At 38.6% G+C, this 288,358-nt stretch overlaps 6 protein-coding genes across 16 annotated transcripts; 4 read left to right on the top strand and 2 right to left on the bottom strand.

Annotated features, from left to right (window-relative positions):
* Nucleotides 1-2,894: 2,894 nt before the first annotated feature.
* On the top strand, nt 2,895-35,590 carry JADE3 (jade family PHD finger 3). Of its 3 annotated transcripts, none has more exons than XM_014059502.2 (11): nt 2,895-3,220; nt 16,792-16,851; nt 18,760-18,842; nt 19,774-19,931; nt 20,896-21,086; nt 21,762-21,973; nt 26,228-26,395; nt 28,404-28,520; nt 29,151-29,621; nt 30,737-30,854; nt 33,696-35,590. In XM_014059502.2, the coding sequence occupies exons 2-11, from the start codon at nt 16,803-16,805 to the stop codon at nt 34,586-34,588; spliced, it is 2,460 nt and encodes an 819-aa protein (XP_013914977.2). In that variant the 5' UTR covers nt 2,895-3,220; nt 16,792-16,802; the 3' UTR covers nt 34,589-35,590. The 3 variants fall into 3 exon arrangements, with proteins under 3 accessions (XP_013914977.2, XP_013914978.2, XP_087582795.1); XM_014059503.2 differs by lacking the exon at nt 2,895-3,220 and adding an exon at nt 3,713-3,825; XM_087726669.1 differs by lacking the exon at nt 2,895-3,220 and adding an exon at nt 13,958-14,131.
* Nucleotides 35,591-55,591: 20,001 nt separating this feature from the next.
* Nucleotides 55,592-64,579, top strand: RGN (regucalcin). 2 transcript variants are annotated; one of them, XM_087726246.1, is made up of 8 exons: nt 56,097-56,262; nt 57,415-57,416; nt 57,972-58,137; nt 58,403-58,585; nt 59,922-60,137; nt 61,628-61,759; nt 63,307-63,455; nt 64,278-64,579. In XM_087726246.1, exons 1-8 carry the CDS (start codon nt 56,172-56,174, stop codon nt 64,326-64,328), a joined length of 990 nt encoding a protein of 329 aa, XP_087582372.1. In that variant the 5' UTR covers nt 56,097-56,171; the 3' UTR covers nt 64,329-64,579. The 2 variants fall into 2 exon arrangements, with proteins under 2 accessions (XP_013910342.1, XP_087582372.1); XM_014054867.2 differs by lacking the exons at nt 56,097-56,262; nt 57,415-57,416 and adding an exon at nt 55,592-55,978.
* An 8,728-nt stretch (nt 64,580-73,307) lies between these two features.
* Nucleotides 73,308-98,843, top strand: PLCXD1 (phosphatidylinositol specific phospholipase C X domain containing 1). 2 transcript variants are annotated; one of them, XM_087726904.1, is made up of 8 exons: nt 89,041-90,433; nt 91,614-91,668; nt 92,742-92,890; nt 93,901-94,037; nt 94,365-94,493; nt 94,639-94,794; nt 95,286-95,469; nt 96,245-98,843. In XM_087726904.1, the coding sequence occupies exons 3-8, from the start codon at nt 92,767-92,769 to the stop codon at nt 96,481-96,483; spliced, it is 969 nt and encodes a 322-aa protein (XP_087583030.1). In that variant the 5' UTR covers nt 89,041-90,433; nt 91,614-91,668; nt 92,742-92,766; the 3' UTR covers nt 96,484-98,843. The 2 variants fall into 2 exon arrangements, with proteins under 2 accessions (XP_013910341.1, XP_087583030.1); XM_014054866.2 differs by lacking the exons at nt 89,041-90,433; nt 91,614-91,668 and adding an exon at nt 73,308-73,523.
* Nucleotides 98,844-99,227: 384 nt separating this feature from the next.
* On the bottom strand, nt 99,228-114,939 carry GTPBP6 (GTP binding protein 6). 2 transcript variants are annotated; one of them, XM_014054864.2, is made up of 10 exons: nt 114,437-114,939; nt 112,499-112,636; nt 111,016-111,086; nt 109,547-109,677; nt 105,756-105,826; nt 103,882-104,040; nt 103,315-103,523; nt 102,520-102,668; nt 101,545-101,697; nt 99,228-100,779 (listed from the first exon to the last, which is right to left on the bottom strand). In XM_014054864.2, the coding sequence occupies exons 1-10, from the start codon at nt 114,810-114,812 to the stop codon at nt 100,641-100,643; spliced, it is 1,596 nt and encodes a 531-aa protein (XP_013910339.2). In that variant the 5' UTR covers nt 114,813-114,939; the 3' UTR covers nt 99,228-100,640. The 2 variants fall into 2 exon arrangements, with proteins under 2 accessions (XP_013910339.2, XP_087583029.1); XM_087726903.1 differs by lacking the exon at nt 112,499-112,636.
* Nucleotides 114,940-114,979: 40 nt separating this feature from the next.
* Nucleotides 114,980-172,485, top strand: LOC106539932 (cohesin subunit SA-2). Of its 5 annotated transcripts, none has more exons than XM_087726899.1 (35): nt 114,980-115,087; nt 120,731-120,825; nt 120,911-121,030; nt 121,309-121,447; nt 123,855-123,939; nt 124,587-124,733; nt 124,879-124,975; nt 126,679-126,755; nt 127,481-127,552; nt 130,742-130,946; nt 133,642-133,793; nt 134,797-134,870; nt 135,312-135,435; nt 136,238-136,336; nt 137,494-137,573; nt 141,014-141,121; nt 145,493-145,601; nt 146,431-146,548; nt 147,222-147,322; nt 150,359-150,451; nt 150,537-150,626; nt 151,108-151,311; nt 155,196-155,272; nt 156,693-156,780; nt 157,081-157,161; nt 159,914-160,006; nt 160,924-161,089; nt 162,101-162,252; nt 163,745-163,846; nt 167,853-168,019; nt 168,121-168,249; nt 169,807-169,997; nt 170,193-170,367; nt 171,115-171,196; nt 171,935-172,485. In XM_087726899.1, exons 4-35 carry the CDS (start codon nt 121,398-121,400, stop codon nt 171,941-171,943), a joined length of 3,597 nt encoding a protein of 1,198 aa, XP_087583025.1. In that variant the 5' UTR covers nt 114,980-115,087; nt 120,731-120,825; nt 120,911-121,030; nt 121,309-121,397; the 3' UTR covers nt 171,944-172,485. The 5 variants fall into 5 exon arrangements, with proteins under 5 accessions (XP_087583025.1, XP_087583024.1, XP_087583028.1 ...); XM_087726898.1 differs by lacking the exon at nt 114,980-115,087 and adding an exon at nt 115,156-115,238; XM_087726902.1 differs by lacking the exon at nt 114,980-115,087 and adding an exon at nt 115,156-115,238 and having other exon boundaries at nt 133,642-133,688.
* Nucleotides 172,486-174,517: 2,032 nt separating this feature from the next.
* On the bottom strand, nt 174,518-215,324 carry PPP2R3B (protein phosphatase 2 regulatory subunit B''beta). 2 transcript variants are annotated; one of them, XM_014054857.2, is made up of 14 exons: nt 215,207-215,324; nt 212,211-212,626; nt 189,110-189,295; nt 187,552-187,655; nt 186,424-186,526; nt 185,586-185,660; nt 184,881-184,967; nt 182,324-182,480; nt 181,113-181,161; nt 180,311-180,400; nt 178,863-179,038; nt 178,275-178,393; nt 178,075-178,181; nt 174,518-175,644 (listed from the first exon to the last, which is right to left on the bottom strand). In XM_014054857.2, exons 2-14 carry the CDS (start codon nt 212,553-212,555, stop codon nt 175,500-175,502), a joined length of 1,743 nt encoding a protein of 580 aa, XP_013910332.2. In that variant the 5' UTR covers nt 212,556-212,626; nt 215,207-215,324; the 3' UTR covers nt 174,518-175,499. The 2 variants fall into 2 exon arrangements, with proteins under 2 accessions (XP_013910332.2, XP_013910333.2); XM_014054858.2 differs by lacking the exon at nt 215,207-215,324 and adding an exon at nt 199,887-200,199 and having other exon boundaries at nt 212,211-212,320.
* Between the last annotated feature and the right edge of the window lie 73,034 nt (nt 215,325-288,358).

Consider the following 288,358-nt stretch of genomic DNA (forward strand, 5'->3'; position numbering starts at 1 on the left):
AGACCATAGGAGCCAGCAAAAATATCTAGTCTTGTCTACTCATTTAATTTTCCCAAGATAAAAATGAAAAAGCAATGAATTTACTAGGTAGGTAACAAGGTTACATCAGAACATCACTGTTTATTTTAAATCTCTCTACTCAAACAGGTAAAAGCAACAGAATAGTACTATAGCTCTTAATTTTCCTAGCATTAGTTAATAAAATAACAATGAACATAGTACTCAGAATAATCCTGATGGCTTTCTCTCAGTATGGTACAAAATCAATGAGTTTTATGTAGGGGAGAGAATAAAAACTTACTTTGGATCTGGATGTGCTGAGTATTTTCAAACTTCAAACAAGACAGTCTGAGATAGTTATGTTTTGCATGTGCCAACTTATATATTTTAAATAGATTGGTTAGATTTATGGAAGGTAAGTTTACACTGGTGATATATCATCCTACAAGTAATTTACTACCAACAAATATGATTGGGAGATGACTGCCATGTTTATATCCTGTTTGAGGATATATTACTGGTTCCTAGATGAGTAGTGTAGCTAATGCTGTAGTAGGTAGTCTTTTGCTTTAATCCAGCAGTTTCCTTTTGGCATTTAAACTTCCATTCACATGTAGGTTAATAAAATGTTTTATAACAGAACGATTTTAATAGTAGCACTATGATATGATGAATAGAGCTATGTGTTTTATCAGAAACACTGGTTGTATGCTATCAAGCTACAAATACAATTTTATGAAAGTATAAAAATTACCATATGGGGAAGTAATTAAAACAGGTTCAGCTATTCTTTATCAATCATCATTCAGAATGGCTGAGAATAATGAGAATTTTGCAAGGTTGAAAATGGTTCTTCCAAATTAAGTTCTACAACTTTGGATATTGAGTACAAAAACAATACTGCAATAAGTATCCACATGGCTTTGAGAATGTGTCCAAGTCCTGGTAAAGTACGGTATTCTTAGTGTTTCTGGAAATGATTTGCCAATCTTGCTTTATGTATCTAGCCAAAGAAGCACATATTGGATCAAGTTTTTCTGCCTCAATAAGTCTTCCATCACTACCAGTTTCATTTCATTTTCAAAGTTCTATGGTGTTATTCCAGTTTAATTGCCCACACATCAAATGATTAATTTTACCTAGTTTCCAAATTAGGTTGATAAATTTGATGTATTTTTATAATTCAGCTACTGTATGAGTTCTTTATGCATGAAGTGACTTCATACATAATAGTCTCCTTTTCTACAAATAATTGAACGTGAATCAGCAGCTTTTCCATGTCGCAACAGTTGTTCAAAACAGGGATTATGAAATTGGCACCATGCTGCAAGCTGTTCTAGCATCTCAGATTATGTGACGAAATTGCATTGTATTGGAATATAATAGCACTTCCCTAAATGTGCTAAGATTTGTGTTAACATCAATGGTGGGTTTCAATTTTTTTTAGAACCTCTTCTGTAGGTGTGACTGCTTTGTGGGAGTGGCTTGCCGGCCACGTGACCGGGTGGGAGCAGCTTGTCATCTATGTGACCAAGTGGAGTGGCTTGGCAGTCATGTGATTGGGTGGGCATGGCCAACTTGCAAAATGTGATGAAACTCATTTAATGCTCTTGCTTAGCAATCAAAATGTTGGCTCAGAAACTCTGGCATTTGAAGCACGCAAGTCTTAAAGCTGTCAAGTTACAAGACCTTTGCACCCCTAACCCTTTAGAAAAAACCCCCAGGGGTGTTCAAACTTGACAGCTTTAAGACTTGTGGACTTCAACTCCCAGAATTCCTCCTCTCACTCTTCATCTTGATGTGCGGACGGGCGAGGGGAGGAAGCTGGAACCGGTTCTAAACGGCGCTGTAGATTTGTGGAACCTCTTCTGTAGAAGAGGTTAGAACTGGCAGGAACCCACCTCTGGTTAACATAAAAGTGCAAGTATTGACTATCAGGCTGTTCAATATATTATCAGTATTAGGATAATACATAGCAGATACAGTATTAAATGGTTTGTTTATTCAATCATACAGTTGACATATGTAAATTGTTGCTCTATCACAACTCATCCTGTTTCTTCCTAAAATTTCTCTTACTTGAAATGTGTCTTGTCTTCAGAGACTGCAGGAAGATTTATGGATTTTCTAATTTTTTCTACTTGTTTGTCAATTACATAAATATATCCTCAAGTGAAGATCAACTTCTGGTGACTCTATCCAAAGTTTTCTTAGCAATGTTACACAGGTGGTTCGCTATGTCTTTTTTGGATTTTTTTTCAACTTCTCATGCTAGATAACATTAAAACTGTCATGCCATCAAGACATCCAAATAATACCGTTAACTACTGTAGGACTAACTATGCTTACCTTCAAATACTAAGATTGGCTGGGTATATGGTGCATATTTTCTTTCCAGAATTGCCTGAATATCTTTGGGTGAATTCCACTGCTATTTATTAGCAAAACAAATGCAATTATTTAGCTGCTTCCATGTATACCAACACATTAAGTAGCTTGTTTTGCACTATATTAATTTTAACGTGTACATAAGCATGGTAACATTTCTTTGGTGGAAGTAATGTTATTCTCAACCTACGCGATGGGTAGAACGTGATAAAAAACCCGCTACGGAGACAAGAGTGTACTGACGACAGTGGGCATATATCGATTTCCCCAACAATTTAAGGTTTAGAAAAAGAAATGGGGAGTTTAAGAACAAAGATTATCCAAGCTTTGGAAGGCAAAAGCAGATAACGGACCTCTGGAAGTTTGCCCTGCTGGGGATGCTAAGAAACCCGGGGAGCGGCGGAGCGTTTCGCCATGCAGGTGCCAGGCAGCCCGATCGGACTCGACCGCGAGAGAAGAGCCGATCCGCCGCCGCTGCCGGCAGGGTGGGAGAGAAGGGAAGGGGAAGAGGCGGAGCCTGAGAGGCGGCGGTAGTGGTGGCGGCAGCAGTAGTGTCAATAATACAATAGGGCTCTTGTACCGCCGCCTGGCCTGCCAAGAGGGAGACTGCAAGGACAAGGGCCCGCTTCCCCCAGAGCGCCAGAGGGAAGAGGGGTCAAGCAGGCGGCATGTTGCTGGGCCCTAGTCAGGACGGGCAGGCCCCGGGGCAGCGCCGCGCCGACTGAAGGAGGACACCGATGAGCGACTCCAGATAGCAGCAGCCCCAGCAAGACCCGAGTTCCAGGCCTGGCGGAGCGTAAACCGTGGTCGCCGCCCGCCCCAGAGCCACAAGGTGAGATGCGGAAGCCTCTCCCCCCCCCCCCCCCGAGCCCCGGGCGGGCGGCGAGGTTGTTTGGCGCCACGAGCAGGGCAGGGGCTGGCGCGAGTGCGCTGGAACCACCTCCAGGCGGACGGAGAGACGGAACAAGCGGGGCATCTCCCGGCCGAGGCCGGCTCAGCCGCCGTGATGGAGGGACCGAACTTGGGGTGGCGCTTTACCCACATTGCCGATCCCGCCGCCGCACCGAGTCGCGCCGCGCGCGCGTGTGCGCGCCCCCCACCCACGTACGGGCGGCGCTTGGCGCCAAGGCCTGGCCGCTGGAGTCACATTGGCGGGGCGGGAAGGGGGCCGAGCCTCCATGAGGTGAGCGGCGAAGGGGAGGAGCCGCCGTGCTAAGCTCCGCCTCGGGGACCGCTGCCCGTGTTTGGGATGGGGACACGTGGTCGGGCGGGTGGCCGTTGGCTTGTGAGGGCGGGGGAAATAACTTTTCTCCTCTCGCTTCGTCGCCCACCTCCTCGGCTTGGGGGGGGGGGACGGGGGCGGACACGGCGGCTTTACAGCAGCGACTCAGGCCTTGCATTTATGTGGCCTTCTGAATCGCTATGCCCGGAAGCGAGGTAGAATACCCTCCCTTTAGTTACTTATTTCTTTGTTTTTATTATTATTGCAGTGTTTTATTTTCTGCCATTGGGTCTACCGTATAACCGCTGCGTTTGGGCGAGTTCACACATCTGCCGTGGTTTACTTAAGTTGATAACCGTTCATCATCTAGGTTGCTGAATGTGTGCAAGAAATGAGTTAAATCGATTCGCTAGGTCAGAGGTCTTCAAACTTGGCAAGTTTTAAGACTTGAGGACTCCCAGAATTCTCCAGCCAGCACAGCTCCACTGAAGTCCACAAGTCTTAAAGTTGCCAAGTTTGGGGATCCCTGTCTCAGGTTGTGGCTCTGCTGGGCAATCTCTTCCGTAGCCCGTATGCAATAACTATTTTACTGTTACAGACAAAAATTGCTCTATATTGATTACTTATTCCTTCACCAAAGTTCTTTAATGGAAATAATGTTTCAGTTTTGTTGATAACAAATCTGCTTAATATTCAGAGTAATGTTAATCTTCATATTTCGCAGAGCATCAAATTGATTTCTGTATCTCCTTTTTGAGACAAAATAATAATAAAATCTGGATTCCCATAAGTATATCAAACAAAAAGAACCATCAGATGTTTCACCAGATTTGGATACTCTTGAATTAAGCTGCTTGAAAAATAATTCAATGGAAGTTTATTAAATTTTTATTCTAATTGAGATTAAACTAAACAAAGAGTAGTTTCTAGTCTACATTTAGAAGAGAAAACCTTTTGGTGTGTCCCTTCATTTTCTGGACATTCCTTTTCCTTTTTAAAATTGATGAAGATCTTATTAAATATAGAAGAAGTAGAATATAAGTGATTTGATTAATTAAGAAATTAGAAATATTTGTGGAAGGAAGGAATTTTTATAATAAATATATTGTTAGAGCACATAAAAAGGAATTAAAAGGGCAGGATTGGAGATGGTTATACTTTTCAGATAGATGATAGATAGATAGATTGATTGATTGATTGATAGATAGATAGATAGATAGATAGATAGATAGATAGATAGATAGATAGATAGATAGATATGGAATAATGGTTATCGCATTTCTTTGGAAACTTTCAGAGAACAAAATGTCACTAAAGATAAAGCAATGTAGTTAGCTGATTTTTATTTAGTTTTCACAAAGCATCTCTATGGCAGAAAACAGATAAGACAATAATAAGAATAGTGAATGCATTTGAGGTATTTCTAAAACAGGAAGGTTTTCTTTTTATTTTCCTTTAAAAATTCTACTTTAAAGTTCATATTGTAAATAAATAATCTTAATTACATTTTCATAAAGCAAAAAATTTAGATGATTATTTTAAACACTCTATTTGAACTCTTTATATTTATCCCATAAATATAACCTACACTGCAAATTAAATGTTATATCGGAATATGAAGAAATAATGTCTGTCCATGGTGCTCATAAATTGCAATTTGTTGTCAATGGGATTTGTATAATGGATGCGATGCACTTTTTAAGTAAAAGGTGTCTGTTTTCAAAATCTATATCCGAAATTTTCCCCTTTTGTCGTAGGTCTAATATCCCTCTATATTTTAAAATTATTTTCTCAAGCCTTCGTTGCGGGGATTCTTTATTTGGCTGCATAATGTGCTCAGATATGTTTCTGAACTGAATACAATTTTCTCATAAATTCTTGAAACAAGTATGTCTGTAATTATAGAATACTTTATATAATTATTGATAGAAAGGCAATTAATGGAAACTGTCCCTGACCTTGCAGACTGCAGAAGAAACAGACAAGGATCAGGAATAATCATTTTGCTTCTGTTAACTATTCCCCACAGCTTTCCCACCAGCTACACACAGGGTACCTATTCATTGAAAGGATGTCTGCTCAAAGGCAGCATAGGAGTAAAAAAAGAACAGTGTTAACTTGCTTTGGTCCGGAAGGATATGAACACAGAAGTCCTTCTTTCTAGCATGTAACTGAATAGAAGGGGTAATGAAAAGAGAGTTCTTCCAAAAACAAATGTAAATATTGTTAAGTATTTAACAACAGAGTATAGAAACAATGTGTGGCTATCTAAACAAAATGTAAAGGTGAACTACTAATTTGATTTCTTTTAACTGCAACTGTGTTCTGAATGCAAATGATGTTGGAGATATTTTACAAATTTAAATTTATTTGGTAAATTCTTGTGTTGGTCACTTCAGGTATAAAATGTAGTAAGGTGTCAGAGCAAATGCAGGGTAATCTAGATTTGCACCAAACAACAGTAATAATAAAATCTGTTATCTCATCCAAATCACAGCTTATTAAGATAGAGTATTATCTCACATTTAATAATTTAATGAAACAGCTATTTAATAACTTTAATAAAAAAGGCTAAAATATAATACTGTATTTCAATTTTATTCTTTTTGTGGGTGTTTTGAAATTATTTATAAAAAGCAACTTGAATTGCTTTCTTCTTTAGCAAATTGGAAACTTCAATGGGATAGTTAAATTATGCAGTAGTTTAAGCTTTTTTCTGGAATATATTGCTGTACTGTTTTGTGATTCTCATACTGCCTTGTATTTTACCAAACAATGTATTTTAAAAGTAATGAATTTCTTTCATTTAAATGTTTTTGGCTATTAACCTGTTTCTGTTTCTTTTATTTACTTTCTAAATGTGAGAAATAAAATGGGCCCAATTCAATTGTGTAGAAATATCTGCAATTTATTTCTGCAAAAAGCAACATAGAATTTCTGTCAAATCTTAAAATAAACCAATGTTGTAACTATAATTTATTCATCACATTTCTATTTGGATAAACTGAAATTAGAATTTGTAAAAATATGCCACTTTATTTCTTTAACAAGCTAGATTTTGGAATTATATATTTATTTTATTTTATTTTTTTATATATAAATTTTTATTTTAAACACATCAACAAAAACAGATACATGACTTAAAACAGCATAGGAATAAGAAGTTCCATCGTATATCATACAGCAGTATATCATACAGCGGTTTCTTTGCAGTTAGTGTTTTCCGTTCTATACATTTCTATTTTGCATTTATGGTCTCCTTATTCATTATCCATTTTTATGTACAATTCTATATTTATTTATACTTAGTTATTTATAACCAAATATTGTTTACCTATATTGTGCTTTATATTCTTACTGTCATTTATTCTCTTACATACAATTATAGGTATACATTCACATAGTTATTCTTTTTCTTTGCCATTCTTATACTATTGTTATTCCATTTAAAAGGTTATAAGGTACAGTTTGGATTGCTTTGTTTACCACCCCTAGCGCCTGTTGTAACCACCACCTTATTTTCTCTTTCTTTTCTTCCTCCCTTCCTTCTCTACTTCCTTCCTTCCTCCTCTTCTTCCCCTTCTTTCTTCCCTTACCTCTCCCCTACTCGTACCCTCTCTCTTCCCCTTCCTACCCTCTCTCCTTCTCTTTCTCTCCTGGAATTATATATTTTAAATGTTTCATTGTCTTGTTTTTATTTATTTTTTAATGTGTATGCCTATAATTCTTTTTTTGGACATTTTGAGTGTTCTACACATACAGGTAGTCCAAAACATACAACTTCAATTGAGTCCAAAGTTTATGTTGTTAAGTGAAAAATTTGTTAAAGTGAGTTTTGCCCATTTTATGATTTTTGTTGCCACATTTGTTAAGTGAATCACTGAAGTTGTTAAGTTAGTAATATGGTTATTAAGTGAATCTGGCTTTCCCATTGTCTTTGCTTGTCACAAGGTTGTAAAAGGTGATCATATGACCCTTGGACACTGCAATAATTATAAATATGCATCAGTTGTCCAGCATCCAAATGTAAATCACGTGACCATGGGGATACTGCAATGATCATGAGTGTGAAAAATGGTCATGTCACTTTAAACAAACTGTTGTAAGTTAAGGACTGCCTGTAGAAGATAACTTGAAAAATGAAAGAGTTAATTTTTGTTTCATAAATCTATATGTCTTATAACTAAGGAAGCTGCTGGCCAAAATTATCTGGTGGCATAGGATTGGATATTTTCAATAGTATGCTGATGACACTCAGTTATTTATATCAAATTCTGTCCAAGTGATGCCATCAAGATTCTGTCTCAGTGTCTGTAGACTGTAGAAATAACTTAATCCTAGGAAGACTGAATGACTATTGATAGTTGGGCACTGGTGCTGGAAATCTTTCAGGTTAGTACTGGATGGGATTTTTCACAACATAACCGGTGTGCAATTTGGAAATCTTCTTAAATTCTCAAAGAGATAATAGTAGGATGGCTAGAATGGTTTCTCCAGTGCATTGCTTGGAGAGTCCAAGCGTGGGTTAACACAGCCTATCTGCCCTTGGACTGGGTAATGTTTTTCTTGACCATGCCTCCCTTTGCCTCTCTATGTTCAGTTTAAAAATTCAGTCCGCCCGTAAGGACTGTTCTGGGAGTTCTCCAGTTCAAGGACAGATAGACTGGGGTTCCCAACATAATTTGACCACTCATACCGTCTCAAACAGTTTCTGCAGAGATTTATTCCGAAAATTGAGATTACTGAGAGGTTTCCGGGCTGGTTCCTGTCTCCCACTGGTCGCAAGTGGTGCAGGTCGCATGAGTCGCTTGACCAGCCTTTGTTGGCGAGCGAGGGGGGAGGGATCAGGTGTCGCCCCTCTCCTACAATCCCCAACCGCCACAATCCTTGAGCCTTGCGAGCGCTAGCTCGCTGGCCGTGGTGGTGCTCAGTTTTGCCCGGCAACTGCGGCGGCTATTTTTGCCCCTTCACGCGCTTTTCCCTGAGTGACAGCGAATTTGGCGGGCGGAGGCTGCGCACACACTGGCCGCCATTTTGTGCACCCCAATGGTTGTCGCTGCTGTGTGCGGACGCTTCGGAGCTCAGGGAGAGCAAAGAGCGAAGAAAGAGCCAGGGAGAGAGTGAACACTTACCTCTCAGCCGCAGATTGCCGCCGGGGGTGCGGGGCCTAGTCCGGAGCGCCGGCTAGCCCTTCCCTCCTTCAGTTGAGTCTCGGGGATCCAAGGGCGGTCGGAGGAAGGAATCCGTCCAACAGGCGGCCCTCTCTCCCCTGGAGTATATGCGGGTGCGCTTGAGCTGGCTGGCCAGCATTGATGCCCTTCCACTGTGAGCTCGTTCTACACCAGGGCCTTCAATTCCGTGGCCTACAGCAGCATGGCTGATGACTGTAAGGAGGCGCAGGAGGAGCAGCCACGGCCTTCCAGCAAACGCAGTAGGATGGATCCCTTACCAAAAGGGGGAAAAGGGAACAGGGGCACCATCAGGAAGTCCTCCCCGGGTCCCTCAGCATCACCAGATAAGGCCAAAGAGAGTTCCCGGTCCCATAAGCCTGTGGAGGCCAAGGCCCCACACCACCACAGGGCCCGTTCTCCCTCAGACCAAGGGGCTGATTCTCCCAAGGGGCCCTCTATCAGGAGCGAGGGTGCTGACTCTATCAGGGTCAGTAGGTCTCCTGTAGAGGATTATGAGTCCAGGGAACCCTCCCCGGATGCTTCCTGGGGCTATCCGGAATCACCCAGTTCCTCTATTAGGGAAGAAATGGAACCCTTCCAGGGCATGCTACCTGCGGAAGAGGCTACCCGTTCAGGCAAGGCCAGGCGCCCTGTGCATGCCAACAAGCATCGCCTGAGAGAGGCTAAGGGCCCAGCATTGTCAGCTGAAATGAGGGAAGTGATTTCTCTAGCCATCTCCCAGGGTATTGCGGAGGGCATTAAACAGAGAGATTCCCACAAATCGGGTTCTTCCAAGGCCAGGCATCTTACTGCGGCCTCCACCTCCAAAGATCCGACCTCTCCTCCTACATCGTTAACTTCTGAGGCCTCTGATTCGGAGGAGGAGGTGGCTGAGGGCTTTGAGCTATTGGAGGACGAAGACCTGCCTCCTGACAAGCCGGTCTTCACTGGTCTCTTTAAGCCATCCTTGTTTAAGTCCATAATTCACAAGGCCAAGGCGGCGATCGAGCTAGGCTCAACCCCCAAACCCGATTCTGCACCGGCTTCTTCTTCCAAAGACCATAAGCAGGGGCTGTTCAAGGAAACAGTTCTTACCCAGGAGCTTATTCCTGTGCCTGATTTCTTTATGGATGTAGTCCAGCGTCATTGGGTCCAGCCCGGCACCCTGACCAATCCCAGCGGGGGGGATAAGTCCCTTTATTCTGTAGAGGGGAGGATGGAAGATATCCTAAAGTTACCGGAGGTGGATGCTCCAGTGGTTTCCCTAACATTCAATTCAAACTTACCTGCTGACCTTCTAGATGGCCGAAGACAAGAGGTCTGAGAAGGCATGCCATAAAACACACATGGCGGCCTCCTGGGGTCCACGTCTGCCTCTTTCTTCACCAGGGCATCCTTGTTCTGGCTGAGACAACTCAGATCCAAACCTCCCTCCCGGGGCTCTAAGTGGCGCCATGATCTTACCAAGATCATTACGACCATTGAATATTCGGCTGATGCTTTGCTGAATGCAGCGAAGTTTGCCTCCAGGGCCCTAGCTTCCAATATTACATTTTGCCGCCTCTTGTGGCTCCGGCACTGGAAGGCTGAGAAGAAGGCCAAATGGAAGTTGGCTTCCGCCCCCTTCAAGGGAGGGCAGTTGTTCGGGGAGGCCTTGGATAAATTTGTCATAGAAACTAAGGACAAGCGAAAAATTCTCCCGGCCACCTTGAAGAGAAACGAGCGCAAGAGCTCTGGTTCATTTCGTAAGCAAACCTTTAGAAACCAGGATGCCGCTCAGGCGTCCTCATCTTCCTCCTACTAGAGGTCTTTCCATCAGGGGGGTGACAAGAAGCAGGATAGGGCCTCCTTCGGGTCCCGTAACAGACAGCAGCAGTCTTCCTTTCGGAAGCCATTTCGCAGGGGCAACAACAGCAACTCCCACCAGTTCCACAGGGGGAAGTGACCATCACAGGGTTCCTCCCATAGGGGGTCGGCTCCAGTTATATGCCGACAGGTGGGAGGAGATCACCTCGGACACATGGGTCCTCAATACCATCAGGAGGGGCCTAGTCCTAGAATTTCTGACCTTTCCCCAGAAGAAGTTCATCCGCTGCCCTACCTCCAGGAACCTGGTAGAGAGGGAGCTCATGCAGGCGGAGATACTCCATCTTCTCCAGATAGAGGCCATAGAACCAGTTCCAAGGGACCAGGAAAGGCAGGGCTTCTATTCCATCCTGTTCCTGGTCCCGAAGAATTCAGGGGGGTGGAGGGCCATCTTGGATCTAAAAAGCCTGAATCAGCATCTGGCTTACAAAAGGTTCAAGATGCAATCCCTCCACTCCATCCTGGATTGCGTAAGGACAGGGGATCTATTGACCTCCATAGATCTAAAGGAAGCATACCTACATGTCCCCATCCATGCTGCCCACAGGAGGTTCCTGATGTTCTGTTCCCAGGGGAGGCACTACCAGTAAAAGGCTCTCCCCTTCGGTCTCTCGTCAGCGCCCAGAACATTTACCAAGATCCTGGCGGTGGTGGTGGCTCACCTCCGCCATCCCATCCGTCTAGAATGCTATCTAGACGACATAATCATACATTCTGTCACACCAGAGCAGGCTCGACGGGATGTCCTACTGACCGTTTGGACATTGCAACAACATGGCTTTTCAGTCAACTTGGAGAAGAGCCAGCTCCGACCGTCCAAGCGCATTCAGCACCTGGGCGCCATCATCGATTCGACCTCCTGCCAGGTATTCCTGTCTCCAGATCGACTGAACAACCTGAGGAGCGGGGTGAACCAATGGCGTCAGTCCAGGTTGGTACCGATCATTAAACTGTCCCAGCTTTTAGGGATCATGATTTCTTGCCTGAAGGTGGCTTCCTGGGCCCGTCTCCATGCCAGGGAACTGCAATGTTTTCTTCTTCCAATGCAGAGAGCGAAAACCAGCAACTCCCACAGGCGTGTGCGTCTCCCGCAGAGGGTGACCCAATCTCTGGCCTGGTGGAGGTCCAAGGCGATTGTGAAAGGCTGTCCGTTCAAAGAGCCAGAAAGGGTCGTAGTGACCACAGACGCCAGCCTTCTGGGGTGGGGCGCCCACTGCCAGGATCAACTTGCCCAGGGTCAGTGGTCTCTAGAGGGAGGCTGTCCACAGCATAAACTGGCTGGAACTGAGGGCAGCCCGATTCACTCTGCGATGCTTCGCTCACCTGATAAAGGGAAGATATGTACTGTTATTGACAGACAATGTGGCAACAAAAGCCCACAAAAACAGGCAGGGCGGTATCCATTCCAGGGGACTCATGGTCGAGACAGAGGCTCTGGGCAGGTGGGCGGAGCGACATCTGGCTTCTCTCAGAGCAGATCACATCTCCGGAACCAGCAACCAGGAGGCAGACTGGCTGAGCCGGCAACGCATCGATCACTTGGAGTGGCGCCTACACCCGGATCTGTTCCAGCAGATTGTGAGGAGATTCGGCAAATTGCAAGTAGACCTATTTCCCACACATTCCGACACAAAACTGCCACAATTCCTCACCCACTACCATTCACCGTTGGCGGAGGGGACGAACGCACTGAGGTGCGGGTGGCCCCGAGAACTCTTATACACATTCCCTCCTCTTCCACTCATCCCTCAGGTGGTGGCCAAACTCCTGACGGAACGGGCAGAGGTTCTCCTGATGGCATCATTCTGGCCCAGGAGGTCCTGGTACGCAGACCTTGTCAGTCTCTCCGTTCAGAGACCATGGCGAATTCCTCAGGATCAAATCTCCCTCAGCCAGGGGGCCATCAGTCACCTGGACCCCCAGTGGCTGCAATTAGCCATTTGGCACTTGAGGGGGACCTCCTGAGGAAACAGAACATCTCTGACAAGGTCATACAAACAATAAAAGTGTCCAGGAGACCCTCCACTACCAGAATATACGATGCGACCTGGGCCGCCTTTTCATCTTGGTGCAAAGATAGAGACATTGTTGACTTTTCTGCTTCAGTCCCTCAGACTCTGGACTTCCTACAGGAGGGTCTGGACAAGGGTCTGGCACCCAGTACACTCAGGCATCTGGTTGCAGCATTATCGACCATCCTGGCCAGGGGTTCTTCTCAATCTCTGAGCCAGCACCCTCAAATTAAAAGCTTTCTGAAGGGCACAACGAACATCAGCCCACCGTTGGCTATGCGCTTGTATCAAGCTGGCGTATGAACATTAGGGTAAGACGGCTCCGTGCAGGCTCACCGCACACTCTACTAGGAGCACGGCTGCCTCAGCAGCCTGGGTGACCCAGGCATCTATTCTGGACATCTGCAGGTGGCCACATGGGCTTCCCCCACCACCTTTATAAAGAACTACAAAATAGACACCTTTGCCTCAGCCTCAGCCTCCTTTGGAAGAAGAATTTTGCAAAGAGTTGCTGATACTCCGGAAACTCCGGTCATTACCCGCCTTGGGACACAATAGCTTGGGCATGTCCCACACTTGGACGCTCCAAGCAGCGCACTGGAGAAAGACTGTTGGCTTACCTGAATGGTCGTTCTCTGGGCACTGCGAGGAGAGTCCAAACCCGCCCAGGAGGTTTTTCTTCCAAAAATGTGACTGTGTTATTGACTGTGAACCTTTACCATACGATTGTCCTTTTGTTTTTAAGCTGAACATAGGGAGGCAAATGGAGGCGTGGTCAAGAAAAACATTACTCAGTCAAAGGACAGATAGGCTGTGTTAACCCACGCTTGGACTCTCCTTACAGTGCCCAGAGAACGACCGTTCAGGTAAGCCAACGGTCTTTTTACACAAATTTATCTTGTGTGTCAGTTGTGCTCATACCTAGATCAGGAAGCACTATTCATAGTTACTCATCGCTTGGTTGCTTCTCTATATTAGGAAGCACTATTCATAGTTAATAATCGCTTGGTTGCTTCTCATCTGGATTGCTGCAGTGTGCTTTACATGGGGCTGTTCTTGAAGATCAGAAGCTATAACTGATCCAGTGCACATTAGTGTGAGTAGTTGCAGGAACATCCATATAACCCTATTATGGCACAAGCCATAATAGTTACCAGTGAGCTTGGGGTGCATTTTAAAGTGCTGGTGATCACCCATAAAACCATATATGGCACAGGGCCAAGAAGAGGCTATCTCAAGTTATCTGCCTATCCAACAAGATTGGACATGCTCCAAGACTCATCTATCAAACTGCCATTTTATGTCACTCAATTAGCATGCCTTCTCAATTATTTTACTACAGTCTCTGCCCTATGGAGCATAATGGCCCACCCCCAAATAAGGATGGCACCAGTAGTGCTAGCCTTCAGAAAGGTTTGGACCTGGTTCTTTTTGGCACTGGATCAAGATGTTGCATCAACTGTTAATATGTGGTATGTGACTTAGTCCTGTTGCTATATGGGACTTCATTTGATTTTTATGTTATGGTTCTTTAATCCTTCTTAATGATTAGGGAAGCGGGCAGCATAATTTGAACATAGAAAAACTTGAGTTCTTGAATTGCATATTGCAGTATTTTTTCTCTTTTTGTAATTTTAAAGTTTAATTGCAGATGTAAACTCTGGTTTACCAGAAATTTTAAAAAATAGAGAATGAGTTGCAATGGAAAAGGGAAGGAATTAGTGTTCCAAACTTGTTCAAATAGCACCAGATCACATATTAGCATTGGATACAAATCTGCTATTGACTGAAATAATTCAATTGCATGATTAGAAATTTTTGACTTACCGTATTTTTCAGAGTATAAGATGCACCTTTTTCCCTCAAAAAAGAGGGTGAAAATCTGGGCGCGTCTTATACACTGAATACAACATTTTTTGGTCTCCCAAAACCCCGCCCCTTCACCAAAATGGCTGTGCATAGCCTTTAGGAGGCTACCAGAGTGCTCCTGGGGGCTGGGGAGGGCAGAAATGAGCAAAAAACAGACTTTTTTTGCTCCCCCCAGCCCCCAGGAGCACACTATAAGCCTCCTTTTGACAAAAAATGAGCCCATTTTTGCAAAAAATGAGCCCATTTTTGCAAAAAATGAGCCCATTTTTGCAAAAAATGGGTCATTTTTAGGAGGTCTGCAGAGTGCAAAAACTTTTTTTTTTCTAATTTGCCTCTTCAAAATCTTGGTGTGTCTTATACTCTGGTATGTTTTATGCTCTGAAAAATACAGTATCTTGTTTTAAAGCAACTTAAAAGGACATTCTAAAATAAAATTATTGATAGTAACTTTTAAATTGTCTTTCTATAAGAACTCTTTTCTGTAGAAAAGTATAATGGAAAATGATAAAAAAGGAAACTGTGGAACTTTCTTTATGGCAATCATTGGAAATGTTCACTTCATGTTTTTATTGTGTTCTTTTAGAAGTGAAAGCAGTTGCTGAATTTTGTTGCAAAAATGGCTCATTTTTTCTCCAATCACAGAACTACTGCTATTTTTACATTTAGTTTTCCTCTGATTCTGAAATACCTCAAACATGGTTATTGGGACACTAATATATAAGCTAATTCCAGTATAATATTTTGGTTCCATAAATGTAGGACGTAATCTAGGAGGTATTTATTTAAATGTTGCATCCATTATATTGTATGTGTTTTATGTATTGGTTGACACTCCTGATTTAGAATGATATTTAAATTGGTTTGTATGTAAATGTAATGTGATTGATATTTATTTATTTATTTATTTATTTATTTATTTATTTATTTATTTATTTGATTTTTATCCACACTTTATAAACAATTCAAGGTACCCAACATACATAATACTCCTTCCTTCTCCTATTTTCCCCATAAAAGCAATTATATAATTGCTGATAAAACTAGAATAGTTTTTTTCCTGGTGGAGGAGGTTGTAGTAGTATTAGGCTTTATTTTTTTTGCTTCAGTGTTAGTAGATAAAACATTGGAAAATCTGAGAAATTTTAAAGAAAACTATAAAACTATTAGTTGCTATAAAATTAATGGGCACATAGCAAAAAAAAAAATACCAATGTAGAAGAATTACCATAGCTTCTGCTAAATTTAATTGGGTAGTAAAAAAATAGCAATAGCAATAGTATTTAGACTTATATAACACTTCACAGTGCTTTTACAGTCCTCTCTAAGTGGTTTACAGAGTCAGCATTTTGCCCCCAACAATTTGGGTCCTCATTTTATCCACCTCAGAAAGATGGAAGGCTGAGTCAACCTTGCTAATTTCTTGGAAATATGAAGCACGCTCTTGAAGTGTGCTTGCATGGTTGGACTTTCAAAAGGCTTTTGGAAAGCACTCTGATTAAAAAAAATAGTATCATGAAATAAGAGGAGAGATCCTCTTATAGGCAGCTAGTTAAATAAGAGAAAGCAATAAATAACTATTGAACAATTATTAAAATGTGGATTGTGGTGAATATTTTCAAAGATTGAATCAAGAGGTGTGTAATTTATTCCTAGTTAATTATACAGTCTGATTTCATGTTTTTCTACCTAATTAATAATTGTTATTAACAAGGATCTGGAGGAATTTAGTTTATCTTAATGTGTATTTTGATTAATGCAGTTGGTTTAAATGGATGTTTTAATACATTTTGCCTGGACAGTGTCTGTAAACAGTGTTGTCTCTTGTGGCCTAGAATGTAAGCTTCTCTGTTGCACCTGGACTCTAGACAGCATTCTTCCTTCTCCCCCTCCCCCACCCTGAGATCTGCATTACCACTATCTTGGTTTCATTCAAATAGAATCTTAAAACATGCGTTATCCTGAAACATTGGGTAAGATTGGGGGCTGAGTCCCTTATGGGTATGCAGTATGGTTGAGAAAATATTTTTGTTATTTTTAAATGTTTACTATTTTCTGCCTTATTGTTCTTAATTTGATTTTAATACTGTACACCACAGTTATTTTGTAATTAAGTAGCTGTATACATGTGATAAATAAATAAGATATCCTTGTATTTCATTGCACAGCACCAACTAATTCTGGGCGCAGAATTAAGGCAACTATCTGGCTGCTTATTTCCCTTGCAGGAAGAATTTTGCTAACTGTTTGTTTTCACTCTTTATAGGATGCGTCAGGATGAAACGCCACAGGCATCTAAGCAGCAGTGACAGTTCAGACAATGAAAGTAAATAAAGTGATCTAATCTTCCTTTGATCTGTAACTCTTCCTGTGGTTTCTTTTTTTGGTTTGAGGGCAAACTGTTATACTTTTTCTTCAGCTATAAAGGGAGTTGCATTTTTTGTTCAATTTCATTTCCTCTTGTATGCTATGGTATTTAGTAATATCAGAGATCAAAACAAAATTAGAAACATTACAAAGTGAAGTTAAATGTAACTATTAAATACAGAGGCTTCTTGAGAGCCTTTGTAGAATGTAAAAAGCTGCATAATTCTAACGTATTTTCTAGTATTTTCAAGCTTCTCTTTTCCACAGGAGATTTGCTGCTTTACTCACTCCTATATGTGGAAATGTTTGGTTATAGCTTGTAGATCCCCCCCCACCTTGCAAATTTAAAATGACTATAAATAAAAGTTAGATTCTAGTTGACACTATATATCAATTCCAGTTCTTTTATATATGTAATCAATTGATCAGTTTCTCTTTTTAAGCAGAGAGTGTAGCTCTTCCTCTGCTCCTCTTTTTGTCACTTTGCTATTATGGCTGCAGTGGCACAGCTGTTGGAAAAAATGCTGGAAATTCCCAAACATCAGCTGCTAAAATTCATACAGTATGCTGGACTTGCAGTTTTAGAAATCCTCTGGCATTCTTGCATTCCTTCTTTTTAAATAATATTTTTAATTGAAGTTTAAAAATATAAAGATAAAAAACTAATGCAGGTTAAGAAAAATATTAATTGCCTTCATGTATATAGGGATCAAAATAGAATCAAAGTGGGTAACTACTTTTGAAGTAGACAGATTATTTCCTTTCACTAGCCATTTACCTCTTGAATCTATAACAAAATAAGGATTTAGGGCATCTTCTTCCTAATTGTTTATCTGCTTCCTAACAATGGAAATGGTTATGATTGCAGTAGACAACATTGTTAGAACATGGTGGGTATTTCCTATAATTTTAGGAAATTTAAGTATATGTTAGTCTAATTTATATTTGACAGTAACACAGGTTTTTTTGTAGTCTAATTTATTTGAAAATTTGAACTCACTTCGGACAATGAACTGTAGTGTAGTTCTGGCAAAGTACCTCTGTTTGAAATTGAGGTTTGATGCACCAATCAAGACTTCGTTTATTATAATTAGCTTTCTGAAGCTGGTCGATGACTCATTTCTAATTTGTGGGATGCTCAAGCCTCTTGGCAGTCAATTGAGACATAAGCCAAAAAATGTAAAAAGGCTGGCTCTTCTTCTTGAGGATGTTTTTTTCCTTGCTCTGCTCCTCTCTGAGTACAAGGAAGAGGCAGGCCCTTAATTTCCAAATCTGAAGGCATATATACATACCTTGCCAAAGCTGAACAGAATGTTCGGTTTACAGAATGAAAAGTATAAATGCTAAAAATAATTAATATGGAACCCTTGCCCCTTACACATAGTTGTAACAAAAAAAATTAATATGGGACCCTTGCCCCTCACATATATTTGCAAAAAATAAACAACATCATCCCTCACGAACATACTTTTAGCAAAAAAAAAAAAAAAATCACAAATCTCATGTAAGAATAAACCTTTAAAATGCAGACAAATGCAGATTCCGTTAAAATATCCAGAAACACAAATGTCACCTTTCCCCCATTTCATAAAAAGAAATTATGCACATATTGCTCTCATCTAAAATATATATTTCTGCAAAAATTACATTTGAGAAAATTTCCCATATAATCCAGGGCAACAAATGTATGTTGGCTTTTTCAGCAAACAAATTAATATTTTGATATGTTTAGTTTATTTAGAAATTCTTGCTTTTATACTTCTACAAAAACTAGATGAAAAATCAGAAATTGAGCAAATTTCTTTTTCTAGTCAAATTTCAATTTTCTTCCTTTTCATTCTCTTCCTTTTTCTTGATGTTCCTATAGGTCCTTCTACTTCTTTCTCCTTTTGTTCTAAATACAGAAGCAAATCAAAAACACCAACAAATGAACAAAAGAGGCCTGCTGAGGTAAGGTTTTATTTGATTTGTAGCATTTTACTAGTATACCTAAATGTTTGCTTCTTCATATCCCAATATTCTTGTTTATTATTGAATATATATTAATATGAATGAACAATCAATTTATTAGACTTATAATTTATAAAGTTTATTTCAGGATATTGACAGCTATGGCAAACTAAATTAAAGACATTGATTTATAGCTGCAAAAAAACATCATAAAATCGGGTCAGTCATGGGATCGATCCATTTTGCAATGGTTATGACTTATAACCTTAATGGACAGACTCCATTACAGTTGTAACTTGAAGACTATCTGCTAGTTGTAAAGTTTTGGGATCAATCCAAAATTCTGGTCATATGTAAATGGCAAAGCAGCAGGATAAATGCCATTGCCTTATCAAGATCAAATTTGCTAGTCTAGTAAGAATATTTTATGATGATGGCAAATCCTGTCCCATAGAAAAGCCACAAGGCTTTGGCAAGACAGCAGGACTTATCTGTAAGAGCTCGCATGTTATGGTACACTGTTCCTTTTGAGGCCTGTGCAACACCATTCCTTGTATAGCTTTTTTCCACTGTGCTTTGAATCTTGTTAGATCGATTGTTTTGGACACACATCTCCATGCATTGTGGTGGGATGGTTATTTATTTCTTGTTTAGTTTTGGTTTTTTATTCTTTTTCTGGTTGTATGCCCTTAGATTGGGTCAACTTATGAAAATGTAAATAAATATTTGTTGTATTTCTTGTACTAAAATTGTAATGCAGAGATAGTTAAAAAACACACATTAATTTTGATGCCATGCTTGCCACAAGCATAATCCTGTGGTCTTGAAGGCTTTTTTGTGTAGTACATTAGTAGATTTTTATCATTAAATTTAAAAAATAAAGTTTTAATGGATTATTTCTTTATTTCTTTATCTCTCACTATGCCTTCAGGTGTTTCGAAAAGACCTCATCAGTGCCATGAAACTGCCAGACTCTCATCATATTAACACAGATGAATATTACTTGTTTGCAGATTCATGGAAACAAGAATGGGAAAAGGGTGTGCAAGTCCCTGCAAGCCCAGAAATGATTCCCCAACCTTCTCTCAGGTATTTCTGTTAAACATGTGTGCCTTACTAAAGCACATAATTTTTGTGCTTCCATCCCAAAGTAATATTAACATTGTACTATCCTATGATGGTTATCAGCTGCAATAAATTCCATTTTGTAGAAATAAAACATGTATTGCTTCAATTTTTAATATGAAGAAAATAATAAAAAATAAATGAAGGCAGTTTTGAAATTTTAATTCAGAGGGAGTGCTGAGAAGTGCTGTCTGATAAACAGAACTGACTGCAGCAATTTATACAGTTTACTTAAGCAGGTCTTTTTTTCAATGGTTTTTAGGTCATAGAATTTCTGGTTCTTCCAAAAAAAAAAAATCTTTGGATTGTTGGCTCCCTTTCTTCCAAACACCTTGTTACTGCATGTGGCCTATGGATGTCTAAAAAATCATCTTTGTAACCAGTTTGCTCTGCAGTCATATCCAAAATATCTCTGAATGCTAGTCTTAATTTCATTTCATCTGGGCATGCCAGGGTAGTTCTATTTTGGCAGATGACATTTTAACAGACTAACAATTCTAGATGTTAGGACATACCAACACCAGATCATTATCCTTTATTTTATGTATTTTATTATTTCAGAGCTGAACTAATGTTTTTGTATATATTCAATGGACATAATTCAAGCCAGATTTTTAGGAAGTACTTTTTTCATGGTTATTCAGCTTTGATTTTGCTTACGTTACGTTTTTGTTTAAGCATACTATTGACATTCAACTAGCACCATTACTGCTGTTGGTTGAATGAACCAACAAATTGTTAGTGATCAAATAAATTAAACATAAGGTAATCCTTTGGTAAATAACAATATTATGAAAAATTTAAAAGTGTGAACATGCTGTCTTTTGACCTAAGGGTCCTAAAAATGTAATACCTTTCATTGTTACTTGATTTTCAAAAATTCTTCCACCAGAGGATTTGTAGCTCACTGTAATGTTTTGCTGCTTAGAATTGTAGCAGAAAAAGTAAAGCAAGTACTTTATACACGACCCAGAAAGTACATCCGTTGTTCAAGCCAAGAGTCTGCTGAACCTGGCTACATCAACATTTTAGAATTGGCAGAATCAATGTGTCGATATGACTTGGATGACATGGACATCATCTGGCTTCAGGAAGTAAATGAGGAACTTGCTGAAATGGGTGAGAAAGCAAAATAATAATTTGTTCAACATTTGATAATGTAACAAATGTTCTGAAATAAAATATACATACACTGATATTTGGTTCTATCATTCTTTCCCAGTATTATAGGTTTGTAAAGTTTTAAAGAATACTGGATAACTTCTGATCTGTTGAGTCATCCTTTCAGAGATATTTCCTTACCAGATTACTCAATGCCTTCAATAATAATAGAACTTCTGTTGTACTGCCTCATTGGAAAAGTTGGGATACGTTTGGAGATATATCTGTCTTGAAAATAGTCCACGTTGAATTGTTTAGCACATCCAAACAACACAAGAAATGTTTTATGACATTTTGTATCGTGTCATAAACTGTTGTATGATAATTTTTAGAACATAACATATTTTATAAAATTTGCCAGATTTCAGTTCCACAGGCTTTATGGGTCCCAGATTTTTGACACATTCTGTAAGTTAGCCCATATGAAGTACCTTGGTTGAAAACATTTTATCCATTTCACCCAGTTAATAGTTGCAGAAATGATAGTTTAGTAGTATATAGGTCTAGAATTTCTTTCATACATAAAGTTGTTAACATGAACTGTAAAATTAGGGTATCTTCTACTAATAATATATCATCTAGCTTGCAATACTCAGTGTACCATTTTTAATGGTAATTTTTACCATTTGGCAGGATATGGGCAACTTGATGAAAATACCATGGAGAAAATGGTAGAAGTCCTGGAACGTCACTGTCATGAGAATATGAACCATGCCATTGAAACAGAAGAAGGGCTTGGTATAGAATATGATGAAGATGTAATCTGTGATGTATGCCGATCTCCTGATAGTGAAGATGGAAATGATATGGTGTTTTGTGATAAATGTAACATCTGTGTGCATCAGGTTTGTTAGGTTTAATTCTTTGCCTATATAAATGCAACATTCAGCCTTTTTTTTAGAATAAGGATTTTAAAGTGGTTTTTGGAAATATGCTAAGGAAACATGAGATATTGTTATGTAGTCAGATGACCATTACGTATAATACAGTGGTACAGTATAAGCTCTGTTGAATCAGTAGCTTTGGGCAGTTAGTGGTAACACTAGCAGAATGTTGTATCAGTAATATGTAGAAAATCTTACTAACAAAAATGTACTCTGATGAAATATGCCATCAGGAAATATCTCTGATAGGGGACAAAAAAATTACTAGCAATAAAAAGAGAAAAATCTAGGAATCCAAAATTTATCATAGAAAATATAAACATTATTATGAAGCATAGAAAATATGAACAACAGCATGAAGAAAATGAAGGAAAATTTACTTGATGAAAATTGTCACAAAAGAAGGGATGTTATGACAAACAAAATTTTAGAACTAGGGGAAGAGTCACATTTTTTAAAAGCAAAAACAAAAAACAAGTGAAAATATTCAAAAATGTACCAGGAGAAGTCAGGAGAAAAATTTGAAGTACAAAGAAAAATTGATGTAGTGAAACAAAATATTGGAAGCTAAATATATGCATTAAAAATAAATGAAATTACGTATACACAAACTATGTGAATATATTACATACCTGGAAATACACCTTGAACAACTGTTTGTATTGTACCGTATTGGGTTGTCTTTGTTTGTTTGGCTGTTTTATATAGGTTACATTTGGGATATTTTACAATAAAGTGGATAAAAGACATAATACAAACATAGAAATACATAGCAGCTGCCATTAACATAACTAGAACCAGCTCCCTCACACACCTGGGATTCCACACTCAAGACGCAAAACCAACTTTTCAGTCTTACAAAAGGCAAGCAGGGTCAGGGCTAATTTGATCTTTGAGAGAAGATGTTCCAAAAGGCAGGAACTATAGCAGAAAAGGCTTATCTGGGCCCCACTAGCTGACATTTCTCAGCTGTTGGTACCCAGAGCCTGTCCCTTGCCAGATTGGATAAGTAACCCAATCCCAAGGCATCTTTAAACTTTAAACATAACTACCAGCACCTTGACCAATATCTGTGACCACACTGGAAGCCAGTGCACTTGCAGAGCACTGGTGACATATATGTTGAATAACTGGCACCATTAACTACCCTTGCCACTGCATTCTGCTCCAAATGCTCTTCAAGGGCAGCCCCATATAAAGGATGTTGCAGTTGTCCAGCCCAGTCCCCCACTGTTACTTTACATCATGAGATTATAATTATATGAACATGGATATAGGATGTTTGACACACACACACACACACAAATGCAAACAACTTAAAGAATAAAAAGTGTCTATACTATATATTTAAAAATATTAAATATTTATTAATTAAATGTATATGCCACCTAACTCACTATAGAACGGCTCAATAAGTAATAAAATTATGATAGATACTTTACAAAATTCAACATATTATACAATACAGGAATTATTCCAGATGGGTATATAATATCTAAGTTTACTTATTCTGTCTAAAACAAACATACAAATGTAACAAATCTCTATGATAGCCTTGGTAAGTCATATTTTTAAATGGTCTTCCGAAGATAAACGAGAGGATTTTTCAGAAATGTGAAATTGTTCTGAGCATAACATAAATTGGATTCAGGAATGTATTAGATAGCAGGAATGTTCTTTTTAGCATATGAAAACCAGTAAAATTGTAGAGATATGAATGTGGGTTTTTATGTGTGTTGAGAATTGTATGAAAATGCATTTAATTTAATAGAACAAAATATATTGAAAAATACAGGATTGGATGGTAGAGACACATGCATCATTATGAATTTATATTAGAAACAAAGAGCAGTTTTTAAAATTGAAGAAAAAAGAAAATTGTTTCAGATATTATGTGTGGTAAGAATATGCATTGCCATTGTTGATCTTTAAATACCGTACATTAAATACAGTACAAGTTATTTTCAAAGAAGATTCAGAAGCATGACAAGAAGATACAGTAATAATTTATTCAGATACTGTTTTGTTAGTAAATATTGAGCAATGTTTGCAAATGTTAATCAAAATTTGTGGACTAAATATAAATCAGAAGACAATTAAAGTAATTATTATAAATAAAATCTCTGAACTAAGTATTACTGTACAAGAAAGCATATGTTGAGTGTACAATGTGTAAAATATAAAAATGACCAAAATCCTAGCAAAAAAAAAATCTACATCCATGGTTTAGCAAAAGTATAGTTTTTGGACAAAAACATCAAATAACAAACTGTATTTATTATTGCTGACTGTTTCAGCAGGAGATGGCACTAAAGGAAATAAAAGTGTCAAAGCATTCAAATCCAGTTTTCAGTTACCTTACTAAAACTGCTGGTTTCAATCATTGGAAGTAATAATTTCATCCTACTCTGTGCACGTTATATCACTTTAGGTGCAGTCTACAGTTCAGGTCATCATACAGGGCGTGGGTGTCAAAATCGCCTCATCACGTTGCCATCACGTGACGTATCACAACATTTTTTCCCTTCGTGGAGCTGGGGTGGGCATGGCCTGCGTGTGAAGCATCCGGCCTGCAGGCCGCCAGTTTGACACCCCTGATATGTAGGGGGAGGTAAAGAAGTATTAAAATTGAGTCAAATGGCTTTTCCTCATATCATTTGAAATTTACTCCTTTACTCTTAAGGCCAATTATTTTTTCTTCTGTCCTTGAAAGGATAGAAAATATGCTAATACAGAAACATCTTACTTTAATATTCCCCACAATGTAACCTTTGCTGCACCTCTGACTGGATGGTCCACTGAGTTCAAGATTCCTTCTCTGGCATATAGTGTCCTCACACTCCGCATCCTCTGTCCACCAATCACATTCCAGAATGTGTGGCAGAATAATGTACAAACGTTCAGCTGTCATTTGTCCTATTTTAATATTAGTCACTCACTAAATTAGCAATGCAACTTGTAAACAGCATTACATAACTTCCAGGCCCAAGGAGAAGGGTCAAGTGGGAAGAGTCACAGAAGGAATTATCTGGAAATCAGCAGTAGAGTACTTCCATGTCTTGCTTTAGCTCTTGCCAGAAAATGAGATCTGAATAGTTGTTATTTTTTCTGGTGAATGAGGGGAGATGAGTAGAGTTCTCAACTGGATCAGATCTAAAAAGACAAGATTTTGTTCTTTTTTTAAGGGTTGGGGGGAAGTCTGAATGCATCTTCTAAGTATGTGCTTTGGGAAAGAACCCAGGATTTCTGAATAGATATGCCTGGATTTGCAATGTCTATATTGATGGGCATTCAAATCTTGAATGCAGCCAATGTAATGATCAATCTTATGCTTGTCATAGAGGAAAGAAGAATATTTCCGAATGAGTCTTAGCTGAACATATGAGATATCTGTGTTTAACTAGAGGCTGGGCAGCCATCTCTTGGAGAAGGTTTAAATTAATTCTTACATTGAATAAGGAATTAAATTTCCTGGTCTGATTCTATTAATATTTTTAAGAATTCATAAAGTTATTAAGGAAAATTATCTTCTAAAAATTATTTTCTGAAAATTATCTTCTTCTACCTCATGAACAATGAGAAAAGAACAGGATAGAAAGCAACAAGTTTTTAAACCATAGAATGATCCTTGTTAATAACACTCATGAAAAGGGATGTTCAGCTTTATTAAATTTATGCTTGGCCAAGAGTTCCCCCTACTGGATAAAAATAGTACATTCCTGATGCAACTATCTATAAACAGTCCTTTTGAGATCCTTTATTCCTAAAACCAATTAGAGTACTTTCCCAGATTATTTTAAAAATGGTGTAAACATGTAAAAAAGATCCGTAGGTGTCATAAAAAGCTCCTTTCCTAAATCAATAATACTTACAAAAATAATTGTTCTTTATATTCATAGTCTATTCCTTGTTTGTATATATTTAAATTGAAAAAAGGGCTGGTACTGAAGTTGCTACCCAAGTTTCCTTTTCTTTTGAGAAGCCACACCTGTGCCCTTGATGGATATTCTGTTTTTATCACTAAGAATAAAATAAAATGTAATTTATTAAGGAAAAGGTGATTTTTCTGAGCATTGTGTTTCTACTTTGAAAATAAGTTTGTGTAAAAATTTGCTGTGGTTAAATTGGTAAATAATGGTTAAAAGAGTAAGTAAAAAGGTAAATAATATATACTTCTTTCTTATATAAAACAGTGTTTTCTTTTTTAATCTCCAGGCTTGCTATGGCATCCTAAAGGTTCCTGAGGGGAGTTGGCTTTGCCGTACTTGTGTTTTAGGTATACATCCTCAGTGTCTCTTGTGTCCAAAGAGGGGTGGAGCTATGAAAGCCACAAGAACGGGTACTAAGTGGGCACATGTGAGTTGTGCTCTCTGGATTCCAGAGGTATGATTATATTAATTACATGTTGTCTTTTTATCTACACTGTTTATATGCAAGGGGAAGATTCTGTGATACAAGAACCCTAGTTTTTGTTTTGTTTTATTTTTCATTTTTAATATTCTATAGGGCAGGAAGAAATAATTTCAGCAATTTATCAAAAGTTATTAGTGTAACTTATATAAAACTGATATAATCTTTCCAGATACAGTTAAAATTCAGCTAAGAAGTCAATATTATTGGCAATGAATATTATTGGCAATTTTTTATAAGAGCAATTCGCCGTACTTTAGTGCAATAATTACTCACTGAAAGTTTATCTAGAAAATTCCAGTTTTGAGCCATTCTTTGATGCATTTTCATCAAAGCCTGCAATCTCCTGAATGCTCTATTTGTACCTATATTAATATTTAAACCTTCTCCTAGAACAAAATTCTCCCAGGTTAACTTTATTTAAGATTTTTTAAACCCCAATTGTTCAGCTTCCCTTTAATAAAAGTAAATCTTCCCTCTCTTTTTGAATATTTTCTGCTTTATTATGATGGCCACCTCTATAGTTCTTTCTGGAAGAAATTTCCTTCCAATATATTTATCATAATTCTTCTGATATATATTTCCTATAAGACAACTTCAATTAAATTTAAGGATTTTTAGTATTTATTAATTATATTTTTTTATTGTAGTTTATCCCCTATCATTTAATGAAACCATCCATTATACTTCTAGTATTCTTGTTTTCTTTATCATTCCCACAAAACAGATTACCAACAATGAAACCACAACTATCCTACTCTGACTAGCTATCCTTTTCGTCCTCTATTCTTTCACAGCTGCCCCCAATCTCCTCTTCCACTTACTCCCCCACCCTCACTATTCAGAAGAGAATAGAGTTCACAGTTGATGAATTAGATCCTTTAACTCAGGGATGTCAAACTTGCGTCGTCACAGCAGCATCACGTGATGTATGGGGACTTTTTTCCCCTTCGCTAAACTGGGAGTGGGCATGACACATCCGGCCCACGAACCATGAGTTTGACAGCCCTGTTTAACTAGTTAAGGTGAGTGCTATGTTGAGCTCTCAACTCTCACCCCTTTCTTCCCAACTCATCTTTATTTTAATTTCCAAATAATACTTTGCTATCCTCTCTATTTTATCTTAAATATTTGCCAAGTATTATAAACAATATCAAATATTTTTGTTGCTATCAGGAACCAATTTATGAGTGATATAAACTGAATTATAGATACCCTTACAAGTATAACTCTTGATTTTTGCATTTGATTGGACTTAGAGAGAATATGGGACATTTTCCTCTTTCTCCATCATTTTACTACTAGTTCAGGGTGCTGACTCAGCTGTCTTCAATTCATAGCTGTACTTCCTTTGCCATTTTGAGGATTACCCTTCTTCAACATCTTTTTTATTATTAATCTGCCCAATTAGTTGGATATTAGTTAAAAGTAATTGACAGATATCAGCAAAAAACCTGGGTCAGGATGAGTCCAGTTGGTTCACCTTGAAGTCTTCTCCAGCTTAGTCTTTTGTTGGACACATGTGATGCTCAAAACCTCAACTTCCTTTATAACCAATGGTACACCTAGTGAACCATAAATTTGAAAATTTGCAGTGCAGGTCATATCATGATACAAATTCCATCCTTGGATACTTTGAAGTTTGATGCTAGTATGGCAATTGCGCTATTTGTATCATGATTATTATTCCATAGGTTTCCTGTTGTGACTGCTTATATTAGATAGATAGATAGATAGATAGATAGATAGATAGATAGATAGATAGATAAATCGATAAATCGATAAATCACTTCTATTCAGAGCAAAATGTTATAGTATTTTATTATATTTTTACTGTATTAGCTATCATAGGAACATTATCAGAAATTTAATTAATTTCATTTTAACTTATTAGCGTTACTACTGTGGTTTAAATGTTTTCTTTGTTTTGCAAAATGCTAAAGTAGAAAAATAAAGTAGTTTTGGTTGTTTTGCATTGCAGGTAAGCATTGCTTGTCCAGAAAGGATGGAACCGATTACAAAAGTGTCTCACATCCCCCCAAGTAGATGGGCTTTAGTTTGCAGTTTATGCAAAGTGAAAACTGGTGCTTGTATCCAAGTATGTACTGATTTCTATGCTGTATTGTTTGAACTTAAAAAATTGAAATGGTTCACTAGCTAAGCATAGTTCATTCTGATTGGTATCAAATATCTTCCTCATAATATGAGGAAAGAATACAAGTTTAGCAGCCATTTTGTTCCCTGATAAGCAGCTTTTAGAAATCTTTGGTCTTCAGATAAAGAATGTAGACAATAAACAAGATAGTTAGGCATTTGTAGGATTGTGGAAGGTTTCCAATTTGATGTGGGATGGAGGAGAAATTTGGCATTTCCATGGGTGCATATGTTTCACTGTTGCTACATGCTTTTTTCTTGTATCTCTGTGTCATATACAGAAAAACATGTAACTTCTTTAAGGAGCTTAAAAGTTCTGTTCAAATCTTGAATTGTTGCTAACTGTGTGCCAGGAAGGGGTGAATTGTTTAGAGTGATCTAGTTTTGGGGAAGACGATTTAGGAGGAATTCCAGAAGTGGTCAAAGGTTTGCCCAAGGGGGTGGGGGAGAGATACAAGTGCATTGCTGGAAGCAGTGTTTCTTCAGTTTTTTTCTGAAATAGCCCCTATAATCATAAGAGCTTTATTAAGGGGAGTTTCAGTGTGTTGATGCTTGATTTGTTTTCATTCAACAGTGCTCTGTGAAGAGCTGTATCACTGCCTTTCATGTCACATGTGCCTTTGAGCATAGCTTAGAAATGAAAACAATCCTGGATGATGGTGATGAAGTCAAGTTCAAGTCATATTGTCTAAAGCATAGCAAAACCAAGCAAAATTTGATGTCTGATACAGAGAACCTCAAGAACACAGTAGACCAGAAACAATCCGAGAGGGAGAAAACCAGTTTGCGTGCCCAGAAACTTCAGGAATTGGAGGAAGAGTTCTACTCACTTGTGAGAATAGATGATGTTGCAGCAGAACTGGGGCTTCCTAAGCTCACTGTGGACTTAACTTTTAATTACTGGAAATTAAAAAGGAAGAGTAACTTTAATAAACCATTATTTCCTCCCAAGGAGGATGAAGAAAATGGCTTGGTTCAGCCAAAAGAAGATAGCATTCATACTCGAATGAGAATGTTTATGCATTTAAGACAGGATTTAGAGAGGGTAAGTAATTGATGCTGTTATAAATGAAGCTGTTGCAATAAGAAAAAAAATCTGTACTGGAGAATGAGGGATAGAGTAACAATTAAATGGAAGATACTATATCATTAATGAGATTGTTATAGACTTCCCTTTTAACTCTGGTTTTAGAAACTACCTCCAATAAACAGGAAAGGGACTAACCTGGTTCTCCGACATGATGGCCACTGCTAATCTTTTCATTGTGGACATTTAAAGTATCCAAAAGAGTAATACGTGAATGGAGAGTAAAATGGGATTATAGAATTATAAAGGGGAATATTTTGAAAAATTGGAGTATTTTAAAGAGATCATAAAGAAAGTGCTCTGGTGAACATAAAACTATACAACATTAGTTGTAAGATAAGATGTAAAGATTATAAAGGAAACTTATCTTCCTGAGATCCTTATAGTTCTCTGTAACCAGATGGGTGTCCACTGTCATGGCACGACAAAACCGCGCTTGACTAAGTCATGCCCGATTAAACCGCGTCGCTGACGTCATCAACAGGGCGACAACAGCGAGCGCGGAGAAAGAAGGGCGCTTTAAATAGCGCTTTGAAAGCAAGCCGATTCAACTTAAGATAAGGGTTAGCTTTAGGGTTAGGTTTAGGGTTAGGTTAAGGGTTAGGGTTAGGTTTAGGGTTAGGTTAAGGGTTAGGGTTAGGTTTAGGGTTAGGTTAAGGGTTAGGTTTAGGGTTAGGTTAAGGGTTAGGTTTAGGATTAGGTTTAGGGGGGTTAGGTTTAGGTTTAGGGGTTAATTTTAGGTTTAGTGTTTACAGCGTGCTTCTGTCTCCGCGCTGTTGTCGCCCTGTTGATGATGTCAGCTATGCAGTTTCGTCGAACGCGGTTTTGTGGTGGAACCGTCCACTGTCAGTTGAAGCAGTTTTTTACGCATGGTTAGTTACAACTGGAGTTCTAAAAAGAATTGTTTTAAGCCAAGATAATTCAATATAATTTGAATCTTTAGATTTCATTTTTATAAATAATTTTAAGTATACAGATAGAAATAAACTTTTGTCAAGGAATTTATTCTTAATGGTTTTTTAAAAAAACGTTTTGCAAGCTTTTTCAGGTGCTTGATTTTGTGTTTTCTGTAGGTAAGGAATCTTTGCTACATGGTAAGCAGAAGAGAAAAAATAAAACTTTCTCATAGCAAAGCACATGAACAGGTCTTCAATTTACAAGTCCAACTTATTAATCAGGAAATTGCTGCAGGTAATGAATGCATAACAGATTTATTTTCTATACCTTAGTATCTCTCAACCTTTAAAATCGTATTTTCACTGGATCGTAAAAATTCTTTTTCACAAGAATAAGTTATCTAATAATTATATGCTATAGTCAATTTATGCAATTGTAATATATTCACTGTACAAATAACTGGATAATTATAGCATATATTAGAATGTGGAAATAGACATCTGGTGAAGCTTGCATTGCTTTAGAAAGAATCTGTATAGGATTCCATGTCTGTATATGGAATCATCCCTTTTCTCTGAATCTTACCTTGCTCTTCTACTGTTTTTCCCAGGCTTAGCCCTAATTATTTCTTTAAATTAATATTTTTATTCAAAGCTTATCTAAATCTGTATTCTCCTTTTGCAAAATTACCCCCAGAATCATTGTATTAAATTGACTTTGACACTCACATTGGCATCAATCCTTTTAGCCTTTCAGCTTTTAAGCTAGAACTTAACAGAAAGAAAGCAGTTGACTGTTACCTTTGGATTTTTCTTTTGCTTGTAATGCAAGCCATAACTAAAGACAGTGGGAGAGTAAAGAAAAAAAGAATGTTGTGCTGGCAGTTGTAGTAGTTAACCATCAGAAAAAGGTTGGTAGTCTGTGAGCCCCCTAACAGCCCCTAGCAGCAGTGCACCATCAGGTTCAGACAGTATAATAATTTGCTTTTATTTGATTGTACCGTATAGTTTTTCCCATTTAAAAATATGCAGTCTAGATACCAACAGGCATCTACGCTCAATTGTACAAGCAGTACATAAGTATTTGAGTTTTTTTTAATAACATTTTTTGTTCTGGATTACATTTGTGTTCTCAAAACAAAGCAGTTTTAATACTTGCAAATAAACAGTATTTGGAGAGGAAAAAGACCATGATATCACTCCTTGATATCCCTGAGGCTCTCTTACACCACCCACTCTGACTGGACCCATTCAAGCAGTCTGCCCTTGGAGACAGATGGATCCAAAAAGGTGCTAGGAGGAACTGAGGGATATCCTTAAGAATTTGCTGTGCAGTGCTGCCGAAGCCTTAGTAATGGCTTGGAACCATAAGTCCACTGAGGCTCTGGACAAGATTGCACCTGTGACCACTCTTGACCCTTTGCATCCATCATTTCCTATAGTTCATGGAGGAACTGAGGATTCTGAAATGGGTTAAGAGATGCCTAGAGTGCCACTAGAGAAAAACGAATGATGACTCTAGCTAGACATTAGAGAATTAGTAAGACCTATCTCATAAAAATGACAAAACAATGCTAGTTCTCTACTCTTATTGCTTCTACAATGCCCCCACCTAGGCCAGGTGGGTTTCAATTATCATCTTCAGGGCTATGCAGAAGCCCTGTATAAAATTGCTTAGATTTGTTTCCATGCATAGTGCAGGTCCTTATGAGATGCCTAGGGAGATATCTTGCTCTGTAATTTGAGAACAGTTGGTCCTGTTGGATTTAAGGAAGTGTGGCTGTACTGTCAGTGCAACTACCTGACAGTTAGATCCTTGTCCCTCATGGCGGGTGAAAGCTCCAGAATGATGACCAGCAGGTGGGTTTATTCAGTGATAAATTCCTCACTGCAGGAAGGGACATTCCTGGGACCTTTTAAGGAAGCCTTGGTTTGTCCTCCTTAAAAAACCATCATTCAACCCCACTTATCTGGACAACTGTTTTCTAGTTTCCCATCTTCACTTTTTAGAGAAGATGGTAAAGGAAGAGGTTGCTTGGCAGTTTCAGAGAGTCCTGGATGAAAGAGATTTTCTGAACCCATTTCAGTCAAGGCTGTGAAACAGAGACAGATTTGGTTGCCCTTATGGACAATCTGTGCGATGAGCAAGATGGCGCTAGTGCAATTATTCTTGTTATCCTTGACCTCTCAGTGGCTTTCAATACCTTCTACCATGGTATCCTTTTGGGCCAGCTGTGCAAGTTGAGGCTAGACAAGGCCAGACCAATTGGTGTTGATAGGGAATGAGAGATCCACCCCCATCTTTCATCTGGATTACTCCAATGCATTCTGTATGGAACTACCCTTGAAATCCATTCTGAAGCTGAAGCTTGTTCAGTGGGGCAGGCTTTGGGGCCCTTAGAATGCCCATTTTACACCTCTGTTCATTGGCTATTGGTCTGGTTCTGGATGCAGTTCAAGGTGTCGGTTATGACCTTCAAAACGTCCTTAATGGCATAAGTCCAGGCTACCTGATGAACCATCTCATCCCACTAAGACAAGCCTGCCCCATTTGTGCTGGCAGAGGACCTACTGTAGATCCCGTCGGTCAATGAACTCCTGACTATCGGGATCCAATAGAGCAGCCTTCTCTGCCATAGTACCCACCATTTGGAACTCCATATCCTCCAAGGTGCTTCTACTCTCCTATCCTTCCATAAGAGCCTGAAGACCTGGCTCTGCTGATAGGCTTAGGAGTACAATTGGGAGGGGGGGTTACTGAGGTGGAGATGGCTACCAGATTGATTGCAAATCCCACCCCTTGCTTCTTGCTTCCTTGCCTGCCCATCTTTTATTTTCATACGATCTGTTCTCATTGTTTCCTTTTTCATTGTTTATTGTATTGTTCCATTACTTTGCTACTGTTATGTTTACACTTTTAATTTCTATGTTTTTATTGTTGTAGGCCACTCAGAGTAGCCCTACAGCAAGATAGGCAGCAAATAAATTTAACAAATAATTAAAAAAAACTGTAATTTACATTTTGAATATGTGTGGTTGCTACTGTATATGTAACAGTTTCATAAAGGATACATTATACAAGTTTTCATGATAAAAGTTGGGTCTTAAATCTCTCTCTTACCTTTATCTCTTTCAGGTCATTCCTTAACAAGTGCACTAGACAATACATTGTTCTACCCTCCTCCTCGAATCACTTTAAAATTAAAAATGCCAAAATCATTGGGCGATTGCAAAAGCAACTTAAAAACTGGTACCAAAACATTTTCTCCTGATAACAATGTCATGATTTATAATAAAAAAGGTATTTCACTATCCAAGGAAACGTTTATTTCAAATATGAAGTCCTACTCAAGATTTCAGCATGAAAACAGAAGCAATGGCTTACTGGAAGGCATTACAAAAGCTAGAATTGTAACAAAGGATTCTGGGTCTGAGAACTTATCTGAACTTTTCCATCCTGGGCAATCATCTGGCAAGCCACTGGCACTTCAAGCTACATTGCATGGACAGTCTTCTGTTGGGAATGGGAGAATTCAACACAATTCTAAATTAGAAAAATCTAATGGCTTAATGAGCAGAGTTAGAGATATCACTCAGCGAGACAGCTCCAGCCAAACAACATACGAACAACAGTCTTTACTCTCAGCCCACCAGGCTAGCCAGAGTACCTTCAGAAAATCCACCATGGAACACTTTAGCAGGTCGTTCAAAGAAGCAACCAACAGTTTGGTGAGGACTACCGAAGATCTCAGGTGTGAAAAACCATCAAGAAGGTTTTCAGTAAGAGAGCGTCCGTGGGGCAAGCAGACTTTTGAATATCAAATGGGGAGTGCCCCCTATCAAGAAAATGATGGGTATTGCCCTGATCTGGAACTCAGTGATTCTGAAGCAGAGAGTGAAGAGAATAAAGGGCAGATCAGACTGAGGAAAAGCAGCTCAGGCCGAGAAAGCCCAAATAAAGACTTCAGTAGAGATTGTCAAAATAGAAAAAAAAGAAACTTAATTTCTCATAGTTCAGTGCAAAGGTGATAGAAATCCCTGAAAATGAAAATAGCTCAACTTTGTGGGTATCTGAGTAATGATTATAAACCTTGAGAAATCTCCCAAGTTAGAGTGCAGGGTCCACAAGCAATTGACAATATTTCTCCAAACTACAATGGTTTGCTCTTTTGAGGAGATTGCTCCCTCCCCTCCCCCAACTATTTTTTTTTGGGGGGGACACTCAAAAAGCTCTTTCATCATCCTTTGACAATCTACAGTGACTAGATAATTCTTGTTGCAGCTGCAATAGATTCTCATTTCATGAAAACACTTCAAGCTCAGCTTTTCCAAGAATTGTCACATTTGAAATAATGTCTGCTGAAGTGTTTTTCTGAATTGAGTCATGTGACTACTAGAAAAAAAATCATGTTCTCAGTCAATATTAGAACAAATTATATGAGCCTCTCCCTAGAAGTAGGACCGATTTTAACTTAGTGGGGCTTACTTTCAAATAAACATTATATATCATCAGAATATATCATATATCCTCCTAATCTATTGAGGAAAGTTTATAAACTCCACAGTTAATGCTGCCAAACACACACTGACCTCTAGATTTTTCCCAATAGTAAATGTCTAAAATTTGTGTTCCTTTTCACTATTATAAATTGCTGTATTCTGTAAATACCTTTTAACTTCTAGTATTTTTAAATTGTTTTTAATCCCTTTGTACATAGTAACTTGTTGTGCATTGCACCTGTAAAATAGGTTATGCAGCCAGCCAATAAAAATGGCTGGTGTGTGGATAATGTTTAACACTAGAAGAACTTAATTTCTTTAACATATTCAGGCAATCACCGGTGATGCCAAATTTTCCCATATATTCTTAAAACTTGATTCCCTTCCCAACATGTTAGTATTTTTTGTAAGCTAACAAATATGTTCAGATTTCTGAGCCAAAATGTTTAAAATCAGTTTATGCAAACGTCTCTGTACATTGAATTCTAGGTTTAAATAATCAAAAATCATAAAGTATTTTTGATTCCCAAACATCTTCATAGCTAATTTTGTTTTAAACTAACATTGTAATATTATAAAATCCACACACATAACATCATTACATAATTTATTCTTTTGTTCATTGCTACATACATTGCTGCACTCTGATTTTTAATCAGAATAATTTTTTTTATTTTTGGAGCAATCACATATTTAGTTTGGTAATGTAATGCCATAATGTGAAACAACAATAATTGCTGTACATTTGGAATTCAATAACAACAAATGAGGACCTTGATGTCCTTGAAAGCCTTAATACTATTCAATTTACTTAGGAAGAATAAATTGACTCATGAAAGTTATATAATAAATTTTGGCAGGTCTGTACTTTTTTGTTTTAGACATATTTAAAATTGCTTTGTCAGCTTTTGTATCTATTTTTTGTCTTTAAAAAGTTGTATTTTTAAGGCATTTCCTTTGGTGTAAATATGCAATTGTATTTTGTTTTAAGTTTGAGAAAAGGTAGCCTTTGTGTTTTGAGCCATTCAGAATGGTGCTAGAAAATTCATTTCTCTTCGTACTGGTTCTGACTAAATTGGGATACATTTTTTTCAGCAGTCAGGGGGAGAAAACATTACAATTCATGACTCATGCTTGAGAAAAAGAAAGAAATGGTGCTTCTGCAAGCTACAACTGTTTTGCAAATTTTAGGTTGATGGTTTAAAATAAATCTCATCAGGCAATAGTGTTTTTCCTAATACTTTTATATGATTTTCATAGATACATGAAGGACCTTTTAACTTCATAATTTCAAGTATCTTCTCCAAAATCTAATTGCTAGTTTTCACAAAATGTTCAGTAGCTAACTTTGCAGTGTTACCTTTTAATTTGTTTTCTTGTTTTGACACATATGCATACCCAAATTCAGTTTTTTTAAAAAAAATGGACTATCTTTTTCAGACATCTCCTTTTTACAATACTTTTTTCATTAAATTATGAAACTGCTAACCTTACTTTTTCATTGTGATCATTTAGAGACTGTAATACTTAGGAAGACTGCATTTAGTTCTTTAGTTAATTCATGAAGGACTAGTAACATTCCTCCAAAAAAAAAGCACATGGGCAACCCCAGGTGTGTGTAAGTGGCCTTGAGGATCTTAAAGAACTTGCGCATAATCCAGTATAGTCTCCATATAAAGATTTAATAATGTATGACTCTTAATTTTTATAGGACTAAAAATCAGATTAAATAAATATAAGTAAGTTTGTATGAGTTTTAATGAATTCTGTGCATTTGATTAATTTGTTCCTTTATTAAATCAGTATGGGGATCAAACAAAAGTTCTGAATCAAACATTTTAGCAATATCTTATCCTAGAAAAGACATTTATTTATGGCATTTATTATATTGATAAATGACTAAAAGCGGTGAATATACTTAATATTCCTTCCTCATCCTGTTTGCTGCATAACAAGAACCCTGTGAGGTGGCTTGGATGAGAGAGAAAGACAGACCAAAACTCTCTCAGTTGACTTTCATACCTCAGATGAGACTAGAATTCACAGACTCCTAGTTTCTGGCCTGGTGCCTTAACTACTAGACCAAAGGCATCCCATGTTATATAAGACAAGGGGAGTAGGAATGCCTCTTATGACAGTCTTCGATAACTTTTTTTTCAGAAAAACATGCAACCTTTTGCCTAGTTTAGAAACAGTACTTTTTATTTGCTTGCTTTTGCACAATTAACATTGGAATGTTGCAGCACTACTTGCTACTATTTCTTGCAATTTGTTTTAAGATCATGGCATTATTGTTTCTTTTAGGAAATGTGTAACATACATTTTTGGCTTAACAAAGGGATCCCCAGATAGCTTCTAAATTTAGAGTAAGGTAAATATTTGATTAAAAAAAGAAGAATATATTAAATATAAAGTAGGTCAGTAATAATGGCCTAAGAAACGACTGATTAAAAAAACACATTAAAAGTATATATTAAATAAGAAGAATGGAGTGCCACAGGGGTTCATTTTCTCTCTCCTCTTCAACATATACTGTACATGAAATTGCTGAGCGAGATTGTCTGCTGATTTGGGATTTGGTGTCATCAGTACACTGATGATATCCAATTATATCTTTTAACTGGCCTCGCCAAATTGATTGTTGAGGTGTTGTGGAGATTGTTGGTTTGGATGGAAAGGAACTATCTGACTTGATCCAAGTAGCTGTGGGTGTATGGATCACCAAGATCTGGGATATTCCATCTTTGACTTTGAATGGTATATCATTTACCCATTCAAGAGTGGTGTGCAATTTGGATATCTTCCTAGATTCAGCTCCTGCTTGATGAGCAGGTGGCAGCTTTAGCCAGAAGGTTCTTTGCACACCTTGATCTAATGGGCCAGTTGTGCCCTTTCCTAGATTGGGGACCCTTTAGATATTCATGACCTGGTCACTTCACAGCTTTACTGCAAAGTACTCCACAAATGATGGCCTTGAATGCCACCTCAAAGCTTCAACTGGTCCAGAATGCAGTGGCACGGACAATGATGGCCATTTATTATTTATTTATTATTATTTATTATTTATTAGTTTTGTATGCCACCCACTCTCGGAAGACTCAGGGCGGCTTACAATAAAAAGGGAAGGGGGATATAAAAATAAAAACAACAGTTTAAAATTGCGACAACATTCATAACTTAGAATGGGGCTGGATAATTCAACAGCCCCAGGCCTGCCAGAACAGCCAGGTCTTAGTCGCTTTGTGGAAGGCCAGAAGGGTAGTAAGGGTCCGGATCTCAACGGGGAGATCGTTCCATGGCATACTGAGGCATGGCCGATCGATCGGCCATGCCTCAGTATGCCATGGAACATCTCTCCTTCATGAGCTGCACTGGTTTCCAATTCACTTCTGAATATGATTCAAGGTGCTGGTTGCTACCTATAAAGCTCTACATGGCTTCTGGACTGGTTTATTGAAGGACTACCTGTCTTCCATAGTACCTGCCTGGCTGATTCAATCTATCAGGGTTGGCACAGTTCAGTTTCTCTGATTAAAACAATGCAATCTATTGAGGTCACAGAAGCACATCTTCTCTGTAGCAGTACTCTGGAATTAGGTTGCTCCAGATTTGAATGACTCCCACACTGTTTGGTGTTTTCAAAGAGTCTTAAAAACTTGGATTTTTGTCCAGGCAAAGTATGATTTAAGCCCTCTTTCTTCTTTTCCTTTGGTCCCATCTGAATCTGTTATTTCTGCCATTTTTGTTCCTTTTTATTTTGTGTTGTTTTCTTGTTTTTAAATGTTTTTCATAATTTATAAACCACTCTGAGTCTTTGCAAATCAGGAAGTATATAAATAACAATAATAATGTACTGCTCTCCTAAATTTGACAGAAAGAGTAGGCGATATAATTCTAACAAAATATTACCACCTGTACCTTCCTGCAGACTTTTAAAGATGCATTACAGGGCACAGAGGCTTGGTGGTTAAATGCAGCACACAACAAATTCAGTACAGTAGGAAGTGGCCTTTCAAACCATTTGATTCCAACCCCTGCTTGGACTCAGAAGCATTATCCTAATTTAAATAAAGTATGTGAAATAGGTTCTGTTAACACTATGCAACCCAAGGATCTGAAATAGTTTTTAAGATTTATGCATAGTTATGCACATAACTGGGGCATCAAAAGCTACATACAGCAGGAGGGGCAGGGCTGACATCCGGATGAGATGACATGCAATCTTGTAGCTACAAGATTGCTGTTGATATCTCTGCTGCTGGACGGTTCTTTTGAACCTAAACTGTCCTGAAGATACAGTGATAGAGAGGGGCATATTCTGTTGATCTCAGGGATATCACAAAGTCCCTTTGTGAGTAGCCGTTTCTTGCCGGCAACAGCGAGGCAGCCATATAGCTGCTCAAATCAGGACAGCTCCTAAACAGAAGAGAAACAGAAGAGAAGCGTGTCATGTTGGTGAGATTTTTTCCCCGTATTAACATCTGAGAAAACACCCTAAAAGGCTAAGTTAAAGTTGAAGACAGAAAGTAATTAAGCAGCGAGATTTGACCAAAAAGTCAAATGGATTGTTTTTATTTTCTTCCTTTTTAAAGTGGGAATTTTTGTTGACTTACAATGCCCTTTTTCATTTTTTTCTTTTTGCAAACATCTGGAACCAATTGGATTAGGGCTCATAAGAGCCTGAAGTCCCCTACTTTTTCCTCCTATTTCTGTTTTTCTCTCCATTTTTTTTTTATTTTAGCATCATTGTGGATTACAAATACCCTCCACATAAATGGATTAAGGAATAGAAGAACCCAAAAATTTTGTACTTCCCAGCCAATAAAGCTCATTAACTTGGTGGAAATGAGTAAAAAGATAACGACCACCGGCTCTTCAATACCAACTTCCTCCTCTTCACCATCCGGAGGGCAAAGATCAATCCAGACAATGTTGCAGCAGGAAAAAGACAAAGAAGGGACACTACAAATGATTTTGCAAGGGATCCAAAAGATAGAATTAAGAACCGAAAATATTGAAAAGCGAACAGAAAAAACAGATGAGAAAGTTGAGAACATCTACCAAATGACGATGAAATTTGAAGATAGAATCCAGAAAATTGAAGAAAAAGATGAACAAAGAGACAAGAAAATTGGAGATATTGATATCGATTAAGTGTGGTCGAAAAAGAGAAAAGTGGAATATTAGGATGGGAGATTGACAGATCAGAATTCTACCTCAGATTCCAAAACATAGAACAAGAAAAGGAAGAGAACTTGGCAGAGATGATAGAAATTCTCGCAGGCGCCTTGGAGATAACCAAAGAGAAGATGATGGATGGCATAGACGAGGTGTATCAAGTCTTTACAAGATATGCAATGAAAAACAAGCTTCCAAGAGAAGTCCACATAAGTTTTACTAAGAAAACAATTAGGACACAAATACTACAGATGGCAAGAGACAAAACATTGAAATACAAAGACAAAGAGATTGTGATTCTGAAACAGGTACCAAGAATACTGAGAGAGATAAGAAGAGAGTTAAGGAGTTAATTATAAATTGCTGATCCCAGAAGGTTTGATGTTTCTATGGCAAGAACAAAGACATAGAATAGATTCAATTGATAAAGCAGAACTATTCTATGCAGAATACTTTAGAGGGAAAGAGGGAGAGACAGGAAAAGAAGAATCATTAATTGAACTACAAGATAATGGCCAGGCTGCAACTGGAAAAGAAGAAAGCACAGTAGGTGGCACTGGGGATACTAAAGAACAACGAGAACCGAGATCTACTAGAGCAGTAAACCCTACCTATAAAACATAAACATGGAGGAGAAAAAATGAATTTCAATAAATATAAATGGACTTAACTCAGCTATTAAAAGAAGGAAAACATTTCATAAATTAGATAAATTAAAAGTGGACATAATTTGCCTTCAAGAAGTACACATTAAAAAACAACAGGAACAATTAGTGATACAACCTAAACTAGGGAAAATATTTACTACATTGCCACAATGCAAGAAAAAAGGTGTGGTTCTGTATAATAAGGATACAATTTCAGCAGAGCAAATCCACACAGATGACGATGGAAGAATCTTAATGGTGGATATTATTATTATTATTATTATTATTATTATTATTATTATTATTATTTATTGGTTTTGTATGCCGCCCACTCTCGGAAGACTCCGGGCGGCTTACAATAAAAAGGGAAGGGGGATATAAAAATAAAAACAACAATTTAAAATTACAACAACATACATAACATAGAATGGGGCTGGATAATTCAACAGCCCCAGACCTGCCGGAACAGCCAGGTCTTGGTCGCTTTACGGAAAGCCGGAAGGGTAGTAAGGGTCTTGATCTCAACAGGGAGATCGTTCCAGAGGGCCGGAGCAGCAACAGAGAAGGCCCTCCCCCGGGGGGTCGCCAGCCGACATTGGCCGGCAGATAGAATCCGGAGGAGGCCTAGTCTGGGCGATCTAATAGGTCTCTGGGAGGTCATTGGCAGGAGGCGGTCTCTCAGGCAGCCAGGTCTGATGCTAGGTAGGGCTTTAAAAGTAACGACTAGCACCTTGAAGCGTGTCCGGAGACCAATAGGAAGCCAGTGCAGCTCACGGAGGATAGCTGTAACATGGGTGTACCTAGGTGCACCCACAATCGCTCGCGCGGCTGCATTCTGGAGTAACTGGTCTTCGAACACTCTTCAAGGGCAGCCCCATGTAGAGCGCGTTACGGTAATCCAGTCTTGAGGTGATGAGGGCTTGAGAGACTATCCGAAGGGCCTCCCAGTCCAGATAGGGTCTCAATTGGTGCACCAGGCGAACCTGGGCAAAGGCCCCCCTGGTCACAGCCGACAAGTGATGTTCTAATGTCAGCTGCAGATCCAGGAGGACTCCCAAATTGCAAGCCCTCTCTGATGGGTGTAAAATTTCACCCCCCAGGCTAAGAGATGGAATAGCTGGACCATCCTTGAGAGGGAGCATCAATAGCCACTCAGTCTTGTCGGGATTGAGTGCAAGCTTGTTCATTCCCATCCAGACCCTAACAGCCTCCAGGCACTGGCACATCACTTCTACCGCTTCACCGAGTTGGCACGGGGTGGACAGATACAATTGTGTATCGTCCGCATATTGATGGTATCTAGTCCCGTGCCGGCGTATGATCTCACCCAGCGGCTTCATGTAGATGTTAAATAGGAGGGGGGACAGGACCAAACCCTGCGGCACCCCATAATTGAGGGGCCTAGGGGTCAACCTCTGCCCTCTGACCAACACCGACTGCGACCTGTCCGAGAGGTAGGAGGAGAACCACTGAAGGATGGTGCCTCCCACTCCCACCTCCCGCAACTGTTGCAGAAGGATACCATGGTCGATGGTATCGAAGGCTAAGAGATGGAATAGCTGGACCATCTTTGGGAGGGAGCATCAATAGCCACTCAGTCTTGTCGGGATTGAGTGCAAGCTTGTTCGTTCCCATCCAGACCCTAACAGCCTCCAGGCACTGGCACATCACTTCTACCGCTTATGGACAATTATGGACAATAATAAGAAAATACTTTTAATAGCGATTTATGCTCCTAACGAAAGCCAAGAGGAATTTTATTAAAAATTTCATATGAAAATAATTGAATTGGACTATGTTAATATTTGTATGATGGGAGACTTTAATGGAATTGTAGATCAGAATATGGACTATAAAACACAAAAAAACAACAAAACTAAATAGAAAGATTCTTCCTAAATCCTTTTTTAAAATGACTGATGAAATACACTTAAAAGATATATGGAGAGAAAGAAACCGCACAAAGAGACAATATACCTTCTACTCAAATAGACATTTATCATGGTCCAGATTAGATATGATATGGATCTCAACAGAAATGATTTGTGATATACAGGAAATTGACATAGAAACAAGTACCTGGGCAGATCACAATCCAATGACAATTAAGTGGAAAGGACAAAGGAGAAGAACTAGATGGACTTTAAATAATACTTTATTAAAAGAAAAGGATTTTGTACAGAAAATGGAGAAAGAATTGGCGTTTTTTTTCCAAAGAAAATAAAAAAGAGGCCACGTCAATGCAGAATCTCTGGGACACAATGAAGGCCTATGCCAGAGGCTTGATAATAGACTATACAAGAAAAAGAAATATTAAGAAAAAACAAGCTTTTAAAATACTGGATGATGACTACAAGAGACTTGAAAAAGAGCTACAGAAGGCCCCACAAAAAAGGATATTAAAGTAAAAATGGACACAAGTGAACAGAAAAAGGGCCAATGGAAAATGAGGAATTAGCACAAAAAATTAGAAGTGCTAAACAGAATTATTTTGAAAATGCAAATAAACCAGGGAGATGGTTAGCGTATAAATTGAAAAAAGAGAGAGAATCAAGAAAAATAATGCAACTATTAGATGACCAAGGGCAAATTGATTATGGAAACAGAAGAAAAAATTATACAAGAATACTATGGGAAATTATATGAACAAGAGAAGATAGAGGAGGAAAGAATTAAACAATATGTGCAAAAAGCAAATTTACCCCAGATAACTAAAGAAACTGATGCTAGAAGGTAATATAACGATGATGGAATTAGTTGAAGTCTTTAAAAAACAAAATAATGGGAAAGCTCCAGGTCCAGATGGACTACCAGTGGAATTTTATAAGACTTTACAGGAATCGTTGTATCTCCCATTATTAGAAGTTATGAACGAAGCCATGTTAAAGATGAAGATACCCACATTTTGGTCAGAAGCTTATATAACACTGGTGCCAAAGGAGGACACTGATCTACATCAAATTAAGAATTATAGACCAATTTCCCTTCTAAATTCAGATTATAAAATATTTGCCTCAATACTGGCAGAAAGACTCAAAAGATACTTAAATAACTTTATTCATCCTAATCAAAATGGATTTCTGTCAAAGAGACAAATTAAAGATAATATGAGAATAATCCTGGACACTTTGGAATATTATGAGGCACATCCTGAAAATCAAATGGCATTGATATTCTTAGATGCTCAGAAGGCCTTTGATAATGTGAATTGGTGATTTATGTTGCTACAGTTGGAACAGATGGGCTTTGGCAAGAAATGTATTCAAACCATACAAACCATATACCACAAACAAACAGCAAAGATAATGATAAATGGAGAATTGACAGATTCCATTGATATTGGGAAAGGACAAGACAAGGTTGCCCACTAGTCTTAAATAGAAACATTAGAGAAGATAAAGACATAAAAGGAATGGAAATTAAAAAAGAAGAATATAAATTCCAAGCATTCGCAGATGACCTAGTCTTCATTTTAGAGGATCCATTGGAAACCGTACCTAAATTGAGGAATAGAGGAATATGGAAAAGTAGCAGGTTTGAAATAAATAAAGACAAAACGAAGATTTTGACAAAGAACATGCTAGCAAGACAAAAAGAAGCATTGGCGGAAGCTTTGAAGATGCAGGTCATGAACAAGGTTAAATATTTGGGGATATATTTGACAGCAAGATATAGTACACTTAAAGAGAACAATTGTTATAAACTTAAACAACAAATTACAACAGACCTGGCCAAATGGGAAAACTTACAACTATCACTAATAGGGAGAATATTAACAATCAAGATGAATATACTACCCAGGATTTTATATTTGTTCCAGACAATTCCAATTAGATTAGGGAAAGATTTTTTTGAAGACCTTAATAAAATAGTATTGAAGTACATTTGGCAGGGAAAGAAAGTGAGAATAAAACTTAAGCTGTTACAAGATGCTAGAATAAGAGAAGGATTTGGCCTATCTAACTGGGAGTTATATTACCAGGCAACAAGCTTGATGTGGGTTAAGGAATGTATAACATTAAGAAACTCTAGATTATTGACCTTAGAAAGTCATGATTTGTTGTTGAGTTAGCAAGTTTTCTTATGGTATAAGGGAACTAAAACACAGGGGTATTTCAGAAGGCATTACCGACCTTGTTATTAAACTGGGAGAAGATTAAAAGGCAACATTATTTAAAAATTCCAGTCTGGTTATCAACTATTGAAGCATTTTCATATTCAATAATATAAAAGAGGAACAAACAATTAGATATGGTGAAATATTGAATGCTAAGGGTGAACTTAAATCTATGCAAAAACTAGAAGAACGAGGTACAAGAATGAACTGGTTTTCATACATGCAAATGCATTCTAGATACAAAGATTTTAAAATAGAAGGTTTTTAGACTGACTTGGCTAAAATTCTGACAGGTACTGATGAAAAAGTGATTTAAAAATTATATGGATACTTATTAGAGGTTAAACTAGAAGAAGAACAAGTTAAAGAATCTATGATTGCTTGAGGGAAAAATTTTGGTCATGGAATTGATTTAGAAAAATGGCAAAAATTATGGTCACAAAATTATAAAATGACAATGTCAACAGCATATAAAGAAAACTTGTATAAGATGTTTTACAGGTAGCACTTACCCCCGGCAAAAATAGCAAGAATGTTCAAGGACAAATCACAAAAATGTTGGAAATGTCATTAGATACCGGGTCATATTACCATATGTGGTGGACATGCGTAGAAGTTAAAAGATACTGGACTAAAATCCACACGGTTGGAAAAAATGACTCAGAAACATATAGACTTTAAACCTGAGATTTTTTTATTGGGAATATTACCGGAAATTTACAACAGAGACTTGAAATATTTGATTGTAAACATGTTAATGGCAGCTAGAATTGCATTTGCAAAAAATTGGAAAAATGAGAAAATACCAACGCAAGAGAAAGTTATTCAGAAAATAATGGAAGGTGCTAAAATGAGTAAATTGACATTTGAAATTAGAGAACAAGAAGATGAACAATTTTATAAGGTATGGGATTTATTTTACCAATGGTTAGATAAAAAAACATGGAAATGAAAAACGTTGGAGAATTTTTATAATATAAGAATAATAGAATAATACATTTAGGATGATGTATTTAGTATTTAGTATTTAGTATTTAGTATTTATTAATACTTATAGGCCGCCCTTTTCCCTGAGGGGACTCAGGGCGGCTTACATAAAATGAGGGGGGGGGTGTACAGACAATAGACACAAACAATACATAGAAGTAAAATAGTAAACAACATTCATTCATCATTCGGGTGGGGACAAGTTATCATTGTCCCCAGGCCTGACGGGCTAGCCAGGTCTTAAGGGCTGTGCGGAAGGTCTGGACGGTGGTGAGGGTACGAATCTCCACGGGGAGATCGTTCCAAAGGGTCGGAGCTACTACTGAAAAGGCTCTCCTCCGTGTAGTTGCCAGTCGGCACTGACTGGCAGATGGAACTCGGAGGAGGCCTAATCTATGTGGTCTAATTGGTCGCAGGGAGGTAATTGGCAGGAGGCGGTCTCTCAAGTACGCAGATCCACTACCATGAAGGGCTTTATGAGTGACAAGTAGCACCTTGAAGCGCACCCGGAGATCAACAGATAGCCAGCGCAGCTCACGGAGGATAGGTGTTATGTGGGTGAACCGAGGTGCACCCACAATCACTCGCGCGGCCGCGTTCTGGACTAGCTGAAGTCGCCGGATGCTCTTCAAGGGCAGCCCCATGTAGAGCACATTGCAGTATTCCAGCCTAGAGGTCACAAGGGCCCGAGTGACTGTTGTGAGGGCCTCCCAATTCAGGTAGGGTCGCAACTGGCGCACCAGGCGAACCTGGGCAAATGCCCCCCTGGTCACAGCTGTCAAATGATGGTCAAAAGTCAGCTGTGGATCCAGGAGGACTCCCAAGTTGCGAACACTCTCTGAGGGGTATAAAATTTGACCCCCCAGCCTGAGCGATGGAACACTGGTCGAATTATTGGGAGGAAAACACAACAGCCACTCGGTCTTCTCCGGGTTGAGTACAAGCTTGTTAGCCCTCATCCAGTCCCTAACGGCCTCAAGACCCCGGTTCATCACGTCCACCGCTTCATTGAGTTGGCACGGGGCGGACAGATACAACTGGGTATCGTCCGCGTATTGATGGTATCTTATTCCGTGCCTCCGAATGATCTCACCCAGCGGTTTCATGTAGATGTTAAATAGTAGGGGGGATAAGACCGAACCCTGCGGCACCCCATATGTTAGGGGCCTAGGGGTCGATTTCTGCCCCCCCACTAACACCGACTGCGACCTGTCCGAGAGGTAGGAGGAGAACCACCGTAACACAGTGCCTCCCACCCCCACCTCCCGCAGTCGTCGCAGAAGGATACCATGGTCGATGGTATCGAAAGCCGCTGAGAGGTCAAGGAGAACCAGGATGGAGGCATGGCCTCCATCTCTGGCTCTCCAAAGATCATTGGTCAATGCGACCAAAGCGGTTTCTGTGCTGTAACCGGGTCTGAAGCCTGACTGGAAGGGGTCGAGATAGCTTGCTTCCTCCAAGGACCGTTGGAGCTGGAAGGCCACCACCTTCTCGACAACCTTCCCAACAAAAGGGAGGTTGGAGACTGGACGGTAGTTGTTAAGGGCAGCTGGATCCAAGGATGGCTTCTTCAGGAGGGGTCTTACCACCGCCGCTTTAAGTGCGGTGGGGAAGTGCCCCTCCCGAAGAGAGGCGGTAGCAACCGCCTGGATCCAGCCTCGTGTCACCTCACTGCTGTTAGCAACCAGCCATGAGGGACACGGGTCCAGTACACAGGTGGAGGCACTCACAGCTCTCATGGCCTTGTCCACATCCCCAGGGGCAACATCCTGAAACTCAACCCAGGGGTGGTCTACCAGTTCATCCTCTTGTGCCTCGGCTGGAACTGCAGGGATGGAGTCCAAATCCGACCGAAACCGAGCAATTTTGTCCGCTAAGAATTGGGCATAATCCTCAGCTCTACCCTGCAAGGGTTCCCCCGTATCCCTCCTATTTAGGAGGGAATGGGTTATCCTAAACAGGGCAGCTGGGCGGGACTCAGCGGACGCAACCAAGGTGGCAATGTGAGATCTTTTTGCTGCCCTAAGTGCCCTGATGTACTCCTTGGTGCTAGTTGTTAGGATTGCTCGGTTCGATTCGGATTTATCGGACCTCCATAGGTACTCTAGGCGTCTCCTTCGGCGCTTCATCTCCCGGAGCTCCTCGGTGAACCAAGGAGGCCTCCGGGATCCGCCGCCTCGGAGGGGCCGTAGTGGCGCAATCCGGTCAAGGGTCTCCGATGCTGCCGAGTGCCAGGCAGCAACCAGAGTCTCCACCGGACTGTGGGCGAGAGTATCAGGAATAACCCCAAGCTCCGTCTGGAACCTCAGAGGCTCCATAAGTTGCCTGGGGCGGAACCACCTGGTCGGTTCCTCCTCCCTACAGTGGGGGTTTGGTCTCCGAAAGTCGAGCCTCAGTAGGCAGTGGTCTGACCACGACAGGGGTATGATCTCATTACCCCTCAGACCAAGATCACAAGTCCACTGCTCCGAGAGAAATACAAGGTCGAACATGTGACCCGCTGAGTGAGTTGGGCCCCAAATTACCTGGGTCAAGCCCATGGCCGTCATGGAAGCCATGAACTCCTGCGCTCCATCAGAGTGTTCACCGAGCGAAGGCAAATTGAAGTCCCCCAAGACCATAATTCATGTAATGAATTGTTATAATATAAATGAATCTAATACCTAGAATATTTCATTCAAAATGAAGGAATAATAATTATAGTCAATAAGTAAAATCTTTATTACGGTCAAAGACCAGCAATACACATTAGTTTTTACACTATATTAAAAAATACTAACATTAAGATATAATTAAAAAGTATTGACATTAAAAGTAGATAATAACACAATGGTCCAGAGATTATTAGAGGGATGTCCAGATAATTGGTACAAGATGGTACTATACTCCTGCAGCCAATTATAGTCAAATAAATGATGTACAATGATAATAATGAATACATATATAATAGATTGATAATTTGTGATTTTATATAAAATTGAAAGTGAGGACTATGGAAATGATGCACAAAAACTGCAACCAAACGACATGCTGTATGTGTTATGTGTTATCTGTCTTTGTCTGTCCAAAAAAGAAAAATATTCTTTTTTTTTAAAAAAAAAGAGAGAAAAGGAAAAGGAACAAGAAATGATATTCAACGATTTTTGGGTTTTTGGAAATACCACCCCAAGAAAATATAAATTAGGAGCTGGAAGAGACACCTGCAACAATAGAAAAAGAAAAGAAAAGAGGAGGAGAGGAAATGAGAGGAAAAGGAGGGAAGGAAGAGAGAGCTGAGGAGAGGAAGATGGAAGGGAGAAAAAGAGAGTGTAGGAAGGGGTAGAGAGAAGTAGGGGAGAGGTAAGGGAAGAAGGAAGGAAAGGAGACGAGGAAAGAAGAAAGTAGAGAAGGGAGGGAGGGAGAGAAAGGAAGAGAGGAGAGGAAGAGAAGGGAAGGAAGATAGGAGAGGAAGATGGAAGGGAGAAGGAGAGAAAGAAGGAGAGAGGGTAGGAAGGGGAAGAGGAAGAGAGGAGGAGGGGAGAGGTAAGGGAAGAAGGAAGGGAAAGGGAGAAGTAAGTAAGTAGAGAAGGGGGGAGGGAGAAAAGAAATGGAGAAGAAGGTGGTGTCAAAGCAGACGAGGGATGGTAAACAAAGCAACCCAAATAGAATATTATAATTCTATAAATGGAATGACAGATGTATAAGAACCATGAATGTAAAAAAGAATAATAACTATGTGAATGTATACCTATAATCTTATATAGAGAACAAAAAAATTTAAAAAAAGTTTTTTAAAAAAAGCTACATACAGCAGTCTTTATTTTCAAGCAGAAGCAGTTGTGTTTTGTTTTGTTGCAACTAATCAAATGATTTGCCAAATATTAATTTCAGTTTTTGACTAGTCATAGTTACATTAAAAACTTTGTGTCAGCGTTCCAAGTATCATGCAGAATTAAATCAGAGTCAATTTCCTACCACCGTCTTCCCACTTTATCATAGCTTTCCACTTGTCAAGCCATGCAAGCCCCAAGATTATTTTCTCCGGCATCTCTGGAGCAACAATAAATCTGAGAAGCTCGCAGTGGCGGCCCACTTGTAACTTCACCAGTTCAGTTACTAGCGTGGGTTGGGCCCCTCCAATTAGCGTTCCATCTACCTGTTCACCCCGAATGGGACAGGCTAGAGGTCTTGTGCTTATGCCTAGTTGCTTGATAATCGACATGCTGATTAAGCATCGAGCGCAACTGGTGCTCACAACTGCTTCAACTTCCCCCTCCAACCCTGTCTTAGGCACTTGGAGGTTGACTTGGAAGGCGAAGGGGCGGATGGGTGCATTCACCATTGGGTCATCTTCAGCAATTTCCTCCTCTGAGGCCTCCCCCTTGGTAGGACTCTTTGTCACCTTAAGTTGGGGATCCTCTCCCAGAGGTTGTTGACCCTTTTCCTCCTCCGAGGCCTCCCCCTTGGTAGGACTCTTCGTCACCTTAAGTTGGGGATCCTCTTCTAGAGGCTGTTGGGCCAGATGACTCTTTTGTGGTGGCATCTGGGGCCTTCTCTTTTCCGCCGTGGCGGTTGGTGCGCACACATTTGTGGCAATGGGGCTGGAGCCAAGCACTCTGACACTTTGTGGCCAAGTTGACAGCAAAGGTGGCATTTTGTTGGGCCCCACGAGGAAAGGGACCTAGTTACATCTCTAAACTTAGGAACCGCCTCATCACATTTTTCCATCATCCATTCTGTAGCTAGCCCCTTGGTAATCCCTTCTTCCGTTGTTGAGAACCTTTCTCTGTAGGAAGGTTGGGCAAGAACCTTTTGGGGCATTGCAGAGGAGACTGGAACCGGTGGGGAGGTCAATCCCTTGGTTGGCCACTGCCCAGTTGTCTGCCATGGTGCCATCTGCTGAGGAAGGGCAGTTACCAATTGGAATCCCTTCCATCCATGACCTGGGATTAAGACCCATCCCGAGGGTGCCTGATTCACAGGTGGCAATTCACCCAATGATGGCTGGTTAGGGGGTTTTATTTGCCAAGGGCCTCTCTGCTGGCTTGGAGGATTTCAGGCCCAAGGGCCCCTCTGCTGGCTTGGGGGACTTTCCCATGTTGATGGCCCTGGAGGTGCCCACTGGCATCTTAACCATCCACACTCTGGGAAGAAAATCAAATTTAGTGGTGGCTGGTAAGTGGAAGATGCTTGCCAAATCTCTTCTTGCTGACTGAGTTGAAAATCCCATCTTGCTAGGGATTCTGTCTTCAACTCAATTACAGGGCATTGGCTCATTTCAAATATCCCCGTTTGGAAAGAGTCAAAATCTCAACTCCAGGGTTTTTTCCAAGCCTTGGCTGGGGAGAAGGAGGGGTAGAATGCACTCACATTTAGTTGTCCGGAATGGTCCGGGATCTCCATCGGAGCTGACTGCATGAGGGTGGCTGGAATCTCCATTCCTCAGATCTGCATTGAGAATAAGTACCTCCATTCCACTTCTTTGTATCCCCCACAGGCTGAGCTTCTTGCCAACGGCAATAAATTTTTAAAAGTGAAACTGCTTTTGTCTTTGCAGTCTCATCTCAGCTTCTTATCTCAAAAGGCTTTCTCCTAATTGTTCGCTGATGTTTTACGCTGACCGGTGTGGTTCAGCGTTGAAGAAACAGCAAACCTCATCAGCCCCCCATGAGGGAGGGGTGCTGGTGATTTATTTTGAAGTGAGTTTATTTATTTTGAAGTGGGATAATGTCAGCGTTCCAAGTATCATGCAGAATTAAATCAGAGTCCAAGGCAAAACGATCCTTTTTGTTCCAATTTAATAAGACAGACATCTTAGGCACATCTGTGTTAATCCCAATACTGGAAATGACTTCAGAATTCCACCCAGTTAAAAGTTCATGATCTTGTCCCCACACCCACAATCCATCACATGGTCCAATCTTCTTCTTCCATGCTGGCGTCCATGCCCAGCTTCTTCAGGTTAGGTGTGAAAGTGCGGAGACAAAGGATGACCTTGACTTCTAGCAAAGAATGAAAATAATACATTCCACAATTCTACTCCTTCTAATCCCCACTCCCATTGACTATACTTAAAGAAACAGCATAATGAAATAAGAGAAAGTGTGGCAGGCCAAAATTTTAAAAGGAATATAAATGCAGGCCTGACACATTGAGTGTCTGCACTGCACTAGGTGGATGTCATAGGTTTGATTTGCAAAACAATACTAATTGGATTGTACTTTCTTCCAAAGGATCCTTGGAAAATAGGATTACAATTATATGGTTCCTGTTTTTTTAAATACCTGCTTTTTTTTCCAGCCTTTATTTTCTATATACCTGGTTTTCCCCAAAATAAGATCTCCCGGATAATAAGGCCAATCAGGCTTTTGAGCGCATGCACTAAAATAAGCCCTCCCCTAAAATATTTAACCGCATGTACAGCCGGTCCCTGCCATTTCCTGGGGGGAGGGGATAACATGCCCCACGCATCCCACATACATCTGCCATCTACGCAGAATGTCCTTGCGGAGGCCACTTATGCAAATCCTAGCTACTGCACCCCTTCTCTTAGTGGCAGCTGCAAAAAGAGCCGCAGGTGCAGCGAAGCTATGGCTGCCAAGAGTGCACCAGAAACAGAGACAGAACTTCCGGCTCTCTCTGGATCAGCTGATCCATGGGCAGCGGGCTGAGGTTAAGGGGTCTCCTGCACCTCAAAAATAATAAGACCTCCCCGAAAATAAGGCCAAGCGCTTATTTTGGGGGTCAAAAGAAAATAATACCCTGTCTTGGAATTTTCCAAGAACTAACATTATGCAGCTACTGAGATCTTCCTCAGATGTTCTCTTCTTTGTAGTTCTTAGTATACCAGAATTGCAATAGACACAAGAGAAAGCAACAGTTTTAATGTAGTAGTACATAAATACACTATTGTAACCAACAAATAAGCTGGTTAAAAATAATTGAAGATACTAGTCTGGAAATCATTAATTTGGAAAAGATGATATAGACTGATAATAACTTTGATATATGGAAGATGGTAGAAGAAATGCTTGCTTTTTCTACTTAGTACCTTAACTGGTGTCTTTGTCAGTTGGGAAAAGATATGCAGTTTTCTTTTTTACAAGGCTGACTAGCAGCTGCATCCGGCAGTTTTACCCAGGCAGTAAACATTAACAGGGATGTGAGAAGAGCAGACAGTGAAATAGATTCCTCATCACTTTTTATTAAAAAAGATTCCTGTTAAATATTTCCTCTTGCAAAGTTAACTGGGGGAAAGGAGAAAAATGCACCAGAAGTGGGCATTTATACTACAATAATCTTTTGAGGCATTCCTGTAGAGATGCAGTTTTCTTTTTAAAAACTGTTACAGGCACTATGCATGAAATATGAATAGAATAGAATAGAATAGAATTTTATTATTTGTATGCTGCCCTTCTCCGGGAGGACTCAGGGCGGCGAACAATTCAAGGGGGAAAAAGGGGAACATAAAAAACAAAATACAAATAATAAAAGTAAACAACAGTCGCACAACCATACATGTCGAGAGGGGAGGGAACTCATCACCTCCAGACCTGCCGGCAAAGCCAGGTTTTGACGGCTTTTCGGAAGGCCTGGAGAGAGGTGAGGGTCCGAATCCCTGCGGGGAGTTCATTCCAGAGGGCCGGAGCTGCCACAGAGAAGGCCCTCCCCTGGGTAATAGCCAGGTGGCATTGGCTGGTAGATGGCACCCGGAGGAGTGAAATATTGATGCTGACATATTACCAATATGTTGATGATACTCTTCTATATATCTCTGTCCCAGGTGAAATAAACATTGGAATGTATGCATGTATAATCTTTATTGTCATTGTACTTAAATACAACGAAATTGGTTGAAATTAGTATGAAGGCTATAGGGGTCTGGGTGGGGAACAATAGACTTCAACAGAACCCCAATAACACAGAGTGGCTGTGGGTGGGTCCCTCTATACCCAAGAGTTAATTATCTTTGGTCTTGAATGTGGTTGCATTGCTCCAGCCAGACCAGGTGTGTAACTTAAGGGTCCTCTTGGATTCACAGCTCCTGCTCAAAGAACAAGTGGTGACTGTGGCCAAGCTGCCCTTTTCCCAATTCTGTGTTGTGTGCCAATTACACCCTTGCCTGGACTGGGAGTCTATATCTGGTCACTCATGCCCTGGTCATCTCCTGATTGGACTATTGCAACACTTTCTATGTGAGGCTACCCCTTAAAAGTATCCGGAAGCTTCAGTTGCTGCAGAATGTGGCTGCATCAGTCATACTGAGTGCCCAAATAAGGGCATATATAACACCCTTGCCCCGTGAACTGCATTGGGTAACAGTTTGCTTCCAAGTCTAACTCAACGTATTGGCCATCACCTATAAAGCTACAAAACTAGCTTTGCCAAATTTTATCAGCCCATCTGGCTGGTCAGCCATTAAAGGTATGCTACAAACCCCGTTAGTCAAAGAATTTCGACTGGTCTAGGAAGAGAGCCTTCTTTGCCGCTGCCACTGCTTTGCTCCCAGAAGTGAGCAAAGCCCCCAATGACAAAGGGTCAAAACATGGCATGGCCTTGCGTGGGGAGTACAGAGGACCGTACAACTATGGGGCTGGCTACTCTCTTGAGTCCCCCTTCCTGTAATAATCTTAACACCTTATGGCCATTTTAGTATTCCGCCCCCTTTTTTATGTTTGTCATTATTCTTTTTTTAATTTTTAACACTAATTTAACTTTTAATTTCTAATGTTAATTTTTACCCTACCCTGGTTTAGGGTGATGGGTCATTTAGAAATATAAAATATAAATAAATAATAGTCTGTTAATGGAAACAAAATTTGTTCTGTTTTTTTCTGGTGGTTTCCTGCATTAAATTGGAAGCTTTCTTCTAGCTCACTCAGTTACACATACACTACACATTGTGTATGTGTGTAACAGTTGTGTAATACATAATTGTGTAAATTACTCGAACGGGCCACTTGATAAATATATGTTCTTTTGGCTAGTTCAGACCATTCTCTTTCTATTTGGTTTCAGCTCAGTGCATTATTTGAACTTGGTCAATACATAAATGTAATTTAAGCAAGCAAATGTACTTAAATGTCTTTAAATATGTGAATGAGTCATACAATCACAATTTAATCTACTCAGCATTAATTATTGCAAACTGCTTTAAAAAATTCTAGGATGGTTACCAAATAAAAGATAAGTAAGCAGCTGACGGATGTTGTCTTGTTTACCAGCCTGAGTTTTACCAATCACATCCATCTCCAGGCTACTTATAACTGATAGCTAGCACATGATTAAAAATACCGGTTTGGCCAAAAATTATTTTCCTTCTTAATTATACTCCTTAATTAAGCCAAGAGTATTAGGGACATATTTATGCATACAAGTGGATGAGCTAAGATCTAAATGTCAAAAGTGTTTACGGCCCTTCAGTTTAAACTTGCTCCTCCTTTCTTGGCTTCTCGATCCTTCCCGCCCCAAATATAATATTACAATCATATTATATAACAATATAATTAAAAAGGGGAAACCAATAAAGTATAATTAAGGAGTATTACTTAAGAAGGGAAAAATAATTTTGTGGCCAAACCGGTATTTTTAATTATGTGCTAAGCCTATCAGTTATAAGTAGCCTGGAGACTGATGGGTGATAGGATCAGCGTCCCGTCCTCAATGTTGCTTCAAATTCGCTTTCTCCCCAAACTTGAGCAGAGACGATCTTCGTACGCCACGTTTATCTGTCTCTAGGGAAAAGAGGGACAGGTACAGAGATTGCAAATGATGGGATCCACCTTCATCAGAGTTTGATGCACATTAGCAGAATCACTTCTTCCTCGGAGTAAGAATTGATAACTTCCAAAGTTGAAATCGCGGCGTTAGAGAATCGATACTTTCTGCTCCCGGGCGCCGCTGCAACAAGAATAACTCAACGACGCCTACAGAGGAGAGCCGGTCAGGCCTTTCCCAGGCGCTGTCCTCGGAAATTACCCGGAGCTTCATCACCGCTGCAGCCCCGTCGCGGTGAGTCACGGGAGGCCCCGCCAGCACTGAACGAAGGCGGCGCCTCCCCCCCCCCCCCACTCTGCGCTTCCTCCCAGGCTAGGCCACCTGTTACATCGGCCGGGGGAAGAGCAGGCCTTCCTACTTTCCAAGATCCCGGGACGGAAGGGGCTTCAAGGCTTTCTTTTCACATATAGATTCAGCCTGGAGATTGATGGATGATAGGAACGGGGTCCCATCCTCAATGTTACTGCCAATCCGCTTTCTCCCCAAAGTTGAGCAGGGACGATCTTCGTACTCCGCATGTATTTGTCGCGAGTGAAAAGAGGGACAGGGATATGTGTGGCTTCCCACTCGCGGAGAATGAAAGCTTCAGTGTAAAGAAGGCAGCATTTTGCTTTCTCTCTCTCTCTGTCTCCGTCTCCCCCCCCCCCGCAGCCCTTCGGATAAGTGCCCTTTTTGCAGCGTGAAGACATTTTTATCGGTCACTCGCTGCCTGGGCAGTTGGCAAGCATCAACACGACCATCCACCGCAGTGCAGAGAAATACTTGAATTTAGAACATTTCCTAATTCCCCGCAGGGTAGACTTAGTCCAATGTACATATTTGTTTATAACGTTTGGGCTCCACGTTCTTGCTGCCTCCGGAGCGGATTGTCCGGCTACCATCGTTGGGCAAAATAGTACCTCTTTGCTACTATTGATTGTTCGGATTTCAGCGCCATATGGTATCCCGAACCGATGTATCTAAATTTCTAGTAGCCATGGAAAACAGTCCTGGTTTTATTAGAGCGCTCATATATTCTAAGTTTCCTGTCCGGCAGAATTCTCGAGCAGTATATACCAAATACATTAAAACAATACCAGTGTAGCCCTCTACATGTGTACTTTGTTGGGATTTCCTGTCTATATTCTTTTTTTTTTCTTCCTGATTCTTAGACTCTGCCAGGACTCCCGCAGTTTTACTTTTATGGGTGGTTTGCAGTTGGCTCTTTCCTAGGACTGAGAGAAAGTGATTGGCCCAAGGTCACCCAGCTGGCTTTGTGCCCAATACAGTACTAGAACTCAGGGTCTTTTAGCTTGATGCCTTCCTTAATCACTACGACAGAGTGACTCTCATATTTGCATTACATCATAGTCATATCTTATTGAGTCCTATGTTCTGTGATTGCATGACTGTTGGAACCATAACAAAATCCATAGATCAGGATTTTAGGACACATTGAACACTGTAATTTGCTAATAGGTCTCTACAGAGGGCCAGGACAAACTATATAATATATGAGAAACACGGGTTTAGGTGGTTTCTGTAAGACACTACATGTGAACTACAAATGTACTTGGAATAATATTTTGCCCTTTGAATCTTGATCTCTGCAAAATCCTTCTGGCTCGGTGTTTTTTTGCCAATATAACCTTTTCCACATATGTTTGTTTGACACAGTAAAGTAGTGTTAGATGTCAGCAGTACATGATGTGGCCATTTTTTCAAGTGCAATGTCTGCTGCCTCTTTAAAGTTATTTTTCACGCATTTGCACAGAACATTTCCACTGAACAAATATCATAGCAATATGCAATACTTTCTTTTTCTCTCTCCTCTTCTCCTTAACAGGCAAGCATTTTGAAAAGAATGCTGATCAAAGATCTTTTGAAGTTTGACCTACTTGTTAGTATTTGCAGGCAGGCAAACACATAAAAAAAACGCATTCAGCAGTACCATAATTTGGCAATGTTTAACTTTGAAGATAATAGCTGTCATTAAAGATTAGCAATACCAGCTGTTTTAAGTTTGGGGAGATTTTGGAAGCCAGGGAACAGCAGAGGCAACTGATTGGGTAAACTTTTGGAATTGCACTTTAAATCATCAGATTAATTATTGAAATTCTGCTGAGCCAAACAACCAAAGGTCTAGAAATTCTATATTTAGCTGCTATTGAAGTCTATAAGGCTATCCAGTTTTGGCCAATTTAAAGTAACATTTGCATTTATCCCTTGATTGCTTTTGGAAAATAAGACAATGTCGTCTGTCAAAGTTGAATGCATTGTGCCAGTGAACTGCAAGATTGGAGAATCGCCTGTATGGGAGGAAAAGGAAAATTCCCTTCTTTTTGTAGATATAACTGGCCAAAAAGTCTATCGATGGACTTCTCTCACCAAAGAACTGCAAAGTATTTCTGTGGGTAAGTAAAACAGTTTTATTTTAATAAGCCAAATGTTTACCTTTGTTCTAAAATTTAAGTGATAGAAAGAAGCATGTTGATAGTTGAATACCAGTAAAAACCAGCATGGTATTTACTGGATGGAGAGCAGGCTGGCTGTTATGAAGTACTACATGATAACTTTCAAAGGAAAATTATCAAAATTGTTAGATATACAGTTACTATTTTTGTTACTACCATTTCTTCTCTCCTTAATACCTCCTATTCCCCTTAATATGGTTTCCAGATGCCCCAGTGAGCACTGTATCACTTCGTAAATCTGGTGGCTACATTATTACACGGGGAACCCAGTTTGCAGCTCTTGACTGGAAAAAGAAGTCCATTACCACCATTATTGATGTGGAGAAGGATAAACCCAACAACCGATTCAATGATGGGAAAGTGGATCCTGCAGGAAGATTAGTTGCAGGTAACTAGGTCTTAATTCAATCTATTAAAAATTATTCTTTTTTTTTCTCAAGAAATTGTATCCTTTGTAAGATGGTAGTTTCTAGTTCCATGCAGTAGAATCTTTATCTCTGCTGCTCCTTCCATGGGGAGGGCTGACTTGCTGAGGACAAAACGAGATCCTACATTTACACTTCCATACTATTAATCATGCGGGTTATTTGAGGGACGGAATGGGCAAATGATGAAGTATGTATGCCAATGTCTAAGTCAAATGTTGTGGCTTATGTATTTGCATCAGACTATAAGACAGTCATATAATGGTAGCATTTTAGGATAATGTCTTTGTGGGACATCATTTTGGTGTCACTGGTTTGCTGCAAATTTCATTGACCATCACACTCATGTTCAGGAGTTGTATCAATCCTGCCCCTATTATAGTTACTTGCTGTTGTGTATGCATATGAACCTATCCAGTTCCAAATGCTGGATATGTGTACATTTTTCTTTTGTCCATAAAAATGTATTTTTAACTGGGATAGCTTGTATTTTGAAATCAGTTGTTTTAATTTTAAAATCTTCCCAGGACATTTTTTCTCAACAAGGGACTATATCCAATCCAGAAAATTTCAGCAAACAACATTTGTTAGGGCATTAAATTGTTAATTTGCAAAGTATTTGTAATTTGTCCCACAGGTAATCTATCTCTGCATAACAAACCCATCTTCCCTTCTCCCCACCATCATCCTGGTTTAAATCCTGTAGTTTATCCAATCCCTGCATATGAGTAAATGAGTTACCATCCATGGGAGCTTAGTTCTTTTAATAAAACATGTCACAGTTCGAAAAAGTATTACAAGACTCCTCTTGTATTTGTGGAATTTAAAATATGTCTCCCAATTTGATTAGGATTACAGTTTAATAGCACCATTCCTTGTCTAACAGCTGAATTTTATATATGAATTTTCTTGCTACAGTTATTAAGTGAATCACTGCAATTGTTAAGCTAGGAACATGGTTGTTCAGTGAATCTGGCTTCCCCATTCATTTTGTTTGTCAGAAGGTCATAAAAGATGGTCACATTGCACTGGGACACTGCAACCATCATAAATATGAGTCAGTAGCCAAGTATCTGAATTTTGATCATATGACCATGGGGATCTTGCAATGTTATGTGAAAAATAGTCATACATCACTTTTTTCCATGCCATTGTAACATCAAACGGTCGCTAAATGAACTGCTGTAAGTCGTGGACTACTTGTATTTGTATTATGGAGAGGCCACTGAGAAGAAAAGAAGCTAACTGGTCTCTGTGGTGCTTTGTTATCTTTCCCTGCTAACTCTCTGGTTCTCATAGGTACAATGTCTCAGGAGATTCGTCCTGCGGTGGTTGAGCGGCACCAGGGCTCACTCTACACTCTCTTTCCTGACCATTCTGTGGTGAAACATTTTGACAAGGTGGACATCTCCAATGGTTTGGATTGGTCTCTGGATCACAGAACCTTCTTCTACATCGACAGCCTTTCGTACCACGTTGATGCCTTCGATTATGACCTGCCAACTGGGAAGCTTTGTATGCCTACTTTCCATGTTTTGAAATGCTTATCAAAGTTGTTTTTTCAACACTATTTTAAAATTGTTCTCTCTCTCTCTCTCTCTCTCTCTCTCTCTCTCTCTCTCTCTCTCTCTCTCTCTCTCTCTCTCTCTCTCTCTCTCTCACACACACACACACACACACACACACACACACACACACACACATTCACTCACTCACTCACTCACTCTGGAAGACTATGAGTTCTAGCCTTAGGCCCATAGCCACCAGGTTACTTTGGCCCAGTCATTCTCCATTCTAGGAAGAAGGTGGGAGTGGCAAGGCACTTCTGAAATGTTGCCAATAAAATTGTAGGGGCTAATCCAGGCTGTTGACAGGAATCAACATTGACTTGAAGAGGTTTGCACACATAACACACGCATTCTACTGTAGTAGAATGCCTAGAGTAACAAGTCATTTTATGTAAAATTCCAATTGATTTTACATGTTTAAAGCACAGCTTTAATATTTATTGGGCATATTAGAAATGACTGTAGTTTCAGCAACATAGTTGTCTGTTTTCACAAGGAGAGGAGATGAGATATAATCTGTGTGTATTAAGAAACACCACAACACACAACACACAAAACACAACATTAACATAAAGCACAACATAACACACATCGGTTTGCAACTCCTTAACCCCAGAAGTATGAGGTGAGGTTTCCCCAGCTGTGGTCATCTGGTTGTTAATGCACACAATGGCTTCACTTCACTGGTATCTACAGTAGAGTGTTTTATTCTGTAGTATAAAAGTAAAAAATCTGTACTAGAAAAGTAAAAATGTAAAGTAAAAAAATCAAAACATGTACCAGTATAAACTATTCTGGAAAAAAAAAATCAAAACATGTAAAACATACGCCCCCTCCCCCAATCCTCTTTTAGGTGGATGGATTGGTACTCTACTGTATGAGCCAGGTATCATGTCTGTAAGCCACCCAGAGTCACTTTATAGGGGAGATGGGCAGCATCAGAATTAAATAAACAAACAAACAAACAAACAAACAAACAAACAAACAAGTAACATGGCTTATGAGGAGAAAACATTCATCTAGATTTCCCCATCTCTGGCCCTGCACAGCTCAATGGATCCACTTTCATAGATACAGCACATCCATGCTAAATTGAACTTGATATCCAAAAATATGTTTCTTATCCATATTTGCTTTCCCAACTATGTAGTTCAGTTAATCTTACCCATTTAAGATAAATATACATGCTGGAAGACAATGTCAGTAATTCGGAGAAGTTGACCTCTAGACATCCTTTTGCTACAATATTAAATTACAAATAAAAGCTAGGTTCCCTATGACTCCGATTTACAGTTTAGAATATTTTCCAGCATGAACCCAAGGGCTCCTTACAAGATAAATAAATTCATGATGTTTCCCTTTGAATTTCTTCTTGTAAAAATATTACTTGCGAAAAGTGTGGCTTAGCTTGTAATATGTTTCAATGGCTTTTTTCAGGCAACCGGAGGAGCATATACAAATTGGAAAAGGAAGAATCCATTCCTGATGGGATGTGTATTGATACAGAGGGGAAGCTTTGGGTGGCCTGTTATGGTGGAGGACGGGTACTCCGTATAGATCCTGAAACAGGTTAGCAATTGTGAGGAGTAGGCTGGGGAATCCACTTATAGTCCACATTTCTTTCCTGAGATCAAGCTGTTTGGTGTAAGGGATCTGGAGCAAACACAATATGTGTGTTTTATTAGTTCCAGAATTCCTTTGCTCGTGTAGAGATGCTTATACACAGGGGTGGGCTTCAAAAATCTCAGCAACAGGTTCTCTGCCCAGTTGCTGGGTGGGCGTGGCCATGGTGGGCGTGGCCGTTGGTCTCCTGCACCATGCCTGGGGGGGGGGGCATATTTGCCTTTTCCAGCTCCAGAGGCTTTCATCGAGCCTCTGGGAGGGTGGAAACTGCTTCCCCCATGCAACGGAGGCCCTCCGGAACTTCCGGGAGGTTCATTTTTCCCTGTCCTCGAGTCCCCACGTGGGCCTGCACTTACCTCGCATCCAAAATGGGCCGTGTGGAGACTCCTGGGAGGGGGTGGGTGGGATTTGGAGGTTCTCTGAACCAGCCATAACATTAACTCCAGGTTCTCCCAAACCCGAGTGAATCCATAGTAGCCCAACCCTGCTTATACATTATAATGTATAATGTATAATAATAAGGCCTTATCTCATCTGCATAGCAGCCCATGCTTTAGTTCACTTGTTAATGTAAATGGAAAACCTTCTGTGATTGGTGAAACCTCTGTGATAATGTCATCCCACAAATGCCAGGCCTTCCTGCGTGTGATCCAGAAGCTAGATTTAGGTGCAAAAAGCCCTGGGTTCAATCCCCGACATCGCCAGGTAAAAGGATCAAAGAATTTGAAAGTCATCTCTGTGCCCAATGAAATTCTGTAGACTTTGCCAGATAGGTAAAATACTTTGTCTGTAGGTCTGTGACAATTCGTTGTGGCTAATTCACCATGGCCAACTCACTGCAGACAACTAGCCCCCGCCAACACACTGTGAAACAACTCACTGTGGGACAAGAGTTACACTAATATCAAATAAATGGTGGAGTGGAATCATTAAAGGAAGGATGCAAAAGGAAGGACAGAATAAAATGTTAATGGCAAAAATTAGAATATTTTTTTATTTATTTTAAATAATTAAATCAAATTGTTACATTGTCCTGTGGCAAGTTGTCCATGATGATTTGTCCCATGATGAGTTGGTCACAACGAGTTGGCTGTGGCGAGTTATTCCATTCTGTCATCTGACATACAGCATACAATATTCCTAGCTTCCATAGTGAAAGAATAATCAGACAACTGGTTCAAAGGTCCTGTTTCTTACAAATGGATCACGTTCATGCACAATGCATCCAATCAGTATTTTGCCTTTGAAAAATTGCATCTAAGACTATGAAGCTCTTTTTTCCAACATTAGGTCCTACCTTTTGTTTCTTTAGGGTGGAGTGTGTAACCTGCAGATTTGCATGCAGACTCCAGCCCGTTATTTGCAGCCCTCACACTCTCATTTTTGGACGATGTGTGTTTACTTTTTTCCAAATTTAAGGAGGGAAATGTACTGGTTCCACTCTGCAGGTCTGTTGCCCTTTGTTAAGGAAACAACCTGATTTATTTTAACAGGAAAAAGAATTCAGACAGTGAAGCTGCCTGTAGACAATACAACTTCTTGTTCTTTTGGTGGATATGATTATTCAGAACTGTATGTCACTTCTGCTGGACTGGATGAGTCGTCTCTCATACGACAACCCCAAGCTGGTGGCGTTTTCAAGGTAATCAGAGAACTGCAGTGCATTTGAATCATGATATGAATGATACAGTGGTTGGGGGCAGCATTTGATTAATTTAACCTAGGGGATCTGGGGGTCAATAAAGTCAAGATGGCATCTATTCTAATAATTCCCCCTCCCCCAGCATTTTTGATTTAATATGAGGTCCTTGGTGCTCTGAGTTTGGTTGTTTTGTTGCAGACATTTCATTATGCAATGAGGTGTCATCAGTACATCAATGCAGAGGGCAGAAGGGAGAGCACTAATCATGTTACTAGTTGGGTACTGAAATGTTTGCAAGAAAACAACCAAGATCAGAGTTCCAAGGACCTCACAGTTCAACCCTGACTTCTAAATATTTTCTTCTATTGATCTCTGTTTTAACTGTCCGATTTAAGAGCTAAATTTTCACTAACATCTTTAAAAAAAATCAGCATTCATTTTAAAAAAACATACTTTAACAAAAGTAAGGTTCCGATATGATTTTTTTAAAAAATGCATGTAAAATAGAAACAGATAGCAGATTCAATGCTATGTCTTTAAATACCTAACTTGGCTTTCGGGGTTAGGATTAGAATGGCTGGTGGTTACTTTGTTGGAGTTTTAGGGTGTTTTGTGTGGTTCTTTTTTCTTTTCTTTTCTTTTTACTATTTTATTATATGGTGTTAAGCCATATAATGTCATCTGGGAGTCAGAAACTCCAAATCTAATTAAACGAATGAACATATGCAGGCAAATGTTTATTTTTCAAATAAATGCTTATTATTAGGAAAGATGAGACAATTTTGGAAGTATCATGTTCATATCCTCATTTTTTAAAAACAGATTACTGGCCTTGGGGTGAAAGGAATCCCACCATATTCATATGCAGGTTAATACATACTCTTGAAGACACAAATATCAAAACAAGGACGGAAGGAAGACAGCATTGCATCACTGCAGAGTTTATCTATCTTGTTTTTTAGAAGCTATAAAAGGATGGTAGACCAACAAGTACAGGAAGAATTTCCCAAGCCTTGAATTCAGATTTGAATTGTGTCCAATTTGCTTTTTTATTATAGCTGACTGAAAAAATGTTTTTACTTTCTCTTAAATCAATATTTTAAATAAAGTTTCAAATATATAAATATTGTTTATGTGTGAATTTATCAATCTGCTGATTGAAAATCAAATGAATATTTAGCTATAACATGAGACACATGCTGCCTGTTTTCCCAACTCTGCTCCGTTCTTTTCTATTTCAACCACAAGTCTTTCTCTGCACACTTACAAACTTTTATCTTTCCATCTTATCATCTGCCCCTTTCACTCTGGCACTCAAAAGTGTTTATGTGCAGAGAATGTGTGACCCCAAATAGGTCTCCTGCTGACCATTTACAGAAGAGAGGTAAGAACATGCTGGCGGTAGGGATTCCACAATTCACAAGTCTTCCCCTACATCGTTTTTTGCTTATGTTCTAGCACAGCGATGGCGAACCTTTTTTGGCTCACGTGCCATAAGTGGGGGGAGCACAGGGGGTTGTGTGCAGGCATGCTGCACCCATAATGCAATGTGCGACTCCCTCATGCGCACACTAAAAGCGCTCCCCTCATTTTCTGCATGCTTTTTTCACCCTCCCCAGGCTCCAGAGGCTTTATAGGAGCCTGGGGAGGGCGAAAACAGCCTCCCCCCCAGGAAGCCCTCCAGAGGCTTCAGGGACCTTCAGGAGGCTTCCTGAAGCCTCCGGAGCAGTCAAAACAACCCTCTGAGCAAACCGCAAGTCTGTTCCCAAACTTCCAGTTTGCCTGTGGGGCGGTTTTTTGCGCTCTGGAGGCTTCAAGGAAGCTTATGAAACCTTTGGAGGGCAGGCAGGGGGCTCTTTTCACCCTCACTAGGTTCCTATAAAGCCTTGAGCCTGGGAGGGCAAAAAATGGCTTTAAAAAAGGATGAACTCAGCTGGCGAGCACGCGCATGTGCACTGGCCAGCTGACAGTGCAGCGCCTCACGTGCCCTGACAAATGCCATAGGTTCGCCATCCCGGTTCTAGCAGCTACTATCTATGGTTAGACAGCATCTCCTACGCTGGGGAACCACAGGAATAAAAATTTGAGCTTTCCTGGCTCATTTCTAAAAGGGATGATTATTCACTGGGGACTCAGTGGGGGAGTTCCATGGTGGTGGTGGCTGTTAGATTGATGTCAGAGTCCACCTCTCCCCTTGTTCTCTGCTCTTCAACCATCCTTTTTGATTATCATATTTATATATTCTCATTTTCATTTTCATTGTTTATTTTATTGTTTATTATTTTACTTCTGCTTTATTTGCACTCTTTTCATTTCTTCCTTTTTATGGTTGTAAACTGCCTAAAGCAGCCCCATACATAGTGAGAAAGGGGGCAAATAAATTTAACAATACATAAATACATACCTATACATAAAGCATATGTACATAGTGTGTCCCACTTATTCTTAATTTACTTATCATTTTATTTTATATATAACAATCTTGATGCTATGTTTATCACATTTATATTTCTTACACAAAAAATACAGGAGTATTTTTTATCCATCTCTTGATATTCCCACTCATCTAGATCAGGGGTATCCAACCTTGGCAACTTTAAGATTTGTGGACTTTGACCCCAAGAATTCCCCTCATGTTGGCTGGGGAATTCTGGGAACTGAAGTCCACAGTCTTAAAATTGCCAAGGTTGGACACCTCTGAACTAGATAATAGAATTGAAATATTCCTATTCATAGTTGATAAGGACAGCAGCATTGAAGTGCAGAGGGCAAGGTGGGAGAAGGAAAGCAAAAGAGATGGTGTTTGTGGCAGCACAATCAAGTTCCATCCTTTATACATACATTGATGTTGCATGCACATAAAAACCCTATTTTATTACCACTCCTAGAAATGCCAAATTACCAGCTTAGATATTCTACATTAGATACTCCCATTTGCCTATGTCTGAATAAAAACACTTCCCCTATCCTATTATAAGTAAGTATAAATACAGATCACTTAACGGAGATATTATTTTAAGTTCTAACAATTATTAACCAATAATTTAAGGAGATTATTAATGTTGAAAAAATCAGTATATCTTATTTTCTTTCAGATTTATAATACCACTGCAGTAAACTTACGTTGAAAAGAGTCTGACCAAGAATTATAGTACTGTATTACCAAACCTTTTTTTTAATGTCTATTTGCACACCATACCACAAATTACTCAATCACATTTTAGCCTATGATTAGTTTATGGTTCAGTGTATTATTCAATGTATTAACCACATAATTATGAATCAATCATTATTTAAATCATTGAGTAAATCAGAATTATGTTAACCAAACCAACCACTGGCTTGAATTTAAATTACTCATGGCTACTTTATTATTATTTTCTGTTAGTTATCTTAGGTCTTATGTTTTGATATGTTGAATGTGTGACTTTTTGAATATTCTTAAATGTTACTTGTTTATTTATATTAATAAGCTGTTTGTTCTCACAATATCTAAGACTGAGATTATTTTTGGTACCTAAGAGAAATTGTAACATGTATCTCTCTTTTCCCTGGCAGTGCATACAACGCAATAATTACAGTATGGCATATTAAAAACTCATAATTTTCTACCATTTCATTTTTTTGAAGGAAAGAGTAAAAAGATTGAAGAAACAATGGGAAATCAATTTTAAATAGGGGATTCCCTTAAAATTCCATGAAATAAGTACTGCAGGACAATTACACATTAACAATTTTGCATGGAATCAACCTTTCTTTTTAGCTCTGTTCTTGAAGGGTTGTATGTATCTAGACTCAGTCTACGGTAGCAAGTTTCCATAGACTAAGTATGCCTAAATAATTTTGGGAAATTTTAATGTTGATTAACATGCATAACTTTACAATCATGGCCTTTCCTTTGAGAAGCGCAATATGTAATTACTATTAACAGCTAAAAACAATATATTGATCTAAACTAGTAAGGGTTTTGTCAGAACCTGACAAAAGTTTCTTCAATGTGCAGTTTTACTTTCAAATTCTTATTGGCAACATAACAATAATCTAAGAGAAACAAGTGATTACAATTTGGTTTTAAAATGGAATCGAATTTTGCTCAATTGAAAAGTCATTTAACAAAAAGTATAATTCTATTCTGATTGAAAAGAATTCTGAAGCACTCAAAAGCTTTTGCTTTAATATTTTGATTACATTATATATAATTCTGAGCTAACTGTGGATTTTGGAATGCTCACCTAGGGTCATTTTTAACTAACATGAACTATATGTAAAGTTTGTAAATAAATAAGGTTTAGGAAAACTCCCACGGGCCAGATCTAAGCACCCCGCAGACCGGATCCAACCCCCGGACCTTGAGTTTGATACTCCTGATTTAGCATGATCAACCTATAAAATCCTGCACAAATGCTCCAGGTCGAAGGTAAACTCGGGATATTCTCTTGAAGAATACGAACAGTAAGACTTTATCAGTAAAACACTTCTTCTCATTTAAGTATGACAGTCATCTTGCAATCTACTGAAGTGGGTGTGGCTCTTGTACAGTGCAACACATTCTAAATCGTCTCCCTCTTAAGGTAGGAACAGAGAGTAATAGACCATTTGGCACATTCCCATTGAATGTTATGCCATCAAGAGGATTTTCTTTCTCTGGATCTATATAATAGGTTTCCACATTGCACAAAGCCAGTATTTGTTTAACTATGCTCACTGGGTGAACTGAGTGGTTGAGCTTCATATCCTGCTGAGCCATAACCCAACAGATCGCATTACCATTTTGTGCAAAGACAATGTATTCCAAAAGTGATATTGGAGAAGTTATATAACAATCTAGCTAATTTAATTTGCTAAAACAATTTGCACACAAACAAAAATCAAGTGTGCACTTCCTCATTTTTTAACCTTTAAATAATTTTGCTCATCAGCATTTTCATAACTGCTTCCGTCTTGTTTTTGATGCTTGTGAAATTAATGTTTGCAACTTTTTCAAATCATTATTTTGCTACCGGAAACCTTAATTCAGAAAGCATTTTGCTTTCTCTTTTCATTTCTTTGGATATACACTTGAAATTGCTAGATAATATCACTTCCGCTAAAGCATTCATAATTATAGCTCAGTCTCAGTGACGTGCGGTGAGCTTCATGGCCGGTGAGGCAAGTGCGAAAGCCCCGCCGAAGCCCCGGTGCCGCGTCCGCCATAGAGCGGGACCCGCTCTATGGCGGACGTGGCACCGGGACTTTAAAGCCCTGCCGCCGGGGCCCTGCCGCCACTTTTAAGCACTGCCCCGGGGCCCTGCCGCCACTTTAAAGCCCTGCTGCCCGGGATGCGGTGGCAGGGCTTTAAAGTGGCGGCATGGCCCCGGCGGCAGGGCTTTAAAGTCCCGTCCCCATCCTGCTCTATGACGGACGCAGCGCCGGGACTTTAAAGCCCTGCCCCGGGGCCCTGCCGCCACTTTAAAGCCCTGCTGCCAGGGCCTGAGCGGTCATGATTCCCCCCTCCCCAGCCAGCCAGCCCACCGAGCCCATTCCTCCCCAGGTGCGGTGAGCTCCAGTGGGCTGGACGCGGGTGCGAGGGGCCTGGCAAAAGAAAGCAAGCGCCAGCCTGCCACCGCTGTGTCCAACAGGCCAGGCGTCTTGCATTTATGGCAGACATAAACGCGAGATGCCTGGCCTGTTGGACACAGCGACGAGAACGTCCCTGCCGCTGCCGCGCTCCACCACCTCGCCCCCCTCCTCCTCTGACCCCATTGCTGTGAAGAAAGAAACACACGCACGCACACACACACACACACACAAATTCCTCACAATAAAAAATTACAAATCAAATTACAATATTACCCCCTCCCTCTGTCTGATCCACATACTTTTTCCAGCTGTGGATTTCAACTCTTCTCTTGTCTGCCCGCCATGATGAAAATGTAAAAAATTAAATAAAAAAGCAACTTACTTAGGCAAGGCACGATTTGCTGCTCCCAGATCAGGAGGCGGGAGAATCACGTGCCTCCTTTGCATAAGGAATTTTTCGCCTTATAACCCTTGCTTAACTCTGAGCAACGGTTAAAAGGCGGAAAATTCCTTCTGCAAAGGAGGCCCATAGTTCTCTCGCCTCCCCCTACAGTTAGCACTAAGCAGACTCAGAGTCACTGTGACTCTGGAGTCTGGCAGCAACTACCTTAGCCTTTTTAATTATTTTAAAAATTCTTTTCTTTTCCTCATGACACTGGTGAGGCCCCGCCTCCCCTGCCTCCCCTGACTGCACGTTCCTGCTCAGTCTGATGGAATTAGGTCACCTTATATCTTATTATTTTATTTTATGGTAGAGCATGTTACTCCTGCTGCTACTATTAGCATTTATGTCCAAAATAGACATTCATACAATTCATTGAACCGTAATCTGCATAATCATGGTTTATCAAATCATAATCGGCTAAACCAGGAATTACAGACCATGAAATGTTAACAAGCAAGGTTTATAGTAAAACTGCAATTAATCTCTAAGGCACAAGATTTTTTTTTTCATTTTGCAAAAATGAATCAATGCAATCTTTCTCCTTAATATACCATTTACATTCAGATTTTCTAAATGCTTCTACCCCTCCCAGTCCTATTACTTTAGATACCTTTCTACTAATCTGCTTAATATCATACTTGGGGAAGACTGGCCTAGGGTTGAGAGTTGTAGCACACTCTACTAATGTATAGAGGAACATTTTCTTCCCTAAAATTCTACTTTGACCAGAGTCACCCAGTGAGTTAATGACTTTACAGTTAATTGTCTTGACTATTATGGGTCATTTGTTTCCTGTAATTCTAGCTCTTTAATGGCCTTCTACAGTTTTATAGCATAATATAGATGCTAGTCAGGAAGTTTTGTTGACCATGGCATGACAAGGAAGAGGTTTCTTAATAGCTCTGTGCTGACAACACTCACACCTTGAGAAACCAGTTATTGAGCTGCAGGCAGTTTTAGTATGATTATCATGGCTGTTCTGAATTCTTGTGGGTAAGGAGGCCAGGTTCTTTCCCCACAGCATCACATCATGAGTTTGTGATTAAAAATCATGAGCATTGAAATTTTTGTCTTCTTTTTCAGGGATAGTTGTGATTCAGCCCTTGTTCCATTCCAGCAGCTTAGAGCTAATGCTAATTTGAATCTTTGCCAGCTCTTCCCCAAAGTCACTTTACTGATTTGTGCCCTCCAGACAGGTGATCCTGGATGATGTAGTACATACTTGTTTTGTGACAGACTGCATTGCTCTCTACTTTTATGGCTTTCTAAAGAACACCAGCTTTACATCTACATTTTTCTCATAAGCGCTGCATGTAGCTATAGCTCAATAATTCAAACTAGAAATGATGTATGACCGTACAATTTGTTCAATACAATGGAAGTAGGTTCACCAACAGCAGTTTGGAATAGATGCCAATCTAATCTACTGTTTTGGGAAAAGATTGAGGTAGAGGAAATGGCACATTAAAAATGAAGAACCACATCATCGCCCAAGCTCTTCCCACTGTTTTTTTTCCTCAATTCCATCTATTTATAGATCCTTCCACTAGATCTGTCATATCAATTATGATCTCTAAGTTGACCTGCCATGAACTATGTATATAAAAGAGCCATGGTGGCGCAGTGGTTAGAATGCAGCATTGCAGGCTAATTCTGCTGACTGCTAGCAGTTCAGTTCTGACTGGCTCAAGGTTAACTCAGCCTTCCATCCTTCCAAGGTCAGTAAAATGAGGACCCAGATTGTTGGGGGCAATATGCTGACTTTCGAAACCATTCAGAGAATGCTGTAAAGCACCATGGAGCAGTATATACTGTAAGTCTAAGTGCTATTGCTACTGCTATTGCTTGTGTCATCAAGTAAAGCATGGGGTGCCTCCCAAGGTCTTCCCACCCCCAAAACACTGCAAGCTCCACTTACCACCCCTTGTGTCCCCACAGGTCTTTTCCCCTTCCTACCAGATCCCCTCTGTCCATTGCCTCCCCAACTGGATCTCTGCAGGTCTTTTTGCATTTCTGATATATCAAGTTTGGTTGGTTTTCCAGAGGAAGAGACAGACGATCTGTGTTCACTGCATAAATGCTACCAGGATAAGGCACAGATAATTTTTTAAACTGATTACATGCTATCAAGTTGTTGTTGACTCCTAGCAACCACCTAGATAATGACATGACAATCTCCATGACAATCTCTAACATGGTCTTTCAGGTCATTCAATAGTGGAGACATACTGGATGACGTCCAAATGACTTTCAAGCCAATGCTCTTGTCTTCTTGAAGTAGGATACACATTACATACGCAAGAACTCCCCGTCCAGAGGAAAACCTTAAATAATGTGCCAAACTTTAACACACTTTTATAAAGATTTATATACTCCTACTGGGAAAGATTTCAAACCAGACAGTATTTCTCAACCGTGTCAACTTTAACATGCTGGCTGTGGAATTCTGGGAACTGACAGTGCTGTCTGACTCAGATATTTCTAACCAATCTTTGATACGGAATGTAGATTCCATGTTCATGCAAACCATTCAGCCACACTATTACCTTAGAGCATTGCTCAACCAGTAATTTCTTTCGGATTCGGGTCTCAAGCGCAAGAGAGCCGAGGTGGCGCAGTGGTCAGAGTGCAGTACTGCAGGCCACTTCAGCTGACTGTTATCTGCAGTTCAAGGTTGACTCAGGCTCAAGGTTGACTCAGCCTTCCATCCTTCCGAGGTGGGTGAAATGAGGACCCAGACTGTGGGGGCGATATGCTGACTCTGTAAACCGCTTAGAGAGGGCTGAAAGCCCTATGAAGCGGTATATAAGTCTAACTGCTATTGCTATTGCTATCCCCCAAAATGAGGTCAATTGAAGTGTACCTTGCAAATACAAGCCCTGCCCATTCATATACTATACAAGCCTTGCCTGAAGCTTTGTCAGTAATGGCTCTATGAACTGTCTCTTTCTCCCTCTCTCTCTCTCTCCCCCCACCTCTCTCCCGGAGAGGTTTTCTGTACTTTTCATATACGATCCTTCAGATGATTTCAGCACATTGATTTAGGAGACAGTAACAGTTGCAATGTATGGTTGTGAAAGTTGGACCATAAGAAAGGCTGAGCGCCAAAGAATTGAGGCCTTTGAACTATGGCGCTGGAGAAAACTCCTGCAAGTCTCTTGGACTGCAAGGTGATCAAACTGGTCAGTCCTAGAGGAGATCAACCCTGGCTGCTCTTTATAAGGCCAGATCCTGAAGATGAAACTCAAATACTTTGGCCACCTAATGAGAAGGAAGGACTCACAGGAGAAGAGCCTAATACTGGGAAAGACTGAGGGCAAAAGAAGAAGGGCTGGATGGAGTCACTGAAGCAGTAGGTGAGCTTAAATGGATTCCAGGGGATGGTAGAGGACAGGAAGGCCTGGAGAAACGTTGTCCATGGGGTAGTGATGGGTCGGACATAACTTGGCAACTAACAACAACGACAGGTACCGAATCAGCCCCGAAAACACATCCCGAACCGGATCTTCGTGTGTCCCGTTATTCGGAAATCAGCGCGGGATGCTCCCTGCCTGCCTTTTTTTTTTTTTGCACTGCAGACGTGCATCCCGACTCATGCGCTCCGCATTTACCCTATTTAGACACACCGTAAACTCACCCCTCCCGATTCTCGCCCAGCATTTCAACCAGCGCTTCGGCCGGCATTTCCCGCCTGGTCCGAGACGAGGAGGAGGAGGAGGAGGAGCTGCGCTGTCGGAGCAGACCAATGGCGCGGCTGGTATGCAAAGAAGCTCAAGATTCGCGGCCGCGCTGCGGCAGGAGATCCGAGCCGACTCCTCTGGAGGGACTGCGGTTCCACTCGAGTCGGACGCTCGCTCGCTCTTTTTGCTCAGGGTCAGTGATAAACCTAAACAAATCCCAAAGCGCTGCGCTCATGTTGGGGGGGAAAACAAAGATTTGAGGACTCCGGATCCCCGAGGGCATCGTGAGATCTGTTTTGAAAGGAGCGGGTTTTGAAACTCTTCAGTCTGTTTCCTGGAACGGAGTGGCTTTGATTGATTGGTCCCCTCGCTTATTCGCTGTCAGTAAGTAACAGAATGGAGTTTCTTTTTTCCTCTTTTGTTTTAATGATGGTAAGATGAATGAGAAGAGTTGTGGGTCCTATTATCCCCGATGACTTGGAATTAAATTCTTATTGTGGTTTATGAAATGTGTGAATAGGTTTGCCGCTTTATTTTTACAAGGGGAAATCGGACTCTGTATTCTGGGATATTTCACTTTGGCATTGAAGCATTAATATGGCAAGATGATAATAATAGCAAGAATCGGAATACATTACTTAATATTTTCTTTGCAATTTGATGCTTTTATTGGGTTACTCCAAATGTGTAGTGATTCTGTTGAATAGTGTTCAACTTGCCCCTTCTTAGCAAACTTTCTTTGGGGGCGGGGAGAGCCTGAATGGGCAAAGATTCAGAGAGGAAGGCTGTATACGAGATGCTCTTTGTTAGGGCAACTGCACCATAAAAGACCCCTTGCCATGACCTTATTCAAATTAGCGATTAGAAGCCTCAGATTCTTTGGGTGCTTTCTGAGAAACTTAACTTGAGTTTGATCTGGTTCTCAAATTCTGCTGAGCCATAAGATGGTATATTTGATTTTAGCTTAAGCAATTTATTGAAGTGGGTTAAAAATTCATAGTGGTTTATTATGGTTCAATGTATGAACCTCATCCTAAAGCCTATAGCTTTGCCCTGCCATTTGACAGCACTCAGTTGACCCTGGACCTAGCTAACAGTTGAATTGGACTAACTAGTAATATGGGTAGCCCTTGACTTGTGACCACAGTAGTACCATAAAATGTATTGTTAAGTGATGCAGTCATTAAGTGTGGCATCAGGGGACTGTACACAATTTTATAACTTTTTTTTGCCATAGTTGTTAAGCAAGATTTCACATTACTGTGACTTGCAGCCTTCCCCACTGGTTTTCCCATTGACTTGGCTTGTTGGAAGCCAGAGGGGAGGGTCACAAATGGCGATTCCATGACCATGGGATATTGTAGCCGTCACAAATGTGTGACAGCTGCTAAGGATCTGAATGTTGATCATGTGATTGCTGGGACACTGCAACAGTTGTAAGTCATTTTCTTCAGTTCTATTGTAACTTTGAATGGTCAATAAATGAATAGTAGTAAGTTAAGGACTGCCTGTACTAAACATCTGTCAAAAATAATGGCTATGAAGAAACTACCAAGGAGAAAACATTACTCCCATTTACAGTGACAGGGCAAGCAAGTTTATATAAAGAAAGTGAACCCAAATATGTTCCAGTACCGAAGATGCTACCTATTCAAGCAATGAAACATCTGCATCAAAACAATTCAGCTCAGAGGACTCCACAGTTCAATTCTGAGTTGCATATATTCTCTTCCTTGACAGCTCCCCACTGACATTGGGGTTCCCCATATAGGCATCAAATGCTTCAGAAAGCATACAAATGAGAGAAATTTGAAAGCAGGCAAACCTCCACCCAGGAACAGTTTTTTCCCCCTGCATGAATGCCTACAATAGCATGCCCTGTCCACGAGTGTCAGATACAGACTCCAATAAATGGCACAACTGGATGGAAAATAGCAGAGTGGGCAAAAATAATTATTATAATGATCATGGATGTGCATCATATTAAAACATAATACCAGCACACCATAGATAACACCAAGGATTATGTCCCAGAACATACAATGTTGACAACTGCGATCAAGACTACAATTCTAAGAGCAGCTGGAATAAAGAAAATGAAGCTTCAAGGCAACTGTTCAAACTAAACCCCAGGAAGAAAAAGACACCTGAACTTGACTGAGTTGTCCACTTCTCCAGCTGCTCACTGTCATGACAGAATACCACATCCTACACAAAGGCTTCAACTATAATATACCGTAAATTATGTCAATTAGAATTTTTTGCAGCCTTGGAGGCAGCATTTAAAACCACAGGACTTAGCAAAGAAACCTAAGAGAATGTAAGACAGATGTTCACATCAGAGACCATAAGAGCACAGATATAGAGCCAATTCAAAGCAGAGGACAGAGCAGCTCGCAAAAACCCAAAGCTGGACCAAACCATCATCATCCTCCCAGCAGACAAAGACAGTACCAGTTATCATGGTCAGATCACAAAGGAAACTGCATCTGTATAAATACTAATCCTGTGCAGAAACTAGACAAACTGATCAAGAGAACCCCTAATGAGGTAAATACAAAAGGTCAAATCACAAAAGAATTTGTGGCGGATGAAAAGCAATGAATTCATTCTTCCACGCTTCCATGAACACCCAAAAATACAGTAGCCCAACATACCTCTTTTGAGGTATCCTTGGTGCTCTCTGAGCTTGGTAGTTTTCTTACAGAAGTTTCATTACTCATACTAGATAGCCTTGCACTGATGATGTTGCCTAGTTTGGGTAATAAAACATCTGCAAGAAAACTACCAAGTTCAGAGAGCACCAAGCACCTCTCATTTCAACCCTGAGCTACAAATCTCCTCCTTTATTGATGCCTCTTTATCCAAGTGTATTGTTATCAGGGTCGCCAAAGTACAACACTGGTAAATAATGGCTTGAACACTTCACAGAAGGGAGTGAATAGTCTATCAAATTCTCACTACAGACTTCCAGACCTCCAATGATGGAGGAAAATGAGATTATGGTTTCATTCAGTGTCATAATACTCTTTACATCTATAGACCCAGAACTAATGAAAGAATCTATGGCAGCAGTACTAAACAGCACACCTAGCCTTTAATTAAGGTTGAAATACCACAAACATGTACCTTATCAACATCTGCCTCGTTACCTACTTTCAGTGTGATGGGCAAATATGCCAACAAATCAGAGGAACACCCAGGGGCCATAGCAGAGACTATAATGCAGCATCTAGAAACTATAGTACTCCTACACAAACAATAAAAACAATGGGTCTGGAATGTAGATGACACCTTTATCATAATAAAAATGAGACAATTAGAGAAGAAACATGAAACCATCAACACCATCTTCAAAAGGATAAAATTTACAAGGGAAGAAGATGAGAAACACACACTCCTTTTTGACATCTCCATCAGCAAAGAGAATGGTGGCAAATTAGAAACACAAGCCTATCAAACAACCGGTTCCACCACAAAACCGCGGACGACAAAATCGCGGTCGACGAAAGTGCGCATTTGACGTCATCACAGCGCGACGAAAACATCGCGCTGTGATCGAAAAATGTAAAAATAAAGCGAAAACCTTACCCTAACCTCCCCCAAACCTAACCCTAAACCTAACCCTAAACCTAACCCTTAACCTAAGCCTAAATCTAACCCTAAACCTAACCCTTAACCCAGTGGTCCCCAACCCCCGGTCCGCGGACCGGTGCCGGGCCGTGGAGTACCTGGCACCGGGCCGCGCAGCGGCCGGGGGCCATGATCGCTCTTTTAAATCCGCTCCTCTTAAATGCATTTCTCTCCCCCACCCTCGGCTCTCTCTCCCTCCCTCCCTCGCCGTCTCCTCCCTTCTCTCTCCCCCCCCTCCCGCACCGATCCATCGCCAGGGAAAGAGAGAGTGAGAGAGTGAGAGAGGAGGGAGAGAGGGAGAGAGGGAGTGAGTCAAGAAAACTGTTCCGGCCGCCGCTGAAATGACTCAGTAACTTTTGCGCTTGGATCTGCTTTTTCAAACCTCCCCCAATCATCATCGCCTTCCTTCCCGCCCTGCCGCGCTTGGTCTGGCTCTTTTCTTTTTTTGCTCTCTCCTCGGCTTTTCCTGCTTTCTCCCTGCAATTTTGTCACCCAGATGCATGCTGTGGTTCGCGAGTGCGGCTCGGTTTTATGTGTCCGCTTCTCTCCCTTTCTCTCCACACCCCCCACCTCCATTTAATTATTTTTTTTAAAAGAAAGAAAACCGTAGTTCTGCCAATTGCAAAAAAAAAAAAGTGTGTGTGCGTGCATATCTGCCGGCGGGTGTGTGTTTGTGTGGTGTGTGTGTGTGTGTATGCGCGCGCGGAGAGAGACTGGTTGGAAAGGAAGGACAGGACTGGCGGTGTGTGTTTCTGCAGCCCCTCCAGTGGAGGCTGCACTAGCCGTCAGATCTGGTTTTTTTTTTTTCCCCTCTCCTTTTTCCGGCAGGTCGTTTTAATCCTTGCTAATTACTTTCTGTTCTTCGCTTGCCAGCTTCCTTCCCACCCTCCTTCCTTCTCCTCCCCCCCCCCGGCCGGGTGTGCCTCCCCACTTTTACTCCCAAACAGTTATATATTTATATATATATTTATTTTCTGTCTCTCCACGGGCATTCGCGCGCGCGCGCTCTGTTCTTTGCCCGCCGAATGTGGTGGGGAGGGGGAGGGCGGGCAGAAAGGTTGGTCCGGGTTGAGGGTTCAGGATGGTCTTTGAGGAACATAAGTCTGTCCGGGTGGGGGGGGCATATTAAAGCACTTTATATTTATGTAATTGTATTTTATTTTGTAAGGCATGTTTAAATACAATAAAATAAAAGTTGTTTAATCAAAACAATCTGATATATAAACAATCAATGTGTCATCGCGAACAACGCCCCCCCCACCCCTGCGCGCGCTCAGCGGGCCACGGTAAAATTATCAAAGGCTGACTGGTCCGCGGCGATAAAAAGGTTGGGGACCACTGCCTTAACCTAACGCTAAACCTAACGCTAACCTTTAACGTAACGCTAAACGTAACCCTAACGCTCTAAACCTAACCCTAACCCTAACGTAACCCTAACCCTTAACCTAACCCTAACCCTAACCCTAAACCTAACCCTTACCTTTATGTGAATCGGCTTGCTTTAATTTTATTGTTATTTCAATTTTTAATTTTTTTCGTCGCGCTGTGATGACGTCAAATGCGCGCTTTCATCGATCGCGCTTTTGTGGACCGCGGTTTTGAGGGGTCACGCAAACAACCACCTCCATTAAACAAGTACTCTACCACTAAAATAATAACCCAGCTTTGTAAGAACATTATTCAGAGGACCACAAGCACACTGCAGCAAGTCAGAACACCAGAAGGAGAAAACAGACTACCTACACAACATTTTCCAACAAAATATATACTCATGCAACTTTATCAAAAAGTCCCTGACTACCCAACCTACTACAGCACAACTAATATAGGCTGTGGAAAAGATAACACTGCCATATATCAGAAACATCTGGGAAACAATCCACAGATTAGAACCACAAATCTGTAGCTCACAAACCAACTAAAATCCTCTGAAACATCTTAAGTAATTCAAAAGACCCAATAGCTCAAGAAGAAGAAAAACAAGTTAGCTACAACATACAGTGTAAGGACTATAACAGCCTCTATGTAGGACAGACAAGCAGAAGACTAGCAGAATGCATCCATGAACACCCACTAGTAGTCAGAAAACATGATGACAACTCTTGAATTTCACAACACAACAGACTCAACCATAGTGTCAATTGGGAAACACTGAGTATTTTAGACTAAACAAAATCAAAAATGCTTGGGGATTCCTAAAGTCTTGGCCTCAGACAAATCAGCGATAAGCAAGTACACAGACTTAAAAAATATTTACATACCTGTCAGCTTCTGCTTTGCTGCTGCTTCAGCTGTCATGAAACGGGGAGGGAGGGTTTGGTATTTGGGAGGGGTTATTCGATGTGCTGGAGGAATGTTCTAGTATTTACTGGATGGTTGGACTACGCATGCGTGGGTGCTTCCCGCCTGGACCAACGGCCCCGACATTCCATCTTCGTGATGCCTTTTGAAGTTATCTCACACCTGACACTTGAAGGACTTATGATTGGCCTGAGGCTATGATCCCAAGGGGTGGGGAATGGACTATTCTATATATCAATTGCTTTCGCGCCTAATTAAACAGACTTCGCTTCGCAACTGCTTGCTAACCATTTGTAATTAGTAAAAGTACTTTTGATTTCCAACACATGGAATCTCTTGGTATTTCTTTCCTAATTATATAATGGAGGGATGCTGACAAGAAGCGAAGTCTCACAAAACCCTTTCCAGGAGACCTACGCCTACCGTGAAGGGAGTAAATGTCTTCGCCGGTCAGAGAAGACGAGGAGGCCGCTGCTTGTGATGTGGATCCCAGCGAGGCCAGCCCCCCCGAACTTTCGCTTCATGAGGCCGGACCTCCCGACCTCTCGCTTCATGAAGATTTGTTTCAACTGCAGATATCAAGCCAGCCTGACCCCCCCCCCCCACGATGGTCCACTTCGGTAGGACAAAGAGAGGAAGGGGCAAGCTGGGATGCAGGGGTTACCCGAAGGCAACCCCGACAATGACCGCTGGAGACGGGAGCCGTAAGAAAACCCCAGAGGAGAGATTTGCCTGATTATGGGGGACAAAGGTACTTTGGGGAAAGAGGTGGGGAAGATGAGGAAGATTGGAGGGGCTGGGAGCGAGAGTACCCATGCGCTGCTTCACCCCCCCTCGGGATGCTTCACCCCCTGCGGCTGGGGGTTTTGCCGGACCTGGGGCCCCACCTCCCCGAAGGCACAGAATGGCCAAAATCCCTCCCCTGCCTATGAGATACAATGGAGATTCTGCCAGCCTGGCCTCTTTTATTATGCAAGTCTTCAATTACATGGAGATCTATGGCCGTGATTTTGAGTCAGACACCATGAGGGTGAGGATGATTCTCCTATCTTTGGACGGCGAAGCGGCTGCCTGGTCCACTGCATTGCATATGTCTGCTTCCCCCCTCCTGAGGAATTTCAATCGGTTTATGGAGGCTTTCAAAAGACGCTTTGATGACCCCTTGACTGAAAAGCGAAGCAAATTGAAATTTATAACCCTCGAGCAGGACGATAGGCCTGTAGCCCAATATATCCAGGACTTTCAGCGCCTTTCCCAATACATGAGAGGGTGGGGCGAGGAAGCCCTTTTGGACAAATTTGCTTTGGGCTTAGATGAAGACATTTATCAGCAGTGTGTCAATCGCAATCTGCCCAGACGTTTGAACACTTGGTTTGAACACGCAGCTGACGTTGAACTCGACTTAAACAGGCTTCGCTGTGCCAAGGAGGAAAGGAAAAAAAGGAAGGAGAAGGCTGCAAAAAGCACCCCCCCGCAAGGCCACAAAGCCCAGTTCAGAGGGAGGGCCGAGGGGAGAGGGGCCCCCTCAGTGAATTCCAGACCTGTAACATGCTTCCGTTGCGGGAAATTGGGGCATCGCGCCCCCGACTGCCATGCTAAATTGCCCACCACCGCCCAACCCCCACCCAAGCGAGAGGAGAAGTCTGGCAGAGCCTCCGACAAGAGGAAGAAAGAAGCTGCCTTCGCTGTGGACTCCAGGCCCCCCCTTTTCGGCCAGGCCTTGGAGGGAGACGCAGATGCAGCAGCCCACTCCTCCTCTTCTGAGGACTCCGATGACGAAACATCGCCTCACTGGGTGAGTTCAAACAAAGGGCCCCTGCTAATCCCCATAGAGTTAAAAGTTCCCCCTGAGGGGCAACCAGCACCCTTTCACGCCTTGCTCGATTCAGGTTGCTCCCGGTCCATGATCAACCCAGCTATGGTGGAGAAATTGGGTCTCAAATTGTGTACTTTGAAAACCCCCATTGTGTTTTGCCAGATTGATGGATCCATTGCGGGGGGGGGCGCCCATTTTTTTACGGAGCCTTTGGAGATGAAGATGGATTCCCACACTGAACTAATTTCTTTTGTAGTAGCGCCTGGCATGGACAGGCCACTGATTTTAGGCCTCCCTTGGCTCCGGAAGTGGAACCCTCACATAAATTGGCGAACAGGCCGCTTGCGCATTCGCACAAAGGAGCCTCCGGAGGGGGAGGGCACTCCTGGGCAAACTTTGACTGACACTCCTGAAGTGGCCGCTAGAGGGCAGGAAAGGATTGATGGAGAGGAAAAAATTCCTAAAGAGTATTGGGACCTTAAGGAGGTTTTCAGCGAAAAGTCTTCCGACAAACTGCCACCCCACAGGCCTACTGACTGCTCCATCGACATCTTACCCGGGGTTAAGCTACCAAAACCCCAAATATATTCCATGTCACCCAGGGAGATGGAGGAAATGCGGACTTTCATTGATAAAAATTTAGAACGTGGATTCATTGAACCTGCTCGCCCCAAAGTGTCTGCCCCTGTGCTTTTCTGTGAAAAGAAAGATGGCTCTCTGAGATTATGTGTTAATTTTAAAAACTTGAACGCGATATCAGCTCAGAATGTCTACCCACTTCCGTTGATGAAGGACATGTTGGCCCAGTTGGGGAAGGGCCACATTTTTACTAAATTGGACCTCAGGGAAGCTTATTATAGGGTCCGCATAAAGGAGGGAGACGAATGGAAGACTGCTTTCAACTGCCCTCTTGGTTGCTTCCAGTTCCGGGTCATGCCTTTTGGCCTGCAGGGGGCCCCTGCAGTCTTCATGCAATTAATCAATGACATCTTGCATGACCATCTCTACAAAGGAGTTATCGTATATTTGGACGATATCCTTATCTATACTCGCACTTATGACCAACACGTCGCTCTTGTGCGCACTGTTTTGAAAAAACTCCGAGCCGCTAATCTTTATGCCAAATTGTCTAAGTGTGAATTTCACCAAACTAAAATTGACTACCTTGGATATCGCATCTCTCCTGCCGGCATTGAGATGGACCCTGAGAAGGTGAGGGCGGTCACTGAATGGGACGCGCCCAAAACTCGTAAACAGTTACAAAAATTTTTGGGCTTTGCTAATTTCTACCGTCAGTTCATTCCTTCTTTTGCTAAAATTGCGCTTCCTATAACTAATTTGCTCAAATCCAAGGGGGAGCCTAAGCCTAACAAGCCTCTGGACTGGACCATGGAATGCCAGGCAGCTTTCGAAAAGCTTAAACGCCTGTTTGCCGCTGAGCCGGTGCTAAAGCATCCTGACCTGGACAGGCCTTTCGTCGTCCAGGCTGACGCCAGCGACGTCGCCGTTGGGGCCGTCTTGTTGCAAGCCAACGACCAAGGTAGCCTACAACCTTGCGCGTACACCTCCCGGAAGCTCACAGACACAGAGAGACGTTGGGCAGTGTGGGAGAAAGAGGCTTTCGCGGTCCGTTGGGCCCTGACCACGTGGCGCCATTTCCTGGAGGGCGCTAAGCACCCGTTTGAGGTGTGGACTGACCACAAGAATTTGGAAGCTTTGAGAACGCCACGCCGTCTCTCCCCCAAACAAATGCGGTGGGCCCAATATTTCAACCATTTCAATTTCACACTTAAATATATCCCGGGTGGGAAGAATTTCATGGCAGATGCCTTGTCCAGACTACCTCAATATAATTGCTCTAAACTGAGCATCGTCCAACCGCTCCTAGCGGCTCCAGTGGTCACGCGCCAACAGGCCCGCGGGAAAAAGGAGGTGCCTCAAGATCTTCTTTCTGACCTCAAGCTGGCGCTTCCTCAAGACGACTGGTTCCTGAACCATCGGGACGAGTGCACTATGAGGGACGATCTGCCGTGGATCGGTGCCAAATTGTACATCCCCGCCTCCCTACACCTGGTGGTCCTTCGTTGCGCACATGATTCCAGATTGGCGGGTCATTTTGGATTCGTGAAAACTTTGCATCTAGTGAAGAGGCAATTCTGGTGGCCCTCTTTAAAGAAGGACATTGAACTTTATGTGGCCAGTTGCCCGGTTTGTGCGACCGCTAAACGGCCACCGGGGAAACCACAAGGCCTGCTCCAGTCTGTCGCTCGCCCGGTTGCCCCTTGGAAGGAGATTTCTATGGACTTTATTGTTGAGCTCCCCGAAAGCCAGGGACACACTGTCATCTGGGTTGTCACAGACTTGTTTTCCAAGCAAGTTCATTTCGTGCCTTGCCACAAAATTCCTTCCGCTAAGGCGCTGGCTAAACTCTTCATTTCCCACATTTACCGCTTGCATGGAGTGCCCGATCGCATCATCTCTGATCGGGGTGTCCAATTCACATCGGTTTTCTGGAAGGAATTTCTCAAACGTATTGGCTCCGCCCAGGGCCTTAGCTCCGCCTACCATCCTCAGACTAATGGCGGCTGTGAACGGACTAATTCTGTTCTTGAGCAATATTTACGCTGTTTCATCAATTATCAACAGGATGATTGGGTAGACTTGTTACCACACGCTGAGGTGGCCTACAACAACTCTGTCCATTCCAGCACGGGTTTCACCCCTTTCCGGGTCGTTTACGGTCAAGATTTTGTTCCTATTCCTGAATTGCCTCAGGACCAGCCGCAAGTTCCGTCAGTCGCGGACTGGAGTGAACGTCTCAGTCGTGTTTGGCCATTGACCCTCTCCACTTTGGATGCTGCGCATCGGGCTCATAAGAAACAGGCGGATAAGAAACGCTCTCAGCCCTATGAATACCGGACTGGTGATTTAGTTTATTTGTCGACGAAGTTCCTGCACACGACACAGAGGTCAAAGAAGTTGGGACCCAAATATGTGGGGCCCTTCCCCATAGTGAAGGTCATCAATCCTGTCTCTGTTCGTTTACAATTGCCCAAACACCTCAACCGGGTCCACCCGGTGTTCCACATTAACCTCATAAAACCTGTTCGTGTTTCCCACTTGCGTCCCCCTGATGACCCTCCGCCTGCTCCTTTGCTTGTCGATGGGGAACGTCACTTTGAAGTTCGTGAAATTCTTGACTCCCGCAAGCGCCGTAATCGCATCCAATACCTGGTGGCTTGGAAGCATTTTCCTCCCTCCCACACGGAATGGGTTGATAAATCCCATGTTCGTGCTCCCAGACTGCTTCGGAAGTTTTATGCTGCATACCCTGACAAGCCTTAACTTTCTCTCACCCCCTCCCTTCTTCTTTTTCTGTTTTGTTGTTTGTCTGTTCGTTTGTTTTTTTTCTCTAGGCCTGACAGCCTTTTTCCGGGGGACGGCCGGATGTCAGCTTCTGCTTTGCTGCTGCTTCAGCTGTCATGAAACGGGGAGGGAGGGTTTGGTATTTGGGAGGGGTTATTCGATGTGCTGGAGGAATGTTCTAGTATTTACTGGATGGTTGGACTACGCATGCGTGGGTGCTTCCCGCCTGGACCAACGGCCCCGACATTCCATCTTCGTGATGCCTTTTGAAGTTATCTCACACCTGACACTTGAAGGACTTATGATTGGCCTGAGGCTATGATCCCAAGGGGTGGGGAATGGACTATTCTATATATCAATTGCTTTCGCGCCTAATTAAACAGACTTCGCTTCGCAACTGCTCGCTAACCATTTGTAATTAGTAAAAGTACTTTTGATTTCCAACACATGGAATCTCTTGGTCTTTCTTTCCTAATTATATAATGGAGGGATGCTGACAAGACCATTCAAAATAGACAATAAAAAGCTAAAATGGAAAGAATACAAAATAAAAAATCACAACACCATCTGGTCAGTAATCAAGATCCAGACAAGCAGAGATTAACAACAGGATTAACACCACCCAATCAATCAAACAATAAATAACAGCCCAATCAAGGAAAAAAAATCAAGATTACCAAGGAAAAAAACATCACCCCCACCAACACTGCCAAGTGCAAGCTACTGTATATAACAGGGAGTAAACCCTAATCTCTTCCAGCACTGAAGATGTTATCTAATGGGACAATGAAATATCTGCATGAAAACAACCATGCTCAGAGACCACTTGAGACTCCACATGTGAAAATTGCTTATTTCAGAGAAGAGGATTCATCAGATTACTTGGACTGGGTCATCAGTAACCTGGAAACTGCTGGTTAAGAGGGTTTAGTATGGGGTGGAAGAGCATCTCCAATACTAGGCATGGTTTTTTTTAATTTAGAGACCCACAGTAATCCCTCTGTGTTTATGGAAATAGGAAAATAGCTGTTAAGGGTTTAAACAGAATTAGGGGTATGCAGAACTGTGTTGACAGGCCACTATAATGCTAATCTAGAATGATCACATTGATTTCACTGGCACACAGGAGAGAAAACCACTATCAATAATCAGAATAAAGTTTGAGAAGCTTTTTTTAAATGGTAAATCTTTTTCCTCTCTTGGGTTGGTATCTCAGACTGATTTGAAAATCTGAAGGCAAGATTAGAGATTGTATTAAATGGCCTTGTATCTGCATATCTATATGGAGAAATAACAGAAATATATTTCTGATCAGGAATATAACACCCAGTAAATACAAACTTTAAGGTTTCACTAATGCTGCAGGTTGCATCAATATAAACAATGTCTTGAATGTACAGATAAAAAATAAATATGTTTTTCCATATTTAACTATTTTAATCAGTCAAAGTTTCTGCCAATTTGGGAATAGGACTGTTAGCTCTTTGCTAGAAGGGCATTGACTCTTGATCGCTGGGGTGATGGAAGCTGTTGGTCATCACATCTGGGAGCCGCCAGTTTGCAAAAAACAGTTGTAGAAATTGCTTGGATTCAACTTCTTTGTTTTTTTAAAAACATCATTTTTACAGCTGACAGTTCCAATTGCTGGATCCTCCATACTGAGGATCTGAATACTGAATACTGACATATTGCATGTATGCAGGTGTTTTTGAATGCAGAGTATTTCTTTTTTTTTTTTTACATGTTTGGATCCATATTGAGGTGATGTATTTCCAAATAAAACAGTTTTTAGTAATGATTATTATTTCTAGATCAAATTAATTGCATGTGCTCTTATAGTTGTGAATCAAATTGATAACATTCTTACTGCTTTAACTTAGGTCTCAGTGGAAGAGATTGTCTATAGTGGAGTTATTTCTTTGGCTCAAAAATTTCATCTAGAACAACTTTTGGTGCCCACCAAATCTGGTAGATTTTTCTTTAATCTGCAAACAGATGATTCCGTGAGAGTGTATGATAACAGGAATGTGGCATGTTGAGATAATTTCAAGATCAAGGAGGCTGTGCCTCTGTGACGCACTCCTCTAACAATTGTATTTTTAACTGACAGTTTATGGGGGCAGGAAAATGACCCATTTAAGAAACAACAAGCAACACTCAAGAGGATTATATAAAAATAGGTCAATAGAGGAAGGACTTGCATTAAATAATCAGGCTGCATCTGTTTACATCTTGTAGAATCTGATGGCAAAGCCATAAAATATCTATGTGGCATAAGGTTAGATTCAAGTGAGCTTGTTGAACAAAGTGCATGACATAAATTAGACTGCACTGAACAACAGGATGCCTTCTAATCAATTTCCCCCAAATTACAAATATTTAATCATATTGGAGTTTTTAGTATTTAGATGTGAAAATATACAATATTATACAATGTTTTTATTTTGACCTTGGACAACATAAAGTAAAAACATCAACAATATGAAATTAACAATTGCAATATATAGTAATAGAATTTCTACTGAAGGTTGTGACAGATATGAACATCTGTTTAATTTAGGTTATTCTGTAATCCTTGGGGATGGTATGTTCAAATCACAGAACCAATTAGTTAAAAGAAAAATCCTAGTATCTTGATTAAGAAACCAAGTCTAGTAGTAGAAAATTGGCTGTGCTTAAGTGAACTACTTTGGTGGCGGGGGTGGGTGGAGTTGTCCTTAGTTTATCATAGAAACCCATCAGTTCACAGAAACCCACCATTTGGAAAACCAATTGAAAATGATTGTCGAAATCTTTTGTTAGAAATAACTCTGTTTTCACTGGATAGCTTATTAGTGTGAATTGGCTTTGGAGACAGCGATACAAATATTGATCCTGATTATGTGGGTTCAGCTTATCGTGATCTATTAGATTGTCACTGAAGGTTATGTCCCCATGTGTATCAGTTACATAAAGAAGTTGGGCCAATGATGTTATTGGGATGATTTGGGATGATGATATTACTTATTCCTTAGTACTCAATTGCTTTGAAAGTCATTGAATTTGGTATTCAACACATTTTGACTTGATGATGATATTACTTATTCCTTAGTACTCAGACCTGGCATGTATTACTGAAACATGGCTGGGCACGGAGGAAGGAGTCCCCCTCGTTGAGATGTGCCCAGCCAGATTTCAGGTGCTGCATCAGCCGAGAGCCCAGGGAAGGGGTGGGGGTGTGGCTATTGTAGTCCGGGAGTCTTTAGTACCTCGTAGGATCCCTGCTCCGGAGCTTGTCGGGTGTGAGTCCCTGCTGGTGAAGCTGGACCTCAAGGGTCAAGTGGGTCTGCTGCTTACGTACCTGCCTCCCAACTGCGTTGCAGCAGCCCTCCCCTCGGTCTTCGAGTCAGTAGCCGAGCTAGCAGTTGAGTTCCCCAGACTTATGGTTCTGGAGGACTTCAACTTGCCTTCGCTCGGTGAACACTCTGATGGAGCGCAGGAGTTCATGGCTTCCATGACAGCCATGGGCTTGACTCAGGTAATCCGAGGCCCAACTCACTCAGCGGGTCACACGCTTGACCTCGTATTCCTCTCGGAGCAGTGGAGTTACGATCTTGGTCTGAGGGGTAATGAGACCATACCCCTGTCGTGGTCAGACCACTACCTACTGAGGCTAGACTTCCGGAGGCCAAACCCCCACCGTAGGGAGGAGGAACCGACCAGCTGGTTCCGCCCCAAGCGACTGATGGATCCTGTTAGGTTCCAGACGGAGCTTGGGGTTATTCCTGATACCCTCGCCCACAGTTCGGTGGAGACCCTCGTCGCTGCCTGGCACTCGGCAGCTTCGGAGTCTCTAGACCGGATTGCGCCACTACGGCCCCTCCGGGTCAGCGGCCCCCGGAGGCCTCCTTGGTTCACTGAGGAGCTCCGGGAGATAAAGCGCCGGAGGAGACGCCTAGAGCACTCGTGGAGGTCCGATAGGTCCGAGTCGAAGCGGGCACTTTTAACAGCATGCACCAAGGAGTATATTCGGACTCTAAGAACAGCAAAAAGAACATATATTGCCTCCTTGGTAGCGTCCGCCGAGTCCCGCCCAGCCGCCCTGTTTAGGATAACCCGCTCCCTCCTAAATAGGAGGGAGACGGGGGACCCCTTACAGGGTAAGGCTGAGGAGTATGTCCAGTTCTTGGCGGACAAAGTTGCCCGGTTTCGAGCGGACCTGGACTCCACCCCAGTACATCCAGCCGGGATACAAGGGGAAGACTTGGCAAACCATCTCTGGGTTGAGTTTCAGGAAGTTGCCTCTGGGGATGTGGACAAGGCTATGCGAGCTGTGAGTGCCTCCACCTGCATACTGGACCCGTGTCCCTCCTGGCTGGTTGCCAACAGCAGTGAGGTGACACGAGGCTGGATCCAGGCGGTTGTTACCCCTTCCAGTCTGGCTTCAGACCCGGTTACAGCACAGAAACCGCTTTGGTCGCATTGACCGATGATCTCTGGAGAGCTAGGGATGGAGGCCATGCTTCCATCCTAGTTCTCCTGGACCTCTCAGCGGCTTTCGATACCATCGACCATGGTATCCTTCTGCGACGACTGCGGGAGATATGGGTGGGCGGCACTGTTTTGCAGTGGTTCTCCTCCTATCTCTCGGACAGGTCGCAGTCGGTGTTGGTAGGGGGGCAGAGATCGTCCCTGAGGCCCCTAACGTATGGGGTGCCACAGGGGTCGGTCCTATCCCCCCTACTATTTAACATTTACATGAAACCGCTGGGCGAGATCATTCGGAGGCATGGGATAAAATACCACCAATATGCGGACGATACACAGTTGTATCTGTCCGCCCCGTGCCAACTCAATGAAGCGGTGGACGTGATGAACCGGGGTCTTGAGGCCGTTAAAGACTGGATGAGAGCAAACAAGCTGATACTCAACCCAGACAAGACCGAGTGGCTGTTGTGTTTTCCTCCCAAAAATTTGACCAACATACCATCACTCAGGCTGGGGGGACAAAACTTACACCCCTCAGAAAGGGCCCGCAACTTGGGAGTCCTCCTGGACCCACAGCTGACTTTTGACCACCATCTCTCAGCTGTGACCAGGGGGGCATTTGCCCAGGTTCGCCTGGTGCGCCAGTTGCGGCCCTACCTGAATCGGGAGGCCCTCACAACAGTCACTCGAGCCCTTGTGATCTCCAGGCTGGAATACTGCAATGTGCTCTACATGGGGCTGCCCTTGAAGAGCATCCGGAGACTTCAGCTAGTCCAGAATGCGGCCGCGCGAGTGATCGTGGGCGCACCACGGTTCGCCCACATAACACCGATCCTCCGTGAGCTGCACTGGCTACCTGTTGATCTCCGGGTGCACTTCAAGGTCCTACTCACCACCTATAAAGCGCTCCATGGTAGTGGATCTGGCTATTTGAGAGACCGCCTTCTGCCAATTACCTCCCTGCGTCCCATCAGATCGCATAGAGTTGGCCTCCTCCGTATTCCATCCGCCAGTCAGTGCCGACTGGCGACTACTCGGAGGAGAGCCTTCTCTGTTGCGGCTCCGACACTATGGAACAATCTCCCCGTGGAGATTCGTACCCTCACCACCGTCCAGGCCTTCCGCACAGCCCTCAAGAACTGGCTAGCCCGTCAGGCCTGGGGATAAGTCTACTTTCGCCCCTCCCGAATGCCGAGTGAATGTTGAGTTTTATTGTTTAATTTACTTTTGTTCACATTTCTTTTTGTATTGTCCTACACTCCCTTCCCCTTTGATTCTAAGCTGCCCTGAGTCCCCTCAGGGAAAAGGGCGGCCTATAAATGTGCAATAAATACAAATACAAATACAAAAAATACAAAATTGCTTTGAAAGTCATTGAATTTGGTATTCAACACATTTTGACTTGAAAATTTTGTCCTGGCACTCATCATTTGTTTGGTACTCAACATACAAACTAGAAATTGTCAGTGTCACCTGCTTTGTGATTCATTACATTATTCCTTATGGAAAAATGTGTTTGGTACTGATTGTTTTTGGTACTTATCATGCCTCCTGGAACCAATTAATGATGAGTACCGAGGTACCACTGTATTACTTCTTTATCACAGCCCGCAGGGCAATCCTCTCTACATTTTGTGATACAACTCTCAGAAAATCTGAGGAACAGAGCATCCATGACCATCTGTGTATGTATGTAAAAATCTGCAAGATGGTAAGTGTGGCATCACAATCCACATTCTGCCCCCTTTGACCTGTATTACACATATAACAAAATAGAAAGGGCTTGAGGCTCATGAGGCTCCCTTACCTGTTTTCACCCCTCCCTTACACACACACAACATGGACATCATTGATGCTGAGCCAGAATTGTGTAAAGAGTGGGAAATCTATGGGTTATAGATCTAAAACTGGGAGCAAGGCACCAGAATGAGAGTTGTATAAATGAGCTCCCAAGGTTGCAATTATTGTCCAGTATTTCAGAATAGAACCGGTTCGGGGGCATGGCTGGCCTGGGTCACTGCCAGTTCCAGCGGCCACCAAGTTACTACCTATTTGGCCGAACTGGTCTGAACCGGTAGGACCCACCTCTGGTGTGTATGTGCAGTCATTGTAATTTTGAAAATAGGTTGTGAGTACTCTAGGCAGGTTTGTTATAACTTCAATCTCTCTCCTCCCCCCTCTTCCCTTCCCTCCTTCCCTCCCTCTCTCTCTGTATCTCTATCTCTGTCTTTCTCTGTCTCTCTCTTCCTCCCTCCCTCTATCTCCATTCACACACACACATACACACAAACTCCAAACTATTAGTAGCTTGCACATGAAAAACAAGAAACAAAGAACTGCGGAATGTTATATACACCCAGAAGAGAAAGACATGCATAGCAAAAAACCAACAACACATTATTCCCCTTCAAGACCCTTGGAGAGTAGCTAGGTTTTGTATAAGGTGACCAGATGTCCCGATTTTGGCGGGACAGTCACGATTTCTAACAATTTGTCCCATGTCACAGGGTGTTTTAAAAAAGTCCCGATTTTCTGGCTTCATGTTGAAAGCCCAGTGGATTTGCTTAAGAAATCCTAACCGGAGCAAGACAAAAGACACTCTGTCTAACCTCTCTCTCTGTCTCAGTACTTTCATTGAGGATATTAAAACATTAAAGCAAGAAAACGCCCCCCCCGCCTTTTTACCTCCTTTTATAAGAAAAAATGACTCAGTACCATAGAGCTCCAGGAAATACTTTGGCTAGAGAAGTAGCGACTGTTCCTTCCTGGATTTCCCGGATGGGAGGGGCACAGAGGTTGGAGGTCAGCTCGTGTGGGAAAAAATGGTGGCTCCTCATTTTTCTTTGAAAAATATTTCCCTGGGACTAATTTCACCATTTTAATTTGCTCAGTTCTTTATATTAACATCTACATCATTCTGAATTGACTTGGAATGCCTGCCTGCTGGTAAGTGAGCTGGTTTTTTTTAAATTTTTTAATGTATTTTAAAATAATACTTTATTTATTGTGCATAGGATTTTTTTAAATAGTTTTATTCTGTGTGGATTCTTTTTTTAAATTGTCTTAGACTATTTAAAAAAAGATTCTATCCAAAATAAATTGAAGTGAAACCATTTTGAAAAATTCTATGCACAATACTTTGAAATATATTGTGCATAGAATTTTTAGAAATAGTTTTACTTCAATTTATTCTGTGTGGAATAGTTTGAAATGTTTTACTTCAATTTATTCTGTCTGGATTCTTTTTTAAAATTGTTTTAGATTATTTAAAAAAAGATTCTATCCAAAATACAAAATACCAGCTGCAGTTATTCACTTAAGAACTGTGGCAATAAAGGTGGTATAGTGACCAAAGTTACAATGGCATTGAAAAAAGTGACTGATGACCATTTTTCACACTTAGCGACCATTTTCACACTTAGCGACCGTTGCAGCATCCTCATGGTCACACGATCAAAATTTTGATGTTTGGCAACAGATTCATATTTATGATGGTTTCAGTGTCCTGGGGTCATGTAATTGCCTTTTGTGACCTTTTGACAAAGTCAAATGGGGAAAACAGATTCACTTATGTTACTAACTTATCAGCTGCAGTGATTCACTTAAGGACTGTGGCAAGAAAGGTGGTATAGTGACCAAAGTTACAATGGCATTGAAAAATGTGACTGATGACCATTTTTCACAGTTAGCAACCATTGCAGCATCCTCATTGTCACGTGATCAAAATTTTGATGTTTGGCAACAGTTACAATTTATATTTGTAAATTGTAGTTATGTTGAAATAAAAAAAAATCACAATACTATTTTTGCGTTGTATGAAAATTTTTGTTGCTCCGTATAAAATTTTTAATCAAGTCCCCCCCTCCCCCCGGTCAAAGGTGTCCTTCTTTACCAATCTGAAAATCTGGTCACCTTAGTTTTGTAGAATATTGAGAATGTCATCAGGATCAGAGACGTGTGAGGATACTGGATGAATTAAATTTGCACCTGCAGACAGTTAAAACCTATTTTTTGTTTAGACCTTTTTCTAGAACATTATTTAAAATGGGGAAAAGGAAGAAAGAGTCAAAAAAGAAATCCATTAACTTGGGCAGTGAAGCTGATAAGTGGATGTCTGATTTACCAGAAAGTCTTTGGGCTGTACCTCTCTCTAATCTGTCATTACCAGGTAAGTAATGCATTTTGAAACAACATTTGGCTAATTGGAAAGAACACAACACAACATAATACAATACAACATAACACAACGCAGTACAACACAACATCATAAAAGCATAATTAGCATTACCTTTTTGAATTCTTAATATCTTTGCAATACATCTCTTCAAAAAATGTAGAAATAAAGGGTGGATTTGCTATATCTGCATGCACTTTAGAGCTTTAGAACATTGTATAGTGTTCTGTGCATCTTGTTAAAATGTATCTAAAATAAAAGGATGTTAGTGAAAACCAAGGTTTAAACTACCCATTGAAGAAGAAGAAATCACCAGGGCCACACAAGGGTTTTTTTCAGTTTAGTTTCCCAACCTCTGTAAACCCTGATTTAAATAAATGCATAAGATTTCCCAGGATAGCTTTAATTGAACCCTATGAACTAGAAGTTGCTCTAATGGCTATGCCAACCAAGTTCCATCAATGTCTAAATTAAGGTGTGATGAAAATCATCCCCATTTGGACGATGCTTCAAAAAATATATTAAAGAAGAACCCAGGAAGATCACACTGAAACAAATTCCTGCACCATACACCCCCCAAAGGATGACTGGTGCCAGAGGTACAGCATATCTAATCCATCCGGGGTGGGGTCTTAGGTAGCACTTACCATATTTGATACAGAGATGAAAGAAGGATTGTTTTAATGAAGAGAAGTGTGTTTTACCTTACTTTAAAAAAGAAGTCATCTTTTCTTGATGATTACCTGATCATGTCACCACTTTGCTCTCAGGTAAGATTTATTACTTGTATTTATTACTTATAATATTTGATGGTTTGCTGGGAATTATAAAAAAACTCAAAGAGCAGACTTTGAGGGACCACTAGGTCTGTTTCTGCAGTCAGTTTTCTCTGGTTTTATATTAGAGTAAGAAGAGTCTTAGAGTGAACTCTGGTGCAGTGGTAAGATTTGAAAAGGCTGACAAATGATTAAGATTAGGTTGACTTTGTCTTTAATCCTATATAGGTAGTCATGATGCAATGACATATTGTCTGGATAAGAAGTCAGAAGTCAGTGCAAATGGATCCAAATTGTTGCAGTTACTTGATAAACATATGCATTGGATAGTGCACCCTATTATTTTGAGATGGTCAATAACACAGGTAAATATTTTTGGACTTCCCACTTTGTATTTTTGGAGCTCTGTTTTTACAAAATTAAATTTGCTTATGCATTTTTTAAATTTCTGCAATACATAGACTAATACAATATCATAAGAAAGAGCAAAATCATTGGATGAAAGTGATCTATGTTCCATTTATTTTGTGTTAGAAACATTGTGGATTTTACCAAAGGCTTGTAGTCTGCAGTCCAAAACTGTTCTCTTCCTAAAACTGTTTAAAATTTAGGAAATGTATATCATTGATAATTAAACTATATCTTTCTTGCAAACATTTTAGAAACTTTTGATTTTTTTAAAAACGTTTCAGGATCTGACTGTGTTGGAACAATTGGATGCTGGAATTAGGTATTTCGATTTTAGAATAGCTCACAAACCTGATGACCCTTCCATGAAATTATACTTCGTTCATATGTTATATACAACAGTGGAAGTAGAGGTACATTTTCTTAACTGAATTCTATTGAAATCATGTGTTGTGAAGTCTGCCTTCTGTCCCTTCTGAGATATTTGCCAATTATAATTGATTCCTTTTCTTCCATGTCTCACACTGCATGTTATCAATCTTACATTGATTTTTATAGGTTGTTCTATGGGACATTTTACGATGGTTGAAAGACCATCCTTGGGAGGTGGTTGTTCTAGCTTTCAGAAATTTTGATGGCTTGGATGAGATTCATCACAATCATTTGGTCTCCTGCATAAAGAAGATCTTCAGTTCCAGATTGTGTCCTAGAAATGTGAGTTGCTTAGAAAACTTAGTTTTAAGATTTTGAGACTATGAGATTACTAATTCACATTGGTATGGTCAGATATTATACTGAGGGAATGTGGAGTGATCATATACAACTGAGTGATACTGTAATACTTGGCAAAATTTGAACAATTCCTGGGCAATACTAAATGACCCCTGCAGAACTTGTCCAATAGAATTCATTACAGCTGTATCCCAAGTCTGTTGGATATGAATAATAGAGAACCAGTTTACTCTAGTGGTTAAGGCATCAGGCTAGAAAGTAGTTCTAGTCCCACTTTAGCTATGAAAGCCAGTTGGGTGACTTTGGGCCAGTCATTCTTTCTCTTAGCCCAACTCTCCTCACAAGGTTGTTGTTTTGGGGAAAATAGGAGGAAGATGTGTTGTATATGTTTGCTGCCTTCAATTATTTGTAAAAATAATAAAGGTGGGATATAAATAAATGAAATACAAATGTTATCTTACTCTTCCTTTCAGATTATCCCAACCCTCCGCAATATGTGGTCAAATGGCTACCAAGTTATTGTGTCTTATGACGAAATAATGCAAGTGGTGCATCATAGTGAATTGTGGCCTGCAATTCCGTACTGGTGGGGAAATAAGGATACAGCACGAAAGCTTATTGAGGTTTTGGAAAAAAAGAAGCAAAGTGGTCGCCCAGGTATTTGTCCCTTCTGTGTATATGGTGTATATCCTGAATCAACTCCTGAGTTCCCCTCCATGAGCGTTCCAACATATATCCACCAAAACTCAGCAACCAGCTTTTGTGATGATAGACCAAAAAACCACAAAAGCCAAGCAATCTTCAGTCCCCGCCTTCCCCTGTTTGTTAGCCGCCCTGAGTCTCTCGCCCTGAGTCTCTCGGGAATAGGACAGCATACAAATTGAATAAACATTCAAACATTCAAACAGTTTATGAGGATTTGCATTAGGTCTAGTGATCAGATCAAGAAGAAGTCCACCAATTCGATGAGATTTCCTGCAGCCCATGTTTTTTTTTTTTTTTGGCTGGAAACAAGGTTCCAAAATTTTCACATAATTCAGAAATGTGTTCCCATCTTTGCAGTCAGATGGATATATGTAGAAATGATTTTATATTAAAAAAGCTTTAATATGAGCAGAGCAACATTTTTATACTGAATAACAAGGATGTTGAAAATACCTGTTTTAATTTGGGTTGATTTGCGGATACTCAGGCAGACATTTCTAGACTGAATTTGGGATTCATCCAAAATAAGATGTAAGAAAGGTATATTCTTTCTGTCCCTTAGTTGCAAGTCACCTTAGGGATGCTCATAATGCATATATTTTGCAAATAAAGTGAGTTATCATACCCTATTAAAATAAATGGATGAGACATTCCTTTCTTTGGAAAATTGTTGGTAATTGTTACAAGAATCAAATGGCAATTCTTATTCCTGTTTTTCCCCTTCCAGATGGATTATTTGTCGCAGGAATCAATCTTACTGCAGATTTAGGATATATTTTGGCAAATATAAACAGCTCTGTTAAAAAAATGACTCTGAAGGCTCTTCCATTACTAAATATGTGGGTAAAGAAACAGCATCCTGGATCAAAAAAGGACTGCATTAACATCGTTGCTGGAGACTTTATAGAAAAGAATAATTTTGTGGAGAATGTGATAAACCTTAATACCAAACTGATTTTACAATAACTCCATTTAGATCATGTTTTGAAAGGAGATGATGGGACTAACTGCAAGGATAAAGTAAGATGTAATACAGCAAATAATTCACCTTCATATTTTTAACCTGCAGTTAAGTACTTATTTAAAAACTGTATTTATGCATCACTGTAGAAAATGTCATGTTTTTAAAAAAAAGATCTTTCATGGAATAATTGGTTCTCCTGCAAAACGTGCAGCATCTACAGAATTTTGAAACATGGAGAACTTTGATCATCTAATTAGTTCTGTATATTTGACTACCTCTGTGCTGTCCCACTCACTTGCATGCACATGTAACGGTGCTTTAGTAGGTTTATTGATGCTCCCTGGCAATTCCCTTCACCAAAACTTCAGAACTGTCCCAATTATGTCCAGCCAAAAGAAGACCTATGTTAGTCCACAGAGCAATAACCAATGAGTCCACAAGGTACTTGAAAGTTTCCCAGGCAAGACAAATCCACCAGGTAAAATTAAATCCACAACACAAGGGGGTTCATGAGGCAAGAAAAATCCAGAGTTCACAAGGCATGATCCAAAGTCAAGGCACGGTGTGAGTCCAATGCAAGGCAGGAATCACAACGACCAGGAAACACGCAGCTAGGAAATAAACATGTTGTCTCCACCATCGTCTCCATCTGCCTGCTATGTCAAATAGTGCAGCCCATCAAGAGGGATGAAGCTACCTCCTCATGAGTAATCAGGCTGACCTTCACTGCTCCTGCCTTTTCTCTGTCCTATGTGATGCAGAAGGCAGTTCCTCCTAATCACCAACTGGCTGCAGTTGCATGCTTTCCCCACCTGAAGCCTCAGGGCTGCCATGCTGCAGCTACGCTTCAGCCAAATCCTTCTCAGCAGTTGCCTGAAGCCATTGACCAACTCCCCTCCTAATAGTGCCTGGTACTGGTACATCCTTCTCTGAACTCACATCTGTAAAGGTATCTGGTAACACATCCAGGGATGTCATCATACCTTCCAAGATCATACTTGAAAAGAAGTTGTGCATTTTAGTAAGTAATGCTTTCCTCGTATACACTTGTGTCATAGCCCCATTGAATCCTGGTTGAGAGAAGGAAGATAAGTTGGAACCAGGACCATCCGACAGGGATGGCATGTCTCCCTTCGGATGCTTGGAGAGGCCATGGGCTGAGAAAGCTGCTGTCCCAGGTATATCAGGCATTGGAGGAGGTGGTCGACTGGGTGGTGTGCTCCCTGACCTCACAAACATGGGGAAGGATCAGCTGCAGACTGGCAGTGGTGTTGCGAGGCAGTAGATCTCCTCTGATGAAGAACAGCTGCCTCCCCCACTCAATCCAGGGGCATGGAGAGTGGAGCAGAGGCAAACTCAAAGGAGGTCTGTGAGGTTGCTTGCAAGGTCACCCTGCCCCTCCTCACAAGGAACACCTGGCTTGGGTTGAATTAAGCAGAGCCCAGGAAGGAACAATTCTTTGCTTTGGCATGTACTTCCCTGGCCTTGGAAAAATTCTGCTTTGATTTGGATTTCTGCCTATGGATTTTGACTCTTGCCTCTGGACCTCTTATCCTGTGCACCTGGAATTTTGTGTACAACTTGACCTTGCCTTGTGGATTTGCGCCTTGTTTTTGGACTTCCTCTCTGCCTTTGTGATTTAGCTCTGGTGATTATTGGCTTTTATTTATGGGACTGTGAGTGCCTGCCTTCAGGGAAGTTTGGGGTGGAGCTTTGCTGAATGTTGTAGTCAAGTTGTTGTGGACTTAACAGATCAGTAAAGGACACTATTGAAACGTGCTTCTGCCCAAGTGACCTGGGTCATAACAGCTTGACAAATCTGAATTAGTACAAAGAATGTAGACAAAGCTGCAATGTAGTTTTGGTTCAGTCATTGTGATTTACAAACCATAGTTTGGCATACCATGACGTAACATATAGAGCCACTTCTGGTTAATTGACAGTAAGTGAACTCAACCACTTAGTTAAGTCAGAGTTTTTCAAACTTGGCAACTTTAAGACATATGGACTTCAATTCCCAAAATCTCCCAGCCAGTAGACTGGCCTGGAAATTCTAAGAGTTGAAGTTCATATGCCCTAAAATTGCCAAGCTTGAGTATTATTGATTTTTTTTATGCATTCTATCCCAAAACGAGTTGATGTTAAATAGTACCAGTTAGGATTTTAAGCGAGCTTTTATTTGTAGGTTCCAATAATTGAATATGGGATGTAATGCATGCAAAGTTTTAGTACAAATGAGCTACATTTCCTGAATTCTCATGAGTTCTTAGTAACAAAGAAGGGAAGGCTTAGTGTGTCCTTTTTACATGCAGAGGATAATTGTAGGCAGAATTGAAAACCTAGCCAAGTGACTTGAATGTAAATATAGTTAAATCTTTAGTGGCAATAACTGTATACTATAAAACTGTAAGTTTTTAAAGAGGCCAGAGACTTAGCAGTATGCAGGGTGCAGAAAGCAAAACACATTGATTTTTAATTCTATTTTTAAATTTTTTTCAGGTTTGGATAATTTTTTTCAAGTATAAAAAGGGTCGGATTCCAGGGTATTTGTTGCTGTATTGGCAGCTGTAAAATATAAAATTGTATTTAACTTTCTATAAATGCAGCTATAAAATGAGAAAGAGAAATTTCTGCGGCAACCAGTTCTAAATTTTAAGCATTTCTTTGGTCAGTACTTTTCAGTTCAAGATCACAATTGGTTTTTGGAGTGATATACTGTGAATAACACTCCCCAGAGTCGCTACCAGGATAAATGCCACATTTAAAACCAATTAATTTGTATTAATATTGCATTAGCTAAAGTTCATATTATTACTTCTTGTACATTTAATCATTTTCCTTTTGTAGAGCAGTGAAACATAACAATTCAGTAGTGATTTCTGGAGGAATGCTGAAGCTGCACCTGGAACTCTGGAAGTCATGCCATTATGTTATATGGGTTTCAGTGGTTTAAATTTTCAGTGGGTGAAGAGTGGGGGGCTGGATCAAGGTCAATAAAATTTCCATAGCTGAGGGAATAGCCTAGAATCTTGTTCTCTCCAAGTCTAGTTCAGCACTGCCCTGGGAATTTTGTTTGAAAGAACAAAGAATCAGGACTTAACTGTGCTGGAGAAAGGAAAATGTTTCATGATGGCTGAGGTTTATGAGGTTGCATACTATCTTATTTCACAGGTGATGAATTAGGAATGGGAAGTGGACTGTGAATAGCACCCTCCCTGCCACTTTCTTGATCTACCATCCCAAATAATTGTTTGCTGCAATGTTTGCTCTGAGAATCTTCCACAATACCTGTAGCAGGAGTGACAGCAACAAATTCTGTACCCCCCAAATAGAATTAAACTAAAGGGTAATATTATGCATTGAGACCTCCAACCTACGTGGATAAGCCTACAGCATAATGTCCTAGATATTTCCATTTGAGCTGTGCTTTTCTTGGTTGAGCTGCTTATTTTTTTCTCCTTTTCAGCTATTTTTTGTTTTTGTTTTAAGACTCTGCATCTCATGTAAAGCAATCACACATTATTCCAACAGTTGAAGAGACTCCAAATGACGTTATATTTATATATTATATTTTCCAGCATTAAGCAAACTAACTCTAACTCTCTTGGTCTTGTGAAAGGGCTGGAAACCTGGCTATGCCAATTAGTTGGGGCCCTGATGGAGATTCCCCCGCTATAGGTGATTAGGAGATTAAAAAGAGAATCTCATCTACACCCCAGATTGTTGGTTTACCCAGTTTTATGCTAATGCCCAATGTTTAAATGCTTTACATTGCTGTATAAAACATGTATTTAATGTTTTTATGATGTTGCAAGCTGCCCAGAATTGCCTGACAATGAGATGGGTGGCATGTAAATTTAATAAATGAAACACCTCAACCTCTATTCAAATATAATTGTCGCATATAAATAACTACTCCCTGTACAAATATTTAAAATTGACCTGGAACAGCTTTCTTCTCATTGTCATCACTAACTCAGTGTTGAAGAGCTGAGAAGCTTTATAGCAGGAGTAACATTTTTATTAACCATGTTTACATTAATTTTTAAGTCCACTGGAGTCAATGTTGTGTCTATAGTCTCATCACTGTGATTGGAGCTCTTGTCTCTTAAAAAATTGCTGGAGGATCTTTCTCCCAGAAGCAAACAGGTTGTGGCTATCAAGACAAATAACTAGACTGAGGAAATAGTCGTTTGCATTTCCACAGGGCAGAGTCGCTTATAATGACCCTTACTTTAGCTGTATTATCTTCAGGAGCAACATCAACTTCTTGTACTACTGCTTCTTTGTACAGCCAGCTGCAATGATACAATACAACTGTTGTTTTATTACTAGAGAAATAACATTATTAATCAAGAGTATCACAAATCCCATGGTTTCGAGGATGAGAAATATATTCCAAGCTTGCATGTTTTCTTTTTTTGTAAAATTGAATAATTTTAATCTGAAAGGATAGTTTGGAAGACTTTTTGAAATGGGTTTCCTGAGGTTTGAGTCTTATAAACGCAGGTACGTAGTCTTCAACGTATGACCATTCACTTAGCAACTATTTGAAGTTATCACCTACCTCAAAAAGGGGGCTTACAACCCAGATCCTAAGTTCAAATAGTTGCCCTCCCTGCAGTCATGTGATTGCTTTTTGGTGGCCCAGGAACATGATGGCATTTATGGCCATTTGCAGCATCCTGCAATCCTGTGACCATGTTTTAAGACAGTTTTGCAGGAAACCAGCATCTGGCATTTAATAAAACAGCACCACAGTGAACAGTGAACAGCTTAACAATGCGTGACCACAGCTTTACAGCTAATATCTATAGCTTGGTTTTTTGCTGTTGGCAGGGCAGCAGTTGTGTAAATGCACAGCCAATAAATTAACAGAGAAAAATTATTTTTAGATATTAAATATGCTTAGCAAATAAAAAATGGATGAGCTAGTAGTATTAAACTTGTCAAAAGAACCAATACAGCAAAAAGAACCAAAAGCAAACTGTTTCTAAAAAGTAGAATTTTGATACTAATTGGCATGATTTTCCAGCCATTGCTGGTGTGTAGTTGTAACTGACCTGAGCTGCGGTCCAGATAAATTGATTTTAATTGTCATAATTTTTTTCCCAGTTCCTTTCAAAACTCTTTCCTCAATTTCTTCTTTCAGTTCTTTTAAACCATGTCCAAGGAGAGCTGAAGTGACTATAGCATTTTGTTCTGTAGGTTGATACCTAGCAGCAGATAGACATCATAAAAATAGACCTTGGCACAGGAGACAATTATGTAATAACTGTAGAAATTTAGCCTGCTTACATAACACACACACACACACACACACCACACACATTTTATAGGACTATAGATTTCATATTTTAGTTTGTTGTAAATAAGTAAGAAATATTTATTTTCTGATGGGTATTTATCATATCATATTAAAATCACATAGCAGGAAAACAACCTACATTACATACTAAATGTGTAATAGTGTTACATACTAATACAATTTTGTTTGGAAAATAATTTAAAAGTACCAAAGAGAATCAGAAGGGAGAAAGAAGCCATGAATATGTTCATTTGGAGTCTCTCTCCAAAATCTGAACCATTACACCAATTGCTATGTAGGATTAAGTAAGACAGGTAACAGTCACCTCATAAACTTGTTACATTGGTTTCTTCCATCCCAGATCCACTCCAGATTGTTATTACTTTCTGCTCTTTAGGTAGAATCCTAGTATTTTATTTTTTTAAAATAAGTCTTAAATGTACCATGTAAACTGATCCCTTTTCTGTATAGAAGAATGCAGCTGACATAAATTTAAATAACGAAATAAGTAGTATCATGAGCTAAAGCTGGCAAAATAGCACACTTAGCAATCAGCACCAATTATGTTTCCACAGACTATGTCAATTTTAGAAGCATTTTTAGGCTAAAAATGTATCCTTCAGAAACCAATTTTGTCAAATTATAAGCGAATCATTGATCAGATTAATGAAATTCCTGCTGCGCGTTATAATGAAAATAATAGCATTTTGAAAGTTAGGTTATCTCTTACCTATCTACTAAATCCACTTTGTTGTGTACTTCAATAATGGATTCAAGTAGATGATTGGGAATATTAAGATTCTTGAGAACTGATAATACAGTTTTCTTCTGGAGGCTGGTTTCTGGATGGCTAACGTCTCTCACATGAAGAATCAAATCCTAGCAGCAAATAACACACAAAAATTACTCTGTGATTTGATGGGAAGGAAAAAAAGGTAGGTTAAAGATAGTATCATGAAGCATTCTACTATGCAAATGATGAATATGATGATTCAGCATGAATAAGTCAACTCCTGGATGAAGGCCTTTTCACTGAAAGTTATGGACCATAATCTACCAGATTGCTCCAATGTATGTTGTACATGTTGTATGTATGTTGTAGTTTTTCAACTTTCCAATCAAGAGTTGAGGTATAGTCATTTTTCCAACCTGAGTCTTCTCTCTCCAAATCCAGCTTCTTAACCATGGCATCATGCCAACCCTCAGGAAGTCAATTCCAAAAATGTGTAGTTATACAATACTAGCGTTTCCTATAGGTGTTTGAATAAAAGGTTGAATTCTTCACAGCAACCATACATTACAGAAGGACTGGTAATGCTGCATGAGTTGGAAACATAGTTTAAACTAAAGATACTGTCATTCAAAGCCGACATTCAGTTCTGCCAAATGATGTTTTGCTACTGTTTGCATTATGTACTTGTTTTCTTTTCTTTTACTCTTAAATTAGAAACAGACCTGTTATTCTTTTTTGAATCAATAAAACGAATGAATGAACAAAGAAATATGCAATTGCTGTGGTACTTACTGAGCAGGCTACATCTTCTAATGTAGCTGAAAATGATTCAACAAGATTGTGGGGCAACTGAGAGAGAAATCCAATGGTATCAACATACAGAACAGTCAATCGAGATGGCAGGTAGCCAGCATGTGCTGTAATGTCCAATGTGGCAAAAAGTTGATCTCGAGGCTGTAGCTTTGCATCTCCTGTGAGGGCCTTGATTAGAGTGGTTTTCCCTAACATAAAGGCAGAAGTGATATAAACTGAACAGTTTGCTTCATGTAATCTTTCGTTAAAAGAAATAAACAATGACAATCATAGAAAATCACTACTGAATGCATATATAAGTACATCACGCTCTAGCTTCAAGGCATATGTTATTTACTTGAAATTCGGAAATTCCCTCCTAACTGAAAACCTAATTTTTCCTGTAGTTTTCTAGGTGGAAAGGACAGCAAAAGCTACAATTACCATTTGGAATGTGCATGCCAATTTTCCATTCAGGAAATGTCTCATCATATTTTCCACAAATTTAAAAATTCTATACAAAGGCGTATACATGTTTACGTGAATATCCAGCATAATGGTCCTTACCACAATTAGTATAGCCCATTACTGAAATAATTGGAAATTCATACTTCTTCCGTTGTTTTCTGAGTAAACTTCTATTTTTTTTAAGCTTCCTTAGAGCCTTTTGAATTTTAACTTCTTTTTCTTTTAAGAGACGAAGCTGAATTTCCATGAAAGTTTCACCTGTCAAAAATATAGAAAGAGAATATTAAGATTGCTGCATTTTTATTTTTATACCTATATAAGAATAAAAAATGCGCTAATCATATTTTGCACCAATATTTTGGTGCCACCAGTAATCTAATATTTACATTAATCAGAGTAAATGAGCATATGAGGTACTGTGTTGATTTGCAGCAATTCTTCCGATAATGACAATAAACATTCTCAAAATCTCAAAAACTATATATTTCTAAAACTGTACACTTTCTAGATACCAATTCTATCTTATAAATATTGATAATTATTAAAATTGAATGCATACTATGGAAATCAGGAATTTTAGGAGTCAAGGACTCAAAAGCTGATAAAATACAATGGTTCCTTGATAATCAACAGTTTTGAAACTCATTAAATTTGGTACTCCAGGCATTTTGACACAAAATTTTTGTCCTGGTACTCATCATTTGTTTGTACTCAATGTATAAATTAGAACTCATCGGTGTCAGCTGCCTTGTGACTTACTACATTATTCCTTATGAGAAAAAAATATTTGGTGTTTGTTCTGGCCCCCCTCCGTCCGGTAATGAACGCAGACACAGGCTTAGCTGTTTGCCAATCTTTATTCACAGCAATTATAATCCTGTTGGCTGAAAGCCCGGACACGACTCACTGACAAGAGGTTGGCAGCAACCCAGACTCCAACAGACACGGGAACACAAGGCAGACCAGACAAGGAGTTCTCTAGATTATTACGAATGGTTGTGTCCTGCAAAAGGACTCCTCCCAAAGTCTCTTCTTATATACTCTCTTGGGAGGGGCCAAGCCACAACCACCCGGGCTTGATTATCTCTTATGAGTCTCTCTCCGTAACTGCTGCCTCTGTTTCTCCGCGCTCTGTTGCCTGGCATCAGGGACAAACTCCCTTTGATCTTCCCCACTGCTCCATGCCTCAGGCGCCTCCTGGTGTCCAACCAACCTCTCTGGTCCCTTCTCTGAGTCTGAACCCTGCCCAGGGTCCTCCACATCTTCCATAGCAGACTCACAGGGTTCCTCACTATCGGAGTCCATCAGCAGCTCCAACGGCTCCTGCTGGGCCACAACAGGTGTTCATAATTTTTGGTACTCATCACGCCTCCCGGAATCAATTAGCAATGAGTACCAAGGGACCACTGTACAATACCACAGAATATGTATATTCCTTAAATATACTCCCTATACCTTAAGGCTATTTATGCCCTCCTTAATGTATCATAGCTATAGCAATCTCTAAACATTAACAGAAGACATTTTTATAATCACCAATCTATGGAAAGAATAAAAAAATATTTTTTTATTCTTATTTAGAGTTTCTATGGAGAATCCACAGAATCAGATCCAAGCAAATATTTTAATATAAGTTTGCCTAACATTATAAGAAGAGTTCTATAAAAATACATAGTACATAGAAATGACTTACAGTAGTTCTGAATTGTTTTTTTTTAGGGCCATACATATAGATGGCCAAATACTATGGGACTGTCTCAACCTACAAGTCAGTTAGATTTTAACAAGAATGTTTGCTATTATATAGAGAAAAAAGGCATGTCAGTTAAGTACAAGGTCAAATATTTTTGTAAACAGACACATTTATTGTTTTGAAGAAAAGTGAAAGATTTATAGCCTCTTTTATGAGAAAATATTTTGGAATGTTTTGATTGGTTATTGAGATATTTTCTTTTCCAACTTATTCATACTACCTGATCCCATAATGTATCTTGAGCCCCCTCTCTGTTGATCTAATTGAGCAACCTCATTTCTCACATTGGTTCTAGGAAAAGACAGAAGGAATATTTTAAGCGATCTACTAGTCTACTGAAAGTTTATAATACAGTGATAATACAGGCAGTCCTTGAATTACGTTCACAAATTATATCCAGAAAATTTGTTGCAAAGTGGTATGGCCACTAGGTGAGGCATCTTATGAATACAACCAATTTTATAAATTTTTGACATGATCATTAAGCAAATCACCACCAATATTGAGACATCAAATGATATCAATTAGCGACATTCCCTGTCAGTTTACCTACTGACAGGGGTCCAACCCATGCAGCGGGTCACATGCTCGACCTCGTATTCCTCTCGGAGCAGTGGATGTGTGATCTTGGTCTGAGGGGTAATGAGATCATACCCCTGTCGTGGTCAGACCACTGCCTACTGAGGCTTGACTTCCGGAGGCCAAACCCCCACCGTAGGGAGGAGGAACCGACCAGGTGGTTCCGCCCCAGGCGACTTATGGACCCGTTGAGGTTCCAGACGGAGCTTGGGGTTATTCCTGATACTCTCGCCCACAGTTCGGCGGAGACTCTGGTTGCCGCCTGGTATTCGGCGGCGTCGGAGTCTCTTGATCGGATTGTGCCACTACGGCCCCTCCGGGTCAGGGGATCCCGGAGGCCTCCTTGGTTCACCGAGGAGCTCCGGGAGAAGAAACGCCGGAGGAGATGCCTAGAGTACCTGTGGAGGTCCGATAAGTCCGAGGCGAACCGAGCACTTCTGACCACCTGCACCAAGGACTACGTCCGGGCATTAAGAACTGCCAAAAGATCACACATCTCTGCCTTGGTTGCGTCCGCTGAGTCACGCCCAGCCGCCCTGTTTAGGATAACCCGCTCCCTCCTTAATAGGAGGGATGCGGGAGACCCCTTGCAGGGTAGGGCTGAGGACTATGCTCAGTTCTTGGCGGACAAAGTAGCTCGGTTTCGATCGGACTTGGACTCCACCGCAGTAGATCCAGCCGAGACACAGGAGGACTACTTGGCAAATCATCTCTGGGTTGAGTTCCAGGATGTTGCCTCTGGGGACGTGGACAAGGCCATTCGAGCTGTAAGTGCCTCCACCTGCATTCTGGACCCGTGTCCCTCCTGGCTGGTTGCCAACAGCAGGGAGGTGACACATGGCTGGATCCAGGCGGTCGTGACCGCCTCCCTTCGGGAGGGGCACTTCCCCGCCGTACTCAAAACGGCGGTGGTGAGACCCCTCCTGAAGAAACCATCTTTGGATCCAGCCATTTTAAACAACTTTCGTCCTGTCTCCAACCTCCCCTTTATCGGGAAGGTTGTGGAGAAGGTGGTGGCCTTCCAGCTTCAACGGGCCTTGGAGGAAGCTAGTTATCTTGACCCCTTCCAGTCTGGCTTCAGACCTGGTTACAGCACAGAAACCGCTTTGGTCGCATTGACCGATGATCTCTGGAGGGCCAGAGATGGAGGCTATGCATCCATCCTGGTTCTCCTTGACCTCTCAGCGGCTTTCGATACCATCGACCATGGTATGGTTCTGCGACGACTGCGGGAGGTGGGAGTGGGAGGCACTGTTTTGCAGTGGTTCTCCTCCTACCTCTCGGACAGGTCGCAGTCGGTGTTGGTCGGGGGGCAGAGATCGTCCCTGAGGCCCCTAACATGTGGGGTGCCGCAGGGTTCGGTCTTATCCCCCCTACTATTTAACATATACATGAAACCGCTGGGCGAGATTATTCGGAGGCACGGGATAAAATACCACCAATATGCGGACGATACGCAACTGTATCTGTCCGCCCCGTGCCAACTCAATGAAGCGGTGGACGTGATGAACCAGGGTCTTGAGGCCGTTAAGAACTGGATGAGCGCTAACAAACTGGTACTCAACCCGGACAAGACCGAGTGGCTGTTGTGTTTCCCTCCCAACAATTTGGCTAATGTACCAACACTTAGGCTGGGGGGTCAAATTCTATACCCCTCAGATAGGGTCCGCAACTTAGGAGTCCTCCTGGACCCACAGCTGACTTTTGACCACCAGTTGTCAGCTGTGACCAGGGGGGCATTTGCCCAGGTTCGCCTGGTCCGCCAGTTGCGGCCCTACCTAAACCGGGAGGCTCTCGCAACAGTCACTCGAGCCCTTGTGATCTCTAGGCTGGCATACTGCAATGGGCTCTACATGGGGTTGCCCTTGAAGTGCATCCGGCGACTGCAGTTAGTCCAGAATGCAGCCGCGCGAGTGATAGTGGGCGCACCGCGGTTCGCCCACGTTACACCCGTCCTCCGCGAGCTGCACTGGCTACCTGTCGGTCTCCGGGTGCGCTTCAGGGTACTGATGACCACCTTTAAAGCACTCCATGGTAGTGGATCTGGGTACTTGAGAGACCGCCTTCTGCCGATTACCTCCCTTCGACCAATTAGATCGCACAGACTGGGCCTCCTCCGAATCCCATCCGCCAGTCAATGTCGACTGGCGACTACACGGAGGAGAGCCTTTTCTGTTGCAGCTCCGACCCTGTGGAACGATCTCCCCGTCGAGATCCGTACCCTCACCACCATCCAGACCTTCCGCGCAGCCCTCAAGAACTGGCTCTCCCAGCAGGCCTGGGGATAGGTTCCCAATTTACCCGCCCGAGTGTTGATTGCTGAACGAAAGTTGTGTTTTATTATTTTTCCTTTGTTCACATTTTGTTTTGTTTTTTGATACTGCACCCCCCTCCCTTGTGATTGTAAGCCGCCCTGAGTCCCCTCAGGGAAAAGGGCGGCCTATAAATCTTAATAAAATGATAAAAAAAAATGATAAATGATACTGGTCAGTGAGAAGATAAATGCAACCTGGTTCCCAAGTGCTCAAATTATGATCATGTGACCACAGAGGTAGCATGATGGTCATAACTTTGAAGATGGGTTATAAGTCACTTTTTTCAACACCAACGTAATTCTAATCATTTAATCGTGTCAGGTTTACTGGAAACATGCACATCACATTCATTTTAAAAATTCCAAAAAGTTGAATTAAAATAATTGTCAAATTAATGGTTAAATTAATGGTTGTAATTTGAACACAATCTGAAGCCTTGACTCTGGTAATATATTTATTAAGCTCAACTGATTTAAATGAATATAAATTTTCAAATATTCCTAAAGATTTTGCTGCCCAAATTATGGTACATAAGGGCCTTGTTGCTATTAGAATTATGTTATTGATTTCCTATATTTTAATTTAAATCTTGTTAATCTAATCATTTAAGGCACAGTAACACATAAGCAAATACTATTTAATATAGAAAGTAATACATAAATAATATAATTATGGGTATGGAACTCCAGTTACTATTAACAATAAACACATCGCAGCCAGTTGACATTCATAATAATTTAAAATAAATTTGGAATTTGGAATAAAATCTAATTTTGGAGAACACTGACATTCAAATGATGCTTTCAATGTGAGAAATACAGTATATTGAGAACTAGTCCAGAAACTAATGTCATAAGTTATTTCAGGATTTCCAAAAGCTGTCTCTCTCACACACATACATCTTCAAACACAAAGCCATAGAATAAAACAAAATATTATTATGTGGAATTATAATAATCAGGTTTCCATGTTTGATCTCAATTTTCTTATGTGAAACATTGTACAAATGTATAGACATATAATCTAATGCAAGTAGGCAACGCATTATTTTAATTATTACCTGAAAATATATTTTCCATATCGTTGATACTAACATTACTTTCACTACTTTGTATACCTTAGAAGTGGCAGTTCAGCCAAAGCTATCTGGAGTTTTGCCTCCTTTGTTTGAGCATTACATCGGAAAATATGAAGGACAATGGTGTATCTGTCAAAAACCTTCACACCCCAGGCTTTTTCAAGTTCTTTCTATACAAATATAATGGAAATGGAAATTTTTAATATTTCTGCAAATTTACTTGCATTCAAGCCTCTCTCTAGCCTATGATGAATAAAAGCTAAAGTGCATCATGTGGGGATAATTCATCATCATACAGCGCACTCTAATAACAAAGGAACATTTGGGTTGCCTGGTGACCCCTTTTCATAAGTGCAGTATCTGAGGGTGAAAAATTACAAAGAACCCAGAAAGGTAAAGTATGCCAAACTAGATCAAATAATTACAGATGCAAAATTAAATATTTATTTACATACATGAATATACCTCCTCTTATTCTAGGCAGCTAACAATAAAACACGCTATTGAGCGTAATATTTAAAATATATTCAATAAATACAAATAAATCATGTAACCTTTGAGATAGACAAAATACCTACTCCCAATATTTTCTATTATAATACAAATTCTCTTTCCAACCACAAGGGCCACTGGAAAGCTATGGTCTTCCAAACTGGTAACAGGAAAGAGGCCACTATTCCAAAGAAAATATTGCTACTGAGCAGATCTGTTTACACACTATTCCAGAAGGTACATGACGGAATACTTTAATTAGCCTGGCATCTTATGGAAGACAAGCTGTGCCATGCAGAGCTTTTCTAGGAAATTCCTGACTTATCTTGCAGATGCCCCCTCTCCCCTATGGATGAAAGAAATGATGGTGGAGAAAGATGCAAGAGGATCAGTTGTCTTGGACCTGATAACAACAGAAAGCTGTAGGATTTTTCCCTTTGGTTGATTTAAATTGTTACTATTTTGGAGTTGGCAGAAAATAGCACCAGCATGAATTCTGCTTTCTCTATTGGTAATCTCAATCATGGGAGTATAATATAAATACCTGAACCAAAACCTCTAAACTTCAAAAAACCCTGAACTCAAGAAAGTTTCCTTAATAGCTTATTTAAGCAGTTGCAGATGCTGGTTTGCAAGTTGTCTGAAATCAGCACTTGTATTTTTAAGTGGTAATTAGGAAGTAACCACCCACAAAAACTAACTAGTGCTGACTTCTATGTTATCATATTGCTTATCTCTCTACAACCAGAAAATCTGAGCCATGTCATGGTTAGCATTTGCCATTATTACTGGTCAAGCATTTATTATAAAGATGATGCTATCCATTCAATCATGTTGATTTTTGACAATTCTATGGGCCAAGCCTCTCCACATTTTCCAATCTTATATGGCTTCTTTCAGTTGTTTAATGCTATGGCTGGTGTCAGGTTTACAGGAAACATGCACCCTATATTCATATAAAAATTCCAAAAAGTTGAATTAAAAGAATTGATATTTTCAAACTAAAATGTACTTACTTTAGCTACAGGAGAGAGCATTTCTACATTTACGAAGACAGATGATAAAAAGGGCAAACTTTTAATTTTTTCTGAAAGGAAAAATTAAGATAATTATATTTGGAAAGTAAGATCTAATTATTTTGTCTTTAGGAATGAAATGATATTGAAAACTACAATTATTCAGTCAAGCAATGGTTCAAATGTTTATCAATCAAATCTCTGATAGCTTAAGCAAGGTATAGCATCACTCATGTTAAAAAAAATATTAAGAAGTACAATATCCACTATTTCTAATTTATTTGAAAAAACATTAAAAACATGACAATACTGTATTTTCATTGCAAATGAGAATTTGAACCAGATTTCATACAAATAGAAATATTCATAGGAACTTAATTACAGGTAGTCCACAAGTTACAAATGGAGTGGAGCCTGCCCATCCCATGCGTAACCCGAGGATTCGTAGGAGTGAATCTTGTACCTTGAATGTGATCACTCCTTCCTTTTGCCCATGCATTTGCTAATCAAAAGCACAGCTCCTTAAGTGCGGGTGAGATATCTTGGGGTGGGGAAGGCCATGGTGGGGAGGTAGTGATGAAACAGGTCACCTGCTTCAGATCACCCAATGTCTCCCCTGACCCACAAGGATGTCATTCTCCTTCCCCTGGAGGTCCTTCTGAGCCTCCTTTCTCGCTGCTGCACTACTTGAGGACCACTTTGGTGATGAAAAAGGAGGCACGGAGGGCTGTGTGCGCCATTCCAGGGCTCCTTTCTCACGGACAAACTGGTTGAAGATGGCTTCAGCAATGAAAAAGGAAGCACGGAGGGCTGCATATGCCATTCTGGGCCTCCTTTCTCGCCCCAAAACTGGTTGAGGAAGGCTTTGGCAATGAAAAAGGCATGGAGGGCCACACACGCACCCCCAGGCCTCCTTTCTTGCCACTGAGGCACTTGTGGACTGCGTCCCTGTAGGCTTTGGCAGCTATTTGGAAAAAGCCTTTGCCAGTAGCAACAGAGCTTTGGAGGGAGGCATCTGTCCCTCCCAAGCTTCACTGCTGCCGACAAAGGCTTTTTGCAAGGGGCTGCCAAAGCCTACAGGGGCGCAATCTCCCTGTAAGTTTGGCAAGGAAATGGCAAACAGAGAGAAGGCCTGAAGGACCGAAGTCTTCCGTCCATTTGCAAATATCCAGGCCTCAATTCGCAGAGAATAGAGCCTTACAGTACGAGATCATGAAAGATTAGTAGCACGAGATCTCGCATTACAGATCTCGCATGATCTCACGGTACATTAGACCTCTGTTCTCTACAAATGCACCGAAACCTGGAAGCAATGAAGTAGGCAAAGAAACTGTGACAGAGAGATCTTTGCAAGGTGAGTCGCCACAAGTGGAGTGGCTTTTATCATGTAACTTCAAATGTTTGCTAAGGGAACGCTTGTAATCCGGGGATTACCTATATAAGTATTACATACATTAAGAAAAGTTTTGAGATACATTCTTACCAGTTAGAAGTTGAAAATTTCCTTTCTGAAAGATAAATTTCTTGTCAGGAATTTGTATAGGCAGAATGATTTTATCTATCACGGTCCAGTTTTGAAGGGTGTTTATTAGAGTAACAGCTTCAGCTAGCTGCAATTCAGCTATAATATTGGGGGGGGAAATTAATTGTAACAATAATCACACATCACATACTTCTAACATTTGCCTATATATAAGCAACTGCATTAAAATGGATGTAATGATACCTTATAATATTTATTTTTTTAAAATTAAGGGGAAGTACTACAGAAATATGGAATTTTATTAGCATGCTTTCCATATATCAATAGTACAGACGTCAGTAAAATGTCAATTATATTCATTCAAGTTTGAATGCATTAAATGATAAAACACAAATTGAACCCAGTGGTTTCTATCTTTTCCTTTATAAGCACTCTAACAGCAACAAAGATTTCTGAGAATCATCATATAAACCAGTTTGGCAACATGGCATATGATTCCTAAAGATGATGCCCATGGAACACCAACATTCAATAAAAATGGCTACATTTAAAACAATGAAATGGCTGAAATCACAAATTACCAACTTTCATGAGATTTTGATGTTCCTATCCTGTTTATAATAGTAGCAAAAAATAAAAATCCCAAATCTTTTAAAATATGACCTCTCAATATTTCTCCCCCTTTAAAAAACATGTATATTGGGGTATCAACACTAACTACCTGTAGTAATCTTTAAAAAATAAAAATTGTTTTAAAATGTTACTTTTTGGCCTGCCATTTGTAGAGTACCTGAGAATGGGTGAAGACTATGACCACATTTGGATTAGATTAATGTTAAAAAAAGTTTATGCTCTGTCCATTTTGAAGAATTTGGGACAAATGAAACTATGCCCTTTTCCCAAAGACCTTAAGTATGATTGAAGTGTTAATGTAAATAAAATAATAAAATAATAAAATGATAAAATAATTAAATCACAATAGATTAATGTTAACTAGCTTTTTCTTAAATATTAACGTTAAATGAAAGCTTCTTTGATATCTCTTTTCAATACTGAGAGATCACTGTAAATCTACTGCAAAAAATTGGGAATGATGACTAGAAAGTATACTGTCTTTTAGGCATCCTCTGGATTTCTACATCTCAGAGGTCATAGGCCCGTGATGGTGAACCTGTGGAATGCGTGCCACAGGTGATATGCAGAGCCTCTCTGCAGGTATGTGAGCTGTCGCCCCAGCTCAGCTCCACTGTGCATGTGCATGAGTCTCCCTCTGGCCAGCTGATTTTCGGGTCTCTGCTGCACATGCACAGGGGGACGGGGGGCATGCAGGAGACGTGCACACATGCACGGGGGGCTGGGGTGTGCACAGAGGGTATTGTGCGCAAGCACAGCGTGGGTAGGAAGCACGGGAGGGTCATGCATACATGTGTGGGGGCGTGGGACATACAGGGGTTGCACACACATGTGCAGGGAGGTGGGGCATGAGGGGGGAGGTCATGCGCACATTGCACTTTCAGCACGTGACAACAAAAAGGTTAGCCATCACTGTCATAGTCCTACCCTTGGTGTTCCTTGAAATTGCCTCATTTTCTAAACCAGAGGTACAAAAAACCTACAATATGCACAAAAACCACTGCATCATCATAGTAACACCATCTTTCTATTACTGGAAATATTATGGATATGCAACTTTGGGGAAAACCCTCATTATGAGAAAGGTTGCAACTTTTACTTTAAAAAAAAGAGTTCTACCCTATCACGATCCCGTGTTACATAACTGCAGTTTATTAAACCCCCTTAGTAGAGCTTTTGCTTCACAGAGGTTCTCAGCATTTGCACAGCATCCAAATGCACCGAGCGTGGCTCATGCATGCAGCCAGACTGAGTTGCACCTGGGTTGGCCCCTCTAAGCAGCCACGGCGACAATCTTGATCACACCTGTGGTCAGCTTCGGCTTGTCAGGTCCCCATTTCACAGCCGGGTGTACAATAAACACTCTTTGAGCCTCCAGCGAGACAAACGGTAATCTGGACTCCTCCAACAGCTTGTCTTCTACATCCAGGTCTTCTTCTTCTTCATCGTCGTTGTCTACCAGGTCCCCCTCCTCGTTGTCTTCCGTCCCCCAGGAAGAGAGCGTACCAGCCCCACTCTTTCCCCGAGCCGGTCCATTGCCGGATGGCGGCTGGCGATAATTGACAGCAGAGTTGTGCCAGAACCTAACGGGATTTCGCCACTGACAGGTAGCTGGCAACAGGCGAACCTCTGGGCGAAATATCTGAACCAAGCATTGCAGCTGGCGCCATCGGGAACCCATGGCAATCAATACGTGCAACACTCATTACATTCCCCAAGGGGCTCTGCCTCAGTTAAGAACAAGATCTGTGGCGGAACGGAAGTGCCTTCTTTGTTGATCCCACCGGTTGGTGCAGCATGCCTGGAAACCCCGCCCTTCTCCGCCATTCTTCACCTCCCGGCAAAGGAGGGAAAAAAAAAACTCCGAGGGGTGGGGTTTGAAGAAAGCTTCTCCCTTCCAGATAAGGAGCCGATAATCTTTTCCGGGCGGCTGTCACCACATTCCTTTTTCATTGGGTGGGTCGAGACGCGTGAAGGGAGAGCGACGGGAGGAGGGCGGGAGTTGGCCCTGGCTCTGCGCCAGGGATTGAGTCAGCGGTAGGGACCGCCCTGCTTCGTTCTTTCGGGTCCGAATCGGCTCACTCTCTGGACCGGCTCAGCCCGCTGGGTAGGGGGCGCGCGCGCGGTCCCTGTCCGTGCTGGTGGCTGGGTTTGGGGAGGGGGTGAGCCGGCCGTGGACACAGCTTTGCTCCCTCTTTGGTTCTCCCAGGGGCTGCAGTTCCCCGCGGGGCTTGCAATAGGCGCCCTGCAGCTTTCCTCTCTCGGTGTCTTTCTGTAGCTGCTCCGCCGCTCTCCTTTACACTGGCTTTACTATCTCGTAATGTATAGCCCCCTCCTTTATGACCCCCCCTCGTTTCCCCCTTCCTCTTTCTTTGGCAAACCCAAAACTTCCTTGGCTGAGGCTTTGTCTAATTCCCATTCACGGTCTCAACCGCCAATTGTGAGTTCTTTGCGCTGAAAACTTAAAAAAGCTGGAGGTAGCGTCTTTGTGATTTGGGAGGTTTTTTTTCCTTTTTGTATCCGACTTTGACAGGGCAGGGTAAACTCCTTCCTTCATGTACATTGCTGCCATATTTGTATGTTTGTCTTTGATTTGCGCCCATGGTGATATGAAATGTCTCCTTTCTTGCACTGTCTGCACTATACTTTGTGCAGCTTTGCACAACAGTTAAAGGACTTTATTTTCATGTTACAGAGTCTTATATGGTCTATTGCATCATAACAATATTTAAGTCAAGGTAAACCTTCAATGCCTGGAATGCACTACCTGACTCTGTGGTTTCTTCCTCAAACCCCCACAACTTTAACTTTAGGCTTTTTATTGTTGACCTTATCCCATTTCCAAGAGGTCTGTAAGGGACATGCATAAGCCGAAGTGCCTACCATCCCTGTCCTAATGTTCCTTTTTATTTGTATGCACTTCATGTATTCAAAATTACGTTTATACTTATATATGTTATCTAATACATGCTTGATAAATAAATAAATAAAATAATAATAACGAAGTAATGATCTAAACTTCAGAGGCAAGGAGGTAGAGAAAGAGCTTCCTACCTGTCAGATCTTAGAATACTATATATACTGTAGAATCTATGCTATCTGTGTCAATCCACCACATACAGTACATAATTTTCACATTCCCTCTATCTTGGAATGGGAAATGCATCTGTTTTTATAGTGTGTCCTGTGTGGCATAGTTTCTATATAGTAATCTAAAATGCCGAATGCAAAGATTCAGTTGGGAGTTCAATTCCCAATAGGGTTTGACCATCTGGTTACTTGCGTTTTGATGATTCACAATATAGATGAAATCGGTAACAAGGCATTTTCTGGTTGTGGTTGTAACTGTAACTGTGTTTAAGAGTATTTCATCAAGAACAAATTATTAGGATGTCCCAAAGGTGCTTTTTCAAGAGGCAACTGGATTTTCTGTTTTTTCTTTGAAGATGTTTTGCTTCATGGATGAGAAGTGAAACATCTTCAAAGAAAAAAAACCCAGAAAGTCCAGTTGCCTCTTGAAAAAGCCCCTTTGGAACAATCATGACCTCCTGGATGATTGAGAATCTCCATAGACAAATTATTAGGATGATTGTGGTAAGAGATTTCCAATAGATACTCACTTAAGAATGTGAGTGCAGGGGAAAAAAGCTTTATATCGACAATCTGCTGATTTAGAGTTTTGAGTTCTGAGAATATGATATCTAGTGACACCTGCTTCTAAATGACTTGGAAAAATTGTTGATACTAACAGTGGTTATATTTGTGAGCATTGAGACATTGTGAAAATACTTTACCATTAAGAATAGTACTTTCAACGGAGATATGTTTTCTTTGTTCTGAACATGAATATCTGAGGGGTTGCCACAAAGAAGAGGGAGTCAAACTATTCTCCAAAGCACCTGAGGGTAGAACAAGAAGCAATGGGGGAAACTAATCAAGGAGAGAAGCAACTTAGAACTGAGGAGAAATTTCCTGACAGTTAGAACAATCAATCAATGGAACAGCTTGCCTCCAGAAGTTGTGAATGCCCCAACACTGGAAGGCTTTAAGAAGATGTTGGATAGCCATCTGTCTGAAATGGTATAGGGTTTCCTGCCTAGGCAGGGGATTGGACTAGAAGACCTCCAAGGTATCTTCCAACTCTGCTATTGTATTGTATAGTATATGTGATCAAATAATTTGATCAAATAAATGATCAAAATAAAATGAGAGGTCAATGAATAAAAAATCTTCATTCATACCATTAGTCTTCTTTCCCCCAAAACTCCAAATATTTTAGACTTTATTCATATGAAAGGTATTAGAGTGTTAGCTTCCTTAGATGTCATATTATAACATCTATCCCATTGCAATTTGATGGCTCCAAATTATGGTGATTTTATTATGGTTTTAATATATTATCTCCTATATTGTATTATATTGTGTGTATGTGTTTTTGCTGATGCTTTAGTTAAACTAAATTTGTATGTCAGTGGTTGCATGACCTCTGTAGGTGACATATGCTAGTAATATTTTATTGGTCATTGTTTCCTATATATTGGCCAAATTTATGTAGGGTTGAATGGAATATAATATTCCAAATGTTGTCGTGGATTTATATATGATCTTTATATGGCTTATGTTCTAGATCATGGGCATCAAACTCGCGGGGTCATGTTGCCGTCACATGATGTTTCAAGACTTTTTCTCCTTTGCAGAACTGGGGTGGGCGTGGCCTGCACGTGACGCATTGACCCCTTGAGCTGCCAGTTTGACACCCCTGTTCTAGATTTAATCCTTTCCCTAGTCCTAAATATTTTTTATAACAATAGTTAACTTGAATTTCCTTTTTATTCCACAGAACACACAAACTAATTTAGGTAATTTATTCCTTGACTACTTTATTAACAAAGTGTATCTGGGTTTTCTTATTTTTCCATATCTTTTTTTAACTTGGCAAAAACCTTGCCTTACTTTGTGTCCATTGGACAAGACTTCCATTGTTGTAGGAAATTGGTTTTTTTCCCCCTTTTACAGTTTCATTGATTGTGCCTGTTAACCTCACTGGGAGGCTTTCATACCCACTGGTGCCTTTCCTAAAATGTATAGTACCTTCTGGTGGAGCATTTATTACTATGGTTTTAAGTAAAACATATTTTCTTAAAAGACTTAATATCTTAGAATCCTCATTGCAAGGTTGTTTTAATAATGCTATTTCCCTTTTGAAAACCATTGTTAAATGTGATTGGGCAGAACTTGTAGGACCACTTTTTAGGTCACATTTCATTACAGTATTGTTATTGTTTCAGTGGGGTTTACACTTCATTCCTGAGCAGAAGCATTATCCAGAAGAGTGCTTAAAACTGTTACCTATCCTGTTTTTTAAAAAATTCTACAGATTTGTTTACCTAAAATACTCAATATTTACATGCTAATTTTGATTTTATTAATGAATTCCCAAAGAGGCTTCCTTAATAAAATATGGCAACATCAGTATTCCCCAGTATCTTAATATTCTACTTATCCGGGAATACCTGTTACATAGTCCAGATGTTTTCCTTATGGTTGTCTTGAACTCTGACCTTGTATTACAAGTTAGTTTATATCTGCAAAAAGCAGCCACTACACCTTTTGTGCATCAGAAATGACAGTGAGGGAGGATATGGACACTTTGAAATAATAACATTACAAAAAGTCATTTTTCCAACTCCCTTAATTATGCTTGATTCATGTGAGGCCTATACATATTTACCAAGATAATCCTCTAACCTAAAACATTGTCAGCACCTGACTAAATAATGGAAGGTCTTAGTCCAAGGATATCTGCAAGGACAAATAATATGTTGATTATGTCATCATTCAGACATTATGTTCTTGTGTCAGATGTTAGGATACAAATACATACTATTAGCATTTGTGTGATGTTGTCATAATGCACATTGTTTTGATATTTCTGTAATTTGCTGAAGGCAAGATTATAGCAAGTTTGCTACAGTCTGAACATACAGTCCCCTATTCCAGTAGTACCTTTTTGGCACCAGAGACCAGTTTCATGGAAGACCATATTTCCACGGATCTGGGGGGGTGGGTGGGGATGGTTTCAATTGCTCACCTCCAGCTGTGTAGCCCAGTTCCTGTACTGGTAGTCTTGGTCCATGGCCCAGGGCTTAGGAATCCCTGCCCTAGTCATTATGTGGATTGTTCTCACATACATACATCTGAGCAGCTTACTTTCTGATGTTATATGGTAAAGGAAACTTCTTGACAGTAGTGTTTTATGATAACACATCAAATAACATATCAAGTAACTTTACCCGCAAAAGCTTATTTTAAAAGAGGACTATGATTGGGGACTAAACCTGTGACCATAAAATGAAATGATTTTTGTTAAGGGATGTAATAAATAGGGGATCAGCTCAAGTCATAATGTAAGTCAAAAGGTAAAGGACCTTATTAAATGGAGACTGCTTGCTTGTATTTTTTGAATGGAGAATTAAACAGGATGTTGCGTTGGCGGCGGGGGGGGAGGGTGAGAACTCAACCCATCCTTACGTGGGTTAAGACTAGCAGTTAAGACTAGCAATAGACTAAAAAAAAATCTATTTAAAAAGTGTTAAGATGTGAGAAACCTCTGGAAGGGCTACACTTTGTAAAGATGCAACATGGTTCGAAAACAATAATAGAAGAAAAAGTAAGCAGCTTTAATTCAGAAAGGAAAACCGAGACAGATTGACAGAGGTGGACTGCAGCAGTATTTACTTTCCCATATTTTAATTAAATTCAGCACTGAGAAATATATGTTGCTTATTTCAAAGGAAGAATGTCTCAAACCCCTACGACTGCTGGAGACCCTTGACAAATTGCCATATCTAATGCTCTTTGCATTAGATGCATTGTTCATCTTCAATTATTCAGGAGAGGGTGTGGCAAAACAACCATGTACACAAAGAACTAAATGTGTGATTGAAAGCTGGTATGAAATTTTTTAAAGATACTGTAGAGTAGAGCATATAGTGCCCTTTCTTTCTCTTTCCTTCCCTCACATTCTTTCCTCTTCCAGCCCCCATACTTCAACAAATTACACACACACACACACACACACACACACACACACACACACACACACGGTCAACAAATTATATACATCAATTGATCGCAGAATCAGAGCATCTTGCTTGAGTATGTTTATAATCCTTGCAAAAGGAGTCTGTTTTTCCTTACAATATTAAATGCATGTTAAATGGGTGTTCCCTTAAACATCCTACGCATCAACTCTATGCCTCAAAGTGTGAGCTACTATATTACCAGTAGTATTTTTCCTCATGTTTGTACTAACTGCTGTCTGCAGTTAGATAACTGGCTTTCATCATAAATGTTGCTAAATTACTTGTGATATCTGTAGGATCGTTGACACATAATGCCATTGATTAAAATGTTACTGAAGTTTCATTTTGCTAAAATCAAATTATACACTTTCCTTGGGAATTGCTACTTTTGTATCTTTGAAATGTTTCATGGGATTGTGTATTTCAGTGTTGAAGTTTTGTTACTGCTGTTCGCAGGGATGCTATGGAGAATAAACTGAATTTTTTTCTGTTTATATTCTTTTTCATATTGAAGTGTCTGCCCTGGATGATTTACTTTCTGCCTTGCTGAGAGGATGTAGTGGTAATGGAAGTAGAATCCGGTCCGGTTGCCAATTTCTCTAACCACAAGTAAGTTTCTAACAATAGCATATAAACATTATCTTGGTATTTTTATTTAAAACTATGTTTCATTAAGTTATGTTTATTGTTTTAGAGCCGAGGTGGTGCAGTGAGTAGAGTGCAGTACTGCAGCCACTTCAGCTGACTGCTAGCTGCAGTTCGGCGGTTCAAATCTCACCGGCTCAAGGTTGACTCAGCCTTCCATCCTTCCGAGGTGGGTAAAATGCGGACCCAGACTGTGGGGGTAATATGCTGACTCTGTAAACCGCTTAGAGAGGGCTGAAAGCCCTATGAAATGGTATATAAGTCTAACTGCTATTGCTGTTGCTATTGTTTGGAAATGTGGATAAATGTTAATCTATAGACCTGTTCATTTGTTACACAACCAGAGTTTTTTAAGTTAATGTTTCAGATAATCCCATCAACATCTCTGAAATTGCTCTACAGTAGAGAAATTGTGGTGAATAATACTGTGTGTACTTTGGCTTCCAGGTAGTACTTTGCTATTGTAAAGTTGTGTGAATGCCAGCACTCACAATTCCATACATTTAAAGACTGTTCTTTACATACTTCGAGTGTGAATGTCTCCAGGAGAAAGATGTCAGTTCAGTGATGTCAGAGAGGATCATGGGTGAGTACTTAGCCAACCCTGATGCCTAAACACACCATTCTATTCAGCTAGGGGAAAAAAATAAAGCTCTTCTTTTAAAAAGTAGTTTATTTACTTTATTTTACTTTAAATAGGAGAACCAACCATCCAAAGTTATTATTTTTTCTCAAAGGAGAAAAGAGAAATGACTTCCCTGCCTACATTCAACACTACACTCACACTGTAGCTGGTTGTGAACATTTGCCACACCACTTAGAATAGATCTCTCAATCCTGAATTTGCAGCAGGAAAAAAGATAGAGGGATGGCTATATGTAGGACACAAGCAATGTTGGTTTTCTGACCTATGGCCAGAAGAAGGAAGAAATACAGAATACATGGGTAGGGACAGATTGGATGAAGGTACACATACACACACACACACACACACACACACACACACACACACACACGGAGCAACATAAACAGCAAGTCAAATTAGATTTTTCTTTTTCCCTGTGAGATATATGGATGAGCAGAGAAGTTTGGTGAGAGGGAAACAGGATTGGAAGGCTAGAAATGATTGTCTATAGAGCTATGAGAAATGTTAATAAAAGTCAAGTGAAAGATGTCCTGTCCTTTTCCCACTGAAGACAAATGCATTATAGATCTGGAATAGAAGTAAATCATAAAAGTAATTGATTTCAACCAAAAATGTTAAGCCCTAGTATCCTGGCACTGCTTTCCATTGTGAAGTATGTATCTGTTGCCAAAACCTTATGTACAAGTAGTCTTAGACTTACAACAGTTCATTTAATGACTGTTCAAAGTTACAATGGCACTGAAAAAAGTGACTTATGACCATTTTTCACAGTTACGACCTTTGCAGCATCTCCATAATCATGTGATCAAAATTCAAATGCTTGGCAGCCAATTCATATTTATGACCCTTCCAAGGTCATGTGATCACCTTTTGAAACCTTCTGATGAGCAAAGTCAATGGGGAAGCCAGATTCACTTAAAAACCAGGTTACTAACATTAACTGCAGTGATTCACTTAACAATGAAGGCAAGAAAGGTTGTAAAATGGAGCAAAACTCACTTAACAAATATTTCACTTAATAACAGAAATTTTGGAGTCAATTCTGGTCATACGTCAAGGACTATCTGTACCTGTTATTTAATGTATCAGGTAGCTTGATGAAAGACAGGCCTAAATTGAATGGAAATGTGGAAAAGATCCTCAATTTGGCACTGGTTTATTGTAATAACTCATTATTAATTTTCCTGATGCTAGCGAGCAATTCCATTTGCAATAAGAACAACACTGTAAGCAATCCCAGATACTATTTTAAGTTTCTACATAATGGCACTTGAGCATACTGGGAAATAAATATGAAACTTAAACTTATCTAGCACATTCAAAACGATGGATTGAGAAAAATCATTTTGAAGGTGCGTCAGATTTAGAATTATATTTGGTTGTACTCTTGAGATTTTACCATCTGCATACAGATGTCATTGCTTTTGTCTTTAATAATACAGTAAATTAGAACTTGAATAAGCATCAATTATAATATTCCTACTATCAAGTCAGCTGAATGGAATTTGAGACATTCTAGATGCAAATGACATACCTTATCTTAATTTATTCTGATTGAATGTATATAAGCACTTCTTCAGAATAAATAGATAATTGGACAGTGAGACAGACAGTGTTTGGAATTGCTGCCTCATTTTTCTCCCCAAAAGGAAATCAAGCCCAAATTAAAGATTGTTACTTGCATGTTAGTCTATGTTAAATAAGTTCGTGGGAAATTTGATTGAAATACTAATATAACACTGTTTGTAGTTTTATTATGAAAACAATACTATTTATATAATTGGAGTTTATTTTATTTTACTTTATATATACGTATAGTAAAAGAATAAGTGCTTGTTTGATAGATTTCAAAATGGTTTTACTGCAATGACTTTTGAAGAACTAAACACTACAGATAATGTGAAAATATTTTCCTGTTTATTTTATGTGCATTTGATTTTCACAAAACAGGAAAAGTGCCAGTTGTTTGGAAAAGATTTCTTTCAGATTTTTCATAGAGAGAAAAATCACATTCACAGATATTTAGCAGTAGAGGGAAACCTGATTCCAGCTTTCTGTAGTTAATTTTCATTAAAACAAATGTAATACATTTATTTGCATGTTCTGTGGAATATCTATTCTGGCTCTATATTTGCTATATATACAGTTTTACGCTAGGCAAATATTGATACATTATTTGTTTTAAGAAATTAGCTTTTGAGTATCACTTCTAATGTATTTTTTCTCTTTGGTGGATACATTGATTTAGCTAGCAATCTCTTTAATAAGATTACAGAATAGTATGCTCTACTCTCTTAAATGTTCATACCTCATATGAGTTTTTTAATGTTTTTAAAATTATGTTCAGAGAAAAAGGAATCCAAGATGACGTTGCCCCTGAAACCACTATACCAAATGGAAATTGCTTGAGAAATAGCAACACTGAAGTTTTTGTAAGTGCTATGATTTCTAATTTCATAAAATTAGATGGGGAAAAATGGAATTTGATCTTGAACCTAACTGGGTGCAGTTTATAGCTTAAAACCATATTGGGGAGTGCTGTCAATTTAATATATTTAAGTTCAAGAGTATGTCTAGAGTTGACCTATACTATTATTAATGTGAAATGGTTACATTTTGTAAATGCCCATATAGGTTGTCCTCACTTAAGGACACTAATTGGAAATACAACTTTTCTGCAGTAAGTGAAGCGGTTGTTAATGAAACACCTGACTGTACCACTTAGCAATAGCAGTTCTGGTAACAGCATTGTAACTACAAAAATTCCTGAATGAATGTTTAAATGGGGACTTATAAATGTATTTATTATATCTACATCCCCTCCCAGTGAAATTGAGCACTCCTCCAGCTGATAATGCTGGATCAATGTAGTTGGTACCTCTGTATCTATTCTGTAGATACAGTAAAATGTAAAGAAAAGTTTTATGAATAAGGAGAATAAATAATATTTAATCCTGGACTAATCAGAGTTAATGATTGTGGTGTTTCATGGTATATTAGAAGCCATTGTGGACTTTAACTCTAATCAGAGTTAATGATTTCCTGTGTCATGGAGTGGATTTCATCTTTATCATTTTAGAAAGGGAAAAGAAAAGTCCGAGAACAATGTGAAAACAGAAGAAGAAACTCTTCCAATAGTAGACGATCAAGCCAGCTGCAAAATGGAGAAGTGGTTGAAGCCGTTACATTGTTTGAGGTGGTCAGTATGGGGAAGAGATCTATGCAGGTACATCGACATATTTTTTGGATTAACTGGACATCTATAAATCAAACTGTTTATGAAAACCTGATGCTTTTCTCTCTTTTATTTCACTGTTGTGATATGTCATTTTAAAGTTTTTTATCTTTTTTTTTTTTTAAATTTGGTTCAGCCTGTGGTAGATGATTGGATTGAAGCCTACAAAAAAGATAGAGATGTGGCTCTTCTGGATCTCATTAACTTCTTCATTCAGTGTTCAGGCTGTCAAGGTAAAAATCCTTTTTCTACATTACAAAGAGAGACATTCAATTCTTGTTTACAATGCAGGATTATATTTGTTGATGATTGGTCCATGTAGACATAAGGGTGGACAGAAACTTGCAAAAATGGGAAGCATCCATTGTTAGACTCGAAGATCACTATTGTACGCATACATGAACAAATGTTTCCTAATCTCAAGGTTGGGAAGAAAAATTCAATATTTCTATTTTTAAAAAATGAAATTTCTTATTTTTTGTTCACAAAGTTAAAATACAAACTCCAAATAAAAAGGAAAAAAATATAAGAATGAAACAAAACAAAACATGGAAAATGTTTATAAATAAACCCAACACATACACGTACAAAGTTGCCCTTAGTTGAATACTGATAAATATATTTCAGCAATAATAGTTTCCTCCCCTTGTGAAACAGGCCCACAATGTTATGAACTTCTACAACTCGGTTTACCCAGCTAGTTTGACTTGGCATCTATCTTGTGTATTAACAAAATCAGTTAACAGGTAAACTCAACCACAAAGTTACATTATAAAGTCCCCTTAACAATCTATTATTATATTTGCCCACAATGGCTTCTAATATACCATGAAACACCACAATCATTAACTCTGATTAGTCCAGGATTAAATATTATTTATTCTTCTTATTGATAAAACTTTTCTTTACATTTTAAACTGGGATGTTTCCAACAATTGCATCTCATTCCCCAAAGACATAAATCTGTTGTAAATATCTCTACAGCATTTGTTGTTCAAAGAATCTTTTTACAAGTTGAAATGGACATCTCTTGGCAATTGTTTTCTGATTGGATATAATAAGTCCATTCCCCAATTTCTACCAATCTTTTTAAGAAATACCAGTTCATCACTCATCAATTCTGCCATCTCTAAATCTTTTGAACTCATGCCTCTTTCAGCCTTTTTCAACAAGTTGTAATTCTCAAACCAGGTTCCAAACTTCAAATCTGCTAGCAACAAATTAGATTCCAATCTATCTGATTGTAAGTCTGGTTTAACTGCTATTACTTGCATCCGAGTGCCATCTTTGGGTTGATTTAGACCTGTTGTTAATTTATCAATTCTTTTATCCAAGTTTTCAATTAGCTTGTATGTTGAAAAGCATTTTTTTCAAGGCTTCCCAGAAGGAATTGCCAAATTTCTATTGACTTAAAAAAGTGGAAGAAGAGCTACAGAATTTACACACCGGAGCAAACAAGTCTAGGGCACTGTCTGGGTTCTGTCATATGCAGCTCTTTTGCACCTGTATGGCTTCTATCTTGTCTGCAATAAAACAAGTTATCCAGCTATGTTTATTGGTGACCTTGTATCATAAGCAAAATCCTGAATCCTGAAGGCAAATGTTGAAAACATTGGAAATTCTGAGATGCTAAGCATATTTGAGATATGCTTATGAATATTGTACCAAGGGTTATCAATCCTGTGCGTGTTTCACCTGGATGTGCATTCCACTGAATTATTCATAGATGAGAATACAATTGTAATTAAATCTAATAATTAAATAAAAGGCAACATAGTACAATGGTGCAGGATATCGATTATGCTGGATGCTAGTTTTTTGTTGACTTTTGAATCTCTGACACTGTGACCTCATCATTGTTTTAAAATAAAGTTTATGTGAATACTACTGCAATACATTAAAGGCTCATTTAAATTTCCTATTGTTGTTTCCATAGGAATGGTTACTGCAGAGATGTTCCAAAGTTTACAGAACTGTGAAGTGATGCATAAAATGACAGAGAAATTTGATGAAGTAGGTCCCTCCTTTCCTAAGGCAGGAGAGCACAGCTTCATTGGTTTGAGGGACACATGGGAGGCATGTAGAAGGCTATAGTCCAGAACTGTTGTGAATAATTTTTAATCTGCAATTTAATTTATTACATAGCTTTTATTTTTAATTGCATTTAGGTAAGACTTCAATAGCAGAATAAATAAAAGTAGCAGCTTTGTAATGTCACTGTGACCGGTGCACTGTAGTTTACGTGTTGAAATAAATCTGGGAAATCTAGATTCAACCCTCTGTCATGGAAGCTCACTAGATAATTTTGTCTGTTTTAGGCTAATCTCTGCCACAGGGTTGTGGTGGGAAAAATGAACAGGGAAGCGCTATGTACCATATCTCTTTTGGTTTGCTTCAAAAAAAGAGCATGGTACACATTAGCATACAGACGTTTAAGCGCCCTAGTCAAACCCTAATTTTCAATGTTTCTGAATGTTTTATATAACAGCTCATCTGTGTGCTTCTTCATTGACTTAAGTATTGATGGCAGTTTCACTCATGAAAACTGAAGATATAGGTAGGATTTTGCCAATACCTTGGAGGTGATAAAGAAATCCTTACTTATACGGAAATGTCAAAATACACAAAAACTGTTTGAATTTAGCTATGGGTGTTTATAATTGTATTTAATTATTATGAGAACATTGACGTTGTTAAACATCACTGCTTAAGTTTTGTTTTGCCTTTATGTATTATAGGAAACAGGATTGCAATATAAAAGGTTTATGGCTTATCCCTGGATTTTGACTGTTACGTGGCCAGTGGACATGGTAAAATAATTATTTAATATATACTCAACCCTTTATTTTGCTGGAATTTATGTAGGGATACCAAATAAGGTTCTTAGACTGCATGCAATACATGTAGTGACAGTAACCAAGATTGCTGCAAACTTTCACAAGATTCCAGAACCTGTTCAATATATAATAAAAAGGTTTGCATTTTCTAAAATACCAGTAGGAGTTCAATTGTTAGTCAGTTTTTATCATGTATTTTAAAATGTAATTCTTACAAATGATATTCTTTATGTTTCTCTATTAACTAAAAAGAATTATGTTGCTTAATGCACATTCTTCTCCTACCTTAAACCAAAGGCAATTATTTTTATGTATGCTAGCAATATGTGATCGGTTGCTAACAAAATCAAGAAAAATTCATGCAGGCTTCTTTAATTTTATCTTGCTGCAGTGGTGGGTTCCGGATCCCGTTCCAACCAGTAGGGTTGGAACGGGCCGGCGGCATCCACATGGACGCACTCAGTGCATGTGCAAGCGTCTTAGCGCCTCCGTGAGCCTCTGCAACGCTCCATTCATTTCATTTTTTTCATTTCATTTATTAAGATTTATAGGCCGCCCTTTTCCCTGAGGGGACTCAGGGCGGCTTACAATCACAAGGGAAGGGGGTGCAGTATCAAAAGACAAAACAAAATGTGAACAAAGAAAAAAATAAAACACAACTTTCGTTCAGCAATCAACACTCGGGCGGGTAACTTGAAAACCTATCCCCAGGCCTGCTGGGAGAGCCAGATCTTGAGGGCTGCGCGGAAGGTCTGGATGGTGGTGAGGGTACGAATCTCAACGGGGAGATCGTTCCACAGGGTCGGAGCTGCAACAGAAAAGGCTCTCCTCCGTGTAGTCGCCAGTCGACATTGACTGGCAGATGGAATTCGGAGGAGGCCCAGTCTGTGCGATCTAGTTGGTCGAAGGGAGGTAATCGGCAGGAGGCGGTCTCTCAAGTACCCAGATCCACTACCATGGAGTGCTTTAAAGGTGGTCATCAGTACCCTGAAGCGCACCCGGAGACCGACAGGTAGCCAGTGCAGCTCGCGGAGGATGGGTGTAACGTGGGCGAACCGCGGTGCGCCCACTATCACTCGCGCGGCTGCATTCTGGATTAACTGTAGTCGCCGGATGCACTTCAAGGGCAACCCCATGTAGAGCCCATTGCAGTATTCCAGCCTAGAGATCACAAGGGCTCGAGTGACTGTTGCGAGAGCCTCCCGATCTAGGTAGGGCCGCAACTGGCGGACCAGGCGGACCTGGGCAAATGCCCCCCTGGTCACAGCTGACAGCTGGTAATCAAAAGTCAGCTGTGGGTCCAGGAGGACTCCTAAGTTGCGGACCCTATCTGAGGGGTATAAAATTTGACCCCCCAGCCTAAGTGTTGGTACATTAGCCAAATTGTTGGGAGGGAAACACAACAGCCACTCGGTCTTGTCCGGGTTGAGTACCAGTTTGTTAGCGCTCATCCAGTTCTTAACGGCCTCAAGACCCTGGTTCATCACGTCCACCGCTTCATTGAGTTGGCACGGGGCGGACAGATACAGTTGCGTATCGTCCGCATATTGGTGGTATTTTATCCCGTGCCTCCGAATGATCTCGCCCAGCGGTTTCATGTATATGTTAAATAGTAGGGGGGATAAGACCGAACCCTGGGGCACCCCACATGTTAGGGGCCTCAGGGACGATCTCTGCCCCCCGACCAACACTGACTGCGACCTGTCCGAGAGGTAGGAGGAGAACCACTGCAGAACAGTGCCTCCCACTCCCACCTCCCGCAGTCGTCGCAGAAGGATACCATGGTCGATGCTATCGAAAGCCGCTGAGAGGTCAAGGAGAACCAGGATGGACGCATAGCCTCCATCTCTGGCCCTCCAGAGATCATCGGTCAATGCGACCAAAGCGGTTTCTGTGCTGTAACCAGGTCTGAAGCCAGACTGGAAGGGGTCAAGATAACTAGCTTCCTCCAAGGCCCGTTGAAGCTGGAAGGCCACCACCTTCTCAACAACCTTCCCGATAAAGGGGAGGTTGGAGACAGGACGAAAGTTGTTTAAAATGGCTGGATCCAAGGATGGTTTCTTCAGGAGGGGTCTCACCACCGCCGTTTTAAGTACGGCGGGGAAGTGCCCCTCCCGAAGGGAGGCGGTCACGACCGCCTGGATCCAGCCATGTGTCACCTCCCTGCTGTTGGCAACCAGCCAGGAGGGACACGGGTCCAGAATGCAGGTGGCTCCAGCTGCTCAGTGGAGCATCGTGCAGGTGCCGTACGTGCTGAAAACTTAAAAGACCAGTAAGGAACTCAGGCAGATGGGCTCTCCGGAGCACCGTACCGGAACGGTATCTGGTGCTCCGGGCAGGCTCCGGTACGCCCGTACTGGGGCGTACTGCCTGCAACCCACCACTGCCATGCTGTACTATTCATTCCACCTCATATCCTTACAGTTTGGAGAAGTAGGAAAGGTATGAAATGTTGGAGCTGAAGTGAGCCTTCTCAGAGCTAATTGTGAGGGTTGAGGGCACCCCCTGACACAGATAACAACAACCTTCTCTCTAATAAATTGGACAGTGGTAATCTAACAAATAGACTACCGTTCCCAGGCATATAGGGCATACATCCAGTTGCTATAAAGGTATCAATCTCATGATATAAAATTGGCAATCAGAAGTCAACCATATGACTTCTTTCTCATCTGCAGTTTAAGCTTAATCTTATAACTCATCTAGTCACAACTGTGAATCTTCTGCTAAACGAAGTAAGGGGCTAAGTTGTGAATAAAAGGAGATCTTCTTTACTACTTAGTATTGGTTGGAAAGCTTGAACTGATTGACAAAGCTGGGTTCAACATTACAGTCATGGTTTACGCTGACTTTGGTGATCACTGTCACTTCAAGAAAGAATTGTATGCTATGTACATTGATAATTTTGCATGTTATTAAAGGCTGTTAGCAAGTCCAACTAGGAGAATCTTCTAAAATTCAGTGTCTATAAAGTTGTAGCCCCATCAGACTGTATACAATTGCTTTCAGATGTGATTCCAGATGTCAAAGCTCTGTGTGAACTTTCATATCAAAGCATTGTCCTCTGCACTATTCCTGGATGCCTTCGATTCTCTTCCATCAAATTGAACAGCTTTGTATCAAATGTTCTCAGATCATAGTATATTTTTACATTTCTTGCAGGGCAATGAAGACTATCCACTCATCAAACCAGGATCCTATTGGAAGAAGTTCAGAACAAATTTTTGTGAATTCACTGCAGTACTAGTCCAGCAATGTCAATGCAGCATTTTGTATGACAGCTATTTGATGGACACAATCATCTCTCTCCTTACGGGTTTGGCAGATTCCATGGTCAGAGCATTCAGGCATACCAGTACATTGGCAGGTGTGGACAACAGTATGCACTGTTACTATTTAGTAGTTGGAAGTTTGATACCCTGCACTGTTGAGATGGTGAAAACATAGAGATTGTTGGTAAATTTAGAGTAAAAAAAACCCCACCTCTGGTGGCAGGTACATAGCAGTTTGAAAAGAATCCATCAAGTGACCCTTTAACAGGAGCATTGTAGCACTTTGTAAATCTGCTTTTCCTTGTGGAGCTTTATGCAATTCAAAAATTAAGGAATATAGTGCTAACATGAAAAATGGTATCACCCTTGAGTTATGGAAGATATGAAAAATTATCTAGTCTTTAACCAAAATATTTTTCTAAAATTTGTAATTTGCTGACTTTTTGCCGAGTTACCATTGAATATGAGGCAAATGTTGTGCCTTTTAATACTGGAAGTATGGGAAACTGCTGGCCTATTCAAAACATTCTGTTTGCAAGTGGTTACCCACTGATTCAAACACTGAGGTAGTCTCCCATCTATTATTTGCTATTATAAAAGAATGATCCTGTTGAACTCAGATTCCATTTGTTTGCGGATTGGAGGAACTACTTAGTGATACATGATCAATAATGTTACTGATGAAACAACTGGTGCTGTCCAGACAAATAGATAAAGTAGAAATATACATAGTCAAGATCATTGTTACATGGAAATGTTTATACTTACTCTTCAACCATTCTTTGTCTTGGAGTTTATAGTAAGAAAGCCATACCTTCAGGCTACTTATCTGAACTGATTTTTCTTTTTCTCAAACAGCCTTCTGACTAATGGAAGATCTCATACTGCCTAAAAATGTTTATAACCTCAGGTTTAGGCATGAGCTTTAGCTAGGACTCATTGCCATTTTTGATCCTGAAATCTCAGGATGCATTTCAAAAAATTCAGACTAGAGAATGCGTCCAGTTGGAATGCTTCACATCCCAGTTTCTGGAGATTTGCATTGCATATGTCTGATATTATTCCAATCAGTGTGTAATTTCCCTTGGCATCTTTGAGGGGTTTATGCCTGTGTGTTTTATTCCAGAGAAAATGAAGTTGAGACTGGTGGCTCAAACTATGGGCCTCAGCTTCATGTGTCATGATTTCACCCACTAGAACTAACACTTAATTAGGAGGTACTTTCCAGTTCTTCCATATTAAAGAAGGCTGTTAGATTTGCTAACAGCCTGTTATGGTTGTTAGGCTGACTGATTATTTTCACGCTCTGTAGACAAAGTTGAGTAGTAGATAAGAAAAAAAAAGTTGAAGGTGTAGCCAGAAATGATGCAAAACATCAATCTAAGATGATGGATCATATAATGAAAAATTTGTTCTGGAACTACTGAAAACTATAAAAAAGGAAAACAAAATAAATATATATTAAATTAATAATAGACTTATAGTTACAATAACCAGCACGATTATGGGACCTATCAAACATCGATTGCTGGAGAATGTATTGTGATGGTTATGTTATGTTAATTGCAGCAAGGCTTATTTTGGAAAAAGCTTGGCAATCAACCCAATTATCATCAATTGAGGAGTGGAAAAAGTGGTTGTGGACTATTAAGTATAGAATAATGTAATAATGAATGATTATTTATTGTAATAATTTCTGAAATAACGACCCCTTATAAATACTACCAGGATAAAACTAGGTGTCAACTTCGAACTGAATCTGTCAGAAGCCATTTTCCTATTCTACAGAGTGGGGAGGGGGCTGGGATGCTTTGCTAGATACAACACAGAACTTTCTCATGGGAACCAAGGTCATCTCTACAGGCGATGGATAAAGTCAGGGTGGAGTGTCTGGAGAGCCCGCCAATTGACTTAATTGGCCAATGTGACCTGTGACATTTGGGAGGGATATTTCCTATTTTAATTATACAGAAACCGCAGGAAATGTTTAGAGTTGATTTTATACTTAAGTGTGCCAATATGATGTACCCAATAAAGAAGTTCTTTGAGGAAAATCCTAGCCTTGGAGTCCTGATTCGCTTGGGTTCATTAGTCGGAGTCTTGACATTTGGTTCTAATTATTTTTATGACATATGCATTGCTGTAGCATTAAAATTATTATTAAACAATAATTAATTAGTACTTTAAAATAATTTTAGATATTTGTTAAGAAAATACTACTTACCTAATTTTGGGACTTTGGTATACTGGCTAAGGCAGTATAAAGTAAAAAGTAGGAGACCCCTGTCCCAGTCCTACCTTAGGCACAAATCCAAATTGGTGAGCTGGGCCAGTCATTGTCTCTCAGCCCTAGAAAGGAGGCAGTGGCAAACCTGAAAAACCTTGCCAAGAAAACTGCAGAGACTAATCTAGGGAAATCTCCAGGAGTCAACACTGGCTAAGGCAGAAAAAAGAATAATGTTTTTTGGGAGGCTAATTTGTGAATGTTTTTTTTTTTTTGGCTAGAATTTTATGGGTTTGATACTTAGTGACAAGTTCTTAAATTAAACAATTTGATAGACTCCAGGGTTTTTTTTTTACAGCTAAAAAGGTAGTGTCAAACTTCTGTTGAAAAAATAATAATTCAGTGATAGCAAAAACTACAGTCATAGCTAAGGTAAGTTAGCTATGGTGCTTACAGTTAAAGTAAGTTATTCCTGAGCTCTCCTTTCTTTTTTATTCTAGATTTCTAAATTCGTAATGTTAAGATTCTAGGCTTGATTTTGGTATTGTATTTTTTTTTGTTTCCAGCTATGAAGCTTCTTACAGCACTTGTAAATCTAAATCTAAATCTCGAAGTAAGTAAAGATAACCTGGAAAGATTATATGAGGTAGAAAAGAAGAGGATCGTGGGAAAGAAAATCAATTCTAGACTGGACCAGCTTGAGAGAAAAAAGAGAGAGGTGGGGCAATGTTTCAAGGGGAGATAAAATGTAATTCATGAACCTGAGACAATGTTACTAGATTTGCCATTCAGTGCCATTAGCATTTAAGCATCTGATTGGGATTGGCCTTCGACAGCCATCCCTGGTTACAAAAGCTTCCATTTATTGGAGAATTATGCTCTCATATGATGCTATAAGAGCTGAAGAATGGTTAGGAATGCAGGTGTTAAGATCTATATGGCACTGAGCTATTGTATCTGAAATTAATATCTACTGGGAGAATTGTGACTTTCCCCCTTTTCCATACTATGAAGTGGCAAGTATAGTTTGCTAAGAGGAAAAAGAAGTTGAGCTTGCTTTCTGCTATAGACAACTGTCCAGGGAGGAAATACTGAACAACATGGTAGCTATAAGAACTTCTTCAAAGTTTCCTGATTTTTTTTTATATACTGCTTTTCTAACTAAGTCTATTGCATTTTTTCCTGGCCTGGTAACCCCTGGGAGGGGTGTTGGAGTAAATTCCTGTTATCCTTGGCTAGCCTAACTGATGTTGATGGAAATTGTAGTCCATTGTATTCAGATTACTATATGACTGCTCTGTTGGTACCAGCAAATTGAATATATCCCAGCAGGTGGGGATCACGAGAGAATGGAAGGAAGGAGAAAGAAAGTTGCCCGAAGAGAGTGTCTGCTTTAAACATAGCTTCCACAATCCATAGATTCTGCCAAATTGTAGCTTTTAAGATGACAGAAAATGAAGATGTGAAAAACTAGTAAAGCATTAATTTAATATAAATTTATATTAATGTACATTTATTGTAAATGTAAACTAAATTAAAAAACATTTCATGGACTAATTTAATGTAATTACAATGAACACAAACTATCCTGATATAACTACATTTTGGGAGTGTAGCCAGTGATGAAATCCTCTGAAGTGAAAGTGTGGCCTGAAAAAAAATCACTGGATTAAAGCTTTTCTTATGTGGGAAAAAACCTCCCTCAAATTTTCTCATTTCAGTATGAACAGAAATCTCTGCAAGTAGAAAATATGATGAATGCGATTTTTAAGGGGACCTTTTTGCCACGTTATCGGTAAGAATGTTTATGTGTTTCCAAGGAGTGTAATTTATTAAGAATAGATTGACTGAGAAGCTTATTTGCATGTAATCATTTGAAGTTGCAATGTAAAATTAACAATATTCAAGCATTAGGATAAATTGTATTAAGAGTTGCAAGACATCCCATGGCACCAGTTTTCAGCTTGCATTCATTCTCCTGATCCTTATGCATTTGAGAGATTAGGTAAAAAGAGCCTTCTCCAGATTTCAGGTATTATATTGAAATACAGTGCCTGAACAAGACTATAGTGTCTGCATATTTGACTGGTTTCATCAAGAATATTCAGAGCACTTCATACAGTTTTATAGTATTTAATAAAGATTATTTATAGCAGATGGTACCAACTATAGAATATGTAAGAATGTATGAACCAACTCATGGAAGCTCACACATTTTTTTCCCATTTGTTTAAAGTGATATTATTCCAGAAATCCGGGCTATTTGCATTGAAGAAATGGGCATCTGGATGATAATTTATCCTGATACATTCCTAAATGATAGTTACTTGAAATATCTTGGATGGATGCTGTATGATAAAGTGAGTTCTTTTATTAACAACTGGAAAAATATCAATCTCCTTTTTCAAAGATTGTTAGTGTTTTCATTTATACATGCTTACATGATGATCTTCCATTGAACAAGACTAAATCTGAAGAATGGGGTTACAGACAACACATTTTATGTTATTCTGATTTTTCCTTTTTCCACCTTAGAAAAACCAAATAGAAAATAATATAAATTTAAATCAAAACTGTTGCTGAAACAATTGTCTAGTTTTGTTACAAGACTGATAATATGATTGGTTTTAGGTTGGAGCACTGCTGCTAAAAGCAGAAGGGCATTGTAAGGTTAGAACAGTCCATTTCAAATTCAAAGTGTTCCAAATTCACAATATTTTATTTACACTTCCATGGTTTACTCTTGAGACAGATTGCATGTCCAAAAAATCAAGTACAAGGAAGAGTATAGGCCAATACTGCAAATGCCCCCCAAAATTGAGAATTCAAAGCCACGTGTCCCTGCTGTCCCAAATTTAATGACATTTACATAAATCTTGGCTAAGAGAAATTTCCCAAGCCATACATGTTCGTGCATTAAAAAAACTACCCAGAAAAGTACACATATCTCAATTTGTTACAAGCTGCCTCCCAAATTGTAGGCAAAGAATCATAAACAAAGCAGTATGTTGAAATAGTTTCTCTTTGGTGTGACCAGGTTTTGCTATCAAAAGGTTGGCACTTGAGAAATGAGTTTCCTGCCATTGTCTACTGAGTAATACTGATATCTGTATAATTTCACCCATGCCTATGATTCCCACTCCGTTTTACTTTTCCTTGTAGCATCCTGAAGTACGGCTGAAGTGCCTTCAGGCACTACAGGGAATATATAGTCAAAAAGAGGTTGTTTGTAAAATGGATCTATTTACTAGCAGGTTCAAGGTAAGTTAAAATCAGCATTTCCCAATATGAACTTGATGATATCAGGGGATGATTGTTTTTAGAACCAAACTAGACTCACAGGCCCTCAGATTTGGGGGGGAAGGAGGGTTAGAAACACAAATCCCTTCATTGTGAGTGTTCAGTATAATTTTTTTTCCCATTGCAGAAAGACATATTTCAGGGCTTGGATGCTTACTAATATATAAGCATATTCTTTGCCACCCATCTTATGACTCTGAGTGGCTTACAATAAAAACTTGTCAGAATATAAAATCATAATAAGAATAAACTTAAAAACAGAATTAAAATTAAGCATGCACTCTTAAAAGTGGAGAGAACACCCTCAGAACACCAACCATTTACACTCTTCTCTCTCTCTCTCTCTCTCCCTCTCCCTCTCCCTCTCTCTCTCTCTCTCTCTCACACACACACACACACACACACACACACACACTTTGACAGAGCCAATTAATAATTTAATAGGTTCCTGTACATTAACTTTTGTCTGTTGAAGGTACACATTTGGTAACTTTTCTCATTCAATCTTGTTGTAATATGATTCATTTAGTAAAAAATATATATTGTTAATTCAAAATCACTTTTTAAATTGTTTTGGAATTTCATCTGGAAATAAAAACTGTTTCTCCAAGGCATTTTTTATAAAACTAATTAAGAAGAGTTACTAGTTTTTGTTGTAAGTGGTTCCAATTATTAGAACCAATATCTCTTCAAACATTTCTACAGCAATATGTTTCACCTAATATAGTTGGAATCAATAGCTTGAGATTTGTCTCTATTTTGAATCAGGACGCTGAATATTCCAAGCCTATAGGGGGTGCTACAAACCATCCATTGCAAATTCTAAACCATCAGCATTCAAGCTAAAAGAAAATAAAAGAACAGTTGTGGGTTGTTTTTTTTTAACCTTACACAATTTAAGGTCGTTCCCCCCTCCCTTTCCCCGATACGACTTAGCAATGAGTTATTTTTCTATGTATGATTCTTTTGAAATCCCCAACTATAATATAACTTAATAAAATTGAAGGAGCAGTTAATTCTATTCCGAAGCATTATGTCAAAAGGATACATTTCTGTAGCACAAAGCAATTTGAATAGAAAGTATTCAATCTCTCTCTTGTTGCCTTATATCCATTTAGGATCGAATTGTGTCCATGGCTCTGGACAGGGACCATGAAGTAACGGTTCAAGCCATGAAACTCTTGATGGTTATATCACAGTAAATAACTTTTTCACTTAAATATGATGTGATGTTTAATGAGTGTAAGATGCAGTTTTGTAACTAGTTAAGGCCTCATTAGCATGCCAAACAGGCAGTTTGCCTTAGATCATTGTAAGGTTTTACTGCATAATTGAGATTTGCTCAAAATCTGAACCCTAATGGAATAACACAATGCATTACAATGTTCTCTGCAAATACATTATTAAGTATTATGCCTTGCAGGCAATTTTTTTTAAAAAAAAATGTGCACAAGATATTGAGCCGAGGTGGCGCAGTGGTTAGGGTGCAGTACTGCAGGCCACTTCAGCTGACTGTTATCTGCAGTTCAGTGGTTCTAATCTCACCGGCTCAAAGTTGACTCAGCCTTCCATCCTTCCGGGGTGGGTGAAATGAGGACCCAGACTGTGGGGGCGATATACTGACTCTGTAAACGGCTTAGAGAGGGCTGAAAGCCCTATGAAGCGGTATATAAGTCTAACTGCTATTGCTATTTTTGCAATTTTTTTTACTACTTTTTTACTACTCTAACTTGCTTTTGTTACTCTTAGATTTCAATCAGATAGGTTGAACAGACAAGTTGCTTTTACCTTTTTTTAGTCTGCAATGATTCTTTACAAGTGTTTTGAAACATCATCTGTATGCTTCTGCTATATTCTGTATTTAGCTGTGTGCATTTGTTACTACACCAAAGGTACCTGAAGCATATATTGCTGCTTTAAACCTCAGAATGAGGCTATCTGAATTTACTACATTGCTATATTGATTTTCCCATAGATCATAATTGAATATGATCAAGTTGAGTTTTAATTTCTCTAAATAATACCCTGTGGTTTCTTAGTTTGATTCCTATTTTGCTTGGTCAAGCATTAACAAAAAGTAGAGCACTTTTAGAAATACAGTAATGAATAATATTGGTTTCTTGCTACAGTTTTTCTTTTTTTCTGCTTTGTGGTTGAGACGTGGATAGCATTGTACTGGCAATTTCTACTGGAGACAGAGAACCCGTGAAAATAGCAGCATTATGTCATCTGTAGATGACATTAATTTCTAGCAGTTAGAAACTAGAACAAAATACATTGCACTTATCATTGTACTCATGTTGATCCTGTACTAGGAGGAGTAATGTGCTTTTGTTATCATTAATCCATTAATGTTACGCTTGTTCAACTTCTGAATTGACAAATATTGCATTGGTACTGCAGCTGCTGAGCACTTTTGTCTTTGCATTTGTTCTGTTGTTCATTTAAACAAGTGATTAGCTAATGTCCTGTCTAGAAATAAATCTCGTGTCTATCAGGTCAGGTAAATCTTGTTCAAATTAAAAAGGTCTACCTCTGGATAGGAGTAGACCAGAGGACTGCAGCCTGAAACTAAGTACAGGTAGTCCTCCCTTAACAATAGTAATAGGGATCAGACTTTCCATCGTGAACAATGCAGATGTAAAGTATGACATCACATGACTATGTTGCTTAGTGATGAAAATTCTGGTACTTCCAGTTACTGTCATTAAGTGCATCATGGCAGACCATTAAATGAGGGCAATTACAACCTCCTGCCATCTTTTCCATTGACTTGCTTGTAAGAAGCTGGCAAAGAAAGTTACAAATAGTGGTCGCATGAGCGCAGGATGCTTCAACTTTGTCTTTGCTGGATGACAGTCATCTGGCCATGGAGACACTGTGATCCATGAAGTACTCTTGTAAGTTCAAATGGTTACTCAACAAGTGATTGTTAAGCAAGGACCCACCTCCGTTAGACCTGTGTGAATTATTTGAATTGATGTTTTAATCAAGTACTGTTACTTCTTGATTGTATCATTCATTATTCCAAAGAATCAAAGAATCAGTCTTGAGAGTCTTTTCAAGCAATGTGCACATATATGTCTATGCACAAAACTTTTCCTGGGGTTTATTTATTTATTTAAAACATTTATATGGCACCTATATTAAATAAAATAACAGGTGAAAATTAAATAACAATTATAAAAATTTAAAACTGGTACTACCTCCACTTTAGGGGTAAAAACAAGTTTTCACAGCCTTTCAGAAAGCAAAAGAAGTAGGAGCTCTTTACCTTGGGGCGGGGGGGAGACTTCCACAAAGTAGGCACAGCTACACAGAAACATTATGTACAATAATCTTGGTCTTAGTTTGGGAAGGCTGTTGAATTTCACGAAGCCCAATTGAGTCATTGTGATTGAACATGCCTTCAATAAGTTTCACGGTCCTAATAAATAAACAACACTGAGCACCAATAAAGGGAAATAGACACATAGACATTAACAACATCTATAGACTAGGCAAAAGAAATAACCAACCATCCTCAAAGAGAAAAAGACTCCAGCACTTCTCCACCAGTAATCAGCACATAGAAAAATTAGGCTTAGGTTAAAACTTCCTCCCTCCCTCCTTCCCTCCCTCCCTCCTTCCCTCCCTCCCTCCCTCCCTTCCCTCCCTTTTCTTATCCTTGAAGGATAAGAAGTTATCATAAAAAGGGCACATAATAGAATGTCAGATGCTTTGTTTGCAAAATGTTTAAGTTCTACTACAGAATATCAATTTTGTCATTTTTATAAAACCATGTAAAATATAACAGAATTAAAACGGGACACAGCCTGTGTATATGCACTGTTGACCTTTCACTACATCTATAGCTCAGGAAAACTTTAAAAAATTATTTTCATTTTTCAAAGCAAGTTTGACCAGTGGTGACAATTTTAAAAATTGTGTTTACTTCTCTCAACGTACCCTGTTATTTATTTACTTTTCTTTTTTGCTAACGGTGATGATCATACTCTGCTGTATGAAGTAATTTATCTCAGGCCTGGGGATAAAAAAATGTTAGTTTGTCCCCTCCCGAATGATGAATGAATGTTGTGCTCTATTTTTAATATTATGTATTGTCTTATGTTTTTGTCTTTTTACCCCCTTCCCCGTGTTTTGTAAGCCGCCCTGAGTCCCCTCAGGGAAAAGGGCGGCCTATAAATTATAATAAACATTCCTAAACATTCCTAAACATTCCAAATGCTTCTGATTATAATCCTGGGACCATCTCCAGCAGAACCAACCCTGTCAAATATGTTTACAGTCTTGCAACACAAAAACACCAGCATCAAATATATGACAGTAACTGATTTTCAGTGCTTGTTATATAAAATCACAGGGGGAAGAATTAAATTCTTTCATTAAATTAATGTACAATTTTAATTATATGGCATACATTTAGCTTATTTTGCAATTAAGTGAATAAAATATGAGACAGAGGCAGAGAAAATATCAATTGTTGCAGTTTTACACTGCACTTCTGCATGCATTTACCCATTGATAAAGCATATTGAATATATTGTGACTTGCTTCTGAGAATACATGCATATGATGCAGTCAGAATATCAAACATATGTTTTGGCAAACTGTGTTTAACATTAGATTTCTGTACAGGAACTGTGATGATGCCTTATCATCTGAAGATTGTGAAAACCTGTATCAGTTTGTTTATAGCACCCACCGACCATTGGCTGTAGCAGCTGGGGAATTACTTTACAAAAGGTATTTTATTTATTTATTAAATTCATCTGCGAGACATTTCAGTGACTTTTTTCGAGGATATCTACTTTTTATTTTTGATGGAATTTCAAAACTACTTTCATGTTCTCTTTAAGCAAAGTGCCATTGCTTTTTTCTTATTGAGTAATTCTGTTCCCTTCCATCATTCATTTTTTTGTAATGAGATTGATACCTGTTTCTACAAATACATTTATGAACTAATGCAAGAATCATATCAGTGGTTTAATAAAAAATAATGTCTTATGTATATTTTCTTTAGCACTTGCACTGGTACTGGCACAATTAATCCAGTTAAATGTTAAATCCTTCTATCTTGCTCTGGAGAGAGACTGGAGGGATGAGGAGCAATGTACTGAAGCAAACCCCTGTTCTGTGGACACCTACTTAATTTTGACATCCATGTATGGTGTGTTAAATTTATATTCACCAACAAAGAAATAGAAGGAGACCTAGATATAGATCTATTTCGAGCTATTTCAGCTAGCCATACCCTTCTGGGATTCAAACCTGGGCTGCTTACATGTATTAACCTCTAAGCCATGGGCTCTCCTAGTTTTGTCGGCTATACCAGGGGAGAGATTAAGTGTTTTTTATCAAGGCAACCTAGTCTACCCAAATATGGGACAGAGCATACTGCAGAAAGCGGAAGCTGTATGCTCTGTCCCATATTTGGGTAGACTAGGTTGCCTTGATAAAAAAAAAAACACTTAATCCATGTGTGGTGCAAAAGTTGAGAGATTTGTCTCATTAGAAGCAGGCGTGTTGAATGAAGTCAATTAAAGCAATATACCAACAGCAAACAGCACAAATCATAGTCGATGGAAGTTTAACAGACTCCTTTCAAATTGGAAAAGGTACAAGACAGGGCTGTCCTTTGTCCCCACTATTGTTTATTATAACTTTGGAAGTATTGTTGAATAAAATACGGGGCTTGGATGGTCTAAAAGGGATCAAGATTAGGCAGCAAGAATACAGAGTGCGCGCTTTTGCGGATGATTTGGTCATAATATTGGAACAACCGCAGGAATCCAGTATGGTTTTAATGAATACGATTAATCAATATGGTCAAGTGTCTGGTTTTAAAATAAATTTAGGAGAAACAAAAATATTAGCTATAAATATGAATACTAAACAAAAGGAAGAACCAGGAGGGATGCTAGGATGTGTGGTAGTCAAAAAAATATCTCGAAGTTAATATTTTAACTTCAAATGGGAAACTAAATAAGCATAATTATGAACCACTTTGGCATAGTATACAGATAGAGATGAAAAAATGGGAGAAATTGCACTTATCTTTGCTGGGTAGGATAGCGGCAGTGAAAATGAACATCTTACCAAAATTTTTATTTCTCTTCCAAATGTTACCTATACTTAAAAAAGATGCGAATCTTTTAGAATGGCAGAAGGGTATCAACAAATTTGTATGGGCAGGAAAGAAGCCGAGGGTAAAGATGAAAATAATGCAAGATGTACGCGAGAGAGGAGGCTTGAAATTACCTAACCTAAAACTATGTTATGATCCAGTGGCGCTATCTGTAATTAGTGAGTGGACTCATTTAACTAATGATAGAATATTGAATATTGAGGGATACGATCTGGTATATGGTTGGCATGCTTACCTGTTATTCAACAAAAAATTGGACAAGAATTTTAAAAGTCATATTTTAAGAAATGCTTTACTGCGGGTCTGGAAAAAATACCAATATAAATTAAATGACAAGATACCCATGTGGGCAATTCCTAGACATGCAATCGAAAATATGAATATAGCACAAAAACAGGATAGAATTACCTACAGACAGCTTCTCATTTTGGAAAAGGGGGTACTACAACTAAAATCTTTAGAGGTATTAAAAGAGGAGAAGGTAGTTCAAACATGGTTCCAGTATGGGCAATTACAGGCCAGGTGGAAAATAGATCAAAAAATTGGTTTTATCCAAGTTGAGGATAATCTGTTTAAACAAATAAGAGATCAAAGCTTAATGCATATAAAGAGGATATATAATGTATTAATACAGATAGATTCGGAAACAGAATTAGTTAAAGATTGTATGATAAAGTGGGCTCAAAATATTGAAGAACCAATAATGTTGGATACATGGGAAAGAATCTGGGTAAGAAATGTGAAATTTACACAAGCTCAAAACCTGAGAGAAAATTTTTATAAGATGTTCTATAGATGGCATTTAGATCCTAAAAAGCTGGCTTCTATGTATCCGAATGTACAGCCTAAATGTTGGAGATGTGGTTCTCTCGATGCTACATATTTTCATATATGGTTAAGGCATTTTGGATAAAAATATGGTGGATTATGCAAAATATCTTTAAAAGAAGGATAAAGTTTACTCCTCAGTTATTTTTACTAGGTATAAGTACTGACTTTACAGTGGTAGAGACTAACTTGATTCTGCACTTAATAACGGCAGCAAGACTGTTGGTGGCGCAATACTGGAAGAAGGAAGACTTGCCTACAACTCAAGAATGGACATTGAACATTACAAATTTAGCCGAGATGGCTAAAATATCGGCATATCTTAAAGATCATTTAAATGAGAGATATAAACGAGACTGGAAAAAATGGATTGACTATATACAAAACAAATATGGGACAAGAAATTCCAGATAGCCTATGCTTAAGATCAGGAATGATTTAAACTGTTCAAAGTTAGCGTAGCAAGAAGAAGCTAAGATCAATGTAGAAATGTTTTTGCCCCTTTTTTTATTTCTTTTTTCTCAATATATTTTAGACTGTGTTTGTTAAAAATCTATACCGTGTACGGGCTCTGGGAAGCCGGGGGGGGGGAGGGAGGTGGGGTGTTGGGGGGGAGGGTGGGGGGAGGGAGGGATATATACTAGGTTAGACACGAAGTGTTAGATTTCAATGTAATGCGAGTTCACATGTATACTGTTTTTCTTTAATTTCTCTGTAAAAATCGGATAAGTTAAGTACATTGACATATACTGGAAATACACCAAGGGGAGGAGGAGTGGGATAGAAGAAAGATGGGTAGAGAGGGCAAGAGAGAGGATGGGAGGGAGGGTGAGAAGGAAGGGAGGGAGTGGATCGGGAGAGAGGAGTGGTAGAGGGGGAGGGGAAGTAGAGTAGAGGGAGATGATGGAGGGAAGATAGAAAGTTGGAGGGGGGTGGAAGAAAGAGGTGTACAGAGAGTGGAAGAGGTATATTGGGTTTCTATTTTTTTGGGTATTGTTGACAAGAGGAATTGCTGCGATTATTGTTTAATGTTGTATGGCTCCGGCTATGCACAGTATATATGTGAGTGTATGAAAATGAAAAAATGGAAAATAAAAACCTTTTTCAATAAGAAAAAAAAAAAGAAAACAAACAGAACTAAAATCTTTATATATTTCACCAAAAGAACCAGCAGGCCAATTACTAACATTCAATAGATGCAGCAATGAAAATAAAAGAAAAAATGTTTTGCTAAGGTCAATTACTGACGTCATGGCTACAATGCGATATGACTCAGGGATAGCTTCACAAGAACCAAATATGTTGCATCCACCTCTCTTTATCTGCGTTGTTGGTTGTGTATTTTTTTTCCCCATCAGGCTACTTTTGCTTAACTTGTTTTGAAAAATTTATACTTTGTGATTAATCGCACAGGATTTTTCTTACACATTCTACTACTAATAAAGTAACTGGGATTATCAATGTGAAAATGGGATAAAACACCTGTTTCCTTCAACCATAAAAATTCATTTTACCCAGGCAGAACCTTGTAACTGCTCTTGGTAACATAATAAGAAAAAGGACTGTACAAATATTAATTTAAATGAAGTGTTATAGACCTTTTGTGAATGTTTATTGCCTCTCACTAAAACAACACTTCTTTTGTTGAAAAGAAGTGTGGTGTTCACATAAAATTTGAAGCACTTCTGAATCATTTTCAAAGTGTGCAAAGCCCTAGAAAAAAATATAGTCCATTTGTATGATGCTGAAATTATACCATTCCTTTAATTGAAAATACTTCAAGGCAAGATTTTTCTTAGAAAACAAAATTCTGCTTCATTATAATATTGGAATAGTTCACCATACGCTTCAGCTTGCCTATTATATGAAGCCTGCACTGTTGAAATGAAATAAAATATTTAAGATTTGTACTCAACCAAAGAGAACAATTTGTAGAGAAAGAAGACTGAAAGCATGCATGACATCGCCCTCATGTTTTCAAGACTATCTCTAAGATCCCAAGTAATACTTTTCTTTTAAAATTGAAAAATTGGAAGTTTTTATTACAATTTTAAACCCACCTACTGGAATTAACATTGACTTGAAGTTGCTTGCTGTAAATTTGGGAGTTGCTTTTGATCTACTCTTTGTTTCTTTGACAGATTGATTATCCAGGAAATTGAGACAGAATCATTCACCAAAACAAATGAAAACCAGGAACTTATTACTAGCCAGCTGAAAACACTAATAGTTTTTTTCTTGGAAAGTGAGGTAAAATTTCCCGCATATACTACAAAGGAGAAACAGCTGAATAAAGACAACTAATACAATTAAGGGGCAAATGTGAAGATTTGAGAGTAGGAGAATATTAACTGGGTTAATTTGTTATTAAGCCAAGTGTTAGAAAGTACTGTCTCATATTGTTATTACCTGTTTAAGATAATTGTAGTAATAGTGGAAGATTTGAAAAATACAATGAATTATAATTTGTTTTGAGAAATATGCCTGAAGAAGGTAAAAGATTGAGTTAATAATAAACATTTGATTACATCATTTATTGAAATGAATGTTGAAAGGCTAACTTTTCAACATATACATTTTCTAAACAGGCAAAGCAGTTCATTTTGTTTGTTAAGGAATGTGATAAATTATAATGTATTCAGACAACTAATGTCGCATGAGTTGTTTCACTGTTATTAAGTTAAACTCCTGTTGAACATAAATGTCTACAATTTTAATGTGGGTATGTCTATTTTAAGACCTGCTCAAAGTTAGGCTTGTTTATACATTGGCAAAATATGCTTCTTTCTAAATGTATTCTAATCACTGAAATGATGAATGTTTAAAGTGAACAAAGAAGCATTTCTTATTTTTAGCATTGTTGTACATTTTTAACTGCAAAGTAATATGACAAGCTGCAATCATAGAAGGGATATTTCCAGAGCTAAAGAGAAAATATGTTTATAGATCAAATATTGGTGTCATGGGAGTTTCTACTTTTGAAGAGATATTGAAAACATGCAGGTTTCTGCTTGACCTTATTGCTTCCTAGGATCGTAATGGTAGCTTGTCCTTTTGGATTATTTCTTTTATTTTTTAGCTGCATAACCACGTCACATATCTTATAGACAGTCTGTGGGATTGGGCTGTGAGTTTACTGAAAGATTGGGAGTGCATGACAGCTCTGTTACTGGTGGATGCCAGAGAATATGAAAGAGGTAAGTGGGCCATAAAGCTTTGCTACCTTCTGGCTTTGAAAGGGCAACCCAGAGTATCAGCAATATGAGCCCAAGTTGAATATGAGAATTTCAGGAGCAGGAAATCTTTGTCATAAAGAGACACTAGATTAAAAGGCTGTGTGCTCTGAAGACCTCCACTTAGAATTTGGCTGAGCAACTTAGCCAATCTTGATTTCTATTTTATATTAGAACAAAGAATGCAGCACATCACTGGTTCATGAATTCTTGAAAGCAGTAAGAGGATTTGTTTGACTTAGTGTGTTGTGTACAATTATTTGTGACACCATTGTGTGTGTGTATTTTAATTTAATAAAATGTAGTGAAGCAGATTAAGGCTTTAAGGCTTACCTTGAAGTACAAGACATGTATGTCCACATAGGGCATATCAATGATTATTAGTTTTATCTGTCTTACTTATTTGATCTTTTTTTTAACATTCTTTGAACCCCTTAGATCTTTGTCTCTTATTTTAGTCTGTATGGTAAGTTCTACCAGACAACCCAAAATAATTTATAGAAGAAAAGAAATAGACCTAGAGAGTATATTTTAGTTACATTTAAACATTCCTAGATTTAATATCTAAAGCTACTGTGGGCTTCCAGATTCTCAGAACTCTACAGACTGAATAGATTCTCCATTGTTTTGTTTACAGCACTGAGTGATGTCCAGGAGAATGCCCTCATTGAAATAATGTTAGCGACTGTGCGACAAGCTGTTGAAGGTCCTCCCACAGGCAGGGGAGGAATGAGGAAAGTCAGTAGAGCTGTATTTTTTTACTTTGTTGGTAGCAAAAACCTTCTACTTTATGTTGCCCTTAAATAGTGCCAGCAATTCATTTCTCTGCAATGATAGAACCAAATGGTGGGTGGAGAGCAAATATGATACCTTGACTTTCCAAAGCAGGGGGAAAAAGCCACAGTTACATCCATAGAACCTTTCGTATTTCTCTATTAATCAAATTTATATAGCAGCCCATCTCACCAAAAGAGACTCTAGGTTGTGCATAATAGTGACAAAATAGTGTAAAAAACCACGCCTATAAATATAAAAATCCATATTAATAAATATCATGAAAACCAAAGATGCAAACCTCGGGCAATGAGAGATAAAATGGCCATCTCAACAATACAGTCATCTCAGAAAGACTCTGGTACCCTATCAAAAGGGGTGGAGCTAATCTGACTTTGTGGGGAAGCATATTCCATCAGGTAGGTTTCACGGGAACACAAGGCATATCTTCTAGGACCCACCAAATGTAGATTCCTAGGTGATGGAACATGCAACTTGTTTTATCTGTCAGATCTGATGATGCAGGCTGATATTACCAAGTAGAGGCAGTTCCTCAGATAGCTCAGTCCTATGCCATGAAGGACTTTAAAGATTAAAACAAGCACATTGAATTGGACCCGGAAGTCTCATAGAGCAGAGGTGACATGCACTGTCTAGGAGCACACATAATTGCCCACCCCCTATGTTCTAAAGCATCTGAATATTCTTCAGGGGTAGCCCCATGTAAAGCACAATGCAGTAATCCAACCTGGAGGTGACTAGGGCATAAGTGAATGCAAGCAGGGTTGCTGATCAGGAATAAGCAGAACTGGTGCTCAAAACAAAGTTATGCAAAGGCCCATGAAGCCTTGCAGCTTTTCATTGAGCAGGAGTCATAAGGCTAGAAAAACCCCTAGATTGTGCATTGGTGCTCTCTGGGGCAGTACAGCCCCACACAGCACTAACATTGGCATAGTCCTGGGAGCAGTGGGCTTGTTACTCCCCATTGGAGCTGATCCAGAAGAATACCAAATCGATGGTATCAAAAGCCGCCAAGAGGTCAAGTAGATCAAGGATGGATGCTCCAGCCTCATTCTGCCCACAGTAGAGGTCATTCAAAATCATGACCAATGCCATATAAGGATTATTGTAGAGCAGTCCCCTTTCGTTTTGTAGTTGAGAAAAAGAAACAATCTTAAATGCTTACTCAAAGGGCTGTGTCTTATCCAAAGAATTTGTGGGAATAGGGAATGCCTTCCTTATTCAAGACTGGTGCATACCTTGACAATTGACTTGGATTTATAGCTCCTACTCAAAAAGCAGATGCCCATTGTGGCCAAGAGACTTTTTACTCAGATATACTACATACCGGTTGTATTCTTTCAGGGACTAGGATACCCCTTCAATCAGTCTCACTCTCTACTCATCTCACAGATGGATTATTGTAATGCAGTCTACATGGGGCTGACCTGGAAGACTACTTAGAAGCTATAGCTGGCCCATAATACAGTAGTGTATTGGCCATGCTTAATTAGAACTGTCTACAAGCTGCACTGGTTACCAGTTGTTTTCCACATGAAATTTGAGGTGCTGAAATTTGAGGTGCTATAAAGCTCTTTAGGCATAGGGCTTTTTTGCATGAGGGACTGGATGTGTCTGTTTATCTGGTGAGAACAGGAGGAATGGACATGCTTTGGGTCCCATCAATTAAGAGTGTCAACTTGTCAGAGCTATGAAGGATGCCTTCACTTCTCCTGGTACCTGGCCTTTATCCCTCCATAGATCTGGAGGGGCCCCTCCCTGATCATGTTCAGTAAGCTATTAATGATTTGGCATTCTCCCAGGCTCTGGGCAGAGTGATGATTGAGCCCCTATTAGATAGGTACTTGGTTTGGTGAGAGTCAGGCAACTCATACATAGTACAAATAAATGAACAGCACTATATGTATTTCATGCACCTTTCAAAAATGCATGGATTATGTTTTCAGAAGTGAACAGGTCTAAAATCACATGCATCATTTTTTTGCACAAGTTATAAAATGCTAGGTTACTCTAAAATCTTAAAAATATTTCTGATCGGGCTTAAGTTGAGGAAAAATATTTAAGTGTAATCAGTTTGGTTTATTGATTGCTGAGAGTTAGCTTAATCATTAAATCATGGCAATTATTTGTAATTATATGTATAATATATGGATGGCATTAACTTTTTGAATTTTTTTAAAAAGTATTGTTTACAACACCTCTTAGATTTTTAAATTTTCCCTGGAGAACAACAGAATTTAGAAAAGGAAAAAAATTACTTTTTGAGAAAAAATAAATCTACTTCTGAAGTCTTATTGGCTGGGAATGTTGTCAACTCAACTTAAAGGCACTAAGTTGGGAAGGATATTTTAGAGGATTGGGAACATTTCCTATATTTATAGGTTCCCTCCCCTCTTTGAACTTAATGGAATGCTTCCCAACTGGATGAAATCACAGTTTATTGTTATGTGGAATAATATGCAAGTTTAAGTGCATATGTTAAACAGGAAACAAACGATGATCGTGTTGCAACTGCAAATCACTCTGACCTTCTAAGATTTGTTTATTAACTATAAGTTCAAAGCAGTTCTATTTTGCTGTTGGGACAGTTTATTTAGCCATGATCTTAAAGAGTACCAACTTGTTGCTATTGAAAGAGTTGTGAGATATGCACAGCTTGTTCTTAGAACCTAGAAGTGCTGAACTCTTTCTAAGCCACTGATATGTTTGGAATGCCTAGAGGTTTCTTTATCTGTGTTCTTGTTCCCGTGCTCAAACATGGACATACCTTAGAATAGAAAAAGGATTCAAAGTAGCTAACTTTCCTTTCAGTACATAGCCATGCTCAAAAAAGAAATAATAACATTTTTTAATAAATCGGCCACAGCGGTTTGATACTTTCATACCTAACAATTTGCCACACACAATTTGAATCGTGCAGCTCATTTCAATCATGAACAGTGGCATGATTATAATTACAACGAAGTGCTTTGTTTATAGATCTTGTCTACCAAAGAAAAGAAAATACAAATAGAAGATTGTGCTAAAATTACTGAACACTTTATTGTGGTGCTTCCTCGACTCTTGGCAAAGGTAATGTGCAGCTGCGCTTGTGAATGCATATTCAATAACTAATTTGAATTTCAGCAGCACACTAATATCCTGTTTTCCTTTGCAGTATTCACTAGATACAGAAAAAGTGACAAACCTTCTGCAGATCTCACAGTATTTCGATTTAGAGCAGTACAGTACTGGCTCATTCAATAAGGTGAATTCACTTTTATGAAAGATAGAGAATTTGTGAGAAATGTGGTGAAAAAAAATGTCATTCATTGATTGCTTCATTTTAACTACTGAAAAAAAATGCCATTATTATGTTTGTTTTAATCACCCTGCTTAAAAAGTGATGCCTTGGACATGATTAGAAAACACGGCCTTTGCCACAAAAGCATTTTCACTTGAAATAATTTTGAAGGGTGATTTTTCAGACTGCAGATATGGAATCTTCCTGATTATTCACCTTTTATTTCTGCACATATAACTATGCTAGATGCTTTGTGAGGTTTGATGATAAACTGATTTGTGAATTAGATCTTATATTTCTTATTTTATACTGTTCGAGGCTTATAATGCATTTATGGATAAACAAATATGCTCCTAAATACAAACTAATTTCAGTACTATTGTGGACTACACTGGTTTAAGTAATTTACTACTGTTTAGGATATTAATAATTCCTTTTCTTGCAGAACCTTGATGCTTTATTGAGAGAGCTAAAAGCCATTGTCATGATACACTCCAACACTAATATCCTAGAGACCTGCTCCAGGGTATACAGTATTCTTTCCAGAGAAGAACTTACCATTCATAACCAAGTGGCTTTTGCTAGAGCTCAATTGATGAATGAATTGGTGGAGAAACTAGATCAACTACTAGGCATTTTTTGGCATAAGGTAAATATGAGCTTTGTATTTAATCAGAAGCAAAAATTAGATATCGAGAACAAAATAGTGATTTTTTTCCTAAAATGTTAAATACGCCTTTTATATTGGAGAGAACTGAGGCATAAAGCAAGTGCCATCTTTGTATATGATTAATTTACAAACTAGGAAAAAATCTATTAGGTCAATAGGTAAAAGATAAAGGTTTTGCCCTTTCCAGTTATGTCCGATTCTATGGGCGGTGTTCATCTCTGTTTCTTGGCCAAGAGAGCAGTGGTGTGATTTACTTACCTTCCCTACCGGTTCGCAAATGTGAGTGCTTGCATGCGCAGAAGGTCGTGCATTATGTCGGGGCAGGTGGACAGAGCCTCCCGCAGCCACTGCTACCAGTTCACCTGAACCCAGAGAGGACCGGCTGAATATCACCTCTGCAAGAGATCCAGCGTTGTCTGAAGAAAGTTCCATGGTCCTTTGGCCAGCATGACTAGACAACAAGGCACATAGAATGCTGTTACTTTCCCATTGAAGTGGTACCTATTTATCTACTCCCATTTACAGGCTTTCGAACTGATAGGTGGGCAGGAGCTGGAGCAAGAATGAGAACTCACCCCATTGTGTGGCACCTGGATGTTGGACCTGGGCTGCCAGCTTTCCAGCAGGCAAACTCAGCATCTTTAACTGCTGAGTCATTGCACCCCCTATACGTCAATAGAAAGCGAAGGTTATCTGATACTTTGTACATATGATTGTTTGCCAGTCACAATACTGAAATTCTTGTCCCTTCTGTAGTTCATTTGTTCCCTTCTGTCCAGTTATGAGGATAACTCAGACAGCCCATGAAGGAATTAGCTACTTTCATTATTGCTACCTGTGTTGCACATGTTAAGGCAAGTTCATGTGATTACATATTTCAGTAGAAAAAAAAATGTTAGAATTTAATTTGCTTTTTTGGAGTGTGAATATTCTTGCCAAAATTTACATTTTTTAAAAATATTTTATTTAAGACTTTCCTACTCTACTTCTTTCTTGAAAGAAATAGTTTAGTGTTACATAAAATAAAAGCATATTATAAAAATATAAAAGTATATATAATAATGTTAAAGCACATTAAATCAGCTAAGACCCTTATGAATCACTTCTTCCCCTTGGTGCTAAAAATAAGACTAAAATGAAAGAACAGATTTATATTTATTTCATTTTGAAGAAGTTATATTTTATTATTGGATTATTTAAAAGCCTGTATTTTGTTGATTGCCTACTTCAATCTACCAAGAAAAGATTAAAAGAATAATTAATTTGGAAATAAAACAGATCCTGTTTCATATTGTGGCTTATAAGAACATTCTCTTGCATTGGTTTAAAAGTTTTGTTGTACGTGTAAATTGGTGGTTGAAAATATTTGTAAGATGTTTTAAATGCTAAATATGGCGTTTGCATTTCAATTTCTGTGCATATGTTGGGGGAGAGGACTGCAAAAATACTTGAAAAGGTTTTAGTTAGTTCTAAGAATATAAGAGCAGCTGTTGGAAATATGAATAGCTTGCAGACTCAGTTCAACAACAGTTGATCAACTGTGCCATGACTAACAGATGTCATTCCACTGGGTAAGAGTTCATTCTGATAGCTTAAAAAAATGTATTAGGCAGAATCAGACACCATATTTATTTTGGCTGTGGATAATAAAGAATAATAAATTTTGCATTAGCCTTGCAGTTTATTCAGTGAGGTCAGCAAACTTTTGCATTGTACATCTTAGTTTCTCTAATCTGATCACGTAATCATTTTGGAATTACAGTTAACAAAGAAAATACAGATAAAGATTTTATAAATAATTTTAAAGTTAGGAGAATTAGCAAATTTGAAGAACTAGAAGTTAAAATTAAATTTGTTTAATTTTAACCTTCTAGTTCTTCAAATTTGCTGCGTCTTGCTAGTGAGGGTATTTTTCTTAAAGAGATGTAGCATGTCCACATATGTCAGCTTTGGGAACCAAGGGCAGAAACAGAATGGGAAAAATAAAGAGGAATTCAATTTTAGTTGTGAAAATTAGATAGCAGTTGGACATTGCTTTCTAAGACTGCAAGAAAAGGACACATTAATAAAATTGCCTAGTTCATTAAGCTATTTTATAGTTGATAACTACTGCATTTTCCATGATCTTTAAAATTCTATGTATATCTGTAATTTTAGAACATTGGAATTCAAAGGCTTCTGTCTGTGCAGCCCAAGTGTAACCAGTCTCTCTTCTAAAAAAGTGTTTTAGGAATAACTCGTATGACTAAAAACATAAGAGTCATACATATTTTGACCAATGTGATTATTCAGCCAAAATATATGATTTGCATCATCAAATGAATGATCTCCTCAAAGGGAAGAAGGATCATTTGTTTTATTTTATTGATGCATAACTTTATTCTTTTCTTAGATGTATTGTAGTTCTTGAGTACAGATCTCCCGAAGGCCTTTGCACCATTCAGATGATAACCGGGAGAGGAAAGGAAGCACTACCTGTCTTGGGATTTAATATTCTCCTAATCAGGGGTATCTCATATCTTAACAAACCATCAGCTGTCTAGGATGAAACCACATAGGAGGGATTTCTGTAGGATTTGACTAGTTTTCCTAGTGTACTGCTTATCTGTTGTTAGAGTTTTGTTTATTTAAGAAAATGTATTGGTATATGTAAATGTATAAAGATAAACATCTAATATAAAAAACAATAAAAAGCAATACCATATCCTCTGGTGAGAACAATCAGTCAATCAAATAAGTCACTTGATGGGTTTCCTACACCTGTTCATTGGAGGTTTGCCATAAATGTCTTTCTATTGCTTGCAGCTATTTAACATTTGAACAAAATGTTAAAAATCTTAAGAGGTGAAATTGCACCAAAGAAACAATAATTATTTATAATGGGATGTGGGAATATTCTTGGGAGACAGGAGGAAGAGGTATAGCCTAGACCAGTGATGGCTGACATTTTTGTTGTTGTGTGCTGATGTAATGCGACCAATCCTGTGTTCCATTTCCTCCTGCACATGCGCCCTGCCCCCCCTCACCCATTTTTGGCTTCCAGGTTGGTGCAGGAGGCTTTCCAGGCCCAAAATGGGATACCGGGGGGGGGGCTTTGTGCTATGTCCCTGTGCCCCCTTTTGGCTTCTAGGATGGTGCAGGAGGCCTTCCAGGCCCAAAACGGGGCCCATTTTGGGCCTGGAAGGCCTCCTGCACATGTATGCGTGGTGGAGCTCGGCTGGGGTGATGGCTGGTGTGCCCGCAGAGAGGGCTCTGCATACCACCTGTGGCACGTGTGCCATAGGTTCATCATCACGGGTCTACACAATGGACTGATAAACAAAATCAGTCCAGAGGAGGAATGGGAGTGGAAAAAGGGTCTCAGGAGGAAATTCCCTAGTTTTGTGGACAGTAGTGGGGGGGAGCGGAGGAGGGGGGAAAACTGTTTCATATTTGCAATTTTCTGTTACTGTAACCATACAATGAATTGTCTACACATGGTTTTGGTTTCCGTCTGGTCTACCCTGAAGGCCTGACTTTATTAGTACTATTACAATTTCTCTGTTTTTTAGAATTATTTATATCCTCCCTTTCAGTTCTACTAACGCAACTTGCATGTAACATCAACAGTGATTGAAATGAAAAGAATTGGAAGGGGACTGTACATAGCTCTGGAGCATGGAGCAAGGATATGGGTGTGTGAGAGAAGAGGAGACACAGATACAGCTAGTCCCTTTCAGCTCTTAAGATTTTTAACATTTTGTTCAAATGTTAAATAGCTGCAAGCAATAGAAAGACATTTATGGCAAGCCTCCAATGAGCACAGGCAATTAGCTATTCAAGCATAGCTCATCCTTTTCTGTCCTTTCTGCATATGATTCTAGGAAGACGGTGTTTCTGCAGAAGAAGAAGGAATTCAGCATCTGGCCGCCTCTTTGAGACAAATAGCTGCATTTCATAAGTGAGAATTTTTTTAAATTTCAATTGCTCATTTCACATTTTGGTGCCGTGTAACCAAGTATAGTTAGAATTAGGTGCTTTAGCTACACAGTCCAAGAGAAAGAACCAAGTTGTAGCTAGTGATCTGAATTCCCTCTCTCATTTAGGAGATCACAGACTCCCCTCTGGAATGAACAAGGATGAAAAATTTCAGTCTCCTTTCCCCTTTTTGGTTTTGAATTGGAAGAGTGTAAGGGTGTGCGGGGAAATGAATGTTTAAAACCCATTACAACCCTTAAAATAACTTTAGTACTTTTAAAGGGCTTGTCTTCTGAGAAAAAGGATCTAATAAGGGTGGCTTGGGAAACCATTGAAACCAAGGCCCCATGAGGTTATTGGGGAAGAACCAACCTCTCGTATAGCAGTCTAGATTTGGGGGCATAATCCCTATGTCCTTAGGAGTACAGTGATCCAGAATCAAGCATCAAAAGGCTGAAAGAAAAAAATGCACATTGCTGCAGGGAATAATTCTTTAAGACTAATGGGGTACTTGAGAATAGCTCAGGTGTGATTTGCTGTCACTAGAGAGCTCTGGTTTCTAAGGCTAGATTGTCATACCGTATGTTGAAATTCAGGCTAAGGAATGGAGGCTAAGCTTTTCATGAAAAGCTTTTCTTCTGTAAATTTGTCATATGTTCCTTTTCATTGTCTGCTTGGCTTACTTTTTGGCTTGAGCCTTCTGAGACATGGCATCCATTTTCTCCCTTTCAGCACACTGGAAAACTGGGCCAAACATTTTGTCCCCCTCTACTGTGGTGATCTCTTAACATGCTATCAGTGATCCCTAGACAAAACACAAGGAGAGAGGAGAGAGTGCAGCTCCCTGATTCAAATGTTGGTGTTAGAATTAAAATTGCTTTTCAATATGCAAAGAGTTTATGTGAAAAATGTCAAAGGTTTCAAAATTCTGTGACCCATCGATGCATTAAATTATGAGTGCTTATATTTGTTCTTTGGAATAAATTTAATTTCTTAAAAAAATGTCCTGTTGAGTCTTTCAGTCCCTAGATGGTGTGCTCAACACAATACATTAATTTATTCTAATACAAAATTTTGGTAACAAAAATAATTTAGCAGAAGTTAAATCAAATACCTATACGTGATTGCTGAAATTAAGAGAGATCTTGGTTTTCTATAAATGGTACTGATTAAATAAACCACTTCCATTTACTCCCCTGAGACAAATAGTTTCTTAAACAAAAGCTAATTTAATCTATATTGTGTTTTCAATATTGCTAGCCTGGAAAATTCTGGAGAGTTTTTGCAGATAAATTTAAGTGAATTAACAGACATGTCAATAGGAACATAATATTCAAAAGGAAGCTGTTAAGACTTTTTGAAAGTATTTTGGCTTATGTTTTATTTCTTTCTGGATTATGTAGTGCCCATGATCTCACCAAATGGAACCTATATGACAAGATATATAAACTACTTGTTTCTGAGTTGGAACAGAGACCTTTACCTGTTCAGGTAATTTTAACTGAGCATTGAATATATGTTCCCTCCCAAATATATTTCTTGTTTGAACATCCTTTTTAAATTTGAACATCCCTAATTTTGCATTTTATTAGAGTGAATTTCAGCTGATATATAATTAATGAATTAATTTGGCAAAACAAATTCTTAATCCAGTGATTGAGTTTGTATTATTCATGGTAATCTGTTGCAGCTAAAAAAATAGATTTATTATAATAATACAGGTTTTTGTGGGCTCTAGATAGGACATATTTAAATTATGATCATGCTTTTGCTTGCTTGTCTCTTTTGCAGATTCTTTTGCCTTCTTTACAGTGTGCTTATTTTGCACTACTTTGGCAGCTCCCTTCAATGGCAGAATCTCCGTCTTCCAAGGTTGGGCTCATAACAATGATTAGAAATTACTTACAAAGATTTTTTTTTACATATCTATCTTAGTCAGTTTAGAGCAGGGGTGTCCAACCTGCAACCCTGGACAGCTAGTAACAGAGCCTCACAAAATTGTAAACTTTTAATATTATTATGTGATTAATATACATTAACTACTGCATTTTTCGGAGTATAAGATGTATTTTCCTCCCCCCAAAAATGGGTGGAAATGTCTGTGCTTTTATAGAGCAAATGTTGATGAAGCCCCACTCACCCACCAGCCCCACCTCTGCCTCCCAGAAATTTTGGGCCTGCGCATGCCCCTTTTTCACCCCATTACGAGTGGCGGGATAGGAGGGGGCAGGGGCGATCCCGGCTGCCTGGAACGGTCCAAAAACAAGACACATGGAGTCAGAAAATGGGGTGTGCGGAGACGGCAATAGGCAGCGGTGGCGATGGACGGTGATGATCTCCGCAGCCTGGAACAGCTGATCGGTGATATGGGAGGCCGATCCAACCTCCAATCAGCTGCTTGTGCTAAATCATGCTGTGCTGAAGCTGAGGTTGTTTGCTATTTGCTGCAGGGAGGCAAATTGCTGGAAGGCAGAGGCCGAGGCAGATTTTTTTTTCTTGTTTTCCTCCCCAAAAACTAGGTTCATCTTAGAGTCTGAAAAATATGGTATAATATATTTTATATGCTGCTCAAGACAATTACCCTTCACTCATTGAGGTCCAGGCAAGCCAAAAAGTTGTACACCCATGATTTAGAATGATAATAATATTCAAATTCATACTTCTAATACAGGAGATCGTTCATAGACACAATTGTTCAGATTAGACATTTTTTAGTTTAGTTTTGGTTTATTTTGTACAAAATATACTCTGTCTCACTTTTTCTGTGCTAATTCAATAGAATGATGTTCAATGTATAATATCAGGGCTGATCTTAGTTTGGAGGAGTACTAGTTTAGGTATAAATAACTTATGAATTATGAAATCAGTGTAACCTTGATAAGATCATGGTATTTTTTGATTGTACATATACTGCTTGCAAGCTGTGGAAAGTCATGCCAGGTTTGCTTTTTAATATAATCTGTATAAGTATTTTTAAAAAGTATACAGTTTTGGGATATACATTATTAATTTCTTAATTTATTGTTTGCTCTTACAAACTGCTTTAGTTTGCAACATGCATGTCCCAATAAATGGGGTTATCCAGTCTATAGATGTATAATGGAGAGAGTAAGGAAATCTCATTAAAGCTGTGCTTTATATTTGTACAATTTCTTTCATGTGTCTTGTTATGAGATTGTATCCAAAACAAATAAATATATTGCAAGTGTTGGTGAAATTTTAAATAAATTACTGGTTCTTAGAATGGATACTTTGATTTTCCGAGGAGGTATGTTAATAGGTATAGGGAAGTTTGTGGAAAATAACTAAAGTGGAACTTCTTAGTTCCTTAGTTTGATGGAGCAGTCTGGATTTTGTAACAGATTATTAAATATAGGATAAGAAGAAAGGTTGTTGAATTTTTGTACCTATCAAAACAATTTTGGAATGAAACTTTCAGGATATAAAGAGGAATGACATTAATCAGGCTGCCACATATTTCTTCCTAAGATTTCTCATAACCTATATCAATCATTTAATTATCTGAAAAAAATGCATTTGAGCTTTTTTAACCCAGTAACATTCAAAAATGAAGTATTGAATTGTTGAAAGGGAATTTCAAATGGAAAAGATATTGCTTCAGTTTTCCTTTCGGAAACAAACTTGGCATTCTGATATTTAGTTGATGGTTAGCATGTCTCATAATGATTTGCCGTAATGATGAGAATTCATACAAGTAAAAGTTACCATTTGGCAGGATGAAAGTGTCTAACAATGCCTTCTACCCGATTGATGGTATATTTCGCATTTCCATTTCTGTTCATTTAAGTATTCAAAAGTGAGAATCATTAGACTGAACTGATTGTTTTTAGTGAAAAGTGTACTTACTATTGTCACTGAAATAGTCAATGAACATCTTGTTGTCTTGGAAGCAATTGATAACAAGAGTTATTTAAATTTAAGCCTACTTGCATGGAGATAAGCCCTCTTGATTTAAGAAATATGTAGCATTTGGGAAAATAGCTTTTTCTTCCATAGTTTGGCTAATATAAGAGGAAAAATCACCAGGGTTATTTTCTGTTGTGAAAAGGGAGCATATAATCCACATACTTGGTTGAAAATGGCTCACCATTTCAAAAATTTAACACTGAATATGGGAGGGTCGTCTGGCTCTGGTAATTTCAATACAAATAAAATTAGGATCAAACTGTCACGAGCATTTGAGAGACTTATATTGATATTTTAGAATTTGAGTGAAGTCTAGGAGATCTGAGGCTTGTAAAAAGCAAGAAGGATGAAACTAAAGAGAAACTTTCCTATCTTACCAGTCCTTCCAAACCCCCATGTTTCAATAAACGTAAGGTTGAAATCTCAAGCTTGTAGGAGACATGTACTTCTAACTTAAGCAGAGCCAGATATCTTATTTGCAATAATCTTTGACAAGGTGTCCACTTTGAACTATGTTGGTCATTATCTACTGCAACAATGCCTAGCTTTCAGTTTTGAGCACCAAGAAAAGTCAAATAAAACTTGAGCCTTTCCTAAATTCATCACATCTAATATGGTACAATAATAATAATAATAATATCAATAATACTTGACCATAACAACATAAAAATATTCTTCTGGTTTCTATTTTTTGAAGGAAAATATATTTCTTTTGAGGACACATTTGAGGCAATACTGCAATATTTGCACAAGCTACCTCAGCCACTATAACAGAGACTTACGTGAAAAGGTAATTGTTGTAAAAACAAACCATGTTTTTATGGTTTCTTTTAAAATTTGTAGCATGCCCTGAATTAATGACCGTACGGTTAAGTTCACATACCTAAAGAACAACATCTCCACTCCTGGTTTTGGGGTATCTCAATCTATATTAAAATCTGTAGAAAACTGTGACGATGTCCCATATCAGGCAAGTGGGCTTAGCAGAGTTGAAAGCATAGTTGGGATGGGCTACAATGTATCTTAGAATCAATATTCAACTAGATAATTCAGCAAAAAATCACCCTAAAGAAAACCAGATAATTAGGAGATAATCCAAAAAGTACTCAAGATAACAAATAAGTCATAATCTAAGAAGTCAATCTGAAGGTCCAAGATAATTTGAGTCAGCTGGGCTAAGAACATCATGATGATGGATGGAGTTATGCAAAACTGATATGTCCATAATTTAAATGAGAGTACAGGTCTATCCAGGAGCACAGTAATTTCTGAATAGGCCATTATTCCTAAGAAACTTTATGAAAATTCTCATATACACAAAGATCAACTATTCTGTAATTGTTGGACTGAGCCAGTAATTCATTGGCTTTTAAAGTCTTTCCTAACCTCCTTGCTTTTAACTGAAAAACCACAATCGTGGTTATGTCAGTACTCTTTTAAACAGCAAAATCTTTATACAATGTTCTGTGACATTTGATTAGACTACTCATTGTCTTAGATTATAGATGTTATTTACGCAAATTTGTAGTATGTTGAATATAAATTCATACAAACAATATGCATTGCTTAAAAAACTAGCGATCCCTATAATTTCAACTTCAGTTTAGAATTAGTTCACTTTGCATCATTTGAAAAAGAAAGGCAGGATAATATTATGGCCAATATTTTAAAAAGATATGTAAGTCATTTTTATATTTGTACTTATAGGCTTTTATGTTACTATGTGATCTACTGTTAATTCTAAGTCATCAGGATTCAAGCAATAATGATGCTGCTGGGTTACTGGAGTACCTTCCCAGTACATCGCTTCAGACAAAAATGCTCTTATTTATTCGGGATCATGTTTTTGGAGAGGAAGAAGAAGAAACCAAAGGTCAGCAATATTTTTCAGTAAATGCATTTTGCTGCTGATGCTTGCTTTTTTCACTTTACATTCCAGCATTTAGTATAAGCAGAGAGAGATAGTTAAAAGTAGAGCTTAAAAGTTTGTGAATCCTTTTGAAATGTTAATATTTCTGCTTAATATTATCTAAAATGTGACCTGCTTGCCATACAAATCCTAAGACTAGATGAGGAAAACACAATTAAACAAATGAGTCAAAAACATTATAGTTGTTCATTTAGGACAGGGGTTTCAAACTCACATAGTCATGTTGTCATCATGTGACATATTGCAAATATCCCCCCATTCGCTAAAATGGGGTGGGCATGGCCAGCACATGATGCATCCAGCCCATGGGCTGCAAGTTTAACACCCCTGATTTAGGATGGTTGCAGCATCTCACAGTCACACGATTGCAGTTTGTGATCTTCTCAGCCCACTTCCAACAAGCCAGCCTCCAACAAATAAAATCAGTCAGGGAAATCAGATTCACTTAATGGCCATGTAATTTACTTAATCATGGTGATTTGCTTGACGACCATGGTAAAATGGTTGTCAAATCAAGCCTGGTTGTGTGATGACTCATCACTTAGGGACTGAAATTCCAGTCCCAATTGTAGTAACCTGAGGATTACTTGTAATAGCAAGTGAAGAACTAACACTATGATGTCTGCAAAGAATATCTCTTATCTAAAAAACAGAGAAATACTGTGGAGTCTTTCTGAGCTTGGTTGTTCTCTTACAGACATTTCATTACTTGATTAGGTAACATCATCAGTACACACTGATGCAATTTGCAAACAAACCATCAAGCTCAGAGAACACTAAGGATTCCACAGTTCAACCCTCAACTGCATATATTCACTTCTATTGGAAATACATTTAAGGAGATGTGATTGTGATGGTTTAGAGAACTGATGAAATACTGGAGTGTCGGTTGTTTTTTAAATATATCATTCATTATCATTTTAGAATGAAACCTAATCAAACTCCTCTCTGCAGATATGAGAGAAAGCGATGTGAAGTTAAAGGAAAACCAGAAACTAGATGCTTTGCATTTAAAGCGATGCCTCCTTGCAGCTTACTGCAAATTGATCATCTGTAATGTTGTTGAGATAACAGCTGCTGCTGAAATCTATAAGCATTATATGAAGGTAATGGCATATTCCCCTTGATGTCTTCCAAGCACTATAAAATTAACGTCTGATTTTTTGGTGAATACTTGAATGTTATTCCATTAATGCATGGGTCACAATATAAACAGATGACTAAAGATTTTATGAGAGACCAATTTATGATAACTGGAGAAATGTTTACTTTATTCATGAACTTTTTTGTTGTTTCACTCTGAAACAAATCTGCATGGAAAGAAATCTTAAAATTTCTGATACTGTATTTGGAAAACCTTTGGCATATTAAAGCCTAGAAATCTATTGCTTTTAAATGGAAAGTATGCTCCTTATATCCAATATGAATGCTTGAAAAGGGAAACATATGTTTTTGTACAATAGGAGGGCAGGGAGGCAAAAGGAATAAGTGCAATCAGACTCTGGAATTGGCGGGTGCACGCATCCCCACTTAACCGAGCAGTGGGGAAACACACGGTCCATTTGTGTGAGTGGCAGGCGCGTGTACATGCCATTCGCACAAATGGAGCTGCGTGCACGTGCTTCCTGGCTGTATGCCCAGAACCATTCCCTCTCCTGCCCTGGTCCGCAAAGCCAGAAAGGTTGGGGAACTCTGAAGTAAATAATGCAAATTATATAATTGTGTTCTTTGTGTGGTGGTAGCACGAGTTCATGACTTCATCATGACTTCTACGGAAGACTTGTAGATCTTCAGTACAATAGTATTGAGTGTAATATTTTAAAAATCTTTATGTAATCATCCAAACATTGTCATCTTTTTCTTCTTTACTCTTCTGTGGGTTTTGGGTTACTTTTAATAAGTTTCTAAACATGTTTTATTGGCAATGTATTCTAATAAAATTAAAATTAATTGAATCTGAAATTAGCTACTTTGCAAATAGAATAAAGTTATGTGCAAAATAATCTAAGGTTGGAAGGCTGTAAATCAGGAATAGACAACTATATGCCTGCCCTCTCTATGTTTTGAACTATTACTTCTAGCTCCCTAACTGTGTTTTCAAGGGATGAAGAAAATTAAAATCCAACACATCTGGGTGCAAAATGTTGGTTATCCAAACCGTAGACATAAATTTGGACATTGCTGTGTACTTTTATCTAGTCATAGGAAAGATTGTGCTGCAAATATTAATAGTATCCAGAACATTACATGCCTGAAACATTGCCTCAAATGTGAGACAGCTGTTCTGGGCATATCGGAAATGTTCCAACACTGTTCAGACCAAATGTTCTCAACAAGCAACAACCCAGTTTTGAGTTCAAAACACCTGTTTTGAAACAGCTACCCCAAGCTCAGAAAGGTCAAACACTCCTGCTAAACTGGGCACAATTTGTTTTGAGTATTTCAGATTTGAAACATTTTATGTGCCTCTAATATTGCCTATTTATAGCTGTCAATTAAATAGTATCCCTTTTTTTAAAAAAGACTTCTGATTTCTGAGGTTTTTTGGGACATCGTTCCTTGACCTAAAAAGATATGTTCCTTTTTTCCATTTGACAGGCATATAATGACTTTGGAGATATAATTAAAGAGACTTTGAGCCGGACAAGGCACAACAATAAAATTCAAAGTGCAAGAGCATTGATCCTCTGCTTACAGCAGGTGAGAATATTCCTCTGGACAGCTATGCTTTCTGTGAGAACAGTTCAGGAACATGGTTTTGGTAATGAACCTTAGAAAATACGCTGCATTTAGATTTTATTCCTGGAGGTCTACAAAGGAAAGAGCTTCACTTGCAGAAGGTAGTCTGATTCATGATAGCTAACAGCAATCTTTTTTGATTAAAAGGGGGATTAAAAAAAAACCCAGGAAAATGACTTCTCATCCTGCACTCATTATAGCTACCAGATCATAGAAGTCTGTTCCATGCACTTCTGGATCCCACTCTTATAATCACTTGATTCAGAGATTATCAAATATTGTAGTCCTGATATTTTAAAATATTGTTGGAAAGTCCTGGTAAGAGCTAGAGAGGACTGATGAAGAATCCTTGGAAGAATGGAGAGATGAGTTAGAGAACGTCTTTAGCTCTCTAACTGTACATGGCAGAGATGTCAAACGTGATTTCATTGAGGGCCGTATCAGGGTTGTGTTTGACTTTGGGGAGCCGCGGGGGGGGGGGACGGCTGGCCAGCTCAACATCAGCTGTGTCGGGGCACCTGGGATGGCCTGAGCGCTCTGCTAGCAAAAACAGACTCCCGAGCTCCATTTTCGGCTGCAATGGCCTCATGCAACCCTCTAGCAGTGAAAATAGATCTCCAGAAGGCAGGCCGTGGCTCTTGTGAGCTCCATTTTCAGCTGTGATGACCTCCACCCTTCTGCCAGAGAAAATGGAGCTCCAGAGGGCCACAGGCAGCCCTATTGAGCTCCGTTTTTACTGGCAGAGGCACCGTGGGCCGATCCTTCGCTGTTTCCAGGGCAGCCCTGTGGTGTTCTATCTATCTCAGATCTCTAGAAGTAAGCAACCCACAGGCTGGATCTGGCCCACAGGTATATGGGATTGCAGACGATTGAATGTTCCTGGGTCAAAAAGACAAGTCTCTTACATAAACCCTCAAGATTTAATACGGTAACAGGCAGGGTCCATCATAGTCATAAGTTGAGGACTTAAACTGTATCAGAGCCCCAGATAAGATGGTTCCTGTGAGAGTGTGCACTCCCCAAGCTTCTCCCTGTTTTACCAAGGAGCTTAGGGAACTGAAATATTTGAAAAGATGCTTGGAGTGAGGATTGCAAAATCAAGGAATGAATGTGACCAAGAACTGATGTGAGCTGTGGTTTAAGGCTATAGTTTGCAATAAGAGCAGCAAAGTCTCAGCTCTTCACACATTAACAGTAGTGTCTACAGATTCCCAACTGCCAGGCCTGCTCAGTGTTACTTGGACCCCTTGGGGGAAGGATGGATGGGATACAGTGGCTGTCAGCACACCAAGTACATTTGCTAATTTCTTTGTAGATAATGTCACTCCAATTTGATCTTAATTAGAAATCAATTTGCAGAGTCCGCAGCAATGATAAGGTCTTATATTGGGATTCTTCTGATTTTATAGAACTCAAAGAAGTGGATAGAACTTTCTGATTTGAAGCAATTATTTCACGTCCTTACTGGCTCCTTAGAGCAGCCAGATTGAATGTAAATAGCTATATCTGGTGGATTGTCAAGATTTCTCAGAGGAAGCAGGTGATGCCACCTTTCTCAACAGAGATTGTAGTGCATCCTTTCAACTGTACATCCAGCCATTTTTCACATGTTGTACCAAATCATACATCCTTAGCTACAGAAGGTCTTACAGGAAACAGATATCTATGCCAAACTGAATTACACTCAGCCATGGGGTGGAAGTAGAATTAGATGCTCTGGTAGAACACAGACCTTGATGGTGAATTACTCATTTTTTTTGTTAGATCTTTTTTAGTGTTTCATACCTTTGATTATGGATAACAAAAGTTAGGATCTTGTGTCTTATTTTGCTATTTCATATCACAAATTAAGATTAAATGAAAAAAATAAATGAAAAATGCTCTTTCAACAAAAACTCATTGGGCAAATATATTTTTTGAAAAAAAGGTGATAGCTGACTGTCTCTTTAAAGATCTAGTGAGAGAAATTTATGATCTCACAGGCTGCAAAACCAGTGGGATAACTTTTAGCAACATGCTTTCCAAGCAAGCTACACTGAAGGTATTGCTTTAGTGTGCACAGTTATCCTACTTAACTGCTCAGAATGAGCTGTGTGAAGCTAATATCTATGACAGCCTCCAGGCTTCAGAACATCCCTCTTCAGGTGGCTGATATATGACCTCACTGGATTTCACACATATTATCAAAATGAACTTAAGAAGATTCATAAGCTATCCTCTGAAACATGAGATAAGAGGGGGCTCAGCATTCAGTAAGTTGTAAGTTCTGCTCGCATAATCAGGAGCCTCTGTTTACATATCACATAGGCAACTGGTCCAGTTTAGACTGAACTTGCAATAGTGGAGATTAAAATACAATAAACCATCTAACCAATCTGCATGGGGAAACGGAGTATGCCTTATCTTTTGTATTGGGATATATAAGTGGATTGATTAGGCACTTTTTAATTAACACTGCACGGTATAATAAAATATTTATATAAAGAATAAAAATATAATAAACCAATAGAAAAGTCTTCCTTATTTGCTTTAATTTGTGTCTCTAAAAATCTTCCTGAAATACATTTTTGAATTAAATATAAAAATAGCCTAGTCTTTGATGTGCCTGATCTCTGTTGGAAAGAAATTCCATTATTGTCAGACACTTCAGGAACTATCTTTGCACATTAGCTTTTCAAAATAAGAATATATTAATACTTAGGCTTACATGCAGGCCTCATTTTTTGTAGGTCCACTTGGTACTTGCAATATGCTGGCCTAAGGTTCATAATGAAATTTACCTATATTGGCAATGTTATTTCCTTACAGCATAGATTTTTCTTTACATGTTTATGAACATGATTGAACACAGATGGTGTTTGTTCAGTGACCGTCTGAACTTAAAATAGTGGTGTAGTATTTATGAGTAGTTGTTGAAATTCAACCATTGCAGAGCCTCTGCAACCACATGATTACAACCCAGACACTTGGCAACTGGCCTGCATTTCTAACCATTGTAGTGTCCTATGGTCACATGATCTCAATTTGTGATCTCTCCTGCTGGTTTCCCACAAGTAAAGTCAATGGAGAATTTGGCAGGAAGTCAGAAATCTTAGATCACATAAATTAAAACAGATTAAAACAATAAAGAGGTATATCAGAATGAATGCATCAAATGAGCAGTAACTGTTTTAGACAAGTATTTAATTAAAGTATTTATTATACATGTAAATAATAAAATGAACTATTTCTAAATAGTACACTTAGGAAAATAATTTGTAGTGAAAAAGTGGCTGCGATAATACCTAATTATTTTTCAATGTTTCATCCCATCCCGGGCGTATGTTTGCATGTGAAAAGAATGATTTGCAACTTCAGATTTAATTTGCTACAAATTCCACTTCCAAAGCAAAATTTAGAAGAGAACAATTTTATCAACTATGTTTTATTTACATACGCTATTCTGTCCGCTACTTTTTAAGGGCATGAACTAAAATTTAAATCTGCAGTAACGTATGCTGTAATGCAATACAGTAAATAAAAATAGAACTTTGTCAAGATTAAAAGAAAAATATACTGGTTTTTAAATGAACAAGCACTTATCAAGAAGTCTTTGTAATCAGCAGCACATAACTCGAGACAAATAATTGCTCTTTCTGGAGTGTATTTTGTGCTTATTACAAAAATCAGAACCCTTGTTTGAAATGGGAACAATTTTTTCTCAGCAAATATTTCAAGATATCTTTGCCTGCTAATGATATCTTGTTTTCTTGTTCTCTTCCCTAAACTTCCTGCTTTTGATTCTCATCTGTGCCATTCATATCCTTGTTAAGCTTGGTGGGATTCTTAAAATATATAATTGGATTATTGTATAAATTGGTGTATGCATGCATCCTGAGCAAGGCATCTGTTGGTTCTATGCCAGGTATGTCCTGTTGGGGATTGTTTTATTGCCTATAAACTTTAAACCAATGTCTGTGATCTGCAGCTGTTTCAGAAGCACGTTGAAAGCCAAGGTGATGGCAGCAATAGCAGCAATAACTTGGATTCCTCCACCACCTCCTTCAACAACATTAAAGAGCTTGCCCGGCGCTTTTCTTTGACATTTGGCTGGGACCAGGTGAAAAGTCGAGAATCAGTAGCTATGATACACAAGTATGTGCCAACTACATGTTGTCCCTTAGTCTTCTGTTTGAAGAATGTCCATGTTGTAAATATCCTTTCTGTTTCTATTTCTTTCTTATTCCTGTTGAAAGGGAAGGTATTGAATTCGCCTTCCAAGGGGCAGCTGGAATGGAAGGGAAGTGCCTACCTCCTAACTTAAATTTTCTCATCGTCCTCAGTGAATTCTCCAATAAGCTTCTAAAGCCTGATAAAAGACTTGTGTAAGTATTATTTTTGATTTTAGTCCTATGGAAAACAAGTTGAGTATTACAGGAGCCAATATATAAAGACGTTAGTGAGGATTGACTGAACACAATCATAGCAAATTGCACAGAAAAAACATAAAATATGACAGTATTCAACAGTTTTGCCCCTGAAATGCTGGCGCATTTACGTGATATTTTATATTTAAAAATTTGTGTAAGTTCAACCATTTAGAAATACCTACATTATTTAATTTTAGAAATCCAGGCATTGTCAAGAATGATGCATTTGCTCTTGCACTATGTGTTTTGTTTAGTGGTCTAGCCAGTTTGTTCATTAGGCTAGAAAGCAGAAAACCGTGAGTTTTAAGTCCTGCCCAGAGGTGGGTTTCTACTGGTGTTACTGCTGGTTTGGTGCACTCATGTGTGCAGTTGCCTGTAAATAGGTCTGTGCATGTGCAGAACATTAAAAATGTAAAAAAAAAAAAAAAAAGCCACGGCGACCGGGGAACCGGTTTGGCGGCGTGGCGACCCAGTCGCAATTTCCACTACCAGTTCATTCGAACTGGTGCGAACCGATAGCAACCCACCTTTGGTGTAGCCTTAGCCATGAAAGCCATCTGGGTGACTTTGGGCTGGCCAGCCACTCGCCACCAGCCCCATCCACACACAAGGTTATTGTTGTGGGGAAAATAGATATGTTTGATATGTTTGTTGCCTTGAGTTATTTCTAAAAAAAATAATAAAGGCAAGTTATAAATAATAAATTAACACATGTGCCCAAATAAGAGGTATAGCTGTGTCTTATCTTTTATTTGATTTTAGTTTTTTTTTAACTGTTCAGGTTACATACATTTGTGTTTACTCTGAACAGATGAGCTTTCCATTATTTTAGGCTGACCTTTTGGTAACTCTGACAATGATAGATCAATGGAGATGAACATGTTTCAATAATGACTGTATATCTATATGTATTTATGCATGCAGAGGAGCATGTGTTGATGAGCAAGTTATGAAAAATGTATGTAATGTCTAGGTTAGAATACATAATTAAGCAATTAAATATAATTTGGAAACAGCCACAATAGAGTAAGTTTTCTTATTAATTTATATACCACTTTGTTTAAAAAGTGCATAATGTTTACAGGGAAAAAAAGACTACACACATTAAAAACAGTGCTATTAAAATACAGGACAGTTAAATGTCTATGGAGATTCTCAATCTCCGGGTCATGGTTGTCTCAAAGGTGCTTTTCCAAAAGGCAACTGGACTTTCTTGGTTTTCTTCCTTGAAAACGTTTTGCTTCTCATCCAAGAAGCTTCTTTAGTGCTGACTGAATGGTGAGGAAGTTCCTTGGATGAGAAGTGAGGTAGGAGATTTCAAAAATCCTGCAGCACCGGGGAACTACCAATGATCTGTTGTCACATTTTGGATGAGAAGCAAGGTTGGAGGTTGTCACATTTTAAGTCTAATTTAAATGTAATATCATGAGTATTTGCATCTTTTCTGAAAGAATGTTAATTAAAATAGGGAAAAACTAACTTAATGGTTTTTTCCCCAATCTTCACATTCAGATATAGTTATTTGCTAAGATATGTACCCGAAACAGCACTTTGTAAAGAAGATACTTGGTACTCACTGGCTTGGTACAGAACCTCTTTGTTGGCTAGTGATGATGATGAGAATTCTGCTATCAGCAGCTCACAAGAGTGGCCATCTGTTAGCATTACTAGGACATCTTCTTTTAAAAGGAAATTATCTGAAGGTATGACATTTCCAAAATATGTATAAAAACTTACATTTGGATCATAGGATTGATGACATGTCAACATTTCTGATATATCACTTCAAGTAGGATGATTTTAGGCCTCAGTAATATCTGTATCTTTCTACTTCAATGTTCAGTGAGATACATGGCTAAATGCTGCTAAAGTATGAATGATGAAATTATCTGTTTCAGGATCCTGGTCTAAAATCAGTCACACAGACAGAGCTCACAAGATTTCTGAGACTCATTATCCATCCTGCCTATCTTCTTTGGGAATGAGAAACAGGAAGAGGCTAAAATCTCATGATAGTTATCACAAAGAATATTCTCTCCCATTGGGTTCTGCAACTCCAAAGAGAAAACATAGGTAAGAAGAGTTTTTGGATTAACTCTGATAAACAGGGTATGTGATCAAATCTAGTTCATTAGATACAGTAGAAGTTGCAGTGTTTTCTTTCCTCAAAATATATCCAAGTTTCTATGGTGACCTGAGATCAGTCTGACTGCAATTTAAATATTATTTGATATTGGGGATTAATTGAAACAATATCCACAGGTCACAGTCCAAAACATTACTTAATATTTTGTATAATTCCATCATGGTTTTCAAACTTATGGCAACCACTACAATGCTTCCTGTCTTTTCTGCTGAATAGAAAGCCATTTTTGAAAGTTACAAAGCAGGTGTGATATAGGAATTTTTTCCATTCAGAAAAGTTCTATTTAGAAACATCTAAATACATTAGGTTTGTTTAATTATTTTAAAAGGAGTGGAGTGTATGGACAGAAAATATATGACATTTAAATTGAGTCTTTGTTGAAGAACATAACGGTGCTGTCATATTCTAAATCAGATTATTGATCCATTTACTTTGTCTGGGACAACGTCAAGAGCTTTTGAGTTTCAGACAGAAATGATCTTTTTTGAAAAAGAAACTGATAACACTAGGGGTAAAATTTGTGTCTTTTATTAAACTATTATATTAATTGATTCCTAAATTATTATGATTAAATATTGATTTCTCAGAATTATTATTGTAAAAATTAACAAGAATCAAGCAAATGATTTCAATTAGAAGAAAATAAATAATTCCCCCCCCCCCGCTCATTTTAGTACCCAGGCTCCAGTCAAGGAAGAGGATTTGGAAGAGGCTTCCCTTGAAGAAGCCGATATTGATGTTGTTGGCGCTGATCAGGTTAGGAAAGATTCTAATATAGTTTTAAAATATATTTTTCTTTCACTAATAGAAAGAATACATCAATTAATCCTTTGAACTAATTTGCTATAGTAATACCTTTGTTTTACATAAATACATTTCTGTGATCCCTGTAATAGCATCTTGCTAGATATTGTCACATGTGTAAAGTGTGTAAAGGATATATTAGAGATGGCTTTGAATTATCCAGATTTAACAGCTTCGTATTGTCTTAATCCCACCGCTCTGACATTGGAATAATAAATAGAAGGGGAATGAAAAAAAATGGTCATAGTTGTTAAACCATCATCTATCATTCTTCTGCCCTTGCTGAGCATGGCTTAAGTTTGGTGCTTTTCCTGTGGCAGAGCATACTTGTTTTCTTATTTACAAACTAATAGGTTCCCTTGGAAATTTTCATAACAAAAGAATGAATCTCTGGAGCTGTATGTTTTCTCAACAAGAGAATTTTTTTTGTGAGAGATGGACTGAATCTAGGGAATTTTAGTAAAAAGAAAATGTAGATTAAATATGCCATTTGGACCTCATGTTATCTAGTGAGTGCAGATGAAAAAATAATTAAAATTGTTTTATAAAATAGGAGAGGTATATACATTCCAGAACGGTATCTTATCTATAAGAGATGATAGTAACTGTAAGAGGTTGTGAGGGAGCATAATTTAATAAATTTGTCTTTTAAAACTTTGTCACTAATTGTCTTATTTTTATATTGTTTAGGATACCTAAAAGATGAAGCTTGCTGGAAATGGCCTCTACTTTTTATGTAACTAATTTTTTAAAAAGCCAACCAGAAAGGTTTTAAACTATTTTCACGAGAATTACTTGGATGCCTGATTGGTAGAACTCAACATGGATTGGTAAATTTATATAAAATGGAAGCTTCTTCAGCCAGTATTTTCTATACTTTCTGACGTTACCAGCTCACACACAATTTTTGTAAGCACACTTGACTTTATATCCAAAATGTAGTTGTTAAGAAGCTGCAGATCAGTATTCTATGGCAAAATGGAAAAGAAAAAACTTTAACGTAGACAATCTGTTTTCAAGAAACAAAGCCAGAAGATTCAGAGAAGAGCAAAATTATAGAAATTATTGTAAATCAGAAAAAATACACTTGCTTCTTGTGTGCTGCCTTAGGTATCACAACAAAATGTTCACTCTGCTAACATGTTTATCACATTTTTTTAAAAAAGGCATTTCATTTCACATTTTTATATTCAGCTGTTTGTAAAATAAACTGAGCAATCTGTCTTGTCTGTACTTTTAAAGCAAGTCATTTTTTTTCTTACAATGGGAAAAATGAAAAAGATACTGCATCATGGCACCAGGAAAGGCATAGGTATGGATATGATAGTAACCTTTTCCAAACGGGTAAATTGCAATATAGGCTGCAACTATAATTTACATCAGTAGCATTAGTGGTAAAACAATCTAGGTCTCTTGTATTTGTTGCTTAATTTATATTTCAGACTGTAGCAGTCCTAAAAATATTCACTATTTTATTACAGCACATTTATCCTAAGTTATGTGAAGCCATTGAGCCTACTGAGAAAAGCATTCTAAAAAGCTATCTTATCTTAAGGCAGAGAACTTGCCCATCCAAAACCCTAGTCTCTGTGTTTCCTGTCCTAAAAGCTATGGCATATGTGAATTTCAACCCACAGTACCACTGTTGCTGAGAATTCTGGGAGTTGAATTTTGCACATCTGGGAAGTTACTGAGATTGAGAACCACTGGTCTCTTGTGGGCAACAGCTTCTCAGTATTTCAGATTAGATCCTTTCTCAGTTGTGTCCTAACTGGCCAATTAGCAAAACAGATGTTCTACCATTTAGCTCTAACTTTTTTTTTGAAACATAAACGTTCTGTCAGGAAGTAGTTTTGAGTAGTAAGAATGAGAGGAAATGACTTTGGAATTTACCTTGTTCAAAGCTTTTTTCCCCATTATCTAACATTGTGACGTTTCATTATTTAAAATTCATACTGTATCAACACTCTTGGGACCTACATTCCTGGCACTACAGAGTCTGTCTCTGTTTGCACATTTAACAGGAACAACAAAAAATATCCAGAAGCAACAAAATATATCTATCACTAGTTTGACACTATATTTGCTGTATTGGCTGCTCCATTAAGATAAATAGATCCATACCTGAAAAACTGCAAATCTTAAATATTTTCCTTTTTTAGTTGATAAGCTTGCGATCCAAGCAATATGCTTTTTCACTTGTAGCCAAAACACTAAAAAGTTGAACATCAAAGGAATCAGTTCAATCCTAAAACAATGTTTGGTATTGATGATGAGCCACATGAAGGAAAAGAACTTGGTAATTATAAACAGATACTGCTGTCAAAAAAAACACATCATGGTACTTTAAGAGTCATTTTGCAGGAAAAGGCAGGCTATAAATCTATTATAAAAAAATCTTTTCTGCTTTTTCCTCAGCCTTGTAATGCCATCTTACAGCACCCCTTAAGTTCTACATAGTTGTATCATCACAAGGAATCTTCACAAGAAAACTTAACAATTCAAAAGGAATACTTTTGAAAACCTGGTATGAAAGAAAAACCTCATATCTAGAAAAAAAATCTTTCAGCCATCCTAATGTGTATAGAGACTCTCAGTCTTCATTAAATTGCACTAAAAGATAAAGGTTCCCCTCACACATATGTGCTAGTTGTTCCTGACTCTAGGAGGCAGTGCTCATCTCCGTTTCAAAGCCAAAGAGCCAGTGCTGTCCAAAGACGTCTCTGTGGTCATGTGGCTAAATGCCAAAGACGCAAGGAACGCTGTTACCTTCCCACCAAAGGTAGTTCCTATTTTTCTACTTGCATTTTTCATGCTGCTAAGTTGGCAGAAGCTGGGACAAGTAACATGAGCTCACTCTGCTACATGGCACTAGGGATTTGAACCACCAAACTGCTGACTTTTCTGATCGACAAGCTCAGCGTCTTAGCCACTGAGCCACCATGTCCCTTAAATTGCAATACTTTGCCATTAATTTTCAACTATAAAAAGGTGGCTTGTAGTTTCACGGCTGAACTATCTGTGCCACATAGCCTATATCAGAATCATATTTGAATTTGTGAAAATGGATATTTTAGCTTTGAGGAATATTGGGAGCTATAATCCCCAATTCTGGAAGGCAAACTGAAGCCACTCTATGCTATAGATCACAAAGTATGAAAAATATGTACATTTACTAAGATATGAAAATGATTCTGGTATTCAAATTGGAAGTCACTTTCAATACCTTCTGTGATGATCTGGTACATAAAAAAATAAAAAAAAATTGCTGAGTTACATGTATGAAAAAAACTTTATTTGAAAATACGAACATCATATTTTAAGTATTTAACAGATCTGCACAGCAAACAAGATAGCTTTTTGTTTATTGGGAAAACCTAACAGCAAAATTGTGCTTCATTATATTTCATTTCTTGTGTGAACATAATAATAATTAAGGCACTACAAACGCTATGCTTTTAAAAAAATGAGATAGCAATATCTATCTTGCCCTATAAGCAGTCTCTCACCTCATATAGGCAAATAAAGCATCAGACTGTTCAGCTACTTTGACACTGTTGGTAACAATATTCATGGAATGTGTCATTAGCCAACCACTGAAGAAACACACTAAATGCCCATACAAGGTTAGTGCACATACAGATCAAGTAAAACTTATAATTGATTCCCTTGACATGGAATATAATATCCACAACTGTTTAAGTGAGCAATAAAAGCAAGTTTTTAAATTGGAGTCAGTAGAATAAAATGAATGCTAAAGGGTAGAAAATTATAGCCTGGTTTCAGGCAGGATATAATTTGCTACATGTACCGTGTATCTAGCTTATCCAGTGATGCTTTACTTGAGTTCTGAACTGCGATCTCCATTCACAATCATGACACTTTTTCCTTTGAATCTTGACAAAGTTAGTTTTAGCTAGGAGACTGCAAGAGCAAGGACTTCCATTGTTATAGTAATCAAGAAAAAGTTTAGTATTTTGTATAAAAACAAGCCAGTACTTTTACTTTATACAAGATACACTGTAATTCCTTAAAGAAAGTATCTATAAATAATTTATTTTTTCCTAGACAACAATCCATTGAATAAATACATAAAAAGTATCATTCCATACAAATGTAACCATTTAGATATTTTGAAAGTATTAATTTTGCAGCACAAGAAACTCAATTTTACTCTTTTTGGGGGGAGACAGAATTCTACACAGATTTAGCAGACCTGCTGCAGACACAGTCTTTATAATTCTACGAATATAGTTTATTCAAAATCGTCTTCATAGTCATAATCATCCAAGTCAACATCTGCCAAATGGGAAGGCATATCAAAAAAAGGTCTTTTCTCCATTTGATATTTTAGTATGTTGGTCTTTTGATGGTCACCAGGAATCAGCTCAGCTTCAAAACTAAAAAGAAAAAGAAATGGGAACAAATTCAGACCGACAGACAGTTCGCGACTTGCAGGCACAATTGAGACCAACATCTCCATCACAAGTCATTGTGATTGTAAGTAGAATAGAACCTTATTTTACAATAATTTTATAGCAGTCATTAAATGTATCACTTTGGCTGTTTAGCAAATCAGATGGCTGTTAAGCGAATCCAGTTTTCCCAATGGGCTTTTTTTTTGCCACAAATTGGGGAAACAAAATCCCAAATTGCAATCATGTGAACATAGGATGCTGCAACTACACATAAATGCTAGGTATTACCAGGTGCTCAAACCTGGTAACTGGGGGAAGGGTGTGTACGAGTATAGGGGCACTTTTTCCAAGGCTGTCATAACTTTAAACCACAGTTAAATAAATGGTTGTCAAGGACTTCCTGTATACATATTCGTAAAAGTAATTTGTGTATTTATTACATCATATTCCATAGTCTGAATAACATGAGGAGGAAACAGGCAAATCTTACTGTGCACTATTATCTGAATTTTAAAGACAATATGTATTAGGGTTGGATAGGGCTTTGTATTCAAATGGAGAAATGTGTGTTGGGAGTGTGCAGTGTGCACATTTAATATTTTTTGACAGCTGCTTAAATCAAATGATTTTTCCCAGGGTTGAATGGCAGTTGTGGAGGGCAACTGTGAGAGCCCATCAAAAGACATAGCTGCTTTAAAGGATTGCCAACAGGTGTTGTATGAGTGCCCTTGCATGCTTTGAAGCACCTTTCTTTCTCCCTTTAAATAACAAGTACTGCACTCTCTCATATGCATGTTTATGTTACAGTGAGGCAAGTAAATATAGATAGGAATGTATTTTACTTTGGAAGTGTATGTCCACTTATTCAGAAGTATGGCACACTATTTGGGGAGTTTCTGCCCTCTCTGAGTTAAATCCACATATGGGAAGCACTTGCAATTTCTAGAATTAATCCTAGATGAAAGTGAGTGTATGACATCAGGTAACATATCCCTATTCCTTATTGTCCACTTTGTATGCGTAAAAATTGTGCACTTTGTGTACTTCCTGGAGGCAACTGGTTACCACCATCTGTTGGACGAAAAGTAATAAATTAAGTCTGCTGACAGAATTGCTTCTGTCAGTGAAAGAGGAGAAGGAGATGAAACATCCCTTCTTCTATGTATCTTGAGAATTGTTCCTGGAGCCTGTAACACAGAAAGGGCAGGGGGTTGAGAGCCTTGGCTCTAGCCAGTTCCCACAATACTGGATTTCTCCAAATTATTTAATAATGATTTTAAATGAATCAATCAACAAATCACTAAAATCCCCAATAACACAGACTTTTACCTTGAAAGCTTCAAAGTTAGTAACTCTACATTGTTAAAAAAAATCAAGTTAAAATATATGACCTGTCAAAATAGTTAAGCAAGGCTTCGTACACATAGATTTTTCTCATAAATTAAAGCTTTAGTCCTTCCTGGAGAAAAAAAAATTCATAACAAGAAGTCAAGAAGTCAGTGTCATTAAAAAATACTGGGTGTTATTGGAGTGTATTTGCACCATCCTGCTCCCTAGAATGTATCATAGAGAAGTTGAAGGCATTTTCAGTGATTTTTTTTTTGTTCATGGAAGAGAACACAGTATCCTTAAATATGTATTTAAATATTTTTGTTGTAATAAAACCAGTCTCTTTCCCCACAAAATATAGAACCAACATTAAATAACTGTGCCTATGTTGGAATAGCAATGATGCTTTAAATAAAAAGTCCAATTTGACATTCCTTTATAGAAAGGATGCTGCTACTTATGTCTCCATTTCAGCCTTAGCAAAATTAGCTAATTGCTTGTGCAATCAGAATCCCAAAAGGAGGAGGACAGCTGGTCTTGATGATTCTCCCCAGACAGGTTAATCCCCATGAGACGTGGCTCAAAAGGGCTCTTGTGTTAAGAAGAAATAAGTGAATATGGTAACAGCTATTTAAGTGAGGGCAGAAGCAAGCCAACTCTAGCAAAATTTGTCTCCATTCACTTCTACCTTTAATTAACTCTATAGTAGAAATAATTGATGACACTATTTTATAAAAGTATAATTAGCATTTTGTTTGGCAGCAAGGCATTTTGGCAGAAAAACCAGAACCAATAAATGATGACCAACAATGATTCAGAAAAATATTGTGCTATTGCATTCAAGATACTGTTTCATTAGTTCCAAAGGTATTGAATGATTTAACTTTTATTTATTTAATTTAGAGGGATAAGGATGTAAACTCTTTGGTGATGATAGATAAATGATGTCTAGCACTGATGATATTACCTAGTTTGGTAATGAAACGTTTGCAAGAAAACAATCAAACTCAGAGAACACCAAGGACCCCACAGTTCAGCCCTGAGCTACAAATATTTTAACACTAATTGTATAACACTACTTACCAATCATTCCACTGGTCGCTGGCTGCTTCTTCAGCAACTAGGACATCATACTCCTCAGCAGCGTATTTTTCCCAATCAGACATGTCTTGATTTTCATTTTCAGTACCCTAAAATATTATTATAAGGCATTTAATAGTAATTGATAAAACACTGAGATTGACTTTATAGACAAAATCCTTTTCAGCACCAATTGTCCTTACCCTCAGCACAGAAAACTGATCCTTCTGCTCATGGTCTAAATATTTCTCAATATTGAAGAAAGTGTCAAAGAAAACATTTGCCATCCTACATCTCTTTAAATCATGAAGAGTTATTTTTCCTGGAAACAGAAATTTTTTTGAAATGTTTTAGATTGTGGTGCATATTCCCTTTAAATTTTAAATGCTTCTTTTTATTAATAATTGAGCAGGCAGAGACAGATTAGGATTGCCTAAAATTGTAAGTACCTCAGTTAAGATGACTGTAAGGGGTTTGGTTTAAGAATTTCATCAGCTGTTAATAAAAACAACAATTTTACATCATCTTACAAAGACTGGGTATTCATTTGCAAGATAGAAATGAAAGTTCTAGCATTAGCAAGTTTTGGGCTGAGTTTGATTCATGCACAACTCAATTTCCAGACTGAATGAAAGTTAAAACAGAACGTTAGATGAACAGATGGCTTTTTTACACGCCAAATGCAATAAACAAAACTTGGCTTTACAAGAATATTTAAAGCCAAACACTGAATGACTGTATTAACCTGGTTAACACAGATACTACAAATAGAGATGGAAAAGATCCATCACCTTCATTCTCTGGCTTCACAAGATCAAGCATCTGACAAAGGCAGTCTTCAAATGGCAGAGGTTCAATGGCCATATTATCCAGTTTTTGACACTGTTCTTCATAAAAGTATTGTAGTTCATACATGGACAATACGCCATCACCATCAAGATCCATACATCGAAACCAATATTCAATGCTGAAATGAATCATTAAACAATTTAGCAATCTATTTTATGTTCATTTCTAAGTTGTGTTCTAAGAAGCAACACAAAATCTCATTTGTGAATGATTAAGAATTCAAGACATCGATCTCCAGGCTTTTAGACTAGCAATACCAAAATATAATCCTTAGAAACTTCTTATGTGGCTTCATTTTTCCTGAACTCCATTGTGTTCCACATGATTTGGTTATTTTGGGTACTATGCTCTATCCCTGTACTCATATATGAAGTTTTTCTCAGAAAATACAGGAAGCATTTCTCCGACCTCACCCACCTAGATGCCTGCAAAATGAAATAAAACTCCAAATAATGCTTGATTCCACAGATCTTAGATGCTTCCACTTGCCTTTTACTCCAATGGCTGGTTAATTAGCATTTTTGTGCTTGTGTATGTCTTTAAATCAAGACTGGTTCCTGACTAGTCCTTCCAGTTTTCTTGGCATGGTTTGTTGGAAGTGGTTTGCCACTGCCTACTTCCTAGGACTGAGAAAGAGCAACTGGCTCAAAGTCACCCAGCTGGCAGAACTAGAAGTCATGGTTTCCCAGTTTCTAGCCTGATGATACAGCAGCAATCAGAACTGCCAAGATTGGCAATTTGGATCAGGACTGTCATCACTAAGTAATGCAGTCATAAAGGGGGATGTCACATCCTGCATTGCTTAGCATTGCCAATCTTGGCAGTTCTGATTGCTGCTGTAACTCCAAAATGTGTGTGTCATTAAGCGAAAAGTAAGTGGGAGTGCCTAGTAAGAAATTGGTGCTATGGGGAAGACCCTGGGCGATCCAATGTAGGCCAGGTACAGAGAGGCAAGGGAAGGATGGTATGGTGCTGTGAGGACAGGCTGGAAGGACTTACTGTAGTGACTTGTGACCTTCCCTGCTGGCTTCACCATTGATTTTGCTAGTAGGAGACCAACAGAGAAGGTCGCAAATGATGATCATTTGATTGTGGGGTGTTGCAATCCATTATAAATGCAAGCCAGATGCCAAATCATGATCATATAACTGTGGGGGTGATATGATGGCTGGAACTTCAAGGACAAGTTGTAAGTAACACTGGTTCAGTACTGTTGCAACTTTGGATGATGAGTGTACAAGTAGTCAGTAGGAGAGGACTACCTGTACCAAACTGGCATTCTATAAACTATATTTCAATTACATTAATATATTATCACATAATATCTTTGTGACTTAACTTTGACAGCATCATAACATCATCATCTTATGAACAGCATTTTTTTTCTTACCTAGTGGCAGTCCTTTTGTCTTCTTCTGATATCAAAAACCACACAAAATCTGCATAACTGATTTTTCCTTCTCTCTGTGCTTTCTTGCCCCTTTGAAATTAAGATTTTTAAAAAGGATTGGGGGGGGGAGAAAGACAATACGTAGTTATATATACAGCATCTTAATTTTAGAGTTTCAAATATTTGACTACAAGTTGCCTTGACTGTTCTGTGTACATAAAGACAGTATACAATGGACATAAATACATACTGTTGTATGAAATAACTGTATTCAATTGGTTTTACATGTTCCTCTGATTTTCTACTAGGAAAATATTTTTATTAAAATGTTTTAATTCTTATCACTGCAAAGTATTGAGAAAATGACTTGAGATGCTGTCTCCTTCTGTCAAGAAAGCCACTATAGTAGAGCTGAAAAGCCAAAACTAGGACTGAGATTTCAATGCTAATGATATTAGATTGCAAGCAGGAGCTTGTATTGCTCAATTATAGTATATACACAACTCTGCATAATTGGTGGCGAGGGGTAATTTAATCAGAGCACGTAGTAAACAACATTCAACTTCCATATATTTTATACATAAACAATGCTAAAAATTTAATTTAAAGTATCTGTTTTACACTAGTATAACTAGTAGTTTTTGTGGTGGATTTTATAAAAATTTGTTAGCTAACTTGAGAGCCAGATTTATTTATTTATATTTATTTGAATTGTTTACACTAAAAAGGCTTTTTATTATAGTACATTTTGCCATATAATTTAGATAGAAAATATATGCTGTATGATTTTTTTAAAAGATACCTTGTTACAGCTCCAGAGAAAATCCTATCTATCATCCGATTAGATATAGCTGTGAAAAAAGGGAAAATACTAACACTCAATTTGGTTATGTCTGAAGTTATTCATTTATACTTTTTAAATTGTGTTAAAACCCCTCTCCCCCATTTTTAAACTGCATCAGCAATTACTTAGGAAAAAAATATATTTCTCTTATTCAATAAGGATAGTGATAAGGATGTACTTTCCCCTGCCCATTAGCAAATCTGAATTTTAAAATGTATCTTGCTTTTCTGCTACAGTAGGAGAGAGAGAAGGGGGGAGGGAGAGAGAGAGAGAGGGAGGGAGGGAGGGGCTACCATACCAACAACAACCTTTGGATAAGCAGAGTTTGAAAGAACAAAGCTCAATATTTAAACCTTAAGAAGATACATTTTAAGCATTGTTGCTCTTAAAGAGACACATAATAAAGTACTGGTTTGTTCTATCAGTGTTAGTGGGGGTGGTCTGGTAGCTCCTTGATCAGGTTGCTGTTTACTGCTACTTGTTCGTCTCTGTTACCATAGTATTTCCTTGTTTGGATTATTGTTTATATCTTGATTGTTGGTCTGGTGTTAATTTTGATATTAATATCTCATCTGGGTATTGATTGCTGGTGAATAAGTGTTTAGGTCTGTTTTTGTTTCCTTTTTGGCTTTTTGAATCATACATAGATGTGGTTTATCACTATGTGCCTGTTAATGACCAATTTATCAGAGTGCCCAGACCTCCAGGAATTTTCTAGCATTTTTGGACTTGGCTTGGTCTAGGATGCTCACACTTTCCCAGTTGAAACTATAGTTAACAAATTGGTCTTAACTCCATTAGGAAATAATGTGCAACTGTACTGAATAAATTTTAATTTTAATTTCTACTTTTTAGAATACTGCCATCTTCCTGAAAAGTAGGAAAAAAGTAGAAAATTACCAAAACTCAGAGTAATTCTCAAAACTAAGAACATCAGAAATGTAAATATGTTCTGACATCTCAGCTATTTGTCTTTACATATTTTGTAGAAGTTTTTAATCATTTTGAATTTTTAAAATGTTTTAATTGCTTTATAGTTTTAGAATTGTAAGCTACCTTGGATCATTTGGTTGAGTTAGGAGGCTACAGAAATTGAATAAATAAATAAAATATGCACATAATCCATGAACATTCATATAATTTTATTTTGAACTAAGATGATATCATACCATGGTCGTTATGTCGAGCTAAATCCTTTTGGTCGATGTAAAGATCGTGGTCTGTATCTAGCTCCCAAAATTTACAATAAATTACATAAAAATGTTCATAAGAGAAGTATTCTGTCAGCTGGTTAATATCTACTTCCTCTTCTAACAATGTCACATTCTATTGAGAGAGAGAAACATTGAGAAAATTAAGGCATTAAACTCATTGATTGGGATAGGTTATAACAGGTTGAAGTTTCCAAAATCTTAACCTCATTATGAATTTATTCCAGTCCCAATCACTTAATACCAGACAATTTATAATAACTAGTTTACATACTTACATCAACAACTGATGCATAATCAATCAAAATAATATAGCCACTCAACATATGACTTAGGATGGTATAGACAAGTACAAATGACTAATAACAAGAAGCAAAAGAATCAAATATAATAATGCACACTGTGGTCAGGGCAACTCAAACAACAAAAAATCATCAATCAAGATGGACTCATAAAACCTCAAGGCAGGTCTTCAAAGTCTTTCAGGAGGTAGGCAGCATCTGAGCCATCACGGGGAACACTGTTCCATGAAGCAGGTGACAAATAGTGACAAATAAGCCACATCTCTTGGATCCCAACAAATAGTATTTGCTTAAGGGACAGGACCCAAAGCATGTGAAACCTATCAGATGGACAGAGGAAACTAGAGACAGGCAATCCAACAAATAACCAGGCTCTGTCTTATGAAGGATCTGATAACTGATGATCAGCTATCTTAATTAGCTTGGAAGTTTACTGGCAACCTGTGCAGTGTTAAATTGTCATACAGAAGTTGCCTATAACAACCAGTGATGTACTCTCACCACCTACATTTTCAGAGTGGTCTTCAAAGACAGCTTTATATAGTGCACACTGCAGTAATTCAGAGTCATGAGTTACCATAAGGGGCCTTCTGATCTAGTAATGGGACAGTTGGCAACGCTAGATGGATTTGTACAAAGGTCCTCGGAACCACACCAGCACCTGCTTTTTAAACACAAGCTGTCAGTCTAGGAGGACCCTCATATTGTGCACTGGACTTGTGTGGACAGTGTGACACCATCCAGAAATAAGGATGGACAATTACTACTATTTATTATTTTGGTTTTACCTGTTTAAAGCCTATGTTTGCTGTCCAGAGTTGCAATTGTTAGATGGTAGCTATGTAAATCAATGGAATAAATGAATAAATGCATCCCTAGATCCAGACACCCCTTCATGGATTACTGCCTTGTCGTGGCGATTTTGCAAGGTCCCCCAAGATGGATAGATCATAGCAGAGGGCTCTGACAAAACGTGATCCACTAGAGAAGTAAATGGCAACCCACTGCAGTATCTTTGCCATGAACTCCTTGGACAGCGTTGTCCATGGGGTCGTGATGGGTCGGACATGACTTCGCAACTGACAACAACAACAAATCTGGACAGCTCCCAACCCCACAGCCATTAATCTTGCTAGAATTGATCTGGTTTTTTTTATGTGTAGCTTCCACAACCCCCCAGAGACAAAACTTCAGTGGCATCATATGGCTGTCCAAGAGTTGAGATATATACTTATAGGTAACCTCATCCAGTGTCTTCATATAGATGTTTAGACCGTGGCACGACATAACCGCGAAAGTCAAAAGCGCGCCGACAACACCGCGGCGCTAAAACCGCGAAAGTCAAAAGCGCGCGCCAACAACAGCGCGCCAACAACAGCGCACCGACAGAAGCGCGATTTAACTTAAGGTTAGGTTTAGGGTTAGGTTTAGGGTTAGGTTTAGGGTTATGTTACAGCGCGCTTCTGTCGGTGCGCTGTTGTCGCGCGGTTTTGACGGCGCGGTTTTGTCACCGCGCTTTAGTGACACGCGCTTTAGTCGACCACGGTTTTGTGGTGGAACCGTTTAGACAGAAGTAGGGAGAAACCAGGCCCTAAGGCCATCTACAAAGTGAAATCACGGGCTACCCCTTACTCCATTAATGGGCCATGGAGGAAGGGAACTATGCAATAACGAGGCCTCTACTTTAAATCACCCGCACCACTCCAAAAAGATAATCAATAGCATTAAAGGTCATGGATCAATCAAGGAAGAGTAGGATGGATGCACCACCATCATTTCTCTCCTGTCCTAAGACATCCTAAGGGATCAGCAATGTCCTAAGGGATCAGCAATGTTTTCCTGAGGAAAGTGCAGATCACCTCACCCTTAAATGAAGGAAGAATAACGCCTTCGCTAAAGAATGAATTGATTTCTGCTTGTACCTAGTCACACATCACTTCCTAGGATGCCTTAACCAATTAGCATCACAACTTGAGATAAATTTTATACTGATTAAAATCTGTAGAAAAACTTTTAAGTTATTGTTTTGCAAAAGTACGGCAAAAGCTAACGTGAGTTCCCATTAAGCCAAGTTAAAATCAAGTAAAGCCATCAGAAATGTAAAATTTCCTAAGTTCATTTCTAAATAGAAAGAATTTATAAAGAATTTTGTAATGACCCACCTGAATAGTTAATCAGTAAAATTTATTTTATTACAAAATTGCATGTCATACCTGTAAAAAGCTGCTTTTTCTGAGTTCATTACAAGTGATTCTTCCTGTCCATGACCTGTTTACTGTATAAAATATCCTTTGTATTACCTACAAGAAAATATAGGGTGTGACTGTTATAGTAATCATATACATTACTACTAAAGTGCTTAAATATTTCAGTAATTTGCCAGCTTATTCATACATATTTTTGGGTACATATATTTAGAATTTACCAATTAGGAGGACTAAATCAATTCAGAGTATTAATATTTGTATCTTTTTCCAGGTTATATCCTTTCCATCTGGAATCAAATAAAACACACCTACTCTGTACATTATTCCAAACTATTTACAGAAAATAACAGCATCTATCAAACATCCTTGAAAATGGAAGACTAAACTGGCTGATGAACTTTTAAGGAACAAGGCTTGTTTAGCCCAATGAAGAGAAAGATTAGGAATGACATGATGCCTGCCTAATGGTAACCGAGGGGCTGTCACAGGGATGAGACGGTTGACTTATTCTCCAAAGCACCTGAGGGCAGGACAAGAAGCAATGGGTGGAAGCTTGTTAAAAAAAAAGATCCAATCTGGAACTAAGGACAAATTTCCTGATTATAAGAATAACTAATTAATGGAATAGCTTGCCTCCTGGATCAATAGATCAATAGCTACTGCATTTAGATGATCCACATGAAAAATAGCTTTGATGCAGAAGACACTTACCGTTGTAATGTACCGTGAATGAAATTCTGATGCTTCCTTTAAGAAGACTAGACTAGGATGACTATTGACCACGTCCTAAGTATGAAGGATGAAAGAGGCATCAGTTCAGAATTTTATGAGCTACTATTTAATGAATTCTGCCAAATCATAACACCAGAGGGGGTACATTTATAACATCATAAGCAAAATATTCAAATTGTTTCAAGATAATATAACTTAAGTTTCATTTTTAAATAAAAATAAATAAAATGCATGCAAAATTCAGTTCCTTTAGAAAAAGAATTCAGTATCAAGAGACAAGAAATGTAAAGATATGAACCAGGAACATATTAGGATTGGATGATCTAATGGGAAAGAGAAGAGGAAGGCAAATCTACAATTTAGCTTAGGAATCAAAAGGCACTGAGAAGACTCAGAAAATAGTTTAGAGCAAGGGTTCCCAACCACTGATCTGCCACCCAGTGCTGGGGCCGCAGCTCATTTGGAACTGGGCCGTGGAAGTGGTGGGTGAAAGCATGCATGTGTGAAGCTGCATTTGTGAAAGCAAGGCGCAGGAACAAAACTCTCCCCTCCCAGTCCACCTGTCTTCTGAGCTGAAAAAGTTGGAGATCACTGGTTTAGTGAACAGAATTCTCTTGTTTTCATATTTCTCCAGTAATATAATAAGTTTCTATCCACCAGCTCCCATCTCAAGGGCTTGGTAGACTAAATTTAGCCATTTCTGACTTCTTACATGCTAATGAAACATTACTGAGTCAACGAATAGTTCTGGGAAGACGGGTTGATTGGGTGTGCATTTCTATGGTAATAATGAAGCAAAAAAAAAAAAGGAATTTACTTGTAAAAATGGAATGAAGTCTTCTTGTACCAGATAATTATATCCAGGACGCTTTAGAAGATGAACAAACTTGGCAGCAGCATCATGGCAGGTCTGTAATATTCTGCAAAACATAATTTGTCTAATTTATGCAGGTATAGAAAATTTATATATCTTATTTTTCAACCTTAAAATGTATTCACAAGTATGAATAACATTTGTGTTGGGCCACTTGGAATACCAGTTCCTTTGAAATAAATAAGGCATATGGCCCTTTTGAATGAACACTATGAAAAGTTTGGAAGAAGAAAGGTGACGGGGGATAGATGTCTGCTTTTAAATTTACAAACTTACTGCAGACTAATGGCTTCCCTTTTCCAGCTTCTGTTTTCATATATGATGATCAACCATGCATAACATAGGATTCAGCACTGAGATGAAAAAAGAAAAATCTCATATGTATTCCCACTATGGCAAAAGGAATTGCCTTGTTCATCACCTGAATTTATATACAATTATCTGACTGTGCTATATTAAATTGTCAGCATTCATTATATATAAAACGGGCAGTCTTGATCCTGTACCACTAGGAACAGGCATGGGTCCTTTGAAAGTAAAAGTCCATTGAAGAGAGGGGGGGGGAAACCCTACAAGGGTAAGCCAAATTCTCTTCTCACCTCAAATTTCAGAGATAATTCACCTTTTGTTTCTATTCATTCTCTCTTAAAATTGCTCTCATCTTCCTTCAAAATTAAGCAAGTTTAAAGAAGAACAAATGTTCAGCCTAGAGGACAGTAGAATCCTCAATGTCAAATTCTTTCAACTGTCCTGTATGTTGTCGTAGAATTTAGGAACACGGCACACTGAAAGTTAAGTAAGTTAAATTCAGCAATGTCTTTCCCTCCCCAACTTCTATCATCTGTCATTCATTTTGCCTTTAAAAAAATATCTTTCAAAACAATTTAAATAATCAATTCCAATAGAACTTAGATCCAAAATGTGTCTTCTTAGGATGCGGGCGGATGAAAATGTTAAAAGCTATCCCTCAACTGTCTTTTTCATTAAAATAATAACCAGATTTTCCTTTAAAAAATCTTCAAGTAATATTTTAAAACAAGTTAAGTAACCTTACAAGAAATGCATACTTACTTTCGCCACATAGCAACAAACTTATGAACTGATACAAATCCTGTGCGCTCTCCTCCAGCGCAATAAAATAATGGACCTTTCCAGTAAAGGGGGCAGTCACAGGCCTAGAATTAAGAGGTATCATTAAAAAGCAACAACTGGCATTTATTCTTGCACACCTTCAGGGCCTATTAAGTATGGCAAGAGTTTGGTAAAAGAAAGATGATTCTAGAAAACAGAATGATGATTCTAATTTATCTTTATTTTAATATTTATATCATGTTTCCCCAGGCAAACCAAAATGTTCAGAAAGTGTTGAATGATTTAAAAAAGTTGTCTCATCCAGAGAACCAATGAGAAGTGCACAATGCGCTGAACAAAAGTGAACAAACAGACACTCACCCTGCACAATATGAATGTCAGGCCTTTCTTTCCAAAACCCTGCAGATCATGGGTGGGGTTCTGCCAGCATTACTGTTGGTTTTCACCCCATGCGCAATGTGCATGCTCACCATATGCACATGCACTGTTCAATATAAATTGTTCTGCGCACATGCGCAGAACAATTTGCAGTGAACTGCGCACACAAAGTCACTAAAATCCAAAATGACGGCGGCCAAGTGGCAGTGAGGGAACTGGTTCGGGGGCATGGCAGGTCTAAGTCGGTACCAGTTTGAACCGGGCTGAACTGGTAGTAACCCACCTCTGCTGCAGATAATACATTATAAAGACTAATGGTTTGAATTCTAACTTGGTCTTATTTGTTTTACAGTGACCTAGTGGTTAAGGCGCCAGGTTAGAAAACAGAAGACCCTGAGTTCTAATTCCGCCTTAGGCATGAAAGCTGGCTGAGTGACTTTGGGGCAGTCACTCTCTCTCAGACCAGTTCATCTCACAGAGTTGTTATTATTGTTGTGAGGAAAATAGGAAGAGGAAGGTGTTGGATATGTTTGTCACCATGAATTATTTGTAAAAATAATAAAGGCAGGATACAAACGAATAGATCAGTAATTCAGAATCGTTTTTCATGTTTCTAAATTTCACATCTCTGCAAGAAGTACAAAAAAATGTCAAAACCTCTGCATTTTGCATAGTTTGAGACTTAAAATAAGTAATCAAAAAGATTTCAGCATCAGTTTTTTTGTGCCCATTGAAGAAAATTAACTGCAAGTATGTACTATATGCAAAGAGAGCTGCTTCATTCCAGAATGTATTTGTTCAATAATACATGGGGAGGGGAGAAGAAGTGTGATGTATGCCCCCTCCCCCCATGGCTCATTTTTTTGGGTAATATTAATATTGGTTTACTATTTTAGATTATTTTCATTTTGATTTGTTTTGGCTGAGTTCAATTGTTTATCTTATTCCTAGATTATACTGGTGCCATGTACATTTTCTCCTAGCAGAAAAAGCAAAACGAAATAAAATTAAGTTGGCTATGCTGTAATGTATTAAATGTTTTAAGTACTGTTAAATAAAACCAAATAGAACTGAATTGGACAACATTTCAGAGCAAATAAGGTTCTTAATTGTCCCTTTGCATCTTGTAGGCAAAACAAGAAAATATCTCACTATTCACCTTTGCAACTTTGCCCATATCTTCTAATGTAGCTCGCTCATTGGGAAACTGGGAGAAAGTTTTGTCTATCTTTGCAATAATAGCATCAATGTTGACTTTTTCTTTTGGACACCCTTGAGGAAAATAAAATGTTGGAATGGTTTGGCTCAGAGATGGTGTTAAAGATTCCTCTTTCTTTGACTGAACCTGGAGTAAAAGGAAAGTGAGTTTAAAAAGAGGATTTTCAGCAATCACACAATACTATTGTTTTTTAATCCTCTAAATATACAAAAACTAAACACAAATGGAGATTAAATTGGTCTCAATAGGACTTCTCAGTAGAGAGATGGATTGGATTGGGCTGTAATATTCAAACATGATACTTACATTAAGATTTTAATAAAGCTCAAATCTGAGGGAAAACCTGGAAAATGAAGGTGTTTTTTCCTGATACAAAAAAGCTTTATTTGCCCTGCAACCACTTGGCCTAGTTTTAGAAACACATTTCTAGCAAATATTTGCACTTTTTAAAAAGGTTATCTATTACTGGAAACAGCATTACCCATCAAGTCACAAGCAAATAATAAATAGCTTAGCTAGAAGTGACTACACTCTAATTTCCACTTTGATATATCCCTATCTTCCCTGAGAGCACACACTTTCCACTCCGAAGTCAGATGGGGAGAAAATACATTTGCCTTCTTGGAGATGTATGTGGCTGCTTTAAAATTAGTCTCCATTTAAAGAGAGAGAGAAAAAATCCTTCTCACAATAGCTGTGATAGTCTACTACTCAGAATTTAAAAGCAGTAGTGACATTACTGGAAAATAAATTAATAAAAAATGTGAAGGCAGACTGTTCTTACAGTCATGCTATATTCTGGAAATATTACTACACACAGTTAATGATAAAAGATGCAATATCTCAAAAATGTAACCTCTGACTAGTTATAATTAAAATGAAAAGATTACCAGGGAACAAATCAAAATGCAGTATGTATAATTTCTAGGAGTCGAAACTCACCAGTACCATTCATCAACTGCTACAATGAAAAATTTAATTAGGTTCTAAAAAAATGTAAAAAGGAAAACATGCTTAATGTTCCTAGAGGTGGAAACTTGTCTGTGATAAGTTAAAGGATAAACTTTTCCATTTGGTTCAGAAGTATAGGCAAGTTTCATTAAGGCTCAATCCTCATGGGAAGCAAAAGGGATATGGCTAGGCATTTTTCATAATAAGTGTTGCAGGGGCCACCTACTCATCAAAAGGCTTCTACCCATTTGACTTGAGTAATTGTGGGCAATGGTCTAGTCTAGGGGTGTCAAACTCAAGGCCCACAGGCCGCATCTGGCCTGTAGGGTGCTTAGATCTGGCCTGTGGGGCCAACCTGGAAACAGCAAAGTACCAACCTGTGGTGCCTCTGCCAGAAGAAAATGGAGCTTGGGTGGGGAGGTGCATGCTCCCCCCAGCTCAGTTTTTGCTGGCAAAGGGCTGCAGGAGGCCATTGCAGCCAAAAAATGGGGCTGGGGGGGCGGTTGGGCAGTTCCATTTTCGCTGGCAGAGGGTTAGCAAAACAAACTAAAAACAAAACAAAAGGAGAAATGATTCCCCTTTTGCATTTGAGCATCCAAGAAAGGACAGGAAAGGAGAAAGGGAAAGACAAAGAAAAAGAAGGAAAGATTGGAAGAGAGCAAGGAAGGAAAAATAAGGAAAGATGGGAAGGAAGAAAGGAATATAAAGAGGGAAGGAAAAAGAAGAAAAGGAAGGAATGAGATTATAATGAGAGTGAGGGAGGGTCTGAGGGAAGTCCTGCCTTAGCACTTGGCCACCACAGGTGCTCCGACACGAGTGATGTTGAGCTGGCCATGCCCCCCCTCCCCCAGAGTCAAACACAATCCTCAATGAAATTGTGTTTGACACCCCTGGTCTAGTCTGATGGCTTTGTTAATGTAGTTTGGTGATGTAGTTACGGCTAACCTTATTTTATTCACTTACCAGAACATGTGGACTGGAACGGTATTTGTAAATTACACACACACACAATAACTAAAAACATATTAGGTGATATATTAAAAGCAATGTAATATTTGATATCGATTTTACTCAGTAAATAAAATTCCTGAGACTTTCAGAATAATTATTATATCCAGCAATCCCATTTTTTTATTTAGCAACCTATCCTTTGAAAAAAATGTGCAAAACACTGTGTTTAAAGACAAGATTTTCATATTATAATTTATTATGGGCTTTAAATATAGTTTTTGCATTATAAATGGTATAAAATTATTAGAAATCTTTTATATTCGTGTGCATGGGTGACTGATAAAATATTACATTTGATAGAAATTTATAATTTTATAAATATTTCTGTGGAAATAAGATACTTCTAAGATCACATAATTTTACATTTTTGCATTTTATATTATATTTTATAACTATCACTTTTTGCACTAGCAGCATAAATATTTGTAATTAATTATTTTCTCTTACTATGGAAATCATTGAAGGCAAGTTTTTTGGTTAAAATATTTTTAAGTTCAAAATACTGATATTTGGCAACGTTGCACCTAGTAATACAATTTTGAAACAATTAATGTAATTTTTTGTTTGTAGATTGCTGAACTATTGAGCACTATTATCTTATAAAACTATTAGTATCATGGTGGAATGTCACACATGAATATTTTTCTGGACTAATTAAAGTTTATCTGCTGTATATCTGGGTATTATTTCTATTTTTAGCATGTATACAGCAGAAACGGAAACAAAAATGGAACACATGTATAGGCAATATGAATTTGATGTGAGAATGATCACATAAAATGTTCAACATTCCCTTTAATGTATAATTCATGTTTTTGTTTTGTGTCACCTGCTGCTTAATTCAGCTTCTGATCCCTTGCTACCTATGTAAACTATGCGAACAGTGAGATAAACCACACAATTAACATGCATTCAGTACTAGCTTATGAACTGTTTAGATATACAATACTGTTCTCATAATGAAAAACTGACTTGTTCATATTTTGATAGAAAACAAAAGGTGATTAAACATCATGACGCTTATTCAATAGAACTACCTGCTAATAAAACCCATTTTTAATAAAAAACCACACCATCAGATTTTACAAAACAGGACTAAATAATCATCACCTTCATTAAAATTTAAGCCTCTATTCAGCCCAAATTACCAAATTAAATGTCTTGGGTTGCTCTCAACTATTAGTGGTTGCTTTAATGCTTTCATGATTAATGAAGAAAGTGCTGTACTGACTTTGTTTCTTCTTCTGAAATGTGATTAAGGAAAAATGAGGAAAGCATGTTGAACCCACAAAGTCTGCGGTTTGACACAGACTCATGATGACATGCTTGGAAGTACCAGGCTAACTTGACTGGATCATGCCCAGCTATATGCCAAACTGATGCATTTTTTACTCTTTGGGCAAAGATCTAATATATAATTTAGTCGTAATTTGAATCTGTCTTCAGCACTATGCAGAACACAGACATTTTGAGAGCTCAGAGTAAAAGTTTTACCTGATGGATTAATGATAATGTTGAAAATGCTAATTCTATGTGGCATCGCATTGTAAGTGGAGAGTATGTATGACAGAGAAAAGCTAAATTCCATTTTTAGGTGATAAAATGCCCATCTTATAACATTCAACTCCCCCCGCCCCCTTGTTAGCTTTACATTTTTCAAAAGTATAGTCCAGTGATGGCTAACCTTTTTTTCCTTGTGAGCCAAAATCGTGCCCACATCCACAATGCAATGCGCCCCGCCCCCTGCACATGCACACACGACCCTCCCAACGACCTATTCAACCTCCTTAAATATGGGGGGGAGTGTTTTCACCCTGCCCAGGCTCCGGAGGCTTTCCTTGAGTCTCCGGGAGGGCAGAAATGGCTTCCCTTGGGCTCCGGAGGCCCTCCCTGAAGTCTCCTGACACCAAAAACAGAGTGCCCCCCCACCGAACCCCCTGTGCTTCCCCCTCCCCCCACACATGTGCGCGTGTTTCCCGGATGCATGGCAGAGACCTGAAAATCAGATGGCCGGCAGGAGGTGTGCAGCATGCGCAATGGAACTGAGCCGGGCGACGGCTCGTATGCCATCTGTGGCACTTGTGCCATAGGTTCACCATCACAGGTATAATCAGTCAGCTTTTTATTTGGTGGAATTACAAGGGCATTTTCTTGTGTTTTATTTTTTACTGCATAATCAACAGTACCCTAATAATAGCTATAAATACTCACACATAGGCATATGTGGAACACAACAGCCAAGAATTCATTATTGATCTAATCATAATTTAAAATAACATTTCTAGTTGACATGTCAGCAAAGATAGGCTGAAGGGAGTAAGAGCAATAATTTGAAGGTGAAGTATACATTACTACCATACCTACTAAACAAAAAGCATAGCTCTTCGTAGCCTATTGCCTTAAACTGAAGAGAAAATTTTAAAGAAGTTGGAGGTTTCAATTATCTTGCCTCAGTGCCTTCTGCAAAGAAATTTTTACAGAAAACCTCTTGTGACAACTTAAAGTGAAATTAAAATGTCAACAACACAACATATAATTTAAGCCTACAGGCCTTAATTATTTTCTGTGGAAACCAATTTAAAGACAACTGAGCAATATATTAAGTCTTGGAATTAAGAAATGTTAATTATATTAATATATGTATATCCACAACAATACTTTTTCCTTTCACATTAAACTTTTGATAGTTAGAAAATACCAACAACTGTTTGGCTCACCCTGATTTCAAAGGATAGGTTGCATTTAAGTATACACTTCTTTAAATTTCAGAATAAATGTCATTGCTAATAATTCATTGCTCAAGGTACATTCAAATTATGAGCAAAATGAGTTAGAAACTTTTAATGTTTATTTCCTTATTTATCAAACTTGAATGTAATGCTTTTAAGCATTAAAGCACAAATAGATTGCCCTAATGCCTCATTATATCACATTATCTTGAACCCTGTGCCTGAAAAGAAATGTACCTTAGTTTTGTTTTGAAATAGAATTACAGAAAGAAAATAGGTAGAACTATTCCAATTACATATTACACAGAATTACATGAATTTATTCAATGAATAGAACTGAATATCAATACTCCGTAATACTAGAGCAACAATACACCGAGTTTCCATTCTCTCATGTATTTAGATAAATAAAATGGTGCTTATTAACTGTATGTCTGCAATTTATACTGCAAAGCATTTTGACTTTAAAAGGAATAATTTCTTACTTTTGGTATAAACAATGGTATGCTTGTTTTGCAATTTATTGGAAGTAGCAGTTTATAATTTCTATAATACAAAGCAGCCATTGCTAAAGAAAGACTCTGTGTTTGTGCCTTATTATTGTTATTATCCATTGTGAGGTAACAGAGATCTAACTTGGTCCTCCAGATTTTTCGAACAATTCCAGGAGCTACAGCTAGCATGGTTAATGTTTAGGAATAATGGCATCCCAAATATCAGGGAACACTATTGTTGATACTAAACTCAGTTGCCAATTGTCCTTTATATATAAATGCTGTATAAAAAATAAAACAATTCACAGTTATGTTTGTATGTCAACATAATCTACTGACTATTGAAGTTTTGTACTTAGTTAGAAAAGAAATCCTTACTGGAGGCTAGAATGGAATGCATGAAAGCCTTATTCAGGAAGAGGAAGTTCAGAAGAGCCCTGGGGTAGGCACAAAACATTGTGTACGGCTCCAGGAATCCAGTCCAAAATTTAAAAGCCAATAAAGTGACTTACAATTGAAACTCTGTTACTTTCCATTTCACATGAACCACACAATCAAACAATCATGATCAGCCAATCTAAGTTCTGTATATATTAAACCTTGGAAAACGTATCAGGCTATGTACACATAATTGGTTTCCATCTACATTTTGTCTCATTGTAAAACAGCTAAATATACTGTTTATAATATAGGTAACTGCTAAAAGTGCTTTTAAAAAAACCCTTCACAATGATGAGCTTTAAGGAAAAGTGATAGTACTGATCATTCTTGTCTTATTTCTTGAAAGAGTTGATTAGCAAAGGAAATCAGGAACTACAAAAGGGCTTCTTCAGCAATAATCAGAATACAGGAAAAACAATCACTACACTGGATATATTCAATGGAGATAGCAAAATGCTAAAAAAATAATAAAAAGTCAATGTATTCAACTTTTATTTTGGCTCAATCTTTTCTGATAAGGAGGAATGTGAACTGCAGACAATTGTGAAATGGACAATGAAGAAAAGGGTACAAGTTTAGGACTGGGAGAAAGATGATAAGGGAATGTATACTATTTTAAATGTGTTTTAATTATTTCCAAGCCCATGTGAGCAACGTCCTAAAGTACTGAAAGGACTAGTTCATAGTCAGCTTGAAATTTTACATCTTATCTCTGAGAATTCTGGTGAAATGCTAAGACAACTGAAGAAGACAATATTGCCCTGTCTTTCAAGAGGGACAAAGGAATGAATCAGGAATTATAATTCAGTTAATATGATACTGATATCTGGGAAGATTCTAACGTAGTCAAATGTAGTTGGGAGAGCTGCAGACGCAATATCTTGATTTCAGTAAACAGTTTGGCAAAATTATCTTACAACATTCTGCTCTGGGTTAGTTAAGCAAGGGATGGATGATATCACAGTAGCTGCTACATAGCTGGTTTAAAAATACTCCAAGGGTGTTCATCAGCACTGTTCCTCATTAAATATGAGGGAGGCAATGGGATGCTCCAAGATTCAGTACGGAATCCCATATTTAAAAAAATATATTTTTATTTATAAATTGGATGAAAAGGTGGAAGAAATACTGATCAAGTTTGCAGTTGCCCTAAACTGGATGAAGCAGCAATATCTTATTGCAAAAAATAGAAATAAAATTCAAAACAAATATTTTAAAAAACCCAAGAACAATTGAATGACATTCATTTAACAGAAACAGATGTAAAATTATTCACTTAAAAAGCAAATTCTAATGTGCATGTATAGGATATGATACACCTGACTTAATAACAATACTTACAGGAAATATATTCAAATTGAAGTTGACTATGAATCAACAGTGTGATATAACTACAAAAAAGGAAAGAGCAATTTTGGCTGCAACAATAGGAGTATAATTTCTAAATCACCAGAATCTATTTCCAATTTACAATTCTTCAGTCGTACCCCATATCAAATATTATGTTACTTTTAAGATGCATTCAGAGACTGGAACAGGTTCAGAGAAGGAAAAAATGACTTAGGCCATATGAAAAGACTTTGAAGGTACTGGGCATGCTTGGCTATCAGAAGACTGAGACTTTATACAGTAGAATCTTTGAAGCATATGAAAGCATATTACACATAAGATCAAATTTTATTTTGCATAATTCCAGAATACAGGACACAAAATATTCAATTAAAAATGCAGGAAGGCAGATTCTGATTGAATGCCAGGAAAAAAAAGGAGTCACCTTGCAGCAACTTTGGTGGCACACAATTTAATACATAAATAAAATACAATAAATAAATAAGAAGAATATGATAGTGGAGGCAAATACCCAGGCAAGTAATGGGCTTCCATTCACTGGATATATTTAGATAGGGGTACATAGCCATCTGTTAGGAATGCTTTAACTTGGGATTCTTGTAGAATCATAGATTGAAAGGGACCTTGGAGGTTTTCTAATTCAACTGCCTTATATTCTTAGTCCTTTTATCATCGTGGACAAATCTTTTCCTGAAAACTTCCAATGATGAAGCACCCACAATTTGTACTAAGCAATCATTTGGGCTCAATCACTAATGGCCCTTCAAAGTCTATGAGTTTGTTCTGACTATTTTATATTATGTAATTAACTACATAGATGAACCCATTAACTTTGTAGTCTAGACAAGCTGCCATCCAATTTTTGAGGCCAATAATGCATTTAATTCCAACTTGCAATATCGGATCAATCACAATCAAGTTCAAAGTATCTTATTTGAAAGTCAGTTCTCATCAACAAAAGAATAAAATGTAACAGCAGGAATTCCACGATCCCATCCAACAGTTGAAGTCAATAGCTATATCAGGGAGCAGCAAAACATGGATCAGATGACAGATACTGGCAACGGTCTCCAAATTCTAGGGGCAAAGTTGGCAGTTGATTTGTGTATGAAAGTTCTAAAAACTCAATAGAAGTCTACAAATTTGCAGGCTGTAGTCTGTCATATATGATTATGCTTCTCTCGTGAACTACTTCTTATATTTTTATTTGATTAGGGGCTTTGAAGAAAAAACCAACAGTAAATAAAATACTATTCTTCTCATTCTTCAATCAAATTAAAATAGCCAGATTAAAATATTCCATAATAGGATGCATAAATAGAAAATATTTAGCAATGCATTTGGAGACCAAGAATGGCCTATTTTTTATTAAGTCTTCATTGAGTGGCCAATATTACTGACATTGCATCAATGTATATTTGATATTCATATCCAATGTCTTATAAATCTTTAAGTTTCATTTAGTGCACAATAAAATATTAAGAAGAAAAATCATAAAAGTGTAAAATAAAATGTGCATTTTAATATTTAAATGCTTCTTTAAGAGATAGATCTTATAACAGAACAGTTCTCCAATCCAAAACAAGTTTCTGCATCTCTTACTCACTGCTACAAACACCTCTAGCAAAATCTGAAAATTGGATACTTCTAGATTTCATGGTCAGAATTCATTTAGGACATAAAGATTCCAGAGGAGAGGAAGGCAAGCCCCCAATGAGAAGGAATGGCAGCTGCAAAGACATATCCTCTTCATCTATTTCATGCGACCATTTCAAGAACCTTAGGAGTTCTTTCTTAATCTGTTTTGCTATATATATCTAGGGAGCCGCCTGGGTACATAAGATACACAATATTCATTTCTGAGTGCTGGCATCAAAAGAACTTCAAGTGGTTAGAAGGAAAAGTTAATACTGAAAAGTGCTGTGTACTGTGCTAAAGAGGAAAGTTAAAAAAAAATCACAGGGAAACAATTATCTGCTTTATTATTGCCATTGTACTAAATCAGTGTTTCTCAACCTTGGCAACTTTAAGTCAGACTTCAACTCCCAGAATCCCCCAGCCAGCATTAAAGTCACCAAGGTTGAGAAACACTGTACTAAATGGAATCACTAATAATTAAGTTCAACTTCTTATACATGTGGATTTTAAAATGTTTCAACTTTTCTTCTTTAAAAAGTTATTCATATTATTTCAAATGCACAATCTCACAATAGTGGAAGCTATTGTGCAAAGATATGATGACATCTGGAACAGAAGCAACAATTCTGAGAGAAGCTCATAGTTTGACTGCAAAAGAGGGCATAGCTTAAATCTTTCCCCCCAGGAAGAATTCACTGGATGCCTGACCTAATCTAGCCTTTCCCAACTTGTCTCTGAGTGCCAGGACATGCTATTAAATTATTGTGGAAAGTGTATTTTGTTGAATTTATTTAAATCAGTAGATTTTATATATAAAGAAAGTTGGACAATTTTGCAATGACAAAACCACCACCAACAAAATCGACAGAATAGTTCAATATTCCTTTTCGTTTGAAAAAAAAGAGAGGATGGATTGAAAACTTAAAACCCACAAATCAAAACATTTTAGTTATGTCCTGTTTGCTTATACTTTTTCATTCCCCCCCACCTCTTGAGGAGAGGGAACTAGTCTTTGAGAAATTCAAATCTTTGTTCAGCCTTCAGCCCGTATCCAAATCTCACAAGGAAAGCAGACTGTGGGAGCCTATCATTGTATTTTGAAGAGCCATCGTGTGTATCCCAGCTATATTGATACCATTCCTTCTTTCTGATTGACCTCGCACAATCTATATATTCATAGGCATATAGTGGAAAAACTAGATTCTTCCGGAATCTACCACGCTATGCAAGTTCTTTGCATGCATGAACACGTACATTTCAAAGTCAACTTCTGGGCATCAGGGGATCAGGAAAAACTCTTGGAAAAAAACATTATTTACAAGACTAGTATTTACTACACAACCCTGAAAAAAGTGATGATGAATTGTATAATTTGCTGATTTAACATTTTGCTACTGACAACAATCAGCTGAAGTCAATGTTTTAATTATATTTATAGCTTTAAGAAAGAAAATGTAATCTTCTGTCCAACTATGTCCTTATGGAAATTCCCTCATTGGCAAAAGGACAAAATATCGGTATTAGAAAAGCAAGCTGAAAAGAAATTAAAGAACTGAACACTGAAGCCAGTTAATAGTTCTCAGCATGTTCTATTTGGTCACAAATATTATTTGATCTTAAATATACTATGCAGAAGATAATGATCATAAATCAACACTTCTAAAACCTATGATTTCTGCTATAAGAAAATAATGTTCACTCACTTAAAACATTCCTTTCAAATGTCCTTTATGTCATTTTACAGTACAAATAGCATCATGTAATTCAGTATTTATTTTCAAAATTGTAATTACTCAATAAAATATGAAAAAAAGAAAAGCCTTGCTTGGCATCAGGTTACATGTTTTCACAATTCTTGGACATACTAAGTATCAGAAGGCTAAAAAACAAAGGGAAAAACTAAAGCAGTTTTCTAAGAATGATTCTGATGTAGGCATATATTTATTCATTTTTATACCAACCTGAACATTTTCCAGATTTTCCAGAGTTCGAATCATTAAGTAGTAAGGCACATGGATCTCATTTCCAGTCAAAGCAGGAATTTTACTCCCCTCCAAAAACCCCAAAAGCCTACTCTAGCCAAATGCATAATAGAAAGCAAACCTGTACTTGTTGGAAAGCTTTGAGCCTCTTCTTGAATCTCGAAGGCAGAACAAAATCACATCCTCGAGCCAATAATGCCAATTCTTTTCGCAGATCAGGGTCTTGTCGTAAAGAAATCTCCTTTATCCTCATGCTTTCAGATTTCATATAATGCTTATGTGTGCACCAGTCCAGGCTCTTGAGTCCCAGTAAACAGCAGAGTCCTATTATCACACAGTGCCACTTAAAGTAGCAGCTGCGTTTTACTTCTGTGTTATTCTGAGAGCGAGTTCAGCGTAGCCTGCTCCATACATTAAAAGGGAACTTGCCAGGACTGCAAACACAGACAGGAAAGCAACTTAGGAGCCTGTTCCTTACTTCACACATTCCAATGTTTTAATGGTATGGTATATACATGAGCTTCTCATAAAAGTGACATTGTTAACCATCAATGAAATAAACATCTGGTTTAGTAAAAACAATGAAGGAGGAACAATGTCAGAATAGTCTATTTAGTATTAGGTTTGGAGGCCCTTTGGAATTTGCAAAGGTCTTTCACATATTCTTACTGTATATCCTAAAAAACCGAAATATAAGAGAATTTTTTATTTATTTGTATCTGCCTTTATTATTTTTATAAATAAGTAAAAACTGCAAACATAACTATTTTTCTCCTATTTTCCGCACAACAGAATACTTATGAAAGTAAGATGCATATATAAAGCTAAAAAAAAACCTAAATTCATTTTCAAGGATGGTTGATATTGACTAACTTTTGATTATTATTATTTATAAAAAAGCAAAAGCATACTTTTTGTTCTACCTCCTTGTCCTTTCACAAACCCTATAGAATACAACCATAAATAGAGGCTTAATAAAGCATTGGGGGTTTTTGCACACTTAAATTAAAATGAAATATCCCTGAAAAGCTTGCATTTAATATGGAATATTGCATTGACTAGATTTCATCAGTGACTAAGCTCTCCCTCATCCAGTGTAGATCTACTTCACTTTATACAAGCAATAAAACTGAAAATCGTGTGAATAAGGATCAGTCATGTCAATTGAACCAAATCACCTATATCTTCCCTATAAGACCAGTATAAGATTAAGTATTAATATTTTATGACTAATATCTTTGATATCTATATCAAAATTTTGTTTAATTTTATAAGTTTGGGCTTCTTTAGTTTTTGGTGTTTTTAATTATTTTCTCAAAAGGGAATATATTTCTGTAAAACATACTCGTTTTTGAGACTTGTCAGTTAACAGAATTTGTCCAGAATATATTTATCATTTTACCATATAATTGTGGTTAGAAACTAACTGTAAAGTAAAAGTCGGTTGACTATCCATTCTTAATTAACCACAAGATTCAAATCTACCAATGAAAATTATGTGTATATGTAAATTCTTCTTTTCTATAGCCTAATTTTCATTTGTGGCTTTGATTACCATATGAATCAGAATCCAAAGGGAGAACCAGAATAATATTGATGAGAAGCACATGCTCCTCTTTCCACAAATGGGTAACCATGACAGTCTTTATCTCTTTCAAATCAACCTTCAAATCAGACCAAAGAACTGATTTCATCAGACCCATATAAAGCTAACAATTATAATATTTATTTTATTTTGTTTTAGTGACTTGCTCACTTTGTTATTTATGTGAATTTTGTATATTAACTAAATAGAAGCATATTATTTGGTAATCCATGCATACAGTTTCATCTGCGATACAAGCAACATTTTCTCTTTGCCTGTTAAAAGAAAGAGAGGTAGAAAAGTTTCTTTAAATACTATGTGAAACAGTTTGCATCTATGGAGACCAACTTCAAAGCATGGAGCAGGGCTAGCCCAATCCCATTGGTTCATGCTCTCCCTTGTCAGCAAAGAGCATAACACTCAATAAATAGCTTAAGCAATCAACAGCTAACTGAGATGCTATTTTCTCATATTCATTTTTAGTATCTGTCACTTTTTAACTTCTCCCTTCTGCAACTGTTGCAAAGTCCTGGGCAGCTGAGGGAGATCAGAAGGATCACTATCAAATGGAATGCAGGGGACATTACCCAGCCAAAGAGTTGCATTTAGTGTGACTACAATTTGGTCCAAATTGCCAACAGTGCTCTCTGTCCAAGAGCATAGCTGGGACAGATACTTTTGAAGTTCTGGCAGCCGGGAGTTGCCTAATTGGTGGAGCCTTGCCAGGAAGAACAGTTTACCTCCTGAGCAAATTAGCAAGGGTATATGGAAAGAGAGGTGAAAGTTATGTGACCTATGAATAAAACATCTAGGAAAGTGGATCTGGTTTGTGTTCTTACTAAGTTTGTAAAAAGAAAGAATTGACTAACATAGAGAGGACTTAACAAAAAGCAAACATCTGATGCACAAAATAAATGTTATGCTTTAAGTTTTAACACAAAGTCTTAAGAGGTATAGTTCATTTTGACCTGTGGAACGGAAAATGTACCTAATGGAGCTTCAGGCTTTAAAAATATCTATGCTCATTAACTGGACTTTATAAACAAGGCAAAAAACTATTGCTGCACCGCAGATTGTATATGTTATCTCTACCCTTTTAACAGGCCTTTTGCAGAAAGAATATCACAGCTTTTCTCCACTAGGGTTTAACATCTTAAATCACTTTCAGACATTTATTCAGATGTGACAAGGGATCACACCGAGCCACCCACCATCATCAGATAAGGCTACATGTGGCAGTTGTGAAAAGCGATCTTCTCCTAGGTTTTTGATTATTTGTTGAGCAGCCAGCAAAGACCATAAACCCTCGCAAATGATTCCTTGTGCTGGAACATTCTGTGAACTCGCTAAAAGAAAGATACATCTTTCTCACCACCCAGCCTTGATGCCTGCCACAGGAAGAGTTAAACAATCCGAAAAGTAGGAGTCCTTGCCACCATGGTGGACCAAGGGAGAATAGCATTTCACTAAAAAAAAATTACAGTCATTTATATAGCCAATACCTGACACCTCATTTGACTGCTGCTTGCAAATAAACTGGGAATCTGTGTTATGCAATTAGTCGTGTTTAACTACCTTGTTAAAACAGAATGTCCTGGGGAACTCTGTCAAATGCTTTTAAAAGACAATGTATATCCTGCCCACAGCATTCTCACAACATATTGATGAACTTAGCTAATGAAAAAGAACATTAGTCTGATTATATTTTTTCCTAATGAAGTCACACTGACTTCTACAATTCATTGCATCGTTTTCAAAGCATTTATGGCTCATTTTGCTATCTGCTCTAGAACTGTCCAATTATATCCTCTTGACCATCTGCGAAGAGGACTGGGAGTCTCTGTCCAGTGGTTCTGTTCCTTTCTTGATGGACAGTTTCAGTCAGTCATTCATGAGGTGGCAGGAGAGATCAACCTGTTGCCTATCCTCTAGCGGGGTACTAGAAAAGGCAATTGTCTCTTCATACCTATTTAATATTTATATGAAACTACTGGCAGAGTTCATCCAAAGGGGTTGGGGCTTAGGATCATCAATGTATTGATGATGCCCACTTTTTACATTACTACTCCAGGACACACTACTGATGTTGTTGAAGTCCTATCCCAATGTGTGGAAGATATCAGAGTCTGCATGGAGAAAGCAGAATTAAACTTAATCTGACTAAGACACTAGTTTTATTGTTTATTCCTCAGAACTGTCAACTGTAGGGGTGTGTCTTGAAGGTGTGGCACTATATAGAAAGGGGAAGGTCCATAATTGGGATTCTTCTGGACTCACAGCTCCTCCTAGAAAAGAATCTGTAGTTGGAGGCTACAGTCCAGGGTGGGGTGTGTCCCAGCTCTGATGGATGCACCAAAGCTGTGACATTTTACTTGGAGGGAAAAGGATGAGGCTACAATGACTCATGCCCCTGTTATGACTGGCTTAGACATGTTCTACATGGGGCTGACTTTGAAGATCACTTGGAAGTTACAATGGCTTTTGCCCTAATTGGCGTTTGCTAGTGGACCACATTACACAAATACTGTAGACCCAGTAGTGGTTATCAATAAGCTTCTAGATGTAATTTAAAGTGCTGGTATAAGTAGTTCTTGACTTACAACCATTCATTTGAAGTTACAATGTCATCATAAAAAGTGACTTACAATAGTTCTCACATTTACAACCATTGAAGTATCGCCTGGATCACATGATCAACATTTGGGTGCTTGGCCAATGAAATGTATTTATGTCTCAAACATCCTGAGTTCAAGTGATACCCAACTGCAACCTTCCTAGATAGCTTCTGACAAGCAAAGTCAATGGGAAACTGAATTTGCTTAACAACTGCAATGATTCACTTAACAACTGTGGAAAAACATGTCATAAAATCAGATGTGACTCACTTTGATTAGCAACAGAAATTCTGGTCTCGTTTGTTGTTGTAAGGTGAGGACCTATAAAGTGTTATGTGGCTTGGTGCCTAGCTATCTACAGTTAATTTACCTAGGAGAAACTATTAGTGGTTCTCCATTGTAGGGAAACATGGAGGGATAAGGCCTGCTGGTGTTCCTTTTCAGTGGCTCTGATCCTTTGGAATGGCTTCCTAAAGGACATCTGGCTTCTTTCACTATGACTGTCTTCTGAAGTAGTAATAAAAACAAGACTTTTCCAAAGGGCAATTGAGTCATGAGTCTATCTAATGTACATCACCTATATTAGTATAATAGGTATTTATTAGGACTTAATTTTTGAATCAGTGTATATTTATATTAATTCATCCCATGATGAGAGACAGAGAGGAGAGGAGAGGAAGGGAAGGGAGAGGATTGGAGAGGAGAGGATGGGATAGGAGGGGAGAGGAGGGGAGGGGAAGAGGGAGAGGAGAGGTTCCACCACAAAACCGCGGTAGACAAAAGCGCGCTCGACGAAAGCGCGTACGTGACATCATCACAGCGCGACGAAAACATCGCGCTGTGAGCGGTAAATTTAAAATTAAAGCGAAAACCTTACCCTAACCCCCCCAAACCTAACCCTAAACCTAACCCTAAACCTAACCCTAAACCTAACCCTTAACCTAACGCTAAACCTAACGCTAACCCTTAACCTAATGCTAAACCTAACGCTAATGCTTAACGTAACCCTAAACCTAACCCTAACCCTAACCCTAACCCTTAACCTAACCCTAACCCTTACCTTTATGTGAATCGGCTTGCTTTAATTTAATTTTAATTTTAATGTAATTTAATTTATTTTTTTATTTTTTTCGTCGCGCTGCTGATGACGTCAGGTACGCACTTTCGTCGAGCGCGCTTTTGTCGACCGCGGTTTTGACGGGTCACGAGAGGAGAGGGTAGGAGAGAAGAGAAAGACTATAGGTTACAGAAGGTTAGCATAATGACAGGTTTGGAAAATTATATCATATCAATAAAACTTTTACACCACCTCTTTAAAACTGCATTTAGATATTAGAACTGGTTTAAAATTAAATATTAGATTATGAAGTTTGTAGCCCTATGTACATCTATCTAGAAGTGAATTCTATTCAAGTTATTGCAACTTGTTTCTAAATTGATAACATGTACATTTGCAGTGTAAAACTGAGTGTCTCATGTTAATAATCCCCCTTTAATTATAGCTTTGGAACAATGCCTTATGTACTCTCTTCTGTAATTTCCATGAAGTCTTGCAATTTAGGGAATAAAAGTCTGGAATGCAAAACCAGCTTCTTACAGGCAATGCATATACTACAACATCTGCTCTAAATTCAGCTCCCCAGAAATTCAGAACATTTGTAAGGATGAATGCCCAGCACAACCTACAAAGATAGGCCAACTGGCCTTCTCTCAGTGGAATCTGTACTCAAAACCTAAATAAATGACTTTGAGAATCACTTTCAAAGACAATATTTGCAAAAACACAGTATATGTGAAAAAACACAAGAGTATAAAACAAGAGTGTACAACATTTGAGAAGTCAAGGGTTGCAAGTGAGACTTCTGACTTTTAAAGGACTGTATAAGATAGTGACATCACTGAAAGGTAAGAGTTTCAAGTTTTGCAGCCCCTTTTTAAAAAGTATTTTAAGGATGGAAATAGGAATGGGATATCTCGGAGAAGTAAACTGTTCCCATTCTTACTCATAAAAGTTCTGAAAAAAGCCTGAAATTGGCCCCATATCTACTCTCGAATGCCAAAAAGGCCAAAAAGTTTAAACCTAAAGTAATAAGCTATATACCTTCCAGTTCTGTGTTTATATAAGTTTAGACTGCTGGGAAATCTGCCTTCAATAATTCTGAAAACTATTTTCCAGATTCTTTGCTGCTTCTTTAATAAGATGCTATCTGGGATTGCTACTTTTGAAATACTTGTGGAAATTGGCAACTGACTAATTCTCTGTTTTGGGTCCCTGGCTGGTTCGATTTTAACAGAGTTTTTGTCATGCTGGAAAAGGAAGATTGTCTATGACACTGTGGATGCTTAGTCAATACTGATTTTTCCAAAAGGCTAAAGCAGAGGTTAGTCAGTAGAAGCTGAATGGAAACTTTCAAAAAACTTTATGCATATTGTCTCCTCTCAGAATGGACAGATAGGCAAGATTCTAGATAAGGTGATCTATGGAGAGCTCTTAGAGATAATTATTATACAACAGGAGATTGGAGATCTGTCAACAAATTAAAATTGTGATATTAAATAAGACAAAGTGGCAGTTGGATACTCGCCAAACAGAATAGGACATGCTTTTTCAGGATCTATCTGTTTCCTGGAGGACACATATACTTGAGAACAATCAGGCTACTGCTATTGCTAACCTTAGATTTCATTGTGCAACTGACAGGCACATCTCATTTGAACTTAAGGTATGTCACATGGAAAGTGTCTGTCTATGTTAACTATAACAGGGGTGGGTTCCGGCAGGCACTACTGGCAGTTCGCACATGTGAGTGCCACACATGCACAGTGCAATTAAAATTGTTCTGCACATGCGCAGAAACAATAAACAGGATGGCGTCGTCACAGGTGCCGCCCAGAGAACCAGTTTGGGGGCGTGGCAGGCCAGGGGCATTGCTGGTTCCAGTGACCCAGGCCCCTAAACCACTACCGGTTCGGCCAAACCAGTAGGAACCCACCACTGAACTATAAGTATTGCATCCCATTAGAAAAGTCACATCTAATTTTTTTGAGAACTATTTTACTTGTCTAATGATGCATCTCATATGTACTTCGTGTGCAACCACAGCAGAGAAGTGGGACAGTGTCATTTATTAATTTTCTGCCTTTTGTTTATCTGACATTCAAAAGGTCTAATTAATTAGCAATCAATAGGTCATTAATTTTTTTTTTTGCCAAGTCTGGTACCTGTAATTCTCCAAGAAAATTTTCAATCTGTCTGGAAAAGGATAATAAAAAAACCAGGTCATATCCTTTTGCCTGGGAATTCATATTTGCTGTGGGGTTTCAAAAAGCCAAGCCCATAATCAACCAATGTGTTAGGGACACAGATCTATAAAGGAATTCATGCATAATGTTTAATTACTATAGTTTTGTCATCAATAGTAACAATTACACTTTAACATCTCTTCTTCCACCTTAATTAGAAGATCTTTATTATGACTTGTTATAACATTTGCCTTCAGCTCTGCTTGAGGATATATTTTGACAGCTTTTATATTTTGAAGACGTCTATCTATATAGCTTGGTGGTAAATATGGTGGCCTGTGTATTGCTTTATTATATAACTTTTTGATTATGTTAAACTCACACCCTAGTATTCTCCCCTATGGACTATTGCAATACACTCTTCATGGGGCTACCCTTGAAGACTATTCAAAAACTGAAGCTGGTGATAACACTAGGATTGCACATACAATATCTCTGGTATCTGAGCTGCAGTGGATGCCAATTTGCTTCCAATTCAAGGTGTTGGTTATTACCTTTAAAGCCCTTCATGTTATGAGACCAAGTTACCTGAAGAATCATCTTGTCCAAATTACATCAAATGTCTCACCTAGCTAGGCAGAGAGGATATATTATGAACCCATCAATTAAAGAATTTTGATTTCTTCCTATCTTTTGATAGGAAGGTGGCCCCCACTCTTCTGTCCTTCCAGAAGAGGATCAAGACTTGGCTCTGCCAAATGCCATTGGGATAGTGGTATCTAAGAATGGCAGGTGAACCAAGATGTGGTTGAGAACTTGAGGTGCTCCCTCTGTTTTTTTTAAAGTTTTTAAACTTATTTTTAATTCTGTTTTTAGTTTACTTGCTTCCTACAGTATCTCTCTCTTATGTGTATAAATTTGATACATTAAAAATGTCATAAGAAGTGTCTTACAAAAACTGTGCATATATTCTTTCAATAGAGAACTGACAGATATTTGGAAGCTTAACAAACTTTTTTTTCTTACTGCATTTATTTTACAATTATTGCAATTCTGCCTTTTGTCATGAGAGCAATACAAACCCTCACTAAGACTCACTCATAAAAGCTATTGATATCACAGCCAATCCATTGTTCATGACATGCACTAAATCAACCTGTGGGACATGCCAAGTCACAAATAAATGGAAGCAGCTTGTAGTCCCCTACTCATACTGTACCAGGCATTTTAATGTTTATACAAGATATAATTAGCTAATAGCTTTTGCTGGGCTCCTGTGTTGTATATTACTACAGGTACATTCTTCAGTAATCATCTTCATTAGTTTTTTTATTCTTCATGCTATGAAGAACAAAGTTAATGAGCAAAGATGTTCTACAATTATTACAATTATTATCTAGAGACATTTGATGCTTTTCTTTTCCTTCAAAACAATTATTGGCATACATTATGATTTTGAAAGAAAAGCCTTCCAATAGTCAACAAAATCATAGAGTTGGAAGGAACATAAGGAGTCATCAAGTTCAGTCTCCTGCATACTACAGTATTCATTACATCTTTCCCAAGAGATGACTTATTCACCCTTTGAAAACCTCTGGTGGAGGGAAAGAAACCACTTCATGGGATAATCTATTCCAATGATTGGTAGCTGTAACTGTCAAGAAGTTCTTCATTATATCTAATCTGTACTTACATGCTTCTATACAAGTCCACATGACAGAAGAAAAGCACAACATATATTAAAATATAAAGAACTAGATGGTAAAATATCCTACCAAGTATTAAATTTGTTACCTGCATTCATCTAATAAATGGAGACTTTCTGGACTGCTCAGTCTATTGAGATCAGACAAAGATTTTACTTTTTTTTTTCTTAACACAATTCTTAACCTATTTATTTTGGCTGGGTTCAACCCCCAGATTTCAACTTGGCAATATTTAAACTCTATGCTACCTCACTAATTTTCACCACTAGCTTCTTCATAAACTTCTATAATTTTCCTACTGAAATTAGCACTACACTAGGTGCTATTAACCATGATGCAGTATGTGAAATTTGTTTTACCATGCATTGAAGTTTAAACTATTCTTGATGTTCCATCATCAAAAAATATTAACATGAAGATAACATTTATATGTATGCACTTAGAAGACTATAAATTTACTGTGGATCTAGTGTGTACAAAGTTATCCTAGAACCGTGATGGCGAACCTATGGCACGCGTGCCCGAAGTAGCATGTGGAACCATGTTGCCTGGCACACAAAGGCTCTTCCGGTTTTTTGGTGATGTACAAGCGATGATCAGCTGGTCTTTATGCATGTTGCAGTGCTAGAAACCAGAAGAGCTGGTCTTCTGTTTTCTGGCATGAGCATGCACGCTGGCCAGCTGATTGGTGCGTGCGCATGCATGACAGTAACTGGCAAACTTGCTAGCTTGCACGCATGTGAGCGCCAGTAAGAAACCCCAAAGACAAAATCCAGCTAGAAAACCAAGGAGTCTACGAAATACTATATGCCCTGCAACATACATAGGACAAACGAACAGGAGAATGAATGCACGTATAGCAGAACACAGGAACGCAGTAAGAAAAAAAGAAAAAACTTCCTCCCCTTTTCCAGCACTTAAAGCTACAGGACATGAAATTAATTTTGAAGGAACCAGGTTAATCTCCAAAACAGAACACTTCAACAAGAGAATAATTATGGAAGCTATCGAAATAGAGAAACACCCTCACAACATAAATTAAAGTGACGATACCTCCCACCTACCAGACATCTGGAAACCAGCCTTAGTTAACAAACAAGCCCCACCCACCACCCAGGCCATTACAACACGAAACAACAATAGACACACAGCCAGCACCAATCAGCACCAATCTACCAATCATGATACAACCATACAACCAATCATTCCACTTACTGAAACAAAGCTAGCACTCCACACACCCCCACCAAGATTTATAGAAAGACGGCAGCTCCGATCACACTTTAAGCCCAAAACCCAGCAAGTGAGACCTTGCTGAAACTTTGCCAAGACAATCTCAATCTTACATGGGAAAAGACCCGAATACAACAAGACCAGCATACCTACACAAACACACACACACACACACACACACACACACACACACAATATACATACATACATACATAGATACATACATATGTATGTATATGTTTTCATAGATTTACACGGGTGTAGGTATGCTGGTCTTGTTGTATTCGTGTCTTTTCCCATTTAAGATTATCTTATTTACATAATTAATCTTACATGGGAAAAGACCCCAATACAACAAGACCAGCATATATATATTTACTACCATTTAGCTTAAGAACTGCAGCATATGAAAGTAAGATAATTCATATCCTAAAGCAGAAGACAAGTGAGTTGTAAAATAATATGCTTTCTACAATAAGAAAAAAATAGTCATGGCTGTAAAATTACTCTAGATTCTGCAGTTTAAAAAGCATTGACTTACATGAATGGAAGATATGCTAATAAGTATAAGAATGTAATTTAAATAACTTCTTTAAACAGAAGATACTAATGAAGCAATGTCTAAATTTTTCTACCATCAATGTTGCCTGATATGCTATTCATTGGAGAGAAGAAAGGAAGGGAAGAAACATTAAGAGTTGAAGCAAACTAATATGCATCAAAACTAATGTTTGAAATGCAAAAATACAAAAAAGGATCAAAGGAAATGCTATCAGCTTTATGCCATTCTCAATGTTGCCACAACTGTTAAATGCCCTGATTTACTACAACCTAAAAGAACTGAAGTTATCTGACGAGAGAGGAGATGGGACATAAATAGTAAATGATTTTAGTCAATTATAATAACAACAAGGAAATGTCAATGGACATTGTTTAACAATATATACATGCTATGGTATTGGCAAAAGTAACTTGGATATAAATTCTAAACAGTGAGTTGGCGGAGGGGGGGGAGGTTTAAAAACTTTATTAATTGACTTTTACTTAAAAGATGTCATAAAAGTGTAATGTTATTGGAGGATTTTTTGAAATAGCTAATGAATGCCATTATGTGGTTGTGTCTTTAAGTATGAATAATTTGAAGTAAAAACATGTTCAAATAATTGCAGTCAAATGAGAATTGTGATACATTGATAGTAAGATATACAAAGATTTTTGATTTAAAGTGTATAATCTAATATGAACTATAAGTAATGACTGTGGAAGAAATGCACGAAAGTTATCTGTAACCAATCGACACACTTTCTACAAGATGTAATGAAGGATGATTCTTTTTTGTGTTTTTGTTCAATTAAAATAAAAAACTTTTTAAAAAAAAGAAAGAACTGAAGTTCAATTGTAGAAAATCTTTGAGAATGTGTATAGCCCTCAAAAGGTAAATATATTGCATTAGTGTTGATGAGTGAAATACATTCATATTTTCTCCCATGTGGATTATAGGGAAGATTTCTATTTGGTAGACATAGAACAACTACACATATTACATTGGCATTGCAGAAAATAACAATACTGTACAAAATAACATTAAAACAACTGTAAATGATGAAATTAAAAATAAAATTGTGTTTATTACTTGCCAACATAAAAAACTGCATAGTCTGAATAGACTACCTCAGAATGTAAATACATTCTGGATTGACAAAATTATGTGCCATAATAGCAGTTTCCTTCTGTGAACTACTTTTCTAATAAGCTTGTGGTTTAACATTACTATCAAAATACAAGAGATTCCATAGTAAGCCATGTAAAATTATTGTTTAAATAATATTTTGATGTTGTTTTAAATGAAGGATAGTCATTTGAAGTGAATAAAATTGCTTATGGGACAGATACCATACTCAACTTATTGTACTGAAATTGACAAATGTATCTGGAACTAGGGAGAACATTTTTAATAACATAACATTTCCGCAGCAACATACCAATCTGTCAAAATAGCTTCGTGTTACAGTGCAAGAAATTTGATCTAATCTGGCAACTGATCACATAATGAATCCACTTACATTTCTGCAACTTGAAGATCTGCGCTTTCCTCGAATACCAGAACAGCTCCTAGGACTTGTTGAGGTACTGAATGGAAGAGTAGTGGAAAGGTGAGGAGGGCTTGTTGGAGTCAAAGGAGATATCAGATTGCCTAACATGCTTTGTTTGGAGACATAGTTAATTTGAGAAAGAATATTTTCATTGTCCCCAGCATCACCGCTACCTATTTCAATCTTTTCTTCACTGGTTATACTTCTTAAATAGTCTTTGAGCATCACTTGAGTTGCTGTTTCACTCAACCAGCACAAAAAGAGCTCATCCACTTTCATTTTTAGTACAGGCTGTAAAACTTTGATATTTGGCATCTTGTCCTCCTCTTAATTTATTTTTTGCTTGAATGAAAGCTGAACTTCAAATCAGATTAAACAGATTTCACCTGAAAGACAAAGTGCCTGTTAAAAAGATTTCACTTAAGATTATTAAGATTATTAAATCTGTCTGTCTGTCTCCACTCACCCACCCATCCATCCAAAATATAAAGATGCAAAAAAAGATACAATGTTATTAACAGTTTTAAATGTTTTAGATTGTGGTATTATAGAGCATGAAGATTAAAATCTTTCTCTCCATAATTTGTCAACTGAGGTACAAGTTAGCAGTATGCTTTTATAGAACATGTAGAATATGAGAAAGAAAAACAATTTCATGTTGAAATACTAGATCTGGGTTGCAAAATGCCACATGATCAATAAATAATGTTTATTGTACCTCTTGTAGCCATTTTGTATTTGTATTTTTATAGCCTAGGTCTAGAAAACCAGATGAAGAATCCACCTTTTTCAATTATTCATTTTATTAGGTTTATTTTTAAATGAAGTGAAGGGTTGATACAGGATTTAACCTGAATATGTGCAATATAAATTAACAGCATAAATTAGAATTAAACAATTAATGAAGTCCCAAATGTATTAACCTACAAAGTTATTTAAGGCAGGGGACCCCAACTCCTGAGTTGCGGACTGGGATTGGTCCGTGATCTGTTAGGAACTAGGTTGCACAAGCAGAAGGCAAACAAGCAAAGCTTCATCTGCACATGTGCAGGAGCTAGGTTGGGTGTGGAAACCATACACCCCCAGTCCGTGGAAGACAACTTTTCTTTCAGAACTGATCCTTGATGCTAGAAAGGTTGGGAACTACTGATTTAAGTCATACCACGCTTCATTCAATTGCTTATCATACTCAGCATTAAGAGCCTACCTTAAAGGTAAAGCCAAAACATGCTATTTATAACTAAATCTTATGAAACATGAACCAGAGACACTTGCATGGATTCTGTTAATCAGCTTATCTTTGTAGTTTGAAAAATTTAGAAGAACTGCTTCAGACATTACAGACATACAACAATATATCTCTACTAATTCAAGTAGCAACATCCATGTTCAATCAAACCTGGAAAAAAACAAAACCAAACCCTGTTTTATGGAGACAGCTTATTGAAGTAATTCTTTATGAAACATCTTTTGTCAAACTCATATGGAAATCTGAAAAAAAACTTATGGATGCCTTTATGAATGGCAGAGCAGTAACGTTCTTGCATGTGGTTTGAAGCATTTTTGAATTATTTTTTAAGCATTCACAGTAAATATACTTGTCTTCTGCCTCATTCAACTTTAATAAGAAAATGGCAAAATTTATAGTCCGCATCCTTTTATTTGAGAGTAAAACCCAATGAATTCATTTCTTCCTGACCTGATATAAACGCATATGTCTAAAATACTTCTACTTCACCACTGAGAATTATAAAGTACATATTAGGTTATGTACAATGAAGAGTTTCTAACATTACCAATGAAATATACTGTTTATCTTTTCCTCATTAAGGATAACTTTTTAACAGGTAAATCATAAGTAAGGAAAGCAACAGCAGTGTGGATTTCTTAAAGTCAGTGCAAACAAACATAGGTAGTTCTCGACCTACGATCAGAATTCAGCCCAACATTTCTGTTTTAAGTGAGACGTTTGTTAAATGAGTTTTGCCCCATTTTAATACCTCTTGCCATAGTTGTTAAGTGAATCACCACAATTAACAACATGGTTGTGTAAGTGAATCTGGCTTCCCCATTGCCTCTGCAAGTCAGAAGGTCACAAATGGGACCCCAGAACACTGCAACTGTCATAAATATGGCTCATTTGCCAAGCATCTGAATGAGGCTGCAATGGTCATTGGTGTGAACAATGGTAATAAGTCACTTTTTTCAGCCCCATTGTAACTTTGGTCACCAAACGAAATGTTGTAAAGTCTGTACTTCAATATCTCTTATTCTGGGTAGCATTCAGAAGAACATTTAGTGTTTGTACAACATTTGGTCAGTCTTTTGTGAAAGCTCAGTTTCCTCAGCTACTTAGACCAGATATACTGGAATAGATTGTTAATTACTAGGTGATTTTTGTTTTTGTTTTTAAAAAAGGCCTTTTACTATGTTGGTTCCCTTATCCTAAGTGCTCTAAAGAGGATCCTGGAGCTGGAGTGCTGCTAGCACAAAATTTCCTTCAATTTTCTGCAAATAATTCGTGCCATCCCTGGGCATCCCCCTTCCTCCTCCATCCTAAAAAAACAAAAGTCCACGCGGGGATTTCATTTCTTTTTTAAACAGAGCTAGTCTACAAGCAACGCCAACACAAGACTCTGGGCCTTCTATTTTCTCTTTGTGTGAATAAGAGAAGAGGAAACTTTCCTCAGGTTGAAAGAAAGACAAAAAACAGTTGATGGAATCGTGGCTGAAACGCAGCTGTTCCGCAAAAGGGTCTCCAGCCTTGGCAACTTTAAGATTTGTGGACTTCAACTCCCAGAATTCCTCAGCCACCAAAGCTGGATTTGGAATTCTGGGAGTTGAAGTCCACAAGTCTTAAAGTTGCCAAGGTTGGAGACCCCTGGCCCGAACTCAGCTGCTGGAGCGACTCCAAAAGCCCGTTATTCGTTCCAGAAAGCACAAATAGTGTTTATAAATAGGATTACCATACATCCGGATTTCCCCGGACGCGTCCTGTTTTAGCTCCAATCGCGTTCCGCCGGGCCTGAAAAAAACCCCCTAAACATCCGTCCGAAACGTCCACAACGGCGGCTGGGGGCGGGGCGAAAAACCAGCAGCGGGCAGGAAGAAACGGGGCGGGACTTCGCAGCGTCTGAAATAGGCGCGTCACTCCTGCTGCCTCCTAATTGGTGGGTGAAAGAAAGGAGGCGTGACCAGAGAATGCACAGAAGCGCGTTTTGAAAAGTTGCTGCAGTTACAAGGAAGGGTTGTTTGGGGAAATGGCTGGCTGCGTACAACCGATGCGGAATTACCAGCTAGAACCTTGTGATTCAATATACCATTGCGATTTAATTCTGCAAACATTAGCCCTTTGGGGACTTGTGACCACAAAAGTATGATTTTACGGAATATAGACCAGGGATCTCCAAAGTTGGCCAGTTTAAGACACTTTTAAGATGGCTGGCGAATTCTGGGAGTTGAAGTCCACAAGTCTTAAAGTGGCCCACTTTGGAGACCCCTGATATAGACCGTGGTTTATGTTTCAGGGGGAAAAAAACCAGCAGTAGCAAAGAACTGTATCCCCCCCCCCCCCCGGGAAGCAGTAATTTAGTAAATTGAAAGTCTGGTTTAATGCCGCTGACTCTTCCACGAATGTTAGCGAACACGATCTCTGGAGAAATGCTTAATGTTTAAATCCAAATTCATTCATTGGAATAAAATCAACTTCAATTGATTTATTCAATTTCAAAATCAATATCAATTCTCAATCGCAGCCATTCTTTATGTTAATCTCGAGGAGGAGCATCAACATTCATGGGCAGAGGCTTAGCTTTTCTTTTGTGCTCTAACTCCTTAAAGGGACAAGTTCCATTTTCTGTTGGAAAAGTATTCGTGGTGCCACTTCCATGGCCAAATGAAACATCCTAACTTCATCAGTTACATTGCATTTAATTGTGCTTGAGGCTCCCACATGGGCAGAGACCTGATTTTGCCCAGGAACAGACTGTCAAGTTCAGACACTTGGCTTTGTGTATAAATATTGATTTAGCAAGACATTTGAGATTTCAAAGAGCAGACATTGGTTTAGTGAGAGTCTGAATTGGTACCATAAACCTTGATAGGAGCTCAAAGACTGCCAATTTTATATTAGAAATGAGAGTTATCTTGCAAAACTTGTTTTTAAAACATTTCCATTAAACTTAAAAAAATATTAACAGCTAACATTTCTTGAAAGGTAGTGCTTTTAAACAGTTTACGCATTGCTTTTAAACAGTGCTTGTTTGTTACTTTTAAAGCATTGCTTGTTACTTTGTAGCATTATATATAAAAAAAGTAATATGAGAAAAAGGTAGTGTAGTGTAGTGGTTAAGATATCAGGCTAGAAACAGGTAAACAGTGAGTTCTAGTCCCTCTGGTTGAAATAAACTCTGACGAAAATTAAACCCTAAGGGAAAAAATCCTAGAGGAAGGCAGTTTTTCCTTACAAAAACCTTTTTTTTTGAATGATCACTAAATGAATGGTGGTGAGTTGAAGACTACCTATAGTGCTAAAATCAGGAAAATTAAAAGCACAACCTAATGGGTTGTAATGTAGAAGAGATGTAACTTTAAAATGGATGTCATGGTTATTTCCCCTTTCATAAAAATTTAACAGTAAATTTATAAATCTGTTTAACACATTTCGGTAGAACCAACATAGGCTTCAAAATGTATATCAGCTTTAATGCAAAATTGATTTCATCTACATTAATTCTCCCCTTCAAATTTCTATGTAACATATGAATTATTCCAATTTATTGCATACCTCGTATTTTTACCATACAGTGAACATTTCTACAAACTTACGACTGTTTTTGTTACAAAAAACAAACAAACCCCAGTGTCATTTGCTTATTTTGATATCTTTTATTCAAGATAAGATGACATGCCAGGGAAGAAGAGACATCACAGTTTGTGAAAGAAGACTGCTCCTACTAATAGTTCCTGGAGTATATGTTTATGGTGCAAATAGTCAGCTTTCGATTGGCAAGACTTTTGTCTATAGGAAAGGCACAATTATGATAGCATATTTTCTTCACTAATATTAATTTCTAATATGTCTTGGTAACGAGAGTAGTTAGTGGCACTGTCATCATAGGTTTAATGTGGGCAGGGGTGGGCTTCAAAATTTTTAGCAAGGGTTTCTCTGCTCAATTGCTGGGTGGGCGTGGCTTTGGTGGGCATGGCCTAGTTGGCCTTCTGTCCCATGGTGTGTGTGTGTGTGGGGGGGGACAATTTTGCCCTTCCCGGGCAACAGAGATTTTTCCCGAGTCTCCGGGAGGGTGAAAATGGTCTCCCCAGGCTCTGGAGGCCCTCTGGAGGCTGGAAACATGCCCTTTCCCAGCCTTCCTAGATTTCCAGTAGGCCCGTTTCTCGCCTTCTCCAAGCCTCTGTGCGCGCCCTGCACTTACCTGCATCTAAAACAGGCCGCAGGGGGACTCCTAGGAGGACAAGGGAGAGGTGGGAGGGGCCAGCCAGGAGTGGGATTTGGGGGTTCTCCAAACTGCACAGAATCTTAGCTAGAGGTTGTCTCAAACCCCTGCGAACCCTCAGCATTCCCCCCCGAATGTGGGGCGAGTTAAAGAAAATAATTACTTAATGTTAGTGAGAAAAAGGTGGTCAATAGGAGATAGGGATACAACTCAGCTTCTGCTGAATCATGACATAGTTGCTACCACAGCATCATAAATCATTCATAGAGAAACTTGTATTGGGAGAAGATGAAAAAAACCAATTTAACATCAGATTAGATAATATGAGATTAGACATTTTAGGAATGGGGATGAAATGAAATCTACATCATGTGCAAATCTTTAAAGCACAGTGAGTGAGAATGAGTGACAATCAAGGTTTGTGTGAGAAATCCCCAAAAGTGCAAAAATGCTCATTAGCTTTGAAGAAAGTCATTTTAGGAAATCTCTAGGAAGACTGAAAGATTATAATAAATTTTAAGTCTAGGTAGCAAAATGAAAAACATTATTGCAGTAGATGTTTTTGCTTTTACGATGCTAGGTATTACAGGTTAAATTATCACACAAACTGTCTTGTGAAAAAAAGATAGCCCTTAATTGTAAGCGCAAAAATGTAGAAGAGATCAAATCATATTCTTATCTCACATTCTCATAGTTCTGCATGAAAACAATCTTAAGGACATTCCTTAAATTTGATAATGTTATAGAATTGGTTCAGATGTAAGTAATTAATATTTCAGTGAAATAATGTGTCATCAAATTAATCAAGAGTCATACCTAATCAGTGCTGATGTATTTAAAATATCAGGACTTTTAAAAAATATTTGTTGAGAATAGCATTGTGTACAGTAATACCTACAACAATATATCTGGAAGTTGCCTTCAAGAGGAAGAAGAGGAAAATGTGTTTGCAAACTGAAGTTGTTTAAGATGATGCCTAGCACATATTTTGAACAACTGTGTTCATCATATGGAAAATAATGAATATTGACACTGAGAACATTATTTTTAAATTTATCAATACTTTCATAGTTATAACCAGAAGGAGTGCTGTGGGTTTCTTATTATCAGATAAATAAAGTTGCTTTCTTATTGCAAGAAAAAATGAACGTCAGTATTTGCAGGCATCAGAAAGTGGATCCCGGATGATTACATCCTTCAGATTGTTTTTACTATCCCAGAGCAAGCTGGTCATACAGATTCAGATATTTTCAAGTATGTTTTCACTGAACAAACCCTTATTCATTCAGGAGAGGGAAGACAGGTATACTGTAAATTTGCTGAAAACCTTGATTTTTGTTCATATCATCATTCTTAATTGTATGACCACCAAATCCTGTCCTTGAATGTAAAGGGATTACATCCAAATCCCTGCAAAAGTGATGTAGAGGATGGCAAATTCTGTGAAGTTGCCTATACAGGACACATTTGGGATATTTTAAAAAACTGATTTAAGTTTTTGCAAGACTTTTCTTGCTTCATGTTGCTTGTTTTGAATGATACATGATAATGATAATCTTGCCCCAAAGGCCTCATAGACAAAGGGGAGGGGAGAGAAGATGCCGATTGATCATACTATATATGTATTATGTTTTGATCAGGTTGGTAATCTGAAAAGATTTATATAAAGTTTTATAATTTTCTAGTATACCAGAAATAGAGTCAAATATTTTAAAATGTTGAATGTCACTTAGAACAGTTATGTTTCCTCACCAATGCCAAGCTAGTGGGATAACAGAAAGTACGTTACAATTTGGGTGTTCAGTTGCTTTAAAAAGCCTCTATTTTGAAGGTACATTTTTATGCAGGTTTCCTCAAAAGACATCTTGAAAAGTAATCCATCACTATCAAGAGTTTAGATTTGATATCACTACATAGCAATGCTAAAATACCATAGAAACAAATATCTGAGTTTTGGAAGAGATTGATAAAAAATGGAAGCTGATAGTTTAGTCTATATTTCTCTGCAAAAAAATAACTTACTCTGATGTTAGTCATTGAGATTAAGGTAGGATCATCCAAGATTAGGGTTTGTGGAAGGTGCTATTGATTTGTGTTAATACGTTGAGCCATTCACATAAAAGCAATGATGTATAGGAAGCAGATTTTTTTAAAATTATAAAATAGTGTTAGTTCTAGCTAGCAAGAACAATTTAAAAAACCCTGCAGTGGTCTGAGTGCTGGACAGGTTACAGTCTGGTCCAATTGATCCTCAACCTACTCATACCCCCTTTATATCAAAAGCAACCAAGGATTGTCAGAAAGTTGTTCCACATCAGAAAACATGTGTGTGTGTGTGTGTGTGTGTAATTATGCTGAATCCCCAACATTGTTTTTATCAAACAATGTTATTATATGGGTATCTGTACACAATTTGGTGATATAGAGTGAAAACTGGATGTTAGTTCTTAGAATATGTAACTATTGCATATTCCAAGATCTTGTTATAGCTAGAGAGTTTGTGGTTTAATTTATCAAGGTTGGAGTGATATATGAGGGAAACAAAACAAAACAAAATCCTATCTGTCCATGTCATGTGTTCCTGGCTCTCAGTTGTGTATCCAGCTGTTAAATTCCATTAAAAGGGAGTTAAAAATACATTAAATATTTTCCTGTTGCATTGCTGTATAAACATCTACTGCAGTTGCCATAGGGACAGTAAATTAAGCGAATCCTGGTCAGTGAGATGGCAAATGAAAGGGGACTTTTTAAAAAGGATAATCTTATGACAAGAAATATAATTTATCCATGTTAAAAATAATTTTAAGAATAGTTACCCATTTAATATTCTCTTGAGCTTTAATATTCACGAATTTAGGACTTATCATCCAGAATAAAAGGGCTGCACTATTTCATATGAGTACAGATTCATTTCTCAGCCCATTGCGAAGGAAATTTAAACCTGAGAATCTCCCAGTGGGTATTGCTGGCTGTAGAATGCTCTTAAACTAAACACAGCACATCTGTGCCAGCTTTTAATGTAAGGGCTAAAAGGATAAATCAAATAGTTTGGCACCTTGCCCATATCAGTCAGCTATGCCATTTCATTCTCTTCTTGCAGCTGTTTACCAAAAATAGAACTAGAATAGTGAGCTGCAGATCATATGCCATCCAGAAGTAGAATCATATTCAGGCAAGAAATGTGAACAATGTTGGCTCATTACACATGCTACCCACCTTGACAGTAAGGGGGACGGGGGAATGTAATTCAGATAAATTTAAAGTGTCTGACACTTTTTACTATTCTAGTGCAGGACATTTCTAGGAAGGAAAAAGGGACAAAATGATGCAGGATTACATTATGAATTGCTTTTTAGTTTGACAGCTTGCTATGATAACTTATGGCAGTGTTCTTCAAACTTGGAAACTTAAAGTTTATTTATTTATTCATAAAATTTATTGGCTGCCCGTCTTACCATAGGGTAACTCTAGGTGGCTCTAAGTTAAAGATAAAAAGCTAAAATCAAACATTAAAAACCAAAGACACATGGGGATGGTGGGGACCGAGTTGGCGGGGGGGGGGAAGAGGGATCTGTTATTATTCAACCACCTCCATTGAGCTGACTCCCCCCTCCTGGTCCTGCAAGCTGACCGGCAAAGCCATGTCTTTAGGCCCTTACAAAAAGATAGGAGGGTTGGGGCCAACCTCACATTGGGAGGCAAGATGTTCCAGAGGGCAGGAGGAACAGCAGAGAAAGCCCTCCAGCTGAAATAATTGGACTGATGGGACCCACAGTATGCATCCTCTGCCAGCACAAGTGGTACAGGCCAATCCTAATGGGGTGAGACATAACCTGGGGCCATGCAATGAAGGACTTTAAAGGTGATGCTGACACCTTGAATTGCACCCGGAAGCTGGTGGTAACCAATGCAGCTCGTGGGCAGTGGTGGTACAGAGGCCATTCTTGGGGCCTCCTAAAATATCCATGCTGCTGCACTCTGCACCAGCTTCTGAATACTTCTCAATGGTATCCCCACATGTAGAGACCATTGCAATAATCCAGTTGTGAGATGACTAGGGACTGAATAACTAGCGCAGGGAATCCTGGTCTAGGAAAGGCCACAACTGGCACACAACACAAAGTTATACAAAGGCTTTCCTAACTGCAACTGCCACCTATTCCTTAAACAAGAGTTGCGAGTCCAGGAGAACACCCCACTCCCCAAGTTGCAGACTGGGTCTTTCTGGGACAGTAATACCTCATCCAGAGTCAAAGATGACAAAGTCCCGGAGTCCGGAGCCTGTATATCCAAACCTATTTGGTCTTGCCAGGGTTCAGTTGAAGCTTGTTATCCCTCATCCAGGCACCATGAAAGGGTAGCCACAGTATCACCTGGGTCACCAAGAATGGAAATAAAGAGTTGGGTGTCATTAGCATACAATATATATCTCAACCCATGGTGATGGATGATCTCACCCAGAGATTTCATATAGATATTGAAAAGGAGTGGAGAAAGTACTGAGCCCTAAAGTATACCACAAAATAGTGGCTGAGGGCTGGACGCCTCACTTCCAATATGATTGGAACCTGCCACAGAGAAAGGAGCCAAGCCAATGCAGTACTGTGCCACCCAACCTCATCCCCTGTAGCCAGCCCAAAAGGATACCATGGCTGATGGTATCGAAAGTTGTGTGGCCTTCAAATTGTAGAATTCTGCTGGCTGGGGAATTCTGGCAGTTGAACTCTACATATCTTAAAGCTGCCAACTTTGATAAATGCTTGTTTACTTTCAAGACATGCGGTCTGCCAAATGTAGCATAGAACCAGTTTGCCAGATATCTGGAATTATTAACACGGCATAATTCATTTCTACATTATTCTAGTTGTAAAATTTACTGTAATCAATTTTATTGATTGATATTAATTGTGGGGATGAAATCCATTTGGAGTATGCATTGAGCAATGTAAATGATGACTGGTTATTGATTTAATCACATCTGCTAGAATTAGATCAAACCTTTTTGGATAAAATATGTCCCTGGATTATTCAAGAATAAATAAATCACATTTATCTTCTTCGATGTTGGGTCACATTATCTGATTCTATAATACAGTCTGTGTAAACCACTTTGGTGTTGTTATTGCAGCTTCAGTGCAGTAACTGCAGCCATGGAGGTAAGCCAGCTGTATTGTGTAATGTTAGGGAAGGCTTCGACTTCCAAGCTCATATTACTAAGATTGGTGACTTGTTACAGGGTAAACAGGATGCTAATATTGGAAAAAATTCTCAACTGTTTTTAGTGTTCCCCCCCCAAAAAAAGGAAAAGAAAAAATGCAAGCCTTCTTGTCATTTGTCAGCTCAAAATTATTTTCCCTAGTACTGATTTTCTTCCCCAGGGACAATTAGCTTGGCTTCTTTAGTATCATTCATATTTTAGAATTATTTTCCAAAGCACCAGAAGGCATGACAATGGATGGAAACTAATAAAGGAGAGTAACAAGCTGGAATTAAGGAGAAACTTCCTAACAGTGGGAACAATTAACCAGTGAAAGAACTTGCCTTCAGAAGTTGTAGGTGCTTCAACACTGGAAGTTTTTAAGAAGAGATAGGACAGCCACTTCTCTGAAATGGTGTAGGACAGTGATGGCGAACCTTTTTTGGCTCGCATGCCAAAAGTGGGGGGAGCGCAGGGGGGTCGTGCACGGGTGTGCCACACCCATAATGCTACGCGCACGACCACAGCATGCATGCGCACAGGTGCTTTTTTTGCCCTCTCCAGGCTCCAGAGACTTTATAGGAGCCTGGGGAGGGCGAAACAGTTCCCCCCCCGGAGCCTTCAGGTGCTTCCCTGAAGCCTCCAGAGTGTGAAAAACTGGCCCTACTGGCAAACCGGAAGTTCGGGAATGGACTTCCGGTTTGCTTGTAGGGCCAGTTTTAGCCCTCTGGAGCCTTCAGGGGCCTCCAGGAGGCTTCCCTGAAGGCTCCGGAGGGCAAAAAATGACCCTATGAGCAAACTGGAAGTCACTTCTGGTTTGCTCGTAGGGCCAGATTTAGCCCTCTGGAGCCTTCAGGGGCCTTCAACAGGTGACTCCTGGTTTGTCCATAGGACCGTTTTTCAGATATCAGATCAGTTCAGTTCAGTTCAGTTTATTAAACTTGTATGCCGCCCTATTCCCAGAGGGACTCAGGGTGGCTAACAAACCGATAGGGAAAGGGGCAATACAAAGTAAACAAACAAGACAACAGCAAAATACAAAACAGATTAAAAAAACTCCTCAACAGCCACAACAAATTCGAGTGGGACGGGAACTCATCAGCCCCAGGCCTGTCGGAACAGCCAGTTCTTGACGGCTTTGCGGAAAGCCTGAAGGGTGGTGAGGGTCCGAATCTCCACGGGGAGATTGTTCCAGAGGGCCGGAGCAGCCACAGAGAAGGCCCTCCTCTGGGTGGTCGACAATCGACACTGGCTAGCTGATGGAATCCGGAGGAGGCCTAATCTGTGGGATCTAATTGGTCGAAGGGAGGTAATTGGCATATCTTAATTGAAATCTGTGTAGGAGGATCCACCAGAATATAGGATTTTACATATATGACATTTACATTTCCCTCTTGCATACTTGCATGAGATTTCTTTGCAATTCAATGTCTGAAAAATGAAAAGTTAGTCATTAAAAAAGGTACAGTAAAAAAAAAGGGCTGTGGTTGATCCTTTGGGGCTGGGTGTGCATGGCCGGCTCGGTGGGTGTGGCCAGCTTGACACCATTCCCCAAACTGCTGGCATGTTTCCTCTTTGCACTGGGTAGACTGGGCTGAAGCCATGCTGGCTCAATGTTTCCTCTTTCAATTGTGTAGACCGGGCCAAAGCCACACTGGCCCAATGTTTTCTCTTCGTATTGGGTATACCGGGGCGAAGTGACCCGGTATAAGAAGAGGGAGTCAAACTATTCTCCAAGGCACCTGAGGGTAGAACAAGAAGCAATGGGTGGAAACTAATCAAGGAGAGAAGCAACTTAGAACTGAGGAGAAATTTCCTGACAGTTAGAACAATTAATCAGTGGAACAGCTTGCCTCCAGAGGTTGTGAATGCCCCAACACTGGAAGTCTTTAAGGAGATGATGGATAGCCATTTGTCTGAAATGGTATAGGGTTTCTTGCCTAGGCAGGGGGTTGGACTAGAAGACCTCCAAGGTCCCTTCCAACTCTGCTATTGTATTGTATTGGATAGACCAGGCTGAAGTGGATAGTAGATAGACCAGGCTGAAGTGATGCGGGCCGGCTCCTTACATTTTCCAGAGTGACCCTGTGGGCAGGATCCGGCCACATTATGGGCTGGATCTGGCCCATGGGCCTTGAGTTTGACACCCCTGGTCTATAGCATAGGAAGGAATGAAGGAGGGAGGGAGGGAGGGAGGGAGGGAAGGAAGGAAGGAAGGAAGGAAGGAAGGAAGGAAGGAAGGAAGGAAGGCAGGCAGGCAGGCAGGCAGGCAGGCAGGCAGGCAGGCAGGCAGGAAGGAAGGCAAGTGAAATAAAGAATAAACATGTTGATACTCACTCCATAGAAATGTCATGAAGAGTACGTTCCTCTTTATCTGACATTTAAGCCTCACTGAAAAACTCTGGGTAGGATTGAACAGAATTGTGCTGCAAAGACAGAGTAACTTTTAGAATCTCAGTGTAACTATCTCCAAGTATATTCTTTCTAGTAAACAGAATAATAAATGGACATCATGTTATAATTTCATTAAGCATGTTTTGTTCAAAGAATGGTATAATGGTACAATGGAACATTTACAAAAAAGCAAAAACCAAAATGCAGAAAGTCTTCTGTAATTCTTTTTCATTTTCATCATTCTGGATTGTTTAGACTGGGGTTGTGCAAAATTATATGATGCCAAAATGGTGGCATTAACATAATATTCTGCCAGAATTGACCTGGATTTGCCACTGTTTATGTTCTCAAGTAGATTTTTAAAATATATATTTTAAGTGAAAATGTGAATCATCATGCCAAACCTGGTATTTATCATTGCTGATGCATAGAAATTTAGAGTTTTTAGTATATATTCATCTGAAAAGTGCCCTCCTCTTGATCTTCTTAGCAGCTGCTGCTTTACAAATGTTCTAACCCACATAAATTCTTAATTCCTGCTTGTACTTTTTGCAATGGAGATAATATCAGTAAGGTAATAAGGAAAAGCTTCCTTTCCCCTGGGTAATGCGCATTTTTGTACCTTACGAGAATATTGAATAGACTTCATTATTTTTTTCAATACAAGTCTGAATTCTGCCATTTGATTACCTAAACTAAAAGCATTTCAATATGCCATCCATCACCCTGACCGGTGTAAAATGCTGAATATTCAGATTAAATTGGAACTTTTTTTCCCTGTGAATAAGGAATTTGGTTCAATTCCATAATATACAATGTCTCTGGAGAGAGGAAATTGAGCTGAAGGTCGCTGAAGGCAAGTGAGAAAATTGTATTATCCAAACACAAAATTCTTTTTCTTATCATCAAAACCTGAAATATAGCCACGGGGAATAAAGGGGTCAAGGGAGGATTCAATTAGAAATGAAAATAGAAAAGGTGCACTTTTCAACATGCCTTTCATTTTTCCAAACAAGTGAGATCCTTGAACTGCAGATTTACAGTAAACTATTTGTCAGGCAGTTTAAATTTTTGCAAAATATGAATAAGAATAGCTAAACTTATTCTATAGGCTTGACTGAAATCCATGCTAGTTTGCATGAAAGCTTGCAAATCTCTAGAAGACGTAAGTGCCAGATAGATGGGGGCTTTCACAAAGGCAGTTGTTGGAAACCAAATGTAATTCTGCATGGACCTTTACTGTTATCCGGCAAAGCTTTTCTTCGAAAAGGCCATGTAGATTTTTCTTATATTTCTAAATCTGTGAATCCAACTTTGACTGGAATGTGCATAGGAATAGTCTTTTCCTATTTGTTATTCCACATTAACAATATTTAGGAATACAGAAGTAGCCTGAATGAAACAGAAATATCCTTAAGTACTTAACCAGACAAGAGTAGAACTCTAATCAATTTAGCTTGCCCTAATTCAAAATGATTTTTTGGGATCTCTCCCTTATATTAACAGCATTCCCAAATAAATGAAAATATCCAAAGAGCCAATAAAACAAGAATGTGGGAATATGCTATAATTCAACTGAAGTGTAACTGCTGATGGAAAATTTCATTGGTGCAGATTTAGTTAGGCAGAATTCCAACTCATTTGTCTTGGTGGATCTATATTCCATCAATTGCGAAAACAATGCTTTGTTTGCTTCTGAGCTAAATCAAGGCACAGTGCCAAAATGACTTGTATTTCACTAGTGTATAAATATAACTTCTTGTTTCCTCTTTGCCTCTGCATTCAGAATGTTAGTTGAGGTGCTTTAATATGGGCTTTCTGTAAGAGAAGTGCATGACTGAAACAGTGGATCCTAGTAGCTTCAGGGTTGAATTCATTTAGATCCTAGTTCAAAAATGCTTCTAGGTGCCCAGCTGTTTAAAAACTTAATTCAAGTTCATTTAGGTTGAATTGTTTTGAAATGGTTGCTAGTGTGTTTCATTTTATTTCTGTTTTTTAAATCAATACTTTAATATGTTTTATTGTTTTTATACTTTCAGTTTTATACATTAGCTTGAAAGTCAGTTTGGGAGAACAATGATCAAGATATGTAGATAGTAAAATAGAAGCATTTTGAAACCAGCATTTTGAAATAAAAAGAACACCTTTATTGAGAATCAGAGCCATTTTCAGTAAATATACACTGCTATTTTCACAATCAATATCATAATCAAGTTTAGATAAATCAATTATTACCATAGATTATAATTTGGAAAGCCAATGGTTCTAAGTAATATTTACCATTTCCTATATTTGTGTGATATGTATGGTAGTTACGTATGAGGTATTGGATTCTGCCTACTCTATATTAAATCTCCCTATAGATTCATTAACCAGCATGAATTAATAGCAATCTTAGTTCAATTTATTGTTTGAAGATGATTTTTTTTGTTTACTGGTTTAACAATCAACAAATGTTTCAGGATGTATATAGACAGTAATGTAAAGAGCTGGTAATTGGAAATGTGAAATATTTTGAAAGTTGCCCATGATAGTAATAGTAATAGCACTTAGACTTCTATACTGCTCCATAATGCTTTACAGCCCTCTCTAAGTAGTTTACAGAGACAGAAATTGCCCCCTATAATCTAGATCCTCAGTTTTCTGACCTCGGAAGGATGGACATCAAAGGCTTGAGCTGTTGAAAATTGAACTGATGAGTTAGAAAAGCTGAAGAAGGATTGGTAGAAAAAAGTCCACACAAAAGTTACTTGCCAATACTAAAACTCTTTTATTAGCTGGATCACAATATTAAAGTGAAGTTTGCATTAAATGGAGTACATATCTCTGTACAATAAATACATAATCATTGTACATAAATCAGCATAATAATTTGCTTCTTGTACTGACATCACTATTACTTTTGTTCTTGAACTAAGCTTTTCTTCATGAAAGGCAGCTGTAAAAACTGCAACACTCTGGGGGAATAGGTAAGAAATACAGATTGATTGCACATGACATTTAGAAACAAAAGCAGAACTGCATGGCATGTAAATCTTTATACAACAAATCCAGATTAGGGACTGTGGAAAACCTCTAAATAGCCTCAGTATGTGCTAGCATGACACTATAAGGAAAATAGCTAGTAAGATTAGAGAGTTGCTCTTGAAATCTAATAGCTTAGAAAATGCATTGATAGGAGAATGTGATTTGATCCAGATACATGTTCCAAGCTCTGGGTCAGAAAAGAATGACTGGAAGATAGCTTGGTTGATGCGCTAAGAATAGGAAAGTAGAAATCTGATGATCTGTGAGTTATCACAAAAATCATAACATTATGTTCCTAATAAGTTAGAACCAGAGGTGTGTTCAATGCAGAAAAGTATGCTTCGATTTACCCGCTCATAGAGACCCCCCCTCCCCTGTGCTGTACAATTTCTCTTGATTCATTTCAGAATGGAGAATTTCAAAATTTTAACAGGGGTGGTAGTGGTTCCATTATTTATTCACATAAGCAAACACCTGCTCTGCCGCAATCAAAGCAAACTCTGTTTACAGTATATATGAAATAAAAAATAAGTATCCATGCTCAGGTTCAATGATCTCGTACACAAATGCAACATAAAATTCCCAATACAAAAACAATCAAAATTCAGTTTTAACATTTTCTGAAAACCTAGCAAGAATGGGACAACTTTATCTCTGTTCCAAGCAGAGATAAATCAATGCATTATCAATGCTATCAGAGAAAAGTACTTCAAGACCATCTTGAGGATATAATATGATGCTCCCTGGAGATTCTGATAAGTCCAGCTGATACTGGTTGAAACAGGTGGTACTGTAGATACTGGATGCTGAGACATAAGGCTTTTAAGTCAAAACCAGCACCTTAAACCAATCAGTACCCAGTACAGCACTCTGCTTCCAAAGGTGATTGTCTGTGAAGCATATGGATCAATTCAATCAAAACTTGCATTTCTATTGCCTGGATGTGAACTTCAGCATAGTTGGGCAGGCATATATACACAAGACTTTCACACAACTTGGGTGCGCTTTAACCTTCATTTGCTTTATTTTTGTAAGCCATAACCAGCGACTACCCATCTGAAGCCCAGCTTCTCCATATAAATCTTTATTATTTTTAAGCGGTATCATACATTCCTAGCAGTTGGACAGCAATAGCATGAAGAAGATTCAAGATGGGGTAAAATACTGTAGTCTTTTCTTCTCTTTGGGTTGTGCAATTGGCCAGAATATTCTTTCCATGCTGAATGTGTAACTATGCTAGGAACCCATGAAGCCTCAGAGTACCTGTTTGATTCAGTAGGGCCCTGGATGGGGTCCAGATATATCATAGTTGGGCATACATATAAATATACTAGTCAAGGAACGCAGGAAGAGAGGAGAACTATGGGGGAGCTGTTGAATGAATCTCACTGCTACTCATAAAATGCAGAGACATAATATTGGGCAACTATTGACAAACCTGAGCACCAGATTGAGCCAAGGTGGCGCAGTGGTTAAATGCAGCACTGCAGGCTACTGCTAGATCAGCAGGTCAGCGGTTCAAATCTCACCGGCTCAGGGTTGACACAGCCTTCCATCCTTCCGAGGTGGGTAAAATGAGGACCCAGATTGTTGGGGGCAATATGCTGACTCTCTGTAAACCGCTTAGAGAGGCCTGAAAGGCCTATGAAGCGGTATATAAGTCTACTGCTATTGCTATTGCTATATTCTCCAAAATGGGAGATGATCTACCTCCTTACATTTCCTCTGGGTTACTCATGTGGCCCATAAGGCAGCAGTCTGCACAACTTACAAAGCCAAGAAATAACACATCCATGACAAAGGCCAGCTTCCTTCTGTATGCTAAAACAGTACATTTAGACCTGCCAAGGAGCATCCAAAGCCAGAAATGACCCCCTGGCTGCTGCTGTTAAAGAAAGATCATCTGCTGAACAATCTAACAGCTTTTCCTGTAGGGTTGTACTCTTCCATAAACTACACTAAAGAAGCCAAAACATCAGGTTAAACTGCTACCGAGAGCCTTCACAGATCCTCCTGCATTATTTCAGTGAGTGATGTATGTATGTATGTATGTATGTATGTATGTATGTATGTATGTATGTATTGTATGTATTGTATGTGTGTGTGTGTATGTATGTATGTATGTATATATATGTATATGTATATGTATATGTATATGTATATGTATATGTATGTATATATATATATATATATATATATATATATATATATATATATATATATATATATATATATATATATATATATATATATATATATATATATATATATTTATTTATTTATTTATTTATTTATTTATTTATTTATTTATTTCTGGCTTATTCCAATCCTGAGAAGTAATGCAGTGTCCAGTCAGAGAAACTAAAGCAAGATGGCAAATGCACACATCCATGTACAGTATATATATACACGTGTGTATGTGTGCGTGTGTGTATTTCATCTAGAGCACTGTATTTTTTCTGGATTTCATCTGAATCTAATCTGAAATTGTTCCAGATTGCTGACTGAGTGAAATATGTGGCGCTTACATTATCTGAAATTGTTCTGTGCACTGAGTAATTTGTGCACAGAGAGGTTTGCACATTACCAGTTAGAAATACATTTGCATATCTTAATATGGAGACTGGTAAGGGGGGGAGCATATCTCAGCCTTGCATTCAGCTGACCTCAAGCATTGTATCTATGGAGATTCTCAGTCATCCAGGTCATGGTTGTCCCAAAGGTGCTTTTTCAAAAGGCAGCTGGACTTTGTTTTTCCTTGAAGACATTTCGCTTCTAATCCAAGAAGTTTCTTCAGTTCTGTTCAGAACTGAAGAAGCTTCTTGGATGAGATGTGAAACACCTTCAAGGAAAAACAAAGTCCAGCTGCCTTTTGAAAAAGCACCTTTGGGAACTCAAACATTATAGTGGTGCACAATAAAACCTTTAATGTAGTGTTGCCTCGACTCCTTTTAAATAAAGGTCTTTGTCTCAGGAGAGTGGATTTTTTTTTTGCATGTCTCCTACTTTTTGGTTTTTGATTGCAGAGTCTGACTTCCAACGCTCAGAACAAAAATGCTTCAGTGCAGTGCAGAGCTTCAGTGGGCCAGCTTTGCTTTCTGCTGGGGATGTCCCGCCCAACAGCCTGTAGTGTGGAAGGATTCCCAATTTAAAAGATTGTCTGGTTCCTCATCAGTTGTCTTGTTAACTGCTATGGTAGCAAGATGTACTTTTTACATCTTTTTTAAAAAAAATAAAGATTGTTTGGACAAATGTAAGACTAAGAAATAAATTTATTGAACATGGCTTCATGTTTAGTTTTATGATATAATAACTCCTGTGAGAAAGCAATTTTTGTGTAATTGTCCTTCCTGGAAATTTCTTTATCTCTTCCTGCTCTGTTTCATACATACCCACATCTATATCCACCTAAACATACACATTCACATGTATACAACAGACACTTGCAGTATAATAAGAATAGCCTATAAAAATGAATTAAGCTGAGAATTCATGTGAATATTTCTGCAGGATTCATTGATTTTCACAGAAATCACTTTGAGATTAACCAATCACCCTATTTAAGAGAGATCTGAAAATTAAAACAAATGTTTCACAAAGGCAACAACTTTAGCTAAATAAGGAACATTAAATAAACTGGGCAATATTGAAAATTGCTGCAATAAAGAACAAATTGTTCAAATGGTTGTTTTAAATTGTTATAATGCAATTTATTTTTTAAATATAGTTTTGGAGATTTTGAAAAAACACAGTTAGCTTCTATACCTTCATAAACTATTTTTTCTTGATTTAATATGAAGAGATTTTATATTTATTGGAAAGATTGAAAATGTACATTTTTCAGTAAATTACTACCAAGGTTCTATCAAGATGCAGAAACACCTGGTCACCTATTAAAATTTAAGATAACTGATGATAATTTCTCTCTTGCACTCTTTCTCTTTTTGCAATTGTCCAGATTTTATTACCTGTTGATTTTTGTGATAAAGCTGTTTATCTTTTGAATCAGTTTGTTGGAAGACAAACAGCATAGTTATTTCCATGCTCCAGATCAGAATCCCTGAGGAACTTCCATAGTAATCAGCATATTACTTTAAAACATTCAGATCTGCTTCGTTAAAAATTTACAATAAAAGAATAGCAATGTTAATTTAATGCAAATAAGGAACAATATAGATTTCTAAATTACCTTCAGCCCTTCTTATCTTCTGTTCCTTTATAACATTCAATTCAAAATCTTTGTTTCACTTTTATAAAGTAGAAGACAATACTTTTTTCATCAAAATTAGAAAGATCTATTTTTGTATAGTCATTAATGGGACATCATTTTGCACATAGAAAAATTATCTGTCCGGAAAGCTATTAGTCTGCATAATGCAACAATTAGTTTCTCCATTTATTATCATGACTTGAAAAAGTGGAACTAGTGATTTCAGGAATGAAAGCATGCTTTAATCAAGTCACAAGTTCAGAAGTCTGAACTTTATTATCGATTAAAAATATGAAAAGGGATTTTCTCAATAAAGCAAACCACATTTCCTTCTTTCTTTCTTTTTCTTTTATATATTCATTTAGGAATTTAATATGTCTGGATTTTACTTTATATTGTGCTTCCTTTTTATTACTTTATATTACTTTGCTTTGTTCATAAACTCCATGATATAATTGCCTTTTGCTGGGACAAAGTGTGCTTTGGTAATAATTTGAGACACTGCTCATTTCTCATATTGAAAGAAAAGTTATTAAAAATGCTTGTAAAGTATGGTCCCTTATTCTTCTCTTAAGAATTTACTCCTTATGTAAAAGTTTTCTTTTTCTACTTCACAATTTGAGAAAAATAATTTGGAAATCTGAAAATATAGATGGACATTTAAGCAGATTGATGGCGGCCACATACAAACAAATATTATAAAATTATCTGAGTTATATTGCAAGTTAGGGAGCTATAAAAATCAATTTAGTAAATAAACTAATTAACTAATAAACTTTTCTGCATGTTGGTACAAAATGTTACAAAGATATGCTGGGCACATAGCACTTTGTGAAGTATAAGAAAGTAAATCACAGTTAATTTTCTTCCATTAAAAAAAGAAAGAAAACATACAATCCTAACATTTCCAGGTTTCATTTGTCTCATGCTAAGGCCATGGAGTCACATGCAGTCACCTAAAAATGTTGGGTTTGGTTGCCAGAAAACCTTCAAAAGTTGCCAATAAATTAACATTACATATATCTGTGGAATTGTTACTGTGTTACCATTATGGGCTATTTGCTAGAGAGCATGATATATATTTCGCTTAACATTTGATTATTTGGTATGTATTTCTTTTATATTTCAGATCTGCATTTGTATTTTTTGTTCAACTAAAACAAGAGAGTATTTTAGTTTATAATTATATCCATATTGAAGAAGGTTGTGAGTAACTTTTTGTTATGGAGATTCTCAATCATCTAGGTCAGGGGTGTCGTCACGGCAGTGTCACAAGACGTATCAGGACTTTTCCTCCCTTCGCTAAACTGGGCAGGGCCAGGGTCAGCACATGATGCATCTGACCCATGGGCCACGAGTTTGACACCCCTGACCCAGGTCACGGTTGTCCTAAAGGTGTCTTTCAAAAAGGCTACTGGACATTCTTGGTTTTTTCCTTGAAAACGTTTCACTTCTCATCCAAGAAACTTCTTCAGTGAAACGTTTCCATCATTTGTATATAGTCCTGTCTTTTCTTACTTTTTAGAGTGCAACTTATCATGCCTCCCAGCAGTTCATGGATTGCCCATGAACTAGGCTGAAAAGAAAAATCCTTCAGTTCTAAAACTGAGGAGAAGCAGGAGAAGCTGAGATGACATAATTGATCAGAGACCAGATTGAAACACAGTATCCAGCTAAGGTGATTTTTTTCCCCCTTGTATCGATGACCATTATTTAGTATTTCACGGGTTTAAATAGTATTGTTATCTTATAATATGTATTGCTTTGCTTTTGGAATTAAACACATAACTGAATGTACATGGCACTAAGCAAATAGCACTGGCAGAAGAGGTGGAACCTTGGAAACAGAATTGCATTTAATAGGGACTTCAATAGATAGATTGGGATTGCAGTAAAGAGAAGCAGAAAAAAAGAATTTCAGATGCACAATGGGTTATACAGCTCTACCAATATTTTCTTGGTGGCTGACTTTTTTACATGTATGAAATATAAATAAAGTTACCTGAACATTTTTGAACTGAATTCCTGACAGGTAGTACTTGTTTTATTTTCTTGTCTTGCAGGATTTCTAAAAATGACTGTAGCTTGTGCACAGTCTAAAAACATCAACATGAACATTCATTCTCAAAATAACCAAACCCACCCACCCTCCTGTATCAGAATCATGACAAAAAAATAATGAAGGACAAAAGATGGGTGGTTTTGGTTAGTTTGAAAGAGCAAACTACATATTACATATGGTAATTAGCACCATCTGGTGGATTAGGGAGGGTTTTTAAAATAATAGAATACAGGTCTAGCAGGGAAATATTTGTGAGTTTAGTTCTGTCTAAAGAATTTCCTATTACTATGTTTCATATTGTAGCATTAGCTAAGAATTAGTTAAGAGTATCTCCATAACTTTAATGTCACTTCTGAGGTTATTTTCATTTTACCTTTCAGTAAACAATATTGCTTTCTTTAGTGGACAACTATTGTTTTATGAGAGACAGAAAAGATACAATCCTATTCATTCTAGAATTTTTGGCAGCTTTTATATCCTATTGGATCCAGTATTGACATCCTATTGGATCCAATATTGCTCTTAGATTTCTAGATGACTAAGATTACAATCTTCTGCATATATTCATAAAAATGAATTCCACTGATTTGTATCCCCAAATATAAAGTTTCATCTTAAGTTGATTTGCCAGCTTTATCATTTTTTAAAAGAAGCAATGCTTTAGGTATGGCTCTTTAGGTTTCAAAATTTAACTTATACAGGCTCCCTAAAATTAAATCCTGGGGGATGTCATAGGCCAAGAGGTTGTAGACCAGAGCCTACAAAGGTCAAATAGTAAAATAGCCCCAGAAGAATACAGGTGTAAAATTACTGTGAGGTCTAACAGATATATGATCCAGTTTCTACTTCAACTGAATTAATTTGCTATGGTGATTCAAGACGTTCCAATCCTAAAGCCATGCCTAAAGCCAAGTTTAAAGGAATCCAGATAATCCAGATAATCCACTAATCCAGATTTAGTGAATGTACTTTAGTGCTCTGTGAAATGTGAAAATTGACCCTTACTAATGATTATTCTAAAGAGTGGGACCTAAAGATACCCTTAAGAGAAAATGAATTACTGTTATATTTATATAGATTGGAAAGAAGACGTGACATCTCTGTGCATCCTTAACAAACCAAGATGGTCAATGTTGTATAGGGATGTCTCTGATCCTAAATCTTGTCCATATCTTCAAATTGAACTGAAGAAAAGTTTTCATCACTAGAAAAGCAACTGCTAACAGTACTAAATCTGGAACGTCAAGGCAGTAGGATGAGAAGAACTAGGTTGGATAAGATACAGATTCATCCAATCTAGCATCTAGTGCAGGGATAGTATACACTTACCTTTCCTACTGGTTCACAAATGTGAGTATGCACACTCGCTCGCTTGCTTTGCTTGGGCACACCACCTCCACACATGCACAGAACCTTCTGCGCATGTACTTTTGGTGAAAAAATGGCGTAACTGGGATGCCATAGAGCTGGGCGCAGGTGGGTGGAGTCACCTGTGATTTCTGCTACCAGTTTAGGCGATCCAATCTGAACTGGTAGAATACCACCTCTGACTTAGTGACAGTTAGTGGCCAACAATTTTTGAGCGGTTATATACACCATGAGAAGTTGAATTCGAATTTTCATTTTTCTTTATGCTACCTAGAACTATTACTATTAGATACACACTTTCTTCTGGAAAAGGTAATGATTTGTTATAGTAATACTTAGCTATCTTTGTGTTTCCTTGAGATTTAAGCTTTAGACATTTAGTAAAACATCTCATCTTAGGTTATATCGGTTTTATTTTTTCTGGGTTCTTATCTAAATTAACCACTGCTTATAGTTTGTATTGTTAATTTATAGCCATATAATTATTTATCTTATTCCTCCAGTGACTAGTTAATATAGCTTAATTTTAGCAAAGGTCATTCATATTACATAGCCTGCTGGAATCCAACTGGTCATTTAGTGTTAAGTTTTCTTTAATATTGCTGTAATATGATTTCTGTAATAAGAAATAAATATAAATAAATTAGGAGCATTATTTCTCCTCATGAACTGAGGAAAGAACAAGATAATTTTCTTATATTGTATAAACACAACTTAAAGCAGATCAATGTCTTGGCATAAATCCTGGTGGGTTAAAAGTGCAGGGTGAAATAGGGTTGTAGAGGTAATATGTGAAACAAATACAAATTCAAATTCTTATTCTGATAATTCTGTTGTCCAGATAAATTACAATCTTCCAGTATTGGATGATCTACATGATTACAGAGTTCTGAGGTCTGTTGCTTCAGAATTTAGATATGATTGTACAATTGAAGTTTTCACTCTATTGGTATGTATTGTTTCTTTTTGAGGTTAAACTATATATTTATAAGAATCATGTGCTTTACCTTGAATGAGAATATCACAAGCTAGAATGTTGCTGCTGATAAATGATTCTGTGGGGACGTATGATCTTATGTCCCTGATTACCCAGCTTTTCAGAGGTCTTGAGGGATCCAGCCTTATGAAGTGCTGAGTTCCATAAGCTCTGTCAGGTTTTCCCCCTGTGTACTCCCTTTCCCATTATTTATATTCCAAGAAGCTAATGATTTGATTAATTAAATATTTACGGTAATCATAAAACAGATATACAATAGAATAACTAGTAATACAATTTATTCCAATATTAAAATAATATTAAAGCTTTCATAAGATTGAATAGAGGGATATTACTGATTTCACATTTTCAGGAGGTTTGTGAAGGCTGAAATAAAAAGTTGCTGCAGGTGCCCCCCTCCTTTTTAACATTTAGAAAGATTTACAAACCATCTTTGGTTTGCCATTTTTATCACTTCTTGTTTTTGTACAGATGGGGCTGTTTTATTGCTTTATGATTGCATTGATGTTTTATTTGGTTTCATATGTTATATAATCCACCAAAGTCTCAGAATTGTGGCAGCATGGACATGTAGCCAATCAATCAATCATTCTTCATCAATAATTATGTAAAACTATGTTAAACAGATTGTGAATAAACGAGAAACGTGAGGAAAGAAGTACCTGATCTAGAGTATTTTCTTTTCATGATTAATCTCATACTTCAAAAAATGATTATTGCATTGTTACAATTTGATTATTCATTTGTTAATTTATATTATTTATATATCATATTTATGTGAATGCCCATTTTACAGATTCATTACTCTGGCCAGTGTACAATAAAAAAGAATGATGAAAGACTGACAGTTAAAAAATTCAGCCGTTAATTCACCAATCAAAATTACCAATAAGGACATAGCAGAGTTATTTTTATAGGCCAAAAAGCCATCTCACTAATTCATTGCCTCCCTGAGATTCCCAAATCACTAAGCAGCTATTGTTACATTTGGAATGGGTTCATTCCCTCATCTTTCTCTGGCTGTTCAGATACAAAAAAAAAATCTTTTTAAACTGAGCCAGCAGAAAACACCTCTTTCCTCTTTGACAATGCATCGCATCAGGCATGTTGAAAATATCAGAATTCTGAGCTAGAGAGTGCCTTGTGAACCAATATATATCTTACCATCTTGAAAATACATGCAGTGTGTAGAGAGACCTTAGCTTATTATCACAATTTAGTCTGAAATTACTATTGCTAACCAAGACATTTGTTAAGTGAATCTTGGCCCGTTTTATGACTTTTCTTGCCACATTTGTTAAGTGAATCACTGCAAATTAGTAAAATGGTTGTCTAATGGATCTGACTTCCCCATTGACTTTGCTGGTCAGAAGATTGCAAAAGGTGATCACATGACCCTGGGATTCTGCAAACGTCACAAATATGAGTTGCCAAGTGTCTGGATTTTGATCATATGATCATGGAGTATGCTGCAACGGTTGTGTGAAAAATGTTCATAAGTCACGTTTTTCAGTGCCGTTGTAACTCCAAACAATTACTTCTGTTTTTAAATCGAGTTAGCTGCCTTTGAGAGCCACTTTGATATGGTGATTAAAAGCATCAGACTACATACTGGAAATCATGACTTCTAATCCTGACTTGGGTATGGAGCCAATTGTGTGAGTTTGGGACACTTACACTTTCTCAAGCCAAGCAAGAAATTTGAGGACAAACCACTTAGGAAAATGCTTCCAAGAAAATTACAGCTATGGACACTACATGGCTAGTGCAAGCAGCAATCAAGATTAATGGGAAAGTGGGTATATGTACACACATGCACAAAGATTTGTACATATAAACCTGTCTTGAGTGCTTACCTACTCCAAAAGCTGAGGCCTCAATCAATCAATCAATCAATCAATCAATTCATCAATCAATTAATTAATCGACAAACTAATAGAGTCAGACAGCAGGGGACAGCCTCTTCTGATTCAGATTCAATGTGGCAGGCAGAAATAACAGAAGATGGATGGGGTATTTTGATAATTAAGACCTTAAGCAACCCTTTTTCCATATACAACTCTTCCTTACTTGAGTTTAGAAAATATCAGTGAAACATACTAGAATCACTGATGGGTAAAAAAACCAAGCAAACCATCAGTTGGCCACAAAGAAACCAGAAGACTGGAAGTTTGCACCTAGGAGAAAGGCTAAAGATTTCATTACTATAGCAGTGTGGAGGCAGCCTGTGTACTTTAGTTTTATGGTACACCTGGGAACACATTATTTTTGCCATCTTTGTTTATTTAACAGCATTTCATTTTGGGGGGGGGGGGAGAAATTGGGCAACATTATACAACCACCATTAGATGGCAGTGTGATCTTCTAATAGAATGCTATAACAGTGCAGTTTTAGGGCTGAAAGTATCATGGATTCATTTTATTTTGGAGGGGGGGGGTTGGGGGGGTTAATGATTTACAAGCAGAAGAAATGTCATTTTTAAACTGCCTCTAATTAAATATCTTCCATGACAAAGCATGCATTAAAAGAAGAGCAGCGTAACTGGGATAAGACAGTTAAATCTAGAAAATGACTTGTGCTGGTCCCAGAAGCTGCAGAATATACTTTTAAATAGCTTGACAATATTGCATTCACACTGATTTGTATAATTTGACTGAATTTTCTGTTTCTGTGAATAGACTGATAGCAGAAGGGTAATTGACCAGAACAAAAGCCAACCTGTTGCTAATCCTACAATGACACTTTTCAAGGGGACGCTATAACCAGAACTAAATTCTCCTTCAAAGGGATATCTCATGAGCTGGAGAACTGTGCTGATTTGTGTGGTTTCTTGTATACACAATTAACAGAAAATGGCATAAAAGTTGCATGAATATTTTGGACATGTTACACTTGGGGGATAGCATCTTAGCAGCATGCAGGGTAAGACAGAAAGGATGTGCTCTTAGACTGTGTGGGAGAAACAAAGGCTTAGTCAATTCCTAGCAAGTTTAACAAGCTGAAACACAAAAGCAAGCAACTTTGAATGTTGTTGAGGGATTCTAAGGCATCAACCACATCTGCAAATATGAGAGGCACCTCTGCTTAAAATTATTGTGCTCTATGAAGGAAGATATTACCAGTCTCAAACCAATCCTGCAAGATCATAATCATTCCATATATATATCTCATTTCCATACTACTGGAGGAAAAAGCATTCAAGCACTCTAGAACCCCCTTTGTGCTTTGGGATTTCTAGTTTTCTCAGGTTCTTTGGTGCTTGTATCTTTCAAGTTCTCAGGGAGTAATGAATTGGGCACAACAGAATCTTATACGAATGTAGAGAAGTGATAATGAACACAAAATCAACGCAACAGTTCTGCCAATTAGTCTGCCAATAATTAAACTACTTGGATACTGGGATTTCAATTGCCAATGTGCCAAATTAGACCTTGTGTTTCAAGGTAACATACAAAATCAAATCATGGTTTGCATCCAAGAGAAATGAACAAGGATGATTTACTGCGCAGAGAATATCTTTTATGTAATAGAAAGAATAGTTCATTTAAAAGATCCTCTACATATCCAATTTAGTGATTTTTCTGATTCTATTTCAAGATCCACATCTTCATTTATGGAGGGAGCACATGCTAATGCACTGAAAAAGGAATGTATTTTTCTACTTATCTGTTATCAATTAACCACTTCCATTGAGCTGATCCCCCACTGGAGCTCCAAGCCGACTGGCAAAGCCATGTCTTTAGGCCAGTGGTACAATTCAACCAGTTCTATCCAGTTCAGGCGAACCAGTAGCGGTGGCGATGGGAGGATCTGCCCACCTGCCCAGACGTCATCACCTCTCATTTTTGATGCTCTGAGCATGCTCTCACATTTGTGAACTGATAGCAAAGGTAAGTTATTTTCACCCCCTGCTTTAGGCCCTTATGAAAAGAGAGGAGGGTTGAGGCCAACCTCACATTTGGAGGCAAGATGTTCCAGAGGGTAGGAACAATAGCAGAGAAGGCCCTCTTCTTGGACGCTGCCAGCTGGAATAATCGAGCTGATGGGACCTGCAGCATACATCCTCTGCCAGTAGGAATGATACTGGCCAATCCTAGTGGGGTGAGATAGTCCTTCAAGTGAACTGGGCTCATGCCATGAAGGGATTTAAAGGTTATCACCAACATCTTGAATTTCACCCAGAAGTAGACTGGTAACCAGTGCAGCTCGTGGAGCAGTGGTGTCACAGGGATCAATCTTGGAGCTCCAAAGCTACCTGTGCTGCCACACTCTGCACCAGCTATACCTTTCTAACGCTCTTCAGGGATGGCCCCATAAAGAGCACATTCTAACAGTCCAGCCATGAGAAGACTAGAGACTGAATGGCTGACTGCAGGAAATCGTGGTCCAGGAAAGGCTGCAACTTGCGCACAACACAAAGTTGTGCAAAGGCTCTCCTAGCCATGACTGCCATCTGTTACTTGAACAGGAGTCATGAGTCCAGGAGAGCCCCAAGTTGTAGACTGAGTCCTTCTGGGATAGCACCATCCCACCCAGAGTCAAAATATGACAAATCCATATGCAGAAAGAATGCTTGCTGAAATGAAACAAAGGAAACTGTGAATGAGAAAAAAAAGCACATAAAATGTTTGTGGTAAAAATCACAAGACTTTATAGTGCAGTGATGGGCAACCTTTTTGGCGTGGTGTGTCAAAAATCGGCAAAAAATCGAGCATAACTCGCGTTGTGTGTCACTTCGACAAAAACATAATTTTGCGCAATTTATAGTTTAAACTACAAAAATGTATAATTGCAATATATAATTGTATTTAATAAACCAAAAACAAATTATTTAACATACCTGCTTAGTAACTTCTTTGTTAAGCGCTTTTGCATGCTGAGCTATGGAGTGAGCAATGCTCAAACTTGCAGAGTTTAAATTTGTAGAGCCTTTCATAAATTTAAGGATGGAGTTAGATTGGCTCTTATAAAGGTGTAGCTTCCTGGAAATGTATTCCCTCCTTTCATCCTCACTTTTTTCCAAGAGCTGGGAATGATTAGTTTCAAAATGTCTATTTATATTCCACGTTCTGCTTACTACCATTTCAGTACATAGAACGCAAAATGATCTGCCATTTTTTTCTATAATGCCATACACCTCGCTCCATGTCTCTTGAAAGGGTCGGCCACTGCCACTACCACTCCCTTTACTTAACCTTTGTTTTTTATTTTTTGGGTGCTCCATCAGTGGGCCAGTGACAGCAGATAGAATTATAGATAGCCAATTAGGGGTTAACTAGCCTAACAAGCTAACACAACCTCCCCCTCACTTATCTCAGTTATTGTGGGCAATTACAAGTCCATGGCACCCCAATAGATGCTGCTAATGGCGCTCACAGTTCCCGTTGGCACTCCGCTGTTCCCTGCTGTGGTGTGGTCGTAACCGACAGTCCCAGGAGTAGACTCTCTGTGCCGGCCTGACTGGAGAGAGGCGCGCACTGTTCCCGCGCTCCTCTCCTGCGGGTCCTCCCTCGCCGCGCTGATGACGTGTGTGCGCACGGCACGCACGCCTTACCAGCAGCCCCTGCGCTCAGAAAGGGGCGGCGGCGATACAGTAAGTGAGTGTGGGTGGGGGAGATCACACGTCCCGCCCCCCTCCCGTTCCTCCAGCACAGATTCTTTCATCCTCAGCGGCTGTGCAGGAGCCGAGGATGAATCGCATGAAATCCTGTGCGTGTCACCCCAAATGGCTACGCGTGTCAGCACTGACACGCGTGTCATAGGTTCGCCATCACTGTTATAGTGCATATAGAAAAAAAGATAACTATACAGAGTGTATTGAAACAGAGCAAGGAAGGTAAATATTAAAAATGCAAAGAAATTAAAGAATGATTTTATGAAGATTTAAAAAAAATGTTTTGAGAACAGGTGAAAAGGTCTACCCAGGAAGTCTCCAGGACAGTGAGGAAATTAAAAGAAAAATCACTCATGATCACATGACCTGGGATGAAAATAAAGTCAGAGTACTTGATGGAGTATATTAGAAATGGTGGGTGAGAATGGCATGGATGATCTATACCAGGGGTGGGTTCCTGCCAGTTCTATAGAAGAGGTTCCACAAATCTATAGTGCCATTTAGAACCGGTTCCAGCTCCCTCCCCCCCCTCCCGTCTGCACATCATCAAGATGAAGAGCGAGAGGAGGAATTCTGGGAGTTGAAGTCCACAAGTCTTAAAGCTGTCCTGTTTGAACACCTCTGAGGTTTTTTTCTAAAGGGTGAGGGGGTGCAAGGGTCTTGTAATTTGGCAGCTTTAAGACTTGCGTGCTTCAAATGCCAGAGTTTCTGAGCCAACATTTTGGTTGCTAAGCAAGAGCATTGTTAAATGAGCTTCACCACATTTTACAAGTTGGCCACACCCACCCAGTCACATGGCCGGCAAGCCACTCCCACAAAGCAAGCCACACCTACAGAAGAGGTTCTAAAAAAATTTGAAACCCACCATTGATCTATACAAACCAGAACTGAAATGAATGCTATAGTTATAACTCCCTGACCAAACTGATGAATCTATGCATTAACTATAGTGACAGCACTGGAAAAAATCAAATCTGTGCTGGTAAAGATATATAATGGGCATTAAAATATAGATATTGTACAATTAATCCTTGAGCATTTGTTCAGTAATCCATTCAAAGTTACAATGGCACTGAAAAGAGTGACTTACAACAGGCCCTCATACTTATGACTGTCATAGCATGCCTAATGTCATGTGATCAAAATTTGGGCTATTGGCAGCTGGCATGTGTTTAAGACAGTTACAGCATCCAATGGTCATGTGATCAGCATGATTTCTGACAAACAAAGTCAATAGGGGGGAGCAGGATTTCTTAATGACCTCATCATTCACTTAACAACTGCAGTGATTCGCTTACCAACTGTTCCAAAAGGGCATAAAATCAAGCACGACTAGATTAATAGCTGACTTGCTTAGCAACAAAAATGCTGGTCCCAATAGTGGTCATACATTGAGGACTACCTCTATACTAATGGAGAGGTTACACAATTTCGAAAAGGTGTGAATTCTGCACATGCTTGCCAATTTTAAAAATATCATTACTGTTCCACCATACAAAGGGAAAGAGAGAATGCAAAAATCATATGGAGATAAGTTGATTACATATGCCTGGCAAAATCTTTTGGAAAATGCTTAAAACACTTTAAAAGAACCTCTTGGGTGCCAGAATTTATAAGAGAAACTCTCTTGTTGAATTAGTTTCATCTGAAGATCATAAGTAACATACTTACTACTTTTAAAACTATTAGGCACTGATTTATTAATATGGGATATTCCAGCTCTTCATTGTAATTATTGCAAATAACAATATCCATCTTATCTATGCAATATTTATAAAACTGTTTAGAAACAATACTATAGACTTAGAATAATTAAACACAAATTAATAGGATAGTGTTTGGGGATTTTAAGGAGATGATCATATATCTGGATTAAATTGTTGAAATCAAGAGGTACTGTAGTTGAATAAGCTTCCATTTTCAATTTTGATATGCAATATTGCTCAATCTAAATTATGGCTACCCTACTTATGCGTGATTTCTACCACCCAAAAAAGAAATGGAGTCACAGCAATTTTGTAGGCTTAATCCCTGGCATTGCACATAGAAATTGAGGTTAAAGCATAGCCTTGTGCTAAGGTCAACAGCCATTCTTAGAAATTAGATTATAATAGCAATCTTTTTTACAGTTGCAAAATCACACTATATCTATAGTATCCATACTATGTGAATTTAATTAAGAAGACTGAAAATGTCCAAAAAAAACCCCATCAGTTTTTCAAAATAAGATTACGGTATACAATCACCTTTAACCTAATCTCACAGCACATTCACCAATGGTGTTTGGAGTTTTAAATGAGTATATAGATGAGAATAGGAACAGTTTTAGAACTGATTTCAATGGTTGGGGAAAGGGCTTGATATTTTAGTATGAGTATTTATGGCTTAATCTCCCATTTTAATTGTTGCTAATACTAGTAATTTGGGAGCTGAATTTTACCACAGCATGTTGATCCATACATGACTGTGGGCTATGCATTCATTTTTAAATTGTTAAGAATACAACAAATTGCTGAAATTCTGAAAGCATATAGTTCTTCGAAACATATCACTCAACCTGCTTGCTTGCTTGCTTGCTTGCTTGCTTGCTTGCTTGCTTATTTATTTATTTATTTATTTATTTAGTTAGTTAGTTAGTTAGTTAGTTAGTTAGTTAGTTAGTAGATTTATAGGCCGCCCAATCCCGGAGGACTTTTGTACCTTTTTATTCATACAAAATTTTATTTATACAAAATTCAAAGGAAGTTTGATGGTTTTACTTTCAACTCATATTTGATTTATAGTATATGATATAATAAATTTGCTATTATGTACAGCTATTATGAAGATATTTGATATCTATATCTGAAGATTTTATCTGAGGAATCACAAAAAAACAATGAACAAATCATACCGTAACATACAACTGAAGAAAAGGAAGATTTGCTTCTAAAATTATACACAATGTAGAGAAAATAACAGAATAACAGAGTTTGAAGGGATGTTGGAAGTCTTCCAATCCAACCCAACTGCTCAAGCAGGAGACCTTACACCATTTCAGACAAACTCTTCTTAAAAACCTTCAGTGTTGGAGCACTCACAACTTCTGGAGGCGAGTCGTTCCACTGACTAACCTTCCCAGATAAATATATAAATCTTATATATTAAACTTACTAACCTTCCCAGATAAATTAAGAGGTATACAATAAAATAGGTGGCAGAACATATACTTTATCTTTCAACTAAACTTGAGAAATAACCAAAAAAGTATGTGGCAATCACCTACAGAGATAGATAACCCATAAAGAGTTGGCTTATCTCTGACAAGTACCTATGACAGTGCAACTCCATTTCCATGCCCAGAGGTATCATGCATCAAACAAAAAATTTGGTGAAGGGCAAAATATGGAGGAACTTTGCTATCAAGTAGTGCTTATTAGCTTTTATGAAGCAGTGAAGCACAGAGTTAGTGTTGGAAACATAAACCTGGAAATCTAGTTGGAAGAGTTGTTTGATCCTAAGTGGCTCTTCTTGCGGTCCTACAGTATATATTCAGCAAATAACTGAACATATCTGCTTGGGTTTTCCCACTTTTTTGTTTTCACAGCTACAGTTCTATGTCTTAAAGTAAAGACATAAATCCTCTTACTCCCAGCACTGTTGCAATAATGTTAAAAGCTGGCTGATCCCACATATACCTGGCCTTGACAAGCCAAGAGCGCAAGTGGGTCAGAAATGATTGAATGTCCCATAGTGCTGAGTGTCATGTCCCATTTTCTTGGTGAGTTAAGAATGAAACTTGCGGATCACAGAGCATGAATGCACGGACACACACACACACACACACACACACACACACACACACACACACACACACACCACATATGCAGTCAGTTGCTGACAAGCCTATAATTCCCATTGAAGAAATCATTGTATACCAGCGAAGATTTGTTTTAATCACAAACATTATATAGTAGCTGTATCTGTCTGGAATTGTACTACAGGTTAGAGTCAAAATTCCAACAGAATAAAACCTCTTCAATTGTTTATGTTATGTTAATAGGAATAAATACATGAATTATGAATTATTTGAATTATGGACCAAATAAAAGCAGCATTTAGTTGAAGATGCAGAAGAAGCAAACTATAACTGAAGCACATGCTGATGGTTATAAACACTGGTGTAATCCCAATAAGTATCTGTTTGGTCACTTTCAGAAATAAGGTTTTGATCCATGAGACAGGTGCTAAGCAGTGTCCAGTATATTTTCCAAACAAACAACAAAAACACAGGGAGATAAATATAAAACACCCTATCCCATTTTTTCCTGCCAGGAAAAAACAACCACAAAATATAGCCGAACATGCATTAATTGCAGTGCCTAAATCAAGTTTCAGCTTCCTGTTTGACCATTGATGTGTTGATGGCCCGCCAGTACTTCCTGGCATTACAACTTATGGGATATCCGTCAGGAATAAAGGCAGAGGTCAGGAGTCTGTTCCACAAAATGGCTGCCTTTTCAATGTTCAAGAGAGTGTCATTGTTGAAATATTGGACTGGGAATCGCGAAAGCCAGGGTCAAATTCAGCTTCAGTCATAGAAACTCACTGATATTTTTGATCAGCCACTCTGTCTTGTTCAACTAGATGGTTGTTACATGACAAATGGAAGGAAGGATTCTTAAATTTAGATCATTTGCTTATGGATGAAAATTGGGATATAGACATAAACATATAGCAATAGCAATAGCAATAGCAGTAGACTTATATACCGCTTCATAGGCCTTCAGGCCTCTCTAAGCGGTTTACAGAGAGTCAGCATATTGCCCCCAACAATCTGGGTCCTCATTTTACCCACCTCGGAAGGATGGAAGGCTGAGTCAACCCTGAGCCGGTGAGATTTGAACCGCTGACCTGCTGATCTAGCAGTAGCCTGCAGTGCTGCATTTAACCACTGCGCCACCTTGGATATAGATTTACATTACATGAATATGATTATTAATATCAAAATATTTAAAAATAAACAGTATATTATGTGATGTCAGGTCTAATATAGGGAGTGGATAAATAGCTTAAGCATATTGCAAGAACATAGCCCTCAGGTCAATGGCAATGACATTGAAAAGGTTTACTGAAGCACCATCATTAAAAAAAATGTCATGAAATCGTACCTAAGTTATATTCAACTTAAGTGATAACTATCATGGTTATCAAAGAGTTAGAACATTGTTATTAAGGTGTCAACCTTGTTCTTGATACTTGGAACTATAAAGATGAAAGTTGAAGCCGCACCATTCAAAAACATACCAGTTACAGTTGAATGAGAAGAAGCCAAACTTAAACGAATTGTTACTCTATAGCTATAGTACCTATAGGAGTACAGAAACGAACAATTCTATCTGCAAACTGGCTACAATGGACTCTAAACTTAATTAGCAAACGTCTGTTTTCCTTCACTGAATAGATAGATCATACAGTGTGCAAATGTTTGGCCTCTTTGTTAAAAGGTAGATACTGAGTACTCAAATTTGGCAGAGATGATACTAAAAAAGCCTTTTCACTAGAGTGAAAATGAGGATCTTCAGAAAGGTATCAGAAGGCATGTTAGTATTGCTAAGATATATTGATTTCCTACAACTTTAATGGGCATGTTTTCCTAGAAAGAATTTTGGGAATTGTAGTTTCATCTGATTCACACAGAAGTAGATTTCTCTGTTTCCTCCAGAGGGAGGGAGAAAAAGGCATTTAAGCCAGTTTAAGGTTGTAGATACATTTTCCCTGTAAGTAAGCTTTCTAAATGTCTAAAAAGAGTTGAAGCATACATGTCTTGCACATGAATGGATTCTGACTTTAATTTCCTTCTTGGAAGTTTGTTCTGTAAATAGATATAGGTTCATTTTATCCTTTGTATGACTGTTATCTTTAAGGCTTTTAATTCATCAGCTCAGATCTTGCAATAATGCATGCAAACTGAGTTCTGTACTCCTTTGCAATATGCAGATTTGTGTGCAAATGAGTGTTACCTATGGTGTTCGCACTGAAGTGTTTTTCTTTGATGTACATTTCTGACATTCTGAGACTGTAAAGAAGAAAATAACTTCAAAAATTTTAAGAAACCCTAATTGAAGTTAACATAAAAGAAGATACATGGTGTTAATTGGTCTGTTTCAGGCATAATTTGGGCCTTTGAGACCATGTCCCTTACCCCCTACCAAAGTGTCAAGACTCACATCTTTAATTCAACAATCTTTGTATTAATTACCTCTGGATAAGGTAAGCTTTGATTGGGAAGCCTTTATTGTAAAATTATAGTACATTGCCTGTTTTAAGATAAATAAATTAGGGCTGAACTTGAAAAATCTCCATCCAACTGAGAACTTGGAAGTGCATTTGCGTATCAAATGCCAGATGAAAGAGCAATTTTCTGCAGAAAGTTTAATTGAAGAAAAGTGTTAAGCTGTTTACAAGGCCATGATTCACAAGGATCTGCATCACACATTAGTTGCAAAAGTCATCTTGAAGACAGCTATGATACCTATACAGTAGGGAAGGCAATTGAAATTATATTATATCCATTCATTCAAAAAAATGCAACTCGAGTTTGGTTTACTTAAAAGCAAATCTTAATATTTGCAATGTATCTTCCTTTTGGAATGGTGGGAATAGTATTGCAAACAAACACTCCATTCCTATCTACCTTTGCTGAGAAGGAACTTTAATAAGACATAGATGTGCAACCTTCACACAACCTTTTTCTTTTGGAAGGAGGAGTTCTATGGCTTATGAAGTTTTGGTTTGAATGGGGAAATGCTAGTTGAGTTAAAGGGAAAAATTACTCTCACATATTCAAATCCCATAAAAGTTTGGCCACTCTTTTATTTATTTTTGAATGCTCTGGATATTTAAAAACTATTCTCTTTTTTTCTTTCTGCTGGTCAATGAATGCAATACAAATAAAATGTTTATACTTCATGACCTCTGTACATTCAGTTATTTTAGGAGAAGGCTGAATATCATTTAGAAGCTTTCACTCATTGAAGAGTCACACACCTTTAGTAAAAATAGGCTGTATACATGTTTATTAATATACTTTTTTAAGTGGAGAAGAAATAGAGGTATTTTCTCTAAAATGAATACAGTTATCAATATCGTGAAATTTTCCACAATGTTGTGAGTGTTCTGGAGCTATAGTTATGCTTTTCATGCTGGTGTTTTACTTTCATTACAATTTCCTCTGTCTTTCAACAGCCCTGCTATAAAGGCTTTAAGTATATATTTTTCCTTCATAGTATTTTCAATTGCCTTTTGTAATATAAAACTCTCTCAAAGCTCACACAGTGAGCTTTGAAATCAGTACAGCAGTTGAGGATACAATACAGGAACCATCAGCAGCCTCAAGGAAAACATAGCTCAAGTAAAAGGTACAGAAAATTGATACATAAATATTGATCTATTGAACTTTGAACATGACTTTCGGCAGCTAACATGGGGTTAAAATAATCAAAGAAAAATGACAGTGTATCCAAGGCAATTCATTGATTGAAAAACAATAATCAATCATTCAAAAAATGGGTTTATATAGTACCTGGTCCAGGTTTTCTTCCCTGAAGGAAAAACCAAGTTTTCAACCTTGACATCCTTCGGGTAGATGGAATACCTGGTACAATCTCCCTTTGCTTTGCATTTGGCTAAAGGCAAAACGGCTGCTGCCTAGGCTAAATAATTTTCAGCAACTGCCAGACTCAGTTGTAGTCTTCCAACATATTAGCCCATTCTGTTCCTGCTGCTATTCAATGCTTTCATCTGGGTGCTGCACTCTCAAAAACATTGAAATCAAATGTCTCTGAATTTCTGTCACTGCCATAGCTCCTTTGAGGAACACCACAGCCACTGAAATTACTGCTTGCTTCATTACTGCTCCTCTATCTTTAACAGCTGATCAGTGGTACCCCAGCCAAGCAGCAAACACTGATGAACAGCTGATTGACAGCATGCTTCTGTTGCTTCCCCACCACTGACTCAACTTGGTCAGCCCTGCAGTCTTGTCTCTTAGAGAATACAAACAAGACTTCTTTCTGGGTCACTTTGGGGTGGCACTGGAGATTCTGCCTGTTGCTATCTCTGCAGGCACTGTAAATCTTTACACCACTAACTCATGATTCAGGGAGGAATCTGAAGACCTTTGCAATCTTCTTCAGACTCTCACAATTCAAACATACCACATCTAACTTACTTCATTATCAAATTCCTATAGTCCATGGCTAGAATTCATCTAGCCTCAGCACAATTATGCAAAAGAAAAGGGAATTATCGTTCTTAATGAGAATTTTATATTTTTACTTTAACATATGGAGAAAATAGACAGCAGTTATCTATGCTTCAAGTAACAATTTTATGTCAATTTGAATCTGACGTAACTGATATAATGAATATGGATTATACCAACACTGACCCTTGTATAATGTATAATCTAACCCTGGCATGAGAGCTGGGAGAACCATAGAACATATGTTACCTTGTTTTTTTACTTATTTAAATCATTTTTGTGAACCTAATGTGAAACCAACAACGCATGGACATTACTGATTAATGGGCAGAGTTTGGCATGTTGGGTTGAAGGTACTTATTTCCTCTAATCCTGACTTGGGCATGAAGTTCATTGGACTGTTTGACTAGACTACTCCACAGAGATAAAATTAGATAGCTCAGATATACTAGAGTATCCTAGAGAAAAGCGGAGATCACAGAACTCAGGAAAAGTCAACTTGATTGAAGGAATTTTACAATTATTGAAGTCTTATTCTGCTGCAGACAATTTAGAATGTTCCATTACATTTTGCTAGAGAAGCTGTTCTTAGCCTGCTGTTCCCCAGATGTATGGACCATGCTGTTGGTGGAAATTAGGCATCCCTCCACCCCCTTATTTGGAGGGCACCAGGTTGGGAAAAAGCTGCTCTACAGCTTTTCTTAAGCTTCCCAACAATTTGTATGAGTTTGATACTCTTAAATCAAAGAGTGTGTTATGATATCCAATTCCCATGGGTGACATTACTAAACTCTTTTATTATGGCCTCTCATATCAGACTTAAGATGTATTTGCTGTACATGGAATGGTCTGATTTTTCCTTTTGTGTCTTTGCATCCTCTTCATCAAGAGAATAATTCTTTTGTCTAGCACAATATTTCCAACTGTAACTGTGGATAATTGTTTGTGGTTTTGCTTCTAAACTGAGAAAGACTGAATGTACAATACCTTCCAGGGATTTTCTTTTTAAGATGAACAATGAATGGAGGCATCTTTCTTCTCTATGGTAGCTTCAGTTAGTTACCAGCATTTGACACAAATGCATAGCAGAAGCCGACTGTCAAATTAAATGAGAATAAAAATGAATAAGCATATACTACATCTGGATCCAAATGCATGCATTAGTCATTTGAAAGTGCAATGCAAAAGGACCTGCATGGCAGACTGTGCTAATCAGAAGAGGCGAGCGTTTTTAACATATTTAAATGAGGATAGGGCACTTGTTAATCAAAAGTCAAAATAGAATCTGAAAGAGCATGAATGCTACTGAAAAATTCCAAAAGTGGATGAAGGTTTTCTGAAAATCTACTTTATATCCAGATTTAGTATTGTATATGATGGATAATGAGGTAACTAATATATACAAGAAAAGGAAAGCATGCTAAATTATAATTATATTAGACTAGACAACCCATAACCGATTGGGTCAACTTTTCAGAGATATTTCCTTACCAGATTTCTCAGCGCCTTCAACAATGGCAGTACTGCTAATATATTTCAAAAGTTTTTTTAAAAAAATATTCAGGGAAATAATCAGAGATATCTCTGCTTTGAAAATAGCCCATGTTGAAATAGCCCAAGTATAGCACAGTCAAACAGGCTGACCACCAGAAATATTTTAAGCTATTTTGTATTATGTAATAAAATGTTTTAGAAAAGCTGGTCAATTTTCAGTTCGATGGGAGTCATGGATTCCAGATTTTGGGTGCATTTGGTAAGTTAGCCCATTTGAAGTACCTTGGGTTAAAATGTTTTACCCTATGGGTCACCATTTCACACAGTTAAAGGTTACAGACATGAGAGTTTTAGTAGTTATATAAATAGTGCTATCAATTTGATTGGGGAAAAATTGTGTTATATTAGGATCCTATATTTTGGCAGGGAGAAATACAGTAATAGATTTGTTTTCATTTTCTTTAGTACAGCTAGACATTACAGTAGTGGAAAAAACCTTACCAAGGTTTCACCATAATGAATAAAAGTGATTTTAGGGGTCCAAAGAGATTTTATTCATGCCAGAATCTCACAAGGCAATATGCTGTACAATCCTGTGGAATTTGCCCACATACAAGTGAAGGGGCAATTAAATTTGAGAATGCAGGCTCATTAAAATGTGTGTTGTGCAGTTATAAGGAAATTTGTCATTGAAGCAGAAAAAACTAGCAGGTGCCAAATCAAACCCTGAGACACAGTGACCATCCACAGTATTTCTGTTAATTTTATGTGGTTCTTGACTTCTAGAGTCCCTCAGATTTAGTCATAAACCTGTCAGAATGTTTCACCAATCTGTTAGTAGTTCATCAAATTCAACATCTTTCCACCAGATATGAAGCATTGTTTAAGGTTTCCATCAGCTGTGTTCACAAGGGAAGGGAAAATATGCACAACAGCAATCTTGATTTTTTTGAATTAGAAGCTCTTTCTCTGTTGACAACTTGGAATATCAATTAGTATAAATTCTATTCACTTTGCCCCCTTTAAAAGCTAATTATGTTTATGGTTATCTGATCATTATTTAAAGTCAGAATGAACTGTGTCATTCAATGTAAGATTCCATTATGCACGTTGGACACTAGAAATCTGTCATGGGATGGGAGAATACTCTGAGAGAATAGGGGAAGAGATACAGCCTAAAAAACAATCAAACAAGACAGGGAGTGCCCAATGGCCTATTGGTAAGAGGAAAATTTTAGGAAGGACTCCCTCCAATTGATCAGATGGTTGAAAGTGGTGATGGGGCGGGGAGGGGAAGTGTGTGACATTAAACACCCAAGAATCTTTTAATCTTAGCCTTAGCTAAGTAGAATCAGTTTATCTAGTTAAGTTTCCTGTCTGGTATACCTGGGAGCACTGACAAAACCTGATTTTAGGAACTAAAATGTGATTTTAGGGACTAAAACCTGATTTTAGGAACTAAAACCTGATTTTAGGAACTAAAACCTGATTTTAGGAACTAAAATCCGCTCAAAATAATTTCCTGCTGATTTCCCTTCTATCTCAATGTCCTTGATTGTTATGACTTTCATCTCTTCCAGCTACTATCAGTCAACATCTGCATTGTGTTAGATACTCATTTTTTAGAAATACCAGATGAACTTTAGAACAATACTTCTAGAACATGATGTTCTCAATGAATAAACAGTGAAAGACAAAACTTCTTAGGGTGGCCCATCCATTTTTCTTCTACAAAACTATAAGGATTTAGAACTTATGGTTTCAGATATTCTCTCACTTTCTTCTCCCTACAACAGCCCTGTGAAGATACTCATCCAGTGAATTTCAGGCTGAAAGTAGACTTGAATCAAATTGTCTTCAGTCCACCATCATAATCATATGTTGGCATTATATTATATCAGTGTTTCTCACTCTCAGTATAGGACCTGCCCCAACTGATCCCTCATTAAAGCAAAACTCTTGACTCCATTGAGTTGAATCCAAAGAACTTTTACTGAGAGAAAGTAGTTGCAGTAAATTCAGGCGGAATCTGAAGGTCCCATGCGAATCACAAAGCAATTATTCCATTTCCCCAAACCCAATCTTCCTGACCAGTCCCCCAACCAATGTGATGCTGCAAGGTTTTTTTGAGAATGCTGAGGGGCTAGGCAGATAATAGGGCACCAATGGCCTTGGAACCAGGCTGGAACCAGCTAAGGTTCCTGCTCCATCTCCGAAGACAATTTCCCTCCCTAATTCCCAAGCGGTTACAGGAAAAGCAAAAGGATGTGAAAAATGCCAGCAAGTCTCCCCCCTGCCCCTTTCAACAAAATGGCAAGACCTGATAGCAAACCTGGCACTCAGCAACTTTAACATGTTTTTCTGGGGAATACTAGGAGTTGAAGTCCACAAATCTTAACATTGTCAACGTTGAGAAATATTGCTTTAGATAAACTTGTTATTTTCACTCACTGAGTTCAGTAGAGGTTACAGACCAACCCACAATTATAATAATTGAAAAACATGAATTATTTTGCTTATTTCCTTCATAATTTATCCATTACCAATTCTCGGTTTGTACTTTTTAAAGTCTCATTTCAGAATGTCACTTTATCTGAACTCCAGGCCATTGAAAAGCATATTTTTCTTCTGTGGTAGGATATTATTTATATTTCACGGAACCCAGGGAAGTGATCCTTTTGATGACATCTTTCATTGTCAGAACCGTGACCCATCAAAACTGCGCTCGACTAAGCCGCACCCGATTAAACCGCGTCGCTGACGTCATCAACAGGGCGACAACAGCCAGCGCGGAGAAAGAAGGGCGGTTTAAATAGCGCTTTGAAAGCAAGCCGATTCAACTTAAGGTAAGGGTTAGGTTTAGGGTTAGGTTTAGGGTTAGGTTAAGGGTTAGGTTAAGGGTTAGGGTTAGTGTTAGGTTTAGGGTTAGGTTAAGGGTTAGGATTAGGTTTAGGGTTAGGTTAAGGGTTAGGTTTAGGGTTAGGTTTAGGGTTAGGTTAAGGGTTAGGTTTAGGGTTAGGTTTAGGATTAGGTTTAGGGGGGTTAGGTTTAGGCTTCGGGGTTAATTTTAGGTTTAGGTTTACAGCGTGCTTCTGTCTCTGCGCTGTTGTCGCCCTGTTGATGACGTCAGCGACGCGGTTTAGTCGGGCGCGGTTTAGTCGAGCGTGGTTTTGTGGTGGAACCGTCAGGACATCCCTTTAGCCATTCGGTTCAAGAAAATAGGCTTTCTGGTTGAGTGAAGAATTAATGGAAATTTAATGTGAGATATTGTATATCAATGAACTAATAAAGGCAGGGCAGAAGGTGATGTGTGAAAAATTATTTTACTGTATAGTAAACATTTCATTTGGGTGGGGGTGCCTTTGAGTAAGTTTTTGACTCCCAGCAAAATGCTTGGACTGGTCTCTAGAGTTTTCTTGACAAGATTTCAGAAGTGGCTGTCATTCCCTCCTTTCTAGGGCTCAGAGAGAATGATTGGCCCAAGTTTTATGGTGTCACAATCTTATCCTATGGGGTATGAAGGTCTGAATGGAGAGAAATAGCTCAGTCACAATCCCAACTAGACTTGGTGGCAGAAATAACCAGTACAAAATGCTTGAATGATATACATTTTACAACTGAAAAATATTGAACAACAGATAGATTAGAGGCAAGATCCCATATGTTCACCATTTCAAATGGCATTATTTTTATTGTGTTTTGTGGCTATGAGTTACTACTTTAAGTAACATTATGAAAACTTGATTAATAATACTATTTAGAAAAGGTCTACTGTGTATAGATGATAGTAGTTTTGATTTTGTTTGAAACAGTAGTTATATTCAATTTGAGTTTGATGTACTTTTATTATGCCATATGAGAACTTTGCACTAGAGAGAAATACCAGTCTTGCTTTTTATGCCTTTTAGAAACTGATTAAAGAGATTGGAAAAAATAAATCCTCCCTGTTTAGACTAAGACCCGTTAACTGAATTGATTGCTCAATTACTTTTGGATTAAAAGGAATTGCCACATGGTTAAAACACTGCTCTCAAGAAAATGAGTGTGTCTTTTTATAAATATCAGCAAAAGAAAGAGCCATGAATTTGTGAAAAATACAAAGGGACATTTTATCATGCATGGCAAACTAGTGAAAAGGTGAAAAGATACTGAACACTGATATGTATGGTGATGCAGAGTTTTAAAAATTAACGTTCATATGAAACTGGATTTTAATGGCATTTATGGACAGTCAATTAGAAAAGGCTCATGGATAATTGGTTTTATATATGGGGCTGGTGAGGCTATTATATGCACAAAGACAGAAGACTGTAGAAACACCAGCAATGGATTATGAAGATGGTTGAATTGGGGAGAATGGCTAAATTGACTTGCTTGATTAAGGAGGGAAGTCCAACTACTTTTATAGAAGACTAGAAACCCTTTATAGACTTTTTGCTGAAAATGGATAAAAGTGAATTTCTTATAAATAAGAATGTATGGATTAAAAAGGTTAGTTTACGGGAAGAGGGAAATGGTGATATGCAATATGAGAACATGGAGATGTCATTGCTGTTTGTAATTGGCTGCAAAGAAGATTAGAAATAGATTTTTAGATTTCTTTCTTTTTGTGTTATATTTCACTTTTTCCTTTATCCCTTTATATTTTTATTTTTCCCTATTTCTTCTTTGTTTGTGTAGTTTTTACAATCCTTGTAAAATCTTCTTTTACAGAGCCATCTGTTTTGTGTGAAAGAAAAGTTGGTTCTTGACAATCCAGTACTGAAAGTGGCCTTAAATGGGTACAATAGAATTGTACCAACTTGATTCCAGTCAAATGATACCTCATATCCAATATGAGAAAATATTTATAATTACTATGGAATTGTCTGTTCTCGTCAATTCCAGCCTTGAATGTTGTTTCCTGGTCTTTTTAGTTTTGAATTTCCACATATGTACAAAGTTTGTGTTTCCTGTTTCACTTAACTGTGGCTTTTTCACATATATGAATCCTTCATTCAGTCATTGTCTGGCCCCCAGGACCTATGGAATATACATGGAGTTACTTCTGAGTAATTTCCTTTATTGTTCCTCACCGATAGATAATTTCAAGCCAGTATCACATTTAGGTAAAGCTGAGGAAGATTTCTACAGATCTTTCAACTTTTTGCATGTTGTACAAAAGAGACCTAATTCAGTGGTTTACCTACCCTTGAAGATTATGTATTTAATATCTGTGTATTTGAGAAATTTCCTTGAGCCAAGATAGAATGAAAGTTTTCTAGCCCATATGAGTAAATATATGCTATTTGGTTATTCTGTGAGACACAATTTTCCTGCTGTTGATTAAAAATACTATAGTATACAAAATTACAAATGATCATATTCATCTAATTATCATATGCTATGGGTTTTGGTAGCAGAGTTCCAGTAATTATTCTTCATTAAGTATTCATTGTACTACTTCTTGCCTGGTCTAAAGTTCATGTTGAATCAACTTGGCTGTAATCTTTTTGATATGGGGCTAGATGTAGAGGTCGTTGTAGAAGCATTAATTAGGCCTAGTCGTCATAAAATATTTTGAAGCACTTGAAATATACTTCACTTAAGATGTGACTACAGATCTCCATTTTTAAAGTATATGCAGAATGCTAGCAAAGCTGACATTTCTGTGTCCAAAGACTCTAAAATGATAGACAGAAAGCAAGCCCAAACTTCCATACTGTTCATAGTAATCGTTGGCAAATAGAGAAAGTTTCAGGACCTTTTCTTTACAACTAGACATTTGAAAAAGGGGGAAAGCATAACCACAGATAATGATGTGGCCCAATTTTCTCACATTAAATTTAAGTCTTAATTAGAGCTTGCTGATAAACATTTCATAGAAAGTAAAAAATAAAAAAGTATTTATGGAAATGTTTTTCAAAGTATCCCCTAAGTTATTCTCCCATTTTGCTGATAAGATTGAGTTATATTTCAGTGTCAAAGGTACTTAGCAGCAACATCATTTTCACTGAAGAAAAGCACATCTCCAATTTCAAAGAATAAACTACAAACTCTTTGCAACTGAATAGTCACTGTAGCAGAAGTCTGAGCTTCCTTTGCCTTATTTATGGTCTCCCCAGAGATAACTAGCTAGTATGAACCCTTTAAGGTAGAGCAGATTAAGAAACAGAGACTGTGCAGACCTAAAACTATTTTTATTAGAACAGTTATAGTAACAGCGTTAGCCTCATTCCTACCTCTTTTATTTTCATGTGGATTGGAATTTTCATAAACCACTTTCTTGGCCTGCATTTAGGCCACGTTTATTTGATTGTTGCATTAATAAGGGGGCTTTCCTTTAAGGCTATCATCAATATTCACAACATGACCTCCCCCATCATTCCCCCTTGTTTCCAGTTCAGAGAATTGGTGTCTGAGACTTTTTATAAACTATTTTCTTGGCCTGGGTTCAAGTATCATTTATCTGATTGTTGCCTTTGCAATGGATCTTCCTTCTCTCCTTTAGGGGTATCCTCTATACCAGGGGTGTGGCCTGAAGGCCGGATGCGTCATGTGCATGCCACACCCACCCCAGCTCTTATTTACTATGGATAAGACTTTTTATTCAGCTCTACTTCCATTTTTAAGAATAAGAGTGGTAGTAAAGACAAAAAGCATGTAAACAGGTTGTAGTGATTTCTATCGCTCAGATTCCCTCATGAAGCAGGAAATATAGTTGACATCTGTAGCTTAAGTTTTCATCCTTCTACTGAACTTTAAGTTGATGGTAAATCAAACTTGATGGCCTCTATAGCTTGCTTTGTGCAATTAAATATCTGGGAAACACTTAATGGAGAATTCATTTTATTTTTAATATATAGGGAGAGCCCTAGGCATTTTATTCTTGATTATTTGTTGTTTTATTTTTTAATCTGATATTGAGGGAACTATGTCAGGCTACTGGAAACTTGAATAACCTGGAAATGGTAATAATAGGCTTGTAACTTGGATATTATTTGGTCTGTCATCCTAAGTATATTTCTTATAGAATTTGGAAAATTGTATGTCTAAATATATAACCATCTGATCATACTGCTTGTCTCTAATTGAGATATTGGGCACAACTGCTGATATGAAAACCTATGAGGATGTCAGAAAGAGTCCAAATCAGTTCAACAAAAGTGGCACATACTCTCATATGTTATTAATGTTGTCAAATTACAATGTGGATTTTTTAAAAAGAAAAGTTTGAAAAAATGTAGTCATTGCCGTGTGGATTTTTAGTAAAACTTTCTACAGTATGTATTTTTATGTAAATCACTTCTGGAACCTAGATGCATGTATTTGTTTGCATAATAATGTCAGTTGTTTATAGGTTTTTGGGCAACTTTATCTAATCAGTACGTTGATGAATAAAGTTTTCCACAAGGTGTTTTATTTTAATACTACTAGGCCTTGACATATCTTTCTCTAAAAAAAATATGCTGATTTTTATATAACTTTTCCAAAATTGCTCCAACTGTTCTTTCATGAGAATGATGAACTGCAGCTAACTGATTTCATCATGGCCATCACTGTGGATCACTAGATTATTACAGCAGAAAACAATATTTTGATCTGAGAGATATTTGTAATGTATTTTTAATATCCCTTGGAGAATATCTCCTCTTTTCCTAAGTTCTAAGAGCCATAATAACAAGATGGATCTGGGCTTTATGACAGAGTGGCTAGATGGAAGCCTCTCCTCAGTGTAACACACATGAAAGCCCGCTTAGAGTTTGTTCCTCACAGCGTGAGAGTCCTTCAGGTGCTTTTTTGCAAACTCCAAGTGGGCCTTCATTTGTTTTGCACTGAGGCGAGGCTTCATCTAGCTACTCTGCCCTAAAGCCCAGATGGATGGATCGATGGATGGCTGAAGTGATGGTTGTCCTTCTTGAACTTTGTGCCATGTCCACACAGGATCTCTGGAGCTCAGTCAAAGTGGCCATCGGGTTCTTACTAAGACCCTTCTATCCCAATTGCTCCATTTGACTCTTGGAAGAGAGTCCTGGTTTCTCCAAACTTCTTTCATTTGAGAATTATGGAGGCTATGGTGCTCTTAGGAACCTTCAGTCAGCAGAAAATTTTATTGTAGCCTTCCCCAGACCTGTGCCTTGCAATAATCCTATCTCTGAGCTCTACAGGCAGTTTCTTTGACCCCATTGCTTTTGTTCTGCTACAGTGGGGTTCCCAACCCAGGGGGGGCGAGACGATATTCCAGGGGGTGCAAAAACTTGGGTTTAAAAGTTTCAAAATTATAGTGTATATGCATAATTATATACGTATAATTATTTACTTTTGTAAGGGCTGCGAGAATGTATCTGAAGCGTTCTAGGGGTGCGGGGTATAGAAAATGTTGGAAACCCCTGTGCTACAGTATGCATTGTCAGCCTTCTACAGAGAGGTGTCTGCCTTTCCAAATCATATCCAATCAATTTAATTTACCACAGATTGATTCCATTCAAGGTGTAGAAATATGTCAGCAATGATCAAGAGAACTGAGACACATCTGAGCTAAATTTCATGTGTTGCTGCAAAGGATTTGAATACGTACTTATGTCAATGTGACATTTCAGTTTTTTTCTTTTTAATAAATTTATAGACATTTCTAAAATTCTGTTTTGACATTATGGGATACTGAATGTAGTTTAATGAGAAAAAAGTGGATTTTAACTACTGGAGAACTAGGCTGCAGCATAACAACATTGACAAAAGTGAAGGGGGTCTGAATACTTTCTGAATTCACTGTATGTATCAACCAGTCCCTCTTTAGATCCATATTTTGGTATTTGATCACATAATGAACTACAACTGAATATGTATGGCTACTGTGTACCATCTATCATAGGACTTGTCCCATGACTACTTTATTAAAAGATCCCAGCTTTCAGTTAAAAAAACTGAAGCTTTGAATAATTTTAGCATTTCCATGATTGAGTGCTCAAACTATTTGAGAATAAAAACCATTTGATGATGCAATCACAATATCAGGAAAAGAAATCTGCTGTCCTTCTAAAAAGCTGAACTCTTTTCCTTTGGAATATGAAACAAATGGTCTCTTCATTCGGATCTAAGGAAAAGCCTAAACATCATGATGATCGTCTTCTGTCTTGCCCTGACTGACACCATGTTTTAGCCATCTCCTTTGTTTCTTGTGCAGAGAAAGAAATGTGTATATTTAACAAACAAACCTGGGAACTAATACAAATCCATGTTGACAAATGCTTGTCAAGAAGAAAACCAAAGAAATAAAATCAATACGCAGCCTTGCATCCAAACACAAGGCTAAGAGATAGATATCTTGCTATTCTTCCCTCCTTCCTTCCTTCTTTCTCTTTTTATTTATTAAATAGTAGGTCCTATTAAACTTGCAGCATACAAAAATCTTAATTACAAAGCCTCCCTCTAACATCAACAATAATAGCAAAAGTCAGCTTTACATTCTGCAACAATACCTTTAATTTTATTAAACAACAACATCTTTCTATCCCAGATCCTTGGGAAGGACTCAATAAGTGGACCGAAATGCCAAATCCAGTCTAAACATCTGACTGATTATGGGATGAACCATAATACTAATTTGCAATAATCTGTTCACTAAGCTTTTTTCAAACCTTGGTGTTTTAAAAGGGGGTTAAAAAAATACCTATTCTCCCAAGCTTCTTTCTTGTAACACCATTTTGCTTTAGAAAATCTCAGAGTACAAGTGAATACATGACACTTGCTATGTCTCTAGTGTACACATTTTATGTTTGATTTATGACGTTACTATATAGGTGCACTTGACAGCTTTCAGATTGAAGCAGAGACAAGAGAGCTTTAAAGTGAGATGGGTTATCTGGGCAAATCTATCAAGGGTTTCGTCCTGGGAGAACAAGGAGAGAGGCTTTGTAGAGCCCTGCTGTGTAGCAAACATCCATGCTGAGCACATCCCAGGCTCCCTGACAGTTGCGCGCAGCCTTCACTGTAATAACGAATAAAAGGGAGCTCCCAGTAGATTACAGATCTTCCGTGTTTTGACATTGACCTTAATACATAATTTAACCACAAAGCCTGAGAAGTGTGGAACAAGATAAGAAAAGACCACAGAACTGGCAAATAAAGTGATGTTCAATCAGAAATCATATTTGTTCTTGATAGTGGAGGTGTGGGCATTAAAAAGGGAAGGCAGAGAAAGATGGGGACGAAAGGAAGAGAAAGAGAGAGGGAGTGGGAGAGAGAAAGAGAGGGAGAAAAAATGATTGGGGATATTGGAAGAGTTGTGGATCTGCTTTAAGGGACATGTGGCTGTCAAGTGCCCATTTGTCTGGGAAAATACAGGAAGAAAATACAAAGACAAGTGTTTCTGAAATTTCTAGAGCCAGTGGTTGTTTCTAGGCTCAGAGCAACTTAATGATACTTTTAAGCCTTGTTTGTACCCAAAGCCCACAAACAGCTTTTGGCCTTTGAAATTATAACATAGAAAACAATCACAGCAGAATGTTTAAACACATTCTGTTTGCTTAAAGTCTTTGTACTTTTGGATTCTGCCATGGATATCTGTAATTTCACCCTCCCCTCCCCCCAAAATCTTATTCAAAATAGAGCAGCTATATATAATATTGGTTTATGAAAAAGCACCCAAGATAAAAATGAGAAATTTCAAAACAACATGATAGGCAAAATAAAAAAAAATGATAGCATGAGGTGATGTATTATTATGGAATTCTTGGTGCTCCCTGAGCTTGGGTGTTTGCTTGCAGATGTTGCATTACATAACTAGATAACATTGACAGTGCAAGCCTGCGTGGGGTTTCCTGCTGTGTATATACAGTACCTTCCTCTGCCAGTTCTGGTGGTGTTATAGTTTTCTCCTTGGTAGTTTCCTGATGTACTATTATCATCCAAGGCTTGATCAAGAAGAATTAAATTGCATCATAAGGGTAATTTGCATTTAATTTTTTAAATTTTCATTCATGCTAACTTCTGACTTTTTATTACTATGCAATGATTGATGACAGATGTTATTTTGGTGGAATATAAGTAAAACTGTTGAGGAAGATCCACGATCACATTTTTACTTAAACCAGCCACAATAGACTCTAGATTGGACCAATAGTGCTGAGGAAGTATTTTTTGATCATTTTCCTCTCCTGTCTGATGATTTTCCTAACTAAAGAAAATCAGTATTATTATTTAAAGTTATTAATCATGGGAAAATAGAGTACATATTATTTCCTGTTATGGGCAACTAGCCTCTCCCTGGGAAATGAAATGGACCAGGAAAATGAAAGAGGAAAAGGGGGGGATGAGCAATTAAGAAATAGGAGATATAAACATAAATTATCCCATCCATCCATCCATCCATCCATTATATGAAGCCGGAAATCTTTTGGTTGAGTACTAGATGATGTAGAAGCTTTCCCAGCTTCTGAAGTCATAGACTTTGAAGAAAATTATACAAATATGCCATATTTTGTTTGCCAATCTTATCCTGCTTCTTCTGTGGCATCTATTTTTACATTTCTGTAATAGCCTGACTTCCATCCAAGTTAATGGTGAGAAAGGCTACCAGACTTTGCCCTTAGACTAATGAGGAAATTACTGTTTTAACACCAATACAACTAAGGATGATGGCGGAAAGTGATATTTCTAGAACATTTTAGCTGCAAATAGAAAACAGGCCTTGAATACTAAAAACAGTGAACTGTAAAAGTTCATTAAAACCCCATGGTGTTTTGCATCTACTGTACAGAGGAGACTAGCTGTCTACAATTATTATACTTTGCCCAAGTACAGGTAGTCTTCGACTTGCAACTGTTTGTTTAGTGACCGTTTGAAGTTACAGCGGCACTGAAAAAGTGACTTATAACTGTTTTTCACACTATTGCAACTTCCCCATGGTCATATGATCAAAATTCAGATGCTTGTCAATTGGTTCATATTTATGATGGTTGCAGTGTTCCAAGGTCATGTGATCATTTTTTGTGACCTTCTGACAAGCAAAGTCAATGGAGAAGGCAGATTCATTTAACATCTGCAGTGATTCACTTAACAACTGTGGCAAGAAAGTTTGTAAAATGGGGCAAAACTCACTTAAGAAATATCTCCTTTAACAACATAAACAATTCTAGTGGTAAGTTGAGGACTACCTGTACAATCATAATAATACTAATTATTATTATACTTGAGCAACAACTAAGAAATGTTGCTTTTATATTTGTAGCCTATAATGCACTACTAAAGCCCAGGAGTTGTGACTGGAGTCCGCACATGATCTGACTATCTCCAGTCTTCTCAAGATTTCGTTCTTGAGAAGTGGTTTCCTGGCAAATAGCAAAGTTTTGGAACTGGATGATGGGAACTCTTCCTGATTATGTATAAAATATGGAAAGCAGTTGTGGAAAAGTAGGCAGGCCAAATGTTCATAACTCCAGCTCTTTATCTTGATAGATGAGAATAAATGTTACATCTCTTTCAGAAGGATGGTCGAGACATTGATTGTTGTGTAAAAGGAGTCTAAACATCTGCATTGTACATACAAAATGTAGCAATGGTACTAAATACAGTGGCAAAGGCAGAAGTCTAAATTGCTGAACAATGAAAAAATAGTAAGTTGGCTCTACATGTGGCAATACACCTTTCCTGACTTTCCTTTTGCTTCTAACATCAAAGCTGAAACCGGCCATAAATCATTTAAAGGGGAAAAAGAAATGGAAGACTTGGAGAGGCACTATTATGAATACAGCAAATGTGTATGGCTAAAAAGCACACAAAACCTGCCTTTAACTCAGACTTTTGAGCTCGGATAACATCACCTAGTGGTGATCGTGTCAAATGTATGGTCAAAAGAAAAGAACATGCTCAGGTTAAGAATAAACAAAACCAAATGATTTGCACAAGGAGTAAGAAGTGAGGTGAAGAAAAACATCAAACGTGGCTATGACAGAATCAGTCAGAAGGCATCAAAGCACTATGCAAATGCTGCATGCAGAGAGGAATTCTGCAAGCTGCCAAAGAGGAAGTCAGAAAGAGTTATGCCTGCATCTCTGAAAGGCTTAGCATTTGTGGGAGTTCTTGCAAATCATACATTCTATCCAACTGTCTGAATAGGACCAGGGCAATCCTGGTTTGAACGGGATCATTCCCACTGGAAAATGCCTGTTTTTGTAGAGTGAGAAGAAACTGGTCAAACACATGGCAATCCTAGGAAGAGAATCACTCTAACTGGGTGATGTCCTCCACCACTAAAGGAGCCACATCCTCAGGAAGGTTCAGCAGAACTGCTTCAGAATCATTCCTATGCTGTCTCTAGAGCTGTTTTGTTTTACTGGTGTTCCCAGGAGAAGTGTTGTTTGTGAATGCACATTAAGTAAAGAGGCAAGCTTACAGAGAACCACCTTCAAGCCATCTGGAACATTAATAGCCTTTGTTTTTTTCAGGATGGATACATTGCTTGAGCCCCCTCTCTTGATAATTAGGTAAAGGTAAAGGTTCCCCTCGGACATATGTGCTAGTCTTTCCCTACTCTAGGGGGTGGTGCTCATCTCTGTTTCAAAGCCGAAGAGCCAGCAGTGTCTGAGGATGTCTCTGTGGACATGTGGCTGGCATGATTAAACCCTGAAGGCGCATGAAATGCTGTTACCTTCACACCAAAGGTGGTTCCTATTTTTCTACTTGCATTTTTACATACTTTTGAACTGCTAGGTTGGCAGAAGCTGGGACAAATAACGGGAGCTCATCCATTACGCGGCACTAGGGATTCGAACTACTGAACTGCCGACCTTTCTGACAGACAAGCTCAGCGTCTTAACCACTGAGCCACCGCATCCCTTCTTGAAATTTAAAATTCTTGAAAATTACTCTTTACTTAAACATTGTCTCTAGATTTATAACTTGTTTGTGTCTTATAATTTATGATTGCATATTATGATTTATGATCTAAGACCTATCATAGTTGCATGTGCACCAGAGACAAATTCCTTGTGTGTCCAATCACACTTGGCCAATAAAGAATATTCCAATATTCCAATTGTTAGGGTCGGCAATAGCATTTTATTTCTAAGAATTGTTTCAGAGCCAACATTAATTTCTTATCTATTATAATTATCTATTATATTTTCAGAATTATTTAAATGTTCCAAGTAGGGGCTTTTCTTATTCAGGGTACTATTTTATTTTTTAAAAACTGCTACATTTCTTTCCAGTCTTTCTTATCTATAGGATGATTTGCTTATCCAGAAGAGTATTTCATTTTCCAAAACTGCTCAAGTGCTCCAGACAAAGTCTTGCCTATCCAAAACAATATTTTGTTTTCAAAATCTTTTCTTTAACTATGCTAAACCGAACTGCATGCAAAAGCATTCTGAAATTGTATTCATTTGCTCATGTCTACGGTTCCACCACAAAACCGCGATGCCCTTATCCGCGCCGACATAAGTGCGGAGGCAAATCCGCGGCGTCCGAAGCGCTAAGAAAAACACGATCCTACCGCCGCGACAACAGCGTGGCGACAGAAGGGCGTTCTACATGCTTTGTTCTTTGTCTCCAAAGGTAGCCCTCCTCCTCCAGCTGACAGCGGCAGCGGGCACGGGGCAAAGCGGGCTGCCCAGCAGCAGCAGCCCGCGGGAAGGGTCCAGCTCAGCCGCGGGGGGCAGCAGGAAGCCCGCGGGGGGCCCGAGCGGGGCTGCTGACACCGGCGGCGGCGGAGGACGTGGCAGCGGCAGCGGCTGAGGCTCTCCCGGGGCCGGCGAAGCAGGTGTGCCCGGCGGAAGCAGGCCACCCTCTTCTTCCTCAACAACATCTCCTTGGACGGGCAGCTGCCACCGCCGGGCAAGCCCGTTTCGCCGGTCCTGGGAGAGCCTCAGCCGCCGCCGCTGCCGCGTCCTCCTCCGCCGCCGGCGCCTCCCCCGGAGGAAGAGGCAGGGCGGGCGGCGTCGGCGGCTGCCTGTCCAAGGAGATATTGTTGAGGAAGAAGTGGGCGGCCTGCCTCCGCCAGGCAAGCCTGCTTCGCCGGCCCCGGGAGAGCCTCAGCCGCTGCTGCTGCCGCGTCCTCCTCCTCTGCCGGCATCGGCGGCCACGCTCGCCCCCCCCGCGGGCTTCCTGCTGCCCCCCGCGGCTGAGCTGGACCATTCTCGCGGGCTGCTGCTGCTGGGCAGCCCGCTTTGCCCCGTGCCTGCTGCCGCTGTCAGCTGGAGGAGGAGGGCTACCTTTGGAGGCAAAGAAGGAAGCATGTAGAATGCCCTTCTGTCGCCGCGCTGTTGTCGCAGCGGTAATGATGCGCGGTGATGACGTTGCGGCTTTAGCGATGCGGTTTAATCACCGCTATTTTGCGTAGCGCGGTTTTGTCGTGCCACATGCAGAGGCAGGGATGTGTACAGTCATCTGAAGTATGTCTATTTTGCAAAACATACAGCATGTTTCAGACTTATCATGATATAAAACGACACATAGATGCCTCCAAATACTAAATTAAAAATTATTTTCCTGTAGCATATTTTTGTTTTGGTTCTGAATATCAGCTTTAGTAAACTGTTAGGCAATTTTTTTGGGGGAAAAGAATGTAGCTAGGGAATCAGCAGATGTAGAACAGCTACCATTCTGCTTCATTGAATAATAAGGTGCAATTCAAAAGCAATTATCACCATTTTATGATGCTTTGACACTTTTTATACAGATAGTGTGGATGGTACTTCCAGTAAAGATAAAAATAGGAGTGATCCTCAAGGTTCAGTTAGGATTTGTTTTGTGGAAAAGGCCATTTTAAGAGCATTATAAATGCCGATGATGAAAGACACAAAGACCACGAAAGACCACAAAAGATGTCTTTCTGATAAGGATTCAGCCTAGAGTCTCCAGTTGCCTCCTATTCATTTTTTGGCTTGGGCTAGGGGAAAACTGTTCTTACAAGAAAAACATGGCTTTGATCCCAGTTGCATCTCACTTATTATTTAGTTGTATGTTTTGATTTGAGCTAAACGAAAATCTGTTTCTCTAGTGTTCAATATAGCTTCTAGATATACTAATCACAACACTTTAAGATTTGGGAAACTGAATGCATGTTGGAGAGAACGAAGCAATGAATAAAATATTCACTGTGGAATTCAGTCTGGGCAGCACGGTGAAGAAACCATGAACCGACTTCTAATCTGAACATACTGGCAAATATGTTATCAAAAGAAGATTTATAAGGTCACTGATATGTAAAATCTGCCAGCTATAAGTTTCATATTCATGAAATCCGGATATATGCTATGCTACTTCCTTAAAGTAGATGCATACATAGAGAGGAATGAGGTGAAACTTGTGACTGCTAAAATATCCAGCAGTGTTTGGATGAGCATTTTGCTTGGTGAAACAAAGTATAGTAATTGATAGACCATAGCAGCCTTTGGCCATGGTGGCAGGGTAATTGGATGTTGTAATTTCAACATATCTGAAGAGCAACAGGTTGGGTAAAGCTGAGACGTGACTAAGGAAAATACTATTACTGTAGTCAATAGAATTTAATGAGTGATGAAATCTCATTTATAACATTGAATAATGATGATGGTGATGGACAAGGCTTTAAACGCCTTATAAATTAGGCCAACACATACTGAGTTTTGGATGCTTGGTGAGGTCTACAACATAAGACATAGAAAAAAATGCAAATGTCTCAATCTGCAGTGCCAGTAACTATGCAGAAGGTGATTTTTTAAAAAAAAAATCAGCATGTGATATGTGATAATCGTCTTTCCCTCTTGTTTCTATTGCTTGTTGGGCCTTGTTACACCTAACACAATACCACAGATTTGTTCATCTTGCATAGCGCAGCGTAGCTTGACAGGCAGAGAGTCACTAAGATCTCTGAGGACTTTCATATCACCTGATATCTGACTCTTTTATCTTTTAATTAAGATGCCTGGGACTATTCGTACACAGAACAGCTGTTCAGATGAGCTAAGGCTTCTCCTATTTTGTTTGCAAAACTATTCAGAGTTAGAATATCCTAATTTTACCAAATTAGTGAGCTCATGTTCTAGTGATCATGAAACTTGTGTGCTATGAGTTTAAGTGGAAATGAATGCATAAAAAATGTGTGAGGTGGATACTCTGCTAATGTTCACAAAAGATTGGCTGTCACTTTTTTTCTTTCACTTTTTTTTTTATACTGAAGCCATAAGAAATTTGAAGGAACTTTAACATGTATAGTTTGGACTTGCTGATTGTTGTCCAATTAAGTATAACTAGGGGAATATAACACTAAATTATGTACTGAATTCGTTTCTAAGAAAAAACTTTGGTTTATTGGAGTTGGGATGTAGCAAAGAAGATAATCATGTGTGACTGGAAAAGAACCATAACCTCCTAGAGTAAAATCTTGGAATGAAGAATTGTGTTCACTTTCAGCCTTTGAACTGGTTTTTTATTGACATAGCAGAAACATTAATCAGTATAACTCTGTGGGGTCAAGTGTCAATCTGCTGCTCTCTGAGGTCCAGTTTCAATCTGCCACTTATTATAAAGTACAATTAAAGGATCACATTGTAAAATAGACAGATAATATTTTTGTCTCTATATTTTATAATGTGATTGTACTTTATAATTTTGCTGTGATTTATGTTGTGTCTGTCTGTCTATCATCTATCTATCTATCTATCTATCTATCTATCTATCTATCTATCTATCTATCTATCATCTATCTATCTATCTATCTATCTATCTATCTATCTATCTATCATCTATCATCTCTCTCTTATCTAGTCATTTTTTTCTTTGTACTTTAGCAAATAAAATTATAAAAAAAGTCTAAAAACCAGTGGGGGTTATGTTACTAATGATTAAAATATTCACTTTGATTTCAATGGATTTCTTGTAATTTTTTTAATATGGTTAGATGGAAGTGACATTTATTTATATATAACATTTTTAGTTTTATAAAAATCCTGAAATCAAACAATTGTGATCCTGGGCAGTACATAGAACATACACATTTCCAAAACACATGAATAAACACAGTTAAATTTAATAACAACAAAAATAATAATAGCTGAATAGAGAACTAAATTTACATTACAACTCTCCAGATGGGTACTCTAAATCCTCTCAGTCCCAATTCCTGAGGAAGAACTATGTTTTAAAGGCTTACTAGAGACCAGCAGAATCAGGGCTAACTATATACTCAGGGTGGAAATCATTTCCATGGGCAGGTGCTGTAATGTGAAAAGCATGTTTCCTGGCACCTACCAAATGGCATTCATTTAAGGAAGGAACCAGAAGTGTCCCTTCCTATTGGCCAGTTGATGGCCACTATATGCCTATCAACATAAAGGCAGATACCATTGGACATGGTATCGGCAACATTTGGACATGTGGTCCTGCAAATAATCCAGTCTTGTACCATAATCAACCCTTGAACTTTACCTAAAAGCCTACTGGCAGTCAGTACAGTTTGGAGAATAATCATATTACGTCGGTGTACTAAGGTTCAATTAGAACTACATGCACTACTGCATCTGAACCAATTCTAGCTAAAATGTGGTCTTCAAGAGCAACCCCATGTAGACTGTTTTGCGGAAATCCAAACAGGAGATGACTAAAGCATGAATGACTGCAAGCAGAGGCTACAGTCCACTAGATGTTGTGCAGTGGCGCTCCTGGCTACAGCTGCCACCTATTCTTCAAACAGGAACTGTGAGACTAGGATAACTCCCAAACTGCACACTAGTTTTGAGTGGGATGTTGGATGATCTAGGGATCTTCCTATATAAGTATCAATCTTGCCTTCTTTCTTCTACTGTATTTTTATACTATTTTTGCTGGATGATCTGAGCACAGGTAAAGAAACAGTGAGACAAAACTATTGACCTAAGGTAGGCGTCACTGATGCAGAAGCTCAATTAAAATAACTTAAAAAACCCCACTGAAATAAAAAGGCTCATGTCACTGTCAAGCTATTGAGTGGCATTTATTTTCTTTTTTTGCTAATTGAAAAACAAGTAGCTGTGCACATCTGAATGAAAAACAAATTATTTTCTTTCAGAAAAAGAGCAAACAAATCTGGCAACATGTTTGAATATCAGAAAAAAAATCTAATGCAGGGAAGGGAAAATCTTTTGGGGCCCAATTATTGTTAATTTGTAATCCAGGAGGTCAAGTGTCTGATTGAATATTAACACAGGAGAAAGGTCACCATCTTGAGATTCTCTTTGCCCTGTTTCCATATTCCATCAGAAATAAAGAGTGTTTTCAATCTGCATTTCATAAGTTAAGGGAATCATTGCTTTAGCTTAATCAAGGCTTCTTTTATGGTTTTGATCTTAAAAAAATTGAAAATCAATCACTTGCAATAAGATGCTCATGTAAGCCAAAATATCTAGTGGGGTGGTTGTATGAATGTTTAGGAAATCAACCAGCAGGAGACATCACAAAACATCTGATGTTCAATTAAGGATTTATGTTTCTTCTTTAGATGCAAATCCCTTTAGCATGTCTCACTATACACATTTGTCAAGTATAACTATTGGCTGCGTTTGCCATTTAAGGCAATTGACAACTAAAAAAATATAATTGCTTATATTTAAAATAATTTCTTTCTGTTTTTCATAACAATCAAATTTATGCCTTTGACAGCAGTAGTGTCCTTCTCAGTTTATTTTATCCAGGTTATTGGTATTGGGTCCACTTTGCCTTTGATATTGGATATAGAATATAATAGATGTCATGACATTAATTTATTTAGCAGCCTTTCCCCAATAACTTTTCAATTGTTTCTTGAAACTGAGAAAAATTATTACATTCTTTAACAATGAGTTATATAAAGATCTTCCATTTCCTTCCATTGCATCTGCCACCATTCACAATCATTGCTGTAGTCATTTCTCTTCACGTTTAATTGTAAACTACTTCATCACTATTATTTTATTTCATTTTATCCAAAGAGATTATTTTATTTCATTTCTACCCAAGAGAATACAGTACATTCTATAGCTCCCTGATGTGGGCAACATAATTTGTATAATCTAAACTGGTGGCTGATAAAAGGCAGTCTGGACAACTTGCATGTAAAATATAGAGCTCTACCCACAAATGAAGGGAAGGTGAGTGAAATGTTTCAGAAGGGCCCCTTCCTAGTTTTCCAGAGAGTAAATGGAGAGGAGGAAGAAATACTTTCTGCCTTGCAAGTTGTGTTAATAGAATTCTGTAAATTTCCTCTCCTTTTACTCTCTGGAAAACTAGGGAAGTAGTTTCCTGCACTCTCCCTTCTTCTGTGGACAGAGATATTTTTTACATGCCAGTTGTCCAGGCTGCAGCTCTTTCTTCTATTTACCAAGGACATTCATATATACCATTTAAGAATCCAGGAATTTTAGTATTCTATGAATGCCAACATTATTACCCATTTTTCTGGATAGGACATCCAGTAGAAAAATTAGAGTTGGTCCTTCCTGAAATCTAATCTAATGTGAAATAGGTTTTTTAAAAAAAATTCTGGTAAAGGTAGGAGTTAAATATGAGCTTCATAAGCAGTATAACATTGGCAAGTATGAAATAAATCCTAATTGTACATATCAACAAGCTAGTTGGGGCAACAGTAGTAAAACTGAATTTACAGGTCCCATTTTTAAATTTTTGTCATCCACTTGCCCGGCAGGTGGCAGTGTGGTAATTACAATTTATTCTCTAGATTTGTATTCTTGCATTCTGATTACAGGAACCTTTCCCAAGCATATTTAGGTTTATATTCCTGCTGCCTCAAGGATATCACCCACCCTTAATTCAACTGACTGACCTCAAATAAATCTGATCTGTATATAAAACTTTTGGTTTCTTATTTTAAAATGAACTGTAAATCTACATTAGACAGATAACAGTAGTACTCATACCACTTGTATACGAATTTCTTTTTAAAAATGAGATGAAATATTTATTTTGTGAAAAATATGCAGAGACTCTTAAAAACACAGGTCAGGCTTTGGTTCACATTGGGCTCCGTTAACATTATAGTATAGTATAGTATAGTATAGTATAGTATAGTATAGTATAGTATAGTATAGTATAGTATAGTATAGTATAGTATAGTATAGTATAGTATAATCTTTACGGTCATTGTGCATCGTATACCCTGTTTCCCTGAAAATAAGACCTCACTGGATAATAAGGCCAATTGGGCTTTTGAGCGCATGCACTCAAATAAGCCATCCCCCAAAATAAGCCCTCCCCCCAAAATAAGCCCTCCCCAAAAATATTGCAACGCAGCAGCAGCCATGAGGTGACCACGTTCGCTGCCTCCTGCACCTCAAAAATAATAAGATCTCCCCAAAAATAAGGCCAAGTGCTTATTTCAGGGTCAAAAAATAGGACCCTGTCTTATTTTTGGGGAAACACAGTACAATGAAATTATATCAAAAAAGGAAGGAAAAAAGTTATGATATAATTTGGCTGAAACATTTTCAGAAATTAGATTTCATAATTTGTTTGGTTATTATAAGAAACACCTTCCTTTACTTTTTAAATCTTTTCAAAATATAACAATTACACTTTAAGAACTTCTCCTTTGGTATATCTATTAAAGCTAAAGAAAAATTACTTGGAGGATTTGTATAGACTGCAATGATTTTTTTTAAACTCCCAAGAAACTGGACAAAATATACAGAAACTGAAGCTATGAATAAAAGGAGTAGCCAACAATATCCAAATAACAGAGAATGTTCATTCCTTTAAAATATTAAGGACTGTGTACATATTAATCTATGTCTTTTAGGTGTGCTTAAATCTCTCTTTATGAACAATCATGCTAGATTGTTGTAGTAGATGAATGATCTACCTAATTTTTTGTTCTGTGCATCAGAGCTTTAGAGCTCTACCCTATGAAAAAAGTACCTCTTTTGATATTTTGTACATTGGACCATTAGTGGAAAGGTAATGAAAAATGAGATAAAAATTCATTGTGAAATTCTGTTCTATAAAAACTTGACTCTGCGTCTTTACCATTACATGATTCAGACTTCAGGAAACCATGAATGAGCCATTATTTTAACAGTGTATAAAATTGTTGGTAGAAAAGCATTGAAATGTATTGATATTAACTTTACAAAGTATACAGTGTGTTAAAGAATATGCCCTTTTATTAGAATAACAATTTGGCTTGGATTCTTATCACTGTGTTAGGCAGATAGGATAGCAATAGCAAATTAAAAGGAAAGCAACTTTTTGGGTTTATCTCTTATTACTTATGTGCTGAATAAAGTACTTGATGCTAGCAAGAATCAAGAAAAAGAATCAAATTACAGAAACTAAAAAGATGGCTAGAAATATCAAAACCAACAGAAATATTGTCAAGCTGTCTAAATATGTTAATTATTCCAGGAATCATTTTTTGCAGAAAGATGCAATGTATGATGCTTATCCTATATGCAAGGCTGCATTTAGTTACGAAACATGGTTTTTTTTTAAAAAAAAGAACCTGTTAAAAGAGGACATTTATAGTAATTCAGCCTTGATAGAATTTCTGTAAAGAAATCTATGCTATATCCTCATTCTGTCAATCATTGTGATCGCTCATATTAATGTATTTTTAGGCCCTTCTGTGTGATAAGTGGTATGAATTGACCAAGCAAAGTCTGGGTAATTGCTTCCTAGATGGCTCAGTGTAAAAGCTACCATGTTTGAGCTTCATTATGCTTCCTCTGGAAAAAGCCTGAAGACTGGATATGTGGTGACATTTCCCCCAAATATATCACAACTGGATGTTAACACAGTGACAGACCTCTCTAGTACAAACTGAGCCAAAAATCTTGCTGCGCTGCATTAGATTTTTGTGCATGTCAACAGTCTGCATTATGATGAGCTCAAACACTGGGAGAAACCATGCTGTGACAACAATGACCATTTAAAACCTTTTTAATTTTACAACTCCAGTGATCTTAAGGGTTGCCAGATGCAGATCCAATCTTCTGGTGCAATGTTGTTGGTTTTTAAGGCAAAGAATTGGCAACAAGTTTTTAATGGGGAGAATAATTGTAGGTTCTAAAGGTTTAATGACTGTAGGAGATGAGCAACATATATCAAGAGGCAAAAATGGAGAGGGGAATCCTGACATGCAATTTTTGCTGTTCAGGATAAAAAAGCCGACATTGAGCAAATGAGGATGAGTGCAAGAAGTACATTTGAATCATGATAAAATAAAGGAAAAAGGCACTCATTTTTAAGTGGGGAGAAAAAATGAGTGAGGTAATTCAAGAGTGTGCCAAAAAATAAAGGACGATGTAAGCACTGAGTACGGTCTAGTTCATTTTCTCCATTACGTATAGTCCAACCTAATACAGTTTGGCTGGAATGTGTGTATGTGTGTGTGTATGTGTGTATGTGTGTGTGTGTGTGTGTATGTGTATGTGTATGTGTATGTGTATATATATGTATATATGTATATATGTATATATGTATGTGTGTGTGTATATATATATGTATGTGTGTGTGTATATATATGTATGTGTGTGTATGTATATGTATATATCTATATCTATATCTATCTATCTATCTATCTATCTATCTATCTATCTATCTATCTATCTATCTATCTATCTATCTATCTATCTATCATCTATAGTTTAAAACAGCTTCTCTGGCTCAGCCATGTACATTGCTATGAAGATGACAGCCATTTTGATATCTGATACTTCCAGATAACACTGTTAATAGAAACACCTCTTCACCAGGTTTTCTAGAGTATCTGTCAATCAATAAAGAAAATGAAAACTTCTTGGGTTATCTTCTGCCAGGTAACCAACTCAAAATTGCAGTTTTATATAGTGATATAAGCTCAACTTACTTACTATATATGTTAATAGCATATTGGTGTCTCTGTGAATGTAGGTGGGAGGTGATGTGACTTTCTTTCAGCATTTGCTTTTTTGATGTAACTGAATCAAGGAAAGAGAAACTCTGAATTTCTGGTATTGAACATTCTGAGGATACCTGAAATGTTGTTTTATGTTCACCTAGTACACCAGTCTGCTTGCCTGAAAATGGATCATAATTTTTTAGAAATAAATCTTCCAGGGTAGGCAATGTTTCATGGTGTGTTGGCTATGTCTGAAATATGATTTATGGTGCACTGGCTTCTTTTAAACTAAACTAAGGTTTGGTCCATTCTATTGATTGTTTGATCATCTTGGAACCATTATCTTGTAGGGACGGGATGCACATGAATTAAAATCTATTACCATGTTGTCCTTGCATAAAATGGAAATGGCAGTAATGCAAAACACACCATAAGAGGGCTGTCACTGTAATCTTTGTCTTGTTTCCTTTATTTGTATTGCAGGAAGTGGGGGGGGGGGTAGTAAGGAAAAACTATATTTTGAGGTTCTGTTAATTTTGAAGTACACTGCATTTCATTTCTTATTTAATTACAATAGCAATAGCACTTAGACATATACCTCTCTGTTGTGGCCCAGCAGGAGCCGTTGGAGCTGCCAACAGACTCAGATAGTGAGGGACCCTATGAGTCAGCTCTGGACGATGTGGAGGACCCTGGGCAGGGTTCAGACTCCAAGCAGGGGTCAGAGAGGCTGGTTGGCCACCAGGAGGGGCCTGGGGCATGGAGCAGCAATGAAAGCCAAAGGGAGTTTGTCCCTGACGTCAGGCCCTGGAGCAGTGATGAAGACATCAGGCCCTGGAGCAGTGGGGAGGAACAAAGGGATTTGGTTCTGGACACCAGGCAGAGACGGGCAGCAATTACGGAGACATAGAAGATAATTGGGCCCAGGTGGTCGTGATTAGGCTCCTCCCAAGAGAGTATATAAGAAGAGACTTTGGAAGGAGACCTTTTGCAGGACACAACCGTTTTACTAAAGCTGGAGAAACTCTTGTGTGTATTTCTTATCTGTGGGAATCTGGGTTGCTGCCAAAGTCTTGTCTGTGAGTAATTACTATGAATAAATTTGCTAACAGTAATCTTGTGTTGGCGTGACTCACCGTATGGAGGGGGGGGTCAGAACACCTCTCTAAGCAGTTTAGAGGCAGAATGTTGCCCCCAACAATCTGGGTCCTCATTTTACTGACCTTGGAAGGATGGAAGGCTGAGTCAACCTTGAACTGGTGAGATTCAAACTGCTGAACTGCTGGCAGTCGGCAATCAGCAGAATTAGCGTGCAATAATAATGTGTTCTAACCACTGAGAATTGCATTGCCTTTTTCTAGTGGTTTGCTGCTGAATAGGGGGGATAATCTATGAAAGATTTCAAAAATTGGTTGTATACTTGTCTATCATAATATGTTAAACATACTCTTGCACTAACATGGAAAACTGTCGTGCACCTATGCAAAGCTTATGCAACACCTAGATGATTCAGCTTCAGTTGTGATGTTTTTTAATTTCTATTTCCACATGCAAGGAACACTATGCATTTCCTGCTCGAGAAATACCTGGTACTGTTACACCACCAGAGGTATAGTTTGTCAACATATTGTCCAGTTGACTAAAATGTGAATGCTGGTTTCTTCTGAGAAACAGCTTATTTTTTGATTCAGAGTTTGATTCATGGCTGGAAGGAACATGCTTGCACTCACCCTGGTCTTCCTGCCCATCTTACCCACGTTGCAGGATCAGCTGCCCATTTCAACATCTTGCCCTGTATCCATGTTTCTCTGAGGACATCTTGGATTCATTGGCAGTGGAGAAAAAGGAATGAGGGATTTAGTGTGCTTTGATTTGCTTTGGTTTGCTTTGGTGTTGATGTGCTCAGGTGACTAATCTGTTGCAGCCTCATAAGTCCTCAGACTTACGAATGACAGCTCGGCAGCAGCCAGGCGCGTCTTAGCCAATCAGATGCGCCTGCCGGTTGCCGGGCTGTCATACGCGAGGCAATTGGTTGAACCGTTTGACAGCCGGGTATAAAAGGCTGTCAAACGACAGAGACTGGCCGGTCTACTTACTGTTGATGTTCTACTACGTTCTTGCTTGAATAAAAGGTTACGGTTACCTCAGACGCCTCCGTTTAATTACTGCCACCGATCTAACATAATCCTGTTAAAAATATTTAAAAGCAATACTCACAGCTAATGTTATTAACTGGATACATTGAAGTAGTTAAAACTATACATAATATTCATAGGAAGTTATCCTATTGAATCTCAGTCATTCACATTTAACAATTTTAAACTTTCTGCTCACATAGAAGCAATTGGGAAATTGTTATATTAGCTATTTGGCTCTTTTAAAAATTGCTCATATTTTTTAAAGAAGTTTCATTTTTCCTTTATGAAATATTACAAAACTGATGTATTTAAATGTGAGATGCAAATACTGGGAAAACGCTGGAGTGGTGCACAGATCCAGCACATAAATAACATTGTTTAAATTTGCTACAATTGGAAACTCCTGTCTCATTGAGAAAATTACATGTAAATGCCTCCAGAACTTAGGACAAAACAGTCTATCTATTTACACAAAGGGGGGGCGGCACCAAAAGCAGCTGATGCATAAAGAACTGAAGGTCCAAAGCAATTGCTTTTCCTTTGTCTTTTGTTTATTATATTAAAGCAACTTAACTTGGATTACAATATCTGAAGCCTGCTGGTGGTCTCCACTCAATGAATTTATATTTATAATAATGCAAGCAGGTATTTAGATTATGGATTTCTATTTGCCAGAGTGATCATAAACTTACATTCTGCCTTCCTGCCTCTGTAGAGGCAGATATTCACCTTGCCCTAGTTCAATGTCACTGATACAAAGCACCAACAATTGGATCAATAAAAGTTGCATCATAGTTTTTCTTAACTTTAGTAATATATATTTTATACTTCTAACAGAACAAAAGGACATGATCAATAGGATTAACCAGAAGTAGAAATATCAATTTACAAAGTTGTTCTGACCCCACCCCCCCGGCCCTGTAAATAAACCAGAACACAGGCTTGGCTATTTGCCACTATTTAATTACTGAGATAACGAATCCTTTGGCTGAGGGCCCAGACAACTCACATTCAATAGAATAGCTTGGCAGCAACCCAGATAGTTCAAATGAAGCAATGCAGATAATCCAAATGAACAGACACGGCTAGAATACAGACAGATTTTCTTCACTACTAATTCAAACGGTTGTTTCCTGCAAATGTCCCCTCCCAACGCCTCACTTATAAACTCTCTTGGAAGGGGCCAATCCACAACCACCTATGCTTAATTATCTTCTATGAGTCTGCCTACAGAGTTGCTTCTTCCATTTCTCAGCCCTTCTCAATCTAGCATCAGGGACAAACTGCCTTTGATCCTCCCCACTGCTCCATGCCTCAGGCACCTCCTGGTGGCCAACCAGCCTCTCTGGTCCCTGCTCTGAGTCTGAACCCTGCACAGGATCCTCCACATCTTCCATGGCAGACTCATATGGTTCCTCGCTATCCGAGTCCATCAGCAGCTGAACCGGATTCTGCTGGGCCACAACAAAGTTATGTCCAATTTCATAGTAGCAACTTTCATTTCTTACATGATGACTTTTCAGGATTTCTGACACACAGATGTATAACCAATGCCTGCTTAGCTTTAACAATGTAAGTTCAGATGTTCTGAGAACATTTTAAAATATATTCAATTTTATATTTAAAAGTTTCCTCTTTTTAATTTCTGTCTTACTCCTGTAATTCATAACAAAAGAAAGCTTTCAATTACTGTAAGAGTGCCTCAACATGACCAACACAACAAAACCCCAACAGAGAAGGAGTGAGCATAGTACACAACAACAACAAATCCTGAAGAATATGCTGATGGTGAAACCAGTATTCCAGCATGATCAACTATATGTTGCTTTAAACCAAGGAAAAAGAAGTGAAAACTTTAGGGTATTCTGAAAGAATGGCAGATCAACCACAAACATTTTTTTAAATCAAAACTGACCTTTGTTAAATAAAACTCATCTATAGTTGTCTTCATAGGCACCTTTCTTCTTTAATAAATTTTTGTTTTTTTCTTTAATTTTAAAAACAAAACAATAGCAATTTGCCTGTGGTCATTCTGTTTCTCTGTTTAGCTAAGGAAATATCTCTGAAAGGATGACCCAATGAATCACAGGTTGTCCAGTCATACATAAATATTTCCAGGATCATGGTTCTCTTTAAAATTGGCAATGAACCTATTATGTGTTTTTCTATGTGTATGTTGTTGTTAGTTGTGAAGTCGTGTCTGATCCATCACGACTTCATGGACAACATTCATCTTTGGTACTGTCCATGGGATTTTCATGGCAAAGATACTGGAGTAGATTGCTATTTCTTTCTCCAGTGGATCACGTTCTGTCAGATCTCTCTGCTATGACCTGTTCATCTTGGGTGGCTCTGCATGGCATAGCTCATAGCTTCATTGAGCTACGCAAGCCGCTTCGCCACGACAAGGCAGTAATTCATGAAGTAATTCATATCAATCCCATATTAATGTGTTCTCTTAACATTGGCAATTGGTACTTCATTTGTAATCCTCTAAATATTGTCTGAAGTAGCTTTCCCACTCAACACAGCCAAAGTACAATAAATTGATGAGGAAAACTATTTCAGATTTTGGGAGAAAGCTTTTGTAAGAACCATTCTATCATTTCTTCTGAAATTCTTTGACTTGCTAAGTTATTCTAGTAAAAATGCTTAATCCTCTGACTACCTACTTGGACATCATTTAATGACTTTGTTGGATGAACAGTAAGCATGTGATCAAATTAACAACCCTTTGGCCTTGTAGCTTGTAACACGCCAAATAACACAGATAATTGTTCCAGATGATTTCCTTCTCCTTTTAGCAAAATGTATCAAATGATTTATGGATATATTACATGAAGAGTTATGTACTGGCAAGATTTCAGGGTAATTTTTGGCTTCCTTTAAGTGAGATATACATAGCTGGTTTATTCAGGTTGCTGACTGCAAAATTTCAAATAATGCTAATGCTAATAATAACAACAACAACACCAGCAGTAACACCAGCGGAACTGCAAAAAACTGTGCTACTCGGAACATCGTACATTTTAAGAAGATACTTAGTTGATACCAATGATGCTGGCAGCAACCCATATCAACCACCAGTCAATGATATTTCTGATACATTTTTAAATATTCAGTTGACTGAGTTTCATGTTATATTATAATATACTTTATTCATTAAACATGAAACTCAGCCAACTGAACATTCAAAAATGCATTACAAATACCAGTGACTGGTGCTAATGATTGATACAGTTTGCTGCCAGCATCCTAGGTATCAGCCAAGTACCTTCTTAAAATATAAGATGTTCTGAGTAGCTCAGTTTTTTTAATTTGCAAGTCCCGGTACTTTGTGATTTTTTCTTGCTGTTTATCTTCAATTCGTGCATCACCAGGTATTGCAATGTCAATGAACCAAACTTTTTTCTTTTCAACTATTGTTATGTCAGGTGTATTGTAGGCCAAGTGCCTGTCAGTCTGAATTCTGAAATCCCACAAGATCTTGACTTTTTCATTCTCTAAAACCTTCTCTACCTGATGTTCCCAGTGGTTTTTGTTGTACTCCAGTCCAAACTTCTGGCACAATTTCCAATGAATGATCTTAGTAACTGGTCATGACATTGTAGGTAGTCAGTTTGTGAACTTTTGCTGCACCCACTGATCAAATGGTCGACTGTCTCATGTTTCTCGTTACAGAGGCAACATTTACTATTGATGGTAACATGCTTCATGTAATTTGTGGCTAAGGCTTGTTCTTGAACAAGCCTATTATTATTATTATCGCAACAACAGAATTGTATCACAGCGGCCAGTTGTTTCACCCGATTTGGCATTGATTACTAGTTGCGCCCTACCCAGGGGCCTAGGACATTGTAACGTATTTTCATAATATGTGTGCGGATCCAAGCAGTGTGGCTTTTTGCATTTGACTGATGGTGATTTTGTCAATTTTTAACTTTTAAATGTAATTCCAGTGCTTTTGGAATAGTACCCAGTGTGCTGATTACCACTGGAATTACCACTGCTGGTTTGTGCCATAATAGTTGAATTTCAATTTTTAAATCCTGGTATTTTGCGATTTTTTCATGTTCCTTCTCGGCGACCCTGCTATCATCTGATATTGCGATGTAACCTTATTTTTCTCAACCAGTGTGATGTCTGCTGTATTATGCGCCAGTATTTTATCTGTTTGTATATGAAAATCCCATAAGAATTGTTGTTGTTGTTGTTGTTGTTGTTGTTGTTGTTGTTGTTGTAGGACTCCTACAAGTAAAACAGACTGTGGAAGAAGAAAAACACAGCTTGAATGATTACATCCAGAAAAGTGAAGAACCAATGATTAAGGAAGTAAATAAAGGAGGCCTTTTAAAGACAACTAAGTCAAAAGCTGAATATAAGAAAGAAGTAATTGAGAAGTGAGCTGAAAATTGGAAAAACAAAGCTATGCATAGCCAATACTTGAAAAATATTGAAGGCATAGCTGACCAAAAGCTAACTTGGAACTGGTTAAGATCAGGAGCACTGAAAAAAAACCAGAAGGCTTTATTTTGGCAGCTCAAGAACAAGCCTTAGCCACAAACTATATGAAGGCAAAAATTCAACATGTTACCATCAACAGCAAATGTCACCTCTGTAATGAGAAAGACGAGACAGTCGACCACTTGATCAGTGGGTGCAGCAAAATTTCACAAACTGACTACCTGCCATGACTGTGTTGCTAAGATCATTCACTGGAAATTGTGCCAAAAGTTTGGATTTGAATACAGCAAAAACCACTGGAACATCAGATTCAGAAGATTTTAGAGAATGAGAAAGTCAAAATCTTGTGGGATTTCAGAATTCAGACTGACAGGCACTTGGCCCACAACAAACCTGACATAACAATAGTTGAAAAGAAAAAAGTATGGTTCATTGACATTGCAATACCTGGAGATGCATGAATTGAAGATAAACAGCAAGAAAAAAAATCACAAAGCACTGGGACTTGCAAATTGAAGTTGAGCGACTGTGGAAAAAGAAATCGTGTGTTGTCCTGATTGTAATTGGAGCCCTTGGAGCAATACCTAAAGGGCTACTTCGCTATTTGGAAATTTTAAATTTATCAGACTTGAACATTCTGATTCTACAAAAAACTGCCCTACTTGGAACAGCTTATATCCTCCGATGTTACCTTAACAGTTCCTAGGTCCTTGGTTAGGACTCGAGCTGTTGAGCTACCAACCAGCCCCAAAGGCTGTGTATCTCACCAAAGATTAACCACATAACAACAACAACAACAACAACAACAACAACAACAATGATTAAGGAAGTAAATAAAGGAGGCCTTTTGAAGACAACTAAGTTAAAAGCTGAATATAAGAAAGAAGTAATTGAGAAGCGAGCTGAAAATTGGAAAAGCAAAGCTATGCATGGCCAATACTTGCAAAGTATTGAAGGCAAAGCTGACTAAAAACAATATGATTATTGTGATGAGAGTTCTATATGAACAAAGAAAGAAAAATTTAGCATTACCTACCATGGAGGAAAGATTGGTGAAATTGACAGAAACTGTGAGATAAGGGGTGTCAAACTTGCAGCCCGCTGGCTGGATGCATCACACGCTGGCTATGCACACTCCTGATTTAGCAAAGGGGAAAAAAGTTGTGATACATCACATGACGACAAGATGACACCGCGGGTTTGACAGCCCTGTGCTAGATGGACAAATTGACTTCTTGAATTAAAGAAATGTTATTGTGTCAGTGGTGGGTTTCCAAATTATTTACTACTGTTTCTCTCCTGTGCGCTCGCTCACTCGCATGATACTTCTGTGCGTGCGCAGAAACGTCCGGGCGGGTGGGTGGAACCTCCAGTCACCGCTACTATTGGTTCACCCAATTCAGGCCGAACTGGGAGCAACCCACCTCTGCATTGTATCATTCATCAGTGACAGAAGATCTCTTATGTATTTCTGTGTGAGAAAGAAAATGAAAACGAAAGACCAGGTTATAGAAATAAAATAATTATGATGAAATTGGAGAATGGTTTGATTACAACTGTATGTATAACAAGTCCTTCTCTCCCTACCTCCATTTTTCTACTTGTTTTCTCTTTTTCTTCTTTTGCACATTTGTGTTGCTATTCTTGCATTTTTCTTTTTCTTTTTAATGTATTTTGTATATGTGTATAATCTACTAACAGCAAGTGTATGTTAAATAAGAAAAATAAAAAAATTATAATAATCTTGATTAATTGTGAAAACCTAACAAAACAGGAGGGATGCCAAACATCAATAGAATTGATGTCCAGAACATAGACATTTGAACTGCTATGAAAAATAGGGTCTTATGTACAAGTGTCTGTTAGGAATGTGAGAGCGCGGCCTGGAGCCCCCTCCACTGAGTGCAGAAGCAGAAGTGGATGGGGGCCCGGATCTCTCTCTCATCCCAGAGTGTCTGATTTGAATGGCCTGCCGAGTAGAGCGAGGGCCTTGAGAGATAAAGGGGGATCTACAGGCATGGGGGCAGGCCGGAGCATTATGGTCATGACTGGGAGGGGCAGGTACGACAGGAGCTTCAGGGCTAGCCATTACCTTGGAAGGAGGGTTCGCTACGTCACAGCGATTCCTTGTTCCAGCCCTGATAGCTCAACTCGGGAACCAGGTGGCATGGGAAATCAGGCCCCTGGTGTCAGGCTGCTGCTGCTAAATGCCAGGTCTGTGGTCCATAAGCTCCCCTCATCCAGGACTTACTATTAGATGAGGGGGCAGACCTGGCATGTATTACTGAAACCTGGCTGGGCCACAAGGGAGGAGTCCCCCTCTCAGAAATGTGCCCAGAAGGGTTTCAGGTGCTCCACCAGCCATGACACCAGAGAAGGGGTGGAGGAGCCACAGTTATAATCCGAGAATCATTAGTTCCTCACAGGATCCCTGCTCCAGAGAATGTCGGGTGTGAGTCCCTCCTTGTGAGGTTGGACCTAGGGGGTCAAGTGGGCTTGTTGCTGATGTACCTACCTCCCAGCTGCGTCACAACAGCCCTACCTGCGCTCCTAGAGTCAGTAGCCAGACTGGCGGTTGAGTTCCCCAGACTTATAGTACTGGGGGATTTCAACCTGCCATCTCTTGGCGAATGCTCTGATGGGGCCCAGGAGTTCATGGCTTCCATGTCAACCATGGACTTGACCCAGGTAATTCAGGGTCCGACTCATGTGGCGGGACACACGCTTGACCTTGTGTTTCTCTCGGGGCAGTGGAGACGTGATCTGGAATTAAAGGGGATTGAGATCTTGCCCTTGTCATGGACAGATCACTTCCTGTTGAGGCTTGATTTCCAGAAGCTACTCCCCCACTGTAGGGAGGTGGAACCGATTAAATGGTTCCACCCCAGGCGCCTGATGGGCCCATCGGGATTTCAGATGGAGCTTGGGGAGATACCTGACTTCCTTGCCCACAATTCGACGGAGTCCTTGGTTGCTGCCTGGAATACTGCAGTGGCCGGGGCACTAGATCGGATTGTGTCTTTGCGGCCCCTCCATGGCAGTGGATCCAGGAGGGCGCCTTGGTTTACCGAGGAACTCCGGGAGATGAAGCGACAAAAGAGACACCTAGAGCAATGCTGGAGGGCTAGTAACTCCGAATCCGACCGAACACTACTAAGAACCTTTATTAGGTCTTATTTAGTGGCGATACGGATGGCAAAATGTGCCCATTTTCCCGCCCTTATTGTGTCCACAGAAACTCACCCAGCCACCCTGTTTAGGATAACCTGCTCCCTCCTGAAAGAGAGGGATGCGAGTGAACCCTTACAGGGAAGAGCTGAGGAATTTGTTCAGTTTCTGTCGGACAAAGTCACTCAGATTCGGACGGACCTGGACTCCATTTGGACAGTGCCAGCAGAGATGCCGAGGGAGAGCCTTGATCAAATTTTTTGGAGTGAGTTCCAGCTTGCCACTCCTGAGGAAGTGGACAAGGCCGTTGGAGCAATGAGTACCGCCACCTGTCTACTGGACCCTTATCCCTCCTGGTTGGTTTCAACAGCAGAGAGGTGACACGAGGCTGGATTCAGAGGATTGTAAACACCTCGCTTCTGGAGGGGTCTTTCCCACAACCTTTGAAGGAAGCAGTGGTGAGACCCCTCCTTAAGAAGCCTGCTCTGGACCCAGCTGTCCTTAAAAACTACCGTCCAGTCTCCAACCTCCCATTCCTGGGGAAGGTTGTTGAGAAGGTGGTGGCCTCCCAACTCCAGAGGACCTTGGACGAAATGGATTATCTAGATCCCTTTCAGTCTGGTTTCAGGCCTGGTTACTGCACTGAAACCGCTTTGGTCGCACTGACCATTGAGCCAGGGATAGAGGGCATTCCTCTATCCTGGTGCTTCTTGACCTCTCAGCAGCCTTCGATACCATTGACCATGGTATCCTTCTGTGGCGGCTGGAAGATGTGGGAATGGGAGGCACCGTTTTACGGTGGTTCTCCTCTTACCTCTCTGGCAGGTCGCAGTCGGTGTTGGTCAGAGGATAGAGGTTGACCCCTAGGCCCCTGGAATACGGGGTGCCGCAGGGCTCGGTCCTGTCTCCCCTCCTATTTAACATCTACATGAAGCTGCTGGGTGAGATCATTTGTCGGTATGGGATTAAATACCATCAGTATGCGGATGATACCCAGCTGTATCTGTCTGCCCTGTGCCAACTCAGTGAAGCGGTAGAAGTAATGTGCCAGTGCCTGGAAGCAGTCAGGGTCTGGATGGGAATGAACAAGCTTGCGCTCAACCCTGACAAGACTGAGTGGCTTTGGATGCTGCCTCCCAAAAATAGTCCAGATATTCCACCTTTAAACCTGGGGGGTGAAATCTTACACCCCTCAGAGAGGGCCCCCAACTTGGGTGTTCTCCTGGACCCGCAGCTGACATTAGAACATCATTTGTCAGCTGTGACCAGGGGAGCTTTTTCCCAGGTTCGCCTGGTGCACCAGTTGCGGCCCTACCTGGACCGGGAGGCACTCCAAATGATCACTCATGCCCTCGTCATCTCAAGTCTCGACTACTGTAACACGCTCTACTTGGGGCTGCCCCTGAAGAGTGTTCGGAGACTACAATTGGTCCAGAATGCAGCTGCGTGAGCGATATTGGGTGTACCTAGCTACACCCACGTTACACCTATCCTCCGCGAGCTGCACTGGCTCCCTATTGGTCTCCGAACACGCTTCAAGGTGCTGGTTATTACCTTTAAAACCCTACATGGCCTAGGACCTGGATATCTTCGTGACCGCCTCCTGCAACATACCTCCCAGCGCCCAATAAGATCGCACAGGGCGGGCCTTCTCCGAGTACCGTCGACTACGCAATGTCGTCTGGTGGCTCCTCAGGGGAGAGCCTTCTCTGTAGCTGCCCCGGCCCTTTGGAACGATCTACCCCCTGAGATCCGGACCGTCCCCACTCTCTCGGCCTTCTGTAAGTCTGTTAAGACCTGGCTGTTCCGGCAGGCCTGGGGCTGTTGATCTAGATTGACCTTCAGCCCCATTAAGATCGAGTGCATGTTGTGTCCTTCTTTTAACTCCTTTCTGTCTTGTATTTTAACTTTTTAAAACACTTTTAAACTGTTTTTATGTAAGCTGCCCGGAGTCCTTTGGGATTGGGCAGCATACAAATCTATTAAAATTGGAAAAATTGGAAATGTGCAAGGAAGATAAGTAATGTCATGCACATCTTGACCTCATTGTGCAAATGTGGCAAAGTGTATACTGGATTAATTAGTGTCATATCAAACATAACTGACAAATTATATACTGTAATTCATGCAAATTGTGTAAGGATACTGCAAGATATGAGCACAATTGAAGTTTCTGTGAGATGCATGTTGGCTTATCCATTGTCAACGCTCAAAGTTGAAGCAAATATTTCCTTCCCCTGCAGTGTATACTTTTTGCATTTATCTCTTTTTAGGAATTCTGTGAAACATAACTAGAGTTTTGATCTTAAATCACAAATCATTTGTTTACTGAATAACTACAATTGGATAGGTTCATAAAATATATTAATCCCATAATCCAAGCTTTATAAATCACAATGTCTGAATTTGCACATTATATCAGAGGTGGTATTCATCAGGTTCTGACCAGTTCTGGAGAACCAGTAGTGGAAATTTTGAGT

Source organism: Thamnophis sirtalis, unplaced genomic scaffold, assembly GCF_051295495.1.
Source record: "Thamnophis sirtalis isolate CommonGarterSnake01/CBP01778 unplaced genomic scaffold, rThaSir2_p1.2 scaffold_12, whole genome shotgun sequence".
NCBI classification, from domain to species: domain Eukaryota; kingdom Metazoa; phylum Chordata; class Lepidosauria; order Squamata; family Natricidae; genus Thamnophis; species Thamnophis sirtalis.

Coding starts and splice junctions, on each gene's coding strand:
- GTPBP6 (XM_014054864.2), bottom strand. CDS start 114,812: ATGGGTTCCCGATGGCGCCAGCTGCAATGCTTGGTTCAGATATTTCGC. Junction 109,678..111,015: donor TGCTCTCTCCTGTAGCTAAA/GTAAGTACATTT, acceptor ATATTTGTATAG/AAAGAACTTGAAAAAGCCTG. Junction 104,041..105,755: donor AAGATACATTATGGGATCAG/GTAGTATGAATA, acceptor TATTTTTGACAG/GTGAAACTTTCATGGAAATT.
- PLCXD1 (XM_014054866.2), top strand. CDS start 92,767: ATGGGGAAAAGGAAGAAAGAGTCAAAAAAGAAATCCATTAACTTGGGC. Junction 94,038..94,364: donor TGAGATGGTCAATAACACAG/GTAAATATTTTT, acceptor AAAACGTTTCAG/GATCTGACTGTGTTGGAACA. Junction 94,795..95,285: donor CCAGATTGTGTCCTAGAAAT/GTGAGTTGCTTA, acceptor TCTTCCTTTCAG/ATTATCCCAACCCTCCGCAA.
- PPP2R3B (XM_014054857.2), bottom strand. CDS start 212,555: ATGCCAAATATCAAAGTTTTACAGCCTGTACTAAAAATGAAAGTGGAT. Junction 187,656..189,109: donor ATATGGGCAAAGTTGCAAAG/GTGAATAGTGAG, acceptor TCTTAATTCTAG/GCCTGTGACTGCCCCCTTTA. Junction 178,182..178,274: donor ATCAGTTTTCTGTGCTGAGG/GTAAGGACAATT, acceptor ATAATATTTTAG/GGTACTGAAAATGAAAATCA.
- LOC106539932 (XM_087726899.1), top strand. CDS start 121,398: ATGTCTCCAGGAGAAAGATGTCAGTTCAGTGATGTCAGAGAGGATCAT. Junction 150,627..151,107: donor GTACTGGCTCATTCAATAAG/GTGAATTCACTT, acceptor CTTTTCTTGCAG/AACCTTGATGCTTTATTGAG. Junction 155,273..156,692: donor CAAATAGCTGCATTTCATAA/GTGAGAATTTTT, acceptor TGGATTATGTAG/TGCCCATGATCTCACCAAAT.
- JADE3 (XM_087726669.1), top strand. CDS start 14,107: ATGTTGCATCAACTGTTAATATGTG. Junction 19,932..20,895: donor ATTCCCCAACCTTCTCTCAG/GTATTTCTGTTA, acceptor TTTGCTGCTTAG/AATTGTAGCAGAAAAAGTAA. Junction 21,087..21,761: donor TGAGGAACTTGCTGAAATGG/GTGAGAAAGCAA, acceptor ACCATTTGGCAG/GATATGGGCAACTTGATGAA.
- RGN (XM_087726246.1), top strand. CDS start 56,172: ATGGATGATAGGAACGGGGTCCCATCCTCAATGTTACTGCCAATCCGC. Junction 58,586..59,921: donor TGCAGGAAGATTAGTTGCAG/GTAACTAGGTCT, acceptor TGGTTCTCATAG/GTACAATGTCTCAGGAGATT. Junction 60,138..61,627: donor CCTGCCAACTGGGAAGCTTT/GTATGCCTACTT, acceptor GGCTTTTTTCAG/GCAACCGGAGGAGCATATAC.